This window comes from Oncorhynchus keta, unplaced genomic scaffold (genome assembly GCF_023373465.1).
Source record: "Oncorhynchus keta strain PuntledgeMale-10-30-2019 unplaced genomic scaffold, Oket_V2 Un_scaffold_3114_pilon_pilon, whole genome shotgun sequence".
Lineage (NCBI taxonomy): Eukaryota > Metazoa > Chordata > Actinopteri > Salmoniformes > Salmonidae > Oncorhynchus > Oncorhynchus keta.
This window is the reverse complement of record NW_026290913.1, coordinates 729,783-976,215: the sequence shown is the minus strand read 5'-3', so window position 1 is coordinate 976,215 and position 246,433 is coordinate 729,783. Positions and strand designations below refer to the sequence as shown.

General features: G+C 42.7%; 4 protein-coding genes and 1 pseudogene across 9 annotated transcripts; 1 reads left to right on the top strand and 4 right to left on the bottom strand.

The window, feature by feature from the left end:
- Positions 1-14,761: 14,761 nt before the first annotated feature.
- Positions 14,762-40,483, bottom strand: LOC118375497 (alpha-protein kinase 3-like). The gene is made up of 16 exons (XM_052515812.1): positions 40,063-40,483; positions 39,489-39,775; positions 36,722-36,760; positions 35,960-36,081; positions 35,681-35,798; positions 33,089-35,525; positions 20,363-22,655; positions 19,722-19,869; positions 19,359-19,486; positions 17,980-18,015; positions 17,476-17,753; positions 17,204-17,292; positions 16,868-17,085; positions 16,719-16,767; positions 16,371-16,559; positions 14,762-15,850 (listed from the first exon to the last, which is right to left on the bottom strand). Exons 2-16 carry the CDS (start codon positions 39,623-39,625, stop codon positions 15,727-15,729), a joined length of 6,405 nt encoding a protein of 2,134 aa, XP_052371772.1. The 5' UTR covers positions 39,626-39,775; positions 40,063-40,483; the 3' UTR covers positions 14,762-15,726.
- A 1,602-nt stretch (positions 40,484-42,085) lies between these two features.
- Positions 42,086-44,191, bottom strand: LOC127928656 (hornerin-like). The gene is made up of 2 exons (XM_052515811.1): positions 43,507-44,191; positions 42,086-42,677 (listed from the first exon to the last, which is right to left on the bottom strand). The coding sequence occupies exons 1-2, from the start codon at positions 44,112-44,114 to the stop codon at positions 42,086-42,088; spliced, it is 1,200 nt and encodes a 399-aa protein (XP_052371771.1). The 5' UTR covers positions 44,115-44,191.
- Positions 44,192-47,522: 3,331 nt separating this feature from the next.
- On the top strand, positions 47,523-212,811 carry LOC118380064 (FERM domain-containing protein 5-like). The gene is made up of 14 exons (XM_052515802.1): positions 47,523-48,398; positions 162,413-162,517; positions 165,856-165,898; positions 166,061-166,139; positions 169,103-169,200; positions 181,718-181,841; positions 184,696-184,783; positions 185,540-185,628; positions 185,918-185,981; positions 186,671-186,762; positions 188,353-188,427; positions 188,535-188,603; positions 203,090-203,196; positions 207,868-212,811. Exons 1-14 carry the CDS (start codon positions 48,297-48,299, stop codon positions 208,458-208,460), a joined length of 1,728 nt encoding a protein of 575 aa, XP_052371762.1. The 5' UTR covers positions 47,523-48,296; the 3' UTR covers positions 208,461-212,811.
- A 10,442-nt stretch (positions 212,812-223,253) lies between these two features.
- Positions 223,254-233,580, bottom strand: LOC118380061 (WD repeat-containing protein 76-like). 6 transcript variants are annotated; one of them, XM_052515791.1, is made up of 16 exons: positions 233,404-233,548; positions 231,326-231,407; positions 228,879-229,019; positions 227,796-227,888; positions 227,634-227,689; positions 226,946-227,066; positions 226,665-226,766; positions 226,414-226,454; positions 226,092-226,248; positions 225,552-225,710; positions 225,257-225,372; positions 225,066-225,164; positions 224,680-224,832; positions 224,431-224,484; positions 224,052-224,160; positions 223,254-223,821 (listed from the first exon to the last, which is right to left on the bottom strand). In XM_052515791.1, exons 3-16 carry the CDS (start codon positions 229,014-229,016, stop codon positions 223,678-223,680), a joined length of 1,542 nt encoding a protein of 513 aa, XP_052371751.1. In that variant the 5' UTR covers positions 229,017-229,019; positions 231,326-231,407; positions 233,404-233,548; the 3' UTR covers positions 223,254-223,677. The 6 variants fall into 6 exon arrangements, with proteins under 6 accessions (XP_052371751.1, XP_052371749.1, XP_052371747.1 ...); XM_052515789.1 differs by lacking the exon at positions 233,404-233,548 and adding an exon at positions 231,907-232,324; XM_052515787.1 differs by lacking the exon at positions 231,326-231,407 and having other exon boundaries at positions 233,404-233,580.
- Positions 233,581-233,643: 63 nt separating this feature from the next.
- LOC118380063 (pro-cathepsin H-like) lies at positions 233,644-241,924 on the bottom strand (annotated as a pseudogene).
- Positions 241,925-246,433: the final 4,509 nt, after the last annotated feature.

Sequence of the window (246,433 nt, the reverse complement as noted above, 5' to 3'; positions counted from 1 at the left end):
AAAAGAAGCCTTGAACACACAGGAAAGTTGATAATGTAACACTTTTAAAACTTACATCTCTAAATGTACAAAAGTACATCTCCATCTTGTTGTCGCATCGTGGATAACTGTAGCATTTTAGCTAAGCCTAACCCTTTTCCTAACCTTAACCTAATTCTCCTAACCTGCTGCATTAATTCTAATAACCTGATGCGTTAATTCTCCTAACCTGCTGCATTAGTTCTCCTAACCTGCTGCGGTATTTCTCCTAACCTGCTGTGTTAATTTTCCTAACCTGCTGCGTTAATTCAAATAAACTGCTGCGTTAGTTCTCCTAACCTGCTTCGTTAGTTCTCCTAACCTGCCCGGGTTAGTTCTTCTAACCTGCTGCATTAATTCTAATAACTTCTGCATTCATTTTAATAAACTGTGGCGTTAATTCTCCTAACCTGCTATGTTAGTTCTCCTAACCTGCTGCGTTAGTTCTCCTAACCTGCTGCGTTAGTTCTCCTAACCTGCTGCGTTAGTTCTCCTTACCTGCTGTGTTAATTCTCCTAACCTGCTGCATTAATTCTAATACGTTGCTGTGTTAATTCTCCTAACCTGCTGCGTTAATTCTCCCAACCTACTGCATTAGTTCTCCTAACCTGCTGCGTTAGTTCTCCTAACCTGCTGCGTTAGTTAGGCCATTGCCTTCTGTTGTGCCCTTGAGTAAGGCACATAACCCTCCACAACAACTGTTTTACGGGCTCCTAGTGTGGCAGCCCTCTGGTCCAATCTGTATATGTACCGGTATGTGTGCCTTTTGGGGGGGTTGGGATAAAGCAGAAGTCACGTTTCAGTTGGACCTTGAGTACAATTGACGAATAAAGTAATCTTAATCATCTTCATCTTTTGTTTTGTATTCCCATTGTGATTGGTCTCTGAAAACTAGGAGGATGTTTTTGAAATAGTGTTAGAGGAAATTGTAGTTAAGATGATTAATTATGTATACATTATTGATTAGAACCATTTATTCTAATACTATTATGTTATGGTATGAAAAGTAAAAGTTATTGGTTAAGCTGTTACTGAAAATGTAAGCAGAACGAATTGCATTGTCTGTGTCTCTTGGGAAGTCAAAAGGGGAGGGATGCTGTGGCTTTTCAGACAGATAAGAAATGCCTGGGAAATGTTCCATTCCTAAAACAATGGGTTCTTGTGTGAATCGGAGAGAGGGCGGGAAACTGATGATGTCATGTTCAGTTTATAACCTGTGGAAATGTGTGTAAGCATTTAGTACTCACTTGAATTAAACGCTATTTACCTGGCTTTTAAGACTGGTCTCAATCTACTTCATGCATAATTAATGAACTTACAATTCATTAATGAATTAGAAATGAGTGCTAATTGGTTTTGGCAATTAAAACATAAAGGAATTTAGAATTCCTCTATCAAATAGATCAAATCCTCCTTCAATTCGCCATCTGTAAGCCATGATGAAGACTGGTAAGGCCCTGATGTGGCAAAAAGCCTTGGTTTTACCAATAATGAAGAATTTTATCAACATCCACTGCCCTCCAAGAGAGTTGCTGATATACTTTTCATGTTCAGGTTGCTCCTCAATTCATGCACCTTGTTTGGAGAGCGAGGTAGTGGCAGTGTTACCTTGCTAGGAACCATAGCAGGTCAGGGAGCCTGTTCGTCTTGTGTGTATGAGTATAAAAAATGTTTTAAAACTAGCCTAATCATGATTTTGAAAATGAGTCTGACCTCCTTGTTGTTCGTCCAGGACCAGGAAAGTGTTATTAGTCTGTGTGGGTCATGTCATGTTTCAGATGTAAGGCTACAGCCGCTGCTTCTGTGCTCTAATATCAATTCTGTCTGTTGTTCAAGCATCAGCATCAAGCATCCATCCTCATCATCTTGACAAGAGCCTGTACAGGTGGCTTGTGTTGTGTCAATTCCCAGAATGAACTATTGGGTTTGTTCTTCTTTATTTGCAATGAACTGTGTGGCTGTGGGAGTTACTCACGTTTCAGGTGGCTTATTGTACATCACAATGCATTGTATCACTAAACAAACCCAGGCACATTAGGCTAATTGATACGGTCACTGAGCAAATAGTTTTTGTCATGTGTTCAGTCAAATTTCCGAGGGGAAGTACATTTGAATGAAAAGATGAGTCACAATTGTCAGAACTGCCTGATTTTTTTTCATGTTGACAATTATTATGATTCATGGATATTTTAAGCCTCTGTCAATGTTTGACCAACACTGCAACTGTGTAGTCTATCATTAATGTAGGTTACATGACAACAAGCACAGATCTACTGTCTTGTACAATATAATGAAAACCCTCATAAAATTCCATATATAGGTTTGTGAGTCATGGTGGCGCCCCAGCAATCACGTCACACTAAAAAGCTAGTATCCAGGGGGGGCTAGATAAGGATTCCTTTAGAAGGTGAAACTGACTCCATTAGTTGGTTGTTTAAGCATTGATGGTTTTAGCTTTGACATATTTTGTTTCTCCAATGTGTTTGACTCGCCCAGGGAGAGAGCGCCAGGCAGAGAGTGAGTCGTGGCTCAAGATCTTCACAGAACACTCACTTGTTCCCACTGTGGATGAGAATAGTAGAGGTCCGTGCTGATAAGGGAAGGTGTTCTTTTCAAATGCCCACACTGTGGTGGTGTCAGTGTGAGCTTGTGAGTGGGTATGACGAAACGCACACACATACACACAAACACACACATACACACAAACACACACACACGCGCACGCACACACACACACCACCAGTCCTGCCTTCATAATGGCAGATAAACACCTTTAGAATACAGCATACCAAGTTATGTTCTCCTCAGAGAGAGCGAGAGAAGCTCAGCCGATGTTCAGTAGACCAGCTTCAATCTTTCTGATTCAATATGTCTTACCAGCTCTGAGAAATAGATTTATGCCACAGGAGGTTGGTGGTACCTTAATTGGGGAGGACGGGTTTGTGGTGATAGCTGGAGCGGAATCAGTGGAATGGTATCAAATCCATCAAACACATGGTTTGATGCCATCCCATTTCTCCGTTCCAGACATTATTATGAGCCGTCCTCCCCGAGATAGTTTGTGTGTATGTATTGATATGTAGGCTACTGTCATGACTTCTGCCGAAGTCGGTTCCTCTCCTGGTTCGGGCGGTGTCCGGCGGTTGACGTCACCGGTCTTGTAGCCTTAGCCGATCCATTTTTCATTTTCCATTTGTTTTGTCTTATTTTCCCACACACCTGGTTTTCATTCCCTCATTATGTGTTGTGTATTTAACCCTCTGTTCCCCCATGTCTTTGTGTGGTATTGTTTGTTGTAAGTGCTTGTGCACATTGTTGTCTGGTGCACGACGGGTTTTGTACCCATTCTTTATTATTCTGGATGCCGGTGGTTATATATACTGTATATATATATATATATATATATATATATATATATATATATATATATATATATATATATATTAAACTGCTCTGGTTATTACCCAGTTCTGCTCTCCTGCGTCTGACTTCGCTGCCACCAGTTAGGCACCCCTTACGTGTGCTTTTTGTGAAAACATATTTTTTAATGTAGTTCTGTCCTGTAGTGCTGTTGTCTATTAATGTTCTGTATTATGTCATGTTTTGTGTGGACCCCAGGAAGAGTAGCTGCTGCTTTTGCAACAGCTAATGGGGATCTTAATAAAATATCAATACCCTCAGCAGCTTCCACTGATGTATACACATGTTCTATTATCAACTCTTATCAAAATAGCCCAGTTACATTGTTGTTAACACTTATCACTAATAAGGCATTATGGTAATAATGTACATTACTTTAGGCCTATATTACATTACACATCTGAAAACACATAATTAACCAATGAGTTCTTCAATAATTAGGAATTTGTTCAAAAATGTGTGTGTTACCTTTATTTAACTAGGCAAGATCAGTTAAGAACAAATTCTTATTTTCAATGACAGCCTAGGAACAGTGGATTAACTGCCTGTTCAGGGGCAGAACAACAGATTTGTACCTTGTCAGCTCAGGAGTTTGAACTTGCAACCTTCCGGTTACTAGTCCAACGCTCTACTAGTCCAACGCTCTAACCACACGCTGCCAATGGTGGATACTTGAAATGTCACATATAATTTTGTGAATCCTGAGTGGCGCAGCGGTTTAAGGCACTGCTAGAGGCGTCTCTACAGACCCTGGTTCAATTTCAGGCTTTATCACAACTGGCTGTGATTGGGAGTCCCATAGGACGGTGCACAATTTGCCCAGCATTGTCCAGGTTAGGGTTTGGCCCGGGGTAGGCCATCATTGTAAATAAGAATTTGTTCTTAACTGACTTGCCTAGTTAAATAAAGCTTGAATAAAAATAAAACCTCACTGGCATTCAAATTTGTTGAACTTGTTTTTGAAGAGGATCATGTCATGCTTCCTCTCCGACATATTAACTAGCAACTGAACAATTGAAAGTTTGGAGCTTTGTTGTGAAACTAGAGACCATACATTACTTTTGGTAAGACATCCAGAGGACAGCTCTATAAACTTCTCTCTTTGTGAATGTGCCATTTTGTAGCAAGATTTCTATTGTTGTTCCATCTTCCTCTTCAGGCCTTCCACAATCTTGTTTCTGGGTATTTCCACAAAGCAACAAGATCCAACATAGCTCTTTTATCTGAAGATATTTCCCATAGCAACACTGAAAAAATCCAAGCTGATCTGGCTCACCTGAAATCCTCCCAGTTGTTGCTACCTCATAGAAAGACTGAATCAGAATACCTAACACGGCTTTCTATTCCGCAACAAAGCCTCCTTCACTCACGCCGCCAAACTTACCCTAGTAAAACTGACTATCCTACCGATCCTCGACTTCGGCGATGTCATCTACAAAATTGCTTCCAACACTCTACTCAGCAAACTGGATGCAGTTTATCACAGTGCCATCCGTTTTGTCACTAAAGCACCTTATACCACCCACCACTGCGACTTGTATGCTCTAGTCGGCTGGCCCTCGCTACATATTCGTCGACAGACCCACTGGCTCCAGGTCATCTACAAGTCCATGCTAGGTAAAGCTCCGCCTTATCTCAGTTCACTGGTCACGATGGCAACACCCATCCGTAGCACGCGCTCCAGCAGGTGTATTTCACTGATCATCCCTAAAGCCAACACCTCATTTGGCCACCTTTCGTTCCAGTTCTCTGCTGCCTGTGACTGGAACGAATTGCAAAAATCGCTGAAGTTGGAGACTTTTATCTCCCTCACCAACTTCAAATATCTGCTATCTGAGCAGCTAACCGATCGCTGCAGCTGTACATAGTCTATCGGCAAATAGCCCACCCATTTTTACCTACCTCATCCCCATACTGTTTTTATTTATTTACTTTTCTGCTCTTTTGCACACCAATATCTCTACCTGTACATGACCATCTGATCATTTATCACTCCAGTGTTAATCTGCAAAATTGTAATTATTCGCCTACCTCCTCATACCCTTTGCACACAATGTATATAGACTCCCCTTTTTTTTCCTATTGTGTTATTGACTTGTTAATTGTTTACTCCATGTGTAACTCTGTGTTGTCTGCTCACACTGCTATGCTTTATCTTGGCCAGGTCGCAGTTGCAAATGAGAACTTGTTCTCAACTAGCCTACCTGGTTAAATAAAGGTGAAATAAAAAATAAATAAAAATAAACACTGTTATGTGCATCTACTACAGAAAGAGTGTTGAATGCTGGAATGTCAGTACAATCTTCATTATGTTCTGTTGTATAATTCACATGTACTCAAATAGGGGGTGCTTATTTGTCTTGTTTTGATCTAGCAACCTTTTGGTTTCTGTACCAACACTCTAACAGCTAGGATACCTGCCGCCCTAAAGCTATATCACTGTAGGCTATATCACAGGCCAGTCTTTTATACAGTAAATACAAATACATGAACATGCATATATGATTATTATGACAATGCTTTTTGTCATTGTGTTTCATATAATTTCCACAGCTCCTCAGAAGACGTCATGAATACATCATTACCAACCACCAACGTATGACTACTGTAGGCTATGAGATATGACCCGAAATTGTAGTGTGGTGGATATTATTTTCTGAGGAGAATATGATGACCAAAAGAACGTTAAATTGTTCATAGTAGCCCGGGCTACATTATCATCTAATTAGTCCGTATTTATGTGATTCCAGCCACATTGAGCCTTTATGCTCTCATGAGAGTGGAACAGCGTGGAAGCAGAGAGATCTGTATCAGAATGTCATTGTTTCCTAAGCACAAGGCATTCTGGGTTTTGGTAGATTACCTCGCCCTTGACAGCCTCAACAGTGGCGGCGGGGACAAAATGGCCGCCTGCGACTTTTGGTGGATTAGAGATAAAAGTTGATCCAAATGCCATCACTGCACTGTGACATTTAGCAGCCTGTGATGCTTTTCAAATAAATCTGAATAAATGGTCGGGAAATTACAATGTCTCTCAGCCAATTACAAATGAACATCACGCACAACAATGTGAGTTTAATAACCGATGGTGTAGCCTAGACTAATGCCTCTAAAATGTCCTAATCGCCTACTGGTTGTAGTTATACACTTGCCACGTTCAACCAGTTAGCAAGTCGGAAACTTCAGAGTTCGGCATGCAGCATATCTATGGAGGATTTGTCCTGGGAGATCACATTCAGTCCTCTTTTTTAATTTGATCAAATGAGATCTCAATGACAATGGACCACCATTGTGCCTCTAATCAGCTGTTTACTTTGTAGTCCTTCTGAATGAGACTGCTACAGGAATTCATGTAAATGTAATATCTGCTTGCCTTGTGTGGCCTAACATGACCTTATTATAGCTTATTATTGTGCATGACTCTTCCGGTCCATTCACCCTTATGGTTAACATTAGCTCCATATAAATGATTAACATGCTACAATTAACGTAGCCTCTCATATCACATTTAACAATTGCCTGAATGGATGAAATGTCATTGACAGATTTGTCTTTTATATTACTCTCCATAACTCTGATTGTGTCAATGAGTATCCATCAGTCCACAGAGCCCTGGGTCGCTGTGCAGTGTGAAGTCCTGATATTAACTTGAATTTCTGTTTTATTAACTGAGGGGGCAATTATTTATATGTACTACATGTGACATTTCTATAATTAGCGACTCTCAATATCCACAGTTGCTGTGCCTTGCACTGAATCTCAATCGAAAGATTAGTTTAATTGACTAGAATCAATGCTCGTTAGCTCTCCTCATCAGACACACTCAGTGCAATATGAGGAGCTATTTTAATGTATGATGTCTTTATTCAACAATTTCCTGCTGGAATCTGCCTGGATTAAGGAATGCCTCATTTTGAGTTCCTCTGAGTGGGTCCCGATAGAGAAATGTGATTTGGCTGGCATCAGTGTTTTTAACAAGGTTGTACGTTTGAGGGGGATATGTAATAGGGTATGTGAGCACTAAGCAAACTGTAGCATGAATGAGCCTCCTGAGAGATGATTGGTTTTTAATTACCATAGAAATCACTTGACGCCTAATACCCTTAACTGTGAACGTAGGCTTGTCCTTTCTGTTGAACTATTACTGAATACGGAAAGACGGAGTGTAAAGTCTAACTTCCACATAATATTGTAGTGTTCTTGGAAGTCAGATAATTATGTAGGCTATTTGTAGGGATTTTTACATCGCATTGTTTGACTTGATGGACTTTGTGTGAATAGGTTGCATCAAGGAAATGAAGGTTTGGTAGGATTGTATAGGCAGCACACTGTCTGGGTTTGAAAACATGCTCTCGTTACAACCTTGTCCTATCACTGAGATTTAAAGTAAATGATGGTGAGGAAACACCATAGCAGCACTCAACCCAGCATGACTTCTACTCCTGAAACTCTGCTCCCTAAAAGGTGACGAGGAAAAGCAAGGAAACTCTCAACATTTTCACAAGTCGCATCCTATTCGACCAAATACTCTTCCCTTTCTGTTGACCCTGAGGGAGTTGGGTCAATTAAACCAGGGTGTCGATCGATAGAATGTGGGCAGAATAACAAGACACGTCTGCCATCTACTGTCAGTGCACTCTCCACACTATGCCATTTAACCCAGGCAGGCAGGAGAATGACTGCATGGACTGCATCCCAAATGGAACCCTATTCCCTATTTAGTGCACTACTTTTGACCAGGACCAATAGAGCTCTCTATAAGGAATATGGTGCCATTTGGAATTCTACCCATTTACTCATTTTCCTGCTTGCCTGGGTTAAATGGCATTGTGTGGAGAGTGCAGTTAGCCCTGAGCTGATCTCCCTGAGCTGTCATCACCTCTGTCACACTTTCTAACGGCTCCTGAAAGGGCCCTCTTCTTGGCCCCCAACTCCCTCAGCTCCCACCTCTCGGCTCTATAGGTCCCAGACCTGAGTCATTGTCGTATCAGGCAGACACTTCCAAGCCAAGACTGTGAAAGACATGAGCCACTAATGAGCCATGATGGAGTCAGATATCAATATATCTATTATGTTGTGGGAAGCCTCATCATGAGAGGAGTCTTTTGAAAAGAAGACATAAAGGTTGCCAGTTTGATGCAAAAACTTAAGTGAACTATTTACAAAATAAAAAGCAGATCAGAGCAGATCAGCCTATAGAATGACAATATAGTAGGGAAAACGTATTGAGGAGGAGTCGTATAATCATATCGCTCATTAATATATTCTGTAGGTGATTCAATCATAGAGTGGTGTGACTTTTTTGTGGCTTTGTCATGTATTCACCTGAGCCGGGTCTTCTGTTTAGCGAAGGGGAACCTGTTTGAAGTTGATTCTCCTTTTCTTGCGACTTTCAAATGAATATCCAGCCAATAGAGAAATGTAATATCAGCTCCAGTTTTCATAAAGTGTCCTAGATCAGAACTCCTACACTGAGACACTTTATGAATAAGTGCCCAGAACACCAGCCACTAAAGCTCTCAATATTGCTCGGAAACAGCATTGCCATGACACAAATTGATAACAACTGGTTAGGTTTATGAGAGGACCAGGTAGTGATGCAACCAGGATACTCTCGATGGTGCAGCTGTAGAACCTTTTGAGGATCTGAGGACCCATGCCAAAACGTTTCAGTCTCCTGAAGGGGAATACGTTTTGTTGTGCCCTCTTCATGACTGTCTTGGTGTGCTTGGACCATGTTAGTTTGTTGGTGATGTGGACACCAAAGAACTTGAATCTCTCAACCTGCTCCACTGCAGCCCCGCCGATGAGAATGGGGGCGTGCTCGGTCCTCTTTTTACTGTAGTCCACAACTATCTCCTTAGTCTTGATCACGTTGAGGGAGAGGTTGTTGTCCTGGCATCACACGGCCAGGTCTCTGACCTCATCCCTATAGACTGTCTCACCGTTGTCGGTGATCAACCACTGTTGTGTCATCGGCAAACTTAGTGATGGTATTCGAGTCGTGCCTGGCCATGCAATCATGAGTGAACAGGGAGTACAGGACGTGACTGAGCATGCAACCCTGAGTGGCCCCTGTGTTGAGGATCAACGTGTCGGATGTGTTGCTACCTACCTACCCTTACCACCTGGGGGCGTGTTAGAGGAAATTGTAGTTAAGATGATTAATTATGTATATATTATTGATTAGAACCATTTATTCTAATACTATTATGTTATGGTATGAAAAGTAAAAGTTATTGGTTAAGCTGTTACTGAAAATGTAAGCAGAACGAATTAATTGTCTGTGTCTTGGGAAGTCAAAAGGGGAGTGATGCTATATGGCTTGTCAGACAGATAAGAAATGTCTGGGAGAGTTTCCAGACCTAACACTAACAATAGGCTCTTGTGTGAATCGGAGAGAGGGTGGGAAACTGATGATGTCATGTTCAGTTAATAACCTGTGGAAATGTGTGTAAGCATTTAGTACTCTCTGGAATTAAACGCTCTTGCCTGGCTTTTAAGACTGGTCTCAATCTACTTCATGCATAATTAATGAACTTACACCTCATTAATGAATTAGAAACGAGTGCGAAATTGGTTTTGGCAATTAAAACATAAAGGAATTTAGAATTCCTCTATCAGGGCGGCCTGTCAGGAAGTCGAGGATCCAGTTGCAGAGGGAGGTGTTTAGTCCCAGGGCCTTTAGCTTATTGATAAGAGGTACAAGTGTCTACAGGTTTAATTTTTCCCTTCAATTAAGACCTAGACAACCAGGTGAGGGAGTTCCTAATAATTAGTGACCTTAATTCATAAATCAAGTACAGGGGTGGAGCAAAACAAAACGAACACTTGGCCCTCCGTGGAATCAATTTGACATGTGCTTTGAGAATCTCAATTGTTGGTGTTCGACTTTGATAGAGCCCACGGTCTATTCAGAAACACAAACACTCTTGTTCCTGTTGGTGGGTATCTGATCAAACCTCTAATAACACTTCCTCCTTATTTATTTATGTTGTGCTGTCTAAATTCCCCTCTAGATCCTGTCACAGATTAAACCCAAATAAATGCTGTCACTGTTAGTAATGTGTTCTCTCCAGTTGAAATCTCTGCTGCCATCCACCACCATCATACTGATTTGTCTGTCATCACTACGTTGAGACTGCGTTGACGCTGACAGCTCCTGACCCTATCTCTCACTGACTGACAGAATTATGACATCACAAGTGTGCATATACAAAGGATGGGGGGGAGTAGTACACTCAGCCTGAGCTCCACCACAAGAGTCTCACATTGGGGTTTCACACCTGCATGTGCAGCCATCGCTCATCTCTCTTTCTCTCGCTCTCTCTCTCATAAAACCACAGGGAATCATAAATAATAACATTGATGAACAATTTTTGTTTATAAATCTCTGTTTGTGCTATGCTGACATCTAGTGTACAGAATACGGACACTTGAGGTGCTGAGTACGTATGTGGTTTCTGGCATAATTCACAGCTACATCAGCAGCTGTGCTCTGACTATTTCAATCTATAAACCCATTGGTTTCTAAATTAGTTAGTAGTACAGTGTCTGTCATACATTACATATTGTACTACTCTTTGTCAGACATATTATTATTATTATTTATTTTTTTAACCTTTATTTAACTAAGCAAGTCAGTTAAAAACAAATTCTTATTTACAATGACGGCCTAGGAACAGTGGGTTAATTGCCTGTTCAGGGGCAGAATGACAGATTTGTGTCTTGTCAGCTTGGGGATTTGAACTTGCAACCTTACTAGCTCAACACTCTAACCACTAGGCTACCCTGCCGGCCCAATCCATGAACAAGGGAATTATATTCCCTTTTCACTGAAATTGCAGTATTTCCCTCAATTTGATGTTTCTTCAAGTGAATGTCTTACAGCAATTATATGTTTGCTCTTTTGATCTGAAATATTAGAATGATTAAGAATGAAATAGGTTATTATCAGTGGCGTGCAGCTCTAATGTAGCCTTACTATCCATAGCTCCGGTGGTGCTGTATATTATTGCATGGTGATGACAGAATGCTATGTAATTTTGCCCTCTGAGATCTCAGTCAGACCTAGCTATCTGGCCAGCCGGACTTAGCTACATGGCAGGCCGACTGGCCGGACCTAGCTATCTGGCAGGACCTAGCTATCTGGCGGGCCAGCTGGCCTGGCCTAGCTACCTAGCTATCTTGACCAGTTTGCCAGATAGGTTGGTCGAGCTGGCCGGCCAGATAGCTAGGTCCATCCGGCCGGCCAGTCAGACAGCTAGGTCCGGCCGGCCAGGTAGGTACCGAGGAGTGGCTTCCATCTGGCCACTCTACCATAAAGGCCTGTGGACTGCCACAGAGATGGTTATCCTTCTGGAAGGTTCGCCCATCTCCCCAGAGGAACTCTGGAGCTCTGTCAAAGTGACCATCGGGTTCTTGGTCACCTCCCTGACCAAGGCCCTTCTCCCTTGATTGCTCAGTTTAGCTGGGCGGCCAGCTCTAGGAAAAGTCTTGGTGGCTCAAAACTTCTTCCATTTAAGAATGATGGCCACTGTGTTTTTGGGGACCTTCAATGCTGCAGAAATCTTTTGGTACCCTTCCCCAGATCTGTGCCTCGACACAATCTTCACTGAGCTCTACGGACAATTCCTTCAATCTCGTGGCTTGGTTTTTGCACTGTCAACTGCGGGACATTATATAGACAGGTGTGTCCCTTTCCAAATCATGTCCAATCAATTGAATCTACCACAGGCGGACTCCAATCAAGTTGTAGAAACATCTCAAGGATGATCAAAGGAAACAGTATGCACCTGAGCTCAATTTTGTGTCTCATAGCAAAGGTTCTTATGTAAATAAGGTATTTATTTCTGTTTTTTATTTTTAATACATTTGAAAAAAAACTAAAAAACCTGTTTTCACTTTGTCATTATCGGGTATTGTGTGTTGAGCGATGAATATTTTTATAAATTTAATCGATTTTAGAATAAGGCTGTAACTTAACAAAATGTGGAAAACGTGAAGGGGTGTGAATACTTTCCTAATGCACTGTGTTGACATGCATACTGTTATTAAAAGACAGCAATGTGTTCACCCCCCAAAAAAATCATTAGTTAGCTACCAATCACATGAATTGTGCACAAATATGATAGCTAACGTTAGCTAGCTAAGTGAGTCAGTCAGTGGCACCGACAGAAGGAAACTGGTATCAACAAATGTTTCACTCTATCTGATAAAACATGACATTGCTAACTAGGCATCATTTAGCTTATACTATTTTAAAGTTTAATTAATAAGTTAGACACTCTGTCATGTATTGTCATATTATGTCTTGTTCCTCTTCTTTCTCTTCACTCCGTCTCCCTCTGCTGGTCGTATTAGGTTACGTTCTCTTTCTCTCCTCCCCCCAGCTGTTCCTCATATTCTCTAACTACCTCGTTCACCCTTTTCCCACCTGTTCCCTTTTTCCCTCTGATTAGGTCTCTATTTCTCTCTCTGTTCCTGCTTCTTTCTTTGTCAGATTCTCGTTTGAGTTTCTCATGCCAGAACCAAACTATCGTCTCGTTTGCTTCATCCTTGTCCCGTCCTGTCGGAATCTGCCTGTTCATCTGATGCTACGTGTGATCAGGTACCTCTGTCCTCTACGACCCGCGCCTACCCAGAGAGACCAGCAGTCTGTCGCCGCTAACCCAGCTATTCTTCTCTGCTGCTAAGAAGGGGACTCTAACCCAGCTATTCTCTCTCCTCTGCTGCTAAGAAGGGGGACTCTTCTGTAAATATCAGAAGGACTTTTTGTTTCATTTGTCGCCCTCTCTGCGGGTTGTCTATTTTGCCATTATATACATCTGAAGAGGATCTATGTCTTCCCTGTGTTTTTACATTAAAGGACCCGCTTTTGGGTCCTCACTCAAGTGCATAACACACTCACCAGACAATGTTGGTAGGTACTGTAGCTAGCTAGATAGCTTGGTTTCCAATTTCCAACAGATATTTCTAATCCCCTTGATTGGTCATCAACTGTTTGCCACTAGTGGTAGTGAATATTATTGTTGCCAAAGGTTTGCTGCAGATTAGCCACTAGTGGCAAACGTTTGCAACCTTCTGGCAACATTTTGTTGCACACTATTTAGTTTGCAGCAAATTTGCCACAAACCTGCGGGAAGTTTGCAGCAACAAATTCATTTTTGTAAGGGGTAGTTAGCTATCTTAGCTAACTAGCTTCTCTCGTATTGATGCAGTCAAGACAGGTACTACGTAATCATATTGGAAGATAAATAACCTAGCTATGACAAGCTAGAAGTTAGTCTACTAGCACAAGTCAGCTCAGTTGGTTTCTGCCTCTCCCTCCCTCCTTGCTCCTGTTTCACTCACTCAAAGTACACACACTGCAAGGTCCTCCTCCGCCTGCTCTCCTTTGCACTTAATTAGCTCTGATTAAAGTAGCTTACAAATATATTTTTCTGCTACTTCCCTCACTCGGATCTGACCACGTCCTCAGATCCATTCGGAGCGAGTCTCTGAATTGAAACATTTATTTATGCATATTACACCGGGTGGGAAAGCCCCAAGTCTAATTTCGGATCGTGTCCAACTTTTTAGACCTCTACTTGAGGCCCAACCTAACAATCCCTGTCACAACAGACAATACCAGAAACATTGTGAATTATGTCACAGAAACTGGACTTTGGACACAAATAGGGTGCTTTAAATTTGGTGTATTTTCCCAAATAAACACACATTAAAACTGCTTCTATCTATTTTGTCTACTGTACCGAAATTGAAACGTAACCCCAAAACCGCAATATGAATCGAACCATGGGTTTGGTGAACCGGTACACCTTTACCCTCAACTGCACAATTTGATCCGTAAAATGTACCTTTATGATTCAAGCCTTTGGGGATCTTCATGTACCATAGAGCTAAGTGAGAAGAAGAAGCAGAAGGTAAGTCATGGGCCTATACTGTCATTGTAATGAGGATCTATTAAGATACCTAAATATGAGCTCTTGTATAGCATGACATTACTTAAGTTATAGATAGGCTATGGATATATTGAATGAACCTTTAATAATGTGGTTGGGATCTGTTATAACAAAGTTAATGAAATGCTTATAGATTATGGATATGTCATCAAGGTAAATCATTTCCCAAGTGGTACAGTTCTCCTGCAACAGGGTGACCAAATTACGATCCTACATCTGTAATGTACTTATATGTCAGATTACAGCAAGTGACATAGCGGCTAGCCCACGTCATTATTTACGACTGAGATACATTACATGTCAAATGGTTTCCAGGGTAGCACTCTGTTTCATTGAGAAAAACACACCTTGGTCAAGAAGAGGCTTAATTTCAATATATTTCATTTTAATTTACAGCCATTGCATCCAGTGAGCATTTTCTACGAATGTCATACACTGTAACATGAAAACGTAGGCACATTTACAGTATAAAAAGCACCACGTTTTTATTCACAGTGTCATGGAAAACAATATACGCTACATTCTTAGGGCATAGTTTTCTTAACAGAACTATTATCCTGAGCACTGTGCACCATTTAAGATAGCCTTTAACTCTTCAACAATCCCTTTAAATGTATTTCCCCTAGATGTTCATGTTGTTGGGACCTGAATCAAGCTGGCGTGCTAACCTTGTGAATTACTACTGTGAATTACTACTCCAAATTATTACTAATATGCAATAGGAATCCCTGTATAATGTGAACGCTTTAGCCTAAAATTATACGTGATCTACTCAATAAATTAAGAATGTATTCATTAGTGAAATAAATGTGCAATTTAATAATTTCAAGGACAAACTAGTGTAGTCATTAATTTCATTGTCTCCGATTCTGGCAACAGGCGACATGCCCATTAAAACTGAGGTGGCATTTCATTGTTTATTTTAACACAGAATTCATTAAAAGATGTGGATGAAGTGTCTGTCATTTCTGGAAACATTCAAGTTCTTCCTTCACCTGGCCTTCTCTTTCTCATCTCATCTTTCTTTTGGGACCCAGGTGTCTGTGTCTGTGTCTGTGTCTGTGTCTGTGTCTGTCTGTCTGTCTGTCTGTCTGTCTGTCTGTCTGTCTGTCTGTCTGTCTGTCTGTCTGTCTGTCTGTCTGTCTGTCTGTCTGTCACGGCTTGTAGGAGGGGTCACCAGCCTTTCATCCCAGACCGGCTCCCAGCTCCCCGAAAGCTCTATAGGTGGGAAGACATGTCTGGCAGTAATTCCATATCTGGTTCAGCATTTATTCTCTTTATTGAGAAAAGCAGCTGCTTGCTTTCTACGGCCGATGAAGCCATTCTAACTTCGGACAACATTGGGAACATCAACGGCCTTGTGCTTGGCGGTGGCTTTGCTGTCCTCTGGCTGCGCTGGCTTTCTGATCAACCGGGGGCTTCCTGTGGCCTTCCTGGAGGGCTGGGGACTGAACAGAATAGGTACTTTATTCATCAATTTGGCTAGCACAGAAATTCGACTTCTACCTTTTTAATAACACCCCTAGACACACGTTGAGAAGTTACAGGGTCCGTCATAGGGTCCGTGTCCTTGGATGGAGACGGTTTGGGGGTTAAAGGAAAACATCCTAAAACTATATTTTGGTATTTGGTTCATTAGTCCATTGTTGATATTGTCCCAAAATGTTTTGCATGTCGGCAATCAAGTTTTCAAGATATGTAATGTTCAAAATACAGAAATCTTGCCTAAATGATGCATTTTGTATCCTCTGATGCTGCGTTTGCATCATATGATGTAAAATGCATTATTCGGGCCAGATTTCTGTATTTTGAACATTACATATCTTGAAAACAACTTGATTGCCGACATGCAAAACATTTTGGGACAATATCAACAAAAGATCAATGAAACAAATACCAAACAATAGTTTTTGGGTGGAGTTGTCCTTTAAGTGCCTTGCTGAAGGGCACAATGGCAGTGGTTCATACCTGGAGGAGCCGCCCATCTTGCGGTGTAGCAGGGGGCTCCTGGAGCACTTGGGTTTGGCTGGGGTCTGCAGGGAGTCCTGTGTCTTCAGGGACCTCAGGCTGAGGAGGCTGCAGTAGTAGTTACACTGGTGCTGAGAGACAAACTGCTCAAACACATTGGGGTTTTCTGTGATCGTGAGACTTTGGTACCTGGAATAATAACAACAGATTCAATGTTACAGATGAATAAAGGAACAGTTTGTTGACAGAGCTTCGTGCCAGAGTTTGTTATTACAGTATTGTAATTGTAAATGGTCTATGTAGTCATGAATATCTCTAGAACACAATGTTCAGAAAAATTATACCAACCCTTTCGATTTGATGGAAATTCCAACGTTTGTGATCTTGAAGTCAACACCTGCAGCACAATCACAATTACAGTTCATTTCACCTGTTCTGTTATTCAGCCAAAGCATTGTCCTGCTAGAGTTAGTCATCCGAGACTATGGACACTGTACCTTCCATCCGAGTGAGCAGCAGGTTTCCATTGGTCCACTGGAGGATCCAGTGCTGCAGAGTACAACACTTCAGTGCCGCCTCTGAGCCAGTTCTCATGACCAGCCGGCCCGTAGCGTCCATCAGACAGTACCTCAGATAGACCCCCTTCAGGTCAGATTCCACCGTGGCATGGGGAATGGTGTTGGCAGGCCGGTACATATGGTGGACTGGGATCACTCTGTGTAACCAAGAACATACACACACTGTGGTATGACAGAAGGCTAAACAAAGTAGTGAAATAATATGAAAAAACATTGTTTTTATGTGCAGGCTTTGTATCATTTTGATGATCTCACTCCAGTACTTCTCCAAAGGTTCCTATCACCCTACATTCCGCAGCAAAGATCTTGCAGTATTCACGAGCGATGTTCTGAAGTCTACATTCCTTTATGGAAAGAAGATTGCATTCATGATCAGACAGAAAAACTTTAATTGGGTTCGGGATCAGAGCTTTGACTAAATTATTTTTTGATTCCCTTCATAACATCAATAATATCATTACATTGGCCCAATTTCCATTGATTCTCATTAAACATTTACTTTATGTTAAAGAAGTAAAACCCTTCACCTGTTGGGTGATTGCCAGGTTCCTCTCGACCAAGTTGCTCTCCTCCTTGACTCCGTAGTAGGCGATGGGGCTCTTCACCTTGATGTAACATGTGGTCCCAGACTCAAACACTGGCTCCAGCCCATAGATGACCTTCACTCTGCAGGCCTTGTGGGAGCAGCCTTCTCCTATATGGGCCTCCTCCATCATGATACGCCCAAAGAACTTACTTCCCCAGACGCCAGAGTCAGCCAGGCCCTTGGTGAACAGTAGTGGACTCATCTCTATCTCCTCTCCCACTGTAGAGAGGAAAGATAGTAACATCATCAAATATAATGCACTGGAAGTGGTATTATGAGGCTGCATCGTGAGCCACCTGATCCTGCAACCTTCCATGAATGGCTAGTTGAACGGCGCTAACCATTCATGTAAGCATGTAACCTCACAAGGCAAATGATGGGGTGTGACCGGACAGTACTGAACACCAATTACATCCTAACAAATAATAGACAAATGTAATCTTACCTTCTTGATCCTCACGCAGAAACATGCCAGAGAGTACTGCAAAAAAGACAGAGTAGAAAGAATAAGAGCTTGCGAGATGCTAAGTATTTATATATTCCTGCTACCAGTCACTTTTCAGCCCACTTTATGTATATCCACCTATCACGCCTACACTGACTTTCTTGCACACTCACACTAACACCCACACACACTCATATACACACACTCACACACCCACACTAACACCCACACACACTCATATACACACACTCACCACCACACACATACCCACCCTCCACTTATATGGCTGCCATATTGTTTACTATTATTGTTAATCCTGCTACCAGTCACTTCCTCCTGATCCCTGCCTACATGTACATATCAACCTTAACTACTCCAGTATTCCTGCACATTGTAAATGTGGTACTGGCATTGACCCTGTATATAACTTACATTCTTCTATTTAGTTTGCTTCCTCTCTTATTTTTTATTTCTCCAGTTTTTTTGTTATACTATTTTGACATTGAATACTGCACTGTTGGGAAGGGCTTGCAAGTTTAGCATTTCACTGTACTTGTGCATGTGACAAATAAAACTTGAAAGATATAGGAGATAAAATATGTACTGAAGTACTGAGTGCTGAAAAAAATAGATTCTAGTCGACAGAATGAGAGATAAGAGATATAGGAGATAAAACACACCAGAGAGTACTGCAAAAAAATAGATTGTATAGATAGACAGAATGAGAGATAAGAGATATATGACGGCCTGTTCCTAGGCCGTCATTGAAAATAAGAATTTGTTCTTAACTGAAAAAAAATTTAAAAAAATAAAATAGATTCTAGTCGACAGACTGAGAGATAAGAAATATAAAGATATAGGAGATAAAACATACCAGGGAGTATTACAAAAAAATAGATTCTAGTCGACAGAATAAGAGATATAAAGATATAGGAGATAAAACACGCCAGAGAGTACTGCAAAAAATAGATTCTAGTCGACAGACTGAGAGATAAGAAATATAAAGATATAGGAGATAAAACACGCCAGGGAGTACTGCAAAAAATAGATTCTAGTCGACAGAATGAGAGATAAGAGATATAAAGATATAGGAGATAAAACACGCCAGAGTACTGCAAAAAATAGATTCTAGTCGACAGAATGAGAGATAAAAGATATAGGAGATAAAACACGCCAGAGAGTACTGCAAAAAATAGATTCTAGTTGACATAATGAGAGATAAGAGATATAAAGATATAGGAGATAAAACACGCCAGAGAGTACTGCAAAAAATAGATTCTAGTCGACAGAATGAGAGATAAGAGATATAAAGATATAGGAGATAACGTGTTGAAACAAGTCAAACTTCAGAGATTGAACTGAGACACTAGTGTACATACTGTCAACACTCAGTAGGAAGTCTGTTGTGTCTGTCCCGTATTCATTAGTGATGGTGCAGCCATAAACTCCACAGTCTCTGCTGGACGTCTGGACAATAGCCAACGCTACCTGATTCTCATCTCCTGCACTGGGAATAACACAGGAGTCAGGGATGGACAGAACAGCAAAATAAACAGAGTTTCAGAAAGCTCTAACTAGAATTTGTCAGTCACACGGTGTCTCTACAACACCTTTACATTGTTGCCATCAGGAAAACTGTCTTTGATCGTGATTATTTTATTGTTGAATCCCTTTTATAAACAATATTTTCCACGTTTTGGCTACAGCATTTCACGTCAAGGCAGCCTGCATGGAGGACTCACCTTCTTTTAACCTCAGCGATCTCCACCTCATCCCTGATCCACTTAATTGTGGAGTCACTAAGAACGTTGAAGAACTGGCACCACAGCTTCAGATGTCCTGCCGCATCTGAGAAGGGCTCTCCTCTAATCTTCCTGATGACCTGAGGAGCTGGAGAGAGAGGGGGGAGATAAAGAGAGGAGGGGAGAGAGAGAGATTAGTGCCAGTAAGAGAGGGACTCCCGACAGACAGGCACAACTAGGTAAAGATAAACACTTTCTTATGTTTCAGCTTCCTAACTTTAAGTAATATGGATACTATTTCAGTTAAGCCTCCATTTAATCCCACCTGGCAAGTAGAGGGCCCCATAGAAATAGAATGAATAGAACACGCATCCCCAGTCAAACTGTCAGGTTTAGAGGTTGCAAGCCAGTTCTATTAATTATATATCTATAACTGACTATCCATCTCGTGACAGTGTCAAAGCAAACAGAGGAAGCACGAAGGCTCTCGATAGCACTCCCTACTGCAGCTTAGCCAAAGAAACTACACTGACTCCAATGGTTAATTTAATTGAATAAGACTAGCTACTCTCTAAAAGTATGCCAACATCATTCACCCACTTTTTTTTACACTAAGCTGATATATCTTGAAAGGAGTTTACCTTTGAATGGGTTATGCTTGTCCTTCTCAACTGGTTTCTCCTCAGTCTTGGTAGTGTCAGTTGTCTCCAGGGCAGGTTCCTGGCTCTGTTTGAGGGTCTCTGGTGTTGGAGCCAGCTTCCTCCTACTGAGCAGTGGGGAGCGTCTCTCTGTTGGAGGGGTGCGCTGGCCATTGGGGGGCTGCAGCAGGGGCGACCTGCGGGACAGCCCAGGGGACATGGGAGAGGAGGACTCTGGGCATAGCCTGGAGCTCATCCTGAGGACCTCCTCTCTCTGGGGGCTCTGGGTGTCAATCTGTGAAGCAACAGCTCCAGGGTCCTCTCCTTTGGGTTTGGGGATTAAGATTTTGCGTCTAGCGCCGGAGGCCAGCTCCTGTGGGGTGGCTGAGGGCATGGGGGACACACTGTCTGATCCCTTCAGCAGGCCAGTACTGCTTTCAGTGACTGAGACAGATGTTGAAGAGTCTGACTTTGAATATTCCTCAACTTTCACCTCCTTGGATGGAGAGCTTTTGCTATCCAACGGAATGGTGGGAACAGGTACTGACCCTTGTGTCTCACTACTTGGGGAACCCTTGGTATCAAACCTTCGTAAAGTCTGAGGACCTGGCTGAAGAACATCAGGTTCGCATGCTTTACTCCGATCTAAAATCATGCCAGTATCTGGTGAAGAGTCTCTCCGTTTTTCACTGACAGGTTGCAATGTTGGGGTTGCAATGTTGTTTGTAAATGCTGTATTTTGTGTAGAAAAACGTTGGTTCTCAGTGGCACTAGGAAGTGAGCTAGATTCTGTTGAACGCTCCGAAAGGGGAGAAGCACACGTTTTGTCTCTGCCATGTCGACTGCTGAACACTGGAGGAAGTGAGTGTGAAGAATCCATCCCTTTGACTGTATCTAGTGTTTGTTGTTTCTCTGCAGGGAAGGTAACAGATGAAATGGATGGAGGAGGAACTGTGATGTCCAAGGACTTCTGCTCAGGACTAACAAGAGAAGACTCTTTTTGACCATCCTTATCCGCAGCCAGACTAATATCAGCATTATGATCCAAAAGATGCTCCCGCTCTGTATCCATGACACTTTCAATGTCCATTACTATACATACAGGAGGATTACTGTTCTCTAAAGTGCCGTCCATGTCTACAATAGAGATAGGAGGAATAACAAAAGCTTTAGGTGAGGCTTCAGTCACAGGAGTAACTATGGGGGACTCAACTCGTTCTGGTTCAGAGGTATTACATCTATATTCTACATTTGAAGCTGAAATAGAACCGACAGACGTATCAGTTTCCTTCTTACAAGTGTCTTTCTCAGGTTCCTGCCTGTACTCTGTCTCATCCATCCTCAACTCTGGACTTTGCATTCTCACATCCTGTATGTCAGTGGATGGGGGACATTTAGGTTGTTGGTCTGTGTTTAGACTTTGTATAAGGGGCATTGAAATGGTAGCTACTGAAATGGGTGCATCTGAAATGGATGGCACTGGACTTACTTCTGTAGGGGCACTTTTCTCCATTTGTGACCTTAGAATCTCGGCAATAGACATTACTTTGGCTACAGGTGTTGGGGCTTTTGGTTGTTGCTCTGAGATGTTTGTGTTTGAGACACTTGTTGTTGTGTCAGCCGCCTGTGATGTGTCTGGAATAATAGGCTGAAAGCGGGGATTTAGAGAAAGATCTTGGCATTCTGCCATCTTCAACACAGGTATACTCTTCTCATCCCATACAGCCACTGCTATACTTTCAACGGTTTTCTTTTCAGGTGCTTTCGTAAGTCTTTCAATTTCACCTTCCTGACCTTTGCTAACTTTATAAACTGTTTCCATGTCAGCTCTTCTCTCATAACTGCCTCCCTGTGCATATATCTCAGCCAAATTATTACCCTGTACTTTAACTTGTATTTCTGTCTCACCAACGGTTTTTATAGCTATCTCAACTTGGCCTTGCTGGCCTACTGAGGAAACACTACACCCCAAGGTTTTCTCACCAACACCCGGGCTTTCCAGGGGTGACTTTAGTGGCTCTGTAAAAGGTAATGTATAGCTCTCATTTGATCCCCTGGAATGATCCTGTGTGCCCTGCGTCATTTTGTCAGAGGACGATTGGCTCGGAGGATTGTGCAAAGTAGGAGACCGTTTGTTGGCATTTGCTGTGACTTCTCTATCCGATGACGATGGAGAACGTTGTCGTGGCGAAGGTGATTGTCCGTCCAGCTTTCTCCGGATGGTTAGTATTACAGGTTCTTGCCCGACAGGTGTTCCCTTCCACTCTCTCTCTGTCTGTCTGTGGTTCTGTGTAACCTTGAGGCACAATAAAAGCAGAGACAGATTTACATTCTGTAAATACTTTGCTGCAGTCATATCCATGACACATAAACACACATCATTGTTATATACACATCAAAAACTTAAAAGTGTTATCTTATGAACAAGTTACCAAAGAGAAAAACTGTAAGTGTTAAAGACTGAAAATAACAACAAAGGCTTGACCTTTTCTCCGACAAACTGAAATACATTCCACATCCACAATGTGCAAAGCTCTGTCGCCTGCAGATGTGTTTACTACTAGCAAAACACCAGTCTCAACGTCAACAGTGAAGAGGTGACTCCGGGATGCTGGCCTTCTAGGCAGAGTTCCTCTGTCCAGTGTCTGTGTTCTTTTGCCCATCTTAATCTTTTATTTTTATTGGCCAGTCTGAGATATGAGTTTTTCTTTGCAACTTTGCCTAGAAGACCAGCATCCCGGAGTGACCCCAAACTTTTGAACGGTAGTGTATATATGTGGACACCCCTTCAAATGAGTGGATTTTACTATTTTAGCCACACCCGTAGCTGACAGGTGTATACAATTGAGCACACCGCCATGTGATGTCTATAGACAAACATTGGCAGTAGAGTGACCTTACTGAGGAGCTCAATCACTTTCAACATGGAACCGTCATAGGATGCCACATTTTCAACAAGTCAGTTCGTCAAATTTGTGCCCTGATAGAGATGCCCAGGTCAACTGTAAGTGCTGTTACTGTGAAGTGGAAACGTCTAGAAGCAACAACGGCTCAGCCTTGAAGTGGTAGGCCACACAAGCTCACAGAACGGGACCCCCGAGTGCTGAAGCATGTAGTGCGTAAAAATGGTCTGTCCTCTGTTGCAACACTCACGACCGAATTCCAAACTATCTATGGAAGCAAGCTCAGCACAATAACTGTTCGTCGGGAACTTTCTGAAATGGGTTTCCATGGCCGAGTAGCCACACACAAGCCTAAGATCACCATACGCAATGCCAAGCGTTGCCTGGAGGGGTGTAAAGCTCGTTGCCATTGAACACTGGAGAAGTGGAAACGCTTTCTCTGAAATTATGAATAATGCTTCACCATCTGGTAGTCCGACGGACAAATCTAGGTGTGGCCGATGCCAGGAGAACGCTACCTGTCTGAATGCTTAGTGCCAACTGTAAAGTTGGGTGGAGGAGGAATAATGGTCTGGGGCTGTTTTTCATGGTTCGGGCTAGGCCCCTTAGTTCCAGTGAATGAAAAGCTTAACGCTACAGCATAGATTGACATTCTAGATTCTGCACTTCCAACTTCGTGGCAACAGTGTGGGGAAGGCCCCTTCCTGTTTCAGCATGACAAAGCGAGGTCCATACAGAAATGGTTTGTAGAGATCGGTGTGGAAGAACTTGACTGTCCTGCACAGAGCCCTGACCTCAACCCCATAGAACACATTTGGGATGAATTGGAAGGCGACAGCGAGCCAGCCCTCATCACCCAAGACAGGTGCCTGATACTAATGCTCTTGTAGATTAATGGACGCAAGTCCCCGCAGCAATATTCCAACATCTAGTGGAAAGCCTTCCCAGAAGAGTGGAGGCTGTTATAGCAGCAATGTTCCAACATCTAGTGGAAAGCCTTCCCAGAAGAGTGGAGGCTGTTATAGCAGCATTGTTCCAACATCTAGTGGAAAGCCTTCCCAGAAGAGTGGAGGCTGTTATAGCAGCAATGTTCCAACATCTAGTGGAAAGCCTTCCCAGAAGAGTGGAGGCTGTTATAGCAGCAATGTTCCAACATCTAGTGGAAAGCCTTCCCAGAAGAGTGGAGGCTGTTATAGCAGCAATGTTCCAACATCTAGTGGAAAGCCTTCCCAGAAGAGTGGAGGCTGTTATAGCAGCAATGTTCCAACATCTAGTGGAAAGCCTTCCCAGAAGAGTGGAGGCTGTTATAGCAGCAATGTTCCAACATCTAGTGGAAAGCCTTCCCAGAAGAGTGGAGGCTGTTATAGCAGCAATATTCCAACATCTAGTGGAAAGCCTTCCCAGAAGAGTGGAGGCTGTTATAGCAGCAATGTTCCAACATCTAGTGGAAAGCCTTCCCAGAAGAGTGGAGGCTGTTATAGCAGCAATGTTCCAACATCTAGTGGAAAGCCTTCCCAGAAGAGTGGAGGCTGTTATAGCAGCAATATTCCAACATCTAGTGGAAAGCCTTCCCAGAAGAGTGGAGGCTGTTATAGCAGCAATATTCCAACATCTAGTGGAAAGCCTTCCCAGAAGAGTGGAGGCTGTTATAGCAGCAATATTCCAACATCTAGTGGAAAGCCTTCCCAGAAGAGTGGAGGCTGTTATAGCAGCAATATTCCAACATCTAGTGGAAAGCCTTCCCAGAAGAGTGGAGGCTGTTATAGCAGCAATGTTCCTACATCTAGTAGAAAGCCTTCCCAGAAGAGTGGAAGCTGTTATAGCAGCAATGTTCCATCATCTAGTGGAAAGCCTTCCCAGAAGACTGGAGGCTGTTATAGCAGCAATGTTCCAACATCTAGTGGAAATCCTTCCCAGAAGAGTGGAAGCTGTTATAGCAGCAATGTTCCATCATCTAGTGGAAAGCCTTCCCAGAAGAGTGGAGGCTGTTATAGCAGCAATGTTCCAACATCTAGTGGAAAGCCTTCCCAGAAGAGTGGAGGCTGTTATAGCAGCAATGTTCCAACATCTAGTGGAAAGCCTTCCCAGAAGAGTGGAGGCTGTTATAGCAGCAATGTTCCAACATCTAGTGGAAAGCCTTCCCAGAAGAGTGGAGGCTGTTATAGCAGCAATGTTCCAAATCATCTAGTGGAAAGCCTTCCCAGAAGAGTGGAGGCTGTTATAGCAGCAATATTCCAACATCTAGTGGAAAGCCTTCCCAGAAGAGAGGAGGCTGTTATAGCAGCAATATTCCAACATCTAGTGGAAAGCCTTCCCAGAAGAGTGGAGGCTGTTATAGCAGCAATATTCCAACATCTAGTGGAAAGCCTTCCCAGAAGAGAGGAGGCTGTTATAGCAGCAATGTTCCAACATCTAGTGGAAAGCCTTCCCAGAAGAGTGGAGGCTGTTATAGCAGCAATGTTCCAACATCTAGTGGAAAGCCTTCCCAGAAGAGTGGAGGCTGTTATAGCAGCAATGTTCCAACATCTAGTGGAAAGCCTTCCCAGAAGAGTGGAGGCTGTTATAGCAGCAATGTTCCAACATCTAGTGGAAAGCCTTCCCAGAAGAGTGGAGGCTGTTATAGCAGCAATGTTCCAACATCTAGTGGAAAGCCTTCCCAGAAGAGTGGAGGCTGTTATAGCAGCAATGTTCCAACATCTAGTGGAAAGCCTTCCCAGAAGAGTGGAGGCTGTTATAGCAGCAATATTCCAACATCTAGTGGAAAGCCTTCCCAGAAGAGTGGAGGCTGTTATAGCAGCAATATTCCAACATCTAGTGGAAAGCCTTCCCAGAAGAGTGGAGGCTGTTATAGCAGCAATGTTCCAACATCTAGTGGAAAGCCTTCCCAGAAGAGTGGAGGCTGTTATAGCAGCAATGTTCCAACATCTAGTGGAAAGCCTTCCCAGAAGAGTGGAGGCTGTTATAGCAGCAATATTCCAACATCTAGTGGAAAGCCTTCCCAGAAGAGTGGAGGCTGTTATAGCAGCAATGTTCAATCTAGTTCCCAGAAGAGTGGAGGCTGTTATAGCAGCAATGTTCCATCATCTAGTGGAAAGCCTTCCCAGAAGAGTGGAGGCTGTTATAGCAGCAATGTTCCAACATCTAGTGGAAAGCCTTCCCAGAAGAGTGGAGGCTGTTATAGCAGCAATGTTCCAACATCTAGTGGAAAGCCTTCCCAGAAGAGTGGAGGCTGTTATAGCAGCAATGTTCCAACATCTAGTGGAAAGCCTTCCCAGAAGAGTGGAGGCTGTTATAGCAGCAATGTTCCAACATCTAGTGGAAAGCCTTCCCAGAAGAGTGGAGGCTGTTATAGCAGCAATATTCCAACATCTAGTGGAAAGCCTTCCCAGAAGAGTGGAGGCTGTTATAGCAGCAATGTTCCAACATCTAGTGGAAAGCCTTCCCAGAAGAGTGGAGGCTGTTATAGCAGCAATATTCCAACATCTAGTGGAAAGCCTTCCCAGAAGAGTGGAGGCTGTTATAGCAGCAATGTTCCAACATCTAGTGGAAAGCCTTCCCAGAAGAGTGGAGGCTGTTATAGCAGCAATGTTCCAACATCTAGTGGAAAGCCTTCCCAGAAGAGTGGAGGCTGTTATAGCAGCAATGTTCCAACATCTAGTGGAAAGCCTTCCCAGAAGAGTGGAGGCTGTTATAGCAGCAATATTCCAACATCTAGTGGAAAGCCTTCCCAGAAGAGTGGAGGCTGTTATAGCAGCAATGTTCCATCATCTAGTGGAAACCCTTCCCAGAAGAGTGGAGGCTGTTATAGCAGCAATGTTCCAACATCTAGTGGAAAGCCTTCCCAGAAGAGTGGAGGCTGTTATAGCAGCAATGTTCCAACATCTAGTGGAAAGCCTTCCCAGAAGAGTGGAGCAGCTTCCCTAGAAGAGTGGAGGCTGTTATAGCAGCAATGTTCCAACATCTAGTGGAAAGCCTTCCCAGAAGAGTGGAGGCTGTTATAGCAGCAATGTTCCAACATCTAGTGGAAAGCCTTCCCAGAAGAGTGGAGGCTGTTATAGCAGCAATGTTCCAACATCTAGTGGAAAGCCTTCCCAGAAGAGTGGAGGCTGTTATAGCAGCAATATTCCAACATCTAGTGGAAAGCCTTCCCAGAAGAGTGGAGGCTGTTATAGCAGCAATATTCCAACATCTAGTGGAAAGCCTTCCCAGAAGAGTGGAGGCTGTTATAGCAGCAATATTCCATCATCTAGTGGAAAGCCTTCCCAGAAGAGTGGAGGCTGTTATAGCAGCAATGTTCCAACATCTAGTGGAAAGCCTTCCCAGAAGAGTGGAGGCTGTTATAGCAGCAATGTTCCAACATCTAGTGGAAAGCCTTCCCAGAAGAGTGGAGGCTGTTATAGCAGCAATGTTCCAACATCTAGTGGAAAGCCTTCCCAGAAGAGTGGAGGCTGTTATAGCAGCAATATTCCAACATCTAGTGGAAAGCCTTCCCAGAAGAGTGGAGGCTGTTATAGCAGCAATGTTCCAACATCTAGTGGAAAGCCTTCCCAGAAGAGTGGAGGCTGTTATAGCAGCAATGTTCCAACATCTAGTGGAAAGCCTTCCCAGAAGAGTGGAGGCTGTTATAGCAGCAATGTTCCAACATCTAGTGGAAAGCCTTCCCAGAAGAGTGGAGGCTGTTATAGCAGCAATGTTCCAACATCTAGTGGAAAGCCTTCCCAGAAGAGTGGAGGCTGTTATAGCAGCAATATTCCAACATCTAGTGGAAAGCCTTCCCAGAAGAGTGGAGGCTGTTATAGCAGCAATATTCCAACATCTAGTGGAAAGCCTTCCCAGAAGAGTGGAGGCTGTTATAGCAGCAATGTTCCAACATCTAGTGGAAAGCCTTCCCAGAAGAGTGGAGGCTGTTATAGCAGCAATGTTCCAACATCTAGTGGAAAGCCTTCCCAGAAGAGTGGAGGCTGTTATAGCAGCAATGTTCCAACATCTAGTGGAAAGCCTTCCCAGAAGAGTGGAGGCTGTTATAGCAGCAATATTCCAACATCTAGTGGAAAGCCTTCCCAGAAGAGTGGAGGCTGTTATAGCAGCAATGTTCCAACATCTAGTGGAAAGCCTTCCCAGAAGAGTGGAGGCTGTTATAGCAGCAATGTTCCAACATCTAGTGGAAAGCCTTCCCAGAAGAGTGGAGGCTGTTATAGCAGCAATGTTCCAACATCTAGTGGAAAGCCTTCCCAGAAGAGTGGAGGCTGTTATAGCAGCAATGTTCCAACATCTAGTGGAAAGCCTTCCCAGAAGAGTGGAGGCTGTTATAGCAGCAATGTTCCAACATCTAGTGGAAAGCCTTCCCAGAAGAGTGGAGGCTGTTATAGCAGCAATGTTCCAACATCTAGTGGAAAGCCTTCCCAGAAGAGTGGAGGCTGTTATAGCAGCAATGTTCCAACATCTAGTGGAAAGCCTTCCCAGAAGAGTGGAGGCTGTTATAGCAGCAATATTCCAACATCTAGTGGAAAGCCTTCCCAGAAGAGTGGAGGCTGTTATAGCAGCAATGTTCCAACATCTAGTGGAAAGCCTTCCCAGAAGAGTGGAGGCTGTTATAGCAGCAATGTTCCAACATCTAGTGGAAAGCCTTCCCAGAAGAGTGGAGGCTGTTATAGCAGCAATGTTCCAACATCTAGTGGAAAGCCTTCCCAGAAGAGTGGAGGCTGTTATAGCAGCAATGTTCCAACATCTAGTGGAAAGCCTTCCCAGAAGAGTGGAGGCTGTTATAGCAGCAATGTTCCAACATCTAGTGGAAAGCCTTCCCAGAAGAGTGGAGGCTGTTATAGCAGCAATGTTCCAACATCTAGTGGAAAGCCTTCCCAGAAGAGTGGAGGCTGTTATAGCAGCAATGTTCCAACATCTAGTGGAAAGCCTTCCCAGAAGAGTGGAGGCTGTTATAGCAGCAATGTTCCAACATCTAGTGGAAAGCCTTCCCAGAAGAGTGGAGGCTGTTATAGCAGCAATGTTCCAACATCTAGTGGAAAGCCTTCCCAGAAGAGTGGAGGCTGTTATAGCAGCAATGTTCCAACATCTAGTGGAAAGCCTTCCCAGAAGAGTGGAGGCTGTTATAGCAGCAATGTTCCAACATCTAGTGGAAAGCCTTCCCAGAAGAGTGGAGGCTGTTATAGCAGCAATGTTCCAACATCTAGTGGAAAGCCTTCCCAGAAGAGTGGAGGCTGTTATAGCAGCAATGTTCCAACATCTAGTGGAAAGCCTTCCCAGAAGAGTGGAGGCTGTTATAGCAGCAATGTTCCAACATCTAGTGGCCTTCCCAAAGCTGTTATAGCTGTTCCCAGAAGAGAAGAGTGGAGGCTGTTATAGCAGCAATGTTCCAACATCTAGTGGAAAGCCTTCCCAGAAGAGTGGAGGCTGTTATAGCAGCAATGTTCCAACATCTAGTGGAAAGCCTTCCCAGAAGAGTGGAGGCTGTTATAGCAGCAATGTTCCAACATCTAGTGGAAAGCCTTCCCAGAAGAGTGGAGGCTGTTATAGCAGCAATGTTCCAACATCTAGTGGAAAGCCTTCCCAGAAGAGTGGAGGCTGTTATAGCAGCAATGTTCCAACATCTAGTGGAAAGAGAAGAGTGGAGGCTGTTATAGCAGCAATGTTCCAACATCTAGTGGAAAGCCTTCCCAGAAGAGTGGAGGCTGTTATAGCAGCAATGTTCCAACATCTAGTGGAAAGCCTTCCCAGAAGAGTGGAGGCTGTTATAGCAGCAATGTTCCAACATCTAGTGGAAAGCCTTCCCAGAAGAGTGGAGGCTGTTATAGCAGCAATGTTCCAATCTAGTGGAAAGCCTTCCCAGAAGAGTGGAGTGTTCCAACATCTAGTGGAAAGCCTTCCCAGAAGAGTGGAGGCTGTTATAGCAGCAATGTTCCAACATCTAGTGGAAAGCCTTCCCAGAAGAGTGGAGGCTGTTATAGCAGCAATGTTCCAAGAGTTCCCAGGAGTGGAGGCTGTTATAGCAGCAATGTTCCAACATCTAGTGGAAAGCCTTCCCAGAAGAGTGGAAAGCAGCAATTCCCATCTAGTGGAAAGCCTTCCCAGAAGAGTGGAGGCTGTTATAGCAGCAATATTCCAACATCTAGTGGAAAGCCTTCCCAGAAGAGTGGAGGCTGTTATAGCAGCAATGTTCCAACATCTAGTGGAAAGCCTTCCCAGAAGAGTGGAGGCTGTTATAGCAGCAATGTTCCAACATCTAGTGGAAAGCCTTCCCAGAAGAGTGGAGGCTGTTATAGCAGCAATGTTCCAACATCTAGTGGAAAGCCTTCCCAGAAGAGTGGAGGCTGTTATAGCAGCAATATTCCAACATCTAGTGGAAAGCCTTCCCAGAAGAGTGGAGGCTGTTATAGCAGCAATGTTCCAACATCTAGTGGAAAGCCTTTCCCAGAAGAGTGGAGTTATAGCAGCTGTTAACATCTAGTGGAGCAATATTCAACATCTAGTGGAAAGCCTTCCCAGAAGAGTGGAGGCTGTTATAGCAGCAATGTTCCAACATCTAGTGGAAAGCCTTCCCAGAAGAGTGGAGGCTGTTATAGCAGCAATGTTCCAACATCTAGTGGAAAGCCTTCCCAGAAGAGTGGAGGCTGTTATAGCAGCAATGTTCCAACATCTAGTGGAAAGCCTTCCCAGAAGAGTGGAGGCTGTTATAGCAGCAATGTTCCAACATCTAGTGGAAAGCCTTCCCAGAAGAGTGGAGGCTGTTATAGCAGCAAAGGGGGGACCAACTCCATAGCAGGTGTCCACATATGTTTGGTCATGTAATGTATCTAACGAATGAATCTTGTTTTCAATTTTGAGCTCGCTCTCGTGTTAAGTGCTGAGTGCTCAGGCATATTTATTAATTGGAACCTGGTCAATGGATGAAGCAATCCTGTTTTCCAGTTATAACTCTGTTACTATCTCACAAACTGTTCTTGACTTGACAGCTATGGCTTGTAGTCACTATAATTCACACAGGTACAACCCCTCAGATAGAAAGATTTGAATACTGTCTAATAGTGCTACTGGGGTGTAGTGTTGTTAAGCTGCACTCATTTGATTATGAGATGATTATTACTTTACTTAATATGTCCTTTGATGAGCCAGGGAGATGAACAATACCCTCACAAACACAGTGCAGTCCCACAGTACAGGACGAGGTAGTCTAATGTTTCGACCAGGTGCAGAGTGCATGTGGATCTGTTGTGAGATTAACTCCTGGTCTGAGTTCATGTTCCTTTAGTCTTAGATAAACATAACAGTAAGAGATATGTAACTCATTTGAAATAAGCACCAGATCTAATTGGTCAGCTGAAATTAGCACCAGAGGGATTGGCTCCGGTGTAACTTGTGTCACTCCATCAGTGAATGAGATAAGTCCAGAGTTACTGAAAGGACCATTAACATTGCTTCTACTTTGATTTCAATATCACAGAACTAAAATATGGTGTTGTGTGAAATAAAAATGCATCCCCTTTGAACAATCAACTGACAAATTATATTGAAATGGGGAGTATATGAACATTTACAATGACAAGTACAGAAGGGAGAGTATGCTCTTAGGTTCACATTGTACAATAATCTATTGTAAGCCTACTTTGCTTTCATTGAAACAAGAAAGTGCTTTATAACCTCTCTCTCTCTCTCTCTCTCTCTCTCTCTCTCTCTCTCTCTCTCTCTCTCTCTCTCTCTCTCTCTCTCTCTCTCTCTCTCTCTCTCTCTCTCTCTCTCTCTCTCTCTCTCTCTCTCTCTCTCTCTCTCTCTCTCTCTCTCTCTCTCTCTCTCCCTCTCTCTCTCTCTGTCTCTCTCTCTCTCTCTCTCTCTCTCTCTCTCTCTCTCTCTCTCTCTCTCTCTCTCTCTCTCTCTCTGTCTCTCTCTCTGTCTCTCTCTCTGTATCTGTCTCTCTCTGTCTCTCTCTGTCTCTCTCTGTCTCTCTCTCTCTGTCTCTCTCTCTCTCTCTCTCTCTCTCTCTCTCTCTCTCTCTCTCTCTCTCTCTCTCTCTCTCTCTCTCTCTCTCTCTCTCTCTCTCTCTCTCTCTCTCTCTCTCTCTCTCTCTCTCACACAGTGTTCACAGTGGAGTGTATGACAGTGGAATAAGCACAGACAGACATGGAACATGGAATATGTTTAGGTTTCGTGAGGTGGACAGAAGTCTGTCTCAGCACTATTTTCACAGTACTTTGTTTCCATACCTTCAGTAGAAGATGCAGTGTTTCAAAAACCCCAAATAGTATGAAATCATAAATGTCTTCTTTGGAGAGAAAAAATTATCAATGCCTAAAATGATTTACAACTTTTTGGAAGAGAGACAGAAAACGACATTATCTTCCTCTCTGTTTGGCATGGCTGCGACCAACAGCGTAACTAAAAGACGAAGATAACATGCTCTCTGCCTCTATGTCTGGACCAATCCAAAACCTTTTAAGGCATCATTGCTGTACCATCTGTTCCATTGTGCTTTTCACTCTCATGCCATGTGTTTTCCACCACCAAGACCATTCACAGTCGCCTTAAAGCCCCACACTGTCACACAAGCTAAGATTGTTGACCTCCCAAAATCCTTATTGCACAAATCATACGCACAACAGAAGCCTTGAGGTACTCTGTGATTTCTATACTCATGTTTTCAGCCATTCGATATGTAGCAGTGGTAATATACCTGCTGTCCGTGCCAGCACATGCATCATTACACATATGTCTTGTCACACAGAGAGGGGCATACTTGTAAAGTCTAATAATAGCCCTATGGGCTATTGGAAATGTTAGGCGCTCCATGAGCTCATAGGGACAGGGCAGAGACACTCACCTCCCCGTGCAGCTGCGCAGGCAGCCGAGACAAAGACACATTCTTTAGGCACGTGCTTGTTTCCTCCACAGACACCTTATCTCCTGACTGTTCACACAGACGCTGAGGCAAGGCAGAGACAGCCTCGCTGCTCTTACAGGGTGATGTTAGTACTGACTCCACTGATTCCCCAGCAACTTCAACTGCAGTTCCAGTTCCATGAATGGAATACGTATCTGAGTTTAGCACCTCAAGCACTGATGCTGAATCCTTCCCCGGGCATTCAGTTTGACCTTTTAGGGGAGTAGTGGTGCTGTTTAGGTGTTCCAGGACAGAAGGCTTATCGTCTACCTCCATGTCTGTTACGTTGCTTTGATGGATTTTAATGTCCTCTGGTGTGTTGCTCAAAACCTGTGGAGTTGTTACTGAAGGACTTGCTTGTGGTTGTGGTGTGACAGAGGAACTTGGTTGGGGTTGTAAATTCGGGGAAGGACTTGGTTGAAGTGGTTGTCGTTGTAATTTCATTGAAGGACTTGGTTGACGTGGTTGTGGTTGTAGTTTCGCAGAAGGACTCTGTTGTGATTGTGGTTGTGGTTTCGCAGAAGGACTCTGTTGTGATTGTGGTTGTGGTTTCGCATAAGGACTTGCTTGGAGTTTCTCTGAAGGACTTGGTTGACGTGGTTGTGGTTGTAGTTTCGCAGAAGGACTCTGTTGTGATTGTGGTTGTGGTTTCGCAGAAGGACTCTGTTGTGATTGTGGTTGTGGTTTCGCATAAGGACTTGCTTGGAGTTTCTCTGAAGGACTTGGTTGACGTGGTTGTGGTTGTAGTTTCGCAGAAGGACTGTGTTGTGATTGTGGTTGTGGTTTCGCATAAGGACTTGCTTGGAGTTTCTCTGAAGGACTTGGTTGACGTGGTTGTGGTTGTAGTTTCGCAGAAGGACTCTGTTGTGATTGTGGTTGTAGTTTCGCAGAAGGACTTGCTTGGAGTTTCTCTGAAGGACTTGGTTGACGTATTTCTGGTTGTGGTTGTAGTTGTAGTTTCGCAGAAGGAGGATCTGGTTGTGGTTGTAGTGTTACTGAGGGACCTGGTTGTAGTTTTACTGAAGGACTTGAATGACGTGGTTGTGGTTGTAGTTTCCCAGAAGGAGGATCTGGTTGTGGTGGCAATGATGGGCCTAGTTGTGATTTTACGGAAGGGCTTGATTGACATGGGTGTGGTTGTAGTTTCGCAGAAGGAGGATTTGGTTGTGGCTGTGGTTTTGCTGAAGGACTTGGTTGTGGTTGTGACGTCACAGAAGGAGGACTTGGTTGACGTGGTTGTGATTGTAATTTCGCTGAAGGAGGACTTGGTTGTGGTTTTAGTTTAGCTGAAGGACTTGGTTGTGGTTTTAGTTTAGCTGAAGGACTTGGTTGTGGTTTTAGTTTAGCTGAAGGACTTGGTTGTGATGAGGTGACAGGAGGAACTGTACTCTGACTCCCCATAATATTGTTTTTTCCAACATTTTGGGTCACCTGAGACACTGCAGCATTCTGACTCTTATTCCCTGAGATGGTTTCCCCTGTAGAGAGGAGCCCAGTAGAAGTAGACAGGATGCTAGGCTCTCCGTTGTGTGGTGGGGTTTGTACAGGTACTTTCTCCTTCACTTGGACCTTCACTTCTTCCATTACTGACACAGTGTTGTTCAGTGGGGCTCTCTCAGACTGATTCATGTATTTTACATTCTCTGAGGCTGAAGTTTCAACAGCACTCTCCACTTCCAGGGCCTCTTCTGATGACCCCAGTGAGGGTGAGGACTCAACCAGACAGGGTGTCCTACTGACCTCTCTTTCTTCACTCATCCCTCTCTCCTCTGGCTTCTTCCCGGCTTGGCTATCAGCCGTCATCCCACTATCCTCTCCATTGGAGATCTTTATCTTCTTCTTGGCCAGTGATGCTTTTGGTGTGTGTGGAGCAAAAGACTTCTGCACTGAATCGTAAACATATGTCCGGCCTTTGTTGCTGCTATTTTCTGTAATGGCTGCCTGTCCATTGACATTGGAAGACCCAGCCCTGTTAGATTCCCGTTTTCTTCTCCCACCACGGGTGTGTCCTGTAGCCTGGCATCTGCCTCCCTGCATGAGCCTGAGTGCTCTCCTCAACCACTTCATCCTCCATAAAGCTGGGGGCACTGAGGCTGGGGTCCATGGGGACCGTCGCTTCCTCTGGGACCGGTCTGGACTGATGGTCCTCAGTGTTTCCTGCCGACTACCAGGAGACCCGTGGTTCTCCTTGTCCCATGGCTTGGGCTCCTCCAGCTCTCTGCGTGTGTTTTCGGCCTTCAGTTTAATCTTGGCGAAGTACTGCTGGTGGATGTTGTATTCGCTCATCGTCCCCACCTCAAGGACTCCAGAGCAGGACACAATGCCTTTGTTGTTCCTGGCTGACGCCTGGTAGATGGCTGCATCCTCCATAGTGCAACTGTAAAGAAAACAAATCATAGATACTTGTATTATACAGTTGCTGCACAATTTTTAAAATAATATTTGTGTGCATCAATTAAAAACCAAACTGACATCAATGTGATAATGTTTAACATCTTCAATACAAATGACAATTATGATCTTGATACATACTTGTAAATGTGCAGTGAATGGTTTTTTCCATTGTGGGAAATGTTGTATTTAGGTAGTCCACAGTATCTGTCCAATTGCAAATTATCTTTATACCATGTCACTTCTGGAGCGGGGTGACCTGGAGTCAAATTGAAACAGAGAAACAGTTATAGAGACTACATTTCACACTTACTGTAAAATCTTCAGATAGATAATAATGGTTAGCAAGTACAACAACAAAGTATGTAGGCTAGTACAAACAACGTATTGCACCCACTCACACACCAGAGGAGAGTTTACCTGACACCTCACAGGTGAACTTGATGCTACAGGTTTCAGATACGGCTCTTGACTTTAATGTCGTCTCAAAGGATGGCTGGGTCTCCTCCGTTAAATGTGCCATGACACAATGTAGTGTGCTCCTGCATAACACACTTAGTTACATTTTCAAATGGAAACAAATGTCTCCAACCTGGGCCAAAGCTATTTTCAAAATATGTAATCCTCTATAAAGGCAATGGAAGACAGCCAAAATATATGGAATATAAAGATAGCCAAAATATATGGAATATAAAGATAGCCAAAATATATGGAATATAAAGATAGCCAAAATATATGGAATATAAAGATAGCCAAAATATATGGAATATAAAGATAGCCAAAATATATGGAATATAAAGATAGCCAAAATATATGGAATATAAAATGCAATAGCTTATAAAACATATAAAGACATTTTTATCAACACATTTAAACATACATACTGTCAGGTCATGTGATTCCATATCCTAGTGATTTGATTTCCATGGATTGTCTTGCTTTCCATAAGAATTGCAGAGGTCAAAATGGGTGTTATGTAGTTTGTGATGCAATATCTGGTGCAATCCAATATCACTATAATCAAATATCAGCCAACATACTTCACCAAGCACACATTGTCCCATCTTTCATCCTCAATGTCATGACGGTGAGACAACATAAGCCAGGCTAAAGAAAAGCTAAACAATAGCAAGTGCTGGTGTTAGTTGAAATGAATTTCATGAAACAAATACATGACAGTACCTTGATGGCCTGTACTGAGAATAGCTGTGACTGGAGTAGCTATGCAGAGAGGATGCAAATAGAAGCAGCTTATCAGGCACAATGTATAGGTGTTTTGGCATGAATGAAGATGGACTAAGAAGTGTTCTTACATACATTGTCATGATTTTAATTGGTTATCAAATGCCCTTAATTGGTTATTACATTTAATTGGTTATTACATTTATAATTCACTGTATCACAATTCCAGTGGGTCAGAAGTTTACATACACTAAGTTGACTGTGTCTTTAAACAGCTTGGAAAATTCCAGAAAACGATGTCATGGCTTTAGAAGCTTCTGATAGGCTAAGTGACATCATTTGAGTCAATTGAGGTGTACCTGTGGATGTATTTCAAGGCCTACCGTCAAACTCAGTGCCTCTTGGCTTGACATCATGGGAAAATCAAAAGAAATCAGCCAAGACCTCAGAAAAAACATCATAGACTTCCACAAGTCTGGTTCATCATTGGGAGCAATTTCCAAACTCCTGAAGGTACCACGTTCATCTGTACAAACAATAGTACACAAGTATAAACACCATGGGACCGCGCAGCTGTCATACTGCTCAGGAAGGAGGTGCGTTCTGTCTCCTAGAGATGAACGTACTTTGCTGCGAAAAGTGCAAATCAATCCCAGAACAACAGCAAAGGACCTTGTGAAGATGCTGGAGGAAACAGGTACAAAAGTATCTATATCTACAGTAAAATGAGTCTATTATATCGACATGACCTGAAAGGCCGCTCAGCAAGGAAGAAGCCACTGCTCCTAAACCGCCATAAAAAAGACTACGGATAGCAACTGCACATGGGGACAAAGACCGTACTTTTTGGGGAAATATCCTCTGGTCTGATGAAACAAAAATAGAACTGTTTGGTCATAATGACCATCGTTATGTTTGGAGGAAAAAGGGGGAGGCTTGCAAGCCGAAGAACACCATCCCAACCGTGAAGCACGGGGGTGGCAACATCATGATGTGGGGGTGCTTTGCTGCAGGAGGGTATGGTGCGCTTCACAAAATAGATGGCATCATGAGGACGTAAAATGATGTGGATATATTGACATCAAGACATCAGTCAGGAAGTTAAAGCTTGGTCGCAAATGGGTCTTCCAAATGGACAATGACCCCAAGCATACTTCCAAAGTTGTGGCAAAATGGGTTTAAGGACAACAAAGTCAAGGTGTTGGAGTGGCCATCTCAAAGCCCTGACCTCAATCCTATAGACAGTTTGTGGGCAGAACTGAAAAAGTGTGTGCAAGCAAGGAGGCCAACAAACCTGACTCAGTTACACCAGCTCTGTCAGGAGGAATGGGCCAAAAATCACCCAACTTATTGTGGGAAGCTTGTGGAAGGCTACTTGAAACATTTGACCCAAGTTAAACAATTTAAAGGCAACGTTACCAAATACTAATTGAATGTATGTACATTTCTGACCCACTGGGAATGTGATGAAAAAAATAAATGCTGTAATAAATCATTATCTCTATTATTATTCTGACATTTCACATTCTTAAAGTAAAGTGGTGATCCTAACTGACCTAAGACAGGGAATTTTTACTAGGATTAAATGTCAGGAATTGTGAAAAACTGAGTTTAAATGTACTTGGCTAAGGTGTATGTAAACTTCTGACTTCAACTGTACATGACTCTATATGAATATAATGCTTTCAATACAGAATGCAGGTATTGCAGGCTCATTATTGAGTGACATTAATGCCAACAAAAACTGCATTTCTATTCAGAAATGTATTTTGAATTGAAAATGATTGAATTCAGATTCCATTTCTATTGGAACTAATATCACTCCATACACCATAGAGTGCAACATCTTAATTGGTGGCTATGTCATGCCTAATCATGGCCACAAACAGAGTGTTTAAGTGTAGGTCTAGTCACTCTGTCGGGTGTTGTCATCTATTTCAGTCTCTCGGCCATGGTTTATTTGAGATTGTATTTTGACTGACTATTGCCTAGTGTCTACAGTGAAACAAAATCAAACCACTGACAGTGGAAAAACACTAAGTGACGTCAGCAAGTATTACGATACTATCTGTACCATTAATATTTTATTTTAATATAATTAAGAATACATGTTTTCACTTGACTTGATAGTTTTGCAGCACACACTTCGCCATAAGTAGACATACCCAGTAGTAGGAAGATTGGATTTTCATAAACTTTTCTTCTATTTGTAGGATGCATTTTGGAAGACGGTTTGCCTTTACACAGGCTCATGCAGTGAGATGCAGTTTATTTATAAAGAGCTGAGAGCTGACCTTCATGGTCATAGCTTTTTATGAGCCGGTAGTGAGTGTTGCCTATCAGCTGGCCATTCAAACAGTCCTAAATGCAGTAAACGACACCATGGAAACCAACAATGCCTTTGATATGTGGTTGACTCATCCAGTTACCTTAAGATAAATGCATTATAACTGGCTCTGGATGAGTGTGTCTGCTAAATGACTCAAATGTAAATGTTATGTAAATATAACTAACACCGCTATCTATAACTAACTAACACACTGAGAAATCATTTCAATCCAAGCCATCCAATCATGTTCATTTGAAAGGGCATTATAAATTCAATGATTATTGTTTTATTATTAACACCTCATAATGCAATGATGCCGAATCAATGGTTAAACTTCACTTCAAAAGGAGAGGGATGTGGTAATAAACATATTCTAACTTTCTTGTTGCTTGTTTAGGTACAGTAATATTTCCTGTGTTGAGCTGAGGGGTTGTCTACCTGTTTTCAGGCCTGACATCAGAGAGGTAGCTGCGGCTGCTGGCTCTGCTACTCCCTATGACATCATCTCCATTGTGGGAGCTGGACCTCCCGTCCCCCGCAGAGTAGGAGCGGGTCATCAGCCTCCTGGAACTCATTCTCCAACAGATACCGTTTCTCTTTCAAACTTAAATTCCCAGGAGAAACTTCCTCAGAGAAGGCAACAGATGATGATGTACATCCAACAAAGAAATTAGGTTTTCTTCTGTGGCTGTAATCTGTTATGGTCTAAATCTGGGAGATAGCAGCTGAAAGAGAGATAAAAATGACACTAAGTTATTTTTAATAACAAGATACAAAATCAAGATGATGCCCTTTTTTGGTAAATATTTATGAGCTTGAAAACATGTTTAAAAAAAGCAAACACTTCTATTGTCTTCATCAATTGTAGTGTAATGCCTTATACTATAGAGACTGATATCAGCAACAGAGATGTTTGTTCAAAGTAATGTTGTTATGTTCAGTTGGTAACACATCCATTATATCATCATTCATCGACAAGCTATCTTCCATCAGATCTCTGAGGTAAACTCACCATTCATAGCTTTCCTTTTGTCTCTTTGTATAAGGACCCACCACTCTCTCCGGCTCAAGGCACTGTGCAATTTCCAAACAAACATGAGCATGCGTACCCTGCCAAACCTATTTATAACAGGCCTACAAATAGGCACAAGAGCACATCACATCTTACAAAACTAGCCTTCGAACCATTTTAAGTACAATACCCCACAACCACAAGGAAAACTCCCTTTGGTAAAAAATCCGTAGAAAAGAGTTTTGATGATATCTGTTCCAGCATTGTGGAGGAGATAAATCCATAGGGAACAATGCTTAGTCAGAAGCCACAAGGCCATCTAAGAGTTGGTTGTCCTCCAAATGTTACAACTTGGGTTAAGCAAGTTAGGCCACCACAAGTGTGTGACTTGGTTACCATTGGAAAACGTGCCCTCTAAAACAGCAGAGGGTCTGTCATGTGGCCCAATGGGTGACTGCGCTTTTTCTTCTCTTAAACAGCGTGCATGCTTAGTGTTTGATACAGCCCGTGGTGCTAAAGTATCATATGACCCTGTCAATCAGAATGATGACACCTGCCTTAAAAGTCAATTTAAAAGAGCTGTATATTCAGGCATCCAGTCCCATCGCTCCCACTTTCCGAACATAAAAGTGTTTGGTTACAATGACTGACCTTCCACAGCAACAGGCTTGTTGATCCTGCATATGACAAATATACTGGGACAAATGTGAGTCTAAATGCAATAGAACATTTTGCTATGGTTACTTCTCTGTGATATTTTTATGCTAGTGATATAACATGTAAACAAGTGCTGTTCTCAGTGAGTTTTTCACAGAATTGCCGTGCAAGTTGTGAATGTCAGTTTCATCATCTGTTGGGCTGCTGTTTGGTTAAGCTGTGATGACACTGTTCGACCACCCTGTCATCAGATTACAGATTACACAGATTACACATGCATACGTGCCTCCTGCGCTGCTATTTTAAATGAAACTTTTAAACATTTCCATTGCCGTGTCTCAGTAAGTTCCAGGCCCTGTCTTTTACATAGCAAGTTGATGTCTCAGTAAGTTCCAGGCCCTGTCTTTTACATAGCAGGTTGATGTCTCAGTAAGTTCCTGGCCCTGTCTTTTACATAGCAAGTTGATGTCTCAGTAAATTCCAGGCCCTGTCTTTTACATAGCAGGTTGATGTCTCAGTAAGTTCCAGGCCCTGTCTTTTACATAGCAAGTTGATGTCTCAGTAAGTCTTTTACATGGAAAGCTGATGCAGTGTGTCTCTGCTTATTATCAAGCTGAATTATTCCACTCTTTTGCTGGCTCCCACCACCACCAACCACACTGTGATGACGGACGTACATGAACTGGACTGGACACACACGCACGTGCACGCACACGCACACGCACACACACACACACACACACACACACACACACACACACACACACACACACACACACACACACACACACACACACACACACACACACACACACACACACACACACACACACACACACACACACACACACACACACACACACACACACACAGCAGCAGCTGGCTCAGAGCACTCAATCAGAAGCCATGGTAGGGACAAAGAGGGAGGCCCTCGGCTCGCCTCTGCCTGGCTGTACATTCTTAGAGTGGTGTGTATGCTGCTATGCTGCTGGGATCAAAGCACAACACAGACTACTACATAGACCAATAGACCACAAGGCCATGTCACATGACCCTGAAACAAATGGCCTATGACGTAATGGAAGGGATTTTCTACAAGATGTGTGGAAAGAGAGAATGACAGATTGTACAAGGGTCTCAGATTATGTCAAATGTGGTTGATATCCTCTTTGACCTCACAGAGGCTGCCTTGGATACATCTTTGGTATAGTTGACGTCTAAAGTAGCTGTCACACCCGGATCTGTTTCACCTGTCTTTGTGATTGTCTCCACCCCCCTCCAGGTGTTGCCCATCTTCCCATTATTACCTGTGTATTTATACCGGTGTTCTCTGTTTGTCTGTTGCCAGTTTGTCTTGTTTGTCAAGTCAACCAGTGTTTTTGTGGCTCAGCGCCTGCTTTTTCCAGTCTCTCTTTTTCGTGCCCTCCTGGTTTTGACCCTTGCCTGTCCTGCCTGCCGACCTGTACCTTTGCCCCACCTCTGGAGTATTGACCGCTGCCTGCCCTGAGCCCCACCTCTGGAGTATTGACCGCTGTCTGCCCTGAGCCCCACCTCTGGAGTATTGACCGCTGCCTGCCCTGAGCCCCACCTCTGGAGTATTGACCGCTGTCTGCCCTGAGCCCCACCTCTGGAGTATTGACCGCTGTCTGCCCTGAGCCCCACCTCTGGAGTATTGACCGCTGTCTGCCCTGAGCCCCACCTCTGGAGTATTGACCGATGTCTGCCCTGAGCCCCACCTCTGGAGTATTGACCGCTGTCTGCCCTGAGCCCCACCTCTGGAGTATTGACCGCTGTCTGCCCTGAGCCCCACCTCTGGAGTATTGACCGCTGTCTGCCCTGAGCCCCACCTCTGGAGTATTGACCGCTGTCTGCCCTGAGCCCCACCTCTGGAGTATTGACCGCTGCCTGCCCTGAGCCCCACCTCTGGAGTATTGACCGCTGTCTGCCCTGAGCCCCACCTATGGAGTATTGACCGCTGTCTGCCCTGAGCCCCACCTCTGGAGTATTGACCGCTGTCTGCCCTGAGCCCCACCTCTGGAGTATTGACCGCTGTCTGCCCTGAGCCCCACCTCTGGAGTATTGACCGCTGCCTGCCCTGAGCCCCACCTCTGGAGTATTGACCGCTGTCTGCCCTGAGCCCCACCTCTGGAGTATTGACCGCTGTCTGCCCTGAGCCCCACCTCTGGATTATTGACCGCTGTCTGCCCTGAGCCCCACCTCTGGAGTATTGACCGCTGCCTGCCCTGAGCCCCACCTCTGGAGTATTGACCGCTGTCTGCCCTGAGCCCCACCTCTGGAGTATTGACCGCTGTCTGCCCTGAGCCCCACCTCTGGAGTATTGACCGCTGTCTGCCCTGAGCCCCACCTCTGGAGTATTGACCGCTGTCTGCCCTGAGCCCCACCTCTGGAGTATTGACCGCTGCCTGCCCTGAGCCCCACCTCTGGAGTATTGACCGCTGCCTGCCCTGAGCCCCACCTCTGGAGTATTGACCGCTGTCTGCCCTGAGCCCCACCTCTGGAGTATTGACCGCTGTCTGCCCTGAGCCCCACCTCTGGAGTATTGACCGCTGTCTGCCCTGAGCCCCACCTCTGGAGTATTGACCGCTGTCTGCCCTGAGCCCCACCTCTGGAGTATTGACCGCTGTCTGCCCTGAGCCCCACCTCTGGAGTATTGACCGCTGTCTGCCCTGAGCCCCACCTCTGGAGTATTGACCGCTGTCTGCCCTGAGCCCCACCTCTGGAGTATTGACCGCTGTCTGCCCTGAGCCTGCCTGCCCTGAGCCCCACCTCTGGAGTATTGACCGCTGTCTGCCCTGAGCCCCACCTCTGGAGTATTGACCGCTGTCTGCCCTGAGCCCCACCTCTGGAGTATTGACCGCTGCCTGCCCTGAGCCCCACCTCTGGAGTATTGACCGCTGTCTGCCCTGAGCCCCACCTCTGGAGTATTGACCGCTGTCTGCCCTGAGCCCCACCTCTGGAGTATTGACCGCTGTCTGCCCTGAGCCCCACCTCTGGAGTATTGACCGCTGCCTGCCCTGAGCCCCACCTCTGGAGTATTGACCGCTGTCTGCCCTGAGCCCCACCTCTGGAGTATTGACCGCTGCCTGCCCTGAGCCCCACCTCTGGAGTATTGACCGCTGTCTGCCCTGAGCCCCACCTCTGGAGTATTGACCGCTGTCTGCCCTGAGCCCCACCTCTGGAGTATTGACCGCTGCCTGCCCTGAGCCCCACCTCTGGAGTATTAACCGCTGTCTGCCCTGAGCCCCACCTCTGGAGTATTGACCGCTGCCTGCCCTGAGCCCCACCTCTGGAGTATTGACCGCTGCCTGCCCTGAGCCCCACCTCTGGAGTATTGACCGCTGCCTGCCCTGAGCCTGCCTGCCGTCCGGTACCATTGCTCCACCTCTGGTTATCTGCCCTCTGCCTGCCTTGACCTGTCTATTGCCCCTGTTGGATTATTAAACCATTGTTCATTTGACGTTGTCTGCATCTGGGTTTTACCTTCATACCCGATAGTAGCTTTTGTTACACCATGTGTTTTGCCTACTGATTATGGAAATAGAAAAGCACATTATTGTAATTGAATTTACAGCTGATTTATGACCATTATCCCATTGCATAAATGAGGAAACCTGATTCTCAGACGTTACGTTATTATTTGTGTTGACCTCATGGTCTGGATCAGATGGTGGGTTTGAAAAGCATGTTTTGTATTGTGTAGCGTCATACCGGCTATCTATAGCAGTTCCTAATGTCCTGTATCCTTGTTGGACAGATGTCTAGATGTCTGTGAATGATGTTGAGGAACACCAGAGACACTGCCTTTACAAAAACATAATCCCATGGCAAAATAGTTATACAAAACAGACGAAATGTAGGTTCACTGCTTTCTGTTGATTAAACTGACATATTTTAATGAACATTTTCTGGAGTTCATCCCATTTTGACCCTTTTACAAGGCAATCTCTTGCTAATTTTGGACAGCACCTTCAAAAGAAATGTTTCTATATTAATTTACACACTCTACAATGCTAATATCCAATTCTGAATGAGTGTAAAATGGTTATACAAGCCTTCTTCATTCAATGCAAGACAGCATAGAGCCATGTGCTTGTCCAAAATAATGAGTAAACTGTGCTGCTATAAGTGAAACCAAAAAGCAGCCAATGAAATCACATTATCACAAGGTGAGTGGCTGTTAAAGAGGAAGGAGGACTGCTTTATGGCACCTTGTTGGGATATAGTTCTGGTGTGGTAGTAGATAAGGGGCTGAGCCACTGTAACGTCATCTTGATTCCACCATGGCCGGCGGGGTCATAATCCACTTCATTGACATCGTAAATAGTGACCTTTAATGCCTCATGGCCCTGAACTTTTCACCCAGCTTCCTCCCACTCTGTTACAAGGTCATGTAGAACCAGGTAACTTGATTTACTCTACAGCTGTGATACAAGATATCATGTTGGTTCTGATATGAGACAACATGTTGATTTCTACAGTATTTATAAATGGGAGAAGTTGTAATGCTTATCTGCCTGTCAGCTATACAGGATACAGGATAACTGATCCCCTAATTATGATCAAATGAATACATCTATGTCGTCTCTAGGCCTCAGCAGTTTCAACAGCAGCTAAACACAACCAGAGCCCCTTCAGATGTAGGCCTACTACAATATGCCTCAGTGCTAGACATGTGTAAAGTCACTCAAGTCAATATCTCATTGGATACAAATACACTTCTCTGTACAGTTTAGCAATTTAATCATTTAAATTCAAACAGGTGCTCTTGTCTGTAAAGAGTACAAATACCCTGCTTACAGTAGGTGCCTGAGTTTATGCAGTACTGAACACTTCACTACTTCCCTCTCGTGGTCCCCTAGCAAACGAACAGGAAGTAGACTGCGTGTGGCCACTACTATGAAACTTGTGTGTTATCACTCCTATAGACATCTTCACATGCACCCAGGTGGGCCAACAGTGTATTACTGGTTGGTGAAAGCAGAACATTAAACTCCACTGACTTTTCAGACTGCTTTCATAAACATTGTGTGTGTGATTGCGATCACAAAGCTATGTAAGATATACAGTAGTGTGTCCAGCTTCAAATGGCTTCCACCAGGATACATATTGGCTAAGATTAAAATACAACATATCACATTTAGGGTATCGGAACTATGGAACATTGGAACATGGTGTTCCGTTTCGATTGGACTCATGAGGGTTAAGATCCAAGCTAATAGGAGCGGCTAGGTGTTGACATGACGTCTTGTGCCAGAGTGATTGGCTGGCTGAACTGGGGTATGTCCTAAATAATACCCTATTCCCTATGTAATGCACCACTTCTGACCTCTGGTCAAATGTAGTGCACTGTATATAGGCTATATTGGAGTGCTGTTTACCCCTCTCAGGTAGCATGATGCCAAGTCCTGTTCTCGCTCCTTACCCCCCAGTCAGCCGGTAGGGTTGTTTTGATGTCTGACAGCCTGGGGTCAGGTCACTGTGGAAACTGGGCTTGGATTTGTAAGACTGTCCTGGGCTGCTGAATCTATGACATCATCTCTTGGTTATTCACACCCAGTGTTGACTCCCAAGGCCAGAAGGAGAAACAGGAAGAAGACGTGACCCTGTGGAAGGACAGCTGAACAACACCCAGACACCCCTCCTCACTCAGGGTCACGTTTATGTTTGTGACCACACCCATTCTGCAGTGCCATGAACCAATCCACTGCCACATGCCATCACAGACAGGTGTTATTACCATGCTGTCATGTCCATGAATGGTGATTGGTAAATGTGTTTTCTCCTGTTGTTAAAAAGTATTTGCCCACTCATGTAATGTTGAACACATTAAGTATCAGAATAACAGCACCATAGGCCTATCCCAGAAGTTAGCATTAGAAAAGACCTAGGACTAGCTTAACCTCTACACATTTTTATATATATATAGTTTTTATACTTCAAGGGGTCTTAATATTAAAAATCAAATAGCAAAATGATCCATGGTATGACCTTCTTAAAACAATTCCATATAGCTTAGTAAACCCCCCTCCATGTCGTGAATCTGTTATTCATTGCGTTTGTATGGGTTAATAGCAGTAAGGCCAAATAAAATGTTTCATCAAATAATTTGTGTATATATTTTTTTATACTCCAATGGGTCTTAAAATTCAAAACCAAATAGCAAAATGATCCTTGGTATCACCTTCTTAAAACAATTCCATATAGCTTAGTAGAACATAGACAGGGTTTAGACTCTTACGTGTTAAACAAAACTTGGTTGAAACATGAGTCTTTCATTAATGATAAGCCTAATTGATGTGATATAATTGACAGCTTCCCGATACTCACAGGGCTGTTGTTTAGCCTAATATATTCATCTCCTACAGCTACATGCATTCCACATCTGTTGATAGCCTATTCTGTCTTAATCCCAATAATCAATCGATTAAAAAAATGTGCGATCCCATCCACCCCTCTACTTATTATAAGCGCACACTGAGATAACGGTAAAGTAGGTAGGGCAGGTAAAGCAGGTAAAGCAGGTACATACTGTTATGTCAACCATTTCCAGTGGCTTCTCCTAGTGGTCTAGTGGCCCACCTGCTCAAGACTACCAAGAGCAGACTGCACTAGAAATTACACACCACCTGAGGGAGCCAACAGCCTATTGCATAACCAGACAATCCTAATAGTAGGCCTAGTCTATGCAATAAATTATAGACTCCCCGGATGAGATCAATTATAGGTACATTAGGCTATAATAAGTTACATGATCATTGTTTTACCTTACCTCAGTGGTTACTGTTGGCAATTATTGACATTGCATATTCCCTATGATATTTCAAAGGTTGAATCTAGAAAAATATGACTATTGCATTCTCTGTATTATGAAACAGTCTACGATTAACACCTCTCTCTCGCCAACCTCCTTTTCAGCGGCTCTCCTCGAGCGCGTCATGCACTCATTTGCATACGGTGCGATTTGAAATACAATGTAAACAGCTCTTGTACTGAGCAGCTCATCGAAACAGGTCGAGCAGTCCTTGCTGGCTATTCGTATCCTTGGTGGTGTAGGCTGACTGGCATTATTTCAGCTGATGGGCATGGCCCTGCATTCTGATGGAAACGTGGGAGATTCGAAATGACTATTCGTCACATTGCTCCCGCGGAGAACCAACCTGTGGTTATCACACAGAAATGTAGCCAATTTCCTCGGCTTTGACTGTCGCGCAGACACGTCATTCAGAGACTAGTCCGCGACCCGCCCAGCACCATTTGACTGAAGAGAGGAATGAAGAGTGTGGAGTTATGATAACAGTTTAACTGGACCTCAGCAGCAGGCTAACATTTTATCACATTGAGTGATACAGTATACTTTCTTTGGTTGCCCAGCCGTTGAGCATTCAGTGCGATATCCACATCTGGGCTACCGGAAATACGATGCTCAACCACCGCTGTAGATTGACATTGCTGCTATCCAGGTGTTGGACCAAAGAGGAGGGACGTTGTTGATGTGACATTACATCTATGCTGTGTGCAGTTTTTTGTGGTCCCATTCACAGACACATAGCAAGAAGATGCTGAGCCGTTTCATGAGTGGCAGCATCAGGAATCTGGAACGAGAATACAACTGTACGGTGAGGCTGCTGGATGACTCGGAGTACACCTGCACGATCCAGGTCAGTTCCTGTTTAGCAAGCAGGGAACCTATTATATTGATGCCGTCGCTGTCACCGTTGGTTGCCCCACTGTGGGTCATGTCTCTTTCGTCTGAGTATCTGCTACTTGTGCGCATCACATGACAGGTTGATGAAAATATAGAAAACCGTAATCTGCATTGCGTATTAAATGTGTAACGATCTAATGTATCTCATCGGGTATTTGATGCCATTCTGCTGGCTGAATTTTGGAAGCATGGCTTCAATGCACTGCAACTGTCCTGAATTGTTCATCATACAATTCGTTCATCATACAATATTGATCATCTATGGATCATCTATTGATCTATGACACTTTTCATATTTTCTATGTTTGTCTGTGTTTTAGACTGGCCTCGGCCTAGGTAAAGAGTGATAATCAGCATCAATAACAGTTTGTGAGTGTGTCTCCTAACCTGAACGCGTAGAGATGTGACAGTTCTCCCCACCATCATATTAGTAATGACAATATGTAGAGACCTTCACCATCCACAACATCTCTGGGATCTGACAACAAAGGAAAACTATAGCCTATTTTCCAATGTGACTGAAACACTGAATTGAAAGGAAATGGTAGGATTTAACACCAACCATGTAAAGTCTGTAAACAAATGATGATACCTTATCAGATAATCTAGACTATAAGAAGAGGTCAGTCAATCAATCAGCCATCTGCAATCAATCTGCAATCAATCAACATGACCATTTTTTTCGTTCTTTGTATCAGAACCTCTGACTTTCTGAGTATTGTAATGACCCTGGCCTTCCTTTTGCTGATCCATGCCTGATCAGGCCCTTGCATCTGCTCTAAGAGAGAGACAAAGTATTGAAACATAAGACACATCTCCAGGACACACATTTTAAGGCTTGTCACAAGTCACATTTGAATCACTCTCAGACCGTTGTTGCTGATCTGCAATTCTCTCACAGAGAGAGGGAAGGGGAGGTAGATGGATAGATAGATAGATAGATAGATAGATAGATAGATAGATAGATAGATAGATAGACAGACAGACACACAGACATTGGAAGATGCATTGGTGCATTGGAAGGTGCATTGGAAGAGAACACGTGAGAGAGTGTATGGGAGAAAGAGAGCTTCAGCTCTTTATATACTGCATTTGGGCATTATTAGTCTGTGTACCTCAACGCTTTAGGGCTGCACTGCTCACAGCCGTACTCAGCTTATAATGTGCTCTCTGGTTCTATTCTGAATGCATCTCTGGATCTTCTGCTCTCTATTGTTACAGGGTGGTTTGGAACAGGACATATTCAAACCCTTTATGATACTGATTACAGTCGAATGACCAAAGTGCCATCTAGTGGCCTCATGGGTGGAATGTTATTCATATTTGTCATCATTTCATTCATCAACATTGTTAAAAAAAATCTGAAAATCCTGTTTTATATGTCAACCGGTTTTGTTATAGTTCTTCTGTGATGTATATAATGTGTAACATTGGGATGCAAACTCAAAATGGTATAGGTATCTTCTTTTTTGTAAGCCTATAACCATGTGTGTTTCAAAGTAGATTTGTTTTAGACTACCAAGAAACACTCGGTGTGCCCCTGATTTAGCCCACTGGAGTAATTAAATAAACGTTTTAAAAAAGGAGGGAACTCAAGATTTTGAAATGCACTGACTTTGTGGCAAGATGAGCATTTTAACTTCTGATGGTGTTTGGTCTTCCTCACCCTGAAGGAAACTGGAATCACTCCTAGCCAAGTCTTGAAGTGTACTGTATTTTCCCCAAAGCCCTTCTAGTCTTATGGTACATTGGTATTCCTTACTTTTACCCTCTTCAATTCACCTGAAATTCATACAAGTTTAAAACAGAAACAAGTACATTTATTAATGACTTTAGACAGCAGCTTGAATTAAATATGTCTCTGTCTTTCATAGAACGTTATTGATCCAGAAGAGCAGAGAAGTCCTCTCCTCCTCATCAATATGGGTGACTGAGGCACTGGCACAGAGTCAGTGGTGGTGTCCCAAATGGCACCCTATGTAGTGCACTATATTGGACCAGGGTGCATAGGAGTCTGGTCAAAAGTAGCGTGCCATTTGGGACATCCACAGTCTACAGGTCTCAGTCAAGATGCTGCATTCTGTGGTGCACTAATGAAATCACCACCGTTCCCTGGAAGTCTAATGCAGGACTTGGATGGAGTTGTGATTTTGTCTTGTAAATGCATGATTGAAATAGACTTCTGCTGCTTTCATCTAAGTGGGCGTTGTTAAGTTATGTTGTTTACTGCCTGGCGTGTTGCCTGGTAATGTTGGGGTTTGTTCAACTTTTACTGCAGTGGGCTAAATCAGGCTCACACAGAGTGATTCTAGGTAAGTCTTAAACACATCTACTTTGAAACAAAAGTATACACTTCACACACATGGTTATGGGCTTAAAAAAACAAGACACCTGTACCATGACAGATATAGAGTTGAAATGTATTACATTTTGAATTTGCATCCCAATATTACACTTTATATACATCACAGAAGATTGAAATATAACATAACAGTTTGACATAGAAACACTGGATTTCAGTCAGGTTTTTAAAAATAATCTTTAAATCTGATTAAATTAGGAAAAATATGAATAACATTTCACCCATGAGGCCAAAGAGGGTGCTTTTGGTCATAGACTGCAGGAAAGGGCAGCTTTGTTGTTGTTTTTGGAGCCGACATTCAGATAGAAAAGCCTATTGTAGATGTCAAGTTCGCTTTTCTTTCTTCTCTTCTTCTCATGCCTATACCACTGCACTGCAAAAAATGCTTCACAAATAATCTATAAGTGTATATCATGCTTTATTTATTTAATTAATTTATTTCACCTTTATTTAACCAGGTAGGCAAGTTGAGAACAAGTTCTCATTTACAATTGCGACCTGGCCAAGATAAAGCAAAGCAGTTCGACACATACAACGACACAGAGTTACACATGGAGCAAAACAAACATACAGTCAATAATACATTATAAACAAGTCTATATACGATGTGAGCAACTGAGGTGAGATAAGGGAGGTAAAGGCAAAAAAAGGCCATGGTGGCAAAGTAAATACAATATAGCAAGTAAAACACTGGAATGGTAGATTTGCCGTGGAAGAATGTGCAAAGTAGAAATAAAAATAATGGGGTGCAAAGGAGCAAAATAAATAAATAAAATAAATACAGTAGGGAAAGAGGTAGTTGTTTGGGCTAAATTATAGGTGGGCTATGTACAGGTGCAGTAATCTGTGAGCTGCTCTGAGAGTTGGTGCTTAAAGCTAGTGAGAGAGATAAGTGTTTCCAGTTTCAGAGATTTTTGTAGTTCGTTCCATTCATTGGCAGCAGAGAAGTGGAAGGAGAGGCGGCCAAAGAAAGAATTGGTTTTGAGGGTGACCAGAGAGATATACCTGCTGGAGCGCGTGCTACAGGTGGGTGATGCTATGGTGACCAGCGAGCTGAGATAAGGGGGGACTTTACCTAGCAGGGTCTTGTGGATGACATGGAGCCAGTGGGTTTGGCGACGAGTATGAACCGAGGGCCAGCCAACGAGAGCGTACAGGTCGCAATGGTGGGTAGTATATGGGGCTTTGGTGACAAAACGGATGGCACTGTGATAGACTGAATCCAATTTGTTGAATGACATCGCCGAAGTCAAGGATTGGTAGGATGGTCAGTTTTACAAGGGTATGTTTGGCAGCATGAGTGAAGGATGCTTTGTTGCGAAATAGGGAGCCAATTCTAGATTTAACTTTGGATTGGAGATGTTTGATATGAGTCTGGAAGGAGAGTTTACAGTTTAACCAGACACCTAGGTATTTGTAGTTGTCCACGTATTCTAAGTCAGAGCCGTTCAGAGTAGTGATGTTGGACAGGCGGGCAGGTGCAGGCAGCGATCGGTTGAAGAGCATGCATTTAGTTTTACTTGTATTTAAGAGCAATTGGAGGCCACGGAAGGAGAGTTGTATGGCATTGAAGCTTGCCTGGAGGGTTGTTAACACAGTGTCCAAAGAAGGGCCAGAAGTATACAGAATGGTGTCGTCTGCGTAGAGGTGGATCAGAGACTCAGCAGCAGCAAAAGCGACATCATTGATGTATACAGAGAAGAGAGTCGGTCCAAGAATTGAACCCTGTGGCACCCCCATAGAGACTGCCAGAGGTCCGTACAGCAAACCCTCCGATTTGACACACTGAACTCTATCAGAGAAGTAGTTGGTGAACCAGGCAAGGCAATAATTTGAGAAACCAAGGCTGTCGAGTCTGCCGATGAGGATGTGGTGATTGACAGAGTCGAAAGCCTTGGCCAGATCAATGAATACGGCTGCACAGTTATGTTTCTTATCGATGGCGGTTAAGATATCGTTTAGGACCTTGAGCGTGGCTGAGGTGCACCCATGACCAGGTCTGAAACCAGATCTCATAGCAGAGAAGGTATGGTGAGATTCGAAATGGTCGGTAATCTGTTTGTTGACTTGGCTTTCGAAGACCTTAGAAAGGCAGGGTAGCATAGATATAGGTCTGTAGCAGTTTGGGTCAAGAGTGTGTCCCCCTTTGAAGAGGGGGATGACCGCAGCTGCTTTCCAATCTTTGGGAATCTCAAGATGACACGAAAGAGAGGTTGAACAGGCTAGTGATAGGGGTGGCAACAATTTCGGCAGATAATTTTAGAAAGAAAAGGTCCAGATTATCTATCCCGGCTGATTTGTAGGGGTCCATATTTTGCAGCTCTTTCAGAACATCAGCTGACTGGATTTGGGAGAAGGAGAAATGGGGAAGGCTTGGGCGAGTTGTTGTGAGGGGTGCAGTGCTGTTGACCGGGGTAGGGGTAGCCAGGTGGAAAGCATGGCCAGCCGTAGAAAAATGCTTATTGAAATTCTCAAATATAGTGGATTCATCAGTGGTGACAGTGTTTCCTATCTTCAGTGCAGTGGGCAGCTGGGAGGAGGTGTTCTTATTCTCCATGGACTTTACAGTGTCCCAGAACTTTTTTGAGTTAGTGTTGCAGGAAGCAAATTTCTGCTTGAAAAAGCTAGCCTTGGCTTTTCTAACTGCCTGTGTATAATGGTTTCTAGCTTCCCTGAACAGCTGCATATCATGGGGGCTGTTCGATGCTAATGCAGAACGCCATAGGATGTTTTTGTGTTGGTTAAGGGCAGTCAGGTCTGGGGAGAACCAAGAGCTATATCTGTTCCTGGTTCTAAATTTATTGAATGGGGCATGCTTATTTAAGATGGTGAGGAAGGTATTTTTAAAGAATAACCAGGCATCCTCTACTGATGGGATGAGATCAATATCCTCCCAGGATACCCCGGCCAGGTTGATTAGAAAGGCCTGCTCGCTGAAGTGTTTCAGGGAGCGTTTGACAGTGATGAGTGAAGGTCGTTTGATCGCTGACCCATTACGGATGCAGGCAATGAGGCAGTGATCGCTGAGATCTTGGTTGAAGACAGCAGAGGTGTATTTAGAGGGCAAGTTTTTTTTATAGTTATTTATTTATTTATTTTCACCTTTATTTTACTAGGCAAGTCAGTTAAGAACAAATTCTTATTTTCAATGATGGCCTAGGAACAGTGGGTTAACTGCCTGTTCAGGGGCAGAACGACAGATTTTTTGTACCTTGTCAGCTCGGGGATTCAAACTTGCAACCTTCCAGTTACTAGTCCAACGCTCTAACCACTAGGCTACCCTGCCGCCCCGTTGGTTAGGATGATATCTATGAAGGTGTCCGTGTTTAAGTCTTTGGGGAGGTACCTGGTAGGTTCATTGATCATTTGTGTGAGATTGAGGGCATCAAGTTTAGATTGTAGGATGGCTGGGGTTTTAAGCATGTTCCAGTTTAGGTCGCCTAGTAGCACGAGCTCTGAAGATAGATGGGGGGCAATCAGTTCACATATGGTGTCCAGAGCACAGCTGGGGGCAGAGGGTGGTCTATAGCAGGCGGCAATGGTGAGATAATTGTTTTTAGAGAGGTGGATTTTTAAAAGTAGAAGTTCAAATTGTTTGGGTACAGACCTGGATAGGACATAACTCTGCAGGCTATCTTTGCAGTAGATTGCAACACAGCCCCCTTTGGCAGTTCTATCTTGTCTGAAAATGTTGTAGTTTGGGATGAAAATTTCAGAATTTTTGGTGGTCTTTCTAAGTCAGGATTCAGACACAGCTAGAACATCCGGGTTGGCAGAGTGTGCTAAAGCAGTGAATAAAACAAACTTAGGGAGGAGGCTTCTAATGTTAACATGCAAGAAACCAAGGCTATTACGGTTACAGAAGTCATCAAAAGAGAGCGCCTGGGGAATAGGAGTGGAGCTAGGCACTGCAGGGCCTGGATTAACCTCTACATCGCCAGAGGAACAGAGGAGGAGTAAGATAAGGGTACGGCTAAAAACAATAAGAATTGGTCGTCTAGAACGTCTGGAACAGAGAGCAAAAGGAGGTTTCTGGGGGCGATAAAATAGCTTCAAGGTATAATGTACAGACAAAGGTATGGTAGGATGTGAATACAGTGGAGGTAAACCTAGGTATTGAGTGATGATGAGAGAGATATTGTCTCTAGAAACATCATTGAAACCAGGAGATGTCATCGCATGTGTGGGTGGTGGAACTAATAGGTTGGATAAGGTATAGTGAGCAGGACTAGAGGCTCTACAGTGAAATAAGCCAATAAACAGAACAGCAATGGACAAGGCAAATTGACATTAAGGAGAGGCATGCTTAGTCGAGTGATCAAAAGGGTCCAGTGAGTAGTGAGATTGGTTGGGGTCACGGCGATTCAGTCAGCTAGCCGGGCCATCGGTAGCAAGCTAGCATAGGATGGAGGTCTGTTTTTAGCCACCTCGTGCGTTTCCGTCGGTAGGATTAGTGGGGTTCCGTGTGGTAGACGGGATCAATCCAATTCGCAAAAAAACCCAATAGATATAGTTATAGAGGCCCAAGAAAAGAAAAAAGAAAAAAAATTGTCCGATAGGTCTATTCAGATAGCAACCGATAAGACAGCTAACGATTAGCAGACCGCAGATGGGCGTTCAGGTAACATCGCGACGGAGGAACCAGCCGGATAACTCCCTCGGGCAGATAACGTCGGTAGTCCAGTTGTGAAGGCCTGGTGGGGCCGGATAGGTGATTGTAGCCCAGGAGTGACTGATGGAACTCTTCAGCTGGCTAGCTCTGGAATAATTTATGTTTGCTCCGGAATCGACGTAAGCCGATAGTCACACGGATAGCAGCCAGCTAGCTGCGAGATCCAGGTATAAATATCCAGAGTTAGCGGTTGAAATCCGGGGACATGGAGAGAAAAATAGGTCCGGTATGTTCCGGTCCGAGCCGTGCCGTACAAAACTTGCAATAGATTTTCGAGCTAAAGCATAGCTGATGACCACAAACCGTGTTTAGCTGAATACTAACGATTAGCCAGTAAAGAAGCTAACTAGCTTCTGATCAGCTTCTGGTTAGCTTCTGGCTAGCTTCTGGATTAGCTTCTGGCTAGCTTCTGGCTAGCTTCTGTCTAGCTCCTGGCTAGCTTCTGGTTAGCTTCTGGTTAGCTTCTGGCTAGCTTCTGGTTAGCTTCTATGGAGGATTACAGATTTGAGGTAAATAGTACTTTCTTTTTTTAAATATAAATTGGTGAGACGGGTTGCAGGAGAGTGTTTTGAAGATGAGTTTATGGAAAATAAAAATATATATAAAAAGGTATGCGAAGAAAGTTGTACATTTATATATATATATATATACATATACGGGACACGATAAGACGAGGACAAAAGACGTCTGACTGCTATGCCATCTTGGAGCTTTATAAAGGGTGACATAACCATTCCCATTGTAGGGTCAATTGCCAAATGTGACACAATGCACTATGTATGTTTATCCACCATTTATAGAGTATGACATTCACTTATAGATTCTTTGTGAAGCATTTATGTTGTGCTTATGAAGTATACTATATAAAGCCTTTATTCATTGTACTTTGGTTAAAGTTGGAGTGTCAGAAGTGCATTTGTTACTGTACATGAACATGTTATTACCAAAAGGACTTCTTAAAACTGCATGTGGGTTAATCCCCAATCATTCCCAGTCAAAATAATCTCTCCTAGATGCAATACCAAATAAATCCTGAAACTGAAATTCCACCTAGAGTGAACATTACAGGAGAGAGAGAGGGTTCCAAGTGAGATCACTTCACCCCAAATAAATCCTGAAACTGAGATTCCACCTAGAGTGAACATTACAGGAGAGAGAGAGGGTTCCAAGTGAGATCATTTCACCTCATTATAATCCTGAAACTGAAATTCCACCTAGAGTGAACATTACAGGAGAGAGAGAGGGTTCCAAGTGGGATCATTTCACCCCAAATAAATCCTGAAACTGAGATTCCACCTAGAGTGAACATTACAGGAGAGAGAGAGGGTTCCAAGTGGGATCATTTCACCCCATGATAATCCTGAGACTGGGATTGCTGTTCCACTATTTATATGTATTTCTAACTGCTGGCTCAGGCTTAATAGAACCTAGAATAGCAGGAAGATGTGATTTAGACAGCCACAGCTCTGCTTATCAGTCCCTCTAGCTACAGGTCTACTCTACGCCACCAGGCCTGAGTTCAAATAGTATTTGTTGTCTTTCAAATACTTCAGCTGTGTTTAGTTAAATAGGCCTGGTGCAGTAGAACTAATGGAATCATACAGTAAAGGCAAACAGACTCAAGCAAACGCTCACAAATACTATTTGAACCAGTCCTGACGCCACAGAGCTGAATCTACACAATGCATGTCACTTTGATTCGAAGGCACCCTGCAACAACATGGTTAATCCATAATGTAGAGGAATAGTGAGATAAATCCTCCCAGGCTTTGGTGCTCTCTCAGATTAGGATGATTTGCGGTCATGACAGTAATAACCATGATTCTAATGATGTCACTGGATACATCCCAAATGTCATCCTATTCCCTATTTAGTGCCCTATTTTTGATCAGGGCTCTATGGGGCAATGGTCAAAAGCAGTGCACTTAATAGGGAATAGGGTGCCATTTAGGATGCAGAAACTGACTGCTTTAGCTTGTCCCTTTGATTGCTGCTCTTCCAGTAATGTTTAAAATCTCTGATGCCAGATTTCAGAATTTAAACATTTGCATCCTAGTCACTGACAGCTTGAAATGGTGCTGTTTTTTACTACTACGACGTGGACAGACCGGTAGGATTGTTGTGCCCTAACCCATTCCTGGAGGCAGTGCTGTACAGTTGTTAAGATATGGTATACTCCATAGCAGTTTGGAAGAACAAAACAACTCTGGTTGAGTGCCAACTTCAGGCAGGCGTTGCATGAAACCTTACACCTCCATATTTAGCCAGCAGCACCAGAAGTGGACCTTTAACCACACCAGTCCCAGGTGACCTGTAGAGTGTCGGATAAGAAGCACAGAAATATTTTGATATGGTATTTACGTCCATGGTAGAATTGCAGTTACACACTAATAGCCTATGAATAGTTTGTTTATTTGGGTCGTTAATTAGTTACTAGTTGTTTTGAATTCATTACCAGACAATACACATTAATACCATGCCATGTCCTATTAAATATCAGGAACATACCAGAACACACATTACTGGTTCTAAAGTAGAATGCTCAGCCTTACTGGAACATAAGCACAGTTCTGTTGCTTACAAACCTTGATAGATAAACACCTTTCTCTGTAGCTTAGTGAATATGAACCTAGTCGCTGTCAGACAGACATTTGAGCCACAGCGTGTCTGCCTGCAGAGCGGACTGACAGGCTGCTTCCGTCAGCAGTCAGGCAGTGATGACGGAGCTGTCTCTTGACTGTCTGTTTAGGGTTCAAGCGGCTCTACTGTTGCTGTGCCGACCCACGACAATAAATAATACAAATGTGTGCCAGGAGTGAATATTTCATGGAGCGTTTCACCTCTACCTCAGACTGCTATGATTGCAGGCATCACAGCACACATGTTTTTGGGGCTGTGTATACACAAACACACACAGACGCACACACAGACATGTGCGCACATGCACACGCACACACCACGATAGCAACAGACATGTGCGCACATGCACACGCACACACCACGATAGCAACAGACATGTTGCTGCTAGTAGGGATTTTTCATTTCATTGTGGTGCAGGCAGGAAGAATTTTTTTTTTTTTTTTTTTTTTTAGCTCACTTTGCAACCGCTGCATGCTCCCTCTCTCCTCACCCAGTGATGATGTCACTGGGATAGCTCAGGACTCTGCAGCATGATGATGTCACTGGGATAGCTCAGGACTCTGCAGCATGATGATGTCACTGGGATAGCTCAGGACTCTGCAGCATGATGATGTCACTGGGATAGCTCAGGACTCTGCAGCATGATGATGTCACTGGGATAGCTCAGGACTCTGCAGCATGATGATGTCACTGGGATAGCTCAGGACTCTGCAGCATGATGATGTCACTGGGATAGCTCAGGACTCTGCAGCATGATGATGTCACTGGGATAGCTCAGGACTCTGCAGCATGATGATGTCACTGGGATAGCTCAGGACTCTGCAGCATGATGATGTCACTGGGATAGCTCAGGACTCTGCAGCATGATGATGTCACTGGGATAGCTCAGGACTCTGCAGCATGATGATGTCACTGGGATAGCTCAGGACTCTGCAGCATGATGATGTCACTGGGATAGCTCAGGACTCTGCAGCATGATGATGTCACTGGGATAGCTCAGGACTCTGCAGCAGTGCCTGTAGGATCCACAGTCAGCACAGGAGCAATGAAGATTCCCGCTCGAGTCACTCTCAGTATAGAGTATATTCTCTCAGTGTACATATTCATCCTATATGGAGCAGTATTGCACACCAATATCTCTACCTGTACATGACCATCTGATTATTTATCACTCCAGTGTTAATCTGCAAAATTGTAATTATTCGCCTACCTCCTCATGCCTTTTGCACACAATGTATATAGACTCTCCTTTTTTCTACTGTATTATTGACTTGTTAATTGTTTACTTCATGTGTAACTCTGTGTTGTCTGTTCACACTGCTATGCTTTATCTTGGCCAGGTCGCAGTTGCAAATGAGAACTTGTTCTCAACTAGCCTACCTGGTTAAATAAAGGTGAAATAAAAAATAAAAAAAGTATTAGGATGCCCCAATCTGTCCAGAGAAATTAAGAGATACTGATGGATTTATCATGAATTACTTTAAATTCATAACTTCCTTCAAGAAAGATTAGATACAGAATAATGTAAACAAGATAAGTAAAATGTAATATCTTGGCATAGTATAATTAAGCAATAAGGCACGAGAGGGTGTGGTATATGTCTAATATACCACGGCCAAGGACTGTTCTTATGTACAACGCAATGTGGAGTGTTAGGACACAGCCCTTAGCCGTGGTATATTGGCCATATATCACAAACCCCCGAGGTGACTTATTGCTATTATAAACTGGTTACCAACTTAATTAGAGCAGAAAAAATACATGTTTTGTCATACCCATGGTATAGGGTCTGATATACCACGGCTTTCAGCCATTCAGGGCTCGAACCACCCAGTTTATAATAGTACTGTATCTTACTCCTACTCCTTTCCTTCTACCTAGTCTTTTCTGACCAAAAATTCCATCGTGCTTTGTGGTTTGCTACCTCTTTGGGATTCAATACTTACTTAGCTACAGTCTGCAACTCTTGATCTGACATTTCTAATGCCTTTAAGCTTGTAATCTACCTGAGTGGCAGATCTTGTAACACAATCAAGTTCAACAGGATTTAGTGAGTGACTGAGTGTCGGGAAATACAGAGGCAAAGAGAAAATAGAAAGACAAAACAATCCCAATAGTTAGAGGTGCATGGAAGTGTCCACTGAGTCCACTCAGACGAGTCTTTAGCCTAGGAGCTGTAATGTTTGGGTGGTGCATCATATTGTTAAGAATTTCATATTGTTTCCCAGGTATTTATTCCCAGGGAGCAGTGTCATATTTTTACCCATGTCACCCTAGAGATCTTTACCCTCCTTCTCCTGCTCCAGTCTCCTTCCTTTAGGTTCCTAGCTGGTATCTGAACCTCTGAGCTCCACAGAATCCATTCTTTGTTCCCCTCGCTCTCTCGCTGTCTCTCTCACCCCTTTCTCTCTTTCTTTCTCTCTCCTCTCTCCCTTCAGCACTGCGCTTCTCTCTCTAGATTGATGAGACAGCAGCTCAGAGAGAACCTGACACCACTGTACAGTATAGCCTACAGTATATACATGACGCAGCAGTGAAGGCTCTGTACAGTATATACATGATGCAGCAGTGAAGGCTCTGTACAGTATATACATGATGCAGCAGTGAAGGCTCTGTACAGTATATACATGACACAGTAGTGAAGGCTCCGTACTGTATAGTATATACATGATGCAGCAGTGAAGGCTCTGTACAGTATATACATGACACAGTAGTGAAGGCTCCGTACTGTATAGTATATACATGATGCAGCAGTGAAGGCTCTGTACAGTATATACATGACACAGTAGTGAAGGCTCCGTACTGTATAGTATATACATGATGCAGCAGTGAAGGCTCTGTACTGTATAGTATATACATGATGCAGCAGTGAAGGCTCTGTACTGTACAGTATATACATGACGCAGCAGTGAAGGCTCTGTACTGTACAGTATATACATGACGCAGCAGTGAAGGCTCTGTACAGTATATACATGATGCAGCAGTGAAGGCTCTGTACAGTATATACATGACGCAGCAGTGAAGGCTCTGTACAGTATATACATGACGCAGCAGTGAAGGCTCTGTACTGTACAGTATATACATGACACAGCAGTGAAGGCTCTGTACTGTACAGTATATACATGACGCAGCAGTGAAGGCTCTGTACTGTACAGTATATACATGACGCAGCAGTGAAGGCTCTGTACTGTACAGTATATACATGACGCAGCAGTGAAGGCTCTGTACTGTACAGTATATACATGACGCAGCAGTGAAGGCTCTGTACTGTACAGTATATACATGACGCAGCAGTGAAGGCTCTGTACTGTACAGTATATACATGACGCAGCAGTGAAGGCTCTGTACAGTATATACATGATGCAGCAGTGAAGGCTCTGTACCGTACAGTATATACATGACGCAGCAGTGAAGGCTCTGTACTGTACAGTATATACATGACACAGCAGTGAAGGCTCTGTACTGTACAGTATATACATGATGCAGCAGTGAAGGCTCTGTACAGTATATACATGACGCAGCAGTGAAGGCTCTGTACAGTATATACATGATGCAGCAGTGAAGGCTCTGTACAGTATATACATGTCAGAGCAGTGAAGGCTCCGTACTGTATAGTATATACATGACGCAGCAGTGAAGGCTCTGTACAGTATATACATGACGCAGCAGTGAAGGCTCTGTACAGTATATACATGTCAGAGCAGTGAAGGCTCCGTACTGTATAGTATATACATGACGCAGCAGTGAAGGCTCTGTACAGTATATACATGTCAGAGCAGTGAAGGCTCCGTACTGTATAGTATATACATGATGCAGCAGTGAAGGCTCTGTACAGTATATACATGTCAGAGCAGTGAAGGCTCTGTACTGTACAGTATATACATGACGCAGCAGTGAAGGCTCTGTACTGTACAGTATATACATGACGCAGCAGTGAAGGCTCTGTACAGTATATACATGATGCAGCAGTGAAGGCTCTGTACAGTATATACATGTCAGAGCAGTGAAGGCTCTGTACTGTACAGTATATACATGTCAGAGCAGTGAAGGCTCTGTACTGTACAGTATATACATGTCAGAGCAGTGAAGGCTCTGTACCGTACAGTATATACATGTCAGAGCAGTGAAGGTTCTGTACTGTACAGTATATACATGTCAGAGCAGTGAAGGCTCTGTACTGTACAGTATATAAATGACACAGCAGTGAAGGCTCTGTACAGTATATACATGACGCAGCAGTGAAGGCTCTGTACTGTACAGTATATACATGACACAGCATTGAAGGCTCTGTACTGTACAGTATATACATGACACAGCAGTGAAGGCTCTGTACTGTACAGTATATAAATGACACAGCAGTGAAGGCTCTGTACAGTATATACATGACGCAGCAGTGAAGGCTCTGTACTGTACAGTATATACATGACACAGCATTAAAGGCTCTGTACTGTACAGTATATACATGACACAGCAGTGAAGGCTCTGTACTGTACAGTATATACATGACACAGAAGTAAAGGCTCTGTACAGTATATACATGACGCAGCAGTGAAGGCTCTGTACTGTACAGTATATACATGACGCAGTAGTGAAAGCTCTGTACTGTACAGTATATACATGACACAGTAGTGAAGGCTCTGTACTGTATAGTATATACATGACGCAGCAGTGAAGGCTCTGTACAGTATATACATGATGCAGCAGTGAAGGCTCTGTACAGTATATACATGACGCAGCAGTGAAGGCTCTGTACAGTATATACATGATGCAGCAGTGAAGGCTCTGTACTGTATATACATGATGCAGCAGTGAAGGCTCTGTACAGTATATACATGACGCAGCAGTGAAGGCTCTGTACAGTATATACATGATGCAGCAGTGAAGGCTCTGTACAGTATATACATGACGCAGCAGTGAAGGCTCTGTACAGTATATACATGACGCAGCAGTGAAGGCTCTGTACAGTATATACATGATGCAGCAGTGAAGGCTCTGTACTGTATATACATGATGCAGCAGTGAAGGCTCTGTACAGTATATACATGACGCAGCAGTGAAGGCTCTGTACAGTATATACATGATGCAGCAGTGAAGGCTCTGTACAGTATATACATGACGCAGCAGTGAAGGCTCTGTACAGTATATACATGATGCAGCAGTGAAGGCTCTGTACTGTATAGTATATACATGACGCAGCAGTGAAGGCTCTGTACAGTATATACATGACGCAGCAGTGAAGGCTCTGTACAGTATATACATGATGCAGCAGTGAAGGCTCTGTACAGTATATACATGACGCAGCAGTGAAGGCTCTGTACAGTATATACATGATGCAGCAGTGAAGGCTCTGTACTGTACAGTATATACATGACGCAGCAGTGAAGGCTCTGTACAGTATATACATGATGCAGCAGTGAAGGCTCTGTACTGTATAGTATATACATGATGCAGCAGTGAAGGCTCTGTACTGTATAGTATATACATGATGTAGCAGTGAAGACTATGTACAGTATATACATGACGCAGCAGTGAAGGCTCTGTACTGTACAGTATATACATGACGCAGCAGTGAAGGCTCTGTACAGTACAGTATATACATGACGCAGCAGTGAAGGCTCTGTACTGTACAGTATATACATGACGCAGCAGTGAAGGCTCTGTACAGTACAGTATATACATGACGCAGCAGTGAAGGCTCTGTACTGTACAGTATATACATGACACAGCAGTGAAGGCTCTGTACTGTACAGTATATACATGACACAGCAGTGAAGGCTCTGTACTGTACAGTATATACATGACACAGAAGTGAAGGCTCTGTACTGTACAGTATATACATGACACAGAAGTAAAGGCTCTGTACTGTACAGTATATACATGACGCAGCAGTGAAGGCTCTGTACAATACAGTATATACATGACGCAGCAGTGAAGGCTCTGTACTGTACAGTATATACATGACACAGCAGTGAAGGCGCTGTACTGTACAGTATATACATGACACAGAAGTGAAGGCTCTGTACTGTACAGTATATACATGACACAGAAGTAAAGGCTCTGTACTGTACAGTATATACATGACAAAGCAGTGAAGGCTCTGTACTGTACAGTATATACATGACACAGAAGTAAAGGCTCTGTACTGTACAGTATATACATGACACAGCAGTGAAGGCTCTGTACTGTACAGTATATACATGACACAGCTGTGAAGGCTCTGTACTGTACAGTATATACATGACACAGAAGTAAAGGCTCTGTACTGTACAGTATATACATGACACAGCAGTGAAGGCTCTGTACTGTACAGTATATACATGACACAGCAGTGAAGGCTCTGTACTGTACAGTATATACATGATGCAGCAGTGAAGGCTCTGTACTGTACAGTATATACAGTATATACAGTTACGGGCCAGTTTATTAGGTACACGTTCACATGGCCTTGGCTAGCTATATAAAGCAGGCAGATAGGCATTGAGGCATTCAATTACTGTTTGATTGAAAGTCAGAATGGGCAAAACAAGTGACTAAGTGACTTTTCGTTTGGTATGACCGTCGGTGCCAGGCGGGCCGGATCCAGTATCTCTGAAAGGGCCGCCCTCCTGGGGCATTTTACTCACAACAGTGTCTAGGGTTTTCCAAGAATGGTGGAACAAACATAAAACATCCAGTCAGCGGCCGTCATGTGGGAGAAAACAGCTCATTTATGAGAGAGGTCGAAGGAGAATGGCAAGAATCGTGCAAGCTAACAGGCGGGCCACAAACAGACAAATAACAGCGCAGTACAACAGTGGTGTGAAGAACGACATCTCAAAACGCACAACTCGCCAACCTTTGTCACAGATGGGCTATTGCAGCAGACGACCACACTGGGTTCCACTCCTAACAGGTGCAAACAAGAAGAAGTGGCTCCAGTGGGCAGGTCATCGCCAACATCGGACAATTGAGGAGTGGAAAAACATTGCCTGGTCCTGACGAATCCCGGTTCCTGTTGCGTCATGCTGATGGCAGTCAGGATTTGGACCCATCCTGCCTGGTGTCAACAGTACAGGCTGGTGGCGATGGTGTACTGGTGTGGGGAATGTTTTCCTGGCACACGTTGGGTCCCTTGATACCAATTGAGAACCGATTGAACGCCACACCATATCTGAACATTGTTGCTGACCAAACCCAGTAGAGCATATTTGGCATGAGATGGAAAAGGCTGCTTCCCGACACACTCAGTCACTTACTAAACATAGATGCATAAATGCATGCATGAATGTACCGCATTCTAATCTGCAGCAACTGCGTGATGCCATCGGTCAGCATCAAATCAAATCAAATCAAATCAAATTGTATTTGTCACATACACATGGTTAGCAGATGTTAATGCGAGTGTAGCGAAATGCTTGTGCTTCTAGTTCCGACAATGCAGTGATAACCAACAAGTAATCTTAACTAACAATTCCAAAACTACTGTCTTATACACAGTGTAAGGGGATAAGGAATATGTACATAAGGATATATGAATGAGTGATGGTACAGAGCAGCATACAGTAGATGGTATCGAGTACAGTATATACATATGAGATGAGTATGTAGACAAAGTAAACAAAGTGGCATAGTTAAAGTGGCTAGTGATACATGTATTACATAAGGATGCAGTAGATGATATAGAGTACAGTATATACATATGAGATGAGTATGTAGACAAAGTAAACAAAGTGGCATAGTTAAAGTGGTTAAAGTGATACATGTATTACATAAGGATGCTCTGAGGGCGTGGCTGGGGATGCCGTCTGGGCCTGCAGCCTTGCGAGGGTTAACACGTTTAAATGTCTTACTCACCTCGGCTGCAGTGAAGGAGAGACCGCATGTTTTCGTTGCGGGCCGTGTCAGTGGCACTGTATTGTCCTCAAAGCGGGCAAAAAAGTTATTTAGTCTGCCTGGGAGCAAGACATCCTGGTCCGTGACTGGGCTGGGTTTCTTCTTGTAGTCCGTGATTGACTGTAGACCCTGCCACATACCTCTTGTGTCTGAGCCATTGAATTGAGATTCTACTTTGTCTCTATACTGACGCTTAGCTTGTTTAATAGCCTTGCGGAGGGAATAGCTGCATTGTTTATATTCTGACATGTTACCAGTCACCTTGCCCTGATTAAAAGCAGTGGTTCGCGCTTTCAGTTTCACGCGAATGCTGCCATCAATCCACGGTTTCTGGTTTGGGAATGTTTTTATCGTTGCTATGGGAACGACATCTTCGACGCACGTTCTAATGAACTCGCACACCGAATCAGCATATTCGTCAATATTTCCATCTGACGCAATACGAAACATGTCCCAGTCCACGTGATGGAAGCAGTCTTGGAGTGTGGAGTCAGCTTGGTCTGACCAGCGTTGGACAGACCTCAGCGTGGGAGCCTCTTGTTTTAGCTTCTGCCTGTAGGCAGGGATCAGCAAAATGGACCAACATCCCTGTGGAATGTTTCCAACACCTTTCGAAGTCCACTCCGGAAGACAGGCTGGGGGTCCGATCCGGTACTAGATGGTTGTACCTAATAAACTGTCACTGACTGGACATGACTGACTGGACATATGACTAAAGCACAGGCAGTAGTGTAGCTGGTGTGCAGAAGAGGAAGCTGATTGTGTGTACATACCGTGCTGTATCTCTGTATAGATGTGTGTATATATCTAATACGTCTCTGCAGGCCATTCCCTATGGGGTTCGCGTTTGAGCCGAGCACATCCAGTGTGGACTGTCTCTGTGCTGTGTGCTGCTATGGGTGCAGTAGTTCCTGTCTCTCCTCTCCTCAGACCACTGTGGAGCAGTGACCCAGAAGGCCTGGCCTCCCTCTATGATTGCGGTGTCTCAGGCCTGGCCAGAACCAAACAGATGGCCTGTGTTTGTCCCTGTACTGTTCCTAGCCATCCTCATCACTGACACTTGCCCATTGTACTAATCCATCACTAACACTGTGTGCCATAGAGGCCTAATGAGCTGACTCAGAGTAAAGTACACGCACTCAAGCACACATTCACGCACGCACGCACGCACCCACACACACACACACACACACACACACACACACACACACACACACACACACACACACACACACACACACACACACACACACACACACACACACACACACACACACACACACACACACATACACACCACACATAGGTGGTCGAGTCGTGCCAAGCCAAAACGTTCACACGTGAACCAAAGCAAACTGAGCTGAGCAGTAGTAATGAATCTGGCTGAGGAGTGTATGCTGAGTTGAGCGGAGGTCTATCAGTGTAATCAAAACAGTTTAATGATCCAATATCCCAGCTTTTATGCACCGCCTCGTGTGTATCCTGCTCCCTGCACATTACATTAACCCGTTTTAAATGTTATTGCTGAAAAGTAATTCTCAGCCTTTGTCATACTGGGAATCAAGCAGGAGATTATGAAGTCTGTTTCGTCTCCTGGATTACAGAACCAATGCGAAGTCTGTTTGCGAAACTGGGAAACTGCGAAATGAATATGGCCGAATGGTGTTATGAATTTCTTCTCTCTGTCTCTCTCCCTCCTTCAGACATTATCACTTTCATCTGTCCCTTCTCGTCTTCATTTGGCAATGAGCAATAGCTAGGCAGCTCTTCATTGATTTGTCTGGACAGATCCTCTACCTAGACAGATGTAGGATCTTCATTTGAGCCAGTTTGCTACAGCCGGAAAATAATCCTGCAGCAACAGGAAATGTGAATTATTATGTGGATTAGAATGAATGGAGATTTTTTTGTAGGAGTTGATACATTTTTCATTAAGTCTGAAATTTTAAGTGGAAATTACAAACTTTAGATTCCATTTTTAACCTTGAATACACTACAAATGAGCAGTTCCTGCTGTTTCTAAGTCAGTTATTTTGTCAGAATTTCCCATAATCCAAAGAGATGACTGCCTGAGTCATAGTTTTTTGTATGAAGGAAGAGCAACCACTGACTATAAACCTACACCATGTGATCAAGGCATTGAAGAGACAGATCAAACCAGACAGAATTCCACAAGTGTTAATCCACCGTGTGTAGCAGTGCACCTCTAGAGAATACATCAGTACAGCCTCTCAAGATGGGTTTATAGCTGGAGGAGAAGATGCTTTCGTTGTGCAGGCTAGCTGCTTGTCTATGCATTGGGGAACCTAAACAAGTTTTCTGAATATGATAGAGGCACCATATTCCCTATATAGTGTATAACTTTTGACCAGAACCCTATGGTAGTGCACTATAAAGGGAATAGGGTGCCATTTGAGGCGCAGACCAGAGCCTGTGAGCGGAGTTGAGCGGTTGGTAATCCCCCTCATTGCTCATGGAGCATCCAGGGCTCATCATCCTTTCCCACAGCTCCGATAAAAAACGCTCTGCACTCATAGGAAAAAAACTGCTGCTCCAAAATTGCTCCATTCATTAAAATCACTATTTTTTATTTTTTATTTCACCTTTATTTAACCAGGTAAGCTAGTTGAGAACAAGTTCTCATTTGCAACTGCGACCTGGCCAAGATAAAGCAAAGCAGTTCGACACATACAACAACACAGAGTTACACATGGAGTAAAACAAACATACAGTCAATAATACAGTAGAGTCTATATACGATGTGAGCAAATGAGGTGAGATAAGGGAGGTAAAGGCAAAAAAAGGCCATGGTGGCAAAGTAAATACAATATAGCAAGTAAAACACTGGAATGGTAGATTTGCAGTGGAAGAATGTGCAAATTATAAATAAAAATAATGGGGTGCAAAGGAGCAAAATAAATAAATACAGTAGGGAAAGAGGTAGTTGTTTGGGCTAAATTATAGGTGAGCTATGTACAGGTGCAGTAATCTGTGAGCTGCTCTGACAGTTGGTGCTTAAAGCTAGTGAGGGAGATAAGTTTTTCCAGTTTCAGAGATTTTTGTAGTTAGTTCCAGTCATTGGCAGCAGAGAACTGGAAGGAGAGGCGGCCAAAGAAAGAATTGGGTTTGGGGGTGACCAGAGAGATATACCTGCTGGAGCGCGTGCTACAGGTGGGTGCTGCTATGGTGATCAGCGAGCTGAGATAAGGGGGGACTTTACCTAGCAGGGTCTTGTAGATGACATGGAGCCAGTGGGTTTGGCGACGAGTATGAAGCGAGGGCCAGCCAACGAGAACGTACAGGTCGCAATGGTGGGTAGTATACTGTGATAGACTACATCCAATTTGTTGAGTAGTGTATTGGAGGCTATTTTGTAAATGACATCACCGAAGTCGAGGATTGGTAGGATGGTCAGTTTTACAAGGGTATGTTTGGCAGCATGATTGAAGGATGCTTTGTTGCGAAATAGGAAGCCAATTCTAGATTTAACTTTGGATTGGAGATGTTTGATGTGGGCCTGGAAGGAGAGTTTACAGTCTAACCAGACACCTAGGTATTTGTAGTTGTCCACGTATTCTAAGTCAGAGCCGTTCAGAGTAGTGATGTTGGACAGGCGGGCAGGTGCAGGCAGTGATCGGTTGAAGAGCATGCATTTAGTTTTACTTGTATTTAAGAGCAATTGGAGGCCACGGAAGGAGAGTTGTATGGCATTGAAGCTTGTCTGAAGGGTTGTTAACACAGTGTCCAAAGAAGGGCCAGAAGTATACAGAATGGTGTCGTCTGCGTAGAGGTGGATCAGAGACTCACCAGCAGAAAGAGCGACATCATGGATGTCATCATTGATGACACACGTAGTTATCTATCCACCTCATTGCTTTCTTTTGGCATGTGCAATGTAGTAAGTAAAGTACACCATCATGCTTTTCAGATTCCACAATGATTCTTTAGTTATGGACACTTGATTCAGTTTCTTTATGAAAATATTTAGCGAACTCCATGACAGTAGCTAAATCAAGAGGCTATAGCAGCACACAAGTACACTACAAATGCATGCTGGGCCGGGCATGCCCTGAGGTCGAAGTGAGCGCTACTGGAGAAGAAATTGGACCATTTGAGAATCTCGCTCCACGCTTCAGTCAAATTGGGCACGCTCTGCTCCAGCTCCACTCCTCGCTCCAGCTCCGCTCCAGCTCCGCTCCAACTCCGCTCCAGCTCCGCTCCAACTCCGCTCCAGCTCCGCTCCTTGCTCCAGCTCCGCTCCAGCTCTGCTCCAGCTCCGCTCCTTGCTCCAGCTCCGCTCCAGCTCTGCTCCAGCTCCGCGCCAGCTCCGCTCCAACTCCGCTCCAGCTCCGCTCCAACTCCGCTCCAGCTCCGCTCCTTGCTCCAGCTCCGCTCCAGCTCCGCTCCTCGCTCCAGCTCCGCTCCACTCACTACTCTGGCTCAGACATAGAGTATGCTATCCTTCTTCTTTCATAAAGAACTTGAAAGGAGTGACAACGCTTATTTAAGAGTGCTGCAGTTCGCCTGCTGTAGAGGACATCATCTTTGAAATGGGAGGGAGGGAGGGAGATTCTGTTCAGACAGATGATTGTGTCAAAAGCAGTGAACTTGAACATTGTTTTGTTGCAGTTTGCCGAGGACTTTTTGTTTAATTCATGGAGTCCTGTTAAGTCCTTCCTTTTGATATTCAATCTGCATATTAATGATGTTGTTACTGAGGTACTCGTACTTGTTATGGTGCGTATTTGTGCGTACTTGTGTGTGTGTGTGTGGTTATTTGTGTATCTGTGTGTTTCTCTGGATTTTTGTGTGTGTGTGTCCAAGGGTGTTTGCGTGTGTTCAGCCACTCTGAATGATAATACATATATAATAATAGATGCCATTTATAAAACACTTTTATCCAAAGTGACTTAGTCATGCGTGCATACATTTTAAATATGGGTGGGCCTGGGAATCAATCCCACTACCCTGGCATTACAAGCGTCATGCTCCACCAACTGAGCTACAAAGGAATGATGTGTTTCGTCCTGTAAAGGAAAGAGAGAGAGGGAAAGATACAGATTGAGGGATGGAGAGGGGGCTATAATAGAGAGAGGGGGGGGGAGAATGAGAGAGAGGGAAAGATACAGATTGAGGGATGGAGAGGGGGCTATAATAGAGAGAGGGGGGAGAATGAGAGAGAGGGAAAGATACAGATTGAGGGATGGAGAGGGGGCTATAATAGAGAGAGAGGGGGGATGAGAGAGAGGGAAAGATACAGATTGAGGGATGGAGAGGGGGCTATAATAGAGAGAGAGGGGGGAATGAGAGAGAGGGAAAGATACAGATTGAGGGATGGAGAGGGGGCTATAATAGAGAGAGAGGGGGAGAATGAGAGAGAGGGAAAGATGAAATTTTACACCAAGACGGCCTGTACATGTTAGCTGTACTGATTATGCCAATGTTGACTGGCACTGGCCCCTTCCTCTTGGCATCGCTGTATAGGATGCATGTCTGTGTCCTGCAGTCAGTGTGAAAGGCTGGCCAGGTTAGTCTGGTGTGAATCCCAAATAGCACTCTATTCCCTACGGGCCCAGGTCAAAACATAGGGAATAGAGAGGTATTTGGGATGCAGCCCAGGACTCTGGAGGATACCCAACAACCCAACATCCCACGGGTCTCTCCTCTGACTGTCCTCTCCACAGCCTATCAGGGCTTAGGGCCTAAGCCACTGGTGGAGGAGGTGAAAAACACACAGGCTGCATGTAGACTAAGGCGTGGGGGATAGTGCGGCGTGATAGAGGCCAGGGGTACTCAAGTACTATTTGAGAAGGCCCGGTCACACACATTTCCTAGGTGGCAAAGGTCCAGATGGATAATGTCATTTATCAGTGTAGTAACGAACTTCCATCTCACAACCCTTGCGACGTCAAACTGTTCACACCCCTGTTGTTGGCGGATAGACAATTTGCAGTTTTAAAGCTAATTTCCTGCAATTCTATGTATTCTTCCATATCTTGTGTGTTTATGGCACCAAGGGTCAAAACCCCAACCGAGTAAAAAACAAGTATAATTATTATATATATATATATATATATATATTGGGGGGTGCCTACGGTCCATATTGACCCCATTCTGGTCCGCGATCCGCCAGTTGAGTATGTAGGATATAGGCTAATGTACTGAGGGTGTTTCCACACAATCACGCTAATTACATGTGTTACAGTGCCTCTGCTATTGATGATGGGAGATAGTGTTATTATAAGCACGGACGTGTGATATAGTTATGTTAATGTTATGGGAAATAAGGGAACCACATTCTTCTTTTCCTCACCAATTAATGTTGTGTGCGTAAGCGTGTATCTGTGTGTGTGTTTGTGTTGATATTGTTGTTGTCCTCTCTTGTCTCTTGGGGATCTTGTGCCTGCCTGGCTGGCTGCCTGGCTGAATGCCTGGCTGCACTGTAATGGGGAGTAAGGCTGTGCTGAGATTCAGACACTGCTAGAACCAACATCTGCTCAGCAGTGTCGTGTCTTTACTATCATTAGCTGAAGACATAGTTTTTATTAAAGATTCTCTGTAATTAGCATTTCGTGATGAACTAATCAGGCTAATGTAATTAACTAGGAAGTCGGGGCACCAAGGAAAATATTCAGATTACAAAGTTATAATTTTCCTAATACAACTTTTCAGATATATTTTAATATCTGATCAATTAGTCTTCTTAATTAATTAATTATTTATTTTACCTCACGGTAGTCTCATTCCAAACATCGTAAATTGTTGGTTATCTGCACGAACCCAGTCTTCACTATGAGTCATCCATACATCAATTGTCTTAAATAATTAATTTACTAACTAAGTCATTAACTGAAATGCATAAACAAACAGTAGATAGTTACAAGGAAATGATAACGGAGTTTTCCTAGTGGGATAAACCGGTATCGCGGCTTGGTGTACAAAAGAGAAGTGGGGGTCGACTGAGATAATCCTTTGCACATGAACGCTCACCCATTTGGGTATAATTGCAATCAATATATATATTTACGCTCAGTGTGTCGTCGGGATCTCTGTTGAAAAGTTTGTTTCTGTTTGAGAGTTTGCCCTCTCTCTCTCTGTCGTGGTTAGAGGGGATAGTTCAGAGTGACATTCATTCATGTTGTTGTAGAATGGATGTTTTGGCGGTTGTCGTTCTTCACGTTCAATGATACTGAATTCCTAGCTGCAGACTAGTAATTAATATCAAAGACTTGTTCTTATTCTGTCGGTATCGATAGTCTAAGAGTTTAACCACGTGGGATGGTTAAAAGATTCAGCAGTCTGGTCTCAAACCTTGGCCCTCTCGTTATCGAGGTAAGCTGGTCTGCAACCTTTGTCCTCTCGTAATTGAGAGAAACATGGTCTGGTGATAGAAAAAACGGGTGGGGGTTTTATTCGGAAGAGCAGAAAAGGGCCTGTCCCAGGATGCCCGACCATAACTGTGCTCATGGGCGGTCCTCTGATTTAGTTAAATTACAAAGGGAATTAGAGTTTCCTTCATTAAAAAGTCCAAAATCGCATTACACAATTTCACAAACAGTATCATCCACACTCATTCATCTTATACAACAATTAGATGTAAGCCTCATATCTGAGGCTATTGTATAAACAGCGTTATGGTAATGTGGCTGTATTGTCTCTCATGAGTTTCACAAAATTCTACCAAACGGACCAGTTCGTAGCTGGATTCTTCACCGACAAATGTTGTTCGGACCTGAAGTTCTGTGAGGTGGAAGAAATTCCTTTGTTCTCTCCATGAAAACACTCTCTCTCTATACTGTGGCCATGAGGAGATAATCTCCTCCAGGAATTTATGACCTGAGGTCGCAGCAGCCTGAGTGTAGGAGACAGAGAGAGGGGGATGGGGCTTGCTGTACCCAAAGAGGGCAACGTCATGACAGCAGCCAATAGCATAGCCTCCCTGCCTGACAAATACCCTCAGCAATATATACAGTTGAATTAGTATTTCTTAGCATTGCCTTTAAATTGTTTGACTTTGGTCAAATGTTTCGGGTAGCTTTCCACAAGCTTCCCACGATAAGTTGGGTGAATTTTGGCCCATTCATCCTGACAGAGCTGGTGTAACTGAGTCAGGTTTGTACGCCTCATTGCTCGCACACACTTTTTCAGTTCTGCCCACAAATTTACGATAGAATTGAGTTCAGGGCTATGTGATGGCCACTCCAATACCTTCGCTTTGTTCTCCTTAAGCCATTTTGCCACAACTTTGGAATAATGCTTGGGGTCATTGTCCATTTGGAAGACCCATTTGCGACCAAGCTTTAACTTCCTGACTGGTGTCTTGAGATGTTGCTTCAATATATCCACATAATTTTCCTTTCCTCGTGATGCCATCTATTTTGTGAAGTGCACCAGTCCCTCCTGCAGCAAAGCACCCCCACAACATGATGTTGCCACCCCCGTGCTTCACGGGGGGACATTTCTCCAAAAAGTACAATCTTTGTCCCCATGTGCAGTTGCAAACCGTAGCCTCACTTTTTCATGGTGATTTTGGAGCAGTGGCTTCTTCCTTACTGAGCGGCCTTTCAGGTTATGTCGATGTAGGACTCGTTTTACTGTGGATACTTTTGTACCTGTTTCCTCCAGCATCTTCACAAGATCCTTTGCTGTTGTCCTGTGATTGATTTGCACTTTTCTCACCAAAGTACATTCATCTCTAGGAGATGGAAGGGGACAGAAGGCGTCCCCTTCCTAAGTGGTATGACGGCTGCATGGTCCCATAGTGTTTATACATGCGTACTATTGTTTGTACAGATGAACATGGTACCTTCATGCATTTGGAAATTGCTCCCAATGATGAACCAGACTTGTGGAGGTCTTCAATTTATTTTCTGCGGTCTTGGCTGATTCTTTTTGATTTTCCCATGATGTCAAGCAAAGAGGCACTGAGTTTAAAGGTAGACCTTGAAATACATCCACAGGTACACCTCCAATTGACTCAAATGATCAATTAGCCTATCAGAAGCTTCTAAAGTCATGACATTGTTTTCTGGAATTTTCCAAGCTGTTTAAAAGTGCAGTCAACTTAGTGTATGTAAACTTCTGACCCACTCAAATTGTGATAAAGTGAATTATAGGTGAAATAATCTGTCTGTAAACAATTGTTGGAAAAATTACTTGTGTCATGCACAAAGTAGATGTCCTAACCGACTTGTCAAAACTATAGTTTGTTAATAACAAGAAATGTGAAAAACTAGTTTTAATGACTCCAACCTAAGTGTATGTAATATCACAGAGATAGAGGCTGTTCTTTGAAACGGACCAGCTTCATGTCTTTTTAAGATCTGGCCTAGAGGATGTATCTCCAAAGTCTCCCCCATCTTCAAGGTACACCAGCGGTGCCGACTGAGGTCTCTAAAGAAAGTATAGGCTTAAAGCGTTACTTCGGATTTTGGCAATGAAGTCCTTTATCTACTCATTTACATTACATTACATTTACATTTAAGTCATTTAGCAGACGCTCTTATCCAGAGCGACTTACAAATTGGTGCATACACCTTATGGCATCCAGTGGAACAGCCACTTGCATCTAAATCTTTTTTTTTTTTTTTTGGGGAGAGAAGGGGGTGAGAAGGATTACTTACCCTTACTTACCCTATCCTAGGTATTCCTTGAAGAGGTGGGGTTTCAGGTGTCTCCGGAAGGTGGTGATTGACTCCGCTGTCCTGGCGTCGTGAGGGAGTTTGTTCCACCATTGGGGGCCAGAGCAGCGAACAGTTTTGACTGGGCTGAGCGGGAACTGTACTTCCTCAGTGGTAGGGAGGCGAGCAGGCCAGAGGTGGATGAACGCAGTGCCCTTGTTTGGGTGTAGGGCCTGATCAGAGCCTGGAGGTACTGAGGTGCCGTTCCCCTCACAGCTCCGTAGGCAAGCACCATGGTCTTGTAGCGGATGCGAGCTTCAACTGGAAGCCAGTGGAGAGAGCGGAGGAGCGGGGTGACGTGCGAGAACTTGGGAAGGTTGAACACCAGACGGGCTGCGGCGTTCTGGATGAGTTGTAGGGGTTTAATGGCACAGGCAGGGAGCCCAGCCAACAGCGAGTTGCAGTAATCAAGACGGGAGATGACAAGTGCCTGGATTAGGACCTGCGCCGCTTCCTGTGTGAGGCAGGGTCGTACTCTGCGGATGTTGTAGAGCATGAACCTACAGGAACAGGACACCGCCTTGATGTTAGTTGAGAACGTCAGGGTGTTGTCCAGGATCACGCCAAGGTTCTTAGCGCTCTGGGAGGAGGACACAATGGAGTTGTCAACCGTGATGGCGAGATCATGGAACGGGCAGTCCTTCCCCGGGAGGAAGAGGAGCTCCGTCTTGCTGAGGTTCAGCTTGAGGTGGTGATCCGTCATCCACACTGATATGTCTGCCAGACATGCAGAGATGCGATTCGCCACCTGGTCATCAGAAGGGGAAAGGAGAAGATTAATTGTGTGTCGTCTGCATAGCAATGATAGGAGAGACCATGTGAGGTTATGACAGAGCCAAGTGACTTGGTGTATAGCGAGAATAAGAGGGGCCTAGAACAGAGCCCTGGGGACACCAGTGGTGAGAGCGCGTGGTGAGGAGACAGATTCTCGCCACGCCACCTGGTAGGAGCGACCTGTCAGGTAGGACGCAATCCAAGCGTGGGCCGCGCCGGAGATGCCCAACTCGGAGAGGGTGGAGAGGAGGATCTGATGGTTCACAGTATCGAAGGCAGCCGATAGGTCTAGAAGGATGAGAGCAGAGGAGAGAGAGTTAGCTTTAGCAGTGCGGAGCGCCTCCGTGATACAGAGAAGAGCAGTCTCAGTTGAATGACTAGTCTTGAAACCTGACTGATTTGGATCAAGAAGGTCATTCTGAGAGAGATAGCGGTAGAGCTGGCCAAGGACGGCACGCTCAAGAGTTTTGGAGAGAAAAGAGAGAAGGGATACTGGTCTGTAGTTGTTGACATCGGAGGGATCGAGTGTAGGTTTTTTCAGAAGGGGTGCAACTCTCGCTCTCTTGAAGACGGGAGGGACGTAGCCAGCGGTCAGGGATGAGTTGATGAGCGAGGTGAGGTAAGGGAGAAGGTCTCCGGAAATGGTCTGGAGAAGAGAGGAGGGGATAGGGTCAAGCGGGCAGGTTGTTGGGCGGCCGGCCGTCACAAGGCGCGAGATTTCATCTGGAGAGAGAGGGGAGAAAGAGGTCAGAGCATAGGGTGGGGCAGTGTGAGCAGAACCAGCGGTGTCGTTTGACTTAGCAAACGAGGATCGGATGTCGTCGACCTTCTTTTCAAAATGGTTGACGAAGTCATCTGCAGAGAGGGAGGAGGGGGGAGGATTCAGGAGGGAGGAGAAGGTGACAAAGAGCTTCCTAGGGTTAGAGGCAGATGCTTGGAATTTAGAATGGTAGAAAGTGGCTTTAGCAGCAGAGACAGAGGAGGAAAATGTAGAGAGGAGGGAGTGAAAGGATGCCAGGTCCGCAGGGAGGCGAGTTTTCCTCCATTTCCGCTCGGCTGCCCGGAGACCTGTTCTGTGAGCTCGCAATGAGTCGTCGAGCCACGGAGCGGGAGGGGAGGACCGAGCCGGCCTGGAGGATAGGGGACATAGAGAGTCAAAGGATGCAGTAAGGGAGGAGAGGAGGGTTGAGGAGGCAGAATCAGGAGATAGGTTGGAGAAAGTTTGAGCAGAGGGAAGAGATGATAGGATGGAAGAGGAGAGAGAGTAGCGGGGAGAGAGAGCGAAGGTTGGGACGGCGCGATACCATCCGAGTAGGGGCAGTGTGGGAAGTGTTGGATGAGAGCGAGAGGGAAAAGGATACAAGGTAGTGGTCGGAGACTTGGAGGGGAGTTGCAATGAGGTTAGTGGAAGAACAGCATCTAGTAAAGATGAGGTCAAGCGTATTGCCTGCCTTGTGAGTAGGGGGAAGGTGAGAGGGTGAGGTCAAAAGAGGAGAGGAGTGGAAAGAAGGAGGCAGAGAGGAATGAGTCAAAGGTAGACGTGGGGAGGTTAAAGTCGCCCAGAACTGTGAGAGGTGAGCCGTCCTCAGGAAAGGAGCTTATCAGGGCATCAAGCTCATTGATGAACTCTCCGAGGAACCTGGAGGGCGATAAATGATAAGGATGTTAAGCTTGAAAGGGCTGGTAACTGTGACAGCATGGAATTCAAAGGAGGCGATAGACAGATGGGTAAGGGGAGAAAGAGAGAAAGACCACTTGGGAGAGATGAGGATCCCGGTGCCACCACCCCGCTGACCAGAAGCTCTCGGGGTGTGCGAGAACACGTGGGCGGACGAGGAGAGAGCAGTAGGAGTAGCAGTGTTATCTGTGGTGATCCATGTTTCCGTCAGTGCCAAGAAGTCAAGGGACTGGAGGGAGGCATAGGCTGAGATGAACTCTGCCTTGTTGGCCGCAGATCGGCAGTTCCAGAGGCTACTGGAGACCTGGAACTCCACGTGGGTCGTACGCGCTGGGACCACCAGAGTAGGGTGGTCGCGGCCACGCGGTGTGGAGCGTTTGTATGGTCTGTGCAGAGAGGAGAGAACAGGGATAGACAGACACATAGTTGACAGGCTACAGAAAAGGCTACGCTAATGCAAGGAGATTGGAATGACAAGTGGACTACACGTCTCGAATGTTCAGAAAGTTAAGCTTACATAGCAAGAATCTTATTGACTAAAATGATTAAAATGATACAGTACTGCTGAAGTAGGCTAGCTGGCAGTAGCTGCGTTGTTGACACTACACTAATCAAGTCGTTCCGTTGAGTGTAATAGTTTCTACAGTGCTACTATTCGGGGGCTAGCTGGCTAGCTAGCAGTGTTGTTTACGTTACGTTGCGTTAAAAGAACGACAATAGCTGGCTAGCTAACCTAGGAAATCGCTCTAGACTACACAATAATCTTTGAAACAAAGACGGCTATGTAGCTAGCTATGTAGCTAGCTACGATCAAACAAATCAAACCGTTGTACTGTAATGAAATGAAATGAAATGAAAATGTGAAACTACCTGATCGGGTTGTTGAATTCAAAACAGTAGACGTTGGCTAGCTGTTAGCTGTTAGCTGTTGGCTAGCTAGCAGAGTCTCCTACGTTAAGGACGACAAATAGCTGGCTAGCGACCCTCAGTGAATTAAGATAATCACTCCAAGGCTACACACACTAAACTACACAATTATCTTGGAACAAAGACAGCTATGTAGCTAGCTAACACTAGACTAATCAAGTCGTTCAGTTGAGTGAATAGCACTACAGTGATGCTAATCCGTGTGCGTTAGCTAGCGTTGCTAGGTCCTGGGCGAATAGCAGTGAAGGCTACGTTAGGGCGACGAAATACGATAATTATGCAATTATCTCTGATACAAGGACGGCTATGTAGCTAGCTAAGAAGAATTGCTAAGATTAGACAAATCAACCGTTGTACTATAATGAAATGTAATGAAAAAGTTATACAACCTGCAGAGCGAAGTGCGAATGCGACCGCTCGCTCCAACCCGGAACCGGAACTCGTGGATATCTTTTTTATCTCTACGTGCAGTTTGAAGTATGTTGCTAAGTAGCGTTAACGCAATTAATGGACATCTATGGCATGCTAGCTGTTACCATAGACGTCCAGTCATTGTGCTAACCCTAGTAAGCTTTGACTTGCGAATCTACCTCTAACTTCCTTCATACTGGACGCAGAGACATACAAATAGAATGTACAAGTTCATCTGACTCCGGGGAAGTAGATAAAGGGCATTTCCCTGAAGTATCCCTTTAAAGCATTGTTACAAGCTACTGTCAATCATTTTAGTTTCCACACTGTTGTTGTTATATCAAATAATGAGTGGTAGACTTCAGGAAAAACATCTCATCTGGTCTGCAGCGTCATCATGCTGTATTTTCACATCCTTATTTTATATTGTGTTTCTACCTTGTCAGCTGGAGCGCCTCCTGCTAGCTCAATCTAGACTGAAGTGATGAGAGAGTGCCATAGGGAAGCAAAGGCACATTAACCACCTGGGAGTTTCCTGAATAGAAGCTAAAACTCTGCTCTTCATTCTGTTCAGCTCGCTGAGAGAGAGAGAGAGAGAGAGAGAGAGAGAGAGAGAGAGAGAGAGAGAGAGAGAGAGAGAGAGAGAGAGAGAGAAAGCTCGCTGTTGAAAGGGGGAAAAGGGATATAGAGATAGTAAGAGAAAGTGCTAAATAGATGCTAAAACTCTGCTCTTCATTCTGTTCAGCTCGCTGAGAGAGAGAGAGAGAGAGAGAGAGAGAGAGAGAGAGAGAGAAGCTCGCTGTTGAAAGGGGGAAAAGGGAGATAGAGATAGTAAGAGAAAGGGCTAAATAGATGCTAAAACGCTGCTCTTCAACTGTTCAGCTCTCTGTGTGGGGATTTAACAGAGCTCTGCTGGAAATAGTTGAAAGTCAGTTTGCCATCTGGATTGAAATAAATTGCATACTGAATCAATGTTTTTACACAGCGCTGTAGCTGGGGAAAACGTGCTGAACTGCAATAGTGCTTTTTTTGAATCATGGACACTAGTAATTGACCCAGGTGGGTGGAAAAGCATGAGTTTGAAATGAAGAAAAGCACTCCAGCCATAGAAAGTTTTAAAGTTTCGTTTTGGGTAACTTAATGTTACAAATTCTGTCTTTGGCTATTATACCTCAACAATAAGTGACAAATGTATGTGATCATCACATTACTACACTCAGTACACATCGCAAAGTACTATAGATATACTGTGCATTCGTTCTTGACTCCAAAACTGCTCTATTCTCCCACAAATGGGATTCATTAGTAAGCCAGCAATGTGTGTTCTGACATTTAACACATATAGGTATTTGTATTTGTCTTTCGTCTGTCCATTTTGCACCCTTCCGGTACTCTTCCGGATTTTCTGTTCTCTTGGTATTCCTCTCAGGCCTCGCGTTTTGTTTGGCTGCCTGGTTCAGTTCTATTTTTACCTTTTCTATATATCTCAGTCAGTGTGTGTATAGCATATTAAACCTCTCCTCTGCCCCTCTCTCTCTCTCTCTCTCTCTCTCTCTCTCTCTCTCTCTCCTCTCTCTCTCTCTCTCTCTCTCTCTCTCTCTCTCTCTCCCTCTCTCTCTCTCTCTCTCTCTCTCTCTCTCTCTCTCTCTCTCTCTCTCTCTGTGTCTCTTTCCTCTCCCCTCTCCTCTCCTCTAACCAGCCATAACTTCCCCATCATCAGATCACTTCCATACACACATCGCGACACACTTCAGTCAAGTGCTAACCAAAGTTCCCATTCCTCTCCCTGCTTAATCACGTGTGGACAGACTACATAAACAAGAGAGAGAGAGAGAGAGAGAGAGAGAGAGAGAGAGAGAGAGAGAGAGAGAGAGAGAGAGAGAGAGAGAGAGAGAGAGAGAGAGAGAGAGAGAGAGAGAGAGAGAGAGAGAGAGAGATCCTTCTTTGTAATCCTAAAGCGTCTTGTTGAGAGGGAGTTTACCAACACAGAACTGCTCAGACTCTTTGTTGTCTTGTGGACTGTATTTGAGATGAAAGAGACAGTGTTAGTCTGCCTTCGCTTGTGGGAGCTCTCCTCCCCTTTCCTCATCTCTTTTCTACACCCCCTTCTCTCCCCGTCTCTCTCTTCTCTCAGCTCAGTGACAGGTGGATGGACAGCAGTAGAATGACTCAGTCAGAGAGAAAGTTATCTGGGCTATATTCATCCATATTGGTGTTTTTTCAGTTGTATGTATAGATGTACAGTATATGGATTAAGCTATAGTAGTTCTAACAAAATTGTGTTTTCTTTAAAGAGCTGTCCCCAAATTTTAGAAGCACACTTTGTACCTAGTGGATTGATGTCAGTGGAAGATTCACACAAAGGTTTGAGATACTTCAAATACTATCAAATCAAATCACATGTTATTTGTCAAATGTGCCGAATACAGTGAAATGCTTACTTACAAGCCCTTAACCAACAATGCAGTTCAATAAATACAGTTTAAGAAAACATTTACTAAATAAACAAAAGTAAAAATGTAAATAAAAAACCAGTCATTGTGCGGAGGTACAGGTTTGTCGAGGTCATTTGTAAAGTGACTATGCATAGATAAGAAACAGCGAGTAGCAGCAGTGTAAAAACAAAGGGGGGTCAATGTAAATGTAAATAGTCCGGGTGGCCATTTGATTATGGCTTGGGGGTAGAAGCTGTTCTAAGGAGCCTTTTGACATTTTACCGTCAGGTTCGGCGCTAAGTTTGAGGAAGTAAAATAGGTCAAGTGGTGTTTAGTTCATGGCAGAGCAGAACTTTGCATGCTAACCAAATGAGCACAACTTCTAATGAAGAACATTTATTGGTCGCTCCTGTTAGAAAAGCAAACCTGTGTTGTTTAACTATGATTAAGGCAGGACATCATACCTTATTAATATAGTTTGGTGTCATTGTAATGTTGACCTCTGCTAGCAAACATATTTCATACTACGGAGACTTCGTTTAGGGATGCCAGTGGTATGGGAAGTTTAGGAATTATTTGTTTAAAGGAATTGACACATTTTGAGTCGCTCTGGATAAGAGCGTCTGCTAAATGACTTAAATGTAAATGTAATGTAAATTAATATTTAAATGAAACAGTATAAACTTCTTGAAGTTTCATGATTTGTTTGTGTTTTGTTTGTGTGTGTGCGTGCATGTATGTACGTGTGTGTGTGTACGCACGCATGTATGTATGTGCGTGTCTATGTGTGCCCACTGCCCATTTCCAGTGGCACATTTCCGCATCACTCCTGCCTGTCTCGTCCTCATACAGACGGACGGACTAAAAGACAGACAGACAGACAGACAGACAGACAGACAGACAGACAGACAGACAGACAGACAGACAGACAGACAGACAGACAGACAGAGACACAGCATAGCTCTCCTATCTTTATCCCAGTAGCTGCTTGCCAGTGAATATATTCCAGACACGTTTTCCATCATTCTGTTCATTTACTGCAGCTCCTAGCCACCTACGGCGTCGGCCACACAAATCGAATTGGCGAACATTAGATTGGCACTGAGCAGTTACCGTTCTGCAGTAATAATGTGTGTTTTGGAGCTGGAACAGCGGCTCTCGTTTTATAGATCATCCATCTTAATAGTTAAGGAAGGGAGGGTCATCTGTAAAACACAAGTTAGAGTTGATGATTAAACAATGAGTAACCAATGAGTAAACAATGAGTAAACAATGAGTAAACAATGAGTAAACAATGTGGGAAAAAGATAACTGAAAATGTACAATTACAACCGGTACTGATAGCCTATATTTAAAATTTTAGCGGCCAGTTAAATAGACATTGGGCCGATACCGATGTTGGCATATCGGCCGATTCCAATAGGTTCACCGATATATCGGTCATCCCTAATTTCAACCAATGTGTTTCAACTGTTTATTAACCTCCTTCATCGGTTGTTATTTTGTGTTTCATGTTAGTGGAGCTGTTTCTCTCCTACCATTTTGTATTCAATATAAACATACAGGATCTAATTGGCCCTCTCAGGTCTGTTTGTTGGGCATGTCCCATTCAGTGGCTATCTCGTTATGAGTTGCAGTGCATCACTCATGTTTCTACAGAGAAGTCAGGCGCAGGAGAGCAAAAACTGATTTACAACGGGGCAGTTTAATAAACAAAACCACCGTACACAGAACAATAAATAAATGGGTAAAACAAAACCCGGGACACACCAGCATAACGTGCACAAGCACTACAATAAACAATTCTGGACAAGGACATGGGGGGGAAACAGAGGGTTAAATACACAACATGTAATGATGGAATTGAAACCAGGTATGTGGGAAGACAAGACAAAACAAATGGAAAATGAAAGGTGGATCGGCGATGGCTAGAAGATGGTGACGTCGTCCGCCGAACGCCGCCCGAACAAGGAGAGGGACCGACTTCGGCGGAAGTCGTGACACCAAGACAGTCGTGAAGAGGGCACGACAAAGCCTATTTCCCCTCAGGAAACTAAAAAGATTTGGCATGGGTCCTGAGATCCTCAAAAGGTTCTACAGCTGCAACATCGTGAGCATCCTGACCAGTTGCATCACTGCCTGGTACGGAAATTGCTTGGCCTCCGACCGCAAGGCACTTCAGAGGGTAATGCGTACGGCCCAGTACATCACTGGGGCAAAGCTGCCATCCAAAGCTGCCATCCAGGACCTCTACACCAGGCAGTGTCAGAGGAAGGCCCTAAAAATTGTCAAAGACCCCAGCCACCCCAGTCATAGACTGTTCCCTCTACTACCGCATGGCAAGCGGTACCGGTGTGCCAAGTCTAGGACAAAAAGGCTTCTCAACAGTTTTTACCCCCAAGCCATAAGACTCCTGAACAGGTAATCAAATGGTTACCCGGACTATTTGCATTATGTGCCTCCCACCCCCAACCCCTCTTTTAAGCTGCTGATACTCTCTGTTTATCATATATGCATAGTCACTTTAACTATACATTCATGTACATACTACCTCAATTGGCCCGACCAACCAGTGCTCTTGCACATTGGCTATCCGGGCTATCTACATTGTGTCCTACCACCCGCTAACCCCTTTTTTACACTACTGTTTATCATTTATGCATAGTCATTTTAACCATACCTACATGTACACACTAGCTCAATCAGCCTGACTAACCGGTGTCTGTATATAGCCTTGCTACTCTTATTTTCAAATATATTTTTACTGTTGTTTTATTTCTTTACTTAACATAGCCTAACATACACACACACACACACACACACACACACACACACACACACACACACACACACACACACACACACACACACACACACACACACACACACACACACACACACACACACACACACACACACCTTTTTTCCCACTGTTGGTTAGAGCCTGTAATTTAGCATTTCACTGTAAGCATTTCTTGTTGTATTCGGCGCACGTGACAAATAAACTTTGATTTGATTTTTCATAATAATAACCTACTTCATAACGATCTGGCCTTAATGGCCATACTCTTATTATCTTCACAGTCAGAAGAAGCCTCAGAGCCTGGTTTCTCTCTAGGTTCCTGCTGTTCTAGGGAGTTTTCCATAGCCACTGTGGCTCTACATCTGCATTGCTTGCTCTTTTTGTTGTCTTTGGGTTTTTCAAGTGGAATGTATGTGTAGGAATCTTGAATGATGATCATGCTCTTGTTTCAATAACCTGTGTAGTTGCTAATACTACTGACAGTATTGACATGTTTGAATGACATAACGAGCACGACATCCTGCGTCGGGAAATAGGGGCCTCCCATTGTTTAAGGCAATTTATGCTGAAGCGTAAGCCTATTGTTTGTCCCGTCAATAAATCTATCAGATTTACACAGCAACAGAGTGCCGCTTTTTCTTTCTTCTCCCGGATAGTCACTAGTTCAGGTATCCAGGATAAGAAATGGTTTTTAGGACTGGCCACCCCTCAGAGCCTGGTTCCTCTCTAGGTTTCTACCCAGGTTCCTGCCTTCCTAGGGGGGTTTTCTTAGCCACTGTGCTTCATTCATACTAGAGGTTGGCCGATTAATCGGAATGGCCGATTAATTAGGGCCGATTTCAAGTTTTCATAAAAATCGGAAATCTGTATTTTTGGACACCGATTTGGCCGTTTTTTTATAGATATATATATATATTTTTTTAAACCTTTATTTAATCTTTATTTAACTAGGCAAGTCAGTTAAGAACACATTCTTATTTTGAATGATGGCCTAGGAACAGTGGGTTAACTGCCTCGTTCAGGGGCAGAAGGACAGATTTTCACCTTGTCAGCTCGGGGGATTCAATCTTTCAACCTTACAGTTAACTAGTCCAACGCTCTAACCACCTGCCTCTCATTGCACTCCACGAGGAGCCTGCCTGTTAGGCGACTGCAGTAAGCCAAGGTAAGTTGCTAGCTAGCATTAAACTTATCTTATAAAAAACAATCAATCAATCAATCATAATCACTAGTTAAATACACATGGTTGATGATACTAGTTTATCTAGCGTGTCCTGCGTTGCATATAATCGATGCGGTGCGTATCGTTGTGTACCTAACCATGAACATAAATGCCTTTCTTAAAATCAATACACAGAAGTATGTATTTTTAAACCTGCATATTTAGATTTAGATAAAAGAAACCCAGGTTAGCAGGCAATATTAACCAGGTGAAATTGTGTCACTTCTCTTGCGTTCATTGCACGCAGTCAGTGTATATGCAACAGTTTGGGCCGCCTAATTTGCCAGAATTTTACGTAATTTTGACATAACATTGAAGGTTGTGCAATGTAACAGGAATATTTAGACTAATGGATGCCACCCCTTAGATAAAATACGGAATGGTTCCGTATTTCACTGAAAGAATAAACGTCTTGTTTTCGAGATGATAGTTTCCGGATTCGACCATATTATTGACCTAAGGCTCGTATTTCTGTGTGTTATTATGTTATAACTAAGTCTATGATTTGATAGAGCAGTCTGACTGAGCGGTAGTAGGCAGCAGCAGGCTCGTAAGCATTCATTCAAACAGCACTTTCGTGTGTTTTGCCAGAAGCTCTTTGTTGTGCGTCAAGCATTGCGCTGTTTATGACTTCAAGCCTATCAACTCCCGAGATGAGGCTCGTGTAACCAATGTGAAATGGCTAGCTAATAGCGTTTGAAACGTCACTCGCTCTGAGACTTGGAGTAGTTGTTCCCCTTCCTCTGCATGGGTAACGCTGCTCCGAGGGTGGCTGTTGTTGTTGTGTTCCTGGTTCGAGCCCAGGGAGGAGCGAGCAGAGGGACGGAAGCTATACTGTTACACTGGCAATAATAAAGTGCCTATAAGAACATCCAATAGTCAAAGGTTAATGAAATACAAATGGTATAGAGAGAAATAGTCCTATAAGTCCTATGATAACTACAACCTAAAACTTCTTACCTGGGAATATTGAAGATTCATGTTAAAAGGAACCACCAGCTTTCATATGTTCTCATGTTCTGAGCAAGGAACTTAAACCTTAGTTTTCTTACATGGCACATATTGCACTTTTACTTTCTTCTCCAACACTTTGTTTTTGCATTATTTAAACCAAATTGAACATGTTTAATTATTTATTTGAGGCTAAATTGATTTTATTCATGTGTTATATTAAGTTAAAATAAGTGTTCATTCAGTATTGTTGTAATTGTCATTATTACAAATACATGTTAAAAAATCTGCCGATTAATCATTATCGTTTTTTTGGTCCTCCAATAATCGGTATCGGCGTTGAAAAATCATAATCGGTCGACCTCTAATTCATACATCTGCATTCCTTGCCCTTTGTGGTTCTAGGATGGGTTTCTGTATAAGCACTTAGTGACAACTGCTGATGTAAAAAGTCTTAGTAAATAAATGTGATTGATTATTTGATACAACTGAGTAGACTCACTGTATTAGGTCTTGGTACAGTATCTTTTGTTTGAGGGAATGTTTATCATTTAGTAGTTGTGCCTTGCAGGATGATGCCAGGCTGTTTTGATGTAAACAGTCAGACCAGCTCCTTCAGCAGCCTAACATACACACACACACACGCACGCACGCACGCACGCACGCACGCAAACACACACACACACACACACACACACACACACACACACACACACACACACACACACACACACACACACACACACACACACACACACACACACACACACACACACACACACACACACACACACACACACACACACACACACACACACACACACACACACACACACACACACACACACACACACACACACACACACACACACACACACACACACACCAGCCTGTGATGATGACTTTCTCCCGTCCTTGGATTTGCCGTGACTCTGGGGTAGGCTATGATACCAATGTCGGTCTCCATAGCAACAGGCTTATTACATCACTGCCCGCCATCTAGCTGCTCTCGTCAGACTGGTATTGTAACCCAGACACGCACACGCCACCCACTGCATGCCAAATCACACACCACACAGACTGCACGCCAAACTCTTAAATCAAATGGGCCAAAAATGGCATTTTAACAGCAACACAAATGTCAGCCTACATTGGCCATAAAACTACCTGAAACCTGTCTGCTTGCTTACACATGTGTACTTACACATACACATTATACTGCCACACCACAACACTTGTACATATCTGTACTCTGAAACCTACAATACTTGCATGCCGTTCACAAGTTGCTCAAAAATACTCAAAGTTGTAATTTGCCTGGTCTCAGGCAGTTAAGCCCCCTCTATATATGGCCCTGTCTTTACTCTAGTTTCACTGTAGCCTGCGGGAAGGTAAGCTCCGACATGATCTGTGTCATTAATGGGGTTAACGTTCCGTTTTAGCCTAATTTCCACAGCTGCCTCCCTGCAGATTGCCAAGATGGATGTTTGGGTGAGAGGTTTGGAAATGGAGGCTAAATTCTCCCTTGGTAGACAGACAGAAATACTTGTAGCCAGGTACCTGAGATTTGAGGATGCATACAGGACACAGGAAAGGGCTTGCAGAAGGTTGCCCAGAAGATTATCAGATGTCAAACCCTCTCTTTTCTTCCTTACTCAAACTGTACAGTACCTCCCATTGGCCAACTTCCTGTCCCCAGTGGAGGTCAAAGTGACCTTGCAGCCTAGTCGCTCACATTAGCCTGCCTGGGGATGGGGTTAGTTGCTGCCTGACTGGACTCTCTCCTCTCCTCACCACGTCACCTCTATCCTCACCACGTCTCTGAGACCTTGGTCATTAATCATTAATGTGCACAGAGACAGAGTGTCCTGTTTTGTCCTGTTCTGTTCTGTGTGCTTCAGGGCCACTCCGGAAGGAGACGAGGGGCCAGGTGAGCTGTCATACGGCGTGCCTCATTCCCACTTCTACTGTTACCCTAACTGTCTAAGTAGGGAAGGATGTGTGGCGTGCATGCATATGTGTGTGTTTGTGTGAAGGTGAGGTGCTGACGGGGGCCATCTCTCTAACGCCCACCCCCTTACCTTACATAACTCCAGGTTCTGATGTTTAGCAGAAAGTTCTAAAATAGGAGCTGTGGTGTCAGCACGCAGGGCTGCAGTGGTGCATTATGGTGTGTGTGTGGGGGGGATTACACATGTATAAAATGTCTGAAGGAGGATGATAATGCAGCACAATGAGAGGTGAGGGAGAGGTGCTGGCTGCTGTCTCATCCTCATCTCATACATGGCCCTGCACTGGCAGCTCTTGCTCCTAGGGTGCACTGTGGATGGGCTGACTAGAGTGAGGCACACCACTTGAATGCTGAGATGGGAAGGAGGGAGGAAGATGCAGGTTATCGTAACCCAATCTTTCCAATCTCTTTTTAAATCCAATTTATTTCAAATCGTTCCACTAGTCCCAAATAGCAAAGCAATTTATTAACTCAAATACTAATGTTATTTTATAACAATTACCGATACAGGGAGCGGATTGCTCCCATCAATACTGTAGCTTTCAGTACAAACAGCAGAGAGAGATTAATGAGAGATCATAGACATCTCACATATGTGATAAAGCAAGTCACCCTCCACCTGCCAGTCCAGAGCAGACATGACTGCTTCATTCTGAACAGAGAGAGATACCTCTGTGTCAAACCAGTCAAATATTCATCCTGGTATGTGTGCCTCAGCTGGTAAACATGGTATTAGCAACGCCAACATTGTGGGTTCAATTCCCACAGGGATCACACCAAAATGTATGTACTGATGAATAAAAGCATCTGCTTAGTGGTATCGGGGTTAGTATGGGGGGATTTCATGTTCATGTATCATGTTGATGTAGGGAATAGCGGAGGGCCATCGTGATACAGCCTGCAGGTGAACTTATCTGTTACAGTCATCTCTAATGAGGAGGTATGTTAACCTGATTAGACAGGATCTGTCCTCAGCTCTAATGAACCATAACCCAGACATATTAATTAACTCTCCTTACTATCTCCTCATCTACCTCCAGTTCTATTCAATTTGCTGGTAGTAGTGTTGGGGTTAGGTTAGACTCTGTCTCCTCTTCATCCACCACCATTCAGTTTGCTGGTATTCTGCAGTTACTCCTCTGTCTCTGTCCTCATGCCATTCCATGCATGTCTTGTAATGTTGGGGTTAGGTTAGACAACTTTCCTGTCTCTTCATCTATTTCCATTCAGTCTTCTAGTAACAAGGCTGTGGTTATTCTCCTGTCTCTTCATCTATTTCCATTCAGTCTTCTAATAACAAGGCTGTGGTTATTCTCCTGTCTCTTCATCTATTTCCATTCAGTCTTCTAATAACAAGGCTGTGGTTATTCTCCTGTCTCTTCATCTATTTCCATTCAGTCTTCTAGTAAAGAGGCTGTGGTTATTCTCCTGTCTCTTCATCTATTTCCATCCAGTCTTCTAGTAACAAGGCTGTGGTTATTCTCCTGTCTGTTCATCTATTTCCATCCAGTCTTCTAGTAACAAGGCTGTGGTTATTCTCCTGTCTCTTCATCTATTTCCATTCAGTCTTCTAGTAACAAGGCTGTGGTTATTCTCCTGTCTCTTCATCTATTTCCATCCTGTCTTCTAGTAACAAGGCTGTGGTTATTCTCCTGTCTCTTCATCTATTTCCATTCAGTCTTCTAGTAAAGAGGCTGTGGTTATTCTCCTGTCTCTTCATCTATTTCCATTCAGTCTTCTAGTAACAAGGCTGTGGTTATTCTCCTGTCTCTTCATCTATTTCCATCCTGTCTTCTAGTAACAAGGCTGTGGTTATTCTCCTGTCTCTTCATCTATTTCCATCCAGTCTTCTAGTAACAAGGCTGTGGTTATTCTCCTGTCTCTTCATCTATTTCCATTCAGTCTTCTAGTAAAGAGGCTGTGGTTATTCTCCTGTCTCTTCATCTATTTCCATCCAGTCTTCTAGTAACAAGGCTGTGGTTATTCTCCTGTCTCTTCATCTATTTCCATTCAGTCTTCTAGTAACAAGGCTGTGGTTATTCTCCTGTCTCTTCATCTATTTCCATCCAGTCTTCTAGTAACAAGGCTGTGGTTATTCTCCTGTCTCTTCATCTATTTCCATTCAGTCTTCTAGTAACAAGGCTGTGGTTATTCTCCTGTCTCTTCATCTATTTCCATTCAGTCTTCTAGTAACAAGGCTGTGGTTATTCTCCTGTCTCTTCATCTATTTCCATCCAGTCTTCTAGTAACAAGGCTGTGGTTATTCTCCTGTCTCTTCATCTATTTCCATTCAGTCTTCTAGTAACAAGGCTGTGATTATTCTCCTGTCTCTTCATCTATTTCCATCCAGTCTTCTAGTAAAGAGGCTGTGGTTATTCTCCTGTCTCTTCATCTATTTCCATCCAGTCTTCTAGTAACAAGGCTGTGGTTATTCTCCTGTCTCTTCATCTATTTCCATCCAGTCTTCTAGTAACAAGGCTGTGGTTATTCTCCTGTCTCTTCATCTATTTCCATTCAGTCTTCTAGTAACAAGGCTGTGGTTATTCTCCTGTCTCTTCATCTATTTCCATTCAGTCTTCTAGTAACAAGGCTGTGGTTATTCTCCTGTCTCTTCATCTATTTCCATCCTGTCTTCTAGTAACAAGGCTGTGGTTATTCTCCTGTCTCTTCATCTATTTCCATCCAGTCTTCTAGTAACAAGGCTGTGGTTATTCTCCTGTCTCTTCATCTATTTCCATTCAGTCTTCTAGTAACAAGGCTGTGGTTATTCTCCTGTCTCTTCATCTATTTCCATCCAGTCTTCTAGTAACAAGGCTGTGGTTATTCTCCTGTCTCTTCATCTATTTCCATTCAGTCTTCTAGTAACAAGGCTGTGGTTATTCTCCTGTCTCTTCATCTATTTCCATCCTGTCTTCTAGTAACAAGGCTGTGGTTATTCTCCTGTCTCTTCATCTATTTCCATCCAGTCTTCTAGTAACAAGGCTGTGGTTATTCTCCTGTCTCTTCATCTATTTCCATTCAGTCTTCTAGTAACAAGGCTGTGGTTATTCTCCTGTCTCTTCATCTATTTCCATCCAGTCTTCTAGTAACAAGGCTGTGGTTATTCTCCTGTCTCTTCATCTATTTCCATCCAGTCTTCTAGTAACAAGGCTGTGGTTATTCTCCTGTCTCTTCATCTATTTCCATTCAGTCTTCTAGTAACAAGGCTGTGGTTATTCTCCTGTCTCTTCATCTATTTCCATTCAGTCTTCTAGTAACAAGGCTGTGGTTATTCTCCTGTCTCTTCATCTATTTCCATCCTGTCTTCTTGTAACAAGGCTGTTGTTATTCTCCTGTCTCTTCATCTATTTCCATTCAGTCTTCTAGTAACAAGGCTGTGATTATTCTCCTGTCTCTTCATCTATTTCCATCCAGTCTTCTAGTAACAAGGCTGTGGTTATTCTCCTGTCTCTTCATCTATTTCCATCCAGTCTTCTAGTAAAGAGGCTGTGGTTATTCTCCTGTCTCTTCATCTATTTCCATCCAGTCTTCTAGTAACAAGGCTGTGGTTATTCTCCTGTCTCTTCATCTATTTCCATCCAGTCTTCTAATAACAAGGCTGTGGTTATTCTCCTGTCTCTTCATCTATTTCCATCCTGTCTTCTAGTAAAGAGGCTGTGGTTATTCTCCTGTCTCTTCATCTATTTCCATCCAGTCTTCTAATAACAAGGCTGTGGTTATTCTCCTGTCTCTTCATCTATTTCCATCCTGTCTTCTAGTAAAGAGGCTGTGGTTATTCTCTTGTCTCTTCATCTATTTCCATTCAGTCTTCTAATAACAAGGCTGTGGTTATTCTCCCGTCTCTTCATCTATTTCCACCCAGTCTTCTAGTAACAAGGCTGTGGTTATTCTCCTGTCTCTTCATCTATTTCCATTCAGTCTTCTAGTAACAAGGCTGTGGTTATTCTCCTGTCTCTTCATCTATTTCCATCCAGTCTTCTAGTAACAAGGCTGTGGTTATTCTCCTGTCTCTTCATCTATTTCCATCCAGTCTTCTAGTAACAAGGCTGTGGTTATTCTCCTGTCTCTTCATCTATTTCCATCCAGTCTTCTAATAACAAGGCTGTGGTTATTCTCCTGTCTCTTCATCTATTTCCATCCAGTCTTCTAGTAACAAGGCTGTGGTTATTCTCCTGTCTCTTCATCTATTTCCATCCAGTCTTCTAATAACAAGGCTGTGGTTATTCTCCTGTCTCTTCATCTATTTCCATCCAGTCTTCTAGTAACAAGGCTGTGGTTATTCTCCTGTCTCTTCATCTATTTCCATCCAGTCTTCTAGTAACAAGGCTGTGGTTATTCTCCTGTCTCTTCATCTATTTCCATCCAGTCTTCTAGTAACAAGGCTGTGGTTATTCTCCTGTCTCTTCATCTATTTCCATCCAGTCTTCTAATAACAAGGCTGTGGTTATTATCCTGTCTCTTCATCTATTTCCATCCAGTCTTCTAGTAACAAGGCTGTGGTTATTCTCCTGTCTCTTCATCTATTTCCATCCAGTCTTCTAGTAACAAGGCTGTGGTTATTCTCCTGTCTCTTCATCTATTTCCATCCAGTCTTCTAATAACAAGGCTGTGGTTATTCTCCTGTCTCTTCATCTATTTCCATCCAGTCTTCTAGTAACAAGGCTGTGGTTATTCTCCTGTCTCTTCATCTATTTCCATCCAGTCTTCTAATAACAAGGCTGTGGTTATTCTCCTGTCTCTTCATCTATTTCCATCCAGTCTTCTAGTAACAAGGCTGTGGTTATTCTCCTGTCTCTTCATCTATTTCCATCCTGTCTTCTAGTAACAAGGCTGTGGTTATTCTCCTCACTCTTCATCTATTTCCACCCAGTCTTCTAGTAACAAGGCTGTGGTTATTCTCCTGTCTCTTCATCTATTTCCATCCTGTCTTCTAGTAACAAGGCTGTGGTTATTCTCCTGTCTCTTCATCTATTTCCATCCAGTCTTCTAGTAACAAGGCTGTGGTTATTCTCCTGTCTCTTCATCTATTTCCACCCAGTCTTCTAGTAAAGAGGCTATGGTTATTCTCCTGTCTCTTCATCTATTTCCATCCAGTCTTCTAGTAACAAGGCTGTAGTTATTCTCCTGTCTCTTCATCTATTTCCATCCAGTCTTCTAGTAACAAGGCTGTGGTTATTCTCCTGTCTCTTCATCTATTTCCATTCAGTCTTCTAGTAACAAGGCTGTGGTTATTCTCCTGTCTCTTCATCTATTTCCATTCAGTCTTCTAGTAACAAGGCTGTGGTTATTCTCCTGTCTCTTCATCTATTTCCATTCAGTCTTCTAGTAACAAGGCTGTGGTTATTCTCCTGTCTCTTCATCTATTTCCATCCAGTCTTCTAGTAACAAGGCTGTGGTTATTCTCCTGTCTCTTCATCTATTTCCATCCAGTCTTCTAATAACAAGGCTGTGGTTATTCTCCTGTCTCTTCATCTATTTCCATCCAGTCTTCTAATAACAAGGCTGTGGTTATTCTCCTGTCTCTTCATCTATTTCCATCCAGTCTTCTAGTAACAAGGCTGTGGTTATTCTCCTGTCTCTTCATCCACTTCCGTTCAGTCTGCTTGTACTGTAGCAATGTTGCGGTTAGGTTCCCGTTTGACTGCGTGGGCTCTCTTTGAACAAACCTAACACAATGGTACATCTTAGCGCCAATGGACAAAGAGGACAAAGAATAAAATAAATAATAGATAATAATAAATAAATAAATAATAATAATACATGTCCAAATCACCTGAAATCAATTCCATATCTGGTTTGATGATACTTACAGGTGATTTGGCTATACAAAACAACAACATGCTCACATGCCCCCATCACTCCCATTGATTTTTGCTAGCGGTGGCTAAAGTCAGCTAAAGTTTGTAATGGCTGTGTAAAGAAAACTGAATCATGGATTACAGTTTCTCCTGGCCCATAGACTACTTTCAGGGTGAACCATCTAACCGTAACGTCAAGTTGTAAAATAGTGAACTATTCCTTTAACGCTGCATGAAATGATGACTTTTGCACAGTTTTTAAGTACACACCTCAAATATTGCCACCCCTCCCACCTCGGTGCCAGCGAGCTGAAGTAAGACAGGTAAATTGCTGAACCTAGCGTAAGGGGTGGAAAATACCGGTGGCCCAGTTTTAACATGACTAAATTCTAAACGAAGGTGCGCTTGACACTTATGCCTCCTTAAAGCCAGCCGGAAATAGAGCCCAGTGTGTTAAAGATGGTGATATGGATGAAACAAACCTCTTGAGGGTATTATATTGGATCCATTTGGAGAGTTAGGTGGCATTGGTAGATTGCCAGGCGTATTAGGCTTGGCAGGGCATCATTGGTATGAGAGAGAGCTGTGTGTACCAGGGCCAGACTGGCAGCTCATCCCTTCTCTCATCTGTCTCTCATCCCTTCTAGAGTTTCAATGTCCACTCTTTCATCCACAGTATCAGCAACAGTAAAGCATCTGCTGATATGTTGGGCTTTTAGTCTGAATGAGAGATGTTCGAGACACAGAAAAACTTTACATGAATATATTCAGGCTTTTCAGACTATTCACATCATACAGTGTTATTCTCCTATCCTGAAAGGCAAAGATTAGTGTCTCATCATGCACTATAAAAACAGATAAGTTGTTAAGAAATTGTTAAGAATCTTAAAAAGCTGAAGTGAGCAGTACTACCTTCATATGAGTAAAACAAATGCAGTTTTAAGGTATACTTAAGCAATAACGCACAAAGGGGTGTGGTATATGGCCAATATAAGTATTGACTGGATACAGCCCTTAGCCGTGGTATATTGGCCATATACCACAAACCCCGGAGGTGCCTTATTGCTATTATAAACTGGTTTCCAATGTAATTAGAGCAGTACAAAGACATGTTTTGTCATACCCGTGGTATGCGATCTGATATAGCACGGCTTTCAGCCAATCAGCATTCATGGCTCGAACCACAGTTTATAATTAAATTTAACGCCCCCACTAAGCCACGCCTCCAATAATTTCCAAGTGTGCCTTTTTCGAATGAATTGTAGAGTTACCACCCATGACTGTATTTGTTAGTGACAGAGACAAGGTTGTTGAATTCGTTCATTTTCAGTCCTGTGGCCTTCACCAAGTGAGTTCCTAGGCAAATATTATCAATATAATTGAACCATTACATATATCATAAGAGTGGCCTGAATCTCGTAGTTTACAGGACACATCAGGCTTCCAAGTAGGGTTGCCATATTCCACAAACTTTTCCCCAAAGAATTTCAGTAGTCTTCCAACCAGGATTTCTAGAAAACCTGGGAAATGGAACCAAATTTTGCAACCCTAACTGTAAATCACATTATGTTCCTTGCAAAGTGATGTGTAATTCCTGTTGGAATCTAGCCAGCTTTAGGCTATCCAACAGTTGAAATGTGTATTCACCTGCAACTTGCATTCATAATGATTGCCAGGGTTAAAAACAGTGGGAGGAAACAAACTAAGCCATTTAAACTGGAACAACCATTTCACTAACGGGTGCAAAAATTAAATGATTGGATTAGTTTAGAAAAAAACATGTCTTTGTGTAGCATAAAATTTCATAAATCGTCAATATACTGTACATGCAAAAACACAGATATTAAAAACAATTCCAAAAATCTACCTGCAGTAGAGCATGCTGGGAAAAGTTCATTTGTTTTCATATCTTTAAACCATTTACTTGGTGTGACTTCTCATTTAGTTTTGAGTCAGTACCACATAAACATTTGAAGTAATAATGACTTGTAATTGACTTTGAGTCCAACTTATTTGAGTTAAAAATGCCTTCGGGTGGTGACTGACTAAGATTTTTAGCAGAGACATAGAATGTGCAGTAATTGCCTCATCAAGACATGGAGAATAATGTATCTAACAACATAGCAGGAATTGATTGGTTACTCTTATGGTCATGTAGTGAAGGCTATACATGATCATTTCTGGTTATGGCACGCTCACCTACCAGTATATTTTATCAACAGATTCCAACAACAAGCCTATATTTCCCAAACATACTGTAGAATAAAAGGGCAGGGTCTGGTGCCAAGCTAATAATTCAAAACGGTGACATCCCATCTCACTTACAACACCTTACCGTCTGCCTGTGTGGGGGATGGATAGATAGATCATTGATTTGTTCTAGTGTGAGTTGTAACTACCATGAAAATAATTATTGGGTCAATCTGTCCTCTGTCTGTCTGATGAGGCTACTTAGGTAACCCTGATTCACTGTCTGATGGGACTGCTTAGGTAATTGTGATTGGACCCTCTGCTCAAGTGATCATGATTGGCCGGTGTCTGATCAGTCTGCTTAGGTGAGCATTATTGATCTCTGACACTACCTTCAACTGGCATCTGAGCTCATCAGTAAATCACCTCCAAACCTCATTACTCTGTGGATGAGGACAGGCTCTCTGGAGATGCACCATGTCCATGGAAAAGTCCATAAGGCCTCAAGGCTAACCTGCCTGGTTCAATAGCCTATGGGATGGGAATGGATTTAAAAGGCAATTACTTACCTGATCGACACTGCTTCTGTTCAGAGAGCGAGGGAGGGAGGGGGGAGACAGAGCGTCAGGGGGAGATAGAGAGTCAGGGAGACAGAGGGGGGAAAGAGAGAGGGAGAGAGAGAGAGTCAGCTAGAGAGAGAGAGTGAGTGAGTAAAGGTTAACCTGGTTGTCTTTAGATTAGTCCATGGCTTGTTGAATTGAGGTGTTATTGATATTTGGTTTGATATTCCCATAGTGGAGAGATACAGGATGCCGTTGAGGATGAATTACCAGCCTACATTGTCAGTTAATAGGCTGTTGGAAAGGCCTAGGAGTGGGGTCAATGCCTGGTTGATGGACTCAAGAACATCTATATCTGTATAGGTGGGATCTCAGTGCCGGGTCTTCTTGTCACTGGACAAGACCTGTGAAATGTCTTTCTCCTGCTCCTCTTTGCACCATGTTTTGACCTGATCCCCACCTGGTAGGCGACTCTGTCATCAACTTGTGCTGGGGTAGGTTGTGTTCTTTTTGAGCAACTGCCAGGTCTCTCTTCTTTTCCACCAATAAGAAAAGGCACCTACCACCTTCTTATACACTCCAATTGCTCGATCCACCCGTTTGTCTCTAACCACTCTCTCTAAGAGAAATCAAGAGATTTTAATAAAATGTTAAAATCACAATAATCCTTTAGTTATGTACAAATGTAATATTTAACTTAATCAGTTGATGAAAAAAAATGCACATTTAGCTTCATCTAACCAATCACTTCCATGTACACAATTGACAAGGTTACTTACCAATGGCCAAGTGCAGACAATGTTCAAAACATTGCAGTCGGGGCCATTTGTTGATTTCAGCGGCCATTACGACGTTCACACCACTATCTGTTGTAATGCAGACCTGCCTGTCTTGACTGAGTCCCCAGGAGGAGAGAGCGTCAATGAGCCCCTCTGCTATAGCTTCACCCGTGTGGTCGTCGGGAAAGTATGATGTTTGAAGGCATTTATTTCTAAGATTCCATCCTTTGTCAATATAGTGGATATTGAGGCTAATATAGGGCTCTGACGTGTGACTAGACCAGAGATCGGTATTAGTAGCAAAATATGTCAAATCTGTCTTGAGCTGTTCTTCAACTTTTTCCCGGCACTCAGCATAGCGTTTAGGCAGTGCGGTGTGACAGAAATCTTTGCGGCCAGGGAGTTCGTACCTGGGGTCACTTAAATTGATAAGCCTCTTGAAACCTTTCTTTTTGACTGTGCTAATTGGTAGCATGTCCTTAGCAATGCAATGCATAATAGCATTTGTGATGTCTTTGTGTCTTTTCGAAGTTTGCTCGTAGGGCATAAACGCTGACAGTGTTGACTGCTTCGGATGAACATCTCTAGATTGGCTGGTGCTTGAGGGGCGTTTATCAATACCGAGGAGCAAACTCAGACTTTCGTGTTCCAAAGAGTGATTTTGCTTCAGATGGGAAAAAGGTTTGTCGTATTACCAGACTTGGTAGCCACCTTTCTATGGCACAATTTGCACTGAACATTGCTCTGCTCTTTAAAAAAAAACATTCAAAAAAGGGGTGGATCAGCTGAATATTGCGGAAAGATTGTTGCTTCCATCAATGTAATTGTCTGCATGTTTTCCAATCCCCCATATCCTTTTTTGGTTGACTATATAATTGCATACATATACACATGTATACATATACATACAGTGGGGCAAAAATGTATTTAGCCAGCCACCAATTGTGCAAGTTCTCCCACTTAAAAAGATGAGAGGCCTGTAATTTTCATCATAGGTATACTTCAACTATGACAGACAATGAGAAAGAAAAATCCAGAAAATCACATTGTAGTATTTTTTATGAATTTATTTTAAAATTATGGTGGAAAATAAGGCCTCTCTCATCTTTTTAAGTGGGAGAACTTGTACAATTGGTGGCTGACTAAATACTTTTTTGCCCCACTGTACCTATATAGATATACATACTTTTTAGAATATACCTTTATTATTCCCCGTAGACCCTACCACTCTTCCCTCAATTGGAGTAAACTAATAAACAATAACACTTCTACACTTCTACATTAAGTTTATACGTCTTATAAACATTTTACAGACACAATCTATTTTACAATAGTTATATTTTGTTTGTTTTTAGTCCTTCCTCTATTTCTGATGTCCATCCAGTTTGATTTCTATTTGTAACTGTGCTATTTCACAAAATGTCTGAATTTACAGTTGAAGTCGGAAGATTACATACACCTATGTTGGAGTCATTAAAACTCGTTTTTCAAACACTCCACAAATTTCTTGTTAACAAACTATAGTTTGGCAAATCGGTTAGGACATCTACTTTGTGCATGACACAAGTCATTTTTCCAACAATTGTTTACAGACTTATATTTGACTTATTTGACTTATAATTCACTGTATCACAACTCCAGTGGATCAGAAGTTTACATACACTAAGTTGACTGTGTCTTTAGACAGCTTGGAAAATTCCAGAAAATGATGTCAAGCTTCTGATAGGCTAATTGACATAATTTGAGTCAATTGGAGGTGTACCTGTGGATGTATTTCAAGTCCTACCTTCAAACTCAGTGCTTCTTTGCTTGACATCATGGGAAAAACAAAATAAATCAGCCAAGACCTCAGATTTATTTGTAGACCGCCAGAAGTCTGGTTCATCCTTGGGAGCAATTTCCAAACGCCTGAAGGTACCACGTTCATCTGTACAAACAATAGTACGCAAGTATAAACACCATGGGACCGCGCAGCCGTCATACCACTCAGGAAGGAGATGCGTTCTGTCTCCTAGAGATGAATGTACTTTGGTGCGAAAAGTGCAAATCAATCCCAGTACAACAGCATAGGACCTTGTGAAGATGCTGGAGGAAACGGGTACAAAAGTATCTATATCCACAGTAAAATTAGTTCTATATCAACATGACCTGAAAGGCCGCTTAGCAAGGAACAAGCCACTGCTCCTAAACCGCCATAAAAAAGACTACGGTTTGCAACTGCACATGGGGACAAAGATCATACTTTTTGGAGAAATGTCCTCCGGTCTGATGAAACAAAAATATAATTGTTTGGTCATAATGACCATCATTATGTTTGGAGGAAAAAGGGGGAGGCTTGCAAGCCGAAGAACACCAACCCAACCGTGATGGACGGGGGTGGCAGCATCATGTTGTGGGGGGGCTTTGCTGCAGGAGGGACTGGTGCATTTCACAAAATAGATGGCATCATGAGGAAGTAAAATTATGTGGATATATTGAAGCAACATCTAAAGACATCAGTCAGGAAGTTTATGCTTGGTCGCAAATGGGTCTTCCAAATGGACAATGAACCCAAGCATACTTCCAAAGTTGTGGCAAAATGGCTTATTAAGGACAACAAAGTCTAGGTATTGGAGTGGCCATCACAAAGCCCTGGTCTCAATCCTAACTGACCTAAGACAGGGAATTTTTACAAGGATTAAATATCAGGAATTGTGAAAAACTGAGTTTAAATGTATTTGGCTAAGGTGTATGTAGACTTCTGACTTCAACTGTATACATTTTACAGACCCTGTATGTTTTACATTGGTTTTCTTGTCATTCGTCCCACCCTTCAGCTCCTTTCAACCCCCCCATCTCTCAACACCATCCATTTTGGGTTTCTATTTGCCGCTTATTTTTCAACTGTGCTGTGATGCTTCACAAAAGTACTGAACCTTTCTATTCTCATAGCTTCTACAGATTGTAAATTAAAAATATATATTTTTGCTAAAATAATAATTATATTATTGATTGATTGATTGACTATGGCTTTTCAAATCACCCAGTATAGCTATCTGCAGCGTTAGTTCTAGACAAATGTTGCAATTCTTCAGCCATTCCTGGACCTGTGACCAAAAACGAGCTACATATGGACAATACCAAAATAAATGATCTAATGACTATGCCTTTTCACAGCAAAATCGGCAGAGCTGGGAAGATTGTATCCCCCATATATATAACATTGTATTGGTTGCAAACATTTTGTAGTGTAATTTAAATTTAGTTTTGAATCCGGCTTTGTTTAGCGTATCAGTTCATAAACCATGTGCCATGGAATGGGTTCACCGAAAATCTCTTCCCAACTATTTTGCAATTTATATGGCACAGCTCTCAGTTTTTTGTTTAAAAAACTTGTTAAAAAAATAATGATATTTTGGATATGATTTCCTTTTCAAACAACCGAAAGTGAGCAGGTGAAATCTGAATAAAGGGAAAATGGCCATTCTTGAACATAGGATGAGACATTCCTACCAATTTACTAGAGAACCAGTTTGGATTTCAGTATAACTTTTGTATGATTGATGCCTTTAGTGAGAGGTCTAATGCTTTAATATTTAATCATTTCTGCCCTGTTATGACTTCTAGAAGTAGTGGGTGGAGGAGTCAGACGCAGAGAGCAGGGTAGTTCGATATGTGGATATTTATTTCCAAACAACAGTGTCGGTCAACGCCACACCCAGTCCAAACAAACAGGACGAAACTGTTCGGAGAATCCACAAAATATACACACACCAATAACAGAAAAAGAAGCCCGCACAAAAGCCTACCGGGTTTAAATAGCCCAAAACAAAAACCCAAACAAGACACAGGTGAAACTAAGACAACACTAAATGAAACAGAAAAGGGGATCGGTGGCAGCTAGTAGGCAGACGACGACGACCGCCGAGCGCCGCCCGAACAGGAAGAGGCACCATCTTCGGGGGGATTCGTGACATGCCCACCGAATTCATATTTGTTATATAAATAGTCCCTTTACTTTTGTCTGGCTTGCCATTCCAAATAAAATGGAATATTTCTTGTTCATATAATTTAAAAATCAGGTCACTAGTTGTAGGCAAAACTATAAGCACATTGGTGAAATGTGATATGACTAAAGAGTTAATCAGGGTGATTTTTCCACAAATAGACAGGTATTTTCCTTTCCATGGTAGCAAGATCTTATCTATTTTTGCTAACTTTCTATTACAATTTATTGGAGTGAGATCATTTCTTTCTTTTGGGATGTGTATACCGAGTATGTCCACATCCCCGTCAGACCATTAAATTGGTAAACTACATGGTAATGTAAAATTAGCCATTTTTTTTGTGATCCAATACGTAATATAGTAAGTAGTCTTATCATAATTTGGTTTTAATCCAGAGAGCATAGCAAAAGTTTACAGATCCTCTATGAGGCCGAGGAGAGATTCTAATTGTGGTTTTAAAGGAAAACATGAATCATCAGCGTACAATGACAACTTAGTTTTTAAGCCACAGATTTCTAATCTCTTAATATTATTGTTTGATCTAATTTTAACAGCTAACATTTCGATGGCAATAATAAATAGATATGCCGATAGTGGACAACCTTATTTTTACTCCTCTAGCTAGTTTAAAACTTCCTGAGATGTAGCCATTATTTACTATTTTACACCTAGGGTTACTATACATAACTTTACGGGTTACTATACATAACTATACGTACTTTATCAAAAGTAGTCCTTTTTCCACAAAACGTCATCTAAAATTGTTGAATGAATTTCCTGTAAACAATAGATATTATATTCCTTCTCTTTTATCCAGGTAAATACCGTCTTTTCTTATGATCTGCTAAGCCATTACAATTGTAACTGGCTATACTTATTTCACCACTTACTATAACTCTCTCTCTCTCTTACACTGTCTCTGTCTCCCTTCCTCCTTCCCTCTCTCCCCTCCTCTCTATTGACGGAAATCTCAGAGGTATTGTAGATGTTTATAGACAGACTGTATAAGTGACAATCTCTAATAGCGTGTCTGCTCTGCTCTGCATCACTTCCTCCTGGGTTAGTGAAGTAAGGGAGGCAGGCACCCTGTTTTCTCTTCCCTTCCCATGGGACTCTTTTAGAATACAGTACCAGGGGAATCAATTTACCACAGGGAATCAGGCACCTGGAATCAATTGAGTTCCAAGTTCTAGTTTCTGACTGTGTAATGATAATGAAGTAGCCTATATCAGTGCACAATTGACCTCGTTATAAGATGTAAATTATTGAAGGAAAGTGTGTTACCATCTCTACCATCTCTGAAATGAGAGAGATAACTTTTCACCTCCAATGGGTGGACTCCATCTCCATGCCCCAATAATTGCAACTGTGCCTTCCTATTACTCTGTTATAATGGGAAATTGTGTTTTAGCACTGTGGTAGATCCATCACAGTGTCATTGTTCTATCGTCCTGATTCTGCCCAGCTATTTAAATTGATGCCTTCCGGTTCTTTGCTATGGCTATGGAGTTACTGTTTATTGTGTTCCTATTGATACAGTTTAGCTGGTGCTATTTAGGGTTAGGGATCCAGAGTTAATTGTAGCCTTCCGGCTATTTTCTATAGCTGTGGTTTCTGATGTGTTTGTTTATTGTGTCTGGACTGGCACAGTTTAGACGTGTTTTTGAGTCTCCCTCTTTTTTAGCACATTCTAATGCAACCAGAAGGGGATGCTGGCATGTGGTCCTACATGGGTCATGTGATCAGGCCTTGCCTTTGGGGCTGGCTGTGGCTGTGCCTGTAGAGAAAGATCCCATTCACATTGGCATAGCTGTGGAACAGCTGGGCAGTGCATCAGACCTGCGTTAAAATTCTATTCAAAACTATTTCACATACTTTATCTGTGCTTGATTAAGTTTGCCTGGCTTAATGGACCAATAGAATATTCCCATAACCGCAAACCCTGCCAATTTGACACTCCAGGCAGGGAAACGCTCAAAGTCAAATAAAATTGTATTTGTTACATGCGCCGAATACAACCTTACTGTTGGCGGCAGGGTAGCCTAGTGGTTAGAGCATTGGACTAGTAACCGGAAGGTTGCAAGTAAAACTCCCCGAGCTGACAAGGTAGAAATCTGCAGTTCTGCCCCTGAACAGGCAGTTAACCCACTGTTCCCAGGCCGTCATTGAAAATAAGAATTTGTTCTTAACTGACTTGCCTAGTTTAATAAAGGTAAAAACAATAAAAATGCTTACTTACAAGTCCTTAACTTGTTATGGCTGGGGGCAGTATTGAGTAGCTTGGATGAATAAGGTGCCCAGAGTAAACTGTCTGCTACTCAGGCCCAGTTGCTAATATATGCATATTATTAGTAGATTCGGATAGAAAACCCTCTCAAACTGTTTGAATTATATCAGTGAGTATAACAGAACTCATATGGCAGGCAAAAAACGGAGAAAAAATCCAACCAGGAAGTGGGAAATCTGAGGTTTGTAGTTTTTCAACTCATTCGCTATTGAATACACAGTGTCTATGAGGGTCAACTTGCACTTCCCAAGGCTTCCACTAGATGTCAACAGTCTTTAGAACCTTGTTAGATGCTTCTACTGTGAAGTGGGGGTGAATGAGAGGGGAATGTGGGAAGAAGCTACCTAAGTATGGTTCCCAATCAGAGACAACGATAGACAGCTGTCCCTGATTGAGAACCATACCCGGCCACAACAAAGAAATACAAAAACATAGAAAAAGGAACATAGAATGCCCACCAAAATTACACCCTGACCAAACCAAAATAGAGACATAAAAAGCACTAAGGTCAGGGCGTGACAAGTATAAACTTTAATATTATTACATTATTATATAAACTTCTCTTGGGACATAATGATATAATTTGTTGTAAAGTTTCCTACTCAACCCAATTTCACTTTCACTGGAAACATATGAACTGTATTAATAGCTCAGGAGAAGCCTTTAAATTCCTGACAACGACAGAATAGCTATATAGCTTTTCAATAGCTCTATTGTCATCGATGTGAAGGCATGCTCATTTGGTGCAACTAATCTAAGAGAATGTCTTCCTCCGATGTGTCACTTTACATTAGCAGTAGCAGCAGCAGCAACGTACTGTGTTTCAAATAGATCCCCGTAGGCCTGCCAGTGATGCAGACATTATTAAATGTCTCAGGAATAAAGCCCTGTCCATTCCCCCTGTCCTAGTATACTTTCACAGAGGTAGGTCCATTCTCCTTGTCCTGGGCTGGTACACCTTCACAGAGGCAGGTCCATTCTCCTTGTCCTGGTACACCTGCACAGAGATAGGTCCATTCTCCTTGTCCTGGTACACCTGCACAGAGATAGGTCCATTCTCCTTGTCCTGGTACACCTGCACAGAGATAGGTCCATTCCCATATTCCCCTTGTCCTTCATTGTACACCAGAGCTGGAGAGACCTTGTTGAAGGGTGTGATAATGGAGGTGAGATGTGATCTCATCAGAGGTAGGTCCATTCCCCTTGTCCTTCCTTGTACACCTTCAGAGAATCAGCTTTCATTCCCCTTGTTACACCTTCAGAGTTGGAGAGGCCTGCTTGAGGAGTGTTATAATGGAGGTGGGATGTGATGCCAGGATGCCATTCTCCTGAGCCCACGTCTCCTTCTTCTCCTTCAGCCAGTTAACTGAAGCTGGCGAGCTGATTGATTGCTACTCAATAACAGTTCTCAGTTGCTGCAGCTCACGTTAAGGAGACACGTATCAGAGCTTGCCAAATCATTCATCAAATATGTTTGGTACTTATCAGTTTGGTACATATATATATATATATATATATATATATATATATATATATATATATATATATATATAAATCAAATCAAATCAAATCAAATCCAATGTTATTTGTCACATACCCATGGTTAGCAGATGTTAATGCGAGTGTAGCGAAATGCTTGTGCTTCTAGTTCCGACAATGCAGTAATAACCAACAAGTAATCTAACGAACAATTCTAAAACTACTGTCTTATACACAGTGTAAGGGGATAAAGAATATGTACATAAGGATATATGAATGAGTGATGGTACAGAGCAGCATAGGCAAGATACAGTAGATGGTATCGAGTACAGTATATACATATGAGATGAGTATGTAAACAAAGTGGCATAGTTAAAGTGGCTAGTGATACATGTATTACATAAGGATGCAGTCGATGATATAGAGTACAGTATATACGTATGCATATGAGATGAATAATGTAGGGTAAGTAACATTATATAAGGTAGCATTGTTTAAAGTGGCTAGTGATATATTTACATCATTTCCCATCAATTCCCATTATTAAAGTGGCTGGAGTTGAGTCAGTGTCAGTGTGTTGGCAGCAGCCACTCAATGTTAGTGGTGGCTGTTTAACAGTCTGATGGCCTTGAGATAGAAGCTGTTTTTCAGTCTCTCGGTCCCAGCTTTGATGCACCTGTACTGACCTCGCCTTCTGGATGATAGCGGGGTGAACAGGCAGTGGCTCAGGTGGATGTTGTCCTTGATGATCTTTATGGCCTTCCTGTAACATCGGGTGGTGTAGGTGTCCTGGAGGGCAGGTAGTTTGCCCCCGGTGATGCGTTGTGCAGACCTCACTACCCTCTGGAGAGCCTTACGGTTGAGGGCGGAGCAGTTGCCGTACCAGGCGGTGATACAGCCCTCCAGGATGCTCTCGATTGTGCATCTGTAGAAGTTTGTGAGTGCTTTTGGTGACAAGCCAAATTTCTTCAGCCTCCTGAGGTTGAAGAGGCGCTGCTGCGCCTTCTTCACGATGCTGTCTGTGTGAGTGGACCAATTCAGTTTGTCTGTGATGTGTATGCCGAGGAACTTAAAACTTGCTACCCTCTCCACTACTGTTCCTTGCTACCCTCTCCACTACTGTTCCACGCAGTCGTGGTTGAACAGGGAGTACAGGAGAGGGCTCAGAACGCACCCTTGTGGGGCCCCAGTGTTGAGGATCAGCGGGGAGGAGATGTTGTTGCCTACCCTCACCACCTGGGGGCGGCCCGTCAGGAAGTCCAGTACCCAGTTGCACAGGGCGGGGTCGAGACCCAGGGTCTCGAGCTTGATGACGAGCTTGGAGGGTACTATGGTGTTGAATGCCGAGCTGTAGTCGATGAACAGCATTCTCACATAGGTATTCCTCTTGTCCAGATGGGTTAGGGCAGTGTGCAGGGTGGTTGAGATTGCATCGTCTGTGGACCTATTTGGGCGGTAAGCAAATTGGAGTGGGTCTAGGGTGTCAGGTAGGGTGGAGGTGATATGGTCCTTGACTAGTCTCTCAAAGCACTTCATGATGACGGAAGTGAGTGCTACGGGGCGGTAGTCGTTTAGCTCAGTTACCTTAGCTTTCTTGGGAACAGGAACAATGGTGGCCCTCTTGAAGCATGTGGGAACAGCAGACTGGTATAGGGATTGATTGAATATGTCCGTAAACACACCGGCCAGCTGGTCTGCGCATGCTCTGAGGGCGCGGCTGGAGATGCAGCCTTGCGAGGGTTAACACGTTTAAATGTCTTACTCACCTCGGCTGCAGTGAAGGAGAGACCGCACGTTTTCGTTGCAGGCCGTGTCAGTGGCACTGTATTGTCCTCGAAGCGGGCAAAAAGTTATTTAGTCTGCCTGGGAGCAAGACATCCTGGTCCGTGACTGGGCTGGATTTCTTCTTGTAGCCCGTGATTGACTGTAGACCCTGCCACATGCGTCTTGTGTCTGAGCCGTTGAATTGAGATTCTACTTTGTCTCTGTACTGACGCTTAGCTTGTTTGATAGCCTTGCGGAGGGAATAGCTGCACTGTTTGTATTCGGTCATGTTACCAAACACCTTGCCCTGATTAAAAGCAGTGGTTCACGCTTTCAGTTTCACGCGAATGCTGCCATCAATCCACAGTTTCTGGTTAGGGAATGTTTTAATCGTTGCTATGGGAACGACATCTTCAACGCACGTTCTAATGAACTCGCACACCGAATCAGCGTATTCGTCAATATTGTTATCTGACGCAATACGAAACATATCCCAGTCCACGTGATGGAAGCAGTCTTGGAGTGTGGAGTCAGCTTGGTCAGACCAGCGTTGGACAGACCTCAGCGTGGGAGCCTCTTGTTTTAGTTTCTGCCTGTAGGCAGGGATCAACAAAATGGAGTCGTGGTCAGCTTTTCCGAAAGGGGGGCGGTGCAGGGCCTTATATGCGTCGCAGAATTTAGAGTAACAATGATCCAAGGTTTTTCCACCCCTGGTTGCGCAATCGATATGCTGATAAAATTTAGGGAGTCAGATTAGCCTTGTTAAAATCCCCAGCAACAATGAATGCAGCCTCCGGATAAATGGTTTCCAGTTTGCAAAGAGTGAAATAAAGTTTGTTCAGAGCCATCGATGTGTCTGCTTGGGGGGGGATATATACGGCTGTGATTATAATCGAAGAGAATTCTCTTGGTAGATAATGCGGTCTACGTTTGATTGTGAGGAATTCTAAATCAGGTGAACAGAAGGATTTGAGTTCCTGTATGTTTCTTTCATCACACCATGTCTCGTTAGCCATAAGGCATACGCCCCCGCCCCTCTTCTTACCAGAAAGATGTCTGTTTCTGTCGGCGCGATGCGTGGATAAACCCGTTGGCTGCACCGCTTCGGATAGCGTCTCTCCAGTGAGCCATGTTTCCGTGAAGCAAAGAACGTTACAGTCTCTGATGTCCCTCTGGAATGCTACCCTTGCTCGGAATTCATCAACCTTGTTGTCAAGAGACTGGACATTGGCAAGAAGAATGCTAGGGAGTGGTGCACGGTGTACCCGTCTCCGGAGTCTGACCAGAAGACCGCCTCGTTTCCCTCTTTTTCTGAGTCGTTTTTTGGGGTCGCTGCATGGGATCCATTCTGCTGTCCTGTTTGAAAGGCAGAACACAGGATCCGCGTCGCGAAAAACATATTCTTGGTCGTACTGATGGTGAGTTGACGCTGATCTTATATTCAGTAGTTCTTCTCGACTGTATGTAATGAAACCTAAGATGACCTGGGGTACTAATGTAAGAAATAACACGTAAAAAAAAAAAAAAAAACTGCATAGTTTCCTAGGAACGCGAAGCGAGGCGGCCATCTCTGTCGGCGCCAGAAGTGTGTGGACAATGCAGTCCATTGTAAAATGTGTACAATGCAGGGATGCTGGGTGAATGAAATCCAAATGTATTTGAAGTTGTTTGTTTACAGGTTCTCCAGCAGTGTCCCCAGCAGTCTCACCAGATGATGCCGCAGAGAGCTGCTTTGATTGAGATTAATTTATTAATCAGAGGTTTTCAGGGGCGTTGATGGCATGGAGATCACAGCAGGAACAACAGTCTGCAGTCTCACCAGATGAGACAGAGGTTCAGGGGCATTGATGGCATGGAGATCACAGCAGGAACAACAGTCTGCAGTCTCACCAGATGAGACAGAGGTTCAGGGGCATTGATGGTATGGAGATTACAGCAGGAACAACAGTCTGCAGTCTCACCAGATGAGACAGAGGTTCAGGGGCATTGATGGCATGGGGATCACAGCAGGAACAACAGTCTGCAGTCTCACCAGATGAGACAGAGGTTCAGGGGCATTGATGGCATGGAGATCACAGCAGGAACAACAGTCTGCAGTCTCACCAGATGAGACAGAGGTTCAGGGGCATTGATGGCATGGAGATCACAGCAGGAACAACAGTCTGCAGTCTCACCAGATGAGACAGAGGTTCAGGGGCATTGATGGCATGGGGATCACAGCAGGAACAACAGTCTGCAGTCTCACCAGATGAGACAGAGGTTCAGGGGCATTGATGGCATGGGGATCACAGCAGGAACAACAGTCTGCAGTCTCACCAGATGAGACAGAGGTTCAGGGGCATTGATGGCATGGAGATCACAGCAGGAACAACAGTCTGCAGTCTCACCAGATGAGACAGAGGTTCAGGGGCATTGATGGCATGGAGATCACAGCAGGAACAACAGTCTGCAGTCTCACCAGATGAGACAGAGGTTCAGGGGCATTGATGGCATGGGGATCACAGCAGGAACAACAGTCTGCAGTCTCACCAGATGAGACAGAGGTTCAGGGGCATTGATGGCATGGAGATCACAGCAGGAACAACAGTCTGCAGTCTCACCAGATGAGACAGAGGTTCAGGGGCATTGATGGCATGGAGATCACAGCAGGAACAACAGTCTGCAGTCTCACCAGATGAGACAGAGGTTCAGGGGCATTGATGGCATGGGGATCACAGCAGGAACAACAGTCTGCAGTCTCACCAGATGAGACAGAGGTTCAGGGGCATTGATGGCATGGAGATCACAGCAGGAACAACAGTCTGCAGTCTCACCAGATGAGACAGAGGTTCAGGGGCATTGATGGCATGGAGATCACAGCAGGAACAACAGTCTGCAGTCTCACCAGATGAGACAGAGGTTCAGGGGCATTGATGGCATGGAGATCACAGCAGGAACAACAGTCTGCAGTCTCACCAGATGAGACAGAGGTTCAGGGGCATTGATGGCATGGAGATCACAGCAGGAACAACAGTCTGCAGTCTCACCAGATGAGACAGAGGTTCAGGGGCATTGATGGCATGGAGATCACAGCAGGAACAACAGTCTGCAGTCTCACCAGATGAGACAGAGGTTCAGGGGCATTGATGGCATGGAGATCACAGCAGGAACAACAGTCTGCAGTCTCACCAGATGAGACAGAGGTTCAGGGGCATTGATGGCATGGAGATCACAGCAGGAACAACAGTCTGCAGTCCCACCAGATGAGACAGAGGTTCAGGGGCATTGATGGCATGGAGATTACAGCAGGAACAACAGTCTGCAGTCTCTCCAGATGAGACAGAGGTTCAGGGGCATTGATGGCATGGGGATCACAGCAGGAACAACAGTCTGCAGTCTCACCAGATGAGACAGAGGTTCAGGGGCATTGATGGTATGGAGATCACAGCAGGAACAACAGTCTGCAGTCTCACCAGATGAGACAGAGGTTCAGGGGCATTGATGGCATGGAGATTACAGCAGGAACAACAGTCTGCAGTCTCACCAGATGAGACAGAGGTTCAGGGGCATTGATGGCATGGAGATTACAGCAGGAACAACAGTCTGCAGTCTCACCAGATGAGACAGAGGTTCAGGGGCATTGATGGTATGGAGATCACAGCAGGAACAACAGTCTGCAGTCTCACCAGATGAGACAGAGGTTCAGGGGCATTGATGGTATGGAGATCACAGCAGGAACAACAGTCTGCAGTCTCACCAGATGAGACAGAGGTTCAGGGGCATTGATGGTATGGAGATCACAGCAGGAACAACAGTCTGCAGTCCCCATGACTGACAGGCAGAAGCTAATCAAGCCTGTTCTGGCCACCAAATAATAATATTATTATCTATGAGATATCAGAGATGATTTCAAATGTATGAGATACCAAGTTATACATATTAGATATTAGGTCAGCGAGGAACTTAGGACTGCAGTAGTCTTTGGTTAATGGGATGATTCCAGTTGAGCTGTAGTGTATTCTCATTTTGAGTGTCAAAGCATTGATTGTTGCTGAGTAAAGCAACTCTAAGATTCCCAGTTTATCTGAGGTATCTAAAGTTCATCTAAGGTAGCTTCTCTACAAAATGGTTCTTGACAAAAGTTTTGGTGGTTCCTGCTTCTCCGAGTGCTACTTTTTGAGAGCATTGTGAAATCCCATCCTAGAACATTTCTCCAATGTAATTTAATAAGCTCAATGTAGTGAGATAATTCAACTAGACTTTCATGTAGTTAGATGAGTTGGTTTGCAGGAAGCCTTGTCATTGCTCTGTGCTGGTCTTGAAGCTAGGAATGAGATGTGACAGTGTAAGATATATCCTGGAGCAGTTCAGCGCTACAGCAGTTAAAGACTATCATTTTCTCTGTGTAATAACAAATTGACCCACTTGTTGTAAACTAAACTACTAAGCACATCCAGTTGGTGTGTCAGTGTACATGGCCACGTAAAATGTAGCAGTGATGTTACCAGCTCCCCTTAGCCTACTTGGTAATGGTATGCCTATCTACCACACTGCTAGACAGTTCTAATGGCTCTGTACTTCATTTCCCCCCATACTTCTGAACAAAAGAGGGTAGCCTGTGTCCCTAATTGTCTCCTTTCCCAATTATTTTTTATTTTCAATGAGCCCTCCTCTTCCTTTATCCCCCTTTCTCCCAAAAGTAAATATAACACTCGTTCAAGCTGGTGCCTCTGTAGAGCATGCCAATCATGGCAAGCAGAAGTGATACTCCTCTTCGGGCTGCTGATCTTCTCTGTGTTCAGCAACTCAGTGACCCAGGCTACTTTTGTACTGTGCATCCCCTGCTGTGATCCCCTATAGACATAACATGGCTGTGATCCCCTATAGACACAACATGGCTGTGATCCCCCATAGACAATCCCCTATAGACACAACATGGCTGTGATCCCCTATAGACACAACAAGGCTGTGATCCCCTGTAGACACAGCAAGGCTGTGATCCCCTGTAGACACAACATGGCTGTTATCCCCTATAGACACAGCAAGGCTGTGATCCCCTATAGACACAAGGCTGCAATCCCCTATAGACACAAGGCTGTGATCCCCTTTATACACAAGGCTGTGATCCCCTATAGACACAGCAAGGCTTTGATCCTCTATAGCCACAACAAGGCTGTGATCCCCTATATACACAAGGCTGTGATCCCCTATAGACACAGCAAGGCTTTGATCCCCTATAGACACAGCAAGGCTCTGATCCTCTATAGACACAACTTGGCTGTGATCCCCTATAGACACAACAAGGTTGTGATCCCCTATAGACACAACAAGGCTGTGATCCCCTATAGACACACCATGGCTGTGATCCCCTATAGACACAACATGGCTGTGATCCTGCCATGTTCTGACCTTTATTCCTTTGTTTTGTCTTTATTTAGTATGATCAGGGCGTGAGTTGGGGTGGGCAGTCTGTTAGTTTTTCTATATTTTCTATTTCTGTGTTTGGCCTGATATGGTTCTCAATCAGAGGCAGCTGTCTATCGTTGTCCCTGATTGAGAACCATATTTAGGTAGCCTGTTTTCCTTTGTGTTTTGTGGGTGGTTATTTTCTGTCTTTATGTTACGTGTGTATGTCACCAGACAGGACTGTTTCGTTTCGTTCGTTCATTTTGTTGTTTTTGTATTTCAGTGTTCAGTTCGTTTTTAATAAATCGTCATGAACACTTACCACGCTGCATCTTGGTCCGATCCTTCCTCCTCTTAAGATGAAGAGGAAATCTCCCGTTACAGATCTTCTATAGACACAACAAGGCTGTGATCCCCTATAGACACACCAAGGCTGTGATCCCTTATAGACACAGCAAGGCTGTGATCCCTTATAGACACAACATGGCTGTGATCCCCTATAGACACAGCAAGGCTGTGATCCCCTATAGACACAACAAGGCTGTGAACCCCTATAGACAACATGGCTGTTATCCCCAAAAGACACAACAAGACTGTTGTTAATGTCCTGCAGTGATCCCCTATAGACACAACAAGGCTGCTGTTAGTATTCTGCTGTGATCCCCTGTAAGCACAACAAGGCTGCTGTTAGTGTCCTGCAGTGATCCCCTATAGACACAACAAGGCTGCTGTTAGTGTCCTACTATGATCCCCTGTAAGCACAACAAGGCTGCTGTTAGTGTCCTGCAGTGATCCCCAATAGACACAACAAGGATGTTGTTAGTGTCCTGCTGTGATCCCATGTTGGCACAACAAGGCTGTTAGCCCATCAGTCTCATCCTCCTCTCAGTGTCCTGCTGTACTTTCCGTTGTAGGAACTTTAGAGGTCTAATAATTGGTGAATTAATTAATGAATTAATCTGCCTACTATTTCAAGTTAAACGTTGTGTACGGGCACAAGTAATCATTTTTATTCAAAGAGAACAATTAACTTGAAACCCTGACTAGTTTAGCCTCCATTCATCAAGTCTCATAACAACAATCTTAAAGTATACGTAAGGTCTTTAATTGTCTTAGAGACAGCATTTGTCAAAGCAAGAGAAAACCACACTTACTTATAAAGAGAGGATGTATTATTGTGCTAAGAAACACACAGTGGAAAGAAACACAAAGATTATGATTGATCTAATAAGAGTATAATTTTGCGATGCTGAATAGTTCAGAGGCTGTTTCGTACTCTTTCAGTCCAAGACTGACAACTCTTTGTCATGCCTATTCTCCTCTCCCCCTCCTGCAAGACAAGTCTATTTCTCTTCCAAGTTGATTCAATTCTCCATTTGTCTGTCTTTTGGGCTGAGTTTTCAGCTGTGTCCAGGAGATGGGATCATTTGCCCAACAGGTGTCCTCGCCTTACAGAACTTGACTTGATAAGATTACATCAAATCAAATCAAATGTATTTATATAGCCCTTCGTACATCAGCTGATATCTCAAAGTGCTGTACAGAAACCCAGCCTAAAACCCCAAACAGCAAGCAAAGCAGATGTAGAAGCACGTTGGCTAGGAAAAACTCCCTAGAAAGGCCAAAACCTAGGAAGAAACCTAGAGAGGAACCAGGCTATGTGAGGTGGCCAGTCCTCTTTTCGCTGTGCCGGGTGGAGATTGTAACAGAACATGGCCAAGATGTTCAAATGTTCATAAATGACCAGCATGGTCCAATAATAATAATCACAGGCAGAACAGTTGAAACTGGAGCAGCAGCACGGCCAGGTGGACTGGGGACAGCAAGGAGTCATCATGTCAGGTAGTCCTGAGGCATGGTCCTAGGGCTCAGGTCCTCCGAGAGAGAGAAAGAAAGAGACAAAGAGAGAATTAGAGAGAGCACACTTAAATTCACACAGGACACCGGATAGGACAGGAGAAGTACTCCAGATATAACAAAGTGATCCTAGCCCCCCGACACATAAACTACTGCAGCGTAAATACTGGAGGCTGAGACATTTTCCGTTTAGTAAGTCCATCGATATTAGCATGTCATTAGACAGAAATTAACCATGTTTTTCCCTTTCTTTTTACATTTCCATGTTTTCCACCAGTTGTCTGGTAAATGTTCTACTTTATAGGGAGACTCCAGGAGGCGGGCTTTAATGTCCAAACAGTGTAACATTGGGAATGCCCCGTTGATTCAGAGAACTCAACCCGTTTAATGTTCAATTTGAGATTGGGATTTTCTCATAAGTGTTCACATAACGTTTTTTCCTGTTCAGAGGACAATTTCACAATATAAAAACATATTATACTTTTAATAATGTAGGAAAAACATCACAATCTATATTGGGCTCATACCAAAAGTTTGTCCGTTTATAAGAAACACAAAAATGGAAGAGGCATGTGGAAGGGGGAGAAAGTAAGGAACTTGTCTGTCAGCCCTGAATTAAGGATCAAAATTGACAGCTGTGCCATATTGATTGCAAAATAGTTGGGAAGAGATTTTCTATGTACAAATTCCATTGCACGTGGTTTATGAACTGATACACAAAACGACGTCATATTCAAAAGTTAAGAGTTTTTCTATTTAAATGATTATACAAAATTCTTGCAATCAAAAGAATGTTATATAAATTCAGCAAAAAAAGAAACGTTCCTTTTTCAGGACCCTGTCTTTCAAAGATAATTCGTAGAAATCCAAATAACTTCACAGATCTTCATTGTAAATGGTTTAAATACTGTTTCCCATGCTTGTTCAATGAAACAATTAATGAACATGCACCTGTGGAACGGTCGTTAAGACACTAACAACTTACAGACGGTAGGCAATTAAGGTCACAGTTATGAAAACTTAGGACACTAAAGGGGCCTTTCTACTGACTCTGAAAAACACCAAAAGAAAGATGCCCAGGGTCCCTGTTCATCTGTGTGAACGTGCCTTAGGCAAGCTGCAAGGAGGCATGAGGACTGCAGATGTGGCCAGAGCAATAAATTGCAATGTCCGTACTGAGATGCCTAAGACAGCGCTACAGGGAGACAGGACGGACAGCTCATCGTCCTTGCCATGGCAGACCACGTGTAACAACACCTGCACAGGATCGGTACATCCGAACATCACATCTGCGGGACAGGTACAGGATGGCAACAACAACTGCCCGAGTTACACCAGGAACGCACAATCCCTCCATCAGTGCTTAGACTATCCGCAATAGGCTGAGAGAGGCTGGACTGAGGGCTTGTAGGCCTGTTGTAAGGCAGGTCCTCACCAGACATCACCGCACAAACCCACCATCTCTGGACCAGACAAGACTGGCAAAAAGTGCTCTTTACTGACGAGTCACTGTTTTGTCTCACCAGGGGGGATGGTCGAACTGGTGTTTATCGTCGAAGGAATGAGCGTTACACCGAGGCCTGTACTCTGGAGCGGGATCGATTTGGAGGTGGAGGTTCATCATGGTCTGGGGCGGTGTGTCACAGCATCATCAGACTGAGGCAATCTCAACGCTGTGCGTTACAGGGAAGACATCCTCCTCCCTCATGTGTTACCCTTCCTGCAGGCTCATCCTGACATGATCCTCCAGCATGACAATGCCACCTGCCATACTGCTCGTTCTGGGGTAACATCTCACAGCAAGAACTAGCAAATCTGGTGCAGTCCATGAGGAGGAGATGCACTGCAGTACTTAATGCAGCTGGTGGCCACACCAGATACTGACTGTTACTTTTGATTTTGACCCCCCCCCCCCCATTGTTCAGGGACACATTATTCCATTTCTGTTAGTCACATGTCTGTGGATCTTGTTCAGTTTATGTTTCAGTTGTTGAATCTTGTTATGTTCATACAAATATTTACACATGTTAAGTTTGCTGAAAATAAACGCAGTTGACAGTGAGAGGACCTTTCTTTTATATGGAGGATACAACCATCCCAGCTTTGCAGATTTTTCTGTAAAGAGACGGAATCATTAGATAATGTTTTGGTGCTGTCCAAATGTAGCTTGGCAGGAATGGCTGAAGAATTGCAACATTTACCTGGAGCTAACTCTGCAAATAGCACTGCTGGGGGATTTGAAAATCCTAGTCAATCGATCAATAATATAATAATACTCTTAGCAAAAATGTTTATCTTTAATTTACAATCTGTAGAAACTATGAGAACAGAAAGATTCAGAACTTTTGTGAAACATCACAGCACAGTTGAAAAATATATGGCAAATAGAAATCCAAACTGGATGGTGTTCAGAGATAGGTATATAACAAAATGTAACGGTTGTAAAATATACTGTGTCCGTAAAATGTATATAGTATGTATAAGCTGGAAGTAGAAGTCTAAGTGTTATTGTTTATTAGTTTACTCCAATTAGGGAAGAGTTGCAAAGAAAAGCCATATCTCAGACCGGCCAATAAAAATAAAAGATTAAGATGGGCAAAAGAACACAGAAACTGGACAGAGGTACTCTACCTAGAAGGCCATTATCCCGTAGTCGCCTTTTCACTGTTGATGTTGAGACTGGTGTTTTGCGGGTACTATTTAATGAAGCTGCCAGTTGAGGACTTTTGAGGCATCTGTTTCTCAAACTAGACACTCTAATGTACTTGTCCTCTTGCTCAGTTGTGCACCAGGGCCTCCCACTCCTCTTTCTATTCTGGTTAGAGCCAGTTTGTGCTGTTCTGTGAAGGGAGTAGTACACAGCGTTGTACGAGATATTCAAAACAATGTGCTACCAAAAAAAAGGTAGTTAAAAAAACACACAAAAAAACGTGTTTAATATGTTCTGGGGCTCTTGGCACCATTTTCGCTCAGAGATCTTTTTGACTGTGTTTTGTCTCATGCTCTTCCCAGGGGGCACTCAAGTTCCAAGAAATTAGCTACAATGGTCCCAGGTGGCCTTTATGGCTCTGTCATATCATGAAGCACATTCCAGTGGCTCTGATAATCCACTCAAGTGCAGGAAGGGTGACCCTGGTTCTTGTGTTAATGTGTAATTGTAAATCACCCCCGTTGTGCATGTCCTCCTCGTGGGCCCAAAGTCGCAACACCCTTCACCCAACCTGGGTTATATTAGCCATTCAACCTCTTCCTTCTCTCTGGTTGTCCTTTATCCATTCACTAACATTCTCATCGTTCTCCCAGTGCTCTTTCCCTTCACCCTCTCCTTGCATGAGCCAAATGAGACAAATGGTAGTGTTTTCTGGGGTGTTAAATGGAGTGATGTTTCTTTATGTAAGAAGTCAGACACACCACCAAGGATACTGTTAAAGCAGGAATATAGTACACAATGTAGCTTAAAATAAACCAGTCCTAGCTGACACAACTCCAGAAGCCTAGTTGGAAAGGGTTTTGTGTTTTATGCTTTCTGAGCCATGCCCCTCGGCACACTACTGAAATGAGGGCTGGAATATTTGGATACTCTACTCACAAACAGCACAAGAGGAAGAGAGGAGGGAGGGAGGGATGGATGGAAGGAGGGAGGGAGTGGAAGAATGAGAGCAAGAGCTAGAGAGAGAGGGGGACGGATGGAGAAAGAGAGAGAGAATGAGAGCAACGGAAGTAATGTGCTTTGATAGTGTTTTGTCCTGTGGGCACCATGAGTAGGGTGACTGCTCAGACCTACTCTGGTGTTCTGTACAGAGGTAGCAGGTTTTTAGGGCCACTTATTCTGCAGACACATACAGTTGAAGTCAGAAGTTTACATACACTTAGGTTAGAATCATTAAAACTAGATTTTCAACCACTCCACAAATTTCTTGTTAACAAACTATAGTTTTGGCAAGTCAATTAGGACATCTACTTTGTGCATGACACAAGTAATTTTTCCAACAATTGTTTACAGATTATTTCACTAATAATTCACTATATCACAATTCCAGTGGGTCAAACGTTTACACACCCCAAATTGACTGTGCCTATAAACAGCTTGGAAAATTCCAGAAAATGATGTCATGGCTTTAGAAGCTTCTGATAGGCTCATTTACATAATTTGAGTTAATTGGAGGTGTACCTGTGGATGTATTTCAAGGCCTACCTTCAAACTCAGTGTCTCTTTGCTTGACATCATGGGAAAATCCAAAGAAATCAGCCAAGACCTCAGAAGAAAAATTGTAGACCTCCACAAGTCTGGTTCATCCTTGGGTGCAATTTCCAAATGCCTGAAGGTACCATGTTCATCTGTACAAACAATAGTATGCAAGTATAAACACCATGGGACCACACAGCCATCATACCACTCAGTAAGGAGACGCCTTCTGTCTCCTAGAGATGAACGTACTTTGGTGTGAAAAGTGCAAATCAATCCCAGAACAACAGCAAAGGACCTTGTGAAGATGCTGGAGGAAACAGGTACAAAAATATCTATATCCACAGTAAAATGAGTCCTATATCAATATAACCTGAAAGGCCGCTCAGCAAGGAAATAGACACTGCTCCAAAACCGCCATACAAAAGCCTGACTACGGTTTGCAACTGCACATGGGGACAAAGATCGTACTGTTGGTCTGATGAAACAAAAATAGAACTGAATTGGCCATAATGTCCATCGTTATGTTTGAAGGAAAAAGGGGAGGCTTGCAAGCCAAAGAACACCATCCCAACCGTGAAGCACGGGGGTGGCAGCATCATGTTGTGGGGGAGATTTGCTGCAGGAGGGACTGGTGCACTTCACAAAATAGATGGCATCATGAGGAAAGGAACATTTTGTGGCTGTATTGACACACATCTCAAGAAATCAGTCAGGAAGTTAAAGCTTGGTTGCAAATGGGGCTTCCTAAGTTGTGGCAAAATGGCTTAAGGACAACAAAGTCAAGGTAATGGAGTGGCCGTCACAAAGCCCCGACCTCAATCCTATAGAAAATGTGTGAGCAGAACTGGAAAAGTGTGTGCGAGCAAGGAGGCGTACAAACGTAACTCAGTTACACCAGCTCTGTCAGGAGGAATGGGCCAAAATTCACCTAACTTATTGTGGGAAGCTTGTGGAAGGCTACCTGAAACTTTGACCCAAGTTAAACAATTTAAAGGCAATGCTACCAAATACTAATTGAGTGTATTTAAACTTCTGACCCACTGGAAATGAAAGAAATAAAAGCTGAAATGAATCATTCTCTCTACTATTATTCTGACATTTCACATTCTTAAAATGAAGTGTTGATCCTAACTAACCCAAGACAGGGAATTTTTACTAGGATTAAATGTCAGGACTTGTGAAAAGTTTAAATATATTTGGCTAAGGTGTATGTAAACCTCTGACTTCAGCTGTATATATTACACTTCTCCTTTCCTACCAACTAAAGCCAATCGCCATTTGATCTGTCATCTCAATTACTGCAAATGTTCACCCTATTGTCTATTATTATCATAGAACTATTACTGATTACTGCCAAGGATCTTATAGTGTACAATGTTTTCAGATATTTGTTTCAAAGACTAGGGCTTTGCATGCTGGGATGTGTATTGCCATACACAGTGTTAAAGGTCCAGTGTGGGTAGTTATTATTATTTCAGTGCTGAAGTCACATGGGTGAATGGAAGACAGTAGAGAACTCTAGCTACTGTTGTTGGCAGGCAGATTCACCTACAGAATATAGTGTATGTTCACTTGGTTCTTTTGAAGCTCACGGGGTCAGTAGCTAGTGGAAGGTAATAAGCTCAGTAAAACCGAACACACATAAAAGCTCAGTAAAAAATTTTGGCTTAAATAATTCAAATAGTCTGCTCAGGGCTATGAGGTGATCATTTATATAGTTAGGCTATTAGACCTACTGTCATCATCTATCCAGTACCTCTCATTGTGTGTGTGTGTGTGTGTGTGTGTGTGTGTGTGTGTGTGTGTGTGTGTGTGTGTGTGTGTGTGTGTGTGTGTGTGTGTGTGTGTGTGTGTGTGTGTGTGTGTGTGTGTGTGTGTGTGTGTGTGTGTGTGTGTGTTTAGGGCAGATTCCATGGATACTGTATATTCCTTCTGTATCTATGCCAAGGCATCAGAATCAGCTCCAACCTATGTGAGATCCAGGTCATTATTGGAGGCGTATGCAGTAACAGAAACACAACAGGGCCTGTCTGAACACCCTCTGGGTTTGTAGTAGATCACATGACTGCTGGGGTGAGACTTGAGATGTTACAAATGCACTCATGTAACAGTTTCATTATCTTTCTATCGCTGGGTGGAATGTTCCCCTCTTAAATATGATTATATTGTATAGTATACCCATAACTACTCTAGATACAAACTCAAAGACACCTCTCAAAATCAAATGCCAAAATGTATGATAATATCTGTTGTTTGGTTGAGTCTTAACTAATCATCAATGCAAAATGAGCTGAAGGTTTTTAGAATGTGAATAGCAGGCAAGGGGTCACATCCAGTTGGGCTCAGATTTAACTCTAGTTGTGTTTTTCTCTCGACCTCAGTGTTGAATGTACGTACGCACGCACGCACACACACACACACACACACACACGCACGCACGCACGCACGCACGCACGCACGCACGCACGCACACACACACACACACACACACACACACACACACACACACACACACACACACACACACACACACACACACACACACACACACGCACGCACGCACGCACGCACGCACGCACGCACGCACGCACGCACACACACACACACACACACACACACACACACACACAGCCATGCTTAGTCAGATCACATCACTTCCACACTGATGTTAGACTCTACTGCCAGGGACCTGGGGTCACTATGAGGTTATTTAGCACGACGTCACTGCTCCGTTTCCTCAATGTGTGTCAGTTACAGTGGGGAGAACAAGTATTTGAAACACTGCCGATTTTGCAGGTTTTCCTACTTACAAAGCATGTAGAGGTCTGTAATTTTTTTTTAATCATAGGTACACTTCAACTGTGAGAGACGGAATCTAAAACAAAAATCCAGAAAATCACATTGTATGATTTTTAAGTCATTAATTAGCATTTTATCACATGACATAAGTATTTGATCACCTACCGACCAGTAAGAATTCCGGCTCACACAGACCTGTTAGTTTTTCTTTAAGAAGCCCTCCTGTTCTCCACTCATAACCTGTATTAACTGCACCTTATTTGGGGATGCTTTTCTGCAAAGGTGACAGGACGACTGCACCGTTTTGAGGGGAGGATGGATGGGGCCATGAGATCTTGGCCAACAACCTTCTTCCCTCAGTAAGAGCATTGAAGATGGGTCGTGGCTGGGTCTTCCAGCATGACAACGACCCGAAACACACAGCCAGGGAAACTAAGGAGTGGCTCCGTAAGAAGCATCTCAAGGTCCTGGAGTGGCCTAGCCAGTCTCCAGACCTGAACCCAATAGAAAATCTTTGGAGGGAGCTGAAAGTCCGTATTGCCCAGCGACAGCCCCGAAACCTGAAGGATCTGGAGAAGGTCTGTATGGAGGAGTGGGCCAAAATCCCTGCTGCAGTGTGTGCAAACCTGGTCAAGAACTACAGGAAATGTATGATCTCTGTAATTACAAACAACGGTTTCTGTACCAAATATTAAGTTATGCTTTTCTGATGTATAAAATGCTTATGTCATGCAATAAAATGCTAATTAATTACTTACAAATCAGTGTGATTTTCTGGATTTCAGTTGAAGTGTACCTATGATAAAAATTACAGACCTCTACATGCTTTGTAAGTGGGAAAACCTGCAAAATCGGCAGTGTATCAAATACTTGTTCTCCCCACTGTATCTTATTATGATGATACTTGCATTCTACCACAGTGCATTTCAATGCCGTTTTACACCCATTTTCACATAGAGGTACTGTATATCGGTTATCAGGATGAGAAATCTGAGGAGAACATTCTCAAGCTGAGGAGAACATAAACATGAGCTGAACATGGAACAGAAGTGGGTGGGACATCTCCTGCCTGATATCTGTACCTTTGGGAGGGAAACAACAGCTGGAAGAGAGGGCAACTCTATGTTTGAGATACTGTACAGTGTAGAATACCTCAATCCTCTCCAGCTGTTGTTGTCTTCCCAGAGGTCCAGGCATCAGGAAGGAGGCTCCTTCCCCACATACCACTTCAGTTTCATGTTCAGCTCTTGTATCAACAGATCGGTACAAGAGGGAAATTGTTTTACTCCTGTTATAGCTCAGTTTCCCCCTCCACTCTGAGGACTCTTGGCAACGTCCCGGGATATTGTGACAGTAGTGCTTTGACTTTCACCTTGTTGTCCCGACTCCCCAGACACACAGTACAGTACATGACACATTTATCAAGCACTTGCACCAGTCCAGTGGAAAGTTTTCAACAGTTATTTCTAAGGGGAAGTGAAACAAATCAATGTGTCTGGTTAGAAATGTTAGAAACTTTATAAGAACAAAAATGTTTTTTTCTTTTTTTTCTCCATGATGCCAAGCAAAAAGCTTGGTGAGCTTTTCTGTATGGTGTGTGATACTGAGTCTAAGGCGGTGGCAACCCAGCCCACACCTCAACCCTCAGCCTGTCCTTCTGCCTCCTTGTCTGGTGCTTAGCACAGCAGAAGCCGGGCGCCCATTGCCCTCTCCCTCCACCCTCTCTTACCCCTCCTCCATACCCGGTGATCAGTAACACGTTTGGCCTGCTGACTGCTCTGTCAGGGCTTCATTATCGGCTGTCTGCACTTTTTACAGAGGAGAGGAGAGAGAGAAGCTCTTCAGTGTCAGAACCATCAGCCACCACAACACCTCCAGTTACAGAGCAGAGCAGTGAGGGTAATGTCTCTCTGACGTGATGTGGCTAGGTGGTGCTGGGCAGGACAGGAGAATGTTGATGGCTGTGCAGACTCTTCATGGTACTATGCCAGGCTTCGGCCTGTGGCAGGATACTTGCTTGGTCAACTGGCCTAGGAGCTTTGGCTAGAGTCAGGCTGCTACCTGCTTGGTCAACGAGAGTTCTGGCTAGGTGCTGGACAGGAGCGGAGAAGAGCATTTTGTACCATTCATTGCCTCATCCTACAGATGCAGGACATTTTAAATTTGTAGTGTATTTGAGGTTTAAAAACATCCTTTCCACTTTGAAAATTCAGACTTGATTTTCCTTTTGGAAAATGTATGAACCTTTACAAAAACCACTGGCTACAGTCAGCTACAGGGCCTTCAGAAAGTATTCACACCTCTTGACTTTTTCCACATTTTATTGTGTTACAGCCTTAATTTAACATTTATCCAATTTGTAAGTCGCTCTGGATAAGAGCGTCTGCTAAATGACTTAAATGTAATGTAAATGTAATTCAATTTAGATTTTGTGTCACTGGCCTACACACAATACTCCATAATATCAAAGTGGAATTATGTTAAAATATTTTTTTTTGTTTTACAACTTCATTAAAAATGAAAAGCTGAAATGTCAATAAGTATTCAACTTCTTTGTTATGGCAAGCCTAAATAAGTTCAGGAGTAAAAATGTGCTTAACAAGTCACATAATAAGTTGCATGGATTCACTCTGTGTGCAATAATAGTATTTAACATGACGATTGAATGACTACCTCATCTCTGTACCCCACACAAACAATTATATGTAAGGTCCCTCAGTCGAGCAGTGAATTTCAAACACCGATTCAACCACAAAGACCAGGGAGCAAAGAGGGGCACCTATTGGTAGATGGGTAAAAAATAAAAAGTGGACATTGAATATCCCTTTGAGCATGGTGAATTTCACTTTGGATGGTGTATCAATACACCGAGTCACTACAAAGATACAGGCGTCCTTCCTAACTCAGTTGCTAGAGAGGAAGGAAACCGCTCAGGGATTTCACCATGAGGCCAATGGTGACTTTAAAACAGTTGCTACACAGTAATGTGAAAGTTGTATTTTTTTAGCGGTCCAATACGTAATAACACTTATCATAGTTTGGTTGTACTCCTGAGAGGTTAGGAAAATGATATAGATCCTCTATAAGGCTGTACAGGGATCCAGATTGCAGATTTAAGAGGACATTTAAGTTGTCAGTGTACAATGAGACTTTTGTTTTTAAGCCCTGGATTCCTAGCCCCTCTATATTATTGTTGGATCTGATTTTAATAGCTAACATTTCGATGGTCATAATAAATAGATAAGTTCCTCCTCTCCAATTTGTCCCTCACACAAGTCTTTCTGTACAGCTGTTAATTTGACACTATCATTAGGAAAATAATCCCTACAGTTAACTTCAGTTAGTGGAAATGGAGGAGACTGAAGAGGTAACATATGCTTTAAGTACTTTGCTTGGTCTTTCAAAGTATAATTTGGTGAATCATGGAGGACATTCAATTTGCATTATTTTTATAATATATTATACTTGATCGTTCCCAAATAATTCCTCCATTTCGTTTAGTTTTTCATCTTAACGTATTCTGTGCCTCTGTAGTACAGTTGTTATTGCTATCTGTCTGTACTGTTATTTATTCTATTTCCCTTGCTAATTTGAACTCTTTTGAACACATTTCTTTCGTTTTAAAGATTAATATTGAATTTCATGACCTCTAAAGGTACATTTAAAAGAGTACCATACAGAAAGGGGATCTGCTGTACCTATGTTATGCAGGAAGAAATCTGTTAGAAAATCCTTTGTTTTGTTTAGAAACAGGTTGTCATCCTTTAGGCTTTGATTACATTTCCACTATCCTCGCACACGTTGGAAATTCTGCCTTTGTCAGAGGCCTTGAGGCCGATACGTTAGCTTAATAAAGAACAGTTATACTAGCAGGAGCAGTGTGCAGGTTTCTCTTTCTTTCTACATAATTCTGCTTGAAAATCTATGGCAAGACATGAAAATGGTAGTCTAGCAATGATCATCAACCAATTTGACAAAGCTTGAAGAATTTTGAAAAGAATAATAGGCATATGTTGCACAATCCAGGTGTGGAAATCTCTTAGAGACTTACCCAGAAAGACACAGCTCTAATCGCTGCCAAAGGTGATTCTAACATTGACTTAAGGGAGTTAAACACTTATCTATTCAAGATATATTTGTTTTTGTGGTTTCATGGATTTTCTACAAATGTTAGGATTTTTCTTCCGCTTTGACATTACAGAGAATTTTTTAAAGATTGTTTACAAAAAATGACAATTAAATCAATTTTAATCCCACTTTGTAACACAACAAATGTGGAAAAAGTCAAGGGGTGGGAATACTTTCTGAAGGTCACTAGGTTTATTTCTATGTTAGGAATCTGGCAATGCCGAGAGTGATGAAAGGCAAGCTGAAAATGAGGAATAATTTCAGTTACTCCCAGGGCAGGGATCGTCAACTGGCTGTCATGCCCTGGCCTTAGTTATCTTTGTTTTCTTTATTTTAGTTATGCCAGGGTGTGACATGGGTGATGTATTGTGTTTTGTCTTGTCTAGGGGTTTATTAGATTAATGTTCAGTTGTCTAGGTCAGTCTATGGTTGCCTAGAGTGGTTCTCAATCAGAGGCAGGTGTTTATCGTTGTCTCTGATTGGGAGCCATATTTAGGCAGCCATATTCTTTGGGTATTTTGTGGGTGATTGTTTCCTGTCTTTGTGTTTTATGCACCAGTTAGGACTGTTACGGTTTTCACGTTTATTGTTTTGTAGTTTGTTCATGTTTGAGTTTGCTTATTAAAGAACCATGAAGTATAACCACGCTGCGTTTTGGTCCGCCTCTCCTTCCCAGGAAGAAAGCCGTGACACTGGCGGCCAGCTGACCATTTTATTTGACCTCCAAAGTTTTCTGAGCACATTTATTTTTCTTCATTTTTGCACATAAAAGACTGTAAAATCACTAGGAATTCAGCTCAAAATGATTTTTTATTTAGGAAATCTATTCCGATGTATTTCCACTCATAAATAGAGAGACATATAGTATGTGATTGTGTACCAATGTCTTTATAGGTTTGAAATGATTTTTTTTGTCAAATACAATATCTGTTTAGGCTTCTTGCATCAATTTGCAAAGTACAAATGAAGTACAAATAGAATTAAGTTCCAGCCCCCCATAATTGGCCCAGAATTCTCACAGTTGACGGTGAGACTGAAGAAGTGGATACGTAATAGTGTCTATTACCCCGGTGATCCTTGACTTAATCTTTTAAATGGAATTCCATTATACTGGCTAGCAGGTAGATTGATTGTTTAGTCAAGTTACCCCTGGGTATTTGTGTCAGTTAGCCTGTCTGCCTCACTGACTCAGACACTCATTTCTGCAACACTACTGGACCTCAACAAACAACCTTGAAGACTGGGGACTGTGAGCACCAACAGGATTCCACATCACTCAAAAGAAAGTGTTCTCCTTGACTTGAACAAGAAGGGGAAAAACGAGGACAGCCTAATATTTCCCTTCATCTGACTACCTACACGTTTTAGTCTCTCATTGTGTCACAATAAGTTAAGGTTTCACGTAGAGATCTACGTTTATGCACCTATTTGAGACTCATGTAATGGTGACTTTCAGTAGGCCATCATTTCAATTCTTTGGCAAAACTTGGGCTTTAGATGTTAAAGGGAGTAGACTTTTGAGTGGAGGGAGCCTTGATAGTATGAAACAGATGACAAATCATCTTACATTCTGACATGGCTCCACTGTCCCTTAGAATTACCATCTCAGTCCAAACCACCCTTGGTTATAAACTATGAAAATAACATTGGAAATGGAAATGGGACTTTATTTCAAGGCTCCAAATACATCACTAATTTCTGATATGGTGAATTTAAAGCTGATCCATGTGCTGTTGGTTATGTTATGTCTTTCAGTTAGATATTCATTTTGGGAAGCTATTAATGTCAATTAATGGTCTAAATTACTTTTAGTTTTCAGCTCACTAGAGGTGGCAGCAAAAGGTTTACCTCTAGAAATGTTTAGGAGACTCCAGAGGCTTGCAATGGTAAACATTGTTACCAATAGTTTGTCTGTATCTATTTGAATTTGTCCTTCTGTTTATCAGGGCAGGTAATTCTACCTTGGGACTGGCTGGCTTTGCTAGTTGTCAAAACAATAAAGCCTTAAACATTATGGAGAGAAAGAGAGGGGGAGATGCTGAAGAGAGAGAGAGAGAGATGCTGAAAAGAGAGAGAGTTTCTGTTGGTAGTACCCAGTACCCTAATCATTCATCTACACTTAGATTTAATGCTTTTTCTCTGACTTGGATTAAGGTTGACTAACCCTTTCATGTGTTTCAGACCTCCTTTACAGAACAAATACCCTTTCATGTGTTTCAGACCTCCTTTACAGAACAAATACCCTTTCATGTGTTTCAGACCTCCTTTACAGAACAAATACCCTTTCATGTGTTTCAGACCTCCTTTACAGAACAAATACCCTTTCATGTGTTTCAGACCTCCTTTACAGAACAAATACCCTTTCATGTGTTTCAGACCTCCTTTACAGAACAAATACCCTTTCATGTGTTTCAGACCTCCTTTACAGAACAAATACCCTTTCATGTGTTTCAGACCTCCTTTACAGAACAAATACCCTTTCATGTGTTTCAGACCTCCTTTACAGAACAAATACCCTTTCATGTGTTTCAGACCTCCTTTACAGAACAAATACCCTTTCATGTGTTTCAGACCTCCTTTACAGAACAAATACCCTTTCATGTGTTTCAGACCTCCTTTACAGAACAAATACCCTTTCATGTGTTTCAGACCTCCTTTACAGAACAAATACCCTTTCATGTGTTTCAGACCTCCTTTACAGAACAAATACCCTTTCAAATCTGCCTCTTGTTGTTGCAATTTTGCATACATAAACACTTTTCAGTTGACTGACATTTCCTGATATGTTATTTTCACTGTCTGGGGTTAGAACTGAACCCCTGTTTATCTGTTTCACTGTCACTGTTGTGCACACTACCCACTGGGAAAAAACTGGTTTCAATGCCAAAAATATATGTGATGACGTTGAATCACCGTGAAAAACAGATTTGCAAAAAGTCATCAACGTTGTCAATTTCCGTCTTTTGATCACCCAACTTTTGACCTAAATCCAACGACATGGTGAAATGTTTTGTTGATTTCATTTTGAATTCACGTTAGTTGACAACTGAACGAAATGTAAATCAAAACCAGACATTGAATTTATGTCTATGCCCAGTTCTCCCAGTTCTTTCTTTCTTTCTTTCTTTCTTTCTTTCTTTCTTTCTTTCTTTCTTTCTTTCTTTCTTTCTTTCTTTCTTTCTTTCTTTCTTTCTTGTCTGTCTGTCTGTCTGTCTGTCTGTCTGTCTGTCTGTCTGTCTGTCTGTCTCTGTCTGTCTGTCTGTCTGTCTGTCTGTCTGTCTGTCTGTCTGTCTGTCTGTCTGTCTGTCTGTCTGAGGGACATCTGTGAGTTTGACTAGAGTATACACACACAGAGTATGTCGTCTCACACACTATTCTGGCACCCATGGTCAAATCTCTTGTGGGCGCTGTTTAATCTGTCAGAAGAGACTACTTCCACTCTGACAGATGCCAGATGGCACAGGTATAAAGTTAGTTTTCCATAAAGGTTGAACCACATTGAAATAGACAGGGAAGAGAAGGGAGACAAGATAATCTAGCTACCTCAAGACAGCCAATTACAAGCATTTTCAATATGGCTCAATTCAATATGGCTAAACTGTTGTTTGAATGTCAGAGATTATGGTCAAAGCTATGCTGTTTGTAGCTTGCCAGTCATTTAAATTGCCATGTTGCCCCATGATGCAAAAGAAACATCCCATTGTTGGCCGTGGAGATCCTTCAGTTAGCACAGCTTGATTCAGAAAACACTATCTCAAAGGCAGCATAAATACTATGTTGACCTGTTAGAAACTTTAAATGATAGATAAGTGGAGCTTGGTAGATGACATGACATCACACATTCCCATTTGCAATGTGTCTCTTACGATTAGGGACTTTGCTCCAGATCGTCAACGCAGTTTAATGCCTGCGACTGGATTCCATTTAGAATTACCTTTCTTCCTTAAATAGCACCAGTCAGATCTGCCAGGCTCAGACGTGAGGCTGGTAGTTATGTCACTGAGTTGAGTGTTGACTTTTCATCAGCTATTATGGAGATAATGATGATGATATTGCCTGGTGTATAGAATTATTGGTTTTACACAACAACATCACTCCTGAGTAGTCAATAAAATCAGCAAAAGTATGTTGACATGAGTCATATTTGAACAAAGCTTGAATCCACCCAACTTGAATCTCAATATATTGATCCTGACAATGTCCACCATTGGAGGTCTAGTATTGTGATACAATGCCTCTTTATTTGCCCTTTGACTCTGACATTTGACATTCAGAGTCCTTTCAAAGTGACTTCTGATGATGAAACCATATGCTGCTCTTGTGTCTGATGAGAGCGATGTCAGCACTGTCTGATCACCAATGGTGTCACAGCCAAAAGGATTAAACCCCAGTATAAAGTAGCTTACTCTGCCTTTGATGCGGGTCAGTATCAAAAACAACATGCTATCATCAGTATTGTCACAGCTTGCTAGAGAATTGTGAACTGCGGTGGATCAGTGGTCTAAACAGCGAGCTCCAGCTCCGAGCATCACCAGTTTTCCCTCTATGCTGGGAAATTGTTTTTATTTTCTTTGTGAGCGCTAAGGACGGCATATATCAACGTTCTCAGGATCTTTTCAAAAGTCTGAAATCGCCACTTATTTCTAGTGATCAGGCTGGCCTTCTCGTTCTTTCTTAGAATGCCCAGTCAGATAGTTCTTCTTGTTCTCTATTAGAATGCCCAGTCAGATAGTTCTTCTTGTTCTTTCTTAGAATGCCCAGTCAGATAGTTCTTCTTGTTCTTTCTTAGAATGCCCAGACAGATAGTTCTTCTTGTTCTCTCTTAGAATGCCCAATCAGTTAGTTATTATTGTTCTCTCTTAGAATGCCCAATCAGTTAGTTATTCTTGTTCTCTCTTAGAATGCCCAGACAGATAGTTCTTCTTGTTCTCTCTTAGAATGCCCAGTCAGATAGTTATTCTCGTTCTTTCTTAGAATGCCCAGACAGATAGTTCTTCTTGTTCTCTCTTAGAATGCCCAGACAGATAGTTCTTCTTGTTCTCTCTTAGAATGCCCAGTCAGTTAGTTATTCTTGTTCTCTCTTAGAATGCCCAGTCAGTTAGTTATTCTCGTTCTTTCTTAGAATGCCCAGACAGATAGTTCTTCTTGTTCTCTCTTAGAATGCCCAGACAGATAGTTCTTCTTGTTCTCTCTTAGAATGCCCAGTCAGTTAGTTATTCTTGTTCTCTCTTAGAATGCCCAGACAGATAGTTCTTCTTGTTCTCTCTTAGAATGCCCAGACAGATAGTTCTTCTTGTTCTCTCTTAGAATGCCCAGACAGATAGTTCTTCTTGTTCTCTCTTAGAATGCCCAGACAGATAGTTCTTCTTGTTCTCTCTTAGAATGCCCAGACAGATAGTTCTTCTTGTTCTCTCTTAGAATGCCCAGTCAGTTAGTTATTCTCGTTCTTTCTTAGAATGCCCAGACAGATAGTTCTTCTTGTTCTCTCTTAGAATGCCCAGACAGATAGTTCTTCTTGTTCTCTCTTAGAATGCCCAATCAGTTAGTTATTATTGTTCTCTCTTAGAATGCCCAATCAGTTAGTTATTCTTGTTCTCTCTTAGAATGCCCAAACAGATAGTTCTTCTCGTTCTTTCTTAGAATGCCCAGACAGATAGTTCTTCTTGTTCTCTCTTAGAATGCCCAAACAGATAGTTCTTCTTGTTCTCTCTTAGAATGCCCAGACAGATAGTTCTTCTTGTTCTCTCTTAGAATGCCCAGTCACGTAGTTCTTCTCGTTCTCTCTTAGAATGCCCAGTCAGTTAGTTTCAATGCACAGCTTGTGTTGCTTTTCAGGGTCACTGTGTATTGAAATGACTAAGAGACTGGTGCTCACTGTTTTATATGGCTGGGTGTCTTTCTTTTTGCCTGGCTGGTCTTCCTGAGATTTCCACACAGTTACCTCAGTAACACACACACAAACATGCACACACAAAATTGAACCCTACTGCAGTCTCTGTACAGCAATACTTTTTTTCAAATATAATGAAAAATTGTTACACTATCAACAGAAATCCTACTTGTATTCTTCCTTTGGTACAATGCCAGGCAGGGGAAGCCATTAGCATGGTTGAATCTGTTGGGGGAAGAATAGGCAGAGATGAAGTAGACTAGACAATGATGTGCTACAATAAACTGATGTCTGAACATAGAGACAAATAGACCTCACTGTAAGGGATTTCCTCTTCCTAAGAGGAGAGGCGAAAAGGATCGGAGGACCAATATGCGGCGTGGTAAGTGTCCCTGGTTCTTTTAAAAAGAAATAGTACACATGAACAACTGAATACAAAAACAAGAAACGTGGAATGAACAAAACCCAAAACAGTACCGTGTGGTGAAAAACACAGACACGGAAACAAACACCCACAAACACACAGTGAAACCCAGGCTACCAAAGTATGATTCTCAATCAGAGACAACTAATGACACCTGCCTCTGATTGAGAACCATACTAGGCCGAAACATTGAAATCCCCAAATCATAGAAAAACAAACATTGACTGCCCACCCCAACTCACGCCCTGACCATAATAAATAATGACAAAACAAAGGAAATAAAGGTCAGAAGGTGACAACTACCTAATACTGGGCTAGGAATATCAGATTTTTCGCTCAAGAATTTGTTATCAACAGTAAAGATGATATCATTAAACAGTCCTATGTAACCAGCTGTTTCTAAGATGGTTTCAACTGTTCTAACTTCAGTGGGCTGTAAGTCCCCTTAGCCTGCTGAGCTAGAGGGGGAGAGGAAGGGCACAGAGAGCAGATGCTCAGTAGATGGGTTCAACTGTTCTAACTTCAGTGGGCTGTAAGTCCCCTCAGTCTGCTGAGCTAGAGGGGGAGAGGAAGGGCACAGAGAGCAGATGCTCAGTAGATGGGTTCAACTGTTCTAACTTCAGTGGGCTGTAAGTCCCCTCAGCCTCCTGAGCTAGAGGGGGAGAGGAAGGGCACAGAGAACAGATGCTCAGTAGATGGGTTCAACTGTTCTAACTTCAGTGGGCTGTAAGTCCCCTCAGTCTGCTGAGCTAGAGGGGGAGAGGAAGGGCACAGAGAGCAGATGCTCAGTAGATGGGTTCAACTGTTCTAACTTCAGTGGGCTGTAAGTCCCCTCAGCCTGCTGAGCTAGAGGGGGAGAGGAAGGGCACAGAGAGCAGATGCTCAGTAGATGGGTTCAACTGTTCTAACTTCAGTGGGCTGTAAGTCCCCTCAGCCTGCTGAGGTAGAGGGGGAGAGGAAGGGCACATAGAGCAGATGCTCAGTAGATGGGTTCAACTGTTCTAACTTCAGTGGGCTGTAAGTCCCCTCAGCCTCCTGAGCTAGAGGGGGAGAGGAAGGGCACAGAGAGCAGATGCTCAGTAGATGGGTTCAACTGTTCTAACTTCAGTGGGCTGTAAGTCCCCTCAGCCTGCTGAGGTAGAGGGGGAGAGGAAGGGCACAGAGAGCAGATGCTCAGTAGGGTTCCATTAAAGAGATGCACCTCACTACCCTTTTCCTTTCACTGACTCAGCCCCTGGATACTGTAAACTGGGTTCTAAAGATTCAGAGAGAAGCAATGTATCTCCTCTTTCCCTTCCTTTCATCTTCTTATCCCTCCCACACACACACTCTCCTCGAGATCACTTACCAGTCTGAGACATCCAGCCATGAGGGTTGGAGAGCAGTTTGGCCACTGCCGGATCCTGTGTGTTCATGCAGGCGTGAGTAGTCGTGCTGGTCAGCCCCCAGATCCCCACCATGTCATCACTCTAATGGGGCCCCCAGGGAGGGCCACTCTCTCTCTCGCTCTTACTCTCACCCCCCCCCGCCCAGGCTCCCTCGGAACACAGCCCAGCACGAATCACTCCCACTGGGCCACTTCAAGGGAATATCCAGTCTCTACCAGACGGCTCTAGGCCCAGCCTAGTCATTAAGGAGGATTTATCATGTTTTTTCCTCCATCAGTTGAGAGGCTTTTTATGGACAGTGGATATTAATGTTAGAAGATGTGGAGAGGTGTATTGCATTCAAAATGTACATCAGTTATATACCTTGAGCCATCTGTAGTCTAGGGGTTAGTAGTACTGAGATGGCTTGGCGTCTCGACATGTGGTGTTATGTCTACTGAAGACCTGTTGCCTGGGATATTCTCTGAAGGATATGTTTATCTTTAAAAACACAATATAGGGCAGGTATGGATCATCAACAGCAGCAGCATAAATGACTAAACCAAATGCCATAGCTGCTCTGCTTAGTATAAATTCATAGGAGTCATCAGTCCTGAGGAATTATGTACAGATGAAGGACTTCAATCCAGGAGCAGCACTGAGCTGAAACACTCATTCACTACTCTCCTCACCCAGGGAATGACCAATGACAAATATGCATACATACATATTTCCACCACAGTCAGCATTTCGACAGCTATGGAACACTGCACCAAACAGTGTCGTTATGTGTCTATCACAAGTTGTATTGAATGTGTCACTCTAAAGAACAATGGTTTTCCAGTGTCCACCACCAGGCTCTTGGTCTGACTATATTTCTGTAGCACTGACTAGACTGATCAAAGGCTTTGAAATAAAAACTTGGCTTAATGTGTGTGTGTGTGTGTGTGCGTGCGTGCGTGCGTGCGTGCGTGCGTGCGTGCGTGCGTGTGTGTGTGTGTGTGTGTGTGTGTGCGCATGTGTTTCTCTATTTTCGCCTGCCTGGCGTAGAGGATGACCCAGTTAGTGGTCTATCTCTGTCTGCTATGTGTGATGCTCTTTGTAGGATTCTCTCTTCCTCTCTGGGATATTAACACCTACAGTTAAAAGGAGGAGTGTTGTGCTGCTTATCTTTTCATGATACAGTTGGCAGTTTATTACAATATGATACGGTATATCTGACCATTAAGAACAGCACCAATAGTAACCTCCTGCCTAAGTCCGGTGTAGATAAATGGAGTGTGGCACCACAAGCCGGTCTTAAAGTCTGCACTGTAAATACAGTATCCAAATCACTTTATTACATTATACAAATACATGATACAGTATAACTCCCCACTAGAAACCAAACTAATAGACACACCTTATACACTCACCTGACCTTCAACATGTCAGGGTTGGGGTCAATTCCATTTCAATTCCAGTCAATTCAGAAAGTAAACTCCAATTCCAATTCAAAGTGTTCCTCATTGAAAAGCATTGAAGAGAATTGGAATTGGAATGTGTACTTCCGTGTACTTCCTGAATTGACTGGAATTGAAATGGAATTGACCCTAACCCTTCAACATGTCCTTTAGTCTCCAACAGGACACAACCACTATCTCTCAGTAAACATAACATTACATAACATACCATATCATGTGATTATCCCCCCTAGTAAGCCGTTGAAATACTGAACTGTACATATCTCTGAGATACACCACCTTTTAGCTCTGAAAGCCTCATAGAGATTATCCAAGTGGGTGATAAAGAGTGCATCCCTATTGGCACCCTATTCCCTACTTAGTACACTATCTGGGACACGCTGCTTACTGAGTGGCAATGCTGAGGTTGAGCCTCACAGCAGCACGGCAGGACAGGAGTGGAGCGTGAGGTTGTAAAGTAGCAGCCGCCACATTAACCACTCACTGACTTAATCACACAAAACACAACCCCAGAGCAGAGCTATGTGGGAGAGAGAGAGAGAGAGACAGAGAGAGATCATTTTTATATTGTTTATTTCCCTTTTGTTTATTATCTATTTCACTTGCTTTGGCAATGTAAAGATGTTTCTCATGCCAATGAAGCTCTTAAATTGATATTGAAAGAGAGAGAGAGATGCAGAGAGAGAGAGAGAGAGAGAGAGAGAGAGATGCAGAGAGAGAGAGAGAGATGCAGAGAGAGAGAGAGATGCAGAGAGAGAGAGAGAGATGCAGAGAGAGAGAGAGAGAGAGAGAGAGAGAGAGAGAGAGAGAGAGAGATGCAGAGAGAGATGCAGAGAGAGAGAGAGAGAGAGAGATGCAGAGAGAGAGAGAGAGGCAGAGAGAAAGAGGCAGAAAGACAACGAGAAAGAGTCATCTGCTAATGTGCCCAGACATTACCACCACCACAAACCAGCCTCTGTTTTCTCCTGAGCCCTAATCAAGATCGCTGACCAGGGTTGCACATTTTGGAGTATATTCAGAGGTGGAAACTTTCTGTGGGAATTAACGGGAATATATGGGTATTAATGGGAATTAATGGAAACATATATTTGGAAACTTTTATTTTAACTTAATATATTACATGAATAAAATCTATTTAGTCTCAAGTAAATAATTAAACATGTTCAATTTGGTTTAAATAATGCAAAACACAGTGTTGGAGAAGAGAGTAAAAGTGCAATTTGTGCCATGTAAAAAAGCTAATGTTCTACTGTATTATAGACTGTATGTTTTGTGTATTCCATGTGTAACTCTGTGTTGTTGTGTCGAATTGTTGTTGTGTCGACTATGTGTCGAATTGTTATGCTTTATCTTGGCCAGGTCGCAGTTGCAAATGAGAAAATGTTGAACTAGCCTACCTGGTTAAATAAAGGTGAAATAAAACAAATAAAAACAATGCCAGCCTAATTTCGGGAGTTGATAGATTAAATAACTCTTTGTAAGATAAATGTTTTAAAATGAAACATGTATGGAAACAGGTGAATTAACACTCCTCAGTTAGCAGGGTCAAGCAAGCTAAAACTCACATGGTAGCAAAAACTAACTTGCAGAAATTGTTCACAAGTTAGAAATTATTTTAACACACTTGCTGTAGGCTACTATTTATTAGTTAACAAAAAATAATTTATGGCATATAAAATATATTCACTCGATCCAGTATTGTAATCAAATCCAGAAAGCAATTAGTCCTTGGCTCAGACAGTGTAGTAGTGTGGGCTCAATAGCATCTCATTAGTGTGCAAGATCTTGAGAATCAGCTGTACATGTGATGAAAGAGTGCACTGTGCATGCAGAGGGTTGCAATTCCATTGAATTATGGATAGTTTAACCAAAATATGCACAATACCTTGAATTGCCTTATGTGTATCCCACAAAAAAGGTTCAATGTTATAAGCTAATTTGATGAATTTAAGCTAAATTCCCTAAATTCCCCAGCTTAACTTCCCATGGAAAATTTCCCGACCCTTTGCAACCCCGTCGCTGACTGTCTAGTGCCTGGTGCACAACAACCATTTAGACAACCATTCCTCGGTTGTTGCAATCTTCCATCCACCTGCAGCTTAATATGACACCATCACATATTAATGCCTTGTTTCCCTGGGTGATATGGAACCCATTTCAATAATTCATCTAAAGTGAGGCCTGGGTTGGCCGTGGAGGACCAAGAGAATAGTCTGCTGCTGAGCGGCGTGCCGCCGGACGACCGGTTCTAAAATTACGGACTCAAGATAATTTGGCCCCAGTCTTTTTCCTCTCTCTGTGTGTGTCACTTTACTTCTATGATGGAGCATCAATATCAGCATTAGCTTGGTTAAACAAATTACTAATGTCTCCCTCCCTCCTCCACTCCCTTCTTCACGTTTAAACATTCCTTCCCTTTGCTAATCCCATTACCCATGAGTCATGGTGGCTGATATCACAAGGCTGCCCACCACACACCCCCTTCTGCCCCCCTCTCCTGCCCACCCCCTAAAGAGGGCCTTGGGCCTCGAGGCACCACACACACCATTTGTCCACGCCACAGAGCGACTCAGGGTGCGTCCCAAAAGGCACTCTATTTCCTATATAGTTCACTACTTTTGACCATGGCCCATAGACCCCTGCCCAAAAGTACTGCACTATGTAGGGAAGACGTTCGATTTAGGATGCCGCCACAGAGACGGGAGCTAAATCAAATTGCATGGCATTAATAATGTCCCCAGTAACATTCCGGCTTGGAGAAGGGGACATGACAATACAATCATAATCTCTCGCTCTCAATCATAATCTCTCTCTCTCTCTCTCTCTCTCTCTCTCTCTCTCTCTCTCTCTCTCTCTCTCTCTCTCTCTCTCTCTCTCTCTCTCTCTCTCTCTCTCTCTCTCTCAATTCAATTCAATTCAATTCAAGGGCTTTATTGGCATGGGAAACATGTGTTAACATTGCCAAAGCAAGTGAGGTAGACAACATACAAAGTGAATATATAAAGTGAAAAACAACAAAAATTAACAGTAAACATTACACATACAACAGTTTCAAAACAGTAAAGACATTACAAATGTCATATTATATATATATATATATATATATATATATATATATATATATATATATATATATATATATATATATATATATATATATATATATATATATATATATATATACATATATATATATATATATATATACATATATACACAATGTACAAATAATTAAAGGACACAAGATAAAATAAATAAGCATAAATATGGGTTGTATTTACAATGGTGTTTGTTCTTCACTGGTTGCCCTTTTCTCGTGGCAACAGGTCACAAATCTTGCTGCTGTGATGGCACACTGTGGAATTTCACCCAGTAGGTATGGGAGTTTTTCAAAATTGGATATGTTTTCGAATTCTTTGTGGATCTGTGTGATCTGGGGGAAATATGTCTCTCTAATATGGTCATACATTGGGCAGGAGGTTAGGAAGTGCAGCTCAGTTTCCACCTCATTTTGTGGGCAGTGAGCACATAGCCTGTCTTCTCTTGAGAGCCATGTCTGCCTACGGCGGCCTTTCTCAATAGCAAGGCTATGCTCACTGAGTCTGTACATAGTCAAAGCTTTCCTTAATTTTGGGTCAGTCACAGTGGTCAGGTATTCTGCCGCTGTGTACTCTCTGTGTAGGGCCAAATAGCATTCTAGTTTGCTCTGTTTTTTGTTAATTCTTTCCAATGTGTTAAGTAATTATCTTTTTGTTTTCTCATGATTTGGTTGGGTCTAATTGTGCTGTTGTCCTGGGGCTCTGTAGGGTGTGTTTGTGTTTGTGAACAGAGCCCCAGGACCAGTTTGCTTAGGGACTCTTCTCCAGGTTCATCTCTCTGTTTGTGATGGCTTTGTTATGGAAGGTTTGTGAATCGCTTCCTTTAGGTGGTTGTAGAATTTAATGGCTCTTTTCTGGATTTTGATAATTAGTGGGTATCGGCCTAATTCTGCTCTGCATGCATTATTTGGTGTTTTACGTTGTACACGGAGGATATTTTTGCAGAATTCTGCGTGCAGAGTCTCAATTTGGTGTTTGTCCCATTTTGTGAAGTCTTGGTTGGTGAGCGGACCCCAGACCTCACAACCATAAAGGGCAATGGGCTCTATGACTGATTCAAGTATTTTTAGCCAAATCCTAATTGGTATGTTGAAATTTATGTTTCTTTTGATGGCATAGAATGCCCTTCTTGCCTTGTCTCTCAGATCGTTCACACCTTTGTGGAAGTTACCTGTGGCGCTGATGTTTAGGCCAAGGTATGTATAGTTTTTGTGTGCTCTAGGGCAACAGTGTCGAGATGGAATTTGTATTTGTGGTCCTGGTGACTCGACCTTTTTGGAACACCATTATTTTGGTCTTACTGAGATTTACTGTCAGGGCCCAGGTCTGACAGAATCTGTGCATAAGATCTAGGTGCTGCTGTAGGCCCTCCTTGGTTGGTGACAGAAGCACCAGATCATCAGCAAACAGCAGACATTTGACTTCGGATTCTAGCAGGGGAGGCCGGGTGCTGCAGACTTTTCTAGTGCCCGCGCCAGTTCGTTGATATATATGTTGAAGAGGGTGGGGCTTAAGCTGCATCCCTGTCTAACCCCACGACCCTGTGTGAAGAAATGTGTGTGTTTTTTGCCAATTTTAACCGCACACTTGTTGTTTGTGTACATGGATTTTATAATGTCATATGTTTTACCCCCAACACCACTTTCCATCAGTTTGTATAGCAGACCCTCATGCCAAATTGAGTCGAAGGCTTTTTTGAAATCAACAAAGCATGAGAAGACTTTGCCTTTGTTTTGGTTTGTTGGTCTGTTGTACGGTAATTTGGTAAAAAGCCAATTTGACATTTGCTCAGTACATTGTTTTCATTGAGGAAATGTACGAGTCTGCTGTTAATAATAATGCAGAGGATTTTCCCAAGGTTACTGTTGACACATATTCCACGGTAGTTATTGGGGTCAAATTTGTCTCCACTTTTGTGGATTGGGGTGATCAGTCCTTGGTTCCAAATATTGGGGAAGATGCCAGAGCTAAGTATGATGTTAAAGAGTTTTAGTATAGCCAGTTGGAATTTGTTGTCTGTATATTTGATCATTTCATTGAGGATACCATCGACACCACAGGCCTTTTTTGGGTTGGAGGGTTTTTATTTTGTCCTGTAACTCATTCAATGTAATTGGAGAATCCAGTGGGTTCTGGTAGTCTTTAATAGTTGATTCTAAGATCTGTAGTTGATCATGTATATGTTTTTGCTCTTTGTTCTTTGTTATAGAACCAAAAAGATTGGAGAAGTGGTTTACCCAGACATCTCCATTTTGGATAGATAATTCTTCGTGTTGTTGTTTGTTTAGTGTTTTCCAATTTTCCCAGAAGTGGTTAGAGTCTATGGATTCTTCAATTGCATTGAGCTGATTTCTGACATGCTGTTCCTTCTTTTTCCGTAGTGTGTTTCTGTATTGTTTTAGTGATTCACCATAGTGAAGGCGTAGACTCAGGTTTTCCGGGTCTCTATGTTTTTGGTTGGACAGCTTTCTCAATTTCTTTCTTAGATTTTTGCATTCCTCATCAAACCATTTGTCATTATTGTTAATTTTCTTCGGTTTTCTATTTGAGATTTTTAGATTTGATAGGGAAGCTGAGAGGTCAAATATACTGTTAAGATTTTCTACTGCCAAGTTTACACCTTCACTATTACAGTGGAACGTTTTACCCAGGAAATTGTCTAAAAGGGATTGAATTTGTTGTTGCCTAATTGTTTTTTGGTAGGTTTCCAAACTGCATTCCTTCCACCTATAGCATTTCTTAATGTTACTCAGTTCCTTTGGCTTTGATGCCTCGTGGTTGAGTATTGCTCTGTTTAAGTAGACTGTGATTTTGCTGTGGTCTGATAGGGGTGTTAGTGGACTGACTGTGAACGCTCTGAGAGATTCTGGGTTGAGGTCAGTGATAAAGTAGTCTACAGTACTACTGCCAAGAGATGAGCTATAGGTGTATCTACCATAGGAGTCCCCTCGAAGCCTACCGTTGACTATGTACATACCCAGCGTGCGACAGAGCTGCAGGAGTTGTGACCCGTTTTTGTTGGTTATGTTGTCATAGTTGTGCCTAGGGGGCATATGTGGGAGGGGATGCTGTCACCTCCAGGCAGATGTTTGTCCCCCTGTGTGCTGAGGGTGTCAGGTTCTTGTCCGGTTCTGGCATTTAGGTCGCCACAGACTAGTACATGTCCCTGGGCCTGGAAATGATTGATTTCGCCCTCCAGGATGGAGAAGCTGTCTTCATTAAAATATGGGGATTCTAGTGGGGGATATAGGTAGCACACAGGAGGACATTTTTCTCTGTTAGGATAATTTCCTTTTGAATTTCTAGCCAAATGTAGAATGTTCCTGTTTTGATTAATTTAATGGAGTGAGTTAGGTCTGCTCTATACCAAATTAGCATACCCCCTGAGTCCCTTCCCTGTTTCACACCTGGTAGTTTGGTGGATGGGACTACCAGCTCTCTGTAACCTAGAGGGCAACCAGTGGGTCCGTCTCCTCTATACCAGGTTTCTTGCAGGATGACAATGGTTAGCAGATGTTATTGGTCACATACACATGGTTAGCAGATGTTATTGGTCACATACACATGGTTAGCAGATGTTATTGTTCACATACACATGGTTAGCAGATGTTATTGGTCACATACACATGGTTAGCAGATGTTATTGGTCACATGGTTAGCAGATGTTATTGGTCACATACACATGGTTAGCAGATGTTATTGGTCACATACACATGGTTAGCAGATGATATTGGTCACATACACATGGTTAGCAGATGTTATTGGTCACAGACACATGGGTAGCAGATGTTATTGGTCACAGACACATGGGTAGCAGATGTTATTGGTCACATACACATGGGTAGCAGATAATACGAGTGTAGCGAAATGATTATGCTTCTAGTTCCGACAGTGCAGTAATATCTAACAAGTAATCTAACAAATTCACAACAACTACCGTATACACACAAATGTAAAGGGATGGAATAAGAATATGTGCATATACAGTGGAGCAAAAAGTATTCAGTCAGCCACCAATTGTGCAAGTTCTCCCACTTAAAAAGATGAGAGAGGCCTGTAATTTTCATCATAGGTACACTTCAACTATGACAGACAAAATGAGAAAAAAAAATCCAGAAAATCACATTGTAGGATTTTTAATGAATGTATTTGCAAATTATGGTGGTCAATTACAAAAGTTTATCTCAATACTTTGTTATATACCCTTTGTTGGCAATGACAGAGGTCAAACGTTTTCTGTAAGTCTTCACAAGGTTTTCACACACTGTTGCTGGTATTTTGGCCCATTCCTCCATGCAGATCTCCTCTAGAGCAGTGATGTTTTGGGGCTGTTGTTGGGCAACACGGACTTTCAACTCCCTCCAAAGATTTTCTATGGGGTTGAGATCTGGAGACTGGCTAGGCCACTCCAGGACCTTGAAATGCTTCTTACGAAGCCACTCCTTCGTTGCCCGGGCGGTGTGTTTGGGATCATTGTCATGCTGAAAGACCCAGCCACGTTTCATCTTCAATGCCCTTGCTGATAGAAGGAGGTTTTCACTCAAAATCTCACGATACATGGCCCCATTCATTCTTTCCTTTACATGGATCAGTTGTCCTGATCCCTTTGCAGAAAAACACCCCCAAAGCATGATGTTTCCACCCCCAGGCTTCACAGTAGGTATGGTGTTCTTTAGATGCAACCCAGCATTCTTTGTCCTCCAAACACGACAAGTTGAGTTTTTACCAAAGAGTTATATTTTGGTTTCATCTGATCATATGACATTCTCCCAATCTCCTTCTGGATCATCCAAATGCTCTCTTGCAAATTTCAGACGGGCCTGGACATGTACTGGCTTAAGCAGGGGGACACGTCTGGCACTGCAGGATTTGAGTCCCTGGCGGCGTAGTGTGTTACTGATGGTAGGCTTTGTTACTTTAGTCCCAGCTCTCTGCAGGTCATTCACTAGGTCCCCCCGTGTGGTTCTAGGATTTTTTCTCACCGCTCTTGTGATAATTTTGACCCCACGGGGTGAGATCTTGCGTGGAGCCCCAGATCGAGGGAGATTATCAGTGGTCTTGTATGTCTTCAATTTCCTAATAATTGCTCCCACAGTTGATTTCTTCAAACCAAGCTGCTTACCTATTGCAGATTCAGTCTTCCCAGCCTGGTGCAGGTCTACAATTTTGTTTTTGGTGTCCTTTGACAGCTCTTTGGTCTTGGCCATAGTGGAGTTTGGAGTGTGACTGTTTGAGGGTAGCTACTATCTTGTCTCATCGCTACAACTCCCGTACGGGCTCCGGAGAGACGAAGGTTGAAAGTCATGCGTCCTCCGATACACAACCCAACCAAGCCGCACTGCTTCTTAATACAGCGTGAATCCAACCCGGAAGCAAGCCGCACCAATGTGTCGTAGGAAACACCGTGCACCTTGCAACCTTGGTTAGCGTGCACTGCGCCCGGCCCGCCACAGGAGTCGCTGGTACGCGATGAGACAAGGATATCCCTACCGGCCAATCCCTCTCTAACCCGGACGACGCTATGCCAATTGTGCGTCGCCCCACGGACCTCCCGGTCGCGGACGGTTACGACAGAGCCTGGGCGCAAACCCAGAGTCTCTGGTGGCCCTTAACCACTGGGAGGCCGCTCAGATTAAGTATTTGAAATTATTTATAATAGTATTAGAACGCAAGTCTGCAGCAGTTTATTTCCTAAAGCGAAAGCCTCTTATTCATGGTCGGTAATTAGAGTGTGATGGCTATTAGGAAAACTTTCTAACAGTGCTAAGAGGGCCAGCCAGTGTGATTAAAAAGTAGCTGATGAATTTACTAGAGTGAAGCTCAATTACTCCTAGAAAGTGGGTGGTGATATTCACTGGCAGTAATGGTGTTCTGTAGATTAGAAAGTGGGTGGTGATATTCACTGACAGTAATGGTGTTCTGTAGATTAGAAAGTGGGTGGTGTTATTCACTGGCAGTAATGGTGTTCTGTAGATTAGAAAGTGGGTGGTGTTATTCACTAACAGTAATGGTGTTCTGTAGATTAGAAAGTGGGTGGTGTTATTCACTGGCAGTAATGGTGTTCTGTAGATTAGAAAGTGGGTGGTGTTATTCACTGGCAGTAATGGTGGTCTGTAGATTAGAAAGTGGGTGGTGATATTCACTGGCAGTAATGGTGGTCTGTAGATTAGAAAGTGGGTGGTGTTATTCACTGGCAGTAATGGTGTTCTGTAGATTAGAAAGTGGGTGGTGATATTCACTGGCAGTAATGGTGTTCTGTAGATTAGAAAGTGGGTGGTGTTATTCACTGGCAGTAATGGTGTTCTGTAGATTAGAAAGTGGGTGGTGTTATTCACTGATAGTAATGGTGTTCTGTAGATTAGAAAGTGGGTGGTGTTATTCACTGACAGTAATGGTGTTCTGTAGATTAGAAAGTGGGTGGTGTTATTCACTGGCAGTAATGGTGTTCTGTAGATTAGAAAGTGGGTGGTGATATTCACTGATAGTAATGGTGTTCTGTAGATTAGAAAGTGGGTGGTGTTATTCACTGATAGTAATGGTGTTCTGTAGATTAGAAAGTGGGTGGTGGTATTCACTGGCAGTAATGCTGTTCTGTAGATTAGAAAGTGGGTGGTGTTATTCACTGGCAGTAATGGTGTTCTGTAGATTAGAAAGTGGGTGGTGTTATTCACTGACAGTAATGGTGTTCTGTAGATTAGAAAGTGGGTGGTGTTATTCACTGGCAGTAATGGTGTTCTGTAGATTAGAAAGTGGGTGGTGATATTCACTGATAGTAATGGTGTTCTGTAGATTAGAAAGTGGGTGGTGTTATTCACTGATAGTAATGGTGTTCTGTAGATTAGAAAGTGGGTGGTGTTATTCACTGACAGTAATGGTGTTCTGTAGATTAGAAAGTGGGTGGTGTTATTCACTGGCAGTAATGGTGTTCTGTAGATTAGAAAGTGGGTGGTGATATTCACTGACAGTAATGGTGTTCTGTAGATTAGAAAGTGGGTGGTGGTATTCACTGGCAGTAATGCTGTTCTGTAGATTAGAAAGTGGGTGGTGTTATTCACTGGCAGTAATGGTGTTCTGTAGATTAGAAAGTGGGTGGTGATATTCACTGATAGTAATGGTGTTCTGTAGATTAGAAAGTGGGTGGTGTTATTCACTGGCAGTAATGGTGTTCTGTAGATTAGAAAGTGGGTGGTGATATTCACTGATAGTGATGGTGTTCTGTAGATTAGAAAGTGGGTGGTGATATTCACTCGCAGTAATGGTGTTCTGTAGATTAGAAAGTGGGTGGTGATATTCACTGGCAGTAATGGTGTTCTGTAGATTAGAAAGTGGGTGGTGTTATTCACTGGCAGTAATGGTGTTCTGTAGATTAGAAAGTGGGTGGTGTTATTCACTGGCAGTAATGGTGTTCTGTAGATTAGAAAGTGGGTGGTGTTATTCACTGGCAGTAATGGTGTTCTGTAGATTAGAAAGTGGGTGGTGTTATTCACTGACAGTAATGGTGTTCTGTAGATTAGAAAGTGGGTGGTGTTATTCACTGGCAGTAATGGTGTTCTGTAGATTAGAAAGTGGGTGGTGATATTCACTGGCAGTAATGGTGTTCTGTAGATTAGAAAGTGGGTGGTGGTATTCACTGGCAGTAATGCTGTTCTGTAGATTAGAAAGTGGGTGGTGTTATTCACTGGCAGTAATGGTGTTCTGTAGATTAGAAAGTGGGTGGTGATATTCACTGGCAGTAATGGTGTTCTGTAGATTAGAAAGTGGGTGGTGTTATTCACTGGCAGTAATGGTGTTCTGTAGATTAGAAAGTGGGTGGTGTTATTCACTGATAGTAATGGTGTTCTGTAGATTAGAAAGTGGGTGGTGTTATTCACTGATAGTAATGGTGTTCTGTAGATTAGAAAGTGGGTGGTGTTATTCACTGACAGTAATGGTGTTCTGTAGATTAGAAAGTGGGTGGTGTTATTCACTGGCAGTAATGGTGTTCTGTAGATTAGAAAGTGGGTGGTGATATTCACTGACAGTAATGGTGTTCTGTAGATTAGAAAGTGGGTGGTGATATTCACTGACAGTAATGGTGTTCTGTAGATTAGAAAGTGGGTGGTGTTATTCACTGGCAGTAATGGTGTTCTGTAGATTAGAAAGTGGGTGGTGATATTCACTGATAGTGATGGTGTTCTGTAGATTAGAAAGTGGGTGGTGTTATTCACTCACAGTAATGGTGTTCTGTAGATTAGAAAGTGGGTGGTGATATTCACTGATAGTAATGGTGTTCTGTAGATTAGAAAGTGGGTGGTGATATTCACTGATAGTAATGGTGTTCTGTAGATTAGAAAGTGGGTGGTGTTATTCACTGGCAGTAATGGTGTTCTGTAGATTAGAAAGTGGGTGGTGTTATTCACTGGCAGTAATGGTGTTCTGTAGATTAGAAAGTGGGTGGTGATATTCACTGATAGTAATAGTGTTCTGTAGATTAGAAAGTGGGTGGTGTTATTCACTGGCAGTAATGGTGTTCTGTAGATTAGAAAGTGGGTGGTGATATTCACTGATAGTAATGGTGTTCTGTAGATTAGTGTTATGTGTTATGTGGTAGGTAGAAAGTGGGTGGTGGGTAGAAAGTGGGTGGTGGTAGGTGGTAGAGCAAAGCAGTGGAATACTGTACCAAAACATGGTACTCTGCATTAACATAACATATCCACACTCCCCACAAATCTATATTGTACAATACAGCGTTTTTCTACATAGTTTTTGTTCTTCCACAGTAGCTCGTCTCTGGGCGTATTCCCATAGGGACATCAGAGACCGCTTTGCCTTGCATCGGATCAATACGCTTTAGCTTCAGTCCTCTAATATATACAGTCATTGTCTTCAGCCCTGCTTCAGTCTTCTAATATATACAGTCATTGTCTTCAGCCCTGCTTCAGTCCCTTTAATATATACAGTCATTGTCTTCAGCCCTGCTTCAGTCTTGTAATATATACAGTCATTGTCTTCAGCCCTGCTTCAGTCCTTTAATATATACAGTCATTGTCTTCAGCCCTGCTTCAGTGTTCTAATATATTCAGTCATTGTCTTCAGCCCTGCTTCAGTCCCTTTAATATATACAGTCATTGTCTTCAGCCCTGCTTCAGTCTTCTAATATATACAGTCATTGTCTTCAGCCCTGCTTCAGTCTTCTAATATATACAGTCATTGTCTTCAGCCCTGCTTCAGTCCTTTAATATATACAGTCATTGTCTTCAGCCCTGCTTCAGTCTTCTAATATATACAGTCATTGTCTTCAGCCCTGCTTCAGTGTTCTAATATATACAGTCATTGTCTTCAGCCCTGCTTCAGTCCTTTAATATATACAGTCATTGTCTTCAGCCCTGCTTCAGTCTTCTAATATATACAGTCATTGTCTTCAGCCCTGCTTCAGTCCTTTAATATATACAGTCATTGTCTTCAGCCCTGCTTCAGTCTTCTAATATATACAGTCATTGTCTTCAGCCCTGCTTCAGTCCTTTAATATATACAGTCATTGTCTTCAGCCCTGCTTCAGTCTTCTAATATATACAGTCATTGTCTTCAGCCCTGCTTCAGTCCTTTAATATATACAGTCATTGTCTTCAGCCCTGCTTCAGTCCTTTAATATATACAGTCATTGTCTTCAGCCCTGCTTCAGTCTTCTAATATATACAGTAATTGTCTTCAGCCCTGCTTCAGTCCTTTAATATATACAGTCATTGTCTTCAGCCCTGCTTCAGTCCTTTAATATATACAGTCATTGTCTTCAGCCCTGCTTCAGTCTTGTAATATATACAGTCATTGTCTTCAGCCCTGCTTCAGTCCTTGAATATATACAGTCATTGTCTTCAGCCCTGCTTCAGTCTTCTAATATATTCAGTCATTGTCTTCAGCCCTGCTTCAGTCCCTTTAATATATACAGTCATTGTCTTCAGCCCTGCTTCAGTCCTTTAATATATACAGTCATTGTCTTCAGCCCTGCTTCAGTCCCTTTAATATATACAGTCATTGTCTTCAGCCCTGCTTCAGTCCTTTAATATATACAGTCATTGTCTTCAGCCCTGCTTCAGTCCTCTAATATATACAGTCATTGTCTTCAGCCCTGCTTCAGTCCTCTAATATATACAGTCATTGTCTTCAGCCCTGCTTCAGTCCTTTAATATATACAGTCATTGTCTTCAGCCCTGCTTCAGTCCTCTAATATATACAGTCATTGTCTTCAGCCCTGCTTCAGTCTTCTGATATATACAGTCATTGTCTTCAGCTCTGCTTCAGTCCTCTAATATATACAGTCATTGTCTTCAGCCCTGCTTCAGTCCTCTAATATATACAGTCATTGTCTTCAGCCCTGCTTCAGTCCTCTAATATATACAGTCATTGTCTTCAGCCCTGCTTCAGTCCTCTAATATATACAGTCATTGTCTTCAGCCCTGCTTCAGTCCTTTAATATATACAGTCATTGTCTTCAGCCCTGCTTCAGTCCTTTAATATATACAGTCATTGTCTTCAGCCCTGCTTCAGTCCTCTAATATATACAGTCATTGTCTTCAGCCCTGCTTCAGTCCTTTAATATATACAGTCATTGTCTTCAGCCCTGCTTCAGTCCTCTAATATATACAGTCATTGTCTTCAGCCCTGCTTCAGTCTTCTGATATATACAGTCATTGTCTTCAGCTCTGCTTCAGTCCTCTAATATATACAGTCATTGTCTTCAGCCCTGCTTCAGTCCTCTAATATATACAGTCATTGTCTTCAGCCCTGCTTCAGTCCTCTAATATATACAGTCATTGTCTTCAGCCCTGCTTCAGTCCTCTAATATATACAGTCATTGTCTTCAGCCCTGCTTCAGTCCTCTAATATATACAGTCATTGTCTTCAGCCCTGCTTCAGTCCTTTAATATATACGGTCATTGTCTTCAGCCCTGCTTAAGTACTGCTGTTTCTGTACCAGGGGTGCTGCTCTCAACTTTGTAAAGTTGAATTTATCTCATCAATATGCAAAGTATACATTCAGTACAAGTTGAGGTCAGCTGTATGCACTTGCAATGTGCAGTGGTGCTTTTGTAGCCATAATACAGTATGTAAAGCTGCTTAGTGACTGCTAAGTGCTATAGGTGGCAGGTAGCCTAGTGGATAAGAGTGTTGTGCCAGTAACCGAAAGGTTGCTGGTTTGAATCCCATAGGTGAAAAATATGTCAATGTACCCTTGAACAAGGCACTTAACCCCAATTGCTCTTGATAAGAGTGTCTGCTAAATATGTAAAGTGTTGTTGTTCCTGGTGAGGGACAGAGATTGTTGTGTGCATCCAAAATGGCACCATCTTCTCTGTATAGTAGTAGTGCACAATAAAGGGAATAGAGAGCCATTTGGGACAAAACCTAGGATTAGTCTAATGAAAGAAAGCCTGTGTTTGGGTTCCAGTTCATTTCATTCCTAAATGTTCAGACATGTCGTGATAAATGGCTCTGTGTTTTGTTGTCTTTCAGTAAACACAGTTGCCATAAATGACATCACACACACACTGTGATTCATTAGAGAGGCTGTCTGCCTCATTTAGGCTGTAGATAAGTTATGTAGCTTAGTATAGGAAGCAGGTACTATATGTGTGTATATGTTGGTGCAGTGTCTCTGTATGTGCTTCTGTGGAGCGGTGTTTGTGTCTGCCTGCCACTCTCAGACCGGCAGGATGATTGTATTTTAAGGGAGTGCGAGTCAGCGCTTCGTGTCATGGAGGATAGTCCTCAGTGTGTGTGGTATAGCTGCTGTGACGGTGACATACTGGACAGAGACAGTAGCCAGTGGATGTGCGATCCCATAGAGAGACTGGAAAAGGTCAGGCTTCTGTGGTGCTAGCCAGTGTTAACATTCAGTCAGCGTCCTCAGCGCTAACACTGAGCCATACAGTCACCTAGGGCTTTGCCAGATGCCAGCCTCAGCCCTGCTGATGTGTTTTATGGTGGTAAACTGGGCCATTCTTATTACTGGGCCATTCATTTTATTTTTTATTTAACCAGGCAAGTCAGTTAATTAAGAACAAATTCTTATTTTCAATGATGGCCTAGGAACGGCCTAGGAACAGTGGGTTAACTGCCTGTTCAGGGGCAGAACAACAGATTTGTACCTTGTCAGCTCAGGGGTTTGAACTCGCAACCTTCCGGCTTGGAGAAGGGGACATGACAATACAATCATAATCTCTCGCTCTCAATCATAATCTCTCTCTCTCTCTCTCTCTCTCTGCCGCTGTATCTGGGCCATTCATATGACTGGGTCTGGGTAATTCATATGACTGGGCCTGGGTAATTCATATTACTGGGCCTGGGTAATTCATATTACTGGGCCTGGGTCATTCATATTACTGGGCCTGGGTCATTCATATTACTGGGTCTGGGTAATTCATATGACTGGGCCTGGGTAATTCATATTACTGGGCCTGGGTAATTCATATTACTGGGCCTGGGTCATTCATATTACTGGGCCTGGGTCATTCATATGCCTGGGTCATTCATATTACTGGGCCTGGGTCATTCATATTACTGGGCCTGGGTCATTCATATTACAGTAGAGTAGAGTATGTGAGTTTTAGCTGCCACTAAACACAGCTGTCTCCATGCTGTGCCACATACTACTGCTGGGCTGTACTGTAGCGGGCTGCTGCGTTAGCATGCATTAATCAATACCTGAGAAGTGCACAATTGTGAATGGTGTAGTATGTCAGTGACATTGGCTAGAAGGTACAGAGGGAGTAGAAAGGCATGAGCCCCCACCTGTGACTGTCCCAGCAGTCCTCACTAATCAACGCACCAGGGCCTAGACCAAGCCTGGACAAAGGCCGGCCCAGGTCTGTATGCAGCCCGCGACCTGATTCAATACGGCCCACGGAATCATGCTCAGATCACGTAGAGAATTTGCTATAGTAAAGTTTTGAAAAAGTCCCAATGAATACCCACCTTTGTGTTATGATTTAACTCTCACCACTTATGGGACATATTTTTTGAAGGCACCTATAAATAACAATTGCATGAGGACAGACAGTGACAGACAGGCTGACACACACGTCACAGTTACAAATAAATTGCGCAAAAATGAGTTTTTCAAAGATAAAAAAAAGGAAAGTAGACAATGAACGTAGGGTGTTCCAGCAAGAGTGGACATTGAACTGTTTATTTATTGAGGAATCAGGGAAAGCTGTGTGCTTAGTGTGCAAAGAGAGCTGTCTTGAAAGACTACAACTTGTCCCGACACTTCCAGACGAAGCATGCAGAGAAACATAGGAATATGTCCTGTGAGCAGAGGGCAAGTGCATCGAAAGAGTTGCTTTCTCAGTTGCAAAAGCAGCAAGGACTTTTCACAAAACTGCATTCAGCAAATGATTTGCGAGAGCTAGCTATGTACTGTCCCACAAAATTGCGAAACATAGCAAATCATTCGTTGAGGGCGAATTCATTAAAGAACGTTTAATTGACTCTGCAGAAATAGTTTGCCCAGACAAGAAAGAGTTGTTTGAAAATGTTTCCCTGTCAAGACAAACATTGACACAGCGGGTTGAGGACATCGCAGAGAATATGGAACAACAGTTGAAAGACAAGGTAAAGGATTTCGCCTTGGTCCTGGATGAGAACAGTGATGCATGTGACACGGAGCAGTTGTTGATATTCTTCCGGGGCATAACCCCAGACTTTTAAATTACAGAGGACCTTGCTTCAGTGCAGTCAACGAAGAACACAACCACAGGGAAGGATTTATTGGAGGAGGTTAATATGTGTGGCAGAGCTGGGACTGAGTTTTGAAAAGTTACCCAGTGTGACCACTGATGGTGCCCAAACTTGACAGGAAAAAATGTTGGTCTTTTGAAAAGGATAGAAGATCAAGTAGCTGAGCTGAACCCAAGATCAGACAATTATTTTCCTGCATTACATTATTCATCAGGAGGTGCTCTGTAAATGTGTTCTGAAAAGGAGTCATGTTGTGGATACAGTCAATAAAGTGGTAAACTTGATAAGAGGAAAATCTTTAAACCACAGGCAGTTTGTCTCACTGTTGGAAGAGACAGAGACTGGTCATGCAGATCTCCCCTACCTCCCAAATGTGAGATGGCTGAGTTTGGGGAAGGTGCTTAAAAGGGTGTGGGACCTGAAGTCGGAAATTGCTGAGTTTTTGCAAATGAAAGGAAAATATGTGGATTTCCCTCAACTGCAAGACAAATAATGGTTGACTGATTTTGCCTTCACCTTGGACATCATGGCCGTCATGAATGAACTGAATTCCAAACTACAAGGGAAGAGCCTTTTTGCACATCAGATCTATAGCCTTGTCAAGGCCTTCAAGGGAAAATGACTCCTCCTGAACTGCCAAGTAGAAGCCAACAATTTCACCCACCTTCCGACACTACTAGTCTGTTCCCTATCAGATGACCAGGGAGAGAAGTATGTGGATAATGCTCCCACTGACCTGCAACTTGAGCTAATCCATCTTCAGTCTGATGCAGCGATTGGAGAACTATTCAAAACAATGTCACAGACAAGGTTCTATAGATCTCTCGATTAATAAAACTTTCCAAACTTTAGGAGTCATGCTCAGAAGATGTTTGTACTTTGTGGGTCAACCTTTTGTACAGTGCTTTGCAAAAGTATTCATCCTCCTTGGCATTTTTCCTATTTTGTTGCATTACAACCTGTAATTTAAATAGATTTTTATTTGGATTTCATGTAATGGACATACACAAAATAGTCCAAATTGGTGAAGTGAAATGAAATTTAATTTTCCTCAAAAATACAAAACAAAGGTGGTATACAAGCGTGTATACAGTTGAAGTCTGAGGTTTACATACACCTTAGCCAAATACATTTAAACTCAGATTTTCACAAGTCCTGACATTTAATCCTAGTAAAAATTCCCTGTCTTAGGTCAGTTAGGATCACCACTTTATTTTAAGAATGTGAAATGTCAGAATAATAATAGAGATAATTATTTATTTCAGCTTGTGTTTCTTTCATTACATTCCCAGTGGGTCAGAAGTTTACATACACTCAATTAGTATTTGGTAGAATTTCCTTTAAATTGTTCAACTTGGGTCAAACGTTTCGGGTAATGTTCCACAAGCTTCCCACAAAAATTTGGTTGAATTTTGGCCCATTCCTCCTGACAGAGCTGGTGTAACTGAGTCAGGTTTGTAGGCCTCCTTGCTCGCACACACTTTTTCAGTTCTGCCCACAAATTTGCTATAGGATTGAAGTCAGGGCTTTGTGATGGCCACTCCAATACCTTGACTTTGTTGTCCTTAAGCCATTTTGCCACAACTTTGGAAGTATGCTTGGGGTCATTGTCCATTTGGAAGACCTATTTGTGACCAAGCTTTAACTTCCTGACTGATGTCTTGAGATGTTGCGTCAATACATCCACATAATTTTCCTTTCCTCATGATGCTATCTATTTTGTGAAGTGCACCAGTCCCTCCTGCAGCAAAGCACCCCACAACATGATGCTGCCTCCCTCGTACTTCACGGTTTGGATGGAATTCTTCGGCTTGCAAGCATCCCCCCTTTTCCTCCAAACATAGTGATGGTCATTATGGCCAAACAGTTCTATTTTTGTTTCATCAGACCAGAGGAAAATTCTCCAAAAAGTACGATCTTTGTTCCCATGTGCAGTTGCAAACCGTAGTCGGGCTTTTTTATGGCGGTTTTGGAGCAGTGGCTTCTTCCTTGATGAGCGGCCTTTCAGGTTTACCTGGGATATAGATCATTTTGTACCTGTTTCCTCCAGCATCCTCACATGGTTCTTTGCTGTTGTTCTGGGATTGATTTGCACCTTTCACCCCAAAGTACGTCCATCTCTAGGAGACAGAACACGTCTCTTACCTGAGTGGTATGAAGCCTGCGTGGTCCCATGGTGTTTATACTTGCGTACTATTGTTTGTCCAGATGAACGTAGTACCTTCAGGCGTTTGGAAATTGCTCCCAAAGATGATCCATACTTGTGGAGGTCTACAATTTTATTTCTGAGTTCTTGGCTGATTTATTTTGATTTTCCCATGATGTCAAGCAAAGAGACACTGAGTTTGAAGGTAGGCCTTGAAATACAAACAAGAAATTTGTGGAGTGGTTGAAAAAACAAGTTTTAATGACTCCAACCTAAGTGTATGTAAACTTCCGACTTCAACTGTATGTATTCATCCCCTTTGCAATGAAGCCCCTAAAAATGATCTGGTTCAACCATTTACCTTACCAGAAGTCACATAATTAGTTAAATAAAGTCCACTTGTGCGCAATCTAAGTTTCACATGATCTCAGTATATATACACCTCTGAAAGGCCCCAGAGTCTGCAACACCACTAAGTAAGGGGTACCACTAAGCAAGGGGTACCAACATGACCAAGGAGCTCTCCAAACAGGTCATGGACAAAGTTGTGGAGAAGTACAGATCAGGGTTGGGTTGTAAAAAAATATCCAAAACTTTGAACATCCCACGGAGCACCATTAAATCCATTATTAAAAAATTGAAAGAATATGGCACCAAATCAAACCTGCTAAGAGAGGGCCGCCCACCAACTCTCACGGACGAGGCAAGGGCATTAATTAGAGAGGCAACAGAGAGAACAAAGATAAGCCTGAAGGAGATGCAAAGCTCCACAGCGTAGATTGAAGCATCTGTCCATAGGACCATTTTAAGTCATACACTCCACAGAGCTGGGCTTTATGGAAAAGTGGCCAGAAATAAGCCATGGCTTAAAGAACAAAATAAGAAAACACAGTTGGTGTTCGCCAAAAGGCATGTTATGTGGGAGACTCCCCAAACATATGGAAGAAGGTACTCTGGTCAGATGATACTAAAATTGAGCTTTTTGGCCATCAAGAAACACACTATGTCTGGCGCAAACCCAACACCTCTCATCACCCCTAGAACACCATCCCCACAATGAAGCATGGCGGTGGCAGCATCATGCTGTGGGGATGTTTATCAATGGCAGGGACTATGAAACTGGTCAGAATTGAAGGAATGATGGGTGGCGCTAAACACAGGGAGATTCTTGAGGGAAACCTATTTCAGTCTTCCAGAGATTTGAGACTGGAGCGGAAGTTCACCAGGACAATGACCCTAAGCTTACTGCTAAAGCAAATCTTGAGTGGTTTAAGGGGAAACATTTAAATGTCTTGGAATGACCTTGTCAAAGCCCAGACCTCAATCCAATTGAGAATCTGTGGAATGACATAAAGATTGCTGTACACCAGCGGAACCCAACCAACTTGAAGGAGCTGGGGCAGTTTTGCCTTGAAGAAAGGGCAAAATTCCCAGTGGCTCGATGTGCCAAGCTTATAGAGACATACCCTCAGAGACTTGCAGCTTTAATTGCTGCAAAAGGTGGCTCTACAAAGTATTGACTTTGGGGGGTTGAATCGTTATGCACGCTCAAGTTTTCTGTTTTTTTGTCTTATTTCTACTTTGTTTCACTTTTTGTTTTGCATCTTCAAAGTGGTAGGCATGTTGTGTAAAATTATACAAACCCCCCAAAATTATACAACCCCCCCCCCCAAAAAAATCTATTTTAATTCCAGGTTGTACCGCAATAAAATAGGAAAAATGCCACGGGGGTGAATACTTTCGCAAGCTACTGTATGTGAACAGACATTTTCAGTGATGAAATATAACAAGTCAAGGCACAGATCATCGCTTACTGACCCTCACCTCTCAGCAATCCTTCGCATAGCAACATCAGAAACTGTACTTTTCTGTCCATGTAGTTCATTGCATGTTTAATAATGAAAATACCTACCAAAAGGAGAACATGGATGTGGTTTATTTCTGTGCATGTTAAAAAAGTGAAATAAGTAGCATATCTGGATGTGATTTACAGTAGATATTAGATATATGATTTACAGTAGATCTGTCAACACAGTCATACACATGATGTATAATCCTGTAATATGATTCTGGCCCGCGATGGCAAAAATATAGCCCTCCATGGAAAATAATTGCCCAGGCCTGTCATAGAGTGACTGACTGCAGCATCAGACTGGCTGGGGCTGAGGTAAATACTGACGACATCATCAGACTGGCTGGGGCTGAGGTAGATACTGATTACATCATCAGACAGGCTGGGGCTGAGGTAGATACTGACTACATCATCAGACTGGCTGGGGCTGAGGTAGATACTGACTACATCATCAGACAGGCTGGGGCTGAGGTAGATACTGACTACATCATCAGACTGGCTGGGGCTGAGGTAAATACTGACTACATCATCAGACAGGCTGGGGCTGAGGTAGATACTGACTACATCATCAGACAGGCTGGGGCTGAGGTAGATACTGACTCCATCATCAGACTGGCTGGACTGAGGTAGATACTGATTACATCATCAGACAGGCTGGGGCTGAGGTAGATACTGACTACATCATCAGACTGGCTGGGCTGAGGTAGATACTGACTACATCATCAGACTGGCTGGGCTGAGGTAGATACTGATTAAATCATCAGACAGGCTGGGGCTGAGGTAAATACTAACTACATCATCAGACAGGCTGGGGCTGAGGTAGATACTGACTACATCATCAGACTGGCTGGGCTGAGGTAGATACTGATTACATCAACAGACAGGCTGGGCTGAGGTGGATACTGATTACATCAACAGACAGGCTGGGGCTCAGGTGGATACTGATTACATCAACAGACAGGCTGGGGCTGAGGTGGATACATTACATCAACAGACAGGCTGGGCTGAGGTAAATACTGACTACATCATCAGACAGGCTGGGGCTGAGGTAGATACTGATTACATCATCAGACAGGCTGGGGCTGAGGTAGATACTGACTACATCATCAGACTGGCTGGGGCTGAGGTAAATACTGACTACATCATCAGACAGGCTGGGGCTGAGGTAGATACTGACTACATCATCAGACAGGCTGGGGCTGAGGTAGATACTGACTCCATCATCAGACTGGCTGGGCTGAGGTAGATACTGATTACATCATCAGACAGGCTGGGGCTGAGGTAGATACTGACTACATCATCAGACTGGCTGGGCTGAGGTAGATACTGACTACATCATCAGACTGGCTGGGCTGAGGTAGATACTGATTAAATCATCAGACAGGCTGGGGCTGAGGTAAATACTAACTACATCATCAGACAGGCTGGGGCTGAGGTAGATACTGACTACATCATCAGACTGGCTGGGCTGAGGTAGATACTGATTACATCAACAGACAGGCTGGGCTGAGGTGGATACTGATTACATCAACAGACAGGCTGGGGCTCAGGTGGATACTGATTACATCAACAGACAGGCTGGGGCTGAGGTGGATACTGATTACATCAACAGACAGGCTGGGCTGAGGTGGATACTGATACATCAACAGACAGGCTGGGCTGAGGTGGATACTGATTACATCATCAGACAGGCTGGGGCTGAGGTGGATACTGATTACATCAACAGACAGACAGGCTGGGCTGAGGTGGATACTGATTACATCAACAGACAGGCTGGGCTGAGGTGGATACTGATTACATCACAGACAGGCTGGGCTGAGGTGGATACTGATTACATCAACAGACAGGCTGGGGCTGAGGTGGATACTGATTACATCAACAGACAGGCTGGGCTGAGGTGGATACTGATTACATCACAGACAGGCTGGGCTGAGGTGGATACTGATTACATCAACAGACAGGCTGGGGCTGAGGTGGATACTGATTACATCAACAGACAGGCTGGGCTGAGGTGGATACTGATACATCAACAGACAGGCTGGGCTCAGGTGGATACTGATACATCAACAGACAGGCTGGGCTGAGGTGGATACTGATTACATCAACAGACAGGCTGGGCTGAGGTGGATACTGATACATCAACAGACAGGCTGGGCTGAGGTGGATACTGATTACATCAACAGACAGGCTGGGGCTGAGGTGGATACTGATTACATCAACAGACAGGCTGGGGCTGAGGTGGATACTGATTACATCAACAGACAGGCTGGGCTGAGGTGGATACTGATTACATCAACAGACAGGCTGGGGCTGAGGTGGATACTGATTACATCAACAGACAGGCTGGGGCTGAGGTGGATACTGATTACATCAACAGACAGGCTGGGGCTGAGGTGGATACTGATTACATCAACAGACAGGCTGGGCTGAGGTGGATACTGATTACATCAACAGACAGACAGGCTGGGGCTGAGGTGGATACTGATTACATCAACAGACAGCCTGGGCTGAGGTGGATACTGATTACATCAACAGACAGACAGGCTGGGGCTGAGGTGAATACTGATTACATCAACAGACAGGCTGGAGCTGAGGTGGATACTGATTACATCAACAGACAGACAGGCTGGGGCTGAGGTGGATACTGATTACATCAACAGACAGACAGGCTGGGGCTGAGGTGGATACTGATTACATCATCAGACTGGCTGGGGCTGAGGTGGATACTGATTACATCAACAGACAGACAGCCTGAGCTGAGGTGGATACTGATTACATCAACAGACAGCCTGGGCTGAGGTGGATACTGATTACATCAACAGACAGGCTGGGCTGAGGTGGATACTGATTACATCAACAGACAGGCTGGGCTGAGGTGGATACTGATTACATCAACAGACAGGCTGGGCTGAGGTGGATACTGATTACATCAACAGACAGGCTGGGGCTGAGGTGGATACTGATTACATCAACAGACAGACAGGCTGGGGCTGAGGTGGATACTGATTACATCATCAGACTGGCTGGGGCTGAGGTGGATACTGATTACATCAACAGACAGACAGCCTGAGCTGAGGTGGATACTGATTACATCAACAGACAGCCTGGGCTGAGGTGGATACTGATTACATCAACAGGCAGACAGGCTGGGGCTGAGGTGGATACTGATTACATCAACAGACAGACAGGCTGGGGCTGAGGTGGATACTGATTACATCAACAGACAGGCTGGGCTGAGGTGGATACTGATTACATCAACAGACAGCCTGGGCTGAGGTGGATACTGATTACATCAACAGACAGACAGGCTGAGGCTGAGGTGGATACTGATTACATCAACAGACAGGCTGGAGCTGAGGTGGATACTAATTACATCAACAGACAGACAGGCTGGGGCTGAGGTGGATACTGATTACATCATCAGACTGGCTGGGGCTGAGGTGGATACTGATTACATCAACAGACAGACAGCCTGAGCTGAGGTGGATACTGATTACATCAACAGACAGGCTGGGCTGAGGTGGATACTGATTACATCAACAGACAGACAGCCTGGGCTGAGGTGGATACTGATTACATCAACAGACAGACAGCATGGGCTGAGGTGGATACTGATTACATCATCAGACTGGCTGGGGCTGAGGTGGATACTGATTACATCAACAGACAGACAGCCTGGGCTGAGGTGGATACTGATTACATCAACAGACAGACAGCCTGGGCTGAGGTGGATACTGATTACATCAACAGACAGGCTGGGGCTGAGGTGGATACTGATTACATCAACAGACTGGCTGGGCTGAGGTGGATACTGATTACATCAACAGACAGACAGCCTGGGCTGAGGTGGATACTGATTACATCAACAGACAGGCTGGGGCTGAGGTGGATACTGATTACATCAACAGACAGACAGCCTGGGCTGAGGTGGATACTGATTACATCAACAGACAGGCTGGGGCTGAGGTGGATACTGATTACATCATCAGACTGGCTGGGCTGAGGTGGATACTGATTACATCATCAGACAGGCTGGGGCTGAGGTGGATACTGATTACATCAACAGACTGGCTGGGGCTGAGGTGGATACTGATTACATCAACAGACAGGCTGGGGCTGAGGTGGATACTGATTACATCACAGACAGGCTGGGGCTGAGGTGGATACTGATTACATCAACAGACAGGCTGGGCTGAGGTGGATACTGATTACATCATCAGACAGGCTGGGGCTGAGGTGGATACTGATTACATCATCAGACAGGCTGGGGCTGAGGTGGATACTGATTACATCATCAGACTGGCTGGGCTGAGGTGGATACTGATTACATCATCAGACAGGCTGGGGCTGAGGTGGATACTGATTACATCAACAGACTGGCTGGGGCTGAGGTGGATACTGATTACATCAACAGACAGGCTGGGGCTGAGGTGGATACTGATTACATCACAGACAGGCTGGGGCTGAGGTGGATACTGATTACATCATCAGACTGGCCGGGCTGAGGTGGATACTGATTACATCATCAGACAGGCTGGGGCTGAGGTGGATACTGATTACATCATCAGACAGGCTGGGGCTGAGGTGGATACTGATTACATCAACAGACTGGCTGGGGCTGAGGTGGATACTGATTACATCATCAGACTGGCTGGGGCTGAGGTGGATACTGATTACATCAACAGACAGGCTGGGGCTGAGGTGGATACTGATTACATCAACAGACAGGCTGGGGCTGAGGTGGATACTGATTACATCAACAGACAGGCTGGGCTGAGGTGGATACTGATTACATCAACAGACAGGCTGGGGCTGAGGTGGATACTGATTACATCACAGACAGGCTGGGGCTGAGGTGGATACTGATTACATCAACAGACAGGCTGGGCTGAGGTGGATACTGATTACATCATCAGACAGGCTGGGGCTGAGGTGGATACTGATTACATCATCAGACTGGCTGGGGCTGAGGTGGATACTGATTACATCAACAGACAGGCTGGGCTGAGGTGGATACTGATTACATCAACAGACAGGCTGGGGCTGAGGTGGATACTGATTACATCAACAGACAGGCTGGGCTGAGGTGGATACTGATTACATCAACAGACAGACAGCCTGGGCTGAGGTGGATACTGATTACATCAACAGACAGGCTGGGCTGAGGTGGATACTGATTACATCAACAGACAGGCTGGGGCTGAGGTGGATACTGATTACATCAACAGACAGGCTGGGCTGAGGTGGATACTGATTACATCAACAGACAGACAGGCTGGGCTGAGGTGGATACTGATTACATCAACAGACAGGCTGGGCTGAGGTGGATACTGATTACATCAACAGACAGGCTGGGCTGAGGTGGATACTGATTACATCAACAGACAGGCTGGGCTGAGGTGGATACTGATTACATCAACAGACAGGCTGGGGCTGAGGTGGATACTGATTACATCAACAGACAGGCTGGGCTGAGGTGGATACTGATTACATCAACAGACAGACAGCCTGGGCTGAGGTGGATTCTGATTACATCAACAGACAGGCTGGGCTGAGGTGGATTCTGATTACATCAACAGACAGGCTGGGCTGAGGTGGATACTGATTACATCAACAGACAGACAGGCTGGGCTGAGGTGGATACTGATTACATCAACAGACAGACAGGCTGGGGCTGAGCCCAGTCACCCAGTGACCACCTATGCCTGAGCAGGCAGTAAGCAGTAGAGCATATTCCATTTCTCGCTCTTTGAAAAGTCTACAGAAGCGGGACCATTCCATTTGTCATGCGCTGTACTGCACAGCAGGGCCTATTCCATTTCCCACTCACAGCACTACACTGAAGGGCCAATTGAATTTCTCACTCTCTACATTTCCTTCTCATCACTGTCTGCACCTGTACATTGCTCCACTTCTACTCAATTTTCCACCTTGTCTACCTGTCCGTACTGCTTCTCTCCATCATCTCTTTTCCTCTGCAGTAGAGGTTTCAGCGAGACATCACAGATGGCTGTTTCTGCATATTAATATTTGATTCTCCTCAGATATGTCCCCAGGGTTGGTGAAATATTAACCATGTTCTGGTGTTATTGAAATCTTGTTTCTTTTGAGCCCCAAATCTTTGTACATGGTGTCTGTTCATGTCTTCACCCCTCTCCTCCTTAGCTCTTTGTCAGTCCCTGTCTGTGGCGTTGCCTGGCTACCAACCACTGTCACCCCTACATTACTAACTAGTGTTGTGTTTCACGGTTGTACAGCGAGATGCATTACCTGGTATCTCCTCTACCTGGTTGTCACCTCTGTCACCCCTACATTGGTAACAGTATTTGTCTCTCCTCAGTTATTCATGTAGTGTTTTCTTATGTGTTACAGCGCGATGCAAAGGGACAGTACCTGTTTGATCTCATCTGTCACCACCTTAACCTGCTGGAGAAGGACTACTTTGGCATCAGATATGTGGACCCAGACAAACAGAGGGTGGGTGGTGTCAACGGACAGGGAGGAGGGGTAACTCCCTCTCTCTCTGTTTATGTCTGTCTATCTCTCTCTCTCTCTTTCTTTCTGACTGTTTCTCTCTTAACTACCTCTCCCTTGCTGCCACTTTCACACTCTCTCTCCCTTCCCCTCTCTCCGCTCTCTTTTTCTCTTTCTTTCTTTCTTTCTCTCACTCTCTTTCCCATGACATCACACATATGCCACTGAGCAGGCTATTTCTACAGTTTCTCCTTCTCTTCTCTCTCCTTCTTTCATGTGTGCCTGCAGCAGAGCCCAACCCCGTACTCTACTGCGTCACAGCCTGAGGTTATTACTGTGTGTTAACTCTCTTGTCTGCACAGCCTGATTCACACACGCACACCCACACGTGACACACACAGATCCTATTCCCATAGGAACAATGGTTCTGTGCCGATCAGAATCAGTTCCTGTTCTGTCTCAACACTTTCAGAGATACTAGTGTTGTTGTTGTTGTTGTGAGGAAAAAACATTTGATGCTAGAGGGATTTATAGAGTGATGGAGAAAAGTGGTAGCACATCTTTCTGCCCATAAACTAACCAGAAGAAGACAGCCATCTGCTGTCAGACAGACAGATTGGACAGGAACTCTGATTGGAGCTGTTGGGTGTTTCTTACTGTGAGTATTGAACTGGACCTTATTTGGAAACATATTCCCTCACCCTGATCTGTGGGAAATGCTTTTGTCAGGTGTACTTTATGTGTAATAAAGCATCATTCTACCTTGACAGACTAATTAGTTACAGTACACATATAATTATATCAGTTTAAAAATGACCTATTCTTAACACGAGTGTCAAAATCACATTGTTGAGGAGCTGATGCAATAATGTGAAATATATATATATATATATATATATATATATATATATATATATATATATATATATATATATATATATATATATATATCACAAATTGGATTCAACCTTTATTTAACTAGACAAGTCAGTTAAGAACAAATTCTTATTTAATGACGGCCTACCCCGGCCAAACCAGGACGACGCTGGGTTAATTGTGTGCCGCCCTATGGGACTCCCAATCACGGCCGGATGTGATACAGGCTAGTTCATATGCCTTTTGACCGTGATAATAGGCCTAAGGCCGAGACAACAAGAAGACACAGTGGCAGAATAAATTCAACCACACCTTTGTTTCATCACAAAACCCGAGAGTAACCTCTGTCCTGTGAAGTCCACAAAACATATTGTATGTAACAAACAGTTACATGACCTACAGCATGGTCAAGCAAGGTAATGTTTACAACATTTTCGGAATACTAAACAACTATTGATTTAGAACCGGGGAGAGTTACCTCAAGTCACAAAAGAAAACAGGAGCTGCCTCCTATAATCCAGCAACATTTCAATGTCAACATTTCACCATCATCAAATCACCTATGTTCAGTTTAATACAGTGACAACTGTATTAAAAAAAGATACCGAACACAAATGAGTCCAATCAACGTACGCTAAATATGATGTGTGTGTGTGTGTGTGTGTGTGTGTGTGTGTGTGTGTGTGTGTGTGTGTGTGTGTGTGTGTGTGTGTGTGTGTGTGTGTGTGTGTGTGTGTGTGTGTGTGTGTGTGTGTGTGTGTGTGTGCGTGCATCCATGCAAGTAGAAAAAACATGTTGACTCACCCTACTTGTAGAGAAATGCCAATTCCATCCTCCTCTCTTTCATGTTGATGAAATGGTCTGTGACTCTGTCATACAGTACAAGCTTTTATTTTTTGTTGTCCTAGGCTACCTTGCTAAAATGCTTGCTCACTAGCCTAACTTCCTATCGTGGGCAATGGTAGCTAGTTAACATTAGCCTTCTACATCTAGCTACATATTGAACTTCCATTCTCTCAGGTTAGGGCACCACATATGAATTTATGGTTGGATCAGAATCGCATCATTGGCCAGTACAGAGAATTAAGTAAAACCACAAATCCAAATCCCTGTCTCCATCCATGGATAATTTAGGAAATGGCCCATTTTTAGCTAGCTAGCCACCGGAAGACAACAACATGAGCTGCAACAATTCAAGTTATTTCTGTCTATGACGTATTGCTCTCGTGATGTGATTGGAGTGAAGCCAAATCCAAACTGGCTTCCCTTGACACATTTTTGTTGGTGCACCAGGATCATTCACAGTTGAGCTCACTCAGTTTATTTCAATGCTGAGTGGCTATTATTTTATACTTTTTTTATGAATGGAGGCCAAATGCTTGCTGGCTTCCCTTGCATTCAATGCTACAGGCAGCAACAATGTCATGCTCTTTTTGACCAGACAGCATCAAATAGATGGCCTACACATACAGAGACAGAGGGGCGCTGTTTCGCTCACTTGGATGCTTTCTCCGGTGAGATACATTCAGCCTTGCAAATTGAAGGAAAATTATGAAACACAGAGAGACGAATAGTCCATTTAAAATATATATATTTATCAATATTTTGGGGAAGCCTGGCTTCTCTTGGCATCCATACACATACACACCACTGCTGCCTTCCTCAGTCAGAGTCAGAGTACTTAACCCAGTCTATATTCACTGTCAGTCTCTTCTATACACCTTTCAGATTGGCAGGTAGTTAGAGCAGTGTTTCAGGATTTGATAGAAGGACTGTAGTGAGGCTATATGAGGCTTTGACAGACACAACTCTGTCACAGTCTATCAGTGAAGCGCTCAACCAAGCCCTCCTCTCCAGAGCAGAACCTCGAGGCCAGGGGAGAGACAGGTGATGTATGGGAGATATGATTAACATCAACAAACTAGGCCAGTATCACCGGTGTAGTGTCTTCCCCACTCATTTAATGTATTCCATTTTTCATTCAACCTTTATTCATACAGATGAATTGAGATAACATCTGTTCAACTCACCAGAGATATTTTTTTCTCTTCCAAATGGTTATGAGCTGACAGACAACAAGCGTTTCTCTGAGTGTCCTTCCTCTAAAGCACTTTCCTTTCTTTCATCTCTATAAGAGTCATTGGGTAAGAGAGGGGGGATGTGAAGGAGAGAGAGAGAGAGAGAGAGAGGGAGGAGGATGAGGAGAGAGAGAGAATATAAACATCAGTGAGGTAGAGAGAAAACAGCGTTAGGATGCTCAGTGGAGTTCTGTTCTAGAATGCCCTCCAGCTCTAGACAACAAGTCAGAATGCACAACTACAGAGCAATCAGACCACGTAGTCTGTCACTAATGTCTAGAGTAGAGGCAGAGGGATAGCAGTCAGGTATTTAGCGCCTAGAAAACACTGTTTTTGACTGATTTGTTTTTGTCTTTGTCTTTTGTCTTTGTCTCTTGTGTCTTTCAGCACTGGTTGGGGTTTACAAAATGTATTGCCAAACAAATGAAATGTAAGTACATGAATGCATGACCATGTATGACTATTGAAGTATGCATGATGATATGCAGTTGTGAATTTGATTGGGTGATTGAGTCTTTGGCAGTTACTACTAGTTAGGTCACAGTAACTACTAGAAAAAGCCTCTGTTCTAACATGTGACCTCTCCCCCCAGCCCAGCCTCCATTCACCATGTGTTTACGTGTCAAGTTTTACCCTCCTGACCCGGCTGCCCTGAAAGAGGAAATCACAAGGTAAGAGACTAGAGACAGTCTGACAGGCAGAATGGAGTGTGCTTATAATAGAGGAGACTAGGCTGCCAGCCATGCACTGCTGTCAACCCAACTCGGAGGGAGGGAGGGACAGAGAGAGGGAGGGAGGGAGGGAGGGAGGGAGGGAGGGAGGGAGGGAGGGAGGGAGGGAGGGAGGGAGGGAGGGAGGAGAGGGAGAGAGGGAGAGAGGGAGAGAGGGAGGGACACAGAGAGAGAGAGAGAGAGAGAGGGAGGGACACAGAGAGAGAGAGAGAGAGAGAGAGAGGGGGAGGGACACAGAGAGAGAGAGAGAGAGAGAGGGGAGGGACACAGAGAGAGAGAGAGAGAGAGAGAGAGAGAGAGAGAGAGAGAGAGAGAGAGAGGGAGGGACACAGAGAGAGCGAGAGAGAGGGAGGGACACAGAGAGAGAGAGAGAGAGAGAGGGGACACAGGAGGGACAGGAGAGAGAGAGAGAGAGAGAGAGAGAGAGAGAGAGAGAGAGAGCGGTGGTAGGAAAAGATAGTGTGGATTTAGCCTACAGTGGGTGCAATAGATTGAAAGACTTGGTATGGTCCAAATGACATTGGATTCTTCCAACTGTGGGCAATCACTCTCTTTCATCTGATTGAAACTTCTCATGTTAATGCTGAATATTACACACATCTAGAATATCAATGGTAAACCACAGGCATGAATGAGTGAGCACAAGCTGATTGTAGGGGTATCAAAACCCTACAATGAATACGTTTGTAGGAGGATTTAGACGAGCTAACTCTTTAAGTTGCAATGTCAGGTCACCTTGCCTGCACAATGCGGTACTCTATCTCTGACAGTCAAACTACGGTGTAAAGGAGGAGGAAGGAGGGAGGAGGAGGTTAGGCTGTGTCCAAATGGCATCCTATTCCCTATATAGTGCACTAAGACCAGAGCCTGGTCAAAAGTAGTGCACTATATAGGGAATAGGGTGCCATGTGGGACGTAACCCTAGTCTCGTCATCATGCAATCTAGCCCCGTTCACTTTCCACTGCTTCCCATTGTCTCATAACCCCAGTCGGAGCTAGGGAGGGAGAGAACCACTTCCCAATCCTCCACCATCTGGTGACGCTGCCAGCAGCACCCTCTGTAAAGACTAGACACACACACACTCATTCACAGACACACACACACACACACACACACACACAAACACACACTTATGACATTTTGCTGTATGATTAATAATGGTATTTATTGCGTTACTGCTCAAATCAAATCAAATCTGCTCTTAGAGAAGATAAGCCACTGGTGTGTGAAATTAATGCTGGGTAAGATATTCTGAAATGTGCGTTTTCTTGGGCTGCAGTCTGTGGCAACTTGATCTCACATGAAACGTTCCCATAAATTGCAAGAGCCTGAATAACAATCACATTCTCAACCAGAAGTCTGAAGAAGGACTCTCCATGGACCACAGCTAAACTGATCTGTAAACCCAAAACCACATATCTTGTGTGCTGGCCAAGTAACAGTCTGTCACAGAAGACTACAGTTAGACCAGTAGATCACAAGGAGTTAATTATAACTCAAATCATAAATAAATCACAGATGATATGTGAAATCATAAAGGACAGATCCAGGGTGAAAGATAATCATCACATATCCACTCAGATCCACTCAGATCATGGTAAGTGAAGTTCTGTTTGAAGAGGAGGATGGTACTGCAGTGTAGGAGGTAAGGATGTGGTTAACAGAGCAAGTTCTGAATGAGACTAGACAGGGTTATGTATTAATGATGGGGAGATGGGAACTAAAAGCCTGGGGTGAATCCAAAATGGCCCCCTATTCTCTATAAAGTGCACTACTTTTGGTCAGAGCCCTGGTCAAAAGTAGTGCACCAGTTAGGGGATATGGTGCCATTTGGGACACAGACTGATTTTCCATATATTTATTAGCTAGAGGGTAAAGTACGTTGCACCAGGCGAAGTCAGCAGCACTCTGCAGGGAGGAGAAGATGTGAAGGCAGAGTATAGAGTTGTGACTTATCTGACTTTACGTGTTCAGGTCTCAGGCAAGGTTAGTCTACTCATCACGCAAACAAGCTTGGGTCACAGAATTAAACCTCTATTGCATTACTTATACCTTTCATCTCCTGGTGGGGCAAAGGGCCTATGTTGCATAGAGACACTACATTGCTTATGCTGCTAACCTGGTAAACCTGCTGAATGCTGATATTCCTGCACCAAAACATCCCTGACAATGGCTCTTTTCCGCTCATGTCTTAACACACCTGGACACATGGAGTTGCCTGTCGACAGTTTTATCTATTGTGCCGTTTACTTTCCAGCAGGATTCTAACCTATTTGACATTGAATTGGAGAGGAAGCCTTCTCCGTGTGCAGTTGTTTTGTCATCCTGTTTAGAACGACCCAGTAGCAACCAGGGGACTGTTTGTTTGACTCAAACTAGTAGAAGTGGAAAAGTTATTTCATCATCCTGCTTTGTAGAAGCAGTGAAAGTGAGAGAATTCTCTCATCTCCTCAACCTGAGAGATAAAAGGTTCCAATTAACAGAAGGGCCAGATAAGGTGAAGTCCCCTCTATGTTGGGCGGTGGAAGTGGCTGTGCTTTAGCTGGGTATGGAATGGTCTCCTGGGCCCTGTAGGCAAGAGGCAGGAAGGAGCAGAGAAGGACTCAGAGAGACACGCCATTACTCGCCTCAGGCCTTCCTTTACCAAACACTGTCTATCTCAAACACTCTCCTCTACAAACCCTTTCCAAACAACCAACAAACGAACAAAGAGTTAAGTGAAGAACATTGTCTGGGAATTTAAGATCAGGGCTCTCTTGGGCCGTCTGTATGACCCACTCATCCCTTTAAATGGAGCTACAAATGGAATGAAAGAAATGAGAAACAAATCATTTAGGTTCAGTACATCTCTTTGCTTGTTTGGAGTGGACCAAAAAACACTGTTTCTGATGTTCCTTTGCAGATATCTAGTCTTCCTACAGATCAAGAGAGATCTGTACCATGGTCGTCTCCTGTGTAAGACGTCGGATGCTGCCATGTTGGCTGCCTACATACTACAAGGTAAATGGACCACAGCAAACCCATGTATTTCTTGCCTATTTTTTTATTTAACATTTATTTAACTATTCAAGTGAGTTAAGAAAAAAATCTTATTTACATTGACGGCCTACCAAAAGGCAAAAGGCCTCTTGCGGGGACGGGGGCCTGGGATATTTAAAAAATGTTTAAATACAATATAAATATAGGACAAAACACACATCACAACACTACATAAAGAGAAACGTATGACAACAACATAGCAAGGTAGCAACACGACATATCAACAACATGGTAGCAACACAACATGGTAGCAGCACATGTGGTTTATAACAGCCAGGTTAACATATAGCAGAGATATAGCAGATAAACTCTGACGGCATGTACCATGACTACAATAGATGTGGTTTATAACAGCCAGGTTAACATATAGCAGAGATATAGAAGATAAACTCTGACGGCATGTACCATGACTACAATAGATGTGGTTTATAACAGCCAGGTTAACATATAGCAGAGATATAGAAGATAAACTCTGACGGCATGTACCATGACTACAATAGATGTGGTTTATAACAGCCATGTTAACCTATAGCAGAGATATAGAAGAGAAGCTCTGACGGCATGTACCATGACTACAATAGATGTGGTTTATAACAGCCAGGTTAACCTATAGCAGAGATATAGAAGATAAACTCTGACGGCATGTACCATGACTACAATAGATGTGGTTTATAACAGCCAGGTTAACCTATAGCAGAGATATAGAAGATAAACTCTGACGGCATGTACCATGACGACAATAGATGTGGTTTATAACAGCCAGGTTAACCTATAGCAGAGATATAGAAGAGAAGCTCTGACGGCATGTACCATGACTACAATAGATGTGGTTTATAACAGCCAGGTTGACCTATAGCAGAGATATAGAAGATACACTCTGACGGCATGTACCATGACTACAATAGATGTGGTTTATAACAGCCAGGTTAAACTATAGCAGAGATATAGAAGAGACGCTCTGACGGCATGTACCATGACTACAATAGATGTGGTTTATAACAGCCAGGTTAACCTATAGCAGAGATATAGAAGATAAACTCTGACGGCATGTACCATGACTACAATAGATGTGGTTTATAACAGCCAGGTTAACCTATAGCAGAGATATAGAAGAGAAGCTCTGACGGCATGTACCATGACTACAATAGATGTGGTTTATAACAGCCAGGTTAACCTATAGCAGAGATATAGAAGATAAACTCTGACGGCATGTACCATGACTACAATAGATGTGGTTTATAACAGCCAGGTTAACATATAGCAGAGATATAGAAGATAAACTCTGACGGCATGTACCATGACTACAATACATGTGGTTTATAACAGCCAGGTTAACCTATAGCAGAGATATAGAAGAGAAGCTCTGGCGGCATGTACCATGACTACAATAGATGTGGTTTATAACAGCCAGGTTAATCTATAGCAGAGATATAGAAGAGAAGCTCTGACGGCATGTACCATGACTACAATACATGTGGTTTATAACAGCCAGGTTAACCTATAGCAGAGATATAGAAGATAAACTTTGACGGCATGTACCATGACTACAATAGATGTGGTTTATAACAGCCAGGTTAACCTATAGCAGAGATATAGAAGAGAAGCTCTGACGGCATGTACCATGACTACAATAGATGTGGTTTATAACAGCCAGGTTAACCTATAGCAGAGATATAGAAGATAAACTCTGACGGCATGTACCATGACGACAATAGATGTGGTTTATAACAGCCAGGTTAACCTATAGCAGAGATATAGAAGAGAAGCTCTGACGGCATGTACCATGACTACAATAGATGTGGTTTATAACAGCCAGGTTGACCTATAGCAGAGATATAGAAGAGAAGCTCTGACGGCATGTACCATGACTACAATAGATGTGGTTTATAACAGCCAGGTTAACCTATAGCAGAGATATAGAAGATACACTCTGACGGCATGTACCATGACTACAATAGATGTGGTTTATAACAGCCAGGTTAAACTATAGCAGGGATATAGAAGAGAAGCTCTGACGGCATGTACCATGACTACAATAGATGTGGTTTATAACAGCCAGGTTAACCTATAGCAGAGATATAGAAGAGAAGCTCTGACGGCATGTACCATGACTACAATAGATGTGGTTTATAACAGCCAGGTTAACCTATAGCAGAGATATAGAAGAGAAGCTCTGACGGCATGTACCATGACTACAATACATGTGGTTTATAACAGCCAGGTTAACCTATAGCAGAGATATAGAAGAGAAGCTCTGACGGCATGTACCATGACTACAATAGATGTGGTTTATAACAGCCAGGTTAACCTATAGCAGAGATATAGAAGATAAACTCTGACGGCATGTACCATGACGACAATAGATGTGGTTTATAACAGCCAGGTTAACCTATAGCAGAGATATAGAAGAGAAGCTCTGACGGCATGTACCATGACTACAATAGATGTGGTTTATAACAGCCAGGTTGACCTATAGCAGAGATATAGAAGATACACTCTGACGGCATGTACCATGACTACAATACATGTGGTTTATAACAGCCAGGTTAAACTATAGCAGGGATATAGAAGAGAAGCTCTGACGGCATTTACCATGACTACAATAGATGTGGTTTATAACAGCCAGGTTAACCTATAGCAGGGATATAGAAGAGAAGCTCTGACGGCATTTACCATGACTACAATAGATTTGGTTTATAACAGCCAGGTTAACCTATAGCAGAGATATAGAAGAGAAGCTCTGACGGCATGTACCATGACTACAATACATGTGGTTTATAACAGCCAGGTTAACCTATAGCAGAGATATAGAGGAGACGCTCTGACGGCATGTGCCATGACTACAATAGATGTGGTTTATAACAGCCAGGTTAACCTATAGCAGAGATATAGAAGATAAACTCTGACGGCATGTACCATGACTACAATAGATGTGGTTTATAACAGCCAGGTTAACCTATAGCAGAGATATAGAAGAGAAGCTCTGACGGCATTTACCATGACTACAATAGATGTGGTTTATAACAGCCATGTTAACCTATAGCAGAGATATAGCAGATAAACTCTGACGGCATGTACCATGACTACAATAGATGTGGTTTATAACAGCCAGGTTAACATATAGCAGAGATATAGAAGATAAACTCTGACGGCATGTACCATGACTACAATAGATGTGGTTTATAACAGCCAGGTTAACATATAGCAGAGATATAGAAGATAAACTCTGACGGCATGTACCATGACTACAATAGATGTGGTTTATAACAGCCAGGTTAACATATAGCAGAGATATAGAAGATAAACTCTGACGGCATGTACCATGACTACAATAGATGTGGTTTATAACAGCCAGGTTAACATATAGCAGAGATATAGAAGATAAACTCTGACGGCATGTACCATGACTACAATAGATGTGGTTTATAACAGCCATGTTAACCTATAGCAGAGATATAGAAGAGAAGCTCTGACGGCATGTACCATGACTACAATAGATGTGGTTTATAACAGCCAGGTTAACCTATAGCAGAGATATAGAAGATAAACTCTGACGGCATGTACCATGACTACAATAGATGTGGTTTATAACAGCCAGGTTAACCTATAGCAGAGATATAGAAGATAAACTCTGACGGCATGTACCATGACGACAATAGATGTGGTTTATAACAGCCAGGTTAACCTATAGCAGAGATATAGAAGAGAAGCTCTGACGGCATGTACCATGACTACAATAGATGTGGTTTATAACAGCCAGGTTGACCTATAGCAGAGATATAGAAGATACACTCTGACGGCATGTACCATGACTACAATAGATGTGGTTTATAACAGCCAGGTTAAACTATAGCAGAGATATAGAAGAGACGCTCTGACGGCATGTACCATGACTACAATAGATGTGGTTTATAACAGCCAGGTTAACCTATAGCAGAGATATAGAAGATAAACTCTGACGGCATGTACCATGACTACAATAGATGTGGTTTATAACAGCCAGGTTAACCTATAGCAGAGATATAGAAGAGAAGCTCTGACGGCATGTACCATGACTACAATAGATGTGGTTTATAACAGCCAGGTTAACCTATAGCAGAGATATAGAAGATAAACTCTGACGGCATGTACCATGACTACAATAGATGTGGTTTATAACAGCCAGGTTAACATATAGCAGAGATATAGAAGATAAACTCTGACGGCATGTACCATGACTACAATACATGTGGTTTATAACAGCCAGGTTAACCTATAGCAGAGATATAGAAGAGAAGCTCTGGCGGCATGTACCATGACTACAATAGATGTGGTTTATAACAGCCAGGTTAATCTATAGCAGAGATATAGAAGAGAAGCTCTGACGGCATGTACCATGACTACAATACATGTGGTTTATAACAGCCAGGTTAACCTATAGCAGAGATATAGAAGATAAACTTTGACGGCATGTACCATGACTACAATAGATGTGGTTTATAACAGCCAGGTTAACCTATAGCAGAGATATAGAAGAGAAGCTCTGACGGCATGTACCATGACTACAATAGATGTGGTTTATAACAGCCAGGTTAACCTATAGCAGAGATATAGAAGATAAACTCTGACGGCATGTACCATGACGACAATAGATGTGGTTTATAACAGCCAGGTTAACCTATAGCAGAGATATAGAAGAGAAGCTCTGACGGCATGTACCATGACTACAATAGATGTGGTTTATAACAGCCAGGTTGACCTATAGCAGAGATATAGAAGAGAAGCTCTGACGGCATGTACCATGACTACAATAGATGTGGTTTATAACAGCCAGGTTAACCTATAGCAGAGATATAGAAGATACACTCTGACGGCATGTACCATGACTACAATAGATGTGGTTTATAACAGCCAGGTTAAACTATAGCAGGGATATAGAAGAGAAGCTCTGACGGCATGTACCATGACTACAATAGATGTGGTTTATAACAGCCAGGTTAACCTATAGCAGAGATATAGAAGAGAAGCTCTGACGGCATGTACCATGACTACAATAGATGTGGTTTATAACAGCCAGGTTAACCTATAGCAGAGATATAGAAGAGAAGCTCTGACGGCATGTACCATGACTACAATACATGTGGTTTATAACAGCCAGGTTAACCTATAGCAGAGATATAGAAGAGAAGCTCTGACGGCATGTACCATGACTACAATAGATGTGGTTTATAACAGCCAGGTTAACCTATAGCAGAGATATAGAAGATAAACTCTGACGGCATGTACCATGACGACAATAGATGTGGTTTATAACAGCCAGGTTAACCTATAGCAGAGATATAGAAGAGAAGCTCTGACGGCATGTACCATGACTACAATAGATGTGGTTTATAACAGCCAGGTTGACCTATAGCAGAGATATAGAAGATACACTCTGACGGCATGTACCATGACTACAATACATGTGGTTTATAACAGCCAGGTTAAACTATAGCAGGGATATAGAAGAGAAGCTCTGACGGCATTTACCATGACTACAATAGATGTGGTTTATAACAGCCAGGTTAACCTATAGCAGGGATATAGAAGAGAAGCTCTGACGGCATTTACCATGACTACAATAGATGTGGTTTATAACAGCCAGGTTAACCTATAGCAGAGATATAGAAGAGAAGCTCTGACGGCATGTACCATGACTACAATACATGTGGTTTATAACAGCCAGGTTAACCTATAGCAGAGATATAGAGGAGACGCTCTGACGGCATGTGCCATGACTACAATAGATGTGGTTTATAACAGCCAGGTTAACCTATAGCAGAGATATAGAAGATAAACTTTGACGGCATGTACCATGACTACAATAGATGTGGTTTATAACAGCCTGGTTAACCTATAGCAGAGATATAGAAGAGAAGCTCTGACGGCATGTACCATGACTACAATAGATATGGTTTATAACAGCCAGGTTAACCTATAGCAGAGATATAGAAGATAAACTCTGACGGCATGTACCATGACTACAATAGATGTGGTTTATAACAGCCAGGTTAACCTATAGCAGAGATATAGAAGAGAAGCTCTGACAGCATGTACCATGACTACAATACATGTGGTTTATAACAGCCAGGTTAAACTATAGCAGGGATATAGAAGAGAAGCTCTGACGGCATGTACCATGACTGCAATAGATGTGGTTTATAACAGCCATGTTAACCTATAGCAGAGATATAGAAGATAAACTTTGACGGCATGTACCATGACTACAATAGATGTGGTTTATAACAGCCAGGTTAACCTATAGCAGAGATATAGAAGAGAAGCTCTGACGGCATGTACCATGACTACAATAGATGTGGTTTATAACAGCCAGGTTAACCTATAGCAGAGATATAGAAGATAAACTCTGACGGCATGTACCATGACGACAATAGATGTGGTTTATAACAGCCAGGTTAACCTATAGCAGAGATATAGAAGAGAAGCTCTGACGGCATGTACCATGACTACAATAGATGTGGTTTATAACAGCCAGGTTGACCTATAGCAGAGATATAGAAGATACACTCTGACGGCATGTACCATGACTACAATAGATGTGGTTTATAACAGCCAGGTTAAACTATAGCAGAGATATAGAAGAGACGCTCTGACGGCATGTACCATGACTACAATAGATGTGGTTTATAACAGCCAGGTTAACCTATAGCAGAGATATAGAAGATAAACTCTGACGGCATGTACCATGACTACAATAGATGTGGTTTATAACAGCCAGGTTAACCTATAGCAGAGATATAGAAGAGAAGCTCTGACGGCATGTACCATGACTACAATAGATGTGGTTTATAACAGCCAGGTTAACCTATAGCAGAGATATAGAAGATAAACTCTGACGGCATGTACCATGACTACAATAGATGTGGTTTATAACAGCCAGGTTAACATATAGCAGAGATATAGAAGATAAACTCTGACGGCATGTACCATGACTACAATACATGTGGTTTATAACAGCCAGGTTAACCTATAGCAGAGATATAGAAGAGAAGCTCTGGCGGCATGTACCATGACTACAATAGATGTGGTTTATAACAGCCAGGTTAATCTATAGCAGAGATATAGAAGAGAAGCTCTGACGGCATGTACCATGACTACAATACATGTGGTTTATAACAGCCAGGTTAACCTATAGCAGAGATATAGAAGATAAACTTTGACGGCATGTACCATGACTACAATAGATGTGGTTTATAACAGCCAGGTTAACCTATAGCAGAGATATAGAAGAGAAGCTCTGACGGCATGTACCATGACTACAATAGATGTGGTTTATAACAGCCAGGTTAACCTATAGCAGAGATATAGAAGATAAACTCTGACGGCATGTACCATGACGACAATAGATGTGGTTTATAACAGCCAGGTTAACCTATAGCAGAGATATAGAAGAGAAGCTCTGACGGCATGTACCATGACTACAATAGATGTGGTTTATAACAGCCAGGTTGACCTATAGCAGAGATATAGAAGAGAAGCTCTGACGGCATGTACCATGACTACAATAGATGTGGTTTATAACAGCCAGGTTAACCTATAGCAGAGATATAGAAGATACACTCTGACGGCATGTACCATGACTACAATAGATGTGGTTTATAACAGCCAGGTTAAACTATAGCAGGGATATAGAAGAGAAGCTCTGACGGCATGTACCATGACTACAATAGATGTGGTTTATAACAGCCAGGTTAACCTATAGCAGAGATATAGAAGAGAAGCTCTGACGGCATGTACCATGACTACAATAGATGTGGTTTATAACAGCCAGGTTAACCTATAGCAGAGATATAGAAGAGAAGCTCTGACGGCATGTACCATGACTACAATACATGTGGTTTATAACAGCCAGGTTAACCTATAGCAGAGATATAGAAGAGAAGCTCTGACGGCATGTACCATGACTACAATAGATGTGGTTTATAACAGCCAGGTTAACCTATAGCAGAGATATAGAAGATAAACTCTGACGGCATGTACCATGACGACAATAGATGTGGTTTATAACAGCCAGGTTAACCTATAGCAGAGATATAGAAGAGAAGCTCTGACGGCATGTACCATGACTACAATAGATGTGGTTTATAACAGCCAGGTTGACCTATAGCAGAGATATAGAAGATACACTCTGACGGCATGTACCATGACTACAATACATGTGGTTTATAACAGCCAGGTTAAACTATAGCAGGGATATAGAAGAGAAGCTCTGACGGCATTTACCATGACTACAATAGATGTGGTTTATAACAGCCAGGTTAACCTATAGCAGGGATATAGAAGAGAAGCTCTGACGGCATTTACCATGACTACAATAGATGTGGTTTATAACAGCCAGGTTAACCTATAGCAGAGATATAGAAGAGAAGCTCTGACGGCATGTACCATGACTACAATACATGTGGTTTATAACAGCCAGGTTAACCTATAGCAGAGATATAGAGGAGACGCTCTGACGGCATGTGCCATGACTACAATAGATGTGGTTTATAACAGCCAGGTTAACCTATAGCAGAGATATAGAAGATAAACTCTGACGGCATGTACCATGACTACAATAGATGTGGTTTATAACAGCCAGGTTAACCTATAGCAGAGATATAGAAGAGAAGCTCTGACGGCATTTACCATGACTACAATAGATGTGGTTTATAACAGCCAGGTTAACCTATAGCAGAGATATAGAAGATAAACTCTGACGGCATGTACCATGACTACAATAGATGTGGTTTATAACAGCCAGGTTAACCTATAGCAGAGATATAGAAGAGAAGCTCTGACTGCATGTACCATGACTACAATAGATGTGGTTTATAACAGCCAGGTTAACCTATAGCAGAGATATAGAAGAGACGCTCTGACGGTATGTACCATGACTACAATAGATGTGGTTTATAACAGCCAGGTTAACCTATAGCAGAGATATTGAAGAGAAGCTCTGACGGCATGTACCATGACTACAATAGATGTGGTTTATAACAGCCAGGTTAACCTATAGCAGAGATATAGAAGAGAAGCTCTGACTGCATGTACCATGACTACAATAGATGTGGTTTATAACAGCCAGGTTAACCTATAGCAGAGATATAGAAGAGAAGCTCTGACGGCATGTACCATGACTACAATAGATGTGGTTTATAACAGCCAGGTTAACCTATAGCAGAGATATAGAAGATAACCTCTGACGGCATGTACCATGACTACAATAGATGTGGTTTATAACAGCCAGGTTAACCTATAGCAGAGATATAGAAGATAAGCTCTGGCGGCATGTACCATGACTACAATACATGTGGTTTATAAGAGCCAGGTTAACATATAGCAGAGATATAGAAGATAAACTCTGACGGCATGTACCATGACGACAATAGATGTGGTTTATAACAGCCAGGTTAACCTATAGCAGAGATATAGAAGAGAACCTCTGGCGGCATGTACCATGACTACAATAGATGTGGTTTATAACAGCCAGGTTAACCTATAGCAGAGATATAGAAGAGAAGCTCTGACGGCATGTACCATGACTACAATACATGTGGTTTATAACAGCCAGGTTAACCTATAGTAGAGATATAGAAGAGAAGATCTGACGGCATGTACCGTGACTACAATAGATGTGGTTTATAACAGCCAGGTTAACCTATAGCAGAGATATAGAAGATTGTCTCTGACGGCATGTACCATGACTACAATAGATGTGGTTTATAACAGCCAGGTTAACCTATAGCAGAGATATAGAAGATAAACTCTGACAGCATGTACCATGACTACAATACATGTGGTTTATAACAGCCAGGTTAAACTATAGCAGGGATATAGAAGAGAAGCTCTGACGGCATGTACCATGACTGCAATAGATGTGGTTTATAACAGCCATGTTAACCTATAGCAGAGATATAGAAGAGAAGCTCTGATGGCATGTACCATGACTACAATACATGTGGTTTATAACAGCCAGGTTAACCTATAGCAGAGATATAGAAGATAAACTCTGACGTCATGTACCATGACTACAATAGATGTGGTTTAAAACAGCCAGGTTAACCTATAGCAGAGATATAGAAGATAAACTCTGACGGCATGTACCATGACTACAATAGATATGGTTTATAACAGCCAGGTTAACCTATAGCAGAGATATAGAAGATAAACTCTGACGGCATGTACCATGACTACAATAGATGTGGTTTATAACAGCCAGGTTAACCTATAGCAGAGATATAGAAGATAAACTCTGACGGCATGTACCATGACTACAATAGATGTGGTTTATAACAGCCAGGTTAACCTATAGCAGAGATATAGAAGAGAAGCTCTGACGGCATGTACCATGACTACAATAGATGTGGTTTATAACAGCCAGGTTAACCTATAGCAGAGATATAGAAGAGAAGCTCTGACGGCATGTACCATGACTACAATAGATGTGGTTTATATTAGCCAGGTTAACCTATAGCAGAGATATGGAAGATACACTCTGACGGCATGTACCATGACTACAATAGATGTGGTTTATAACAGCCTTGTTAACTTATAGCAGAGATATATAAGAGAAGCTCTGACTGCATGTACCATGACTACAATAGATGTGGTTTATAACAGCCAGGTTAACCTATAGCAGAGATATAGAAGAGACGCTCTGACGGCATGTACCATGACTACAATAGATGTGGTTTATAACAGCCAGGTTAACCTATAGCAGAGATATAGAAGAGAAGGTCTGACGGCATGTACCATGACTACAATAGATGTGGTTTATAACAGCCAGGTTAACCTATAGCAGAGATATAGAAGAGACGCTCTGACGGCATGTACCATGACTACAATAGATGTGGTTTATAACAGCTAGGTTAACCTATAGCAGAGATATAGAAGATAAACTCTGACGGCATGTACCATGACTACAATAGATGTGGTTTATAACAGCCAGGTTAACCTATAGCAGAGATATAGAAGATAAACTCTGACGGCATGTACCATGACTACAATACATGTGGTTTATAACAGCCAGGTTAACCTATAGCAGAGATATAGAAGATAAACTTTGACGGCATGTACCATGACTACAATAGATGTAGTTTATAACAGCCAGGTTAACCTATAGCAGAGATATAGAAGAGAAGCTCTGACGGCATGTACCATGACTACAATACATGTGGTTTATAACAGCCAGGTTAACATATAGCAGAGATATAGAAGATAAACTCTGACGGCATGTACCATGACGACAATAGATGTGGTTTATAACAGCCAGGTTAACCTATAGCAGAGATATAGAAGAGAAGCTCTGACGGCATGTACCATGACTACAATAGATGTGGTTTATAACAGCCAGGTTAACATATAGCAGAGATATAGAAGAGAAGTTCTGACGGCATGTACCATGACTACAATAGATGTGGTTTATAACAGCCATGTTAACCTATAGAAGAGATATAGAAGAGAAGCTCTGACGGCATGTACCATGACTACAATAGATGTGGTTTATAACAGCCAGGTTAACATATAGCAGAGATATAGAAGAGAAGCTCTGACGGCATGTACCATGACTACAATAGATGTGGTTTATAACAGCCAGGTTAACCTATAGCAGAGATATAGAAGAGAAGCTCTGACGGCATGTACCATGACTACAATACATGTGGTTTATAACAGCCTGGTTAACCTATAGCAGAGATATAGAAGAGAAGCTCTGACGGCATGTACCATGACTACAATAGATGTGGTTTATAACAGCCAGGTTAACATATAGCAGAGATATAGAAGATAAACTCTGACGGCATGTACCATGACTACAATAGATGTGGTTTATAACAGCCAGGTTAACCTATAGCAGAGATATAGAAGATAAACTCTGACGGCATGTACCATGACTACAATACATGTGGTTTATAACAGACAGGTTAACCTATAGCAGAGATATAGAAGAGACGCTCTGACGGCATGTACCATGACTACAATACATGTGGTTTATAACAGCCTGGTTAACCTATAGCAGAGATATAGAAGAGACGCTCTGACGGCATGTACCATGACTACAATAGATGTGGTTTATAACAGCCAGGTTAACCTATAGCAGAGATATAGAAGAGAAGCTCTGACGGCATGTACCATGACTACAATAGATGTGGTTTATGACAGCCAGGTTAACATATAGCAGAGATATAGAAGATAAACTCTGACGGCATGTACCATGACTACAATAGATATGGTTTATAACAGCCAGGTTAACCTATAGCAGAGATATAGAAGATAAACTCTGACGGCATGTACCATGACTACAATAGATGTGGTTTATAACAGCCAGGTTAACCTATAGCAGGTCACTATGCTTTATGTCATATGGGTTACATAGGTCTTCCCTGTAATGTATTTGTGTGTGTTGCAGACATCACAGGTAAAGTTTCTGTTGTCTCCTGTGTTCTCCATCCTCCTCCAGCTGAGGTTGGTGACTATGATCCTGGAAAGCATCCTGAGGGCTACAGCTCTAAGTTCCAGTTCTTCCCTAAACACTCAGAGAAGCTGGAGAGACGCATCTCTGACATCCACAAGACAGAACTAATGTAAGGTGACACCTGTCAAACACCTCATTGTGATTTTATTTGACACATAGTTCACTCAGTCTCTGTCTGTAGTCTCCATGCACACCTGATTCTGAACATAGACATCATCCATCCCACTAGCCTCCTCTCTCCCTCTCTTCCCCTCTCTCTCTCTCTCTCTCTCTCTCTCTCTCTCTCTCTCTCTCTCTCTCTCTCTCTCTCTCTCTCTCTCTCTCTCTCTCTCTCTCTCTCTCTCTCTCTCTCTCTCTCTCTCTCTCAATTCAATTCGATTCAATTCAAGGGCTTTATTGGCATGGGAAACATGTGTTAACATTGCACAGTTTCAAAACAATAAAGACATTACAAATGTCATATTATATATATACAGTGTTTTAACAATGTACAAATGGTAAAGGACACAATATAAAATAAATAAGCATAAATATGGGTTGTATTTACAATGGTGTTTGTTCTTCACTGGTTGCCCTTTTCTCGTGGCAACAGGTCACAAATCTTGCTGCTGTGATCGCACACTGTGGAATTTCACCCAGTCGATATGGGAGTTTTTCAAAATTGGATTTGTTTTCGAATTCTTTGTGGATCTGTGTAATCTAAGGGAAATATGTCTCTCTAATATGGTCATACATTGGGCAGGAGGTTAGGAAGTGCAGCTCAGTTTCCACCTCATTTTGTGGGCAGTGAGCACATAGCCTGTCTTCTCTTGAGAGCCATGTCTGCCTACAGCGGCCTTTCTCAATAGCAAGGCTATGCTCACTGAGTCTGTACATAGTCAAAGCTTTCCTTAATTTTGGGTCAGTCACAGTGGTCAGGTATTCTGCCGTTGTGTACTCTCTGTTTAGGGCCAAATAGCATTCTAGTTTGCTCTGTTTTTTTGTTAATTCTTTCCAATGTGTCAAGTAATTATCTTTTTGTTTTCTCATGATTTGGTTGGGTCTAATTGTGCTGTTGTCCTGGGGCTCTGTAGGGTGTGTTTGTGTTTGTGAACAGAGCCCCAGGACCAGCTTGCTTAGGGGACTCTTCTCCAGGTTCATCTCTCTGTAGGTGATGGCTTTGTTATGGAAGGTTTGTGAATCGCTTCCTTTTAGGTGGTTGTAGAATTTAATGGCTCTTTTCTGGATTTTGATAATTAGTGGGTATCAGCCTAATTCTGCTCTGCATTATTTGGTGTTCTACGTTGTACACGGATTATATTTTTGCAGAATTCTGCGTGCAGTCTCAATTTGATGTTTGTCCCATTTTGTGAAGTCTTGGTTGGTGAGCGGACCCCAGACCTCACAACCATAAAGGGCAATGGGCTCTATGACTGATTCAAGTATTTTTAGCCAAATCCTAATTGGTATGTTGAAATGTATGTTCCTTTTGATAGCATAGAATGCTCTTCTTGCCTTGTCTCTCAGATCGTTCACAGCTTTGTGGAAGTTACCTGTGGCGCTGATGTTTAGGCCGAGGTATGTATAGTTTTTTGTGTGCTCTAGGGCAACAGTGTCTAGATGGAATCTGTATTTGTGGTCCTGGTGACTGGACCTTTTTACTGTCAGGGCCCAGGTCTGACAGAATCTGTGCATAAGATCGAGGTGCTGCTGTAGGCCCTCCTTGGTTGGTGACAGAAGCACCAGATCATCAGCAAACAGCAGACATTTGACTTCGGATTCTAGCAGGGGGAGGCCGGGTGCTGCAGACTCTTCTAGTGCCCGCGCCAATTCGTTGATATATATGTTCAAGAGGGTGGGGCTTAAGCTGCATCCCTGTCTCACCCCACAACCCTGTGTGAAGAAACGTGTGTTTTTCGCCAATTTTAACCGCACACTTATTGTTTGTGTACATGGATTTTATAATGTCGTATGTTTTACCCCCAACACCACTTTCCATCAATTTGTATGGCAGATCCTCATGCCAAATTGTGTCGAAGGCTTTTTTGAAATCAACAAAGCATGAGAAGACTTTGCCTTTGTTTTGGTTTGTTTGGTTGTCTAATTAGGGTGTGCAGGGTGAATACATGGTCTGTTGTACGGTAATTTGGTAAAAAGCCATTTTGACATTTGCTCAGTACATTGTTTTCATCCAGGAAATGTCTCTCTCTCTCTCTCTCTACCAGATGATTATGATATTTGACATAGCGCTTGTAATTTAATATAGTGCCATCATCCGCATGATGATTGTGGACCTAACTTGATACAAGATCATCCTATCTCTCCTAGATAGAATGTTACAGCCATGATGAAAATAGATATGTTGATGATATACATTATGCATAACCCTAGCTTAGCTGTAGATATGCAATTTCATATCCACATCATATGCTGAATATACAATATTTTCCTAGCTGCTATTTGCCCAACTCTTCCTGCTTATGGATAGTGGGTGAAAGGACCGCAGTGAACTTCAGAGTGTGTGTGTGCGTGCGTGTGTATGGGTGTGTGTGTGGGTGTGTGTTTATATCAGTACTGTACTGCTGTGTCATTAGTTTGTGGCAACCTGGGACAACACTGCCAGTCAGCTGAACATCACATCACCCTCAAGAGGCTCTCTCTCTCTCTCTCTCTCTCTCTCTCTCTCTCTCTCTCTCTCTCTCTCTCTCTCTCTCTCTCTCTCTCTCTCTCTCTCTCTCTCTCTCTCTCTCTCTCCCCTCCCCCTTCACAGTATATGCAGTATCCATATATACAGACTCTACTACTGTAGACCACCTATGGGATCTTACCTCTGCTGCCCTCTAGTGTTGGTCTCTCTCATCTTTCACTCACTGAAATGAATGAAAGGAAATTCACTTTACAAATCATTAGCTCACCGCTGGAACCTTTTCCATCCATCACCACACAGCCCACAGTAATCTGTCTGTTGTGTCCTCATCTCCCAGAGGACAGACTCCAGAAGAGTCCGAGCTGAACTTCCTGCAGAAGGCCCAGGAGCTGGAGACGTATGGTGTGGACCCTCACCCCTGCAAGGTACAAACACCTTGATAAGAGAAGGGTTCATTATAGCTCTGCACTGGCAGAGTCCTTTTAGCTCTCTATTGATTCCAGTACAGCCTGAACCTCGTTTAATACAATATGTTTTTTTGCTATTCCGTTTGTGAGGCCAGTTGTACATTACATACAGATGTCGGATCTTAATTTGACACCTTTCGTCGCAGGAGGAAAATAATCCTGCAGCAGGAGGATTTGAATAATGAATAAATATTTAAAATCTCCGCCAGGGGACAGCTGGAAGCGGTGTTTGTATACAACAGGGTACCTTATGTAGGCTACGTGCCGGCTACAGCGTGTCTTGTGTGGATTATAATAAATGGACGCGGCCTGCGATTGAACTAAATTTTGACAGTTCATTCATTAGCTTAGGATATAGTTGACTCTTGTACTGTATGTCGTAGCCTAGTGGAGACCAATTGTGTCTTGTGTTTTTAAGCTATATAAAATGGTGGTTGTCGATGGGTATGGTTGCATTTCAAATACATTTTGGTACATTTGAATGTTGCAGTAATAGGACCTAGACCTAGTGTTTGAGCGAGTGAGAAAATAATTTTGATAGCATGTCCTGATCCCATTGACTCAACTGCTATTTTTCAGGGACTCACAAGGATCATTTGAATTTCCTGATGTAACAGGAAAATTCTCTGCGACAAAAGAGTGATCAAGTTAAGATCCGACATCTGTACAACAACATACACCATGGATTCAATACTTGTGTTGTATCTGTGTCAGGATGTGTCAGGGAACCCTGCCTTCCTGGCCTTCACTCCGTTTGGCTTCACTGTCCTGCAGGGGAACAGAAGAGTCCATTTCCTCAATTGGTGAGTAATAATATGGTTAGCATAGTCATAACTTTTGTCAAGCCTTCATTGTTTTACAGACAGAAATAGTTGCATAAAATGTAAGAGATTTTGGCTTGCCTGTCGTTAGCAATTGTTCTATTTAACCTGGCAGTCCAGAATCCCACAGTCTCAGACCTAAACCTATTTGTCCCTCCTCCTGACGAGAAAACAGAGCTGTTCTAATCTGCCAGTTGGTCACAATGAATATTTCAACGCTTCTCACTGTTCTGTTCGGTTTTGACTGGTCTTGTCTTGTCTTGGTGGGTAGGGACGAGGTGACAAAGCTGAAGTTTGAGGCAAAGACATTCCATATATATGCAAATCAGAAAGAGGTAAGTTCCATGACATGCATTACTAAAATGGTTTCATTTCTGCCCTGGAATTACACAGTGAAATTCATGTAGATAAACCTCTCTCTCTCTTATGCATTGGAAATGGCCTTTGGGGAGAAGGTGTAATTTAGCCGTAATAGAGAATTTAATGACTTAACTGGAAATGTGGATGTGGGTACATTGTTGATAGATAAATGTGTACTTGTTGTGGTCTCGTTCATAGAAATAGAATGAATAGAAGTGGTGTCTCCATTCAAGTCAATGATTGCTTAGTTGGTGGACTGGCAGCCATTTTGTGTGTACCCATGCCAGAAAGTAAAAGCTGGAAGTGTACCCTTCAATCTGTGCTGGGATTTAAGTCAACTCAACTGGCATTACAAAAAATGTATTCCATCGCATGAGCCACATCAGTTAGCATAATTTGAATGCATTACCATGGCAATCCAGCCTCAGTTTATAGAACATTTTAAAATACCATGTAAATTATTGCATCACAATACCAGGCAGCCATTGCAAGTGTACCCATGAGTTTACCAGTCAAATGCCAGGGTAAGAGCTTCCAAACCCATTCTTTTCATTCTATTTCTATGGTTTTGGTAGCCAAGTCAGAAGATGTGAAATACAAGATGTGCATACTCTGTCATACTCAGATGTGCATACGCATACCTACATGTGTATACTCACTGCAGGACAAGAAGATCATCTTGACATATTTTGCACCTACACCTGAGGCCTGTAAACACCTGTGGAAGTGTGGAGTTGAGAATCAGGCTTTCTACAAGTGAGTTACACTGACTATCAGTAATTTAATCAATCAATCAATATATGATGCACCACTACCGGTCAAAAGTGTTAGAAAACCTACTCATTCAAGGGTTTTTCTTTATTTTTCCTATTTTCTACATTGTAAAATAATACTGAAGACACCAAAACTATGAAATAACACATCATGTCTACATTTTATATTTGAGATTCTTCAAAATGACAGCTTTGCACACTCTTGGCATTCTCTCAACCAGCTTCAGCTTCATAGTCACCTGGAATGCATTTCAATTAACAGGTGTGCCTTCTTAAAAGTTCATTTGTAGAATATCTTTCCTTCTTAATGTGTTTGTGCCGATCAGTTGTGTTGTGACAAGGTAGGGGGGTATACAGATGATAGCCCTATTTGGTAAAAGACTAAATCCATATTCTGGCAAGAACAGCTCAAATAAGCAAAGAGAAACAACAGCCCATCATTACTTTAAGACATGAATGTCAGTCAATACGGAACATTTCAAGAACTTTTAAAGTTTCTTCAAGTGGAGTCGCAAAAACCATCAAGCGTTATGATGAAACTGGCTCTCATGAGGACCGACACAGGAATGGAAGACACAGAGTTACCTCTGCTGCAGAGGATAAGTTCATTAGAGTTACCAGCCTCAGAAATTGCAGCCCAAATAAATGCTTCACAGAGTTCAAGTAACAGACACATCTCAACATCAACTGTTCAGAGGAGACTGCGTGAATCAGGCCTTCATTTTCAAATTGCTGCAAAGAAACCAATAAGAAGAAGAGACCTGCTTGGGACAAGAAACAGGAACAATGGACATTAGACCGGTGGAAATGTGTCCTTTGGAGTCCAAATTGGATATTTTTGGTTCCAACCGCCGTGTCTTTGTGAGACGTGATGTGGGTGAATGGATGATCTCTGCATGTGTGGTTCCCACCGTAAAGCATGGAGGAGGTGTGATGTGGGGGGGCTTTGCTGGTGACACTGTCTGTGATTTATTTAGAATTCAAGGCACACTTAACCAGCATGGCTACCACAGCATTGTGCAGCGATACGCCATCCCATCTGGTTTGTGCTTAGTGGGACTATCATTTGTTTTTCAACAGGACAATGACCCAACACACCTCCAGGCTCTTTAAGGGCTATTTTACCAATGAGAGTGATGAAGTGCTGCATCGGATGACCTGGCCTCCACAATCACCTGACCTCAAACAAATTGAGATAGTTTGGGATGAGTCAGACCGCAGAGTGAAGGAAAAGCAGCCAACAAGTGCTCAGCATCTGTGGGAACTCCTTCACGACTGTTGGAAAAGCATTCCAGGTGAAGCTGGTTCAGAGAATGCCAAGAGTGTGCACAGCTGCCATCAAGGCAAAGGGTGGCTACTTTGAAGAATCTCAAATATAAAATATATTTAGATTTTTTAAAGACTTATTTGGTTACTACAGTTTTGATGTCATCACTATAATGTAGAAAATAGTATAAAAAAAAAAGCAACCCCTTGAATGAGTAGGTGTTCTAAAACTTTTGACCGGTAGTGTATGTGCTATTATTACAATGTTATTACATTGCTAAATCTCTTTGTCTCTGTTCACTCACAGGTTGGACAAGTCCAGCCAGGTCAGAACGGTGTCCAGCAGTAATCTGTTCTTCAAAGGAAGTAGATTCAGATACAGGTAAATACATGTACTGGCTACAAGTAACGTTTTGAGGATCCTTCAGTTCAGTTTTTGGTAATAATGCATGGTTGCGTGTTATGTTTTGCCTCTGTGTTGGCTCTCAGTGGCAGGGTTGCTAAGGAAGTGATGGAGCAAAGTGCCAAAATAAAACGGGAACCTCCAGAGATTCACAGGTGAGCCTTGGTGCTTTTGATGTCTGAGTTACACAATGGCAGTTAGTTTGATGTCTGAGTTACACAATGGCAGTTAGTTTGATGTCTGAGTTACACCATGGCAGTTAGTTTGATGTCTGAGTTACACCATGGCAGTTAGTTTGATGTCTGAGTTACACCATGGCAGTTAGTTTGATGTCTGAGTTACACCATGGCAGTTAGTTTGATGTCTGAGTTACACCATGGCAGTTAGTTTGATGTCTGAGTTACACCATGGCAGTTAGTTTGATGTCTGAGTTACACCATGGCAGTTAGTTTGATGTCTGAGTTACACCATGGCAGTTAGTTTGATGTCTGAGTTACACCATGGCAGTTAGTTTGATGTCTGAGTTATACCATGGCAGTTAGTTTGATGTCTGAGTTATACCATGGCAGTTAGTTTGATGTCTGAGTTATACCATGGCAGTTAGTTTGATGTCTGAGTTACACCATGGCAGTTAGTTTGATGTCTGAGTTACACCATGGCAGTTAGTTTGATGTCTGAGTTATTATTTGATGTCTGAGTTATACCATGGCAGTTAGTTTGATGTCTGAGTTACACCATGGCAGTTAGTTTGATGTCTGAGTTACACCATGGCAGTTAGTTTGATGTCTGAGTTACACCATGGCAGTTAGTTTGATGTCTGAGTTACACCATGGCAGTTAGTTTGATGTCTGAGTTACACCATGGCAGTTAGTTTGATGTCTGAGTTATACCATGGCAGTTAGTTTGATGTCTGAGTTACACCATGGCAGTTAGTTTGATGTCTGAGTTACATTACATTTACATTTAAGTCATTTAGCAGACGCTCTTATCCAGAGCGACTTACCGATGGCAGTAAGTTTGATGTCTGAGTTACACCATGGCAGTTAGTTTGATGTCTGAGTTACACCATGGCAGTTAGTTTGATGTCTGAGTTACACCATGGCAGTTAGTTTGATGTCTGAGTTACACCATGGCAGTTAGTTTGATGTCTGAGTTATACCATGGCAGTTAGTTTGATGTCTGAGTTACACCATGGCAGTTAGTTTGATGTCTGAGTTACACCATGGCAGTTAGTTTGATGTCTGCGTTATACCATGGCAGTTAGTTTGATGTCTGAGTTACACCATGGCAGTTAGTTTGATGTCTGAGTTACACCATGGCAGTTAGTTTGATGTCTGAGTTACACCATGGCAGTTAGTTTGATGTCTGAGTTATACCATGGCAGTTAGTTTGATGTCTGAGTTACACCATGGCAGTTAGTTTGATGTCTGAGTTACACCATGGCAGTTAGTTTGATGTCTGAGTTACACCATGGCAGTTAGTTTGATGTCTGAGTTACACCATGGCAGTTAGTTTGATGTCTGAGTTACACCATGGCAGTTAGTTTGATGTCTGAGTTACACCATGGCAGTTAGTTTGATGTCTGAGTTACACCATGGCAATTAGTTTGATGTCTGAGTTACACCATTTGATGCAGTTAGTTTGATGTCTGAGTTACACCATGGCAGTTAGTTTGATGTCTGAGTTACACCATGGCAGTTAGTTTGATGTCTGAGTTACACCATGGCATTTAGTTTGATGTCTGAGTTACACCATGGCAGTTAGTTTGATGTCTGAGTTACACCATGGCAGTTAATTTGATGTCTGAGTTACACCATGGCAGTTAGTTTGATGTCTGAGTTACACCATGGCAGTTAGTTTGATGTCTGAGTTACACCATGGCAGTTAGTTTGATGTCTGAGTTACACCATGGCAGTTAGTTTGATGTCTGAGTTATACCATGGCAGTTAGTTTGATGTTTGAGTTATACCATGGCAGTTAGTTTGATGTCTGAGTTACACCATGGCAGTTAGTTTGATGTCTGAGTTACACCATGGCAGTTAGTTTGATGTCTGAGTTACACCATGGCAGTTAGTTTGATGTCTGAGTTACACCATGGCAGTTAGTTTGATGTCTGAGTTACACCATGGCAGTTAGTTTGATGTCTGAGTTACACCATAGCAGTTAGTTTGATGTCTGAGTTACACCATGGCAGTTAGTTTGATGTCTGAGTTACACCATGGCAGTTAGTTTGATGTCTGAGTTACACCATGGCAGTTAGTTTGATGTCTGAGTTACACCATGGCAGTTAGTTTGATGTCTGAGTTACACCATGGCAGTTAGTTTGATGTCTGAGTTACACCATGGCAGTTATTTTGATGTCTGAGTTACACCATGGCAGTTAGTTTGATGTCTGAGTTACACCATGGCAGTTAATTTGATGTCTGAGTTACACCATGGCAGTTAGTTTGATGTCTGAGTTACACCATGGCAGTTAGTTTGATGTCTGAGTTACACCATGGCAGTTAGTTTGATGTCTGAGTTACACCATGGCAGTTAGTTTGATGTCTGAGTTACACCATGGCAGTTAGTTTGATGTCTGAGTTAGTTTGATGTCTGAGTTATACCATGGCAGTTAGTTTGATGTCTGAGTTACACCATGGCAGTTAGTTTGATGTCTGAGTTATACCATGGCAGTTAGTTTGATGTCTGAGTTACACCATGGCAGTTAGTTTGATGTCTGTTACACCATGGCAGTTAGTTTGATGTCTGAGTTACAGTTAGTTTGATGTCTGAGTTACATGGCAGTTAGTTTGATGTCTGAGTTACACCATGGCAGTTAGTTTGATGTCTGAGTTATACCATGGCAGTTAGTTTGATGTCTGAGTTATACCATGGCAGTTAGTTTGATGTCTGAGTTATACCATGGCAGTTAGTTTGATGTCTGAGTTACACCATGGCAGTTAGTTTGATGTCTGAGTTACACCATGGCAGTTAGTTTGATGTCTGAGTTATACCATGGCAGTTAGTTTGATGTCTGAGTTATACCATGGCAGTTAGTTTGATGTCTGAGTTACACCATGGCAGTTAGTTTGATGTCTGAGTTACACCATGGCAGTTAGTTTGATGTCTGAGTTATGGCAGTTAGTTTGATGTCTGAGTTACACCATGGCAGTTAGTTTGATGTCTGAGTTACACCATGGCAGTTAGTTTGATGTCTGAGTTACACCATGGCAGTTAGTTTGATGTCTGAGTTACACCATGGCAGTAGTTACACCATGGCAGTTAGTTTGATGTCTGAGTTACACCATGGCAGTTAGTTTGATGTCTGAGTTACACCATGGCAGTTAGTTTGATGTTACTGGCAGTTAGTTTGATGTCTGAGTTACCATGGCAGTTAGTTTGATGTCTGAGTTACACCATGGCAGTTAGTTTGATGTCTGAGTTACACCATGGCAGTTAGTTTGATGTCTGAGTTACACCATGGCAGTTAGTTTGATGTCTGAGTTACACCATGGCAGTTAGTTTGATGTCTGAGTTATACCATGGCAGTTAGTTTGATGTCTGAGTTACACCATGGCAGTTAGTTTGATGTCTGAGTTACACCATGGCAGTTAGTTTGATGTTGAGTTACATTTAATGTCATTACACCATGGCAGTTAGTTTGATGTCAGTTACACCATGGCAGTTAGTTTGATGTCTGAGTTACACCATGGCCTGAGTTACACCATGGCAGTTAGTTTGATGTCTTACACCATGATGTTTGATGTCTGAGTTAACCATGGCAGTTAGTTTGATGTCTGAGTTACACCATGGCAGTTAGTTTGATGTCTGAGTTACACCATGGCAGTTAGTTTGATGTCTGAGTTACACCATGGCAGTTAGTTTGATGTCTGAGTTACACCATGGCAGTTAGTTTGATGTCTGAGTTATACCATGGCAGTTAGTTTGATGTCTGAGTTACACCATGGCAGTTAGTTTGATGTCTTACACCATGGCAGTTAGTTTGATGTCTGACCATGGCAGTTAGTTTGATGTCTGGCAGTTTGATGTCTGACCATGGCAGTTAGTTTGATGTCTGAGTTACACCATGGCAGTTAGTTTGATGTCTGAGTTACACCATGGCAGTTAGTTTGATGTCTGAGTTACACCATGGCAGTTAGTTTGATGTCTGAGTTATACCATGATGTCAGTTAGTTTGATGTCTGAGTTACACCATGGCAGTTAGTTTGATGTCTGAGTTACACCATGGCAGTTAGTTTGATGTCTGAGTTACACCATGGCAGTTAGTTTGATGTCTGAGTTACACCATGGCAGTTAGTTTGATGTCTGAGTTACACAGTTAGTTTGATGTCTGAGTTACACCATGGCAGTTAGTTTGATGTCATGGCAGTTAGTTTGATGTCTGAGTTACACCATGGCAGTTAGTTTGATGTCTGAGTTACACCATGGCAGTTAGTTTGATGTCTGAGTTACACCATGGCAGTTAGTTTGATGTCTGAGTTACACCATGGCAGTTAGTTTGATGTCTGAGTTACACCATGGCAGTTAGTTTGATGTCTGAGTTACACCATGGCAGTTAGTTTGATGTCTGAGTTACACCATGGCAGTTAGTTTGATGTCTGAGTTACACCATGGCAGTTAATTTGATGTCTGAGTTACACCATGGCAGTTAGTTTGATGTCTGAGTTACACCATGGCAGTTAGTTTGATGTCTGAGTTACACCATGGCAGTTAGTTTGATGTCTGAGTTACACCATGGCAGTTAGTTTGATGTCTGAGTTATACCATGGCAGTTAGTTTGATGTCTGAGTTATACCATGGCAGTTAGTTTGATGTCTGAGTTACACCATGGCAGTTAGTTTGATGTCTGAGTTACACCATGGCAGTTAGTTTGATGTCTGAGTTACACCATGGCAGTTAGTTTGATGTCTGAGTTACACCATGGCAGTTAGTTTGATGTCTGAGTTACACCATGGCAGTTAGTTTGATGTCTGAGTTACTGAGTTACCATGGCAGTTAGTTTGATGTCTGAGTTACACCATGGCAGTTAGTTTGATGTCTGAGTTACACCATGGCAGTTAGTTTGATGTCTGAGTTACACCATGGCAGTTAGTTTGATGTCTGAGTTACACCATGGCAGTTAGTTTGATGTCTGAGTTACACCATGGCAGTTAGTTTGATGTCTGAGTTACACCATGGCAGTTAGTTTGATGTCTGAGTTACACCATGGCAGTTAGTTTGATGTCTGAGTTACACCATGGCAGTTAGTTTGATGTCTGAGTTACACCATGGCAGTTAGTTTGATGTCTGAGTTACACCATGGCAGTTAGTTTGATGTCTGAGTTACACCATGGCAGTTAGTTTGATGTCTGAGTTACACCATGGCAGTTAGTTTGATGTCTGAGTTACACCATGGCAGTTAGTTTGATGTCTGAGTTATACCATGGCAGTTAGTTTGATGTCTGAGTTACACCATGGCAGTTAGTTTGATGTCTGAGTTATACCATGGCAGTTAGTTTGATGTCTGAGTTACACCATGGCAGTTAGTTTGATGTCTGAGTTACACCATGGCAGTTAGTTTGATGTCTGAGTTACACCATGGCAGTTAGTTTGATGTCATTACACCATGGCAGTTAGTTTGATGTCTGAGTTACACCATGGCAGTTAGTTTGATGTCTGAGTTACACCATGGCAGTTAGTTTGATGTCTGAGTTACACCATGGCAGTTAGTTTGATGTCTGAGTTAGTTTGATGTCACCATGGCAGTTAGTTTGATGTCTGAGTTACACCATGGCAGTTAGTTTGATGTCTGAGTTACACCATGGCAGTTAGTTTGATGTCTGAGTTACACCATGGCAGTTAGTTTGATGTCTGAGTTACACCATGGCAGTTAGTTTGATGTCTGAGTTACACCATGGCAGTTAGTTTGATGTCTGAGTTACACCATGGCAGTTAGTTTGATGTCTTTACACCATGGCATTAGTTTGATGTCTGAGAGTTACACCATGGCAGTTAGTTTGATGTCTGAGTTACACCATGGCAGTTAGTTTGATGTCTGAGTTACACCATGGCAGTTAGTTTGATGTCTGAGTTACACCATGGCAGTTAGTTTGATGTCTGAGTTACACCATGGCAGTTAGTTTGATGTCTGAGTTACACCATGGCAGTTAGTTTGATGTCTGAGTTACACCATGGCAGTTAGTTTGATGTCTGAGTTATACCATGGCAGTTAGTTTGATGTCTGAGTTACACCATGGCAGTTAGTTTGATGTCTGAGTTATACCATGGCAGTTAGTTTGATGTCTGAGTTACACCATGGCAGTTAGTTTGATGTCTGAGTTACACCATGGCAGTTAGTTTGATGTCTGAGTTACACCATGGCAGTTAGTTTGATGTCTGAGTTACACCATGGCAGTTAGTTTGATGTCTGAGTTAGTTTGATGTCTGAGTTACACCATGGCAGTTAGTTTGATGTCTGAGTTACACCATGGCAGTTAGTTTGATGTCTGAGTTACACCATGGCAGTTAGTTTGATGTCTGAGTTACACCATGGCAGTTAGTTTGATGTCTGAGTTACACCATGGCAGTTAGTTTGATGTCTGAGTTACACCATGGCAGTTAGTTTGATGTCTGAGTTAGTTAGTTTGATGTCTGACCATGGCAGTTAGTTTGATGTCTGAGTTACACCATGGCAGTTAGTTTGATGTCTGAGTTACACCATGGCAGTTAGTTTGATGTCTGAGTTACACCATGGCAGTTAGTTTGATGTCTGAGTTACACCATGGCAGTTAGTTTGATGTCTGAGTTACACCATGGCAGTTAGTTTGATGTCTGAGTTACACCATGGCAGTTAGTTTGATGTCTGAGTTACACCATGGCAGTTAGTTTGATGTCTGAGTTACACCATGGCAGTTAGTTTGATGTCTGAGTTACACCATGGCAGTTAGTTTGATGTCTGAGTTACACCATGGCAGTTAGTTTGATGTCTGAGTTATACCATGGCAGTTAGTTTGATGTCTGAGTTACACCATGGCAGTTAGTTTGATGTCTGAGTTACCACAGTTAGTTTGATGGCAGTTAGTTTGATTATACCATGGCAGTTAGTTTGATGTTATACCATGGCAGTTAGTTTGATGTCTGAGTTACACCATGGCAGTTAGTTTGATGTCTGAGTTACACCATGGCAGTTAGTTTGATGTCTGAGTTACACCATGGCAGTTAGTTTGATGTCTGAGTTACACCATGGCAGTTAGTTTGATGTCTGAGTTACACCATGGCAGTTAGTTTGATGTCTGAGTTACACCATGGCAGTTAGTTTGATGTCTGAGTTACACCATGGCAGTTAGTTTGATGTCTGAGTTACACCATGGCAGTTAGTTTGATGTCTGAGTTACACCATGGCAGTTGGTTTGATGTCTGAGTTACACCATGGCAGTTAGTTTGATGTCTGAGTTACACCATGGCAGTTAGTTTGATGTCTGAGTTACACCATGGCAGTTAGTTTGATGTCTGAGTTACACCATGGCAGTTAGTTTGATGTCTGAGAGTTATGGCAGTTAGTTTGATGTCTGAGTTACACCATGGCAGTTAGTTTGATGTCTGAGTTACACCATGGCAGTTAGTTTGATGTCTGAGTTACACCATGGCAGTTAGTTTGATGTCTGAGTTACACCATGGCAGTTAGTTTGATGTCTGAGTTATACCATGGCAGTTAGTTTGATGTCTGAGTTACACCATGGCAGTTAGTTTGATGTCTGAGTTATACCATGGCAGTTAGTTTGATGTCTGAGTTACACCATGGCAGTTAGTTTGATGTCTGAGTTACACCATGGCAGTTAGTTTGATGTCTGAGTTACACCATGGCAGTTAGTTTGATGTCTGAGTTACACCATGGCAGTTAGTTTGATGTCTGAGTTACACCATGGTAGTTAGTTTGATGTCTGAGTTACACCATGGCAGTTAGTTTGATGTCTGAGTTACACCATGGCAGTTAGTTTGATGTCTGAGTTACACCATGGCAGTTAGTTTGATGTCTGAGTTACACCATGGCAGTTAGTTTGATGTCTGAGTTACACCATGGCAGTTAGTTTGATGTCTGAGTTACACCATGGCAGTTAGTTTGATGTCTGAGTTACACCATGGCAGTTAGTTTGATGTCTGAGTTACACCATGGCAGTTAGTTTGATGTCTGAGTTACACCATGGCAGTTAGTTTGATGTCTGAGTTACACCATGGCAGTTAGTTTGATGTCTGAGTTATACCATGGCAGTTAGTTTGATGTCTGAGTTACACCATGGCAGTTAGTTTGATGTCTGAGTTATACCATGGCAGTTAGTTTGATGTCTGAGTTACACCATGGCAGTTAGTTTGATGTCTGAGTTACACCATGGCAGTTAGTTTGATGTCTGAGTTACACCATAGCAGTTAGTTTGATGTCTGAGTTACACCATGGCAGTTAGTTTGATGTCTGAGTTATACCATGGCAGTTAGTTTGATGTCTGAGTTACACCATGGCAGTTAGTTTGATGTCTGAGTTACACCATGGCAGTTAGTTTGATGTCTGAGTTACACCATGGCAGTTAGTTTGATGTCTGAGTTATACCATGGCAGTTAGTTTGATGTCTGAGTTATACCATGGCAGTTAGTTTGATGTCTGAGTTATACCATGGCAGTTAGTTTGATGTCTGAGTTACACCATGGCAGTTAGTTTGATGTCTGAGTTACACCATGGCAGTTAGTTTGATGTCTGAGTTATACCATGGCAGTTAGTTTGATGTTAGTTTGATGTCTGAGTTATACCATGGCAGTTAGTTTGATGTCTGAGTTACACCATGGCAGTTAGTTTGATGTCTGAGTTACACCATGGCAGTTAGTTTGATGTCTGAGTTACACCATGGCAGTTAGTTTGATGTCTGAGTTACACCATGGCAGTTAGTTTGATGTCTGAGTTACACCATGGCAGTTAGTTTGATGTCTGAGTTATACCATGGCAGTTAGTTTGATGTCTGAGTTACACCATGGCAGTTAGTTTGATGTCTGAGTTACATTACATTTACATTTAAGTCATTTAGCAGACGCTCTTATCCAGAGCGACTTACCGATGGCAGTAAGTTTGATGTCTGAGTTACACCATGGCAGTTAGTTTGATGTCTGAGTTACACCATGGCAGTTAGTTTGATGTCTGAGTTACACCATGGCAGTTAGTTTGATGTCTGAGTTACACCATGGCAGTTAGTTTGATGTCTGAGTTATACCATGGCAGTTAGTTTGATGTCTGAGTTACACCATGGCAGTTAGTTTGATGTCTGAGTTACACCATGGCAGTTAGTTTGATGTCTGCGTTATGCTGTTACCATGGCAGTTAGTTTGATGTCTGAGTTACACCATGGCAGTTAGTTTGATGTCTGAGTTACACCATGGCAGTTAGTTTGATGTCTGAGTTACACCATGGCAGTTAGTTTGATGTCTGAGTTATACCATGGCAGTTAGTTTGATGTCTGAGTTACACCATGGCAGTTAGTTTGATGTCTGAGTTACACCATGGCAGTTAGTTTGATGTCTGAGTTACACCATGGCAGTTAGTTTGATGTCTGAGTTACACCATGGCAGTTAGTTTGATGTCTGAGTTACACCATGGCAGTTAGTTTGATGTCTGAGTTACACCATGGCAGTTAGTTTGATGTCTGAGTTACACCATGGCAATTAGTTTGATGTCTGAGTTACACCATGGCAGTTAGTTTGATGTCTGAGTTACACCATGGCAGTTAGTTTGATGTCTGAGTTACACCATGGCAGTTAGTTTGATGTCTGAGTTACACCATGGCATTTAGTTTGATGTCTGAGTTACACCATGGCAGTTAGTTTGATGTCTGAGTTACACCATGGCAGTTAATTTGATGTCTGAGTTACACCATGGCAGTTAGTTTGATGTCTGAGTTACACCATGGCAGTTAGTTTGATGTCTGAGTTACACCATGGCAGTTAGTTTGATGTCTGAGTTACACCATGGCAGTTAGTTTGATGTCTGAGTTATACCATGGCAGTTAGTTTGATGTTTGAGTTATACCATGGCAGTTAGTTTGATGTCTGAGTTACACCATGGCAGTTAGTTTGATGTCTGAGTTACACCATGGCAGTTAGTTTGATGTCTGAGTTACACCATGGCAGTTAGTTTGATGTCTGAGTTACACCATGGCAGTTAGTTTGATGTCTGAGTTACACCATGGCAGTTAGTTTGATGTCTGAGTTACACCATAGCAGTTAGTTTGATGTCTGAGTTACACCATGGCAATTAGTTTGATGTCTGAGTTACACCATGGCAGTTAGTTTGATGTCTGAGTTACACCAGTTAGTTTGATGTCTGATGGCAGTTAGTTTGATGTCTGAGTTACACCATGGCAGTTAGTTTGATGTCTGAGTTACACCATGGCAGTTAGTTTGATGTCTGAGTTACACCATGGCAGTTATTTTGATGTCTGAGTTACACCATGGCAGTTAGTTTGATGTCTGAGTTACACCATGGCAGTTAATTTGATGTCTGAGTTACACCATGGCAGTTAGTTTGATGTCTGAGTTACACCATGGCAGTTAGTTTGATGTCTGAGTTACACCATGGCAGTTAGTTTGATGTCTGAGTTACACCATGGCAGTTAGTTTGATGTCTGGCAGTTAGTTACACCATGGCAGTTAGTTTGATGTCTGAGTTACACCATGGCAGTTAGTTTGATGTCTGAGTTACACCATGGCAGTTAGTTTGATGTCTGAGTTATACCATGGCAGTTAGTTTGATGTCTGAGTTACACCATGGCAGTTAGTTTGATGTCTGAGTTACACCATGGCAGTTAGTTTGATGTCTGAGTTACACCATGGCAGTTAGTTTGATGTCTGAGTTACACCATGGCAGTTAGTTTGATGTCTGAGTTACACCATGGCAGTTAGTTTGATGTCTGAGTTACACCATGGCAGTTAGTTTGATGTCTGAGTTACACCATGGCAGTTAGTTTGATGTCTGAGTTACACCATAGCAGTTAGTTTGATGTCTGAGTTACACCATGGCAATTAGTTTGATGTCTGAGTTACACCATGGCAGTTAGTTTGATGTCTGAGTTACACCATGGCAGTTAGTTTGATGTCTGAGTTACACCATGGCAGTTAGTTTGATGTCTGAGTTACACCATGGCAGTTAGTTTGATGTCTGAGTTACACCATGGCAGTTATTTTGATGTCTGAGTTACACCATGGCAGTTAGTTTGATGTCTGAGTTACACCATGGCAGTTAATTTGATGTCTGAGTTACACCATGGCAGTTAGTTTGATGTCTGAGTTACACCATGGCAGTTAGTTTGATGTCTGAGTTACACCATGGCAGTTAGTTTGATGTCTGAGTTACACCATGGCAGTTAGTTTGATGTCTGAGTTACACCATGGCAGTTAGTTTGATGTCTGAGTTATACCATGGCAGTTAGTTTGATGTCTGAGTTACACCATGGCAGTTAGTTTGATGTCTGAGTTATACCATGGCAGTTAGTTTGATGTCTGAGTTACACCATGGCAGTTAGTTTGATGTCTGAGTTACACCATGGCAGTTAGTTTGATGTCTGAGTTACACCATGGCAGTTAGTTTGATGTCTGAGTTACACCATGGCAGTTAGTTTGATGTCTGAGTTACACCATGGCAGTTAGTTTGATGTCTGAGTTACACCATGGCAGTTAGTTTGATGTCTGAGTTACACCATGGCAGTTAGTTTGATGTCTGAGTTACACCATAGCAGTTAGTTTGATGTCTGAGTTACACCATGGCAATTAGTTTGATGTCTGAGTTACACCATGGCAGTTAGTTTGATGTCTGAGTTACACCATGGCAGTTAGTTTGATGTCTGAGTTACACCATGGCAGTTAGTTTGATGTCTGAGTTACACCATGGCAGTTAGTTTGATGTCTGAGTTACACCATGGCAGTTATTTTGATGTCTGAGTTACACCATGGCAGTTAGTTTGATGTCTGAGTTACACCATGGCAGTTAATTTGATGTCTGAGTTACACCATGGCAGTTAGTTTGATGTCTGAGTTACACCATGGCAGTTAGTTTGATGTCTGAGTTACACCATGGCAGTTAGTTTGATGTCTGAGTTACACCATGGCAGTTAGTTTGATGTCTGAGTTACACCATGGCAGTTAGTTTGATGTCTGAGTTACACCATGGCAGTTAGTTTGAGTTCTGAGTTACACCATGGCAGTTAGTTTGATGTCTGAGTTATACCATGGCAGTTAGTTTGATGTCTGAGTTACACCATGGCAGTTAGTTTGATGTCTGAGTTACACCATGGCAGTTAGTTTGATGTCTGAGTTACACCATGGCAGTTAGTTTGATGTCTGAGTTACACCATGGCAGTTAGTTTGATGTCTGAGTTACACCATGGCAGTTAGTTTGATGTCTGAGTTACACCATGGCAGTTAGTTTGATGTCTGAGTTACACCATGGCAGTTAGTTTGATGTCTGAGTTACACCATGGCAGTTAGTTTGATGTCTGAGTTACACCATGGCAGTTGGTTTGATGTCTGAGTTACACCATGGCAGTTAGTTTGATGTCTGAGTTACACCATGGCAGTTAGTTTGATGTCTCAGTTACACCATGGCAGTTAGTTTGATGTCTGAGTTACACCATGGCAGTTAGTTTGATGTCTGAGTTACACCATGGCAGTTAGTTTGATGTCTGAGTTACACCATGGCAGTTAGTTTGATGTCTGAGTTACACCATGGCAGTTAGTTTGATGTCTGAGTTACACCATGGCAGTTAGTTTGATGTCTGAGTTATACCATGGCAGTTAGTTTGATGTCTGAGTTACACCATGGCAGTTAGTTTGATGTCTGAGTTATACCATGGCAGTTAGTTTGATGTCTGAGTTACACCATGGCAGTTAGTTTGATGTCTGAGTTACACCATGGCAGTTAGTTTGATGTCTGAGTTACACCATGGCAGTTAGTTTGATGTCTGAGTTACACCATGGCAGTTAGTTTGATGTCTGAGTTACACCATGGTAGTTAGTTTGATGTCTGAGTTACACCATGGCAGTTAGTTTGATGTCTGAGTTACACCATGGCAGTTAGTTTGATGTCTGAGTTACACCATGGCAGTTAGTTTGATGTCTGAGTTACACCATGGCAGTTAGTTTGATGTCTGAGTTACACCATGGCAGTTAGTTTGATGTCTGAGTTACACCATGGCAGTTAGTTTGATGTCTGAGTTACACCATGGCAGTTAGTTTGATGTCTGAGTTACACCATGGCAGTTAGTTTGATTTCTGAGTTACACCATGGCAGTTAGTTTGATGTCTGAGTTACACCATGGCAGTTAGTTTGATGTCTGAGTTACACCATGGCAGTTAGTTTGATGTCTGAGTTACACCATGGCAGTTAGTTTGATGTCTGAGTTACACCATGGCAGTTAGTTTGATGTCTGAGTTACACCATGGCAGTTAGTTTGATGTCTGAGTTACACCATGGCAGTTAGTTTGATGTCTGAGTTACACCATGGCAGTTAGTTTGATGTCTGAGTTACACCATGGCAGTTAGTTTGATGTCTGAGTTACACCATGGCAGTTAGTTTGATGTCTGAGTTACACCATGGCAGTTAGTTTGATGTCTGAGTTACACCATGGCAGTTAGTTTGATGTCTGAGTTACACCATGGCAGTTAGTTTGATGTCTGAGTTACACCATGGCAGTTAGTTTGATGTCTGAGTTACACCATGGCAGTTAGTTTGATGTCTGAGTTACACCATGGCAGTTAGTTTGATGTCTGAGTTACACCATGGCAGTTAGTTTGATGTCTGAGTTACACCATGGCAGTTAGTTTGATGTCTGAGTTATACCATGGCAGTTAGTTTGATGTCTGAGTTATACCATGGCAGTTAGTTTGATGTCTGAGTTACACCATGGCAGTTAGTTTGATGTCTGAGTTATACCATGGCAGTTAGTTTGATGTCTGAGTTACACCATGGCAGTTAGTTTGATGTCTGAGTTACACCATGGCAGTTAGTTTGATGTCTGAGTTACACCATGTCAGTTAGTTTGATGTCTGAGTTACACCATGGCAGTTAGTTTGATGTCTGAGTTACACCATGTCTGTGCTTAGATAGTTCGCCCAATTCTGATCTTTTTTCGACTCATTGGCCTTTTGACCAATCACATCAGATCTTTTTCAGATCTGATCTGAATGGTCTAAAGACCAATTATTGAAAACAATATCAGAATTGGGATACCCATGGCACTTAGTTTGAGCATGTTGCTTACAACTCTAGATGGTATGATTCCCACATGGCCCACATACTGAATATACACTATATGTTACTGGACTGTGAGTCCCTTTGGATAAAACTGTCAGCTGAATTACCTCCACTATATATCATCCTATCTAGAACCTAAAAGGGGTCTTCAGCTGTCCCCATAGGAGAACTCTTTGAATAACTATTTGTTTCCAGATAGAACCCTTTTCGGTTTCATGTAGAACCCTTTCCATAGACGGTTCTACCTTTAACCAAACATGGTTCTACCTGGAATCCATAAGGGTTCTCCTATGGGGACAGCAGAAGAACCCTTTTGTAACCCTTTTTTCTAAGAGCGTATGCCTGTAACCCCAACATGTAACACTATTCCACAGGGCTGGTCTGGTACCCAGTAGGAGCTGTCCTTCCATCACCCACGGCCCAAGGCTGACCAGTGTCCCCCGACAAAGACGGAGAGCTGTACACATCTCCATCATGGAGGGTAAAACACACACTGGCCCCTCTCCACACACATCAGTTACAATCATTTACAGTAGACATAGATAGGGCTGGATTAAGTCTACTCATGTGTGTAACAAAACGTTATAGCACACAGATGGCTGGTTTGCCAGACCCAGATAAAGCCTACTCCTGGACTAAAAAGTATGCTCAATGAATAATCTCCATTGAAAGTACATTTTAATCCATTAGTAAACTGGTCCCAGATTGCATCTGCACCGCTAGCCGAGCTACTTTAAACCCTACATTTACTTTAGAGGTCCCTTACAAAGCAGCTGCCATAAGATTTAAACATGTCTGAGGTCTATGCTGCTATGGTACTTCACTGCTTTAGTGTCTGAATGGATTATATTATAGCCTTACACACACACACACACACACACACACACACACACACACACACACTGACGCACAAAGCTTGAGCAGTAACCTAAGTAGTACCTTTGCTATGACAGCGGAGCAACAGTTGTGTGTGTCATTCAGGCTTATCCATAATCCACACACACACACACACACACACACACACACACACACACACACACACACACACACACACACACACACACACACACACACACACACACACACACAACACACACACACACACACACACACACACACACACACACACCAAAGGCTGCACCAATTATCTATTCTCCTTTGTCATTCTTGCAATTCTCTCAAGAGTTGCTGTGACTGTAAGGTATTATTGTGGCAGGAGAAAGTCGCCTTGCTGGTTTGTAAAGAACATTCACAGTCTCTTTTACAGTATAAACAGGAACGTGAAGTAGCAACTTACCTACATGATGTCGGTTGCATTGTATTGTACAATGACAGGTACTAATATTGAACCCCTCCAACCCTGTCCAAACCTTTCCTGTTCTTCATTGGAATCTACAGTGGTAATAATACCCAGCCTAAAAATAGCCCTCCTGTCAGGGCCTCTCCATGTATGTCACTATGGAGCATATGGTTAGAAGGGTATCAGTTTTAGGGGGTAGGGGGGTAGGATAACCACACTGCAATTGTGCCACATTCCTGATCTCAGTTGTGTAGTGTAGCCAGCAATCGCCAGTCACAAGGACAAAGGGAAAGGGGACAACAGCAGACAGGGGACAAGGGACAAAAGTAGAGCGGACAGACACAGGGGAAGAGTAGGGTGATAGGACGGTGGTAGGGCAGTTGTAGGACAGTGGTAGGACGGTGGTAGGGCAGTTGTAGGACAGTGGTAGGACGTTAGTAGGGCAGTTGTAGGACAGTGGTAACTTGGACACCGGCACAGTGCGCTTATTTACTCCTTCAACAGCCACCATGGTGAAATGTCTGATCAGGATTGAGACCAAGGTGAATGTGCATCTGTGCATGATCAACCACTGCTACCGTGATATGAAGGTCCGCGTCCTCCAGCTGGGGCCCAGAATCATGGGCAAGGTTCTGGGGGCCATACCCATCTTCCCTGCCCTCCCTGGGGCACCCTCAGCCTCCGGGTTTGGGTCCGCAGAGGCCACCAGGGCTTCGTTCAGGCTGAGCGTAACACCTCCTGGCTATGGCTCCAACAGGCCAGGTAGCTCCTCCAAAGGTAAAGGACCTCATCATCATGACACAGGATCCAGAATCCCTTACTAAACCATCCAGGGTTACACTTACACATCTTAAAGAGCAAGTACATCATCATGGCACAGATTCCTCCATCTAGCGTTACAGATCTTAGTAACATTGCTTTGAAACAGCTTTGGAAGCCATGACCCTGGAGTCTGGAGTAACACAAGAAGCCTTCGAGGAACCTCTTCCTTCTCAGATTCCCTGTTTCCATTAAAGATGGAACGATGGCATGCGGCTAGACGGAAGTATTTGGTTTGGGTCTGGTGTTGTGTGAAATGTTGTCTCGAGTAAATGTTATGGCCGACGGCTTTGATTCTGAGTTGATTTGGTTTAAGGTCATGTTAGTAGTGTTGTAGAGTGACATCAGTGGCTGCATTGCATGTCTGTTTTGTAGCAGTGTAGTGGAGCATTTGGAGAGGATTGGTTGGGGTATTCCAGGTATTCATGGGTTGCATGTTTCATCACAATATTTTTTGGAATGTTTTTTTTTGGACTAATGCCTAACTAAGCAATTTACTCAATGCATTGTCAATGAGTGATGATGAAGATTTCATCAAAAGTGGCTTGGAAGTACAATGCCATTCAAAATTAGGCAAATAATTAGTAGGAAAAAAAGATTTCATCATTTTGATGTTGCCAGATGGACTTTAGATGTACAGTCGTGGCCAAAGGTTTTGAGAATGACACAAATATTAATTTTCACAAAGTCTGCTGCCTCAGTGTCTTTAGATATTTTTGTCAGATGTTACTATGGAATACTGAAGTATAATTACAAGCATTCCATAAGTGTCAAAGGCTTTTACTGACAATTACATTAAGTTGATGCAAAGAGTCAATATTTGCAGTGTTATGCAAGACCTCTGCGATCCGCCCCGGCACGCTGTCAATTAACTTCTGGGCCACATCCTGACTGATGGCAGCCCATTCTTGCATAATCAATGCTTGGAGTTTGTCAGAATTTGTGGGGGGGGTTTTGTCCGCTTCTTGAGGATTGACCACAAGTTCTCAATGGGATTAAGGTCTGGGGAGTTTCCTGGCCATGGACACAAAATCTCGATGTTTTGTTCTCCGAGCCACTTAGTTATCACTTCTGCCTTATGGCAAGGTGCTCCATCATGTTGGAAAATGCATTGTTCGTCACCAAACTGTTCCTGGATGGTTGGGAGAAGTTGCTCTCTAAGGATGTGTTGGTACCATTCTTTATTCATGGCTGTGTTCTAGGCAGAATTGTGAGTGAGCCCACTCCCTTGGCTGAGAAGCAACCCCACACATGAATGGTCTCAGGATGCTTTACTGTTGGCATGACACAGGACTGATGGTAGCGTTCACCTGGTCTTCTCCGGACAAGCTTTTTTCCGGATGCCCCAAACAATCGGAAAGGGGATTCATCAGAGAAAATGACTTTACCCCAGTCCCCAGTCCAATCCCTGTACCTTTTGCAGAATATCAGTCTGTCCCTGATGTTTTTCCTGGAGAGAAGTGGCTTCTTTGATGCCCTTCTTGACACCAGGCCATCCTCCAAAAGTATTCGCCTCACTGTGCGTGCAGATGCACTCACACCTGCCTGCTGCCATTCCTGAGCAAGCTCTGTACTGGTGGTGCCCCGATCCCGCAGCTGAATCAACTTTAGAAGACGGTCCTGGTGCTTGCTGGACTTTCTTGGGTGCCCTGAAGCCTTCTTCACAAATTTTGAACCGCTCTCCTTGAAGTTCTTGATGATCTGATAAATGGTTGATTTAGATGCAATCTTACTGGCAGCATTATCCGTGCCTGTGAAGCCCTTTTTGTGCAAAGCACTGATGACGGCACATGTTTCCTTGCAGGTAACCATAGTTGACAGAGGAAGAACAATGATTCCAAGCACCAACCTCCTTTTGAAGCTTCCAGTCTGTTATTCAAACTCAATCAGCATGACACAATGATCTCCATGCTTGTCCTCGTCAACACTCACACCTGTGTTAACGAGAGAATCACTGACATGATGTCAGCTGGTCCTTTTGTGGCAGGGCTGAAATGCAGTGGAAATGTTTTTTGGGGGATTCAGTTCATTTGCATGGCAAAGAGGGACTTTGCAATTCATTGCAATTCATCTGATCACACTTCATAACATTCTGGAGTATATGCAAATTGCCATCATACAACCTGAGGCAGCAGTCTTTGTGAAAATTGATATTTGTGTCATTCTCAAAACTTTTGACCATGACTGTAGTATAGCTTTAGCTAGCTAGCTAAGATTGCGTGGACACCAGATTTTAGCTAGCTACCGTTAGCATTACTAGCTATGTTTGATGAACTTAGCTAGCTAATGACAACATTGCCATGTCTAAAGTAAATTTGACAACATGATAATGCTGGAAAAGTAGTTTCCTACTAAACATTTGACTACTTTAGCAATATCTGTGTATTTCTTGGCAGTATAGTGTAATTTAGACTAAACAATCGTCAGCCTCTGTCCAGAATGACTAGGTATAACAGGATTTTAGGGCACCACTGTGGCGCTACTGATAGAGGCCGAATTGAGAACGTTCATAGCAATGGCATGACGTGACCAAGTGATGGAGGTGAAACCTATGAATATCTAGGTCAGAGGGGCCTACGGGATTAGAACACCTTTGTTCCTCTGTGTTTGACTTGATCAATGGAACATATTCTATTTAGCAGGACAAGGTAGTCTCTACAACCTACAGCGAATGTGTGTGAGAGTGAAACCTATGATCCTCACTGAGGACTCTGATTCTTCCCCTGGATCGTTTTAAAGGCTGGCCGAGCTCTCTATTTTCACATTAACACTCTGGGTTAGAGAGGAGATCCTGCCTCTCATCCCAAAGGTCTTCTGACTCAGGGATTGACATGAATAACTAGATCTGAACACTGAACTGAGAGACACAATATCTCTCTGCCCCAATGTGTAGTTTTGTTCCATGGTACACTGATATGTGTTATGTGGATTCACTATTTGTGTAATAGGAGTTGTTGCTCATTGTCTTTATGATGGGATACATTTTCACAGCTCTGAGTTTGATGTTTCTTCTACTATCTCTATCTCTCTCAGGCCTGGAGTCCCTACGAGACTCCGCCCACTCCACGCCCGTGCGTTCCGTCTCCCATGGCGACTCCTTCATGCCGCGACACCGTCACCACACAACAGATGCCGGCGAGGGCGGGTCATCCCAGCGGGTCATCTCTGATGAGGCCTACTGCCCCTCAGACAGTGTGCTGCCCACCCCCATGGCCGAACACAGCCTGGAGCTAGCCGTGGCGCGCCACCCTAATGGAGCCCCCTGCAGCATCGAAGAGGAGGAGTCGGAGGCCGGGACTCCTGAGGGACAGGTGGCTGAGTTTGGCCCCGACGGCAGAGTGCTTCGGCTGGGTCGGACCAGGAAGTCTCTCCCTAACAACGAGGTGCAGGAGCTACATAAGTTCATCCTGAGTGTTTTGCGTATGTTCCTGGTGACCATGGGACTGCTGTTTGCCCTGCTCTCCCTCCTCATCATGCTGACTGAGTCTGACCTGGACATCGCCTTCCTCCGGGACATACGCAAGACGCCTGAGTTCCAGCAGTTCCACTTTGAGTATTTCTGCCCTCTCAGACGGTGGGTTGCCTGCAAGTTCCGCTGGATGGGAGGCTTCCTTATAGACAAGTGAGAAAGACTGAGCGATGGAGGGAGAGAAAGAGGAGTGAATGAAAAAGAGGCCTCTAAGAGGACGTACGCGAAGGATGGAGGGAGGATAGGAGGAAGTCAAGGAAGGCTGAAGACAGGAAGGGAGGGCTGCTCCATCTGAACGGGAATTAACCTTCAAGCTTCTCCCACAAGACACTTCCTGTTACAAGCCAAGGACCGCCCCCTTCGCTGACCCTCTTCCTTTTTCTAATCATCAGACTGAACGGAGGACATTTTCTGAGCTCATGTTTTACTTTGGAAATTCAGGTCATTTCAAGGTACTTTATTTTTTACTAAGAGACAAGTTAACAGAGTTATAAAACAACATGAAATGAGATGTCTGAGGTCTGTTGTAGGCCTGGGAGGAAACACATATTATTCAACCAACAGAACAACAACAGTTGCCTTTATTTTCTATTACTTCATATGAACATCAATTGTAAGAGAGAAAAAAACTGTATAATAATAGGATGGATACAAATATATTAGATGGACATATAAAAACAGAGGTGTGAAGTGTTGTGTACTGTTTGAGCTGAGAAAGGATGAGAGAGAGAGATGAAAAACCATGCCTTTTACTCATTTGGGGACAACATCTAAAACATCCATGATAATCATTCTAATGCTGCTGAAACTTTCATTTGGGCTGCTATTGGAGGAGAAACATTTCTACTGGCAGGAGTACTGAATTCTGGAGTTTGACAAAGAAACAAAGAGATATGATATTCAATAGAAGATGTAAAAAGGTATGTTTTTGAATGTACAGTACCATTCAAAAGTTTGGACACACCTACTCATTCCAGTGTTTTTCTTTATTTTTTACTATTTTCTACATTGTAGAATAATAGTGAAGACATTACAACTATGAAATAACACATATGGAATCATGTAGTAACCAAAACAGTGTTAAACAAATAAAAATATATTTTACATTCTTCAAAGTAGCCACCCTTTGCAGAATGTATAAAAAGCAGACAACAAGTGCTCAGCATATGTGGGAACTCCTGTTGGAATAACATTGGGGCGGCAGGGTAGCCTAGTGGTTAGAGCGTTGCGCTAGTAACCGGAAGGTTACTAGCCCAACCTACAAATCTGTCGTTCTGCCCCTGAACAGGCAGTTAACTCACTGTTACTAGGCCGTCATTGAAAATAAGAATTTGTTCTTAACTGACTTGCCTAGTTAAATAAAGGTAAAATAAAAAAATTCCAGGTGAAGCTTTTTGAGAGAATGCCAAGAGTGTGCAAAGTTGTCATCAATGCAAAGGGTGGCTACTTTGAAGAATCTAATCTAAAATATATTTTGATTTGTAAAACACTTTTTTGGTTACTACATGTGTTATTTCATAGTTTTGATGTCTTCACTATTATTCTACAATGTAGACAATAGTAAAAATAAAGAAAAACCCTTGAATGAGTACGTATGCCCAAACTTTTGACTGCTACTGTACATATACACTGAGTATACCAAACATTAGGAACAGTCTCAATTCGCCGGGACATGAAAACAACAAGGTGTTGAAAGCGTTCCACAGGGAAGCTGGCCCATGTTGACTCCAATGCTTCCCACAGTCAAGTTAGCTGGATGTCCTTTGGGTGGTGGACCCTTCTTGATACACACGGGAACGGTTGAGCATGAAAGACCCAGCAGCGTTGCCGTTCATGACACAAACTGGTGCGCCTGGCACCTACTACCATACCCCATTCAAAGGCACTTAAATCTTTTGTCTTGTCCATTCATCCTCTGAATGGCACACATACACAATCCATGTCTCGATTGTCTCGAAGCTTAAAAATCATTCTATAACCTGTCTCCTCCCCTTCATCTACACTGATTGAAGTAGATTTAACCAGTGACATCAATAAGGGAGGCTTTCACCTGGTGAGTCTATGTCATGGAAAGAGTAGGTGTTCTTAATGTTTTGTACACTCAGTGTACTATACTGTCTTGTAAGAATGTTCAAAGGCATATCTGTGTAATTACTGCGGGTGTCCTAAACTTGGTTTATAGTTTGTTTGTTAGTTAAACATCATTACAAATTGGCATGGAACAATCAAGAGACAGTCATACAGTACATCAAAACTATAAACCAAATGAATGGAATTGTTGTGTTTTCTGATTTCAAATGGCATCAGATAGAGAATACTGTTACCAATTATTTTAATCAATGTATAAAAACTAGCAATCATGAGTTTAAAAAAAAACTTTCAATCAAACTAGATGCAATGGTGTTCTTTGTTATTATCATGTGACCTGGAAAGTACAGTAGGGGGTAGAACACAGTGGACAACCTCTTGAAAACACTGACTCGATGTGCAATACTATAACGATAAAAACTATGAGTATTTTACGGTTGGATATGGTACATTTTAGTTTATTAAATGTGCACTTTGAAATGAATAATTCCGGTTATTTTCCAAAGGTATAAGAAAATGAAAATACCTGCTGTGAACATGCCTAGGTGAAAAATACATTTCAACTTGTAGTTGTGTTAATACATTGGGTTATTTTAAAATGTTGAATATATTGAAGTCCTGCTGAATTATTTTGTACAAAGTAGAGTCTCCTTATATTTAGAGTTTTCCTTGTATAACCTATTTTAACTGAACTAATGTTATTTTTTATCATTGACAATGATACTTTTTTAGCGCAGTGATTCAGATGAGGACTAGAATTCAAAGAAAAGGTAGAGATTCAGGGACGGTTTCCCGGACCCATATTAAGCCTACTACACCTGAGCTATGGCATCCTTAATGGTGCATCTCCATTCAAAGTGCTTTGTAGTCTAGGAATCGGTTTAATCTGGGCCAGGGAACGTTTTTGTCAGGTTTACCTCCAAATCCACCTAAGGGAGCATTATACCCTCTCATTTTCACACTGTCTTTACATGTCTACCAAAGATACCTCTCTGTAGCCTCAGTGGTACTTCACATGAGAGCTAGAGTTCCTGAGGAGGGTTTGGGAGAGGGTTGATTAGTGAAGAGCTGCAGAACAGGACAATGATAATCACTGCAAGCTTCTATTGTATTGTCCTTAGCCGGCACTCTGTCTGTTGGCTTAGAATAAATAAGTTGAGAGAGGGAATTCCATCGATTTAGGGTTGAAAAATTCTGGAAAATGTCCCCAAATTACCATGCTTTCCAGGAATCCCAGTTGGAATATTACTGGAAGCGGGAGGGAATAAGCAGAAAAACTGGAATCCTCGTACCAGGAATTATGGAATTCTGGTAAAGTGATCTGAAATTTTGCAATCCTATGTAGACTCAAGATATAAAATATGTTTCTACATCATCATTTGGTTTTGCATCAGCACAATCCTATCAGACATAATATTGTTTTAATGTTATAATCCCTCAGTAGACTAGTGTATGGTGGGTTTAATAAATAATATAGATTTATGAATTAATGTGGTCTGCTATGCAGCAATATTAAGATAACAATAAGTGGTTGGTCCCTGATTGGTGTATTAGATTAAAGTGATTGATTTTGTTTGAAGTTGTGGAAGGCCAGTCAAGGCAGAAGATTTAGATTTTTATACCTCAGATCGCTCCTTTGAATTTCAGTTCAATGTGTATGACAAACAATACAACCTTATTTGAGCAATAATGAAAACATTTGAAAATAATTCAATGTTGAAATCAATGTGGGCAGCTACAGACAGAAAAAGTAAGTGATGTTTTTTGGTTTCTTTCCATATAGGATCACTGGATATTCAAGTGACATGTTTTTCATGATTAGCCTACCTACCGTTATACTGGTGAACCTAGCTTCTTAATGCATGGGATGAGATGATGATGAGAAGATGGTGTAGCAGTAACATGCAACTCAGTGTTGATTGCAATGGGTGCGTTCCAGGTTGTTGCAGTCATGCTGCACGTCTCAAAAGATCGCTATAAATCAATAGCAATATCATATCAGTGTGGTTCCGGAGAGGTGCAAACATGTCTCCAGGGGTCGTATTCACTAGAAACCAAACTGAAGAAACTAACAGGGAGGGACAACCTTAACTTAATTGTTTCTTTGCAAGACATTTTCCTACAGTGTGTGCACTAATGAATACTAGCGACCCAGGTGGTAAGATCTGACGATCTGAGCAGTGTGACTGCAATGAAGACGACCTGGATGACTCCAGTGTTAGGAACACCCAGACAGCCTCTGCAATGTCCTTCTGTTAGCTCTCTTCCTGTCTCATGGTCATGCATATGGATCGGTCTCTGTAAGCATGTCTTCTACATTTCTGTTATTACTCCCAATCAAGACTGAATATTTTTTATCACAGAATGAAGACTGGTGTATTCAATGATTAATTTATCAATAAATATAATTTATTCTTAAATGTGTGTGCCGTATCCTTCACCTCGTGAGTCATACTCATACCATCTCAACCATTGTAACGCTTATTTTCAGTATAAAATACTATACAATATTTGTTATTTCTGATGGTTCTTTGTAAACCTTACCATATGCTTCCCAGTCTAAACAGTTTGCACATACAGTACCATTCATAGGTTTGGACACACCTACTCATTCAAGGGTTTTTCTTTATTTTTACTATTTTCTACATTGTAGAATAATAGTGACGACATCAAAACTATGAAATAGCACATATGGAATAATAAAACATAAAAATATATGTTGGATTATTCAAAGTAGCCACCCTTTGCATTGGTGACAGCTTTGCACACTCTTGGCATTCTCTCAACCAGCTTCATTATGTTTTTCCAACAGTCTTGAAGGAGTTCCCACATATACTGAGAACTTGTTGGCTGCTTTTCCTTCACTCTACGGTCCAACTCATCCCAAACCATCTCAATTGGGTTGAGGTCAGGTGATTGTGGAGGCCAGGTCATCCGATGCAGCACTCCATCACTCTCATTGGTAAAATAGCCCTTACACAGCCTGGAGGTGTGTTTTGGGTCATTGCCCTGTTGAAAAACAAATGATAGTCCCACTAAGCACAAACCAGATGGGATGGCGTATCGCTGCACAATGCTGTGGTAGCCATGCTGGTTAAGTATGCCTTGAGTTCTAAATAAATTGCAGACAGTTTCACAAACAAAGCACCCCCACACCATCGCACCTCCTCCTCCATGCTTCACTATGGGAACCACACATGCGGAGATAATCTGTTCGCCTACCCTGCGTCTCACGGTTGGATCCAAAAATCTAACATTTGGACTCATCAGACCAAAGCACAGATTTCCACCGGTCTATTGTCCATTGCTCATGTTTTTCTTTTTCTTCTTATTGATGTCCTTTAATAGTGGTTTCTTTGCAGCAATTTGACCATGAAGACCTGATTCACGCAGTCTCCTCTGAATAGTTGATGTTGAGATGTGTCTGTTACTTGAACTCTGTGAAGCATTTATTTGGGCTGCAATCTGAGGTGCAGATAACTCTAATGAACTTATCATCTGCAGCAGAGGTAACTCTGGGTCTTCCTTTCCTGTGGCGGTCCTCATGAGAGCCAGTTTTATCATAGCGCTTGATGGTTTTGGCATCTGCACTTGAAGAAACGTTCAAAGTTCTTGACATTTTACGGATTGACTGACATTCATGTCTTAAAGAAATAATTTACTGTTGTTTTTCTTTGCTTATTTGAGCTGTTCTTGCCAGAATATGGACTTGGTCTTTTACCAAATAGGGCTATCTTCTGTATACCACCGCTACCATGTCACAACACAACTGATTGGCTCAAACGCATTAAGGAAAGATGTTCTACAATTTAACTTTTAAGAAGGCACACCTGTTAATTGAAATTCATTCCAGGTGACTACTTCATGAAGATGGTTGAGAGAATGCCAAGCGTGTGCAAAGCTGTCATCAAGCGGCTGTTATCAAGGTGGCTACTATAAAGAATCTCAAATATAAAATATATTTAGATTTGTTTAACACTTTTTTGGTTACTACATGATTCCATGTGTTATTTCATAGTTTGATGTCTTTACTATTATTCTACGTTGTAAAAAACCTGGAATGAGTAGGTATGTCCAACTTTTGGCTGGTTCTGTATATTGTGACAATTTTGTGACTTTGCTTTGTTGTTCGGGCAGGTATTTTTTCAGCTGTTTGAGAAATATTTTTTCCATGCAAATCCAAGTTCGGTAGCCGAAGTCTACGCCCTTCGTCAATGATTTGTCAACAGTACAACTCCTAGTAGGAGTGGGAAATATGGACGGGATTCTTCAATTAAGTGTTTGTTTTCATTGAACGAGAGACGACTCGTTTTCATGCATATATTTTCACTTGAGAAATACAGCACCAAAAAGCTTAGTTAGATGTAAATGTGCGTACATAAACGTACATTTATGACAGATTTCATGATTTATCTTAGATTAATTTGGACTATTTTAAAGAACTGTTTCTGGCAGTGGAGAGACCTCTAGTGGTCAAAAGGCAGTTTTAGCCTGGGCAGAGCCATTTGATTTATTTAACCTTTATTTAACCAGCAAGGGCTCATTGAGATTTGAAATCTCCTTTTCAAGGGCATCCTGGCCATGATAGGCAGCACCAAGTATTTTCCCAATTAAAGACAGACATGAAAAACTACAAATAATCTAGTAAAAACCATAGAATTCACAGGAGTATAACAAAATCATAAAACAGCTAAATTAAAAACATTGACAAATCGGGGAATCAACCTCAAAATCCATCATCAGTGATTTAAAATCACCAATCAGGACAAGTTCTTCCAGTTTAAAAGTATTTTGTAAGGTGTTCCAAGCTGATGGAGCAGAGTACATTAAAGTCCTTTTACCAAATTCAGTTCAGACATTTGGAACAGTTAGCAGGATAAAGTCCTGCGAATGAAGAGAGTACCCACCACATTTCTAAACAATAAAAATGGCCAAATAAAATGTTAGTAAACCCAAAGTGGCTTTGTAAATAATAGTATACCAGTGCAGGGCCATTGAGCTCTTCCGGCATTTAAACAATAGTCAAAGTAGTCAACTAGGTGGGGATTTTTTATGGTTGTAGCCTCAATGGTGCAGCCCATGCTGGCACAGACACTATGATGGCACAGATATAAAGATGTCTCCTCTATCCATCTATTTTCCTGGCTATGTTGTTGCTACGGTGGCTCAAGAGGGACAAACAGTAATATTGCCGCTTTTTTTCTTTAGGGAATGTGCGAGCACAGACTTTCGATTCGGCCAGCCATGTTCTTAAGGTTTAGAGCATTGGGCCAGTAACCTAAAGGTTGTTGGATCGAATCCTGGGCAAGGCAGTTAACCCACTGTTCCCCGGGCGCCGAAGACTTGGATGTCGATTAAGGCAGCGCCCTGCACCTCTCTGATTCAGAGGGGTTAGGTTAAATGCAGAAGACACATTTCAGTTGAAGGCATTCAGTTGTACAACTGACTTGGTATCATCCCCCTTTCCTTAACCAGTGCTAGTATGACTTCAGTGTAGTTGTTGTGAATGTATTACAACACTCCCATCTAGAGGTGAAACACTGGCACTAGATCTTCACTTGGGAGTTTTGTATGGCTCTCATTAGACAACATTATAATAACATGACTTGTCTGCCTCAGCCTCCGTACTGAAAAATAATAAACTACATGAAAAGTGCAACTTCAGCTATAACTTTATTGACTTACAAAACAATAGCAAAAGTGTCTTGGAGATAAAACATACAACATAAAAAAACAATCAATGACGGCCTACCCGGACGACACCCGGACGACACCCGGGCGACACCCGGACGACACCCGGACGACACCCGGACGACACCCAGGCGACACCCGGACGACACCCGGACGACACCCGGGCGACACCCGACGACACCCGGGCGACACCCGGACGACACCCGGACGACACCCGGACGACACCCGGGCGACACCCGGACGACACCCAGACGACACCCGGACGACACCCAGGCGACACCCGGACGACACCCGGACGACACCCGGACGACACCCGGACGACACTGGGACAAATATGCACCACCCTATGGGACTCTCAATCATAGGCAAATATGATAAAGCCTGGATCAGGGCCACAATGTTCTGATAAGTCACCAGAATGTCCTGACAAGGCTTCGGGTTAAGGTTAAAGTCATGATTTTGAGTAAGAACACATTTTTACTCTCCAATAAGTCCTGGAAATTGACAAAAACAAAGCTGTGTGGTTGCGTGAGATACTGAGAGAGTACGCTCAAAGTTCCACAGCCCCACTCCACCCAACTTGTCCCCAGCAGCCATCAGCAGACGACTGCTACATGGGTGGAAAGCAACAGAGAAGATACGACTCTTCACCACCTTAGCTACTCCTCCAATCTCACTCAGCTCCATGCTCTTTAGAGTACTACGGTACCTGGAAACATATCCAATGTAATGTCAGCCTGACACAGGTTAGGGTTTTACACATCTATACATTCAAATCAGTACAGGACGCCCATTAAATACTAATACAATAATGTAGTTTGTCACAGAACACAGAAAAAGGCCAAATGCCTAACCTCCCTAATGAAAAGCAAAAGTGTAAATATGGCAAGCAATAAACTCACTCTTTCAGATCCAACTCCTCCTTTTCTTCTTCGATTGAATCCTGTGGAATAAAATAAATAACAGTAAATGATCAGTGAGAAGAGTGAACTGTAAACAGCTCTGAACATACAGTAGAAGATTTGCTCATGATGATGAATAAATGTGCTACCTACCATCAGACTCTAACTAAATGGGACTTTTAAGCTGAAATTATTATAAGTCAAGACCCTTTCAAGTGTATGTCGTATCTTGGGTTGTGTTTGTAAAGTAATGTCTTGATGGTAGAGTCAGCAATGCACAAGTAAACAGCAGTATGGGCTGACTTCCACAACTTACAGACTGACTACACTGCATGTGTCGCGTGCTCGAGCGTTGCAAAATACATTTAGAAATCTATGTTATTCAATTATTGCACCCACACTGCTTGCGCGCGCCAACGAGTGTCTGTGTTGCCAAGAGCCAAAATAGAAGTCAGTTCTATTTCTGACGCAGATTGCACTGCAAGTCCTGCCTCTTCTCATTGGTTTGTAGAAGCAGATACCCTCGTGCCATCTCTTCATGGGCAGCAGGGTAGTCTAGTGGTTAGAGCATTGGACTAGTAACCGAAAGGTTGCAAGTTCATATCCCCGAGCTGACAAGGTACACATCTGTCATTCTGCTCCTGAACAGGCCGTTGACCCACTGTTCATAGGCTGTCATTGAAAATACACATTTGTTCTTAACTGACTTGCCTAGTTAAATAATGATTATACCCATGTGGGTGACTGAAAGATGAAGAGGTCAGTGGCGGTAATGCACCTAATTTATGAAAGTTGCCAATCACAATATAAAGCCAAGAGAATAAAAAACCTGGAAGGAGGAGAGATGACTAGAAATCATTCGGTTGACTGTTTTATGTGTGGATTAATTGGCAGAGTAACGGATCTTGTGCATTTCAGGTAAAACTCAATGTTTACATCCCAGGTCAAATTAGCTAGCAACTGCAAGCTAGCTAAAAATGACAAATTAGCTAGCAAGTGCAAGCTAGCTAGCTAAATTGCCATAAATGTTTATTTTATTTATGGCAATTTAGCTAGCTAGCTTAATTTGTCATTTTTAGCTAGCTTGCTGTTGATAGCTAATTTGTCCTGGGATATAAACATTGAGTTGTTATTTTACCTAAAATGCACAAGGTCCTTGTCACGCCCTGGTCGAAGTAATGTATGTTTGTCTTCATTTATTTGGTCAGGCCAGGGTGTGACATGGGTTATTGTGGTGCGTTTTTGTCATGGGGTTTTTGTGGGGTGTCTAGCATAGTCTATAGCTGCCTGAGGCGGTTCTCAATCAGAGTCAGGTGATTATCGTTGTCTCTGATTGGGAACCATATTTAGGCAGCCATATTCTTTGTGTAACGGCATTCTTCGTTTGTAGAAAGAGAGTCGGACCGAAATGCAGCGTGGTGGTTACTCATGACTTTAATGAAAAAAGCGACACATGAAATAACTATACTATACAAATACACATACATACAAATACAAAACAACAAACGGAACGTGAAACCTAATTACAGCCTATCTGGTGAAACTACACAGAGACAGGAACCCACGAAATACACAGTGAAACCCCGGCAACCTAAATACGGTTCCCAATCAGAGACAACGAGAATCACCTGACTCTGATTGAGAACTGCCTCAGGCAGCCAAGCCTATACAACACCCCTACTCAGCCGCGATCCTAAATACTACAAACCCCAATACGAAAATACAATAACCCCATGTCTGGTCATCTACAAGTCCATGCTAGGTAAAGCTCCGCCTTATCTCAGTTCACTGGTCTCCGTAGCATGCGCTCCAGCAGGTGTATCTCACTGATCATCCCTAAAGCCAACACCTCATTTGGCCGCCTTTCGTTCCAGTACTCTGCTGCCTGTGACTGGAACGAATTGCAAAAATCGCTGAAGTTGGAGACTTTTATCTCCCTCACCAACTTCAAACATCAGCTATCCGAGCAGCTAACCGATCGCTGAAGCTGTACATAGTCTATAGGTAAATAGCCCACCCATTTTCACCTACCTCATTCCCATACTTTTATACTGTTTTTTATTTATTTACCTTTCTGCTCTTTTGCACACCAATATCTCTACCTGTACATGACCATTTGATCATTTATCACTCCAGTGTTAATCTGCAAAATTGTATTATTCGCCTACCTCCTCATGCCTTTTGCACACATTGTATATAGACTGCCCATTTTTTCTACTGTGTTATTGACTTGTTAATTGTTTACTCCATGTGTAACTCTGTGTTTTCTTTTCACACTGCTATGCTTTATCTTGGCCAGGTCGCAGTTGCAAATGAGAACTTGTTCTCAACTAGCCTACCTGGTTAAATAAAGGTGAAATAAAAAAATAAAAAAAATAAAAATGTCACACCCTGGCCTGAACAAATAATTAAAGAAAACACAAAATACTAAGACCAAGGCGTGACAGAACCCCCCTAAGGTGCGGACTCCCGGACGCACCTCAAGACCATAGAGAGGGTCCGGGTGGGCGTCTGTCCATGGTGGCGGTTCCGGCTCGGGACGTGGACCCCACTCCATGAAAGTCATAGTTCCTCCCCTTCGCGTCCTGGGATAATCCTTTGCTATGAAACTGGAAATTAAGCTCAGGTGCATCCTGTTTCCATTGATCATCCTTGTGATGTTTCTACAACTTGATTGGAGTCTACCTGTGGTAAATTGATTGGACATGATTCGGAAAAGCACACACACCTGTCTATATAAGGTCCCACAGTTGACAGTGCATGTCAGAGCAAAAACTAAACACAATAAGGTCGAAGCAATTGTCCGTAGAGCTCAGAGACAGGATTGTGTCAAGGCACAGATCTGGGGAAGGGTACCAACATTTCTCTGCAGCATTTAATGTTCCCAAGAACACAGTGGCCTCCATCGTGCTTAAATTGAAGAAATTTGGAAACACCAAGAATCTTCCTAGAGCTGGCCATGCGGCTAAACTGAGCAATCGGAGGAGAGGGGCATTGGTCAGGGAGGGGACCAAGAACTCAATGGTCACTCTGACACAGCTCCAGAGTTCCTCTGTGGAGAATGGAGAAACTTCCAGAAGGACAGCTCTGCAGCACTCCACCAATCAGGCCTTTATGGTAGTGACCAGACGGAATCCACTCCTCAGTAAAAGGCACATGACAGCCCATTTGGAGTTTGCCAAAAGGCACCTAAAGACTCTCAGACCATGAGAAACAAGATTCTCTGGTCTGATGAAAGCAAGATTTAACTATTTGGCCTGAATGCTAAGCGTCACGACTGGAGGAAACCTTGCACCATCCCTACGGTGAAGCAGGGTGGTGGCAGCGTCATGCTGTGGGGATGTTTTTCAGTGTCAGGGACTGGGAGACTAGTCAGGATTGAGGCAAAGGTTAACGGAACAAAGTACAGAGAGATTCTTGTTGAAAACCTGCTCCAGAGCACTCAGGACCTCAAACTGGGGCGAAGTGGCCCAGAATGTCCTTGAGTGACCCAACCAGGGCCCAGACTTAAACCTGATTGAACATCTCTGGAGAGACCTGAAAATAGCTGTGCAGCAATGCTCCCCATCATACCTGACAGAGCTTGAGAAGATCTGCAGAGAAGAATGGGAGAAACTCCCCAAATACAGGTGTGCCAAGCTTGTAGCGTCATACCCAAGAAGACTCGAAGCAGTAATTGATTCCAAAGGTGCTTCAAAGTACTGAGTAACGGGTCTGAATACTTATGTAAATGTTATTTTATTTTTTCCAGAATCCGGTTTATGCTTTGTAATTATGGGGTATTGTGTGTAAATTGATGAGGGGGAAAAACGATGTAATACATTTTAGAATATGACTGTAACCTAACAACATTTGGAAAAGGTCAAGGGGTCTGAATACTTTCCTGAACGCACTGTGAATATATAAATATATATAAATAAATATATAAATATATTCACACTACCGGTCAAAAGTTTTAGAACACGTACTCAATCAAAGGGTTTTTCTTTATTTTTATTTTTTTAATTATTTTCTTTATTGTCTACATTGTAGAATAATAGAGAAGAAATGAAACTATGAAATAACACATATGGAATCATGTAGTAACCAAAAAAAGTGTTAAACAAATCGAAATATATTTTATATTTGAGATTCTTCAAATAACCACACTTTGCCTTGATGACAGCTTTGTACACGCTTGGCATTATATCAACCAGCTTCATGAGGTAGTCACCTGGAATGCATTTCAATTAACAGGTGTGCCTTCTTTAAAAGTTAATTTGTGGAATTTGAGCCAATCAGTTGTGTTGTGACAAGGTAGAACATAGTATACAGAACCCTATCCCTATTTGGTAAAAGACCAAGTCCATATTATGGCAAGAACAGCTCAAATAAGCAAAGAGAAACGACAGTCCATCATTACTTTAATACATGAAGGTCAGTCAATACGGACATTTCAAGAACTTTGAACGTTTCTTCAAGTGGAGTCGCAAAAAACATCAAGCGTTATGATGAAACTGGCTCTCTTAAGGACCACCACAGGAAAGGAAGACCCAGAGTTTCCTCTGCTGCAGAGGATAAATTCATTAGTTACCAGCCTCAGATTGCAGCCCAAATAAATGTTTCACAGAGTTCAAGTAACAGACACACCTCAACATCAACTGTTCAGAGGAGACTGTGAATCTGTTTTTCATAGTAAATTGCTGCAAAGAAACCACTACAGAAGGTCACCAATAATGAGAAGAGACTTGCTTGGGCCACGAAACACAAGCAATGGATATTAGACCGGTGGAAATCTGTCCTTTGTTCTGCAGTCCAAATGGGAGAATTTTGGTTTCAACCGCCGTGTCTTTATGAGACGAGGTGTGGGTGAACACATGACCTCTGCATGTGTGATTCCCACCGTAAAGCATGAAGGAGGTGAGATGGTGTGGGGGTGCTTTGCTGGTGCCTGTCTGGGATTTATTTAGAATTCAAGGCACACTTAATCAGCATGGCTACCACATCATTCTGCAGCGATACGCCATCCCATCTGGTTTGTACTTAGCGGGACTATCATTTGTTTTTCAACAGGACAATGACCCAACACACCTCCAGGCTGTGTAAGGCTATTTTACCAAGGAGAGTAATTAAGTGCTGCATCAGATGACCTGGCCTTCACAATCACCCGACCTCAACCCAATTGAGATGGCTTGGGATGAGTTGGACCGCAGTGTGAAGGAAAAGCAGCCAACAAGTTCTCAGCATGTGGGAACACCTTCAACTGTTGGAAAAGCATTCCATGTGAAGTTGGTTGAGAGAATGCCAGGAGTGTGCAAATGTCATCAAGGCAAAGGGTGGCTACTTTCAAGAATCTCAAAATATAAAATATATTTAGATTTCTTTAACCTTTTTGGGGTACTAGATGATTCCATGTGTTATTTCATAGTTGTATTCACTGTTACTCTACAATGTAGAAAATAGTAAAAAGAAACTTTTGACCGGAAGTGTATATATATATATATATATATATATAGAAATAAAAATAAACTAACCTTCCCTGTGGCAATTAAAAAAACATCCCTTCCCCAAAGTAGTTTTACAACCCTCCCCTATTTTGGACCACCCCACCCTAGTCAATTTCAAATGGTCCCTTATCAATGCATATCGTCTTTGCTTGAATTGCCCTGCTAATGTATTGTTCTTCTCAGACCATTTTAAATAAAATTATAGAGACGCTTCTCAGGAACACTTTATTTCACGAGGACAGGCCTTACCATTGCTGAGATCTCAGTAAGTGATGGGAAAGGTTAAAAAGGCCACTCTTTAGGTGTTTGGTGCCGTTGTAGACTGTCTTAATTCTTAAAGTCAACAACTTTTGTCAAATATCTAAAGATGGTGCTCAATTGGCGTGACATTTTCAGGGCTGATGTAGAACAGAGATGATTCAAATCAAAGTACAAACGTAATTAACGCAGATTAGCCAGTACAGAATACATAATTACAGTAATTTAAGCCCAATAATTGAAGGTAGGGTGGTCATATTATTAACAAAGATTATTGCTTTATCAATTTGAAAACTATTTCTGAAATTACCCCCACAGCCTAACATACACAACACTTCTCACTAAGTCTGAACCGTAACACAGAAACCTACTAGTCTAATAACATAGAAGTAAACTAAGGTAGGCCTACACACGAGTTGGGTTACATTGTATTGTTATTTTTGGTGTTGAGGAAAAACTGCAGAAAATAATTAGCCTAGGCACAGAAGAGTGAGTTGCCTGACATAGGACACATTTTCAACACACTGGTATTTAGCCATGATTTTATTGATTGTAGGGCTATAGCCACTGAATTCTGGTAGTTTATATTTGAAAGATTAAAACCGTCAATCACAAAATTTACTGCGGGTACAATACAGCCAAATGAAAGAACTAAACTACATGAAAAGCACAACTTCAGCTAAATATATAAACTAACAAAACATCAACAATTTGATAGAAAACAATGTGCAACAATAGCAAAGGCAGCTTGCAGAAAGAAACAACAAAACAACTGATTTTGGTCTATTCTAAGCATGTGTTCTGGGCCCGTATCATGAAACATTTTAGAGTAGGAGTGCTGATCTATGATCAGTTGAGCATTCCAGATCAGGACTCTTACTCCGATGTTTTGTGAACAATGGCCCAGGTTTCTCCTCTCAGGCAGCGAACACATACAGGCATCCTGCTCTCAGTCGGTGAAGACATACAGCCGCCCGGAGGCGTTGCCCCCCAGTAGAGCGTTCCTGGTGGGGTGGAAGGCTGTGACTGAGAGCACGGTGGTCATCTCTGGGTCCTGGAAGGAGTGCTGGAGCTGCCCACTCTCATGGAACACCTGGATAGAAAATTATATACTTTATTGTCCCAGAGGAGAAAATTGTCTTGGACACAGTGCCCCTGTATACAAAATATATGAAAATTGACCCATACCATGCATAGCCACATAATCCATAACTTGTACACTGACCTTACACATTCTGTTAGGGGAATAGTAACATGACCTCAAATCTTACTTATTGTTGTTGAGGTTCGATGATAGACGTGGGAACAAAGGAGTGCTTATACCTGGACTCTGCGAGGCCGCTGCATGCTGCCCACAACGAAGCAGTCGTCCCTCTTGGGGTCCCACATCGCCTGCAGCTTGGACAGCCAGCGCCCTGTGTACAAGTTCTGTCTGCAAAGAGGGACAAAGGAAATGGATTCATCAACATTATACAAAGACACTATTACAAATACTTCTGGATTTGCTGACTGATGTCTGTTGGTATAAAGCACACATACTAGAACACCGGCATTAGAGAGTAAACCAATGCAAACAGAGGTTTGCAGGATCTTTCCACAATGTTTTTTTATTTCGTCTTTATTTTGCCATTAGAGATAAAAACGTTCTCAAGAGAGACCTGGTCAGTTTCGCTTTCTAAATGTGATAGTATAATGAATTTACTGGATGGAGGTCAGTAGCGGAGCTCTGGAGGTTAGTTCCGAGGTGTCATAAATCCTGAAAAACAAAGTATATTTAATTGCTAAACATTTCATGTTTCAAGTATTGGACAATAAGCTTAGTGCAACTTTTAAAACCCTTATCGTAGCACGTAAGCAAATTATTTATTTGAACTTTAATCATTTAAAACATTTTTTTTATCTCTTTACATATTTTAACGTACTAACATCTTACGGTGGGATGCAGACTTACCTGATGTTGTTGTCTAGGCAGGTGGTCACTACTCTGTTGCCAGTGCCAGGAGAGAAGTAGGCACTTGAGATGCTCTTTGAGTGACCATAGAGCTGGGAGACTGGCTTTCTCGACGACGCCTTCAAACATCGAGCATCGTAAATGCTCACAATACTAGAGAAAAATCAAAACATCAATATCAGTTTTAGCAACATAAAAGATCAATGAAATAGAAAGTGGATTTCCTTAATAGGACTATACTTTAAGTAATCATTTTGCAAACTTGACAAAATACATAAATCAACTTATTCGCCATAGGATTGTCTCAAGATTACTTGCAATAATGACATGGGTCGACCTGATTGGCTGACCTATTGCACATCAAAGCACTGATTCCCATTTTGTACCTGTTCTCAGCCACCATGATGTACTGCTTCTGAACAGGGTGGACGTGAACACAGCGAACCGTCTTGGTATCCAGGCTATGGAGGGACTCATGAGAGGTTCTCAGTAAAAACGAGACAGACCAACATTAATAAGGAATTAGCAATAAGCTTTTGACTTATACAGACAGAAAATCAAAATGACATTACTTTACCCTGGAGTCCGCCTGTCAACGATGGCAACGTCTCCGTACCAGTCCCCGGTGACCAGCGTCGAACAGTCATGTGACAGGAAGTCAAAGGTTCTCAAGCCATCCTTGATCCGATACACCTAGTTGGAGAAAGGACAGAGATAACGTAACAAAGACCAAACAGGCAATCTAAAGTCTGATATGTGTGTTCAATTCCCACTGGGGTCACATATGAAAATACATGCACTCACCGTTTTATGTTGCTTTGGAAAAGCTTGCTAAATGCCATATATTATCATCACTGTATTATGCATGGTACCTCATCAAAAACGGCTTTCTCCACATCTGTGCTCCGTAGCGTCCCGTCGTAGCTGAGGGTCAACAGGTCTGTAGGATGTGACCTGGAGAAGGCCATGCAGGCCACCGGCTGGACATGTGGCTCAAATAGCAGCACGCCCTCATCCCCCATATCAGAGTCCTGAGGAAACAAACAGCAGCACGCCGTTGTCGTATTCACAACAACTTGGAACTCTGAAATATCTGACTTCAGCGCGTTCGAAACAACTGGGAAATCAGGGAGAAAAAGGGAAAAACAACGAGCTCAGACTGATTTTTGTTTTTTTAATGGTCATCCAACTCGGGCCACTTTCTAGAGCTCCGACCTGAAGATCACTGATGTCATGATTTGACGTTTTATTTTTCTGAATTTCCAGTTGTTTTGAACACAGCAAGAGTCCTGAGGAAACAACAAACGGCAGCACGACATCACCCATACCAGATTCCTGAAAGAACAACAAAATCCAAATAAGCCCAGTCACACATTAACTCTACGGCATCCAGTTTCACTGTATGTACTCACGAGGTTCCACAGCCCCACTCCACCCAACTTGTCCCCAGCAGCCATGAGCAGACGACTGCTACATGGGTGGAAAGCAACAGAGAAGATACGACTCTTCACCACCTTAGCTACTCCTCCAATCTCACTCAGCTCCATGCTCTTTAGAGTACTACGGTACCTGGAAACATATCCAATGTAATGTCAGCCTGACACAGGTTAGGGTTTTACACATCTATACATTCAAATCAGTACAGGACGTCCATTAAATACTACAAATATATACATTTGTCACATAACGTTAAGAAAAAAAGCCAAATTCATTAACATTCAAAATGAAACTCACTCTTCCAGACCCAAGTCCTCCTTCTCTTCTTTGATGAAATCCTGTGTAATAAAATGAAACTGTAAAAGAACAGCAAAGCTGCAAACAGTTATGCTGAACATAGGACTGAAGAGTTAGCCTGGTCCCAGATCTGTTTGTGCGGTCTTGTCAAATGTTATGGTCATTTTCATGTCAAATGAGTTGGCTAGATCACACAAACAGATCTGGGACCGTGCTAGAGAAAAGTAGGTAATGGTGAACAAATGTGCAACCTCTGTCCACAGCTTGAGAAGTTCAGGTGGCAGTGAACTATCCTCCTCCATGTTGATTGGCTCCATACTAATGGGACCCTCTGGCTTCCTGGCACGTTCAATCTTTAGTAAATACACATCAACAAACCATTATCATGAGAAATAAACTAGTGTTTCAAGACTAAAATGGAACAAATGTGAGAAGTAGGCTTTTCTGTGTAGTGAAGTACAATTTCTTAACATAAGAGCATATCCTATTGGTCCGTTAGTACGTCGCATTTTGCTATTGGTCAGTCACTTACTCGTTCGACTTCATAATAAATCCTGTGTGGTTCCAGGGGCAGGGGGAGTCGCTCTGCTTCCTTCTTCTGGATTCTCAAGGACTTGGTGCGAGGAGGCAGTATCTCTGTCCAGGCTACCTTACTGTAGTGAGCCAAGACATTAGTTACATTGTGTTAGAAACAGAAACGAGTCACATTCTCTATCCAAGCTGGCCATAATGAATACATTCTGTATGCCATACGTTACAGAAGCTCATATGGGCCTTATGTCCTAAAGGGATTGAGTATGTATAATGGAAGCTCATTCACTTTGTACTGAGACCTAATTCGACTGACCAATGTAAGCACATACACAGGAAACATTGAAGTAAATATTTTCAGTCATTGTGAAAGCAGCACCTGCTCCCCTACCAGTGTAGGTCATGTGACAGATTGTGAAAGCAGCACCTGCTCCCATACCAGTGTAGGTCATGTGACAGTATGTGAACACAGCACCTGCTCCCATACCAGTGTAGGTCATGTGAATGCAGCACCTGCTCCCATACCAGTGTAGGTCATGTGACAGAATGTGAAGACGGCACTGCCATCTAGTGCTTCTAGATGGCAGTAGTGGTTGGGTTTCTGTACAGCACTGAGATATCAGCTGATGTACAAAGGGCTATATAAATACATTTGATTTGATTGATACAGATGTTGAATCTGTCATTACTTGTTCTGTCTCTTGAGACCTCGCTGTGTGTTTTCTGGTTTCAAATCCTGCTTGGCCTATTGAGGAAACAATAATATATGTTATTCATTTCACCACACAAGGAGTTTAAGTAAAATATGCATAAGTAGATACCATTTAAACTCTGTCGAAGAACAAACTAACCTCAAGCATTTTTATGGAGGACAGGAACACTTGGTTTTGTCTGATATTTTCCAACCGTTCCAATTCATATATTGATAGACTTCCAGGTTGTATCTGAAATGTAAAAACAAAGAGTAAAGTGAGATCACCAACAGGATTGTATTCATTCGTGCAGTTTTCAAATGTCTCCTCTTGGATCCACAGATGTTTCACAGTATTGTTATAGCCCTGAACTAGCTCACCTGATCGCCTAAACAAGGGTCGTGTCCTTTGCTCAGATGTTGATGATGTTTGCCACAACGCCTGGATCGGTATTTTACATATCAGCTAAGCACATAATATGTTGTTATAGCTATCTGGTGTCCGGCGGCAGTCGATGACGTGGCACACAACCATTGGTTGATGCATGCAACGTCTGAGCAGGGGGACATGACCATTGGCTTGATCATTTGTTGACAAGTTGAACCGGGTGTGCCAGCCCAGGAATAGTTCAAATACGTGGAATACCTGGGGGTCGCCAAGGAGATGTTTAAAAACCTCTGCATTAGTCAAAATGTAACATATGAACCTGGGTCTACCACGGGAGAAACCAACGTCTTGACCATTAGACCAAGAGGAAATTCTCTATTGGCACTAGAACCGACTGATTTTGAATTCGCAGGTGGGGCTACCTATCACGTGACCTTGAGCAACCATGACCAAGTCATGTCCTCTACACATACGCAATAGCAAACATTTCGCAACGGAAAAGAAAAACAAGCATTTTTCATTGGACAACATGAGGTAGTCTCTCCCTGTTTCAATACTATGCAAGCAGTTCTCTTTTGTTTGGTGCCTAATGAAACATGACACCTAGGTTATTTGGCCTAAATACTGTGTGTAATGAACACTTACATCCTTGTCTTCCTTCTCCTCTTTTTTCTTCTACTTTCAAAGGAAGTGTTTTTCTCTGAGACAAATTGCATTTCATTGTGAAGTACTGCCCAGTTATAGCCCATAATACACACAATTGAGACAAACGATCATGCATGCATACATTCACTGAACTTGCACTTTGGATTTGCATCATGGATCAGTGGTCATCATATGGGTGGACACACTTACCTTTCTTTTCGTTCCTTGATTTTCTTTGAAGCTGGGATTTGGTACCAGTACTTCATCTGGGGTGAATTTCTTGGGTTTGCACCCGTCTTTTGCTGAATGGAGTACAGGGACACCATTCTCGATGTTCACTGGCTTCATTTCCTGCAATTAATGTTGGGAAGCATTTCAATTTGGTAATGACTTAAACAGGTTTATAATTTATCATAAACTTAGCACAGTGGTATCTTCAGCTAGATAGCTAGCTAGCTCCGACAATGCTGGAAGTCCAGGGAAGAATGCTAGTTAGGTGACCAAGGAAACTTCAGGTGCACATGGGCGGGGAATTTACAATACTATAGTAATGTGACAGCATAAAAAGTAATCTCAGAACCCGGAAATATATCTCGCATGAGCGCTAGCAGAGACCCCGCCCTGTGCAACTGGGTACTGGACTTCCTGACGGGTCGCCCCCAGGTGGTGAGGGTAGGCAACAACATCTCCACCCCGCTGATCCTCAACACTGGGGCCCCACAAGGGTGCGTTCTGAGCCCTCTCCTGTACTACCTGTTTACCCACGACTGCGTGGCCACGCACGCCTCCAACTCAATCATCAAGTTTGCGGACGACACAACAGTGGTAGGCTTGATTACCAACAACGACGAGACGGCATTCAGGGAGGAGGTGAGGGCCCTCGGTGGTGTCAGGAAAACAACCTCACACTCAACGTCAACAAAACTAAGGAGATGATTGTGGACTTCAGGAAACAGCAGAGGGAACACCCCCCTATCCACATCGATGGAACAGTAGTGGAGAGGTTAGCAAGTTAAGTTCCTTGGCATACACATCACAGACAAACTGAATTGGTCCACACACACAGACAGCATCGTGAAGAAGGAGCAGCAGCGCCTCTTCAACCTCAGGAGGCTGAAGAAATTCGGCTTGTCACCAAAAGCACTCACAAACTTCTACAGATGCACAATCGAGAGCATCCTGGCGGGCTGTATCAACGCCTGGTACGGCAACTGCTCCGCCCACAACCGTAAGGCTCTCCAGAGGGTAGTGAGGTCTGCACAACGCATCACCGGGGGCAAACTACCTGCCCTCCAGGACACCTACACCACCCGGTGTCACAGGAAGGCCATAAAGATCATCAAGGACAACAATCACCCGAGCCACTGCCTGTTCACCCCGCTATCATCCAGAAGGCGAGGTCAGTACAAGTGTATCAAAGCTGGGACCGAGAGACTGAAAAACAGCTTCTATCTCAAAGCCATCAGACTGTTAAACAGCCACCACTAACATTGAGTGGCTGCTGCCAACACACTGACTCAACTCCAGCCACTTTAATAATGGGAATTGATGGGAAATGATGTAAAATATATCACTAGCCACTTTAAACAATGCTACCTTATATAATGTTACTTACCCTACATTATTCATCTCATATGTATACGTATATACTGTACTCTATATCATCTACTGCATCTTTATGTAATACATGTATCACTAGCCACTTTAAACTATGCCACTTTGTTTACATACTCATCTCATATGTATATACTGTACTCTATACCATCTACTGTATCTTGCCTATGCCGCTCTGTACCATCACTCATTCATATATCTTTATGTACATATTCTTTATCCCCTTACACTTGTGTGTGTGTATAAGACAGTAGTTTTGGAATTGTTAGATTACTTGTTGGTTATTACTGCATTGTCGGAACTAGAAGCACAAGCATTTCGCTACACTCGCATTAACATCTGCTAACCATGTGTATGTGACAAATAACATTTGATTTGAGAGATGAAGATGGGGCATCACTAGCTTCTATAACCACAAAGTTATAATATCTGCCCATTTCTACAGTTTATCTTCTTAAAATTTGATTTTAAAACTAACCTTAACCACGGACTGCCAACCTCATACCTAATCTTAAATTAATGACTGAAAGCACATTTTTGTAGCCAATTTTGAATGTGGCTGTGGATCCTGACTGGAATCTAACTTTGTGGCTAAAGAAGCTAGTGGAAACCACGGATGGGCGAATAGACGGTCGTCAATAGTTACTACAGCCACAAAGGTCAATTCACCATAATTTCAGGTCATTTAATGCTTAAAAACAAAACACATGAATAAGATATTCGGCTACAGAATTGATATTTCTTATCGATCTCTAGTGTTTGCATCCAAAAACAAATTATGTGAAATGACGTAAACAAATTCTGAGTTACTGGCTAACTGCATTGGCTAGCATAGCTAACGAACTAGCTACGGTCGCTGCGCACATGACATCGACGAACCACCAAAGGAAAACCCCATTTCTGTTACAAATTGAGTAAAGGGCAGGTAGATGGTTTTTCGTGCCCAAAGTCGACCTTTAAAATCTTATTTTAAACCTAACATTAGCAGCAATGCTAACCTTAAATGAAAAACAAAAAGCGAATAATTATTTTCACGTTATTACCAATTCTGACTGTGCTATCTAGTGGAAAACCAAATAGTCAGCGATAGATCATCTTTGGCGCTAGTCAGCTGCTTCTCAATGTCTGTTGAGGAGAGAGAAGTTAGATAAGACAACGCATGCTGGTTCTGTGTCTCGTTTTAGTGGTTATGGTACATTAGTCATTGCAACCTACCATTTCATTGATCTCCACTCACCCAGGGCAGCAGTCCATGCATAACTAACCCACTGTTTGTACAATTAAGTTATTGATTGCTTGTCACCAACTAACGTTTGCGTCTATGAATGGGGTAAGATACACTGTAGCGCCTTTTAACGATATTCGAATGTAACCGCTGAAAACATACTGAGAAGGGTTTGCAATAGATAGATAGCTATATATTTATTAGCTCTTGCAAACCATTCTCTGTGTGTAGTGTTTTCAGACGTTACATTCGCCCACTGTTGGCTACATCCAAACTACAATGCTGATGTTATGTTTTAATGTTTAGAAACTTCAATAATCTTAGCTCAAAACGGTTTTCAGAACATATGCTCCTTATCTTTCGTGAAGCGAGGAAGCGTCTTTCATGAAAAATACACACCTTACTGTAGCAGTGTGGAACAGATCCACAAGCTGTGTGCCTCTAGATGACAAACTACACGTCCTCCCCAGTTAAACTTGAACACGAGGTAGTTAATTAGAACAGGTGGCCACCTGTGTCTTCCACAAATAAGTGATGGAACATGTGGCTGTGTGGGAACACTAACCCTTTGAAGGCGTGTTATAATTTAAATTATATTATAAAAAAAAAATTATTGCCGATATGAAATATACGTTCGTTGTGTTTTCAAAAACGTACCGCAAGCGATGAGTTAATGTTTAGAGCAAGTGCTGGGGCTCTTAACAAAACACCCCCTGTCCGAAGATAATACTGTCATCAATAGGCGCTAAATCAGTTACCTCTGAATGGGGTAGCTAACTATATCAGTAGCTAAGTAGGTTTAACAAAAAAAGTGTAATGGAAACGGAAGATGGGAGACATTATCTAAACATTACCTTTTTATCCATTGGACTGGGGTGGATTTTTAATCTGTCAAACTTTCTTTATTGCAACAGATCTGACGGAAGCCGTGTTTTTCCTGCCTTTCAAGAATGGCTGAATTGATTCGCCTTGCTTTTCTGTTTGGCTGGCAAGTTTTACCATCCAATTATTTCAGATCTACATGAGTGCAAGTTTCACCATGGCGATACGTTGGCACATGAGATGTATTAGAATATGGCAAATATTAGTCAATTATTGCATTCTATCCATGCTGTTTTTTGCGGGCGACCTGCCATTGTGTAAAGTACTTAAGTAAAAATACATTTAAAGTAGTTTGGGGTATCTGTACTTAACTATTTGTATTTTTGGCAACTTTTACCTAACTACATTCCTAAAGAAAGTGTACTTTTTACCTCATACATTTTCCCTGACACCCAAAAGTACTCGTTACATTTTAACAGGAAAATGGTCAAATTCACACTTATCAAATGAACATCCCTGGTCATCCACTCTGGTCTGGCAGACTCGCTAAACACAAATGCTACGTTTGTAAATTGTGTGAGTGTGCCCTTGGGTATCCGTCAATAAAGGTTGAAGTAGAAATGATTTATACATTTACTATTTATACTTAAGTACATCTTAGCAATTACATTTACTTTTGACACTTAAGTATATTTAAAACCAAATACTTTCACTTGGGTCATTTTCTATTAAGGTATATTTGCTCTTACTCAAGTATGACAATTGAGTACTTTTTCCACCACTGGGACATGAAACAGCTAGATGGGAGGGCATACAGGCTGTCTGCGCAATTTGCCTAAATGGGCAATGGAAACGCTTCAAAAACTACATTTTTATTCGACAGACATGACGTCATTACGTTCAGCCGTTTTAGTCGACACCCCAGCAGGCAATTGTCGCATCTATTTTCTACACGAACTCTAAATGTTAACAAAAAATATCACTGGACAAGTTAATGGAAACAACTAGACTCAATAGCAATATTTCATGGGTAGTTGTATATGGATAGTACTATGCGATGGTCCTTAATCTTACCTGCAATATGTAGTACAATTTCACAAACGCGTTCGGAAGATTTGGTTCCTCCGAAACCATCAGGCAAACCGAGTCGCAGATATTTAGCTTGCAAGCTAGCTCCAAAAAGCTGTTTGTTTTCTTGAATAACCTAGTTGACGTATCCCGCACCACAGGATAAACCCTTTCCCGCCACGATGGTGTTTTGTAACAAACCCCTCCCCTTTGTTGTGTAAGATACTTCACAGCAGCTGATTGGTTACTATATTTTTTTATAACAGAAGACACATCGCTTGGGGCACATTTGTTTATAACAAATTAACCAGGGATCATTATAATTTTGCTTTTCATGTGCCAATGGCTTTGGGGGTATAGCTCTTAGGAATATGTGTATATATATATATATATATATATATATATATATATAAAACACATGGAATCATGTAGTAAACAAAATAGTGTTAAACAAATCAAAATATATTTGAGATTCTTCAAAGTAGCCACCCTTTGCACACTCTTGACATTCTCTCAACCAGCATTTCAATTAACAGGTATGCCTTCTTAAAAGTTAATTTGTGGAATTTCTTTCCTTCTTAATGCATTTGAGCCAATCAGTTGTGTTGTGACAAGGTATGGGTGTTATACAGAAGATAGCCCTATTTGGTAAAAGACCAAGTCCATATTATGGCAAGAACAGCTCAAATAAGCTAAGAGAAACAACAGTCCATCATTACTTTAAAACATGAAGATCAGTCAAGCCTGAAAGTGCAGTCTCAAAAACCATCAAGCACTATGATGAAACTGGCTCTCATGAGGACTGCCACAGGAAATGAAGACCCAGAATTACTTCTGCTGCAGAGGATAAGTTCATTAGTTACCAGCCTCAGAAATCGGCAATTAACTGCACCTCATATTGCAGCCCAAATAAATAAATGCTTCACAGAGTTCAAGTAAACAACTGTTCAGATGAGACTGCGTGAATCATGCCTTCGTGGTCAAATTGCTACAAAGAAACCACTACTAAAGTACATCAATAAGAAGAGACTTGTCCGGGCCAAGAAACACGAGCAATGGACATTAGACTGGTGGAAATCTGTCCTTTGGTCTGACAAGTCGAAATTGAAGATTTTTGGATCCAACCGCCGTGTCTTTGTGAGACGCAGAGTAGGTGAATGGATGATCTCCCCATGTGTGGTTCCCACTGTGAAGCATGGAAGATGAGGTGTGATGGTGTAGGGGTGCTTTACTGGTGACACTGACCTATTTTGAATTCAATGCACACTTAACCAGCATGGCTACCACAGCATTCTGCAGCAATACGCCATCCCATCTGGTTTGCGCTTAGTGGGAATTTGTTTTTCAACAGGACAATGACCCAAAACACACCTCCAGGCTGTGTAAGGGCTATTTGACCAAGATGGAGAGTGATGGAGCTTTGCATCAGATCACCTGGCCTCCACAATTACCTGACCTCAACCCAATTGAGATGGTTTGGAAAGAATTGGACCGCAGAGTGAAGAAAAAGCACCCAACATGTGGTCAGCATTTGTGGGAACTTTTTTAAGACTGTTGGAAAAGCATTCCAGATGATTACTTCATGAAGCTGGTTGAGAGAATGCCAAGAGTGTGCAAAGCTGTTATCAAGGCAAAGGGTTGCTACTTTGAAGAATCTAAAATATATTTTGATTTGTTTAAACACTTTATTTGGTTACTATATTATTCCATATGTGTTATTTCATAGTTTGTCTTCACCATTATTCTACAATGTAGAAAATAGTACAACTAAAGAAATGGGTAGGTGTGTGTATATACAGACTGGTACTATATATATATATATATATATATATTTTTTTTACAAAACTACATGCAAAAAAAGTAACCCTCAGCAGCATCAGTCTAATATACACAAAATATGCCAAGTAACAAACCTCTAAACACTAATCAAAATGTCAAATCAAGAGAAGCTAAAATATTGTTGATGCTTCCTAGTACTAACTAGGATCTCTTACACATTCAACTGAAGCAATATGTGGCTACATAAGCACACGATTCAGACTCTCACTACCCAGTCGTTGCCTACTAACTAACCATGACCAGCCACTTACCATATACAGTACAAACCTTCATAATACGATCCAGTTATAATTCATTTAAAATAAGTAACTTGTAAAATGTCAAACTCATATTGTAACAGTATAACTACAGTTCTTAAAAACATGTCCATGCAAATAACACAGAGATGCCCACTCCAGTGCTCTGAATAAAAACATGTATCCTGTTTTTCCTGAGTTCTCATACTGTAGCTGTGGCGTTCTCTTCTTCTCTTCTGAGTTCCCGTTACATCACACCGGGGGGAGAGGATAAGAGGAGCAGGCTGCCAGTCCACACATGTTCCTCCCTCGTTCTATTAGGAAATATCTGAGGAGGAAATACAAAACAAAATATATTTTATAAGCTATACCAAACAAATATAAACATAACATACAACATTTTCAAAGACTCATATGGAAATCAATCAACTTCAAATAAATTCATTAGGCCCTAATCTATGGATTTCACATGACTGGGAATACAGATATGCATCTGTAGGTCACAGATACCTAAAAAAAATAAAGTAGGGGTGTGGATCAGAAATCTGGTATCTGGTGTGACCAACATTTGCATCATGCAGCGTGACACATCTCATTCGCATAGAGTTGATCAGGATGTTGATTGTGGCCTGTGGAATGTTGTCCCACTCCTCTACAATGGCTGTGTGAAGTTGCTGGATATTGGTGGGAACTGGAACAAGCTGTCGTACACGTCGATCCAGAGCATCTCAAACAGCTCAATTGTTGACATGTCTGGTGAGTATGCAGGCCATGGAAGAACTGGGACATTTTCCAGGAATTGTGTACAGATCCCTGCGACATGGGGTCATGCATTATCATGCTGAAACATGAGTTGATGGCGGCGGATGAAAGGGTCTCAGGATCTCGTCACGGTATTTATGTGCATTCAAATTACCATTGATAAAATTCAATTGTATTTGTTGTCCGTAGCTTATGCCTGCCCATACCATAACCCCACCGCTACCATGGGGCGCTCTGTTCACGTTGACATCAGCAAACCGCCCACACAACACCACACACGTGGTCTGTAGTTGTGTGGCAGGTTGGAAGTTCTGCCAAATTCTCTAAAATGATGATGGATGCGGTTTATGATAGCGAAATGAACATTCAATTCTCTGGCAACAGCTCTGGTGGACATTCCTGCAGTCAGCATGCCAATTGCATGTTCCCTCAAAACTATTACACTGAGCAAAAATACAAACGCATCTAGGGATTCTGGGTTCGAGTCCAGGCTCTGTCACAGCTGGCAGCAAACGGGAGACCCATGGGGCGGCGCACAGTTGGCCCATCGTCGTCCGGGTTAGGGGAGGGTTTGGCCGGCAGGGATGTCCTTGTCCCACCGCGCACTAGCGACTCCTGTGGCAGACCTTGGAGCAGTGCACGCTGACACGGTCGCCAGGTGTATGGTGTTTCCTCCGACACATTTGTGCAGCTGGCTTCCGGGTTAAGTGGGCATTGTGTCAAGAAGCAGTGCGGCTTGGTTGGGTTCTCACGGTTCTCAACCTTCGCCTCTCCCGAGTCCGTACGGGAGTTGCAGTGATGAGACAAGACTGTAACTACCAATTGGATACCACAAAATTGGGGAGGAAAATGGGTTTAAAAAATAATAATAAATAAATAAACTTATCATGTAAAGTGTTGGTCCCATAAGATGAAGTAAAAAATCCCAGAAATGTTCCATATGCACAAAAAGCTTATTTCTCTCAAATTCTGTGCACAAATTTGTTTATATCCCTGTTAGTGAGAATTTCTCATTTGCCAAGATAATCCATTCACCTGACAAGTGTGGCATATCAAGAAAATTATTAAACAGCATGATCATTACACAGGTGCACCTTGTGCTGGGGACAATAAAAGGCCACGTTTAAAATTGTGAATTTTTGTTCCGTGTAATAGTTTTGAGGGAGCGTGCAATTGGCATGCTAACTGCAGTAATGTCTATGTAATGTATATCTGTCTGTAACATTATGATTGGCTGGGTGCGCCTGGCTGCCAAATGGGTGACCTATGCCCTCCAAGGCTGCACCCTTGCCCAGTCATATGAAATCCATAGATTGGGGCCTAATGAATTTATTTAAATTGACTTATTTCTTACTATGAACTGTAACTCAGTAAAAACATATAAATTGTTGCATGTTGTGTTTATACTTTTGTTCAGTATAATTTCACCCTAAAAGGAGATAGTCAGACAGGTATCTTGCAGTATACATGTCCTACAATGTCTGGGTGTTCAATAGCTGATCTGTGTTCATGAAGCATCTATATAGTTCATTAGTAAAAAAAGGAAGTTCAACAGCACTGAATATTTTTGATTTATTTACCCATCCATTCCCCAGTTGGTGCCCCAGGAGTTTTTCACGATCCAATATGGAGTGCTATTCTTTTCATCATATCCCACTGCCAGTACAGCATGGTTCACATTGTCTGTAGTGTTCTTACACGTAGTGCTAGTACAAACAAAGAATACTTTATAAAACACATGGAGGACATGTTAATTCATTGTAATAGAGGGTCAAATGTGCAGTTTGTATACCTTATGTGAACGGCAAGGAGCTTTACAGCTCATGAAAGTCTTCTACTGCAACATTGTATGGCTCATAAGTACAGTCTTCTACCTTCCACACATTATTTGATAAGATTTGGAGGTTCACAATTCAATTCCCACAAAGCTCTTTAATCCTGCCACCCAACATGTATTGTCACGTGGGAGTGATAAGGTACAACGGAGTGTACTGGGCTTACTCTCACCTGCTGTACACACCATCTTTGTAGTGGAGGAAATCATCAGTCACTTCATATCCAAAGCTGACTGGGTTCAGTCTGGCCACAGCATCAACCATGCCCTTTTCGTCATACTATTATAGGGCGGAAGACAGAACAACATACCAATTGCTGACTAAGAAAACAATGTTTAGGACAGATTGAGGTTGTAAAACGTTTAGTTTTAGTCTCTCACACTTGTTATGTTGACAACATCTTTCACGAAGGCAGCTGCCAACTCGGGCTTGAAATTGCAAGAGCCATCCTACGGAAAGTAATTGGGGTAAAGAAGTATATAGTGAGTAATCCAAACAAGTGAGTCATAAGGATTAAATACTAGTATAACACTGTTACTTGGGTTATTAACATTTTCATTTTTTACACTAAGAATAATTTATAAATACATACATGTCCCGTGTAAGGATAGTCATCTTCGGTCATGAGTCTGTTGTTGTATTTAACATACTCAAACGCCTGGCTTGGGAGTCCCCTGAAACCAATACATTACAGTATCTGAATGATGTTTTTGTAGACAGATAGCTACATTATGTATCAGGAGGCATAGAAGTCACATGCAGGACAGGAGTGATAAGCTCATGTGATTTTAAGATGGTACTGTAGGCTACCAACCTCATTCATCCGTGATTGTTGAAGTCTTGAGCACAGTCCACCAGTTGCTGCTCAGACTGGAAAATATAGAATGATAACTCACAGATAAGGCTATTATCAACAACCATTCAACAACCAATTCAACTACAGCAACCCATTCTTTCTATTGTACCGCTTCATATGAAACCATACAGAGGAACATAGTAGGTTGACTGCCAAAAACAGTGTGAAACATAGTGTGAAACCGTAGAAAATACAAGAGAAATAGGGCTAGTTCTCACCAGAAGTGGGAGTTTTCCAGTAGCTATAGCGGTAACAGACTCAAGACAGCCGGTAGAAGGTCCAGCAGCTTCCACAATGACCCTTAGAACACAACAATAGCACATTCACTCAACATGATATCAACACAGCACAGTCATAAATGTACAGCTTCTTTTATCTTTTTCACTCACCCGCAAACAGCCAATCCATCGGGAAATGACTTGGTCATGTTGTTGTGAATATACACTACAGTACAAACATTATGAACACCTGCTCTTTCCATGACAGACTGACCAGGTGAATCCAGGTCAAAACTTTGATCCCTTGTTGATGTCACTTGTAAAATTCACTTCAATCAGTGTAGATAAAGGGCAGGAGAGATGTTAAAGATGTATTTTTAAGCCTTGAGACATGAATTGTGTGTGTGTGCCATTCGGAAGGTGAATTGGCAAGACAAAAGATTCAAGTTCCTTTGAACGGGGTATGGTATTAGGTGCCAGGAGCAGTTTGTTTCACGCTCAATAGATTCCCGTGTGTATCAAGAATGGTCCACCACCCAAAGGACATCCAGCCAGTTTTACACAACTGTGGAAAGCATTGGAGTCAACATGGGCCAGCATCCCTGTGGAATGCTTTCGACACCTTGTAGAGTCCATTCCCAGATGAATTGAGGCTGTTCTGAGGGCAAAACAGGGGGGTTGCAACTCAATATTAGGAAGGTGTTCTTAATGTTTTGTACACTCGGTATATTTAGCCTATGAGGGAAAAGTAGTACCTGATATTTGACAGGTGACACATAGTTTCCCTTCTCTCTCCAGTCCACAGAACCAGGATATGGCCCAGGGCTGCTGATGTGACTCCCTTTGGTGGCAGAGCAGTTCTGATGAAGATAAATGTATGAACAGTTACTATTGATTAAGCTATCTTATATCAGGGAAGCTCGTAGACTTATAATTGGGGTTAACTACACGATCACATTTTAGTAATTACATTTCACAGCTGTACCTGAGGTTCAGTCAGGAGGAAAGTCTTCCTAAACTCTGCAAAGCTCATGTCAGAAAACTGATTCAGTCCCACTGGGAAAAGGAAAGTTACAAGAGTTGTAAGATATCATACCTGTAACATACATAAAGCTATATTATGAATACATTGGGAGTTAAGTTGTGACTGGGAAAACAGGAAGAAATGGACAAATAGTTTAAAATAAATAAATGCATAGCCTACTTGAGAACGTGTGCTTCCCTGCATTATGATAGTGGATTCTCCTCTTATGCCCAGTGAAGATGTTCAGGCGATGGTGGTACTCCTCCAGAGCATAGACTTTATTATACTGTAATAACAAAAACACGTATAGGCAGTCAGTCAACTAAAGATGACAACCTCATACTGACAAGCAAATACATTTGAGGAAGGTCTTGGCCTACCGCTTTCATTTCTTACAGGAAGGAACAAGATGACTGTGTGTACAGTAACTCTGGTATGTAGGCTACTGTATGTAACGGATGTGAAACGGCTAGCTTAGTTAGCGGTGTGCGCTAAATAGCGTTTCAATCGGTTACGACACTTGCTCTGAGACCTTGAAGTAGTAATTCCCCTTGCTCTGCAAGGGCCGCGGCTTTTGTGGAGCGATGGGTAACGATGCTTCGAGGGTGACTGTTGTCGTTGTGCGCAGAAGGTCCCTGGTTCGCGCCCGGGTATGGGCGAGGGGATGGTTTAAAATTATACTGTTACATGTATGTCATCTGCTTTCCTAAAAAATAACACGTGACAGATTTACATTGTAGCCTTTACAGTTTCACATACCTGTAACATCCATTGTTTGAAGTGATATTCCTCTTTAAAAATCATAAATGAAAAAATAATAAAACACAAACATGATCAGTTAGACCTATGATTTTGATGGTCACATTGTTACAAGTTTGAAACGGTCACTTTTTTTGTGCAATGTTAACATTGTAGGCTATAGCATGTGTCACTGTTGTTTCACTGCTGCATGTATATTATGCAATTTAATACGCTATAAATCAAATCTAAGTTTTTTGTCACGTGTGCCGAATACAACAGACCTTACAGTGAAATGGTTACTTACAGGCTCCAACCAATAGTGCAAAAAGGTGCTAGGTGAACAATAGGTAGGTAAAGAAATATAACAACAGTAGAAAGACAGGCTATATACAGTAGCGAGGCTACACACAGACACCGGTTAGTCAGGCTGAACATGTGGTTAAAGTGACTATGCATATATGATGAACAGAGAGTAACGGTAGCGTAAAAGAGGGTTTGGGGGTGGCGGGACACAATGCAGATAGCCAGGTTAGCCAATGTGCGGGATCACTGGTTGTTCGGCCCAATTGAGGTAGTATGTACATGAATGTATAGTTAAAGTGACAGGTTAAAGTGAGGCTATTCATTTCGGTAGACTAATTATGATCTTTGTTTTTTCATTAGGCTTATTACATATAGTCTGTTCAACTGCCCAGATCCAGATAAGAAACATAATTTGTGAAGTTATCGGTCCACACAAAACCCGCTTTCATCTACAGTGTGCCACTGCATGGCTTGTTGCACTTGGCTTTTAGTTGGTTTCTTCCTCTACACGTCGATGTGTGCGACCAATGGGGATGCGGGATATGAACAACAAACAGATTAGGGGAGTTATGCTTACCTTCAGGTAAAAACAAGGGTGTTAAATTGTCTAAATGCAAAAAAGCAAGAATAAAAGCAACAGAACACAGCGTCATACTTCCGCGTGTGTTTCGCAACCAATGCATTACATGACTTGAGTAACCTATCCATTTCATTCATGTGTCCTTGTGGCAGGTTCGGATATCAACATTTTTGTAAACACCATAATATGCCTAATTTCTCACCCCACATCAAAATAATTAACATCAAAGTCAATAAAGTGTGCACTTACTGAGAAGATAAAAGTACAATTGCAAGTATCACAGAATTATTAAAGGCCCAGTGCATTCACAATTCAGTTTTGCCTGTGTTTTGTATCATATTGTTAAACAGCTGATGAAACTAACACTGTACAAGTGTGTGAGAAAAAACTATCAGTGTTATTTCCTGATAGTTGCTGGTTGAAAATACAATCTACATAGGACCTACTAATCAGCAGGTTTTGCAAACGTGGACTTTCAGGTTGTAAATTAGTTAATAGACCAATAACAAGGAGAGTTCCAAACCTCTCTGCCAATAAAGGCTAGTTTTCAGTTCCCCCCACCCCACTCATGCCACTCTCAGACAGTCCTAGCAAAAATTCTTGCTTGAGAATCTTTTTTGGTTGCTAAAAAGCTATTTAAGTTCTTTTTTTTTTTTAACCATTTACAGTCTTTACAACTATTACAGTCTGGTAATTCATTGTTACCCAATAATTTAATATTTATATAAACAAGTCTGCATCGGGCCTTTAAAACTGTAGATTAGAACTTTACACATCTTTATACACTGCCATACATTCATATTTTTCAGGCAGTTAAAATAAAGACTATTGGCATACAACTGTAGTGATTATTCAAAATTCACAGTCCACAGCCCAGAACATAATGAATCTCTAACTCTGTTTGTGTCCTTCTGTCAGTTCTTTCTTAGGGTCAATGATGAATCATTTAAAATGGAAAATTATTGCTTGCAGAATACTTTTAATTTTTTAAAATGAAAATGTCATGTTTAAACTTTTTAAAGTTGTCCACAAGAGGACAGTGCACTCCTTATAAACCAGAGCCTGCTATGAGAGATCTGTCCTGTAGATGGCAGTATAATGTCACTGCAAAACTGATATGATGGAACTGAAAGAGCAACGGCGTCTTCTGCAACAGAGCCACTCCCAATTACATATACATATTAACATTTCTCTTCTCTCTCCAACACAGCTGTGGAGTGGGAGGTAATTGTGTTCATGTAGAACCCTAGATAGTCAGTTATTATCACCTCCTCTTCAAATATGGTGAGCTACAGGTAAACAGTGCCTTCGTAAAGTATTCAGACCCCTTGATTTTTTCCACATTTTGTTACATTACAGCCTTATTCTAAAATGGCTAAAAATATAAATAAATCATCAACCTGCACACAATACCGCATAACGACATCGCAAAAATAGTCTTTAAGACATGTTTACTAATTTATACAAACTTAATAACTTCATTATGACATTTACATAAGTATTCAGACCCTTTACTCAGCACTTTGTTGAAGCACCTTTGGCAGCAATTACAGCCTCGAGTCTTCTTGGGTATGACACTACAAGCTTGGCACACCTGTATTTGGGGAGTTTCTCTCATTCTTCTCTGCAGATCCTCTCCAGCTCTGTCAGGTTGGATGGGGAGTGTCAGTGCACAGCTATTTTCAGGTTTCTCCAGAGATGTACGATGGGGTTAAAGTCTGGGAAATTCAGAGACCTGTCCTGAAGCCACTCCTGCGGTGTTCTTGGCTGTGTTCTTAGGGTCATTGACCTGTTGGAAGGTGAACCTTCGCCCCAGTCTGAGGTCCTGAGCACGCTGGAGCAGGTTTTCATCAAGGATCTCTCTGTACTTTGTTCCATTCATCTTTCCCTCAATCCTGACTAGTCTCTCAGTCCCTGCCGCTGAAAAACATCCCCACAGCATGATGCTGCCACCACCCTGCTTCACCGCAGGGATGGTGCCACGTTTCCGACAGACTTGACGCTTGGCATTCAGGTCAAAGAGTTCAATCTTGGTTTCAACAGACCAGAGAATTTTGTTTCTCATGGTCTGAGTCCTTTAGGTGCCTTTTGGCAAACTCCAAATGGGCTGTCATGTGCCTTTTACTGAGGAGTGGCTTCTGTCTGGCCACTCTACCATAAAGGCCTGATTGGTGGAGTGCTGCAGAGATGGTTGTCCTTCTGGAAGGTTCTCCCATCTCCACACAGGTACTCTGTGACAGGGACCATCGGGTTCTTGGTCACCTCCCTGACCAAGGCCTTCTCCTCCGATTGCTCAGTTTGATTGGGTGGCCAGCTCTAAGAAGAGTCTTTCCAAACTTCTCCCATTTAAGAATGATGGAGGACACTGTGTTCTTGGGGACCTTCAATGCTGCAGAAATGTTTTGGTACCCTTCCCCAGGTCTCTGCCTCGACACAACCCTGTCTTGGAGCTCTACGGACATTTCCTTTGACCTCATGGAATGATTTTTGCTCCGACATGCACTGTCAACTGTGGGACCTTATATAGACAGGTGCGTGCCTTTCCTAATCATGTCCAAATCAATTAAATTTACAAAAGATGGACTCCAATAGAAACATCTCAAGGATGATCAATGGAAACCTGTTTTTGCTTTGCCATTATGGGGTATTGTGTGTAGATTGATGAGGAAAAATATGGATTTAAACAATTTTAGAATAAGGCTGTGATGTAACAACATGTGGAAAAAGTAAAGGGGCCTGAATACCTTCTGAATGCACTGTATATCACCATGCTGATGCACCATACTACTACAATGAGCTGTGTGGTCATCCCTATAGCCTACCTATGGACAGTGTTAGTACACTGGAGGTCATCAACATCTAGGATATCAATACATAAGGATTGTTGCCAGGAGCAGATATAGAAAGAACAGCGTCACACACACACACACACACACGCGCGCGCACGCACGCACGCACGCACGCACGCACACGCACGCGCACGCGCACACGCACACACACACAGCTGTACTGTATATGGTTCATCGTTAGTGTGATCAGTGAGTGTGTTATCTCTCCTTCAACATTGTAGTTGTCTCCCTGCTGGCCCATGCACTTTAATATTTCATTACTGTGTGTGTGTGTGTGGGGGGGAGACATTTTGTTGGTCCCCACAAGGTCAAATTATATTTCTAGGGCGTTTAGGGTTAAGGTTAGAATTAGTGTTAGGGTTAGAATTAGGGTTAAGGTTAGGAGCTAGGGTTAGGTTTAGGTTTAGGTTTAAGGTTATGGGTTACGGGTTACGGGTTAGGGAAAATAGTTTTTTTAATGGGACTGTGAATTGTGTGTCTCCAGAAGGCCAGTTATTCAAGACTGTGTGTGTCTGTGAGTGTGACAGTTTAGGGTTTGTATTAATGAAGGAGAGAGGAGGCCTGGGGGAAAATAAGACTGTAAATCAGCCAGCCCATCCTCTCTCTCTCTCTCTCTCGCTCTGTCTCAACATCTGCGTATGTACGTTGACATCTGTGTGACAGTTGGAGATTTATTTACACATCACTGTATGGTACAGAGTGACTCTCCGAAGGCAGCCTAACACACTTTCCAGCTATCACTCGTAATGTGTGTGTATGTGACAGATAGTGTGTGATGAGCGCATAGCTGTTGTTATTCAGCAACAGCCTCTGATGGCAGCAGGAGATGGGGAGAGAGACGCAGATAGAGATGAGGGAGGGGACAGAGAGAGAGAGAGACGGAGAGAGCGAGACGAAGACAGAGAGAGAGGGGTTGAGAGAGAAAGAATGGGCTGAGAGAAAGAGGGATTGAAATAGAGAGAAAGTGAACAAGCCATTGAGTGAGAGAGGTGAGTTGGGGTTAAGGGATTAAGGTTTAATGGTTTGTGGTCTGTTCTGGTTTTAGTGTGCTCTACTTTGGGTGCTATGTAGTTATTTAGACATAGCTACAGGCAAGTTGTTCACTGGTCCTCTGTACAGGAAGGGGCCATTTAAAATAGATAGGGTAACAAGCCTCATCAGTATAGGTGCATGGGTCTTCATCTCCACCAGGGAAACCAGCAATAAATCAAATGTCTGTGTGTTTAAATCTTCCTGCAGTTTTCTCAGCAGATGGACCATAATATGATCATAATTACTCTCGATCTTCAAGCCATTCATACGCGTTAACTTGCAAAACTATACTTTGGAGGAAGACAGTGACGCTCAAAGGATGGTTTTGGGTGTGATGTGGTATGATATACTGGATATTAATTATGTTGTTTATGTTTGACTATTATGTGCAATACCTCCACATCTTGCCCCTTTCTTTTCAAGCTTACCCCACCGTCCTCTTGCTCTCGTCCTTTCACCCATTCTCCTCTCTCACACCCTATCTCTCTCCCCTTCAGCTCACCCCTCTCCCCTGCCTCTCACCTCCCTTTCTGGCCTTCAGATCAACTGTCTCTTCCCTGCTTCTCAACCTCTCTCTCTCCTCTCACCTCTCTCACTCTCCTCCCTCTCAACCCTCTCACCTCTCTCACCCTCCTCCCTCTCTTCCCCTCTCAACCCTCTCTTCCCCTCTCACCCCTCTCTTCCCCTCTCACCTCTCTCACCTCTCTCTCTCCGCTCCAGTTCCACTGGACTGTGTATATTGTATCTGAGAGGAATGAAAG

Coding starts and splice junctions, on each gene's coding strand:
- LOC118375497 (XM_052515812.1), bottom strand. CDS start 39,625: ATGAGTTCCAGGAGGCTGATGACCCGCTCCTACTCTGCGGGGGACGGG. Junction 19,870..20,362: donor CAAGCATAACCCATTCAAAG/GTAAACTCCTTT, acceptor CTCTCTCTCCAG/CTCCTCAGGTCATCAGGAAG. Junction 15,851..16,370: donor AAGATGGGCGGCTCCTCCAG/GTATGAACCACT, acceptor TATTCTGTTCAG/TCCCCAGCCCTCCAGGAAGG.
- LOC127928656 (XM_052515811.1), bottom strand. CDS start 44,114: ATGGTACCGGACGGCAGGCAGGCTCAGGGCAGGCAGCGGTCAATACTC. Junction 42,678..43,506: donor CAGCGGTCAATACTCCAGAG/GTGGGGCTCAGG, acceptor AATACTCCATAG/GTGGGGCTCAGGGCAGACAG.
- LOC118380064 (XM_052515802.1), top strand. CDS start 48,297: ATGCTGAGCCGTTTCATGAGTGGCAGCATCAGGAATCTGGAACGAGAA. Junction 188,428..188,534: donor GGAAGTAGATTCAGATACAG/GTAAATACATGT, acceptor GTTGGCTCTCAG/TGGCAGGGTTGCTAAGGAAG. Junction 188,604..203,089: donor GAACCTCCAGAGATTCACAG/GTGAGCCTTGGT, acceptor ACTATTCCACAG/GGCTGGTCTGGTACCCAGTA.
- LOC118380061 (XM_052515787.1), bottom strand. CDS start 233,463: ATGGTTTCGGAGGAACCAAATCTTCCGAACGCGTTTGTGAAATTGTAC. Junction 227,889..228,878: donor ATCAAGGAACGAAAAGAAAG/GTAAGTGTGTCC, acceptor TTTACATTTCAG/ATACAACCTGGAAGTCTATC. Junction 225,373..225,551: donor AGAAAGCCGTTTTTGATGAG/GTACCATGCATA, acceptor TTCTCCAACTAG/GTGTATCGGATCAAGGATGG.